General features: G+C 42.9%; 3 protein-coding genes and 1 long non-coding RNA gene across 4 annotated transcripts; 3 read left to right on the forward strand and 1 right to left on the reverse strand.

The window, feature by feature from the left end:
* The first annotated feature begins 225 nt into the window (after positions 1–225).
* Positions 226–152,069, forward strand: LOC149456446 (calpain-13-like). The gene is made up of 27 exons (XM_089685120.1): positions 226–456; positions 23,610–23,862; positions 64,113–64,182; positions 64,380–64,498; positions 68,710–68,843; positions 72,434–72,608; positions 76,545–76,619; positions 83,479–83,564; positions 89,015–89,089; positions 91,747–91,907; positions 92,874–93,022; positions 93,796–93,807; positions 101,037–101,239; positions 110,964–111,032; positions 112,222–112,290; positions 114,272–114,349; positions 115,411–115,479; positions 116,785–116,827; positions 122,842–122,904; positions 128,466–128,523; positions 130,433–130,503; positions 133,553–133,621; positions 136,211–136,289; positions 139,749–139,865; positions 145,708–145,763; positions 146,860–146,906; positions 150,835–152,069. The coding sequence occupies exons 2-26, from the start codon at positions 23,626–23,628 to the stop codon at positions 146,884–146,886; spliced, it is 2,364 nt and encodes a 787-aa protein (XP_089541246.1). The 5' UTR covers positions 226–456; positions 23,610–23,625; the 3' UTR covers positions 146,887–146,906; positions 150,835–152,069.
* Positions 135,933–179,956, reverse strand: LOC149456447 (uncharacterized). The gene is made up of 3 exons (XR_016313891.1): positions 179,707–179,956; positions 140,970–141,106; positions 135,933–136,153 (listed from the first exon to the last, which is right to left on the reverse strand). It is a non-coding gene; the product is annotated as an uncharacterized LOC149456447 (long non-coding RNA).
* Positions 179,747–225,005, forward strand: LOC149456448 (D-beta-hydroxybutyrate dehydrogenase, mitochondrial-like). The gene is made up of 4 exons (XM_089685119.1): positions 179,747–180,211; positions 211,057–211,209; positions 213,476–213,606; positions 224,145–225,005. Exons 1-4 carry the CDS (start codon positions 179,890–179,892, stop codon positions 224,475–224,477), a joined length of 939 nt encoding a protein of 312 aa, XP_089541245.1. The 5' UTR covers positions 179,747–179,889; the 3' UTR covers positions 224,478–225,005.
* A 6,046-nt stretch (positions 225,006–231,051) lies between these two features.
* ANKEF1 (ankyrin repeat and EF-hand domain containing 1) lies at positions 231,052–275,159 on the forward strand. Its single transcript, XM_089685121.1, has 10 exons — positions 231,052–231,184; positions 249,554–249,940; positions 252,824–253,023; positions 256,845–256,994; positions 259,269–259,392; positions 262,801–263,623; positions 269,471–269,697; positions 272,143–272,339; positions 273,606–273,728; positions 274,917–275,159. Exons 2-10 carry the CDS (start codon positions 249,583–249,585, stop codon positions 275,064–275,066), a joined length of 2,352 nt encoding a protein of 783 aa, XP_089541247.1. The 5' UTR covers positions 231,052–231,184; positions 249,554–249,582; the 3' UTR covers positions 275,067–275,159.
* Positions 275,160–288,358: the final 13,199 nt, after the last annotated feature.

A 288,358-nucleotide genomic window follows, 5' to 3' on the forward strand; every position in this document is an offset into this window, starting at 1 on the left:
GTATGAAAATTGCTGGTGTTTGAAATGAGCCAAGAGCAGGAGTAATTAGGTGTACTATAAAAGCAGCTGTATGAAAATAAACCCAGGAATGGTGTCTTGGCTCGGCAGCAGCTTGGCCATGTTCCCTAGATGACGTCTGATCCCAGCCTTGGATGTTTGCAGAGGAAGGGCCAGTAAACTCATTTGCATAACAATGACAGGTACACCTCTACAGCTCAGGTACTGTATGCACACAGACCATAATGGGAGACACATGTCTCTAGAGAATGCTACAATTACAAGGTAGTTAATCATTGACAACACTCAGATAAACACACAACAAGACCAGGACACCAGGACATATGAGAGAAGTAACGTCAGTAAGGAAGTACAGAAGACGAGGGAGACCCAATACAACCTGGCCGCACACCGATCAAACCTCAAACACTAGCTGATGGTGGCCGGCTGTGTATTCAGGTAACAAACTTCCTGTATATGTTGACTCTCTGTAGAGTGGGAATGTCCAGGTGTATTGTTACCTTTCTATGTGGACATGTTATTCTGAATACATCAGAGATTTGCTGCCAGGTGATACCAATGACAGTTGCTTGGCTTACGCAACAGTAGACACCTGAATTACATCAAGATTTGTGCAAAGTGTATGTAATGACATTTTTTTTTAAACATGTGAAAGGATTAGACCAGCCATTCTCAACCAGGGTTCTGTGGAAGTCAAGGGTTTTTCCAGAGGTTGCTAAAGGTTGCCATATGACAATCGTAATAGTTCCAGGACCAACACCACTTGGAAAAAACAGCAGCATGACACCAATGATCTTTTTAGTTGTCTGCAAAGGTGGCATTCTGACCATCAATGTAAGGGCTGAATTATTCCTGCTGATCACCAGTGTAAGGATTGGAATATTCCTACTGACCACCATTGTAAGGATTGGAATCTTCCTACTGACCACCATGTAAAGCTGGACATCCTTTAGTAGAATTTTGGTAGAAAACTTTCATTTTAGGAACATTTGTTTGATTAAATGTTAGTAAATTCAAATCAATGTTCAATTTCAACCACATTGGCAGGAAAATTTGAAGAAGCAGGATGGAAATTATTTCTTGAATAAACAAATTTTTGGTAGTGAATGTGGTTTTCATCCGGGAAAGTCCATTCATTCCAAAATGTTAAAAGCAAGCTAAGTTTTTGAACACCATTTGTCAAGTCATCGAACGTACTGATGGAAATGTTCGTACAAATGCTTGTATGAAAATATACTACTGCATGGCTAGCTCATGGGGTACTTTTCCCACTGACCCCTGAAGAGTTGGTTTTAGTAAGAACTGAAAATTGTTTTAGGGGTTGCTCTAAACTAGAAGGATTGAGAAAGGTTGGGTTAGACCCTTTGTCAAATTTTTATTGCTGTCTTTGTCTTCGATGGGGAGATTACCCCTCTGTTTGTTCTGGTGACCATTGTTACTAAAACTGAAAATGAGGATGAATCCAAAAATTATGAACTGATATTAAAGAGGTAAGGGAAAATCCTCCAATGGGGACTCCTGTTCTATGACAACTCTAAAATTGGCCATAGATGATGGGTGAATGGCTATTTTCTTTTATAAATACACCCCTTAGTGTTATAAGAAACATTACACAGTCCTGTAATATGCCATATACACCCCTATCACTAAAAACCAGAAACAATCAACTTCCAAATAGTGGTTATTTGCAAGTTTGAATCGCTGTATTGGTTTGCTTGGTAAACAGTCAGTAAATCAGGCAAAAAAATCCTTCCATCCCTGATCAGCCATAGAGATATAAATAAATTTCACAATCATGCGCAGTAATTATTACAATATCAACATATCCAGAGATGTTATCAGTGATGGTACGGTGTGGGGACAGGTTTGTCCGCTCATCCAAACAATTGTTATTGTGATGTCTGTATTGTAAAATATTCCTCTTTTATATCTATTACATGTGCTCAGACAGGTTCTCAGAGGTTGCTCAGACCAGTGTGACAGGTTTTGCAGAAAATTAACGGTTATCCTAGCGTAAGACTCATCTTCTTAGATTACAGCACATAACATCCACAATCTGTAAACACTCAGAAATTGTCTTCTGCATGAAGTCCCTTTGGTTGTACTTGGGTGAATATTAAAGCTGATAGCCAACCTTCACTTTAGGGCTTCTTCATACCAGGTGCATTGCAAGAATATGTTCAAAAGCATGTGTTTTCCCCCACCGCATGGAAACAGGCTGCCTTCTGCAGACCTGTGTGGGTGCCATCAATTCTTAATGGCAGCTTGGCTCATTTAACAAACAGGGGTGCGTTCATGGCCCCCAAAATACTGTATATGGTACCACACTACTATATGGTTTGGTGTGATTTTAAAATTGTGTCGTACCAACACAGTTTATTTTGCATTCTGCACTTTGGGCAGCCCACTGAAAATAAATAACCACCCAAAATACACTGCACATGAACGTGCATTAAAAAAAACAAAGGCTTGTAAGCAGGTTGCAATTCAACGGAGTTAGGTGCTACCCCAGATTAGAGGGTGAGGGTTTATATGTTTCCCAGGTCTGTTGCTTGGTGGGCTTTTTGAGTCCCACCCACAAATACTGTGGATATATAAGGGACAGTGGTCCGGAGCCGCAGGAGGATGTACACATGGGTGTACCATGGGATTATCTTTCCTGGTCTGACAAATTCTCCATCATGTTGGGGGGACCACTGGGACCCGTGGTCCTCCTCGAAGACACCAGCTGCTGGACACTGCCGATAACCAAGGAATATACTGCTGATGGACTCCACCTTCTGCAGGTATGCCGGGGCAGCACACAAGCCTGAGTTAGGGATGTAGGGAAAATAACTGTTTTTGTGCATTTGAACTTTGTCATGTTTTGCACTTTTATAAGTAAAGTGTTGAAACTTTGCTTTCTGCCGGGTCTGAAGTACAATGCAAGTAACTGACACATTTCATACTTAGTCTACAGCTTTGGTTCACTAGGCACACTGGGATATGAAGACAACACTTAAAGAGTCATCTTGGTGCAGCACAGAAAATGGTTACAAAAGGTAATGGAAGCCAACAGTTAGTTAAGCATCTTGTTATAAGCGTGTACCCATTACAGGTGGAATGGCCTCTAGCAGCGAGGGAGATGTTGGTACTCCTTCCGCAGCTGTCACCCATAGCTATGGGAGTGGATCTGCACCTCAGAGGTTCCAATCCTGTACAGAAGTACAGCAGTTGAAGAGATGAGCCTGCACGACAGGGCCCATTCTTCTACCAAAAGAAGTAGTGGAGAACGCTGGACAGGTAGATGTGGACGCGGCTCAGCATCTCCCTCCTAAATGAAAGTTACATTGAAGGTGTACATAGGCATGGGGACCCAAGAGTTAACTGGAGGACAATTATGATGCACGTGTACGCATTGTAAGTCCATAACTTGGTGCCCAACGAATAAATGGGAAAACATGGAGGAAAGGTCCGCCATCACATGCCTCTGCTACGCACTCGGACACGCAATGAGCCCTCAGTCTTGCACAGTTGTACCGGCTCCTCTCCTGTACTGAAATAGCTTACTCTGATTCAGGGGCAGACTGACAACTCATGGGGCCCCCGGGCAATAGGGGATCATGGGGCCCCTGTATCCTTGCCCAAACTCAAAAAAGCCTATGAAAAAGGTACCAGGGGCATCTCAAGGGGCCCCCCACTGGCCCCGGCCCTCGGGCAGTGCCCGAGTTTCCAAATGGTCAGTCCGCCCCTGCTCTGATTTCACTGCACACTTTGAGCTTCTCACCAGAGAGAAGCACCAAACTCTCTCTCTTTCCATCTGATGGCTTCGGAGGGCCCTAATAGAGTTCATATCTATTGGCTACATCACGGTTTACCTGTTTGTGGAAGAGGGATCCATGCTGTAAGCAAGCCACCAGTGAGGGCCTGTGGAGCCAGAGGAGCCAGTGTGGTCTGGAAAGATTTTCTACATAGGATCCAGGGTGATCCATAAAGCGTGTTGACCCATTTGGGTCGCATTCAGGAGGTGAGGAGGCATGCCTGCCATTTGAGGATATCTATATATCATTTTGCACTAACACTGAAGCACCTGTGTGAAGATTGAAGCACGTTTTTGCATTATTCATTTATTTTTCTGCAGATTTTGCACTTTGAATGGACACTTATTTATATCTATTGTGATCTGCGTTTTTTGAAGTCATATATGATTGTTTATGAGTTTTTATTTCTCACAGCTCACTTCATTGAATTTATCCCACTTTTGGGATTCACAGTTCTTGTTATTTAGTGTTTGGGACATCGTTTCCCAATTGGGATTGGTTATTTGTCAGTGTATAAAGGCCCTTGTTTGGGACCTGTGAATCATATGCACTTTGTATCACTTTACTATCACAACTGTGGACACTGATTTATAAACCTCTTTGAGGATCCATCACTTTTATATGCACATAGAGTATTTATGATATAGGTTTTTTTATGTTTTGTGATATTTGCAAGTTTTAGGTATTTAGTGCTACACCATTTTTATTCATTTTAATATTGTCCATATAAAGGTATTGGATAGGGTGTTTCCTGCTTAGTGTATAGGTTATTTTAGATTCCTATTAGTGCAGGAGGAATATCAGATAATTTCTAGCATAACTAAACTGCCTGCAGCTGCTTGCACCCATGAACCCGTGAAGAGAGAGGCACATAATTCTCTCTCTCTCTCTCTCTCTCTCTCTCACTCTCTCCACATGGGTGCCCCTCTATGAAAGGCGCCCATAAGCACATGCCTGCTGTGCCAAATGGGAAATTTGCCCTGGCAGTAACGCACTTAACATACATTACTGCATTGTGGCACTATCCATTTTGGTTGGCACCTCAATGTACAAAAATAACATACCTACACTTGAGTGCACAGTGCATTGCAGTGTGTTAGGGTATGTTGACCTCCCATTCATTTTAATGAGCTGTGTTAATGCAACCCATGTTAATAATGCACATTAATGGACATGCATGAATTGTTTTCATGCAGCACAGAGAGGGACATGACTGACTACAGCCGGCCATAGACCGTTTGAACCATCTATGGGCAGGCTGAATGTATCCAAGTTGATCGATTGATCAACTTGGGTACAACCAGCCTGCTCTATAACCACTAAAACTATTCACTGTCTTCTCCTGGCAGGGACACACTGTCTATGGCCTGGCTGTCATTGATTTTGCTGTACGTAATATATTGATATATCGGTGATGTTGGGAGTGTGGCTGATAACTGAATTGGACGTTTTTGCTGCCCATACAACAATTTTCTATCTTGTGACCGCAAAGACAACCAGCTATCATCAAGTAATTGGTGTGTTCTAGCCTTTCCTTTGATCTCACTGTAAGCAGTAAACCTGAACAATAAACAGTGTACTTAGTACAATGAGAAGTAACATACACTGTACTCTTATCCAAGGAGGAATTATTTATTTATTATTTATTTATCGAGTTTATATAGCGCCAAAGGGTTTGCTCAGTGCTGTACAATAGAGGGGGGGACAATACATGAAACAGTACAGTAACATCAAACAGTACACAAGGGGTTTAATGGTCTGCTATGTGCAAGCAACTGATTTTACTGATAAAATGTTCATCCTCATGGGGATGTTCAAATAATGAAATGCCTCTATAATACATTTGTGTTTGTCTGTGTGACCAGTTTAATATAATTACCATATCCCTATATATAAAATTACATATTCTATGCTTCCTGTTTATCTCTTAAAGGTGATGCAGGTCCTAACTGAATGACATTTAGTTTACTCTGTGCACTGCATTTAATAAACAATTGCTATTAATAATAATCCTTGCTATTAAAAATGTCCTTTGATGCTGATCACCCCCAACCGTTTTGCAGCCACCTCCTGTTTACATGCACTTCAGCAATGGTTGCATGGCATTTCTCATATTGGGTTTTCTAATGGTGACAGTGGCCCATGTGTGCTGAAATGGGGAATTGTATTGTTCTCATCAGAAGCCTTTGACAACACAGAAGCAATACAGGTAGAACGGAAGACAGCATTATCGTCCTATAACAGGAAGTGACTGAACAACAAAATTAAAACCAAGAATTTTCTGTATTCCTATTCCCACACTGAAATGAAAGGGAATCAATGTTGCTCTATGACAGCATAGGGTGCAGAGTTGTATATCTAACCCCCCCCCCAAAAAAAAAACCCCATTGCTTTAAGAAGAGATTATTTTTATATTTACTACATAAAGAGACCCTTCACCAATTTGCAAAGCTTTTTCTGATTGGATGAGGTGGAGAGCATGATATCACCAGCCTGCCTCTGTACCTCGCCCAATAAGAGATAGCTTTGCATTTATTGAGAAAATGCAAAGCATCCTCTGAACGGTCCCTGCGCCAAGCAACTGTCAGTCTATCTACAGATTGCAGCAGACTGGAGTCTGGACCCAGAAGCAAGTGGAGATAACTGGAGTAGTAGTGGGATCCCACAGGTATGATTTATATATATAGGTAGGTAGTGCTAACTGCAGGGTTATTAGGTTTTCTTGGACTACACTATGCACTGTGGGAGGGTTGATTTGCCCTGCAAATGGAGTACCTTTACTGTGTCACACCCATCAATGCCCTGGGACAAGGCAGGGACCGTTGTCAGAGAAATTCAACCTTAAGGTGGTCCTCCAACTCAGAGATTGGCCATACACCGTGTACACTGAGTGAATAAACTGGACTCCAGTTAAATCTCTGGTCCCATGCCAATGCACACGTTGACTATAACTACTTGCATTTAGGAGGGACATGCTGAGCATATGTCCACTCCACCCATCCAGCTTATCTCTGTCTCATTTCCAGTGACAGAATGGGGTCCTGCCTTGCACCAGAGAGATCTCATGCTTGCACTTTGTCTTCTTATTTTCCTGTACCTGGTGGCCAGGTCGAGGGTCTCCATGATGCTGATCTGCTCCTATTGCTATGGGAGATGGACCACTAGGAGAGAGAGTCCCAGTGGCAACTCCTTTCCTACCTGAGTATGCCATGCGTAACAGAGAGACCACGCTTCATGACAGGCTGCTTGTACTGGTTACTAGACTTCCATTACCATTGGCAAGTATTTGCATTAACTTTGTACCATGTTAACTCTTGCAGAGCTGTCTTCATGTGTAATATGCTTTACTTCAGATGACTATGTGTGATGTGCCAATTACTTTCATTCACCCCTCTGAATGACATCAGACCAGGCAGGACAACATTTCAAGGCTTTATTGTAAAACTTGGCATGAAAGTTACAACAGAGCAAAACCTCCTTTCCCTAACTAAACCTGACTGTATATGTGGCTGCCCCAGCATACCTGCACAGGCGAGAGTCATTTATTGGCAGAGTCTATAGTGGCAGATCCCAAGATGAATTGATGTGTGTACGGTGTAGCGCTGCTAAAATTAAAACATATATCCAAAAGTGCTTAACCTTCAATTCAGCTTTAAATACCCATATAATCTTTTTGGAAGAGTTTTGTTGAAATGAATGTTCTGGCTGTCCCATGTACAAAAACAATGACACAGTACACATTGGGAAGAATGATCTCATCAAGCTGATTGTTTTTCATGTACAGTATAGCTAAATAAATAATCACTGAAAAGGCATTCATTTTAACAGACTGTAGGGTAGGCATTTTTCCTGATCATTCATGACTCACTGTGATAAAAATTACATGCTTGGAGCAATAAAACTTGGCTCTTTTGGTACAAAGTCCTAGAATCGAGTCCGACTACTTGCAGCTGTCAGTTAGTCACATGCTGATTGATAGCTACGGGCGGCAAAAACAGTTTTTTTCCATTGATTGGGTAATGTAAGGAGTTAACTTGACAGGGATAACAAGTTCTTTATATAACTGAAAGTAATTTTACTACCTCAAAGAGAACCTGTCATGGGACAAATGCACAGGATTCCATTGCTACTTCTAGAAATGCCGGCGGCCTGGTGATCATAATGATTGAAATTTATTCAAATTTTTCCAAGGAACTGGCTCAGAACAGACATGCAGCTCAGTAGTCCTGTGCTCACTTGCTCCAGACTTGTTCAGGGTCAGCGACTCAACAAATATTGAAGGCAGAAATAGCCAGACAACTAGCATTTACAGATGCAGGTTTCTCCCCCCACAGATTACCTTTAGGGGTTATTAACACTTGTGTTGTCCTCTGAGGAGAGATCCATGGTAAATCTCTTTTCAGGGGGCATTTGACATGCAACTAGGAGGCGTCATGTCACCTCCTTACCGCCTGTTTCTGCCCCTTAAAGCCTGCATCACTGTGCCACACCCATTGCATTTTATCCTGCCATTCTAGTGCACCCAGGAGGTACAGGTGTCTGCAGTCTGTCAGGGTCTATGGACTCTGCGCCTGTGCCTCCCAGCAGCAATAAAATGCCAGGACTGGAAGAACTGGGGCTAGACATCCAGGGTGCAAGGGGCCTTAAAGGGACTTGGATAGCAGGGGTTCTAATCTCTCCCTAATTTATATCCACTAAACTATTACTGAACTACCTAAAAATATAATTTTGGCTTGGCATATCCTTTAAAGCAGATCTTCACCCTCCTCCCATCCTGTACATAAATAGCGCTTATTTTATGTTTACCCTTCATTTAAGGAAAAGTGTCCAGCCCCGCCCCCCCCCATGCACGTCACATGCCTAGGCGGATGACATGCACAGTGCCCGCTGTGCCTCTTGGGATATACACGTCACATGTCCCAGGAGGCATAGTGTTTAATTCACAAAGGAGGAGGATGGCAGGCCTAGTAGCGCATCAGCGGGAGACCCGCTGAACCTGGAAGAGCCGATGGGCCTCCCCATTATATCAGAAACAACATGGCAGTGCAGGACTGAGCAGTGGCAAGGGTTTAGAGGATCTCAATGAAACAACGCTGGGTGGGCTGGGAGTATTTAAAATGTGCAGATCCCACCTCCCGGTAAACGGGTGTTAAAAAAACTCCAGGGAGGAGCTGGATGAAGATCCGCTTTAAGTGCTATTGAAGCTGGATTTATCAAGATTTGGTAAAAAAATTATAGTGGGGCAAAATAATAATAATCATTCTATGGCACTTTTCTCCCTGGGAACCCAAAGCCTTTAAATAGTTGATGAATGGGTATTTCAAGAAGCAGATTTGTCAGGTGTTGTTAAAAGCTGGGGTGAATAGATGTGTCTTGAGTCTGCTTCCCTTAAGCTGGCCATATGCTATACAATCTAAATGGAAAATTTCTGTACAAACTCCTTTAGTATCTCCTTTAGCATTACCAAAACTGTATAATATGAGGGGAAATCTAAACAATCCATTCATTTTTTTTAATGTATGTTGCCAACGTCCCTTCAATTGAGCAACCATTGTATTCTCCAATGGGACTTTCAAGGCAGCCAACTACATATGTTAAGTTAACAATGGTTTTATTTATACAACATAAAACATATCCAATAAAAAATATATAGTGACTGAGAGGATTGTACAGCATTGCTATGTTATAGTACAACATTACATTAAAGTAGACTCCATTTTATAAACACAGGCAGGGCTGCATCTGTACAAAATATTGCAAATCCTCAATCTTAGCCCCCTCCCCATTCAAGTTGATCCAATGAGCTTCAATAATTTTAAATTCTTCATGGGTAAGGGTATGCAAATATACAATAGAATCAAGAAAACTTTTCAACAAATTGATATACAATAGGTCTTTAGTGATAAACATCAAATGTTTCTTTGCACTTACATGTCAGTTGTACAAACATACAGCCACATGCTAAAATCCAAATACCTCCTCCCTGATCCACCCAGGTGCCAGAGCCTTCCAGAAGGAGGAACTCAACAGAACCATTGTAAATAGTAATACATGGGCTGGTCGGGTCGCTCCAACTACTCCATGTTATGAGGAGGCAGGTTGTGGGGAGGGTCACTTATCCTGCACATCTGCACAAGGGGTACCTTTAGTTTTGACAGTGCGCTCATCAATACCCAGGACCAGATGGGGCCTCGTTCAGGTGAAATCAACCTTATGGTGCCACTCGTTACTTTGTCCCTTATCACCGCCCACCTTTTTTCGTAACATGTCACATTTAGGAAGGACACTGCTGAGCCCGTGCCCTCTCTACCTGTCCAGCATACTTCTGCTACCTCCCTCCCAGTGACAGAATGGGGTCCTGCCAAGCACTAGTGCAGACCTCATAGTACTCTCACTTAACTGCTCCATCTCTCCCATACTCTATGGCTAGGTTGTGGGTATCAGAAATGCAAGTTCGGTCCCGGTTGCTCTGGAAAAGCGTGCTAGCGAGGAAGCCAAATCACCGACTCCCTCGCTACCAGAGGACCCTCCGCCCTGCTGGGTACCACGCATCACGAAAGGCTGCTGTACACTTTACACCATTACTTGATTATCCATGGCAACTGCATACTTTTTCCACTTGTCTTGTCGATTTAACCTCTTAAGTAGTGGCCTTGCTTCATACCCCAATGTGCTTTACTGACCCAAGTTCTTTTATATGCCAGGAACCAACATGCGCCCCTTTGAATAACTTCAGACCAGACTCTAGATAGTTGATGCAACTTTTTACCTAACAAAATGCAGCACAGTCCAACATGAGCAGAAATGAGAACATCCCCTAACTTATTAAACTAGCTGGTCCAGGTATACCTCTGCAAGGTGTTAGTCCATCTCTGGCATTGTCCATAATCTGGTATCTGGTACCTTCGAGCAGACTGCAAGGCGCAGCAGTCCCACTCCGTAGGCTCGAGGTATCATAGCATCCTGGTCAAGTGTGCTCTGTGAAGTAGCTGGAGATTACATCTTTTTGCTTGTCTCTGTCTTCTTCCTAAGTAGAGCCCTTGCCCTTTTTATTTACAACACAGGGGAGAGGGCAGAGCTCTGAAAAGACTGGGAAACTGTAGAGATGGGTTTAACCCCTTCCCTGCCTGGGCAGCTGTCTCACTTGCTAACAGAAAACATTCCCCTTGTAGGCATCTGCCTTCAAATGCATGTCAATATTTCTCTCAATATTCTATAAAATGTGTATATCCCATACTCAAACTAGGGGCCCTTTGAAAGAGTTCTGCCAGAGAAGAAATTCCATCCCCAGCTCGTAAGAGAACACAGCACCTTCATAAGGCCAACTAAATTACATGTGCCTAATATTATAGCCTGTAAAAGACAAACCCCAAGGGAAAGATATATTCTCTATATAAATACTATAACATATAGTGTTCAAAAATAACATTTAATATTTTCTAACTGTATTCCCATAAATCAAAATGTGGTATAAAAAGACAAAGTCCATTACATAATTAATAAGTATCAATTCCCAGTTTAATTCCCATAACTATGGTTCTACTCTATTGCAGTTATACTCACATAGCCTGATCTTCCCAGTAATTCCATCAGTGTGTTCAGGAATGAGGCTATCCAGCATGTATTAGCTCAAGCGCTTATATGCTCCACTATCCATTAGTATCAAATCAAACAGGCTAATGAGATTGAACAATCAGATTGTATAGTGCATAGTCAGTGAGTCCTCAGTCTCAGCTCTGGCCCTCTTCCACCTCCTGCAGTCTGGAGGGAAGAAAAATCCGAATCCACTCTCCAGCAACTATCACCCGCTGCTCCTTTTGACAGGAGATATGCTGCAGTCACTCTGGCCAGTGAGCAGTGGGGCAAGCATCTGAATCTGCTGCGCGCTCCCCCCTCAACACAGTGCCCAGGGCAAATGCCCTCCTTCTGCCCCCCCCTTGTCCTGATTCTGTGCCAGAGAGATGGGGTCCAAGCTTCTTAGAACTTTATAAGTAAGTAGGTAAATTTTAAAGGAATCCACTATTTCATTGGAAGTCAGTGCATGGAGTGAAAATTTGAGGTGATATAGAAGTCACAGAGTTGGTGGGTAAGTGGTAGCTGTGTTCCGTGCCAGCTGCAAATGGTGTAGTTCCTCTGTAGGGAAAACCATATTAGAGGGAGTTGAAGTAATCCAATCTGCATGTTACAATCACATGGATTACTTTGGCAAATCTTCTTCCGGGAATCAGCTTTTTGATTCTTGTATATTCCTGAGATGGTGAATGGAGGACATGATGGCATCTTAAACATATGGTTAAATTGATAGCTCAGTGTCGGATCATTTGCCAGCGTCACAAATGGTCTAAGAGCATGAGAAATGTATTCACAAAAGTTAAACCAGTTGGATCTGTTTGTTGCCACTTTCGAAGTTAGTCTCTGCCCCCCAATCACAAGAATTTGTCTTGTCTAGGTCTAATTTTAGCCAGCTAAATTTCATCCACTTTTTTGTGTCGATGAGACACCTGTCAATCTTGGTCGCCAGTGTCTGGTTTGCAAAACATTGAGATTTGTGTGTCATAATGCATAGAAATGGTGGAATGATGTCCTTACAGGGTGTCTCCAACTTACAAGGTGACCTCAATGCACTGTTTAATTGGGCAACTATGTGGCAAATGAGGTTTAATGTTAATGAATGTAAGGTTATGCACTTGGGGGCTAAGAATATGCATGCATCATACATACTAGGGGGAGAACAAATGGGGGAATCAATGGTGGAGAAGGATCTGGGAGTTCTGATAGATCACAAGCTTAATAATGGCATGCAATGCCAAGCTGAGGTTTTCAGAGGGCAAAATAGTCTCTTGTATTAAAAGAGGTATAGACTCCAGAGAGAGAGCTATCATATTACCCCCATACAAATCATTAGTAAGACCTCATCTGGAATATGCAGTTCAGTTTTGGGCACCAATTCACGAAAAAAACATTGGGGAACTGGAGAAAGTACAGAGAAAGGCAACCAAACTGATAAGAGGCATGGAGGAGCTCAGCTATGAGGAAAGATTAGAGGAACTGAATTTATTCTCTCTTGAGAAGAGGAGATTAAGGGGGGATATGATCAACATGTATAAATGGTTCATATAGTGAACTCGGTGCAAGGGGGCACTCTTTACAATGCCAAGACACAAAGGTTGGCCGCACAGGCAACAATGTAGAAGATAAAATCCTTTATTGGAATCCTTCACAAACAGTATGATAAGAACATCACAGTTCCAAGACTGAACAGAGAAACAGTAGGGATCCCACAGGTATGGTATATGCATAGTTGCATTGGTCCAAGCTGGACCAATGTAACTACAGTTGTGCTCAAAAGTTTGCATACCCTGGCAGAAATTGTGAAATTTTGGCATTGATATTGAAAATAAGACTGATCATGCCAAAAAATGCTCTTTTATTGAAGGATGATGATCATTTGAAGCCATTTATTATCACATAGTTGTTTGGCTCCTTTTTAAATCATAATGATAACAGAAATCACCCAAATGGCCATGATCAAAAGTTTACATACCCTGGAATGTTTGGCCTTGGTACAGACACACAAGGGTTAAAATGCCAATTAGATGTTAATGTGCTACATCTGTGGCTTTTTAAATTGCAATTAGTGTCAGTGTATAAATATTCAACGAGTTTGTTAGCTCTTACATGGAAGCACTGACTAGGCTAGATACTGAGCCATGGGCATCAGAAAAGAGCTGTCAAAAGTCCTGCGTAACAAGGTAATGGAACTTTATAAAGATGAAAAAGGACACAAAAAGATGTCCAAAGCCTTGAATATGCCAGTCATCACTTCCACTAAGAAGTAGAAAATATAGGGAGATCTTCCTGACAAGGACCTGAGTATAATGCCCTCTTACCACAGAGCAACTTTCAGCAATCCAGTAAGATGCTATGGTCCATGGTGGAAAATGTGGCAGAAAGAGCAGGGAGAATAAGGATGGTGCATTCTCTCTTGCTCAATAGGTCATTCAATGGGCAGACCAGTGCTGATTCTGTACTGTGCTTTTTATTAACCTCCCTGGCAGTCTTCCCGAGTGTAGCTCGGGGTAAAGTTTCAGTACCACAAGCGGTAACCCCGAGCTACACTCGGGCTTACCATGTGGCGCTGCTCCGGTGCGCTCCCGCGATGTTCCCCCCGCAGTGTCCCCTGTAATGTCCTCTGGCTGATGCCGGCATCTGTCATCTGGGTTCCGTCCCCTGCGAGCGTCGGGATGTACGGGGATGGAACTGGCGGGAAATTTGAGAATGACAAAAAGTGACATTAACTAAATACACTAAAATCACATAGTAAAACATTCCTGTATCAACCCATTTCACATACATTTTGTCCCGAGTGCTTTGTCCTGTGCCCTGCCTGCATTTTTACTGTTCTTTCTGCCTGGAAACTGAGAAATGTCCATGGCGTCCAAAAAGCGTCCCTTTAGGTCAAAATCGGTTTTAGACCAGATAGAGAACAGTGATAGTAAATTAGAACCACTTGCAGAATTGAGTGATAATGATTCGTGGGGAAATTCGTCATCAGACACTGAAAACGATTCTGCGACTTTGCTCAGTGATGTGCGAACTTGGCTCTATATTTCAAATTTCAGTGTTTTTGGTTTGATTATATTATTGAATTAAATTTATTATTATTATATGATTATTTTTTATGATTATTTATTAAATTATAATTTATGATTTCGTGTTTCAAATTTTAACATACCCGGAATGTTTACTAGGCTCTTGTTCGGACAGATTTCAGTGAGTTATTCCTACAAATTACAGGACTACAATAAAAAAAATCATATTTCCATGCAAAAAAATGTACCGCTTTGAGCACAGAAATATGGACATAATCAGACAGCTAGGGAGGTTAAACCAGGTTAGAATTTGTTAAAATGTTTATTTTTTGACAGCCAGGCTTCCAACCTGTCAGTGAATAAAAAATGAATACAAAATAACTCTACATGTTCGTGAACTACTCTTGTGATGATTCATTAAAAGTGGTAACACCACTGAGCAAAACAATACAAGTTCCAGCAGACTACTTATATTTATTCCTTGTAACAGTCGTTCAGCAAGAATGCTAATTGCACTCCAGTAGCCACAAGAGGGCACACCTATGAATCCTTGCATGACACAATAGATGTAAACAATATAAACCACAAAAGATATTATGTTCAGGAAAAGGTTAGCAGCACATAATGAATACTTGTTAAAAATAGAGGAAAGTTTCTCTTGTGGTGGCAGCTGCTGTAAATACCTCTCCAGAACGGCTACATGAAACTGCAAGCTAGACAATTACTGCTTCATTAAAACAATGTGAAAAACGCTGCTTTAAAATAAAATGGAAGGCACTGATAAAAAAAAGAAAAGAAAAAAAAACCTGAAATGAAGAATTTTCTGTTTAGTGCAATATTTTTGCTCCTTCTTCTACGTTATTGAACTGGCTGCAGTCCTAAATCTTAACTTAACAATTCACGCCGAAAGCGGAACAAGTTTTCACGCATTAATTTTTCCCTCTGCAAACTAAGTGCATTGATTTTAATGTACTATGTAATGCAACTGAACCAGCAAAAAAAGGATTTTTGTCAGGCTTCATCTCCAGGCTTTGTTAGTTTTAATCTATTTTTATGTGATTAGCAATAATTTGTGCATTGCCAGTGTGAAAAAAGTCAATAATCTTCTTTTTAAATGAATTAAATGTGTAATGGAATGCTTGCTCTTAAAGTGGAACTCTGGCCAAAATGTTTCCTTTTTTTTTTTACATTTTGTATAAGGGTTTGATCCTCAATCAGTATGTTAAATACAGGAGCTGTTTTCATTGGAAGTAACATTTACCTAAAGTGTATGGGAAATTCTCTAATTTGCTGCCCTTTGGCAGGGGGACTCTTGCCATAAATAACAAGATCAAATGATTACCCATTAAACAATACAATGAGAAAAAAACTGCTTTTTCTGCACTATACACCTTCAAGCCGGAGAGTTTTATACCACTAGAAGTCCTCTGTCTGATGCTCAGCATCATTCCACTCACTTCCTTTGAGCCCATGTCATCTTGGACCCACCCCGGCCTGTGACTGGACAGTGAAAGGAGAAGCAGCACAGTGAGTTCATCTCTCTGTCACTCTGTGACTTCCTGTCACCACATGAATTGATTGACTCTTTGTGCTGTTTCTTTCTTTCACACTCCAATTCTGCTATGCTGGGACTGCAATAGGCACGGGGTAAAATTCAGGTATTTACACTGCTTGATTTAAAATATATATATGATATATTACAGAGAGCTTCAGCTACAGTATCATATTTTAAAAAAGCCGTGGCTTTAAACATTACAAATCAGTCTCTGGGCTTCAGAGAAAAGTGATTTTTTTTTGGCAAGGCTGTTGCAAGCAGGAGGAAGGGTTTTGTCAGTCCCTTCTCCCCACAGTGATCAAACTGTAACAGTACATCTTTGTGGCAAGTCACAAGCTGAAAGGCTGCAGCAGGGGCTGATCTGTGCTAGACATTTGTGAACACAGCCAAGAACGGCACAGGCACCTTTGGGCCAGCATTTTAGTCCAAGAAAGTAGATGGTGGCCCTGGATGATGCCTGAAAAAAGATGCCACTGTCATTCTAGGGAGAAAAGAACATGAAGGTATAGTAAGAGTGAATACTGTGACCTCTGTACAAGATAATAAATACCAGGGAGTGCCACATGTACACATTACCTAACCACTTCCCGACCTCCCTATAGCAGAAATACTGCTACAGGGCAGCACGGGTGTGCAAAATCACAGATATATATATATATATATATCGCGGGTAGGGTGTGTGCAAGGTTCGCATGCACCCTCTACCCAGAAATGCAAAATCACGTATATATATATATATATATATATATACGTGATTTTGCATTTCTGGGTAGAGGGTGCATGCGAACCTTGCACACACCCTACCCGCGCCACCATTCATGGCCACTGCTGTCAATCACCGGGTCCTGGCCAGTGATTACCCGCCGCCGCCCGGTGACTACCGAGAATCTCCGACGGGGAGGAGGACTGTTTAGTTTACTAACAGTCCTCCTCCCTGTCAGCTCGGGCACACTGCTCTGGATGGCAGTGTGATTACAGTGAAGCACACAGACACTGCCCCCTAGTAAAACACACACAACACACAGTTAACCCTTTGAATGCCCTTCATGTTAACCCCTTCCTGCCCAGTGCCATTAGTACAGTGTCAGTGCTTTTTTTTAGCACTGATCACTGTATTGGTATCACTTGGGATGTCAGTGACACCAAGTCAGTTCCCCCACAGTGTCAGGATGTCCGTCGCAGTCCCACTATAAGTCGCTGATTGCCGCCATTACTAGTATAAATAAAAATTCCAGTATATATACTGCCATTTGTAAACGCTATAACTTTCACGTAAACCATTTCATTTACACGTACTGGGTTTTTTTTTAGCAAAGACGTAGCAGAATACATTTTGGTTTCAATTTATGATGAAATTTGGTTTTTAAAATTTTTTTATTGGAGATGTTTAATAGCAAAAAGTCAAAAATATAGTTTTTTTCTCAAAATTGCCGCTTTTTTTTATAGCACAATAAATAAAAACCGCACAGGCGATCAAATATCACCAAAAGAAAGCTCGATTTCTGGGGAAAAAAAGGACGTAAATTTCATTTGGGTGCAGTGTTGCATGACCGCGCAATTGTAAGTCATAGTAACGCTGCACCGTAACTCAAAAAAATGGCCTGGTCAGGAAGGGGGGTAAATCCTCAAGAGGGCAAGTGGTTAACATGTATGCAGTTAGCAAGCAAAAATATATCTGATGATAAGTCCACTATAAAATATATGTCAAAGCAAAATAAAAGAAAAAAAAACATATTTAGTACATCTCTGGAATACATGCATATTTCCCCATTTAATTAAATGTAATTACAGAAAAATAACTGCTGATGTGCCAGAAATATAGTGTGCTTTGACATGACAACACAGCTGTGAATTCCTAAGAGCATGGTGTCAGCCCTGCCTACTTAATTTCTGATGGAGTACAACGAACGCAGGCCTCGCCTCATCTCCTCCAAGCTCCTCATTTTCATAACCCCTCCTACTCTCCCCACCCCTTCTTCTCTCCTTAGCTCCTCCCTGTGCACAGGCATAAACCACAGGACGTTACTAGCTTACAAGATTTCTCGCTAAATCAACAGATTTTTTTGCACTTATTGTACAGATGTAACAAAATGCTACGAATTATATATTTAACACACCAAAGCAGAACATATAGGAAAAGTTGAGAGTTGAGTGTTAGTGTTACAACAGACCAGACCACTCTGGCGGCTGTCTGTTGCCGGCTACTGTTGAGGCAGCGTGGTGCACGATTCAGTGCAATACATGGCTCTCTTTTTTTGTTTTGTACCAACTTTATTTGAGGTGTACAAAAGCTGGGTATACATTGTGAGTTTTTCTTTGTTCAACCAATGGGTTGAACGTAAAAAAACCTTACAGATTCCTGCATCCACACAGGTCAAATGGATACAAGGATCTCCTCCTTTGTGCTATTTTATTTTGACAGCTGGGACTCCTCCCCATCTTCCCTGTCAGAATACACAGATCAGAGCTACAATCATTGGCTGCAGTGGCTGATCAAATGCTGGTCTCCCAGTACTACCGTTCAACAGAATATAGAGGGCTGCACACAAACTGACATTTGGCCGGTTTCTGCTGAACCATCCACATTTCGATACGTGTATACCCAGCTTAACCTGTGTAAGAAAGGTGTATATACTTACCTATTTTTGACCTGCTTCAGTCCAGTCAAGTGAACCAGCTCACCTCTGTCAGTCAGCTGGAGTGACCAGCGTCAAAGGATGAGCCTTGGGAGCCTATGGATAATGCCAGCTGTTGTCGAGTGCTCTCTCCTCTCCCATGCAGCTGCCAGACTGGAGCAAGCTGAAAATTGGTAGGTAAGTATACAGATCTTTCCTACACAGTTTAGTCAGTATAGACATTGGGGGGGATAAAGCATTTTTAAAAAAGCGGTTTGTGTTACGGTATTGCTTTACTTTGACAATTGTGGGTTTTTTTTCACACAAATTGAGCTTTCTTTTGGTGGTATTTGATCGACTGCGTTTTCTATTGTTTGCTCTATAAAAAAAAAAAGCACCAACAATTTTGAGAAAAAACAATATTTTGGACAAACATGTCCAGTAAAAAAATTTAAAAAATCAAATTTCGTCATAAATGTCTTTGCTAAAAAAAAATCCCAATACGTGTAAATTAATTGGTTTACGTGAAAGTTATAGCATTTACAAATGGCAGTATAGATACTAGAATTTTTTTTTTTACTAATGATGGTGGTGATCAGCGACTTATGGAGGTGATCAGCGACTTATGGTGACGATCAGCAACTTATAGCGGGACTGCGGTGGGCATTCTGACACTAGGGGAAACTGACTTGGTGTTACTGACATCCCCAGTGACACCAATACAGTGATCAGTGCTAAAAAAATAACACTGACACTGTACTAATGTCACTGGGCAGGAAGGGGTTAACATGAGGGACAATCAAAAGGTTAACTGTGTGATGGGAGTGTTTTACTAGGGGGCGGGGGGGTGTGCTTCACTGTAAGCACATTGCTCTGGAGGGCTGTGCTCAGCCATCCAGAGCAGTGTGCCCAAACTGACAGGGAGGAGGACTGTTGGTAAACAAAGCAGCCCTCCTCCCTGTCGGTGATTGCCGGTAATCACCGGGCACCAGCAGGTAATCACCAGCCTGGACCCGGTGATTGACACCCAAGGCCACTAATGGCAGAGCAGGTAGGGCACGCGCGTGGCTCGCACACACCCCCTACCCAGAAATGCAAAATGACATATATATATATATATATATATATATATATATATATATATATATATATATATATATGTGTGTGTGTGTGATTTTGTGCACAGGGGCCTCCCTGCAGCAGTATATCTACTATAGGGTGGTCCTTAAGCGGTTAAGACTAGTTAGGTTTTACTTTAACTATGACAACTTTATACTCTCCCTTTAAATCTTTCGTGGAAGATGGTGGGATGATGGGAATCCTTCTGTTTGACCTAGTGTCTGATTTCCAAAATCTAACTATCTTTCTTTGCCTTATCTGTTACAATTGCATGGAATAAGTCAGCATGTAGGAAAGAGACGCAGAGACAGAGTTCAGAAATGGAATCTTGACGACAGCAGAACAGCTGGTAAATGCGTCTCCTGCTGTTTACACGGGAAATCAACTTGCTTGCATGTGCATAACATCTTATAATAGCATATCTTCTAATATACTTCACAGGATGTTCTGTAAGTTCATAACTCCATGGAAATTAGTCTGGTTTAAAGTCAACTTCAAACTAGTTGAATCAGGATAAACTTTCTTCCACAGGTATGTTTGTCTGTGTAGTGCTCCTTTAGATAGCCAGGGGGAGCTAACTGCTGCTTGTTAGTTAGAAAAGCTGATCAGCAGCCTGGGGAAATAGTCAGCAGGGTCATATTTTGGTCAGGGCTGAGAGGCTCTTCAGGTCAGTTCCTTGCTCTTCAGGTCAGTTCCTTGATACCCCCCTTGCTCTAGAATCATGGAGAAAATTCTAGAAGCAGTTGGGGTGAGGAGGGCTTGCCTGCACACTTAGAGGACTCTGGACAATATTCAAGCAGGAGGCTTAGCATGGGGCTAGGACAGCCTTTAAGTGTGGCTGAGCCTGCTCAACAGTAGGAGAGTTTGGGTGCAGGATGTAGAGAAGGCTGAGATGCAGGAGCCTGGGAGAGGGCCCAGAGGGAAAGGGGTTACCTACAGGCTGGGACTTGGACAGGAGGATCGCTGAGCCTCACCAGTCCCCAGAGGGAAGACTACATGTGGAGCCAGGAAAGGAGCCAGCCCAGCAGAAGGCCTGAAGGCAGCCACCTATCTAAACAAGCTCACAGGAGAGTGGAGTAATCCTACACCCCTGAGCCAGTTAAGGGGAAAAGAGTCCTCTGATGGGAAACCTGATTAGCTCCTTACCCAGGACTGTTCACCTTAAAGTGGCAGGCACCGGATCCCCTTTCCCCTCCCCTCAGGCAGCTGGATAAGAAGAGGATTTATCTGGGGTCTGGGGTGGTATACCAGCAGAGGCTGGAGAGCTCTCCCAGAAGAGTTTTGCTGTCTAAAAGACTTGTACATAGTTGCCAGGACATTGTCCTCATTCGCAGTTTCCTTGGGCATCCCATATACCCCTTACCCCATCCAAGTGCATTTCCTCTAATAAAATTAAGAAACCCAGCTCAAGGACTGATTACTGTCTCTGGAATGCAAGTCTATAGAAAATTTGTGTTGTCTTGCTGTGCAGGATTATAGGAGGACCCAAAACGTCAGCGACTCCTAAGGGGGTAGTGCTACATCTGTATAAAATCTTTTTGGCTGACAGTGCTGATCAGATGTTGATTGGATGCTGGTTTTCCAGCTTGCCCGTTCAACAGAAGCCGGTAGTGAGATGAGGATCTGTACACACGGGCCAAAAGTTGGCTGGTTCCTGCCGAACCGACTGTTTTCGGACAATTTGTGGCCCATGTGTAACCAGCTTTAGACTCCATCAGAAGCCTATATGATAGGGTGACAATGCAGGAGCACAACTGGGAGAGCAACAGAGTGAAATATGAAGTGCCTGGACAAGGACCTTTATGGCAGGATCATAATGCACATTTAAGATGCCTGAATATGACACTTCAATACTGGGCATATTTACCCCCTTCCTTCCAGGCCAATTTTCAGCTTTCACTTTGGGTATAGCGTTGCATGACCGCGCAATTGGCATGCAAACTAGATTTTTATAATTGTATTCACACAACTAGAGCTTTCTTTTGGTGGTATTTAATCAGCACTGGGTTTTTTATTTTTTGCTAAATTAACGAAAAAAGACTAAACATTTAAAAAAAAAACAAGTTTTTCTTAAGTTCTGTTATAAAATTTTGCAAATAAATAATTGTTCATCATAAGTGTAGGCCAATATTTATTCTGCTACATTACTTTGGTGAAAATAACCCAAACCAGTATTTACTATTTAGTCTGTAGGAAAGTTATAGAGTCCACAGTCTATGGGATATATCTGAAAATCGATCAATCCTCATGTACTGACAGCCTCATTTCATTTCTTGAGGCCCAAAAATGTCAGGACAGTACAGATATCCCCAAAATGACTCCTTTTTGCAAGGTAGTCTGGGGTATTTAGTAAGAAGCATGGTGAGTTTTTTGAAGTTGTAATTTTTTTGTCATAATTTTTTGGAAAATGAAGAAATTAAAAATAAGTTCATTTTCTTTTTTTTTACATATTGTCAGTACAGAGTCATCACATAACTGGTGTGGCAGAGATCAGGGACACTGACTGGTGACAGTATAAAAAGAAATACACTTTTTAATTATTTTTTTAATTTTTATTGCATTTTTTTTCTTTTCTTTACAATTTTTTTTCATAATACATTGTGACCAGAGTAGTATAATGTTACCACAGTAGAGGCTGGAGAGCTCTCCCAGAAGAGTTTTGCTTTATTTTATTAGAGGAAAATTGCTTTGTTTTATTAGAGGAAATGCACTTGGATGGGGTAAGGGGTATATGGGATGCCCAAGGAAACTGCGAATGAGGACAATGTCCTGGCAACTATGTAGAAGTCTTTTAGACAGCAAACTCTTCTGGGAGAGCTCTCCAGCCTCTACTATGGTAACATTATACTACTCTGGTCACAATGTACTATGAAAAAATTTTTTAAAGAAAAGAGAAAAAATGCAATAAAAATTAAAAAAATAATTAAAAATTTCACCATAGTAACACTGTACTACTCTGGAGAAGTGATCAGTATTTTTTTTCTACATATTATAATTGCTTATTGGCCACAGCTAATCACATGACAGAGATGGGCTGTGATTGGCCCAGTCTGTACATGTGATCCCTATCACCAATCACATCTAGTGTCACAACTGCATGAAAGGAAGCCATCCTTGTTTACAATTGTCATGTGACTTGCTGTGAATCGTCACAGCGGTCGCATGGTACTGGCAAAGGGCCGGTACACAGATCTGTCATTGGCTGTGTCCATACACACAGGTACACAGCTGATGACAGATCTCACCACAGCGCAGCTCCGTGTGAGGCACGATCTGGAAGGACATTGTATGACGCCCACCCAGATCAATGAGAGTCCCGCTCGGCTGTCATTTTGCTATTGGCTGGGCAGGAACAGGTTAAGCCCTAACAATGGACCTCTTTTACTTGGTCTGTTAAATATACCATTGAAAGCATTTTGTAATATGTGTTGATAAGTGCCAAAAATACCTGTTGATCCTGCCAGAAATTCTGTGAGCTCATAACTTCATGTGTTCTTCCAATGTTCTGTTATCAGTTACATTGTTCTCTAGAGAATACAGAACCATGCCTTTCTATTTTATAGACAACAGTGGGGGGCAAAGTTTTGTTGTCCTATCTTGTTTCTGCTGTCCTGATACAGTATGTTGAATGAGTGTTGTTATCTTGAGAAAATCTTTTCTTCATGACATAGGGTTGAAAATATAACTGCTCTGCCTTTCAACTGGTCTGTCTATTTTTAGAGGCAGGATACATTCAAATCTGAAAGATGATGTTTAAACAAATTTATCCAAAGGACGGCTTAACTGCATGCTCAAAACCATCCTGCTTGCAAGTCAAATCATTTTTGAAATCTCTCTTCTTCAGGAAAGTACATTACTATAGCTGATCTTTGAATTCCACATTAAGTTGTATAAATATTTCACACTCTAGATAACGTGGACCTACAATGCCGATCCCGGGGGTGTACCAGAAGGTGGCAGAAGGGCAGCAGTCTCAGAGAAAGACCGGAACAGTGGAAAACCCCAAAAAATTCAAAGGACAAGACTTCAACAGCCTCCGGGAAATGTGTCTGAACAGGAGGCAGTTGTTTGAGGATGATGTATTCCCTGCCAGCCTTTATTCTATTGGACAGGATCTGCTGTCCCAGGACAAGCTACTCAGCATTAAATGGAAAAGACCAAGTGTAAGTAACACGCTATTCAAGATTGGAGACATTTACCTAGCACAGTGCTGGGTGAAAAAGGGCAAACAGTGTTATGTAGGCAAAAAAAAATGCAAACCTGACAATCAATGCCAGGAAAGGGTCTATTGGCACCCACAGCAAAGATGCTAAAAATGTGTACCCCCCTTTCCATCCAAGCTGAGACAGATCTTGACAATCTGCATGTACAGTGGCCAGATCTGAGCAAGGTACAGAGATGACGAGCATTGGGCTGGGCCCTTGTGTTGTAATCTTTTGGTTTAAGGATAACAGTATGGAGGTAGGTTTCGGTAGAAGGTTAAATGAATATGCTTTAGTCATGATCATCATGTTAAAGTGTTAAAATAAAGCCATATTTCCACTGAACTTTATCCTAATCAAAAATGTTCTTCCATCTGGGAACTAAACTACGGTAGTTTTTAACTCATCAAAAGTCATGCAAGTCTATAGGGTTGTTGGAAGAATTTGACAGCTCTTTCTTCCACAGTGCAGGAGACACCTAGGGCAATGCAGAGGCAGGAGAGTCTCCTACCCCCAACACAACATCCAAAGTGGGAGTCTCTCCTGCTTCTGGCCAACCATTCTGACAATACGTGGGCAACAAATGGGCAGATGTTATATTATACAGGCAACAAACAGGCAATTGTGCCATATGTTTAAAACAGCCAACACGCAGGCAACAAATGAACAATCCATTTTCCTTTTCCAGTTTCCATACACCATATTTGATATAATATCTAATGTAATATACGCAATCATTTTTGGCACAAAAAAGCCTCTGAATGGTTGAAAGGAGCTTTTGTAAATCACAGGAGCTATTTAGATGTCATTGTCAAAATCACAAGAAATTTACCTTATCCCAAATTGGAAACTGGCTCATTTCAAAAAGCTTTACACAAGGATAAGGATCTCTATTTTCAGCCATGTAATTTTCTATTAGACACTGTATTTAGATCCATTTCATTAGAATGCAGTGGACTGCAATGCATTCATTATTGTGCTTTGAGGAATATATTGTGATGGACGGCATGTTCACAATCAATGGTCCATTTGCCTGTCCATGCACAACAACACAGGACATGCACTATTTTTTTAAAGGATAAGTTCACCTTTACACAAAAAATAATAAATGCACATTTTTTAGCAGGCAAAAAATGTGCATTTATTATTTTTTGTGTTGGGAGCCTCTAAAGCATTGTACCAGTGATCAGCAGATCGCTGATGCCATTGCAGGTCTCCTGCAGACAGCTAATGTGCCAATGGCTCCTGTTTGCTGTCTCAGCCTATGAGGAGGTAGAGACCCGTGACAGCCAGGGCTGTCATTTACATCACTGGATCACGATGAGGCTCAGATAAGTATTGAGGGGGCTGGGGGAGCTGCTGCACACAGAAGGTTTTTTGCCTTCATGCATAGAATGCCTCTACAACCTTTTTTAAAGAGTTTGGGGGTCAGTAGTAGGTAACAGAGTTCAGGTGTCAGTAGTAAGTAATGCCAAGTTCAGGGGTCAGCAGCAGAGCACTCGGGCACTGCCCGAGGGCCCGGGGTCAGTAGGGGGCCCCATGAAATGCCCCTGGTACCTTTTTATAGGCTTTTTTGGGTGTGCTTTGAGTGTGGGCAAGGACACAGAGGCCCCATGATCCCCTATTACCCGGGGGCCCCATGAGTTGTCAGTCCACCCCTGGTCAGCAATAAGTAATATAGAGTTCAGGGGGGTCAATAGAAAGTAACACAGAGTTAAGGGATCAGTAGTATTTAAAGTGGAACTGCACTGCATCTGAGCACCACAAACCGAAAATGCTATGTAATTAATCGTTAATATTCAAAGCAAACTCACCCATCCATCCATATCTCCATGCTTTATTTTGCTTAGAATTAATTTTGAAAAACACCCCCAGGTATTCCTGGCAGTGGCCATCTTGTGTAAGGGCAAATGATTCATGTAGCATTTACTTCCTGGAATCCATCTGCCCTTAGCTCAAGCATTGGCTGAGCTGAGAACCTTCCTTCCTCTCCTAAAGGCTCCTGGGATGTGTGACATCATTTGCATAACATTGGAAACCAGCATGTAACTGAAGAAATATTAAAAAAAAACGTTTAAAACAAGTAAATATGATATACTTTCCTATCTATCTAATAATGCTAGCAGCATAAATATTCAAAATAGTCAATGTTGATTGAGAGAGTGAAGTTCCACTTTAATGCAGTAGAAAGTAAAGCAGAGTTCAGAGGGCAATATTATGTAGCACAAAGAGCAGAGGTCGGGGTTAGGCAAAGTGCAGAGGTCAGTAGTATGTGACACACAATGCAAGGCTTTGGAATAAGTAACAAAGAGTTCAGAAGTCAGTAGAAAGTAAAGCAGAGTTCAGAGGGCAATATTATGTAGCACAGAGAGTAGAGGTCCGGGTTAGGCAAAGTGCAGAGGTCAGTAGTATGTGACGCACAATGCAAGGGTTTGGAATAAGTAACAAAGAGTTCAGAAATCAGTAGTAAGTAATGCAGAGTTCAGTGGTTAATAGTATGTAACACAGAGTGAAGACGTCAAGAGAATGTAATGCAGGGTTCAGGTGTCAGAAGTATCTAATGCGGAGAATTAGGGGCATTAGTAAATAACTGAGTCCAGATGTCAGTAGTAATGCACAGAATAGGTGTCAGAAGTATGTATTGCAGGGTTCAAGGGTCAGTAGTATGTGACTCAGAGTGCAGAGGTCGGGGGTAAGTAACACAGAGTGCAGATGATAGTATTATGTAGCACATATAGCAGAGGTAGTGCAAACTGAAGAGGTCAGTAGTATGTTAAACACATTGTAGGGGTCAGGAATAAGTAACACAGAGTGCAAGGGTCAGGATTAAGTAATTAGAGTTCAGTAATATGTAAGGCAAAGAGAGGGGATAGTAGCTAGCAGCTGGAACAGCAGGGACATGAGTCCTCCCGCATTACAGAGTATTTCAAGAGAGGAGAGTTTGAGAGAGAAATAAGACAAGGAACACAAGGGGGTGCCAGCCTAAGTACAGTATTAAAAGTTTTTTAAAAATTGCCAAATAACTACTCACAACTGGAGTAAGTATATGGTCATTTATCGGGTCCCAAAAGGACATATGCAGGAGCCGGTGTGTGTCCACTGAAGCCAGGGCACCAAAGATCTGGTGTAAACGTGGGCCGTCAGTCGATAATGCCGTAACCACTGTGGAACGCATGGAAGACCAGGCCGGAGGCAACATCCAATGGGAACACGACGATGAGTCAGGTGATGAGTGAGGTGACGCGTTTCAAAGCTTCCGCTTTTTCTTCAGAGGTCGGACTCATCTCACTGACTCACCTGACTCATCCTCGCATTCCCATTTGATGTTGCCACCAGTCCCTGAAATCGGTCGGCAAAATGCACCGAACACAATTCGCATGCGATTTGCACAGGAATGCGGTGCGGTTCCTGTGCAAATCACATGCGATGTATATGTGAACCCTAGTGTACAATCCAAACGCACATGTTCCTGCATTAAAAATGGCTGTGTGTATAAGTGGGTGCTGCAGTGACCGCCGGCTGGAACCGAACAGAATCAGCAAGGGAAAATGTCACCAGAACACCGAGGATCACCAATATGGGTCCAAAAGTTCTAATGAACAATCACATAGTTACAGCAAGGCAACATTTCGCCGGTCCCCTTCATCAGGCATATGTCGCATGCCTGATGAAGGGGTCCTGCGATACTCCGAAACGTTGCCTTGCTGTAACTATGTGATCTTTCATTAGAACTTTAGGACCCATATTGGTGATCCTCGGTGTGCTGGTGACATTTTCCCTTGCTGTATGTGTGAACCCTGCCTCAATGATGCATTTATTACATTTCACTCTCCAAACTGGACACATTTTCCTGGACACTGCAAATGACAAGGAATAGTGTTCACGTTTCTTTGGGTGTTCTTGAAGAAAAAACAAATTTACACTGTTAAAACCATGTATTGTGCAGGGTGTATCATATCAGATTATCTCATATCATTAGCTAATATTGAACTGTAGGAGCTCCTATGCTGCACAATGGGACACCACAAACTAATATGTACAAATAAGGTGTGCACCAGCGAGACGTTGGAGCCAATCATTAATAACGTACTGTGACAGGGTGATTCTGAAAAATAATAACTGTTTGGAATAAATCCTGTATCCAACTGCAGGAGATCATTCTGCAGTACAGTTATTCCAATGACATATGGCACAGGATGACTTAGGTGGTGCCAACTTTCCCAAATAAGTGCAAGCCCTAACTTGGCCAACAGATCAGCGGTGGTAAAAAAAAATTGTTGGAGTGTACCTCACACCTGAATGATATATGCAATGTGTGATGCTAGCTATGGCTGATGTCCAGACTAATATTAAGGTCTATAACCAATCACCGAAATCTCATATAAGCTTTAAAATGGTACTTGAATTACAAAAGAAAATACCAACCATCGAGGTCATTGTCTGGGCCCTTCCTGCTATGGATGCGCAGCTCTGCGTGCATTTCCAACACACTCCGCCTGTGCTGGAATGATGGACTCCCATGCACATGCATGGGATGACATTATTTTTCCACCAGCCAATCTGAAAGCCGAAAACCTAGTGCTAGGAAGTAGCCAGAGAGAAGATGACAGCGGCAAGTGGGGAATGTAACTGTTACATATCTGAAAATAGGAGGTATTTTTGTGAGTTTATTCCTGCTTTAAGAGCTTCCCGCCCAGACATTGTGTATAGAGATGAGCGAATCGAACTTGGCGAAGTGGAATTCGTTTCGAATATTAGGAAAAATTCGATACGCACCGAATCCGAAAATTAGCAAACTTCGGATGCACGAATCGAATTTTTCCCGATCGGCCGATTTTCATCCCTTCTACAGCCGGCAAAAAGTGTCCCTGCAGAGAGCTCCGCTATTTCTGACAGTTCTCTGACAGTTCCTTCACATTTACAGCGGTTGAAACATTGTATCTATTTGTTTCCATTTAGGATACAGATTTTTTATTCGGAAACAAATAGATACAATGTTTCAACCGCTGTAAATGTGAAGGAACTGTCAGAGAACTGTCAGAAATAGCAGAGCTCTCTGCAGATACACTTTTTGCTGTACTGGAATTCTTCTTATTTTCATCCTACTTCTTCTTCTTCTTCTTCTTCTTCATCCTCATCCTCTTCCTCTTCTTCTTCTTCATCCTCATCCTCTTCTTCATCCTCATTCTCTTCTTCTTCATCCTCATCTTCTTCTTCTTCATCCTCATCTTCTTCTTCTTCATCCTCATCCTCTTCTTCTTCTTCTTCCTCATCCTCATCTTCTTCTTCTTCTTCTTCTTCTTCTTCTTCATCTTCTTCTTCTTCATCTTCTTCTTCTTCATCTTCTTCTTCTTCATCTTCTTCTTCTTCATCATCTTCTTCATCATCATCTTCTTCATCATCTTCTTCTTCATCTTCTTCCTCTTCTTCTTCTTCTTCTTCATCTTCTTCATCTTCTTCTTCTTCTTCTTCATCCTCATCTTCTTCTTCTTCATCCTCATCTTCTTCTTCTTCTTCTTCATCCTCATCCTCTTCTTCTTCTTCCTCATCCTCATCTTCTTCTTCTTCTTCATCTTCTTCTTCTTCTTCTTCTTCATCTTCTTCTTCTTCATCATCATCTTCTTCTTCATCATCTTCTTCTTCATCATCTTCTTCTTCATCATCTTCTTAATCATCATCTTCTTCATCATCTTCTTCTTCATCTTCTTCTTCTTCATCCTCATCTTCCTCTTCTTCTTCATCCTCATCCTCTTCTTCTTCTTCCTCATCCTCTTCTTCTTCTTCTTCTTCCTCATCCTCTTCTTCTTCTTCCTCTTCATCTTCTTCTTCTTCTTCTTCATCTTCTTCTTCTTCATCTTCTTCATCTTCTTCTTCATCTTCTTCTTCTTCATCATCTTCTTCTTCATCATCTTCTTCTTCATCATCTTCTTCTTCATCATCATCTTCTTCTTCATCTTCTTCTTCATCTTCTTCATCTTCTTCTTCTTCTTCATCTTCTTCTTCTTCTTCTTCTTCTTCTTCATCTTCTTCTTCTTCTTCATCTTCTTCTTCTTCTTCTTCATCTTCTTCTTCTTCTTCATCTTCTTCTTCATCTTCTTCGTCGTGCCCCGTGACTGCCCAAATGAGTGAAGTGTGCGGTGATTCTAAGATCGACGGTACTCATCTGCATGTCATACTGACTGACAGTATTATTTCTCTTCCCCAGCAGACTCCAAGGGCATTTAAATTAAAGGTACAGTGTTCTGCACTAATATAAAGGCTCTCTGAAGCCTAGAAACCCTTTTAATAAGTTAAATTCGCAGCGAATAAATTCGCATCGAATCAAATTTATTCCGCAAATTCGGCGAATCAGCCGAATCGAATTTTTGAATAATTCGCTCATCTCTAATTGTGTATATACAGCCTCGGCACCAAGAAATTATACCAGGATCATGGCTGAGGGCCGCCTTAAGTGGCCAGGTCAGCTGTGCAAAGATCTGTTCCCCTATATCCTCTGTGACTAATGAAATGGGAAGCAATAAGGATTTTGACACTTCCGGTTTCAGTGCTGTTCTTCCTTGGCTGGTACACTCAGGGACAGGGGTGGGCTGACCATTTGGAAACTCGGGTACTGCCCGAGGGTCCGGGGTCAGTAGGGGGCCCCATGAGATGCCCCTGGTACCTTTTTCATAGGCTTTTTTGAGTTTGGGCAAGGACACAGAAGCCCCATGATCCTCTATTGCCCGAGGGCCCCATGAGTTGGCAGTCCGCCCCTGCTCAGGGAAGCATTTGATCAAACAAACCTGTGTTTGATCAGGTGCTCTGAAGGACAGGAGAGAGCTCAGGGGTCTAACAGATCTAATAGATGTCTCAATAAAGAGTACCTGTCACCTGCCCAAAGCTATCACAAAGGGCTTGTTCCTCCTCTTATGATAACAGTAAAGATAAATAGAAAAAATCTGAAAAAAAACAAATTGAATTAAAATACATAAAAATAAGAGAAAAATGTAAAAGCACCCCTGTCCCTCTGTGTTTGTGCAAATGCAAATGCACACATACAATAGGTCTGTCGTGCATTTATAAACAGTGATTGCATCATACATGTTAGCTATTCCTGAAAACTTCAGTGTGAGAGCAATAATTCCAGTGCCACAGATCATGTTTAACTCTAAACTAATAACCTAAAGAGGCATTAAAAGCATCACCTATGGACCCATTTTAGGTAATCTAATTTTTTACAGGTGTGCATGTTTGGTGTCTATTTGCTCAATTTAACATTATCTTTTATATTTTACCAAAAAAAAGAAGGTGCACTAAAAACTAAAAGTTTGTATGCACTAAAATTGATTTAAGAGTATTTTTTCCTAAAAAGTTGCCTTTGATAAACAGCTGCACAAATATCGTGTGGCATAAAAAAATTGTAACAATGACCATTTTGTTATCCAGGGCCTCTTCCTTCAGAAAATATATAATGTTTGAGGGTTCTTAGAAATTTGTTAGCAAAAAAAAAAAACTGCAGTGTACAGTACAGGACAGAGAATGTAATAAACAACAGTGTGTATAGAATGCAGTGGTCTAGAATAAAATACAGCAGCGGTCTGCATTATGTAATGTAGAACAGGTGGTCTGGAGTATGTAATTTACAGTATAGCATACATGGCGTTGTGATACAGAGTAGTTAAAGCGGAGTTCCATTCACACAGCAAAAAAATAAAAGTCAACAGCTTGAAAAACAACCAATCACCTGTCCCCCGATCCCGCGATGTCCTCAGCGGCCATTCGGTGTACCTGGTACTGACATCTTAAGTGTGGGCACCAGGCTGTGACAGCTTGCGCTTCAAAGTCGGGTGCCCACTGCGCACGTGCAAGTAGTGCTGTGCTTTCTGAATGACTCTGTAGTCTTCTGGGACTTGTCACGTGTCCCAGAAGACTATGGGGAGGGAGGGGGAGTACAACTTCCGCTTACGATCGCCTAGGTGATCGCAGCAGAAGTGGGAGCGGGTACCTGTCAATTTCACGTACTAACTCCCCAAGGTCAATCATTAATGGGGAGCGGGGGACCAGTCTTTAAAGCAAAACTTCTCCTTATGGGTGGAGCTCCACTTTAATATAAAGCACAACATATAAAAAATGTCATGTTGAGGTTGGAATATGAGGCAGCATAAATTGTGAGGAAGAATAGTAAGGAGGACTTTGCAAAAGCTGTCTGGTTTGAATACTTGTCAGGACACTATCTGCATTATTATTAATAATATTATTATATTAAAGGATTTATATAGCGCCAACAGTTTGTGCAGCACTTTACAAGAAGGCAGACAGTACAGTTACAATACAATTCAATACAGGAGGAATCAGAGGTCGCTGCTAGTTAGAGCTACAATCTAAAAGGGAGGGAAGTGATACAAAAAGTAATAACTGAGAGGGAAGAGTTGGTGGAGCTGATAGAGAAAATAAAACTACAGTTGTTAAGTGGAAACATGGAGTTTGCATGTGCTCCCTGCACTTGCGTGGGTTCCCTCCAGGTATAAAGGTTCCCTTCCATAAACCAAAGACATGGTGGTAGAATAATTTGCTTCTTTACAATTTGGCCCTAGTATGCATTTATGAATGTTAGACAGGGACTTTAGTTTGTTATCTCTTTAAAGGCAGGGACTGATGTGATTGTACAATATGTAAATTGTTGGCGCTGTGATATATAAATAAATAAATGTTACAGTATTGTGAAAGTTAAGAAGTGAAAATATAGATAATAAGGTGGAAAGTGGAGATGTTGCTCAATGATAGAGATGAAATATTGACCATAGTATGAAAAGGGGTATTTCATAACTGGATTAAAAACACAGTTTTAGGACAAACTGAGATTTTGCCACTTTCATTTTTCTTTCCTGTCTCTCTAAAGTACATGTAGTTAGAGTAGTGCTTTCCTGTCTCTCTAAAGTACATTTTGTTACACCTCGGGGGTGGGATTGAAACATTTCAGGTGAACGGGGGGTGTGGCTAGGGGATGCCACAGCTGAAAATGCAATAAAAATAGCAAAGGGATTTTATTGTGACAACAGAGGCAGAGTTGTTAGGTCATGTAGTCATGTAGGAGCTTAGTGGATTTCTGGGCAGACCAACGGGTTTGCTGCAATGTTTTAAAAGACACACAACTTCAGGGAAATGCACATGTATTGCAGAGATGCGTGAATATGTTTTTTTTTTATATTTTGCTCTAACATACATTTGAAGCAGACCCATTTTTTTTAAAATACCAAATGATGTTGCTTACATGGCACCCATCTTCTGATATTGGCTATGGCTGTCTCCATATTGTACAAAACCAAACACTGGTGCATTATTATCACATCTGATCAGTGTCCACATAGGGGTATATTTATAAACTTTTACCCGAGATTCACACATTTTTTAAAAAAGATTCAATTGGACAAATGTGGGAATCGCAGTAGGGCGTTGTGCTAATCATCGGTGAAATCATTTATAACTAGACCCCATAGACTTGACAAGTATTGTCTCCAGTCTTGGAGGTGTTTGCTTACTTGTGTGTATTTGGGGTGTTAAAGAAGGCAAAGATCATTGAAATATTGGTCGAAGATAATGCACCGCAGGTGTATAAGACAGGCTGTTCTTCTGTAATATGATATAGGCAGTTACCTCGGTGCTGAAGCATAATAGAACCTGCCTGCCTACTGTATATGAACCGGCCTGATCTAATCCTTTGTACACATAATATATCCAAGGTTCTAAAGTTCACCGGAGTTTTCTTCCTTGTCATAGTGCAAAGGATTACTGTACACAAAGGATTACTTTGATGACTCAGCTCATCGGTCCAACCAATAGCCAAGCTCCCCAGGGAAATCAGTTATAAGAAATGAAAGGGACTGGCCCTCGGAGAATACCTGATATACTGTATCTTAGATATTATTTAACATTTTTAATCCTGGTTAGAAGAAAAGTGTTTTTCATGAAATCATTTTTCATTATAACATTTAATAAACATGAAAGTAGGCCTAGGATTAAATATATTTTTCATGTGAAGTGATGTGTAAGTGAAGCACTTTCAGGTATTTATTACCTCTCACAGAGATCACAGTACCCCCCTTGATAATTGTTCAGCTGCCTTTTTCTTCTGAAGGATGGAGTCATCTTTGTCCGGGGATCATTCATCCTGTGCAGTTCTTGCCACAAATGTATGACACAGATCAACCTCTGCTGCAGCCTCTTACATTGTGACATTCTACAGAGTACAATGTTGCAGTCAGATCACTGAGGGCTAGTTCACACTAGATGCAGTTCATTGTGCTTTTTTTCTGCATCAAAGATGCATGCACAGTGTTTTCAATGTATTCCAATGGGCCTAGTTCACACTAGTGCAGTCAGTTCCAGGAGCAGAAAAAAAGTAGAACATGCTGCATTTTTTCTGCACAGAACCATACTGGAACATAGCAAACTGCATCAAAACTGCACCGGAACTTCGTGTGGTGTGAACTGTAAGCAAAAACTTATTCGGAACGCATTCGGAGTGCATTTTTGTAGTGTGAACTGGCCCTGGGAGAGTGGAGACTGAGGAAATGATTCCTCCTGCCTTGCAGCAGACTGATGACATCATCATGGCCTGGTCAAATCCACTTGATTGAAACTCAAGGATAGCATTTTAATGATGAATATTCTGTTGTGGTATAATGCTGTGTTAGAAATGTATTGATGCAAATGTTAATGAAAGGTCCACTGTATGCAGATTACAAAGAAGCAGGATATTATAGTCCAAGATTTCATGAGGTTGCTCTCCAGCTCCTTCCATACCAGTGACTGGAGCATTTGTCACTCATTTCTCTGTAATATTTTTCAGCTGCTGTCTCTAATCTGTTCGTGCCTAAGGGTAAACCAAATGTCAATGCCTTGTAATTCTCAGGACAAATTTTGCTTTCATTTGGTGGCAGGGGCGGACTGACAACTCATGGGGCCCCTGGGCAATATGGGAACATGGGGCCCCTGTGTCCTTGCCCAAATTCAAAAAAGCCTATGAAAAAGGTACCAGGGGCATCTCATGGGGCCCCCTACTGACCCTGGGCCCTCAAGCAGTTTCCAAATGATCAGTCCACCCCTGTAAACGATAATGGATATCTTCTGATTTTTTTTTTTTCATTATTATCAAAGGAACACTGGTCCAAAATAGTTAAAAATAATAAAAGAAGCTGTATATTTCTTGTGACTACAATAACCTACCACCCAAAAACAAACCAAAATGAATTCTCAGATTGCAGCGATACCACATATGTGTATGTTATTTGTTGTATGTACCCGGAGAACAGTCCAGAACAATAGTGCACATTTTGCTTTCTTTTTTTTTTTCCTACCTGACACTGACATTGACACTAACTAACACTGATACTAATTAAAAAAAGCTTTTAAAAAAAAACTGACACAAATATACTGACCATGACATTTAAACCTTACTTATTTATTTTATCTATGTCAGGTACTTATATAGCGCTGTCAAATTATGCAGCACTTTACATATATATTGTATATTCACATCAGTTCCTAACCCTCAAGGGGTGTACAATCTAAGATCCCTAACTCACATTCATACATACACATATTAGGGTCAATTTAGACAGGAGCCAATTAACCTACCAGCATGTCTTTGGAGTGTGGGAGGAAAACTGAAGTACCCGGAGGAAATTCACGCAGGCACAGGGAGAACATACAAAGTCCAGGCAGAACTGCTAACCATTTAGCCACTGTGCTGCCCAAAACACTAACCTTGACACTGACCTCAATCACACCTTGATCTAGGTATTTCTTCTTTATTTTTTTTTAAATAATTATTTATTTTACACACAGTTTTGATTATTTTTCCCTCTGCAAGGGATACAATGCATCTCTCCCCTCCATTCAGAGAGAGAGAAAACACAGGGGTGGTCTTCAAAGTGACTGATCACTGTGATAGCCAGTCAGAGGTGAGACCCCGATCTCTGTGCTGGGAGTACGTTGTGCGTTGTGCTCCCAGCATGAAGACAGATACACATATATGTGGCCCCATGGAAAAAAGCCCAGTCCAGTGAGGTCACGTATAGGCGAAGGGTTTCAAGTCCTCCTTTCTCTCCCCAACTGAGTGATTTGTATATTATCACAAGTGCCTGGACAGGCAATGTATGTATGTAAGTAGCAGCGTGCATTTTTACTTACCATGATCAGATGCAGACGTAGGGCCCTTTAACTCCTTTCACTGCAACTCCCTGGGTTCCTTGACATGATAAAATAAGTTCCTCAGCTTCCCTTCCTCAGCTGCTCAGACAGGCCACAGCTGATGAGGCCAAGTGATTTGCAGCCTGGGGAGTGGCCTTCCATGCCAGAACCGGCATGCGGGCTTGGAGCTCCAAATACCCAATTACTGTGGGAGCACCTCTCAAAATTGCTTCCAGAGTACTGCAGTCCCAGTTGGGTGGCCTTGGAGCTTGGATCCCTGCAGCTGTTAATCTGTGCCACCAGAGATACCCTGGACTTTACTGCAATGGGCGCTGTTTATGAGTATAATTGGAAGTAGCTGTGTTCTATACGGTTTCTTATAGGGACTTTACTATACAGCCATGTCCTACAGGGACTATACTATACAGACATGTCCTACAGGGACTATACTATACAGACATGTCTTGCAGGGACTATACTATACTGCCATGTCTTGCAGGGACTATACTATACAGCCATGTCTTGCAAGGACTATACTATACAGTCATGTCTTACAGGGACTATACTCTACAGCCATGTCTTACAGGGACTATACTATACAGCCATGTCTTGCAGGGTCTGTGCTATACAGCCATGTCCTATAGGGACTATACTATACAGCCATGTCCAACAGGGACTATACTCTACAGCCATGTCTTACAGGGACTATACTATACAGCCATGTCCTACAGGGACTATACTCTACAGCCACGTCTTACAGGGACTATACTATACAGCCATGTCTTACAGGGACTATACTATACAGCCATGTCTTGCAGGGTCTGTGCTATACAGCCATGTCCTACAGGGACTATACTCTACAGCCATGTCTTACAGGGACTATACTATACAGCCATGTCTTGCAGGGTCTGTGCTATACAGCCATGTCCTATAGGGACTATACTATACAGCCATGTCCTATAGGGACTATACTATACAGCCATGTACAACAGGGACTATACTATACAGCCATGTCTTGTAGGGGCTATACAATACAGCCATGCCCTGCAAGGACTATACTATACAGCCATGACTTACAGGGACTATACTATACAGCCACGTCTTGCAGGGTCTGTACTATACAGTCATTTCCTATAGGGACTATACTATACAGTCATGTCCAACAGGGACTATACTATACAGACATGTCCTACAGGGACTATACTATACAGCCATGTCTTGCAGGGGCTATACTATACAGCCATGTCCTACAGGGACTATACTATACAGCCATGTCTTACAGGGACTATACTATACAGCCATGTTTTGCAGGAGCTATACTATACAGCCATGTTTTGCAGGAGCTATACTATACAGCCATGTCCTACAGGGACTATACTATACAGCAATGTCTTGCAGGGGCTATACTATACAGCCATGTCTTGCAGGGGCTATACTTTACAACCATGTCCTACAAGGACTATACTATACAGCCATGTCTCGCAGGGACTATACTATACAGCCATGTCCTACAGGGACTATACTATACAACCATGTCCTACAGGGACTATACTATACAACCATGTCCTTCAGGGGCTATACTATACAGCCATGTCTTGCAGGGACTATACTATACAACCATGTCCTGCAGGGGCTATGCTATATAGCATGTTACCTTGATTGAGTCACAAAGACATTGCTGTGAAGAGTCCATGTTTGTGCAGCTTTCATTATTCTACAGTGCATGCATGTTCTTTTGGGAACCTGAAACTGTTTTGCATTATTGCTTCTAACTTTGCACCTGTTTACTAAACTAAAAGTTAGGCTAGAGCCAGCCATAGATGAATCGAATCTTAGCTGGTTCAGCATTGTGTAACTGGCTAATTAAAAGGACTCTATATTTACAAATATTTAAAAAATTTAATATATGACAAAGGACTCCCAGAGCACAGAGACAGCACAGCAGATGCTCCCTTGCCTTTAGACTTGCTTTGCCTGAGGTAAAGTGTTACTAAACCCAGGACCCTGCATTCACTATATGTGGTCTCCCACAGTACACAGAACATGGAAGTGGAATTATTTTAGTGATTATAAACTGCTAAATACCTTTTCTCATCAGCAGTTGGAGAAGTCTTGTGATTTCTATCAGTGTCCAGCAGAGCACTGGTTAAAGCTTGTAGGAGGGGTTTTCATTCTACTCTAGAAGGATGCAGAACTCCTGAGCTCTGTCTGGACAGTTCTGATTGGCCCTTGCACTCTCCCTAGAACACAAAAAAAAAGTTCTAGCAATACACACCAAACTGAGCATGTGCAGAGTGACTCCACACGATATGTCTTATCAGGAGCTGAGAGGGGGACTGGAAGAAGGGGAGATCAGAGAAGTCAAGATCAAACAGCCTTTTTAACACAATGCAGATGATTAACCCCTTAGGTTCCAAGGTGAGTATAACAAGCATACTTTACTGCATATACAGACTGATTTTACTGTTGTGGGTTTAGTAACACTTTAAGCCATGAACAGACCCTTCTGATAAGTGCGGCATCACCCCTCTAACTCATTCAGTTTTATGTGTAAATGACAGCTGGAGCTCCTGAGTTTTCTTAACGTGAAATAGAACCAGGAGCTTCACCTACTGCTTCAAAAAGAGAATAGGAAGTATTATTACGTAATTTGTCATACTTACCTGCATAAGAAACTGCCATGGTTAGTTTTGACCAAAAAAAGAAACAAAATACATAGAAAACCGTCATATGTTTCCTTTAAGAGAGCAGAAGACATTCACCTAGGTCTATTATTAGCACAGCAGCCATAGAATTTGCATATAGCACCACAAGTGGTAATTATAACTACATAAAATGTCATATTTAACTAATTTAAAGAGAATACAACGCAGAAAATGTTATGGAGACTTGATTTTCTCCTTGAGCAACAAAAAAACTAGATGTGTGCTGAAAGCGTCTAGATTAGTGAACATTCAATGTGCTTAAAAGCAAGAATAGACAGGTGATTTCTTGACGAATAAGCAGCAAATCGTCACAGAACGTATTGCTTGCGGCATTACAATGTTCCTTTAAAGTATTATTTATTTAAGATAGTAGTTCCAAAATACAGAAACTATTCCTTAAAACAATTACAACAATAAAACAAAAGAAATTGTAATTTAATATTAAAAATATAAAGTATAACAAACAAAATAATAGTGTGATTAACCACTGTTAAAATAACAAAGTTAATACTTAGTATTTATTTTTAATTCAAGTGGCAAATGTTTAAACAGCAATTAAAATGTATGTGTTTACTTATTTCTGGGGGAACATTATGTCTGCAAACAAATGCTCTTTGAAGTAACTGCATAAAGATATGTTTGTTTCTTGGTCTTTAGGCAAACACTAAACCTTAATACAGTTCAGAACGTGATATGCTTTAATACAATCCACAAAACATTGAGGAAAGTGAAAAAAAAATTATATATATATATATATATATATATATAAAATATGTGTGTGTGTGTGTACAGTATATATATATATATATATATATATATATAGTGAAGGAAATACGTATTTAATCCCCTGCTAATTTTGAATGTTTGCCCACTCACAAAGAAATGATCAGTCTAAAAATCGAATGGTAGGTGTATTGTAACACTGAGAGACAGAATAGCAACACAAAATTCAAAAGAAATGCATGTCTAACAAATTATGTACTGATTTGCATTGCAAGGAAATAAGTATTTGATCCCCTATCATTCAGCAGGATTTCTGGCTACCAGGTGTCTTTCATACAGGTAACAAGCTGAGATTGTAAGCAGTCTTTTAAAGGGAGTGCTGCTAATCTCATTTTGTTACCTGTATAAAAGACACCTGTCCACATGAGCAATCGAACAATCAGGTTCCAAACTCTCCACCATGGCAAAGACCAAAGAGCTGCCCAAGGATGTCAGGGACAAGATTTTAGACCTACACAGGGCTGGACTGGGCTACCAAACTATCGCCAAGTAGCTTGCTGAGAAGGTGACAACAGTTGGTGCAATCATTCCCAAATAGAAGAAACTCAAAACAACTGTCAGTCACCCTAGGTTTGGTTCACCATGCAAGATCTCACCTTGTGGAGTGTCGATGATCATGAGAACAGTGAGGAATCATCCCAAAACTACAGGATTGAAATCCTGCAGTGCCCGCAAGGTCCCTCTGCTCAAGAAAGCACATGTCCAGGCCCATCTGAAGTTTGCCACTGAACATATGAATGATACAGAGGAGGACTAGTTGAAAGTGTTGTGGTCAGATGAGAACAAAATTGAGCTCTTTGGCATCAACTCAACTCGCCGTGTTTGGAGGAGGAGGAATGCTGCCTATAACCCCAAGAACACCATCCCAACTGTCAAACATGGTGGTGGAAACATTCTGCTTTGGGGGTGTTTTTCTGCTAAGGGGACAATACAACTGCACCGCATCAAAGGGACGATGGACGGGGCAATGTATTGTCAAATCTTGGTTGAGAACCTTCTTCCCTTAGCCAGGGCATTGAAAATGTGTCGTGGATGGGTGTTCCAGTATGACAATGACCCAAAACAAGTGGCCAAGAAAACAAAGGAGTGGCTAAAGAAGAAGCACATTAAGATCCTGGAGTTGCCTAGCCAGTCTTCAGACCTTAATCCAATTGAAAAGCTGTGGAGGGAGCTGAAAGTTCGAGTTGCTAAATGTCAGCCACCAAACCTTAATGACTTGGAGAGGATCTGCCAATAGGAGTGAGCCAAAATTTCTCCTGAGATGTGTGCAAACCTGGTGGCCAACTACAGGAAACATCTGACCTCTGCGATTGCCAACAAGGGATTTGCCACCAAGTACTAAGTCATGTTTTGTGAGGGGGATCAAATACTTATTTCCCTCATGAACATGCAAATCAGTGCATAATTTGTTAGACGTGTATTTCTTTAGCATTTTTTGTTGCTATTCTGTCTCTCAGTGTTACACTAACCTGATCAATCACTGTTTTTGGTAGAAATGATATTTCTACATAGCAAATAATTTACTAGCAGGTGTAGTAGAGTAATAGAAATCCAACAGACCCAACAGTCAGGACATGCATGCTGCTGATTCTGTGTAATTGAATCACTAATTGAAAGGGGCATGTTCAAAATAATAGCAGTGTGGAGTTCTATTAGTGAGGTCATTCATTCTTTGAAAAACAGGTGGCAATTATTGCCCTTATTTAGGAAGGAAGGCAGAAAATGTTGTACATGCTGGTTACAGTGCATTTCTCTCTGAAATTCTGAGGAAAATGGGTCATTCCAGACATTGTTCAGAAGAACAGCGTACCTTGATTAAAAAGTTGAGGGGAACACATATAAAGAAGTGCAGAAAATGATAGGCTGCTCAGCTAAAATGATCGCAAATGCTTTAAAATGGCAACCAAAACCTGATAGACGTGGAAGAAAGCGAAAACCTACCAATCAAATGGATAGAAGAATAGCCAAAATGGCTAGTCAATCAAGTGACACTTTATAGTTCCCCCCCGCCCCTCCCCCTCCTGAACAAGAGAGAGCTATGGCATGCAAGAAGGGAGGAGGCTTTGCTCTGGATTTGACTGTTCCTGCAGTAGTCGTATTTTCTAGGAAGTGCTGAGAAACATACAGTACTGTAGATTATAGGTGGTCAATTTAAATAGCTTTTTGATTAAAAAGTTTTGGATTTCAGTCCTGCACCCAGATTTCAAAAAGACTTGGTCCTGTATTAAGCTGTATGCCAGACTCGTGTGAGTCAGGACAGTTGATGGACTAGGTCAGCTAGTGAATTGTCTGACTAAAGCTGGCCATACATAATTAGGTTAATAGAAAATGTATTAATCAGATCATTCTTTCTTGCTTTCATTGAGCCAACTAATTTAATGTGGAAAACCCTTAAAATTGAGCACGCCGGTGTGCCACGATAGGAAACGGCTTCCTATCGTGGCACACCAAGAAGAGGAGGAACAAGGAGTGCTACCTTGGACCAGAGAAGAGGAGGTTCAGAGCTGCCCTGTGCAATGAAATTAGGTATAAACCTGTTTGTTATTTTTTTACATAAAAATTTAGACTTTGGAATCACTTTGAACTGGTTTAATTACAATATGTCTGAAAAACACATTTATAGTTAGGATTTTGTTAATTCAAAATTATACTTCCTTATCCTCAATTTTTTACCATTACATAAAAAAGGGATGGTGATATGACCTCACTAACCAGTAGAAAATCGAATGAAGGCTGGAAAAATGGCATTTTCTAACAGACTTCTATTGGTATATGGCCAACTTAAGCTGCATGCATGACCCCTGACTTTCTGCAACCTAACGAAAAAGGATGAATTCCACAAGTAGCGGGAGGACCAGACTCAAAATGTTTATTTTTTAGCTCAGTTTTCCTAATTATACAGTGCATTCAAATCATTTCCATGAAGGGCTCGAAACCATGAAGCGATGTCAGTCATTCCCGGCAGACGGTTTTTGTTTTCCTTAGAATACATTTTCTTCCCTCTACATATTTATATGCGCTTCTGAAAATTTAAAGTGTTGTTAAATATTTATTCAGTGTCAGGTTGAGTCTCCTTCAGTGTTGTGCTATTCAATGTTGTGCGACAGCGGCTAAGCTCAGCGGAACAGACTGCGTTGCCACTGTGAAGGTCACTTTCTGGGGGAGTTAATTGGCAATTGCATACTCATTATAGTGAGACATAAATACCTCAATTCATTGTGTTTACTCAGGGTTACAATTTTCAGGTGCAGTGTGGCAGGATCATATTGAAATGATGAGTTTTAGAGATGAACACAAGGAGAATAAGGGTGATACTTATGATCACTTTGTGTATTGAATTTCATTATTATTATTAATATTATCATTACGCAGTATTTATATTGTGCCAACAGTTTGCACAGTGCTTTACAATATAAAGACATACAGTACAGTTTCAATACAATGCAAGAGGATAAGAGGGTCCTGCTCATAAGAGCTGACAATATAAAAGGATGGGACAAGTAGTATAAAAGGTAATAACTGGGAGGGATGAGCTGATAGAAGAATTACATTTTCAATTGTTAGGTGGAGGCCTTTAGGTGATGCCTGAAAATTCTTCTCTTCCCTGAAGAGATGAATTTTCAGGGATTTCCTAAAGGTGTCCAGAGAAGGATATAGACAGACAGATTGAGGTAGCGAGTTCCAGGGAATGGGAGAGACTCTGGAGAAGTCCTGGAGGCAAGCATGAGAGGAGGAGACTAAGGATCTAGAGAACAGAAGGTCTTAGGAGCAGCAAGGAGGATGGTTTGGGTAATATTTTGAGGCAAGATTGGTGATGTAGCTTTGGACAGTTGTGAATGGCTTTGTAAGTTGTTAATATTTACAACTTAATTTGTTGGGCAACCGGAAGCCAGTGGAGGGATTGGCATAGAGGAATGGTGGACAATGAGTGGTTGGTAAGGTATATGTAGTGTCTGGCAGAAGACTTCATGATAGATTAAAGAGGGAATAGCCTATGGAGAAGTAGGCCTATGAGAAGGGAGTGCAATAGTCAAGGGGAGAGATATCAAGGGAGTGAATGACTAGCTTGATGGTTTCATTGGTTAAAGGGGTGAAATTTAAAGATGTTATAGTGGTGAAGTCTACAAGTCTTTGACAGTGACTGGATTTGGAGCTAAAAGGACAGGTCTGAGTCTCGGATTACACCTAGTACCCTGTCATAAGGGGAGGGACTGATAGTTGTAGTATTGATGTTGATGGAAATGTTAGGGAGGAGAGCATGAGCAGGGGGGGATATTATGAAGTCTGTTTTAGAAAGATTTACTTTAAGGAAGTGGTGTGACATCCATGCTGATATACCAGTTAGTAAATTAATAATGCAAGAGGAGAGCGAAGGGGTACATTGAGGAGTACAGAGATGGATTTGGGTGTCATCAGCATACAGGTGGTATTGGAAGCCATGGGAGATTATTAAGTGACCAAGAGAGGAGGTAGATGCACAAGAGGAAGGGTCCAAGGACAGAACTTTGGGGGATCCTTACAAAAAGAGAAAGCGGAGAGGATGAGACAGAGTTGTAGATAACACTCAAAGAGCGCTGTAATAGATAGGAGAAGATCAAGGGAAGAGCAAAGTCTTGGAGGCCAAGAGAGCAGGGAAGTGGGTGGTCAACAGTATCAAAGGCTGCAGAAAGGTCAAGTAGTAATAGTATGGAGTAGTGGCCATTGGTTTTAGCAGTTAGCAAATTGTTAGTGAGTTTTAGTAGGACACTTTCATATATTGCAGCATACCAGACCACACCAGTTGTGGTGGCTGCATTATTTTTCTTTTTTAAGGTTGTTTTTTTTGGAGTCTCTACCAGGTCTTTGTCCTGAAGTGACAAAATATGCTCACCTTCTTTTATCAGGACAACATAAACAGGACATAACTGCATAAACCTCGATTCCTCCTTCTCTCTAAAACATAGAGCAAGGGTCTCCAATCCCATAGGCCACATCCAGCTGGGTAAAACAAGATTTTACAGCAACTTGTCCCATGTTTGCATCATGTATTTCCATGGTGCAGGTGGGCCAGCTACCTGCACCATAATAACCAGTGATGCTGAGCGACCAGGACAGAAGGCATTAGTAGTTGCTTTGGTGCTGGCTACAGGCCCAACCACACCATATAAACGTATGGTACTGATCCAGAGTGGTGGCATCTGTGGCCACCCTATCATTCAGAAGAAGATCTACCCCACCTCCCATTCTTTCCCATACTGTCACTTTGGTAAAGATTGAAAGGTAGAACAAGGGTACTCAAGACTCTCATGTGCAAGGTGGGGGGGAACTCTCAAGTGAATGGGGCTTCCAATGTGAAAGGGGGAATCTGACATGGAAGGAGTGCTGTGACTTGAAAAGGGGGCTCTGATTTGAAAGGGGAGGCTCTGGGCTGAAAGTGGGGAGGGCCCAGATGTGAAAGAGGGGCCTCACGATGTGATGGGGGGGCTTCTGAGGTGATGGGGGACTTCGGCGTGACATTATTTCTTGGAGCATGTTTCTTAATTGTTGCATTTAAATTTTATATCTTAATTTATAAAAGATTTTTTTGGGATCACAAATATTTGTATACTATACGATGTGGCCCTTGTAGTGAAAATTTTGGAGAACCTTGACACAGAGGAAGGTCTTCTGAAGTCCTTAGCGATAACTGTGAACAACATAATTGATAACAGTCAGCACACAAGATTTCTGGCAGTTATTTTTTGCAATTATTGAACATACAGTATTTAACACATTTCAATTAAATATTTTTACAAACCCAAAGGGAGAAAATCGTAGAAGTTCATTGCTAGCGATTTTTAACAGAATGGGTATTTGGCCAAATGATCAGAAAGAAAGTAACTGTAACTTGTCGTTTACCAAACAGGTGCAAAGTTTTAATGCTTAGGTTCAGGATGGCAAAAAAAGCATTCATACACTGCACAAGAAAGAAAGCTGCACACACGTGGACTGTTCACAGCAATTCCTTTGTGGTGCAGTCAAGGTAACATTGAAAGAATAACATAGTCTCTATAAGACTATAACAACAGATAGTCAAGATGATAATCACTATGTCAGTAAAACAGAATACAGCTACTTGCAATGCTCCTCATAGTCAGCGTCCCCACCAGTGGAGTCCAGGGTAGCTCTGGTAACATAGGTGAACAGCTGGCAGAATCCAAGGTTCAAGGAGGAAGTAGCACCCAGCTGGAAATGCTGCACTCTGGTAACAAGTAGCTGTATATTATGGAGAACCTTTTGTTTTTAGGCTCTGGCTTGCCAAAATTGAATATAGAGGGACACTCCCTCCAATGAGTAAAACAAAATAGATTATTATTTCTGGGTACGGTGCTACAAGTTCAGAGAACGTTATTCTGCTTTCCATTTCAGAAATTGTAGCATTCAAAGGTGCTCTGTCAGTTTGAGGCTAGCGATCTGGAACCAACTCATATGGTTTCCAGTCATGAGATTGCCATAACAATTGAATATGGGGATCACAACATTGTCACTATGGGAGTTATTTATTAAACCTTTCTGCATAGAAACCAATCAACTTCCAGGATTAATTATTGAAGCTTAACTGGAAAAGCTGAAGTTAGAAGCTGATTGGCTACCACACACAACTGTACTAGATTCTGAGTGCTCCAGTTTTAGTAAATCTACCCCTTTGTGTTCCCACCGGAGGCACCCGTTCTCCCCTCCTATGCTTTTTTTACTCTCTCTTTCTTCTTCTTACCCTTTCTTTGTGGCCACTTGTTGTGATCAGATGCCTACTTGGGCATGGTGGGGCCTTCTTGAAAACCTATGACGACGTCATTTATGATGAAACGCATAGGATAGAGCTATGTCCTCTGATGTCATCATGCCATGTACCACAGCCACTTTGTCGGTTGGAAACAACAAGCAAACCCATATGTATATACTACTGTTGGTTTGTAAGTGTTTTGGAACATTGTCTTTATATCACACATATAGTGTGAAATCCATCTTGAAAACCTAAATACAGCCCAGTCGTTATGGGATATATATTGCTATACCTGGAGAAATATCTACATTCAGACTTGTATCACATATAGCTTTGAGGACGTTCCAGAGAATCAAATTTTTGTCTTACCATCAATTTTTGGTCACATGTCATTACAGTAATATGAGTATTATTAGTCTAATCTTTCATATGTAACTCAGACCACTGTTTATGAAATCAGTGGATGCAGCTTTAGAGTCAATGTATGACCTAGATTTCTCTTTCATAGATTTATCTGGTACTATTCCTCTTTCCCAATATCTATTTCATCTGGTTTTTATAACCTTTTCTTTGGTGTTGGGACTACAGCATGCGCGGCGTCACCTGGACAACCATCACATTCTCTTCATTTCTGTCTCTTTGGTAATGGTGAGGTTCTCTCCTTTCATCATTGTTCTGTTTTATCATGTGTCTTGATTTGTGTGTTTTTTACTGCAATTAAAGATTTATACATTATTCTTATTATAAGCCGCAGTTTGACCTCTTTTGGACCCGCTTGACTTAGGCATTTTGCCTCCGTCATTGTTTTTCCTTCTTTCCCCAAGTAGTATTGGGCTCTGAGGACACCACATGGTTATCTCCATGTGAGTCAGTGCTCTATATGTGGGGGCCGCTAATCTGTCTACATATGCCTCAGTGCTGACCCCCTTTCCTTTAGGTATTTTCATTATAGTCCACATGTGGTAGTGTTCCAGTTTCCCTCCCCTTTTTCTATTGGTTTGTAATTCTTCTATTAAACATTGCTTTTTCCTAATACTATGCCATGAGGAGCCTTTGTTTCTCTTTTACATGCACTCTAACATCCTGAGTTGGTCTAATGAAGTATAACCTTACGTTATTGACTGAGGAGTTATGTTTTGCTGGAGAAGCCCTATGGTTCCATATTTTCTCTCTTATGTTTGCAAAACCACTATTTTGAAGTACAACCTTTGTGGTGGGAGCTGTGGAGGTGCCTTCAGGTGGAGAGGTTTTTTGGTCCTACTCTTCCATGTGATCGATCATAAATGCTGTGTAAGACTGCATGACCTCTGGTCTTACCCTCTGGTAAGAGGCTGTGTACGGTGTTGGTGGAGGATCTTTTCTCTTTGTGACAACTCATCACCCTTTTCCCAACATGATATATGAAAGACTTTACCACTACCTTAAGGGCTTTTTTCTTTTAATATTTTTCTTTTATCTGTATTATTTATATAAATTATGAGAGATTAAGTGCTACATTTTGTAGTTTTTTTTTACTTCTATTGTTACCAGGAATTTTATATCAGCTGCTTTATTCTCTCTACGTATAAGACATTTAGCGCAGAATTATTTTTGTTATATTTACCATGCACAACTGTACCGGATTCTGAGTGCTCCAGTTTTAGTAAATCTACCCCTTTGTGTCCCCACCGGTGGCACCCTTTCTCCCCTCCTATGCTTTTTTTCCTCTCTCTCTTTCTCTTTGTTCTTCTTACACTTTCTTTGTGTCCACTCATTGTGATCAGATGCCTACTTGGGCATGGTGGGGCCTTCTAGAAAACCTATGAAGAGGTTTACAATAAACTATTGGAATCTCTTCTCCATAAAACAAGCTTCTGGATCCCCCGACACCTAGACTTTTCATTCTGGAAATACTTAAATCGAAAGCAGTCATATGTCTAGCCTCTCACCCCTTCTTACAATGTTCCTTGGACTTTGTCATGGCAGAAGGTCTTCCAACCTGTTTTTGTAGATTGTACAATGTTTGACTCCCTCTGTTCTTTACAAATTGTTTTGCCTTCCCTGATGTATCCATTCCCACAGCCATCCTTGTACTTCTCTTTTGTTATTCACTTGCTTTTGCACTGGAAAATGCATAAGAATGCAATAAACGTTGAATTAAACTCTTTAATCAACATTTTTTTTAATCCGTGTGTTGTTAGCATAAGTAAATAGATAGAGAGGTACAGTATATTATATTTACTTGTTTTAACATTTGTTTTGCATTTATTCAATAACTTACAGGCCTAGGCAAATGATGTCATACAACACAGTGTTCCTTAGGAGAGGAGGAGGGGGTTTCTCAGCTAAACACACCCTCCTGCCTGCATACCTGAGCTACAGACAGATGGATTTCAGGACATAAATACTACATAAATCATCTGTCCTTACTCAAGATGTTCATGGTTTCACAATGATTTCTCAATACACTAATGAACACTGTCCATCCTGTGTCCGGACTGCATTGCACTGAGCTTGTATGCATTCACAGATATTGGAATAATTGCACCATTCTACCTTATGGTATATATATTAGTTATTTGTTTCTACACAGAGTGTGTGAGTTTGATCCCTCTGTAGGGATTCACCTTATATTGTATTGTGTCCCATATTGGGTACCAGGGGTCACATTGAATGCATCCCTATGAGGATTGGGGTCACCATTTATTATATAGGTCACTATATTTGGTCCATCATTAGGACCTTGTATGTTTTTACAGCACCTTGTGGTCACTTACTATTATAAAGTATATAAGCGCTACATCATTATAATTTTATTTCATCTTTGACACCTATTGGTACAGGATCAGATGTTAGCTGCTTTTATTGGCTATTTTTAGGTTTTAGATATATAGAGCGCAGGAGGATCTCCTGATTTTAATGGATGCATACTGGCACTGGTGAATTTGTTTTGAGCATCTGCAGGCTTCAATTACTCCTCATTATGAAAGGGTTACATCGATTTCCAATCGGTCGGTAGGGTTTACAGTGCTTTGCTTCCTGTGCTGCTTATTGAACATAACCATGTATTAGTCAGTGTGTTGGAACTGTTGAATATCAAGAAATAAAAAAAGAAGCAATACGCAATTATCTTTACAAAAAAAGGTGAACAGCTCCTCTAAAGCAGTCTGTGGACAAATCATCCATATAGACCAGAGTCCTACTTTAAGTGCCGCCAGATGGTAGCTGGGGTTCATTGTGTGCTATGAAATGGAGCGGGACGATCTAAGATGCAGAGAGGGTCATCAACGAAAGGACGACCTTGTAGAGGAAACCTCAGTGGATGGCTGTTTTGTGAAGCGGATATATCCTGTCCTGATCTTCAGCCTCCTTCATTTTACTGATGTTTCCCTGCAAATGATAAACATGCAAATGTTCCACCCGGTGCTCAGCCTACCTTAAAGTGCAAATTCTGCTGTGACGGGGAAGCAAGGTGACAGATGCACTTAGCTTACCACAGCAGAGGGAGTGACTGCAGGATCACCAAAGTAATTCCACTTTTATTTTGTAACCACGAGCCAGTGCAAACCCTGAGCTTCATTTCAAAGATGAACAATGATGTATTTTCAGTGAACAGCTTCAGAGTTTACATTGCGAAATTTACTTAAAAGTTACACTCGTACACTCCTGTCAGGTTTTCACAATGATATCTCATATACAGGGTTTTGGGTTCTAGGTTCCTCCCTTCTATGGCAGACAGTGCAATGAGCACTTTTGCTGAATGAATATTGAAGCAGGATTAATTGCACTTGAGAACTCATCCCATTCCTGACACTTGTACGCAAATATTTCCCTAACTGCTCTCTCCGCTTCTTCAGGAACTTAGTTATGTGTTCCTCACCCAGGACTCATCCACTACAAGATTTTTCTAAAGCTGCCTCCAAACTCTGTAATTCTATTCCCTGTCCCAATAGACTTTACTGTACCATTCACACATCCAAATAGTCCCTCAAACCACTGTAATCTCCCTTATTTACAGCAACCAGTGTAACCACATCCAGCCATGTCCACCTCCCTTTCCCACTGTAACTGATGTAACCAGCTATCATCACCTCCAGCAACTCCCTTCTATCTTTCCTACTGTAACTGATGTAACCATCCCCCATCACCTCTAACGACTGCCATCTCTCTTTCCTACTGTAATTGATGTAACCACCTACCATCATCTCCAGGCACTGTCATCTTCCTTTCCCACTGTAACTGATGTAACCAACTCCCATCACCTCCAGCCACTGCCATCTGTCTTTCCCACTGTAACAGATGTAACCACCTCCCATCACCTCTAACGACTGCCATCTCCCTTTCTCACTGTTTTGATGTAACCATCTCCCATCATCTCCAGCCACTGCCATCTATCTTTCCCACTGTAACTGATCTAACTACCCCCCATTACCTCTAATGACTGCCATCTCCCTTTTCCACTGTAACTGATGTAACCACCTACCATCATCTCTAATGACTGCCATCTCCCTTTAGCACTGTTTTGATGTAACCACCTCACATCACCTCCAGCCACGCCCATCTACTTTTCCCACTGTAACTGATGTAACCACCTCCCATCATCTCCAGCGATTGCCATCTACTTTTCCTACTGTAACTGATGTAACCACCTCCAGCCACTATTATCTCTCTTTCCCACTGTAACTGAAGTAACCACCTTCCATCACCTCCAGCCACTGCCATCTATCTTTCCCACTGTAACAGATGTAACCACCTCCCATCACCTCTAACGACTGCCATCTCCCTTTCTCACTGTTTTGATGTAACCATCTCCCATCATCTCCAGCCACTGCCATCTATCTTTCCCACTGTAACTGATCTAACTACCCCCCATTACCTCTAATGACTGCCATCTCCCTTTTCCACTGTAACTGATGTAACCACCTACCATCATCTCTAATGACTGCCATCTCCCTTTAGCACTGTTTTGATGTAACCACCTCACATCACCTCCAGCCACGCCCATCTACTTTTCCCACTGTAACTGATGTAACCACCTCCCATCATCTCCAGCGATTGCCATCTACTTTTCCTACTGTAACTGATGTAACCACCTCCAGCCACTATTATCTCTCTTTCCCACTGTAACTGAAGTAACCACCTTCCATCACCTCCAGCCACGCCCATCTACTTTTCCCACTGTAACTGATGTAACCACCTCCCATCATCTCCAGCAATTGCCATCTACTTTTCCTACTGTAACTGATGTAACCACCTCCAGCCACTGTTATCTCTCTTTCCCACTGTAACTGAAGTAACCACCTTCCATCACCTCCAGCCACGCCCATCTACTTTTCCCACTGTAACTGATGTAACCACCTCCCATCATCTCCAGCAATTGCCATCTACTTTTCCTACTGTAACTGATGTAACCACCTCCAGCCACTGTTATCTCTCTTTCCCACAGTAACTGAAGTAACCACCTTCCATCACCTCCAGTCACTGCCATCTATCTTTCCCACTTTAACTGATGTAATCACCTCCTATCACCTCTAACGACTGCCATCTCCCTTTCCCACTGAAGTTGATGTAACCATCTCCCATCACCTCCAGTCACTTCCATCTATTTTTCCCACTGTAACTGATGTAACCACCTACAGCCACTGTCATCTCCCTTTCCCACTGTAACTGAAGTAACCAACTCCCATCACCTCCAACCACTGCCATCTATCTTTCTTACTGTAACTGATGTAACCAGCTCCCATCACCTCTAACGACTGCCTTTCCCATTGTAATTGATGTACCCACCTCCCATCACCTCCAGCCACAGCCATCTACATTTCCCACTGCAACTGATACCCACCTCCCATCACCTCCAACAACTGCCATCTCCCCTTCCCACTGTAATTGATGTATCCACCTCACATCACCTCCAGCCTCTCCCATCTACTTTTCCCATTGTAACTGATACCCACCTCCCATTACCTCCAACAACTGCCATCTTCCTTTCCCAGTGTAATCAATGTAATCAGCTCCCATCACCTCCAGCCATCTACTTTTCCCATTGTAACTAAAGTAACTCTGTCCCGTCGCCTCCAGACACTGCCATCCCCCTTTCCCACTGTAATCAATGTAATCACCTCCCATCACCTCCAGCCATCTACGTTTTTCATTGTAACTGAAGTAACTCTGTCCCGTCGCCTCCAGACACTGCCATCCCCCTTTCCCACTGTAACTGATGTAACCACCTCCCATCACTTGCAGTCACTATCATCCTCTTTCTTAACGTAACTGTTGTACCCATCTCCCATCATCTCCAGCCATTGCATTTCATTTTCCCATTGTAACTGATAAAAACAATTCCCATCTCCCCCAGCTACTGCCATTCCTCTTTACTGCTGTAAGTGCTGTATCACTCCCAGCCACTGCCATCTACCTTTCCCACTGTAACTGGTGTAACTACATTCCATGTGCCTTTCTATCATAACGTGGTCAAAAGATATACTCCCAATGTTTTTACATCACCCATTCCTGTAATCATCATATTCACATTATCTCCCTCCTCATGGGTGTTTAGGGTGCATACAATTTTTTGGGGTAGAGAACTGCTACTGGTTTGGAACCCCTTTTCAGATTAAAGATTGCTCATATTAAAGATCTGCACAAGTCTATGAAATTGTCCACGCACATTACAATATCTGTGCAATCACCTTAACATTTCCTAAAACCTGTGTAGCCTGAGGACCCACCTTCAATTTCTATCCAGTAGGACAGACCCTCACAGCACAACAGAACAGGTTGTAACATGTGGAGTCAGCTTTATTGTGATTATAAACAGATTTCTTTCTTGTATTTCTTCTTTCTATATTACATATATTATTTTGGTGATGGTGGGGCATCCACCACTTACAATTTGAACCTGTGAAATGTATATTAATGTGATTGCTCAGGCGGTGCCCATGTCTGATGCCTCGTATATCCTGTAGGACTGCAGGCTGCAAATGATATTAACAGAAAGTTTTGGTTAATGTGAGCGCCTGGACTAGATTAGCAGGATTAATGCTCTGTAAAATGATCTACGCTTTTCCATTTTGTGTGTGTTTTTAAGCATGAATCAGTGAATTATTTTTTTATTGTCTTCTCACTTTCCACGGGTTTTTACAATGAAGTTAATAGCGTGTAAAATGGTTAATTTATTTCAACCTGGAATTGTATACTAATGTGGGAAAAGGCTGATGATGGTTGAACAATACTGGCAATTGCAGATGCGCTGAGATAAAATATAATACAGTATGTGACTTTAAAGCTGAATTTCAGGTATGAGCTGTAACGCATATTTACATTGATCCAGCTTGGCACAATATACTGTAAGTATGTATATGTTATACCTGAGGGACTGCTGCGGAAGCAGACAATCACTATGGTAGCTGACCATGCCAAGCTTGTGGGTCCTGTGCCAAATGGCTGCACACCAGGGGCGGACTGACAACTCATGGGGCCCCCGGGCAATAGGGGATCATGGGGCCCCTGTGTCCTTGCCCAAACTCAAAAAAGCCTTGGAAAGGGTACCAGGGGCATCTCATGGGGCCCCCTACTGACCCCGGGCCCTCGGGCAATGCCCGAGTTTCCAAATGACCAGTCCGCCCCTGCTGCACACTGACCCCAGACAGCTGTTCACTGGTACCAATGTCATTCAATGCCTTGTATTTTTTACAATAAATACAAGGCATTCTTTGATTGGAGGATGTGAACATTGTGATGTCACCACCCTTCCTCTCCACCTTGTCCAATCGGAGATCACCTTGTACTCATTGAAAAAAAATGAGGTGTTCCATAAATGCCGGCAGTGCCGAGTGAGTGACCCCTTATGATCAGTTTGTGGAGGAACAGCTGCTAAGCACAGGACCTGGAAGATTGCAGCGATCTCTGTAGTAGCACCAACTGCTATAGCGATTGTTAGCTTCTCCAGTAGTCCATTAGGTATGAGATATAGGTACTTACATTGTTCCAAGCCGGACCAATGTAAGTATGCAATTAAAATCATACATAGAGTTCAGGTTTATTATAATTAATTGTTATATATCATTTTTAAAGTGGCAACAGTTTGAAAGGAAGACAGAACAGACAGAAAAGTTACAATACAATTAGATACAAGAATATTAGGAAGGCACTGATCGTGAGAGCTTAGGCTGGGCAAGTGGTTAAAAAGGTAATAACCATGTAGGGGATAACATTATGGAGAAAGTAAAATTCATTTTCAGGCGAAGGAGGGATAGGCTTCTCTAAAGAGATTCATTTTCAGGAATTGTAGAAAGAGTAGGAGATAGTTCCACAAATAGGGGTAGAGAGTTCCATAGGATAGGAGAGGCTCTGGAGAAGTCCTGGAGGTGAGCATGGGAGGAGGTGATGATGGAACTAGAGAAAAAGAGGTCTTGGGAGGAGTGGGGTGGATGGCTTGGGTAATATTTTGAGGTTAGGTTGATGATGTAGGTTGGAGGAAAGTGGTGGATGGATTTGTATGCTGTATTTTGAATTTTAACCACTTCCTGCCTGGCCTATTAAAATATGACGGCCCGGCGAGAATATTCTCATTCCAGGTGGGCGCCATATGACGTCCTCCAAGAATATACCTTGTGTGCAGGACACAGCCGATGACAGATCACTGTACCAGCCTGCTTTCAGTACCATGTGATCAATGTGACCAATCACAGCAGATCTCATGACAATTGTAAACAATGAATGGCTTCCTTTAATGCCATTCATTGTGTACAATTGTGTTGCTAGCTTTGATTAGTCACAGTGATCACATGGTACTGACAGGGCCAATCACAGCCCATCTGTACCAATGCTAGCTTATAGCAATGACATTCACCGCTATAAGCAATCATAATATGTAGAAGAAAAAAAATCCTGATCACTTCCCCAGAGTTGTATTGATCTGGTCACGGTTTGTTAAAAAATTATTTTAAAAAAGTAATAAAACTAAAAAAAAAACATTTTTTTTTCCACACTGTCACCAGGCAGTGTCCCTGGTCACTGCCACGACAGTTATATGATGATGCTGTACTGCACTGGTGACAGTATGTACAATTGTGAACATTGTTTTTTTAACTTTCCAAAAAATTAGTGGACAAATTGATAATTAACACTGATTTGGGTTATTTTCACCAAGTAGCAGACTATAATTTGGCTAAAGTTATGAAGAAAGATACCGTAATTTATTTGCAAAATCTACAGAAACAGAAACAAAGAAAACCTTTTTTTTTCCAAAATGTTCTGTCTTCTTTTGTTTAGCAAAAAAAAATTAAAAACTTAGTGGAGATTAAATACCACCAAAATAAAGCTCTATTTGTGTGAACGAAAAATTCTAAAAAATTCATATGGGTGTAGTGTTGCATGATCGCTCAATTGTTATTCACAGAGCTGAAATCTGAAAACTGGCCTGGGCAGGAAAGGAGGTGAAAGTGCCCGGTGGACAAGTGGTTAATGTTGGGCTATGGGAAGCCAGTAGAGGGATTAGCAGAAGAGGACAGCAGCTTCAAAGTGTTTGTCCACCAAAAACTGGTATTCAACCCACCATGTGAAAATGTATTTTTTTTAACCATTTATGTCTTGTATACTCTGTATGGACCAGGCACTACTTACTTACGTTGAGGTAAAACCTGCACCACAGCATGCCGTATTGTGCAATGTGACCTGCCAACATTCTTTTTCAATGGGCCCCCAGGAAGAATTGTTGCTGCTTCCTTTTTGTTGTTGTGGTGCATTGTATCACAGATGTTTTGGAGTTTCATTGAAGGATTTAAAATGGATGTCAGCATAATACATTTTACCCTGCTCAGTGGGTTATCGCTCATTTTGGTAGCTTAATATGATTGGGGTGAACAAGCCCTAAAATGCTTCTGAATATGCCACTGCTATATGTATTGATAAAATAGATTTCTAAATAAATAAATAAAAAACACATCACTGTGCACGTTCTCATGCTGCACCTTATAACGTCTACACAGTCAAATAAATTACATATAAAGCCACATTCATCGTAATGAAATAAAAGACTAGCAAAACACTGTGTAATCCACTGAATGATTTATGGTATAAAACCATCATTTTATTACTACATGAATGCCATAATAAAAAAACCTAACAAAATAAAGCTTCCTAGTTTATGTAATAAAAGGCACGCGGTATACAGCACAGCAATGTGGTGGCTGGAAATCAAACGCTAAAGCAAGCCACTGCGAATGCTTTAAAATACTTATCATAGCAATACATGATCAAATTTCAGGAGGCCATAAACATATCAAATTATATTTATAAAAGGGCCATCAAAGCCAAAGCAAGAGATTATAGATACAATTGAAATTCTATTATGGGAAATTTGCTTGCCAGAGGATACATAAATCTGTTTGGCCAGTCTTTTAAACCAGCTAGGGCTGTAGGTCTTGATCTCTAATGTAGGTAAAGCCCAACTCCAGGCTCAGGTCCTCTTGAAAATAAAACCCTTATTTCCCTGCCACATTAGATTATCCTTTATATATATAAAACATTTAGTGTGTTGTTGTAGCACAGCACAGTATTTAAATACAAAATCCCCATTCGGCTATCACAAAAAAAAAGGCAATCAGGAGACAGCGGTATCAGCTTCTGAATGCCTGTTAGAGACTGCTCTACTGCCCTCTGAAAAGCAATCCACCATGGATCACTTTTTAGAGGGGTAGCAAGGGCTGCCACCCATGTGAACGAGACATTAAAAAATATTTGCATCTGCACACGTGTGTGCTAACACTTACAGGTGCATCTCAATAAATTAGAATATCATCAAAAAGTTAATTTATTTCAGTAATTCAATTCAAAAAGTGAAACTATTATATAGATTCATTACACACGGAACAATATATTTCAAGCATTTCTTTCTTTTAATTTTGATTATGGCTTACAGCTAGTGAAAACCCAAAATTCAGTATCTCAGAAAATTAGAATATTGTGAAAAAATTCAATATGGTAGACTCAGTGGGGTTGATTTACTAAAGGTAAATGCACTTCTGCACTGCAAGTGCAGTTGCTTTAGAGCTGAGGGGAAACTCTGAAATGAGGTGACGCGCTGCTGATATCTTTCATCCAATCATGTGCAAGCAAAAATTCAGTTTTTTTATTTTCCTTGCATGTTCCCCTCAAATCTAGAGCAACTGCACAGACTATTTGCCTTTAGTAAATTGGCCCTTCTGTGTCAAACTCTAATCAGCTAATTTACTCAAAACACCTGTAAACGTTTCCTGAGCCTTTAAATGGTCTCTCAGTCTGGTTCAGTAGGTTACACAATCATGGGGAAGACTGCTGACTTGACAGTTGTCTAAAAGACAGTCAATGACACCCTCGACAAGGATGGTAAGTCGCAAAAGGTCATTGCTAAAGAAGCTGGCTGTTCACAGAGTGCTGTATCCAAGCATATTAATGGAAAGTTGAGTGGAAGGAAAAAGTGTGGTAGAAAAAGGTGCACAAGCAACAGGGATAGCAACAGCCTTGAGAGGATTGTGAAGCAAAGACCATTCAAGAATTTGGGGGAGTTTCACAAGGAGTGGACTATGGCCGGTGTCAGTGTTTAAAGAAACACCACACACAGACGTATCCAGGACATGGGCTACAACTATCGCATTCCTGTGTCAAGCCACTCCTGAACCAAAGACAACGTCAGAAGCATCTTACCTGGGCTAAAAAGAAAATGGACTGGACTGTTGCTCAGTGGTCCAAAGTAAATTTTGCATTTCATTTGGAAATCAAGGTCCCAAGTCTAGAGGAAGATTGGAGAGGCACAAAATCCAAGTTACATGAGGTCCAGTGTGAAGTTTCCACAGTCAGTGATGGTTTGAGGAGCCATGTGTTGGTGGTGTGGTGTTGGTCCACTGTGTTTTATCAAGTCCAAAGTCAATGCAGCCCTCTACCTGGAAATTCTAGAGCACTTCATGCTTCCCTCTGCTGACCAGCTTTATGGAGATACTGATTTCATTTTCCAGCACGACTTGGCACCTGCCCACATTGCCAAAAGTACCAATACCTGGTTTAATGATCATGGTATCACTGTGCTTGATTGGCCAGCAAACTTGCCTGACCTAAACCCCATAGAGAATCGGCTGGATATTGTCAAGAGAAAGATGATAGACTCCAGACTCAACAATACAGATGAGCTGAAGGCAACTATCAAAGCAACCTGGGCTTCCATAACACACAGGCTGACCGCCTCCATGACCCGCTGCATTGATGCAGTAATTCATGCAAAAGGAGTCCCAACCAAGTATTGAGTGCATACTATACTGTACATGGACATACTTTGCAGTAAGCCAACATTTCTGTATTAAAAATCCTTTTTTTTGGTCTTATGTAATGTTCTAATTTTCTGAGATACTGACGTTTGGGTTTTCACTAGCTGTAAGCCATAATCATCAACATTAAAAGAAAAAAATGCTTGAAATATATCACTGTGTGTGTAATGGATCTATATAATATATGAGTTTCAATTTTTAAATTAATTACTGAAATAGATTAACTTTTTGATGATATTCTAATTTATTGAGATACACCTGTATATCACCAGTCTCCTAAATCAAGTGCTCTTTCTTGTTATGCAATAAAGTACAACAAAACATAACCTTAAAAAAAATTACAATTTGTTTCCTGTTACAATCTCAAGCAAAGCAATTTAGCTACAAAGATATGACAAATAAATTCATTCTTTGAAAATCTACAAACATTATGAACACTATGCAAAGCCCTACAGTGATATCTAATGGTCAAACTAGAGCCTGCTCCTATAAGAAAAAAAGTAACCCCAGTGTGCTTTGTGTTAAATTGTTCCTTTAATTCAACTTTTATAACCTATATCTGATACTTCTTAGAAGCCCTTTAAGTGAATCCTAAGGTTGGGAGGCAGCGGTCCTGATCATGTGCCCATTGTGATTGGCTGTCACAACCATCAGGAACCATTCCTACCTGCTCACGTTCATAAACAGTGACCAGAAGCCAATGGGGACAGCATAGCGTGCTGGGAGAGGGCAGTGAATGCCCTCTCAACACACAACAACAGAGTCCCATGGATGAGTGATAGGTGGGTGCAGTGTGGTATGGTGGTTAGTAAGCACACAGAGTCTCCTTTTGCAAAAACTATGTATTATAAATGTAGTGCTACCCGCTCAGGGGCCACTGAGTAAATTTTGGGTTTCCTGTCTCTGCTGACCCCACTCTGGAAACCCAACCCCTGCTAACACCACCTTAAGCCTTCGGTTAGAGGAACGTTCTGGCTGTAACCGCAAAATAGACTCACAAACAGTTTAGAATGAACTGATATCTTGATTGTATTGAAGTCAAATGTAGGCACAATAATACAACAAAAAAGTGTATGCATGAAGTAATAACTGTCACTCTTAGTAACTTTAGGTAAAGGTCACAAAACAGCACAATCTCAATAAATTTTAGATATGCTGCAATACAGAATTTAAATGACGGCCCAGTCCTGAGATGTTTCTTCTCCAGTGAGCTACTAAAAAAACCTAAAAGTAGAAAGGCTCACACACTTTGGGCTCTCAGTGACAGATGGCGGAGTTTGTTTCTGAAGAAAGAAGAGCTCTTCAATTAGATAGGTCAATGTCCCTTTTTAAACTGCAGTATCTGATTATCTGCACGCTTCATGGGGCCCTAGTTGGTGCACATGAGGATGTAAGTCTTCCTTGCAGCAACAGTATAAGTTCCTTAATGTAGAGTGGACACTAGGGAATGGAATTGCTTATCTAAGTGATATTGAATTTTGAATAGTATCCAGGGGCGGACTGACCATTTGGAAACTCGGGCACTGCCCGAGGGCTCGGGGTCAGTAGGGGGCCCCATGAGATGCCCCTGGTACCTTTTTCATAGGCTTTTCTGAGTTTGGGCAAGGACACAGGGGCCCCATGATCCCCTATTGCCCGGGGTCCCATGAGTTGTAAGTCCGCCCCTGATAGTATCCCTTTAGCACACATAGGGCGAGATGTAAGATTAAGCAAAGATTAAAGATTAAAATACACAATGAGCTGCTGTATGGAAGTCCTTCTTTGGATCTCAGTGGTAAACTGTAACAATAAGAGAGTTCCTTGGTCAATGGAGCAGGCTGCAATGGAAGCAAGAATACAACCTGACCTACAGAGGGCAGATCTTGCAGTAGGCTCTTGTGACTGGATATGCTGGAAGTGTGATAACTAGTAGGCAAGACAACCCAGGTCTTAACATGTGTAACTTGAGAAACGGTAGCAGTCAACTGAATGGAAAGTAGCTGAACTTGGTAATGGCTTGTACACTTTAGATAGCTTGAATATGATGGTCTCTCTGTAGATGGGGGCCCCCTGGGTGCTCGTGGTTCCGTCCTCAAAGATTGCTCTGGATAACAACATTCCAGTCTGGCTTCTCCCAGGGCTATATGCAGGACTCGTCAGCAGCGACAACAGTCAGCAATTCACTATCTCTCTCCTTCAGTCTTTACAACTAGGCTTAGACCTCCGGCATTCTGCACAGTCCTCTCGTAACACCTACTCTCTGGCTCTCCTTCGTCCACTTCCTGTCCTGAGTTCCTGAGCTTCTGTATTTATTTTCCCCCACCCAGGGCCAGTGCTAGACTATTTTGCACCCTAGGCAAGACCATGCTGCCAATTATATGTGTTACATCAGGGTAACTGGTTAAGAGAATGTCTCAGCCAGCTTTTTTTCCACTTCAGAATCTGCTTTCCTCATACAAATTCATGGGAATCCAAAAAACCGCTAGAAGCAGGTTGATACAGTTTACAATGCATTTTCCTACTGACATGTCTAAAATCTGACAACACAGACCCCAACAATGCTAAGGCTGCATGACCTGTGACACTCCATACAAGAGTGGAGGATTATAGGAAATATGGTTAAAAGTGTTTCCCTTTTCAAAGCACATTTTGCAGAAATTCTAAGTTTGGCTGAAGAGCCACAAAGGATATGAAAAGTGAAAGTTAGCCTAGGTAGGGTTTGCAATCAGAAATGTTATTTTATCTGCCATGGATGTGGAGGAGCGCGTTCTGTACAACTCAGTGATTACATCGAAGCAGCTTCTAAAAGAGTCCAAATGAAATAATCACTCCACCTCTGAATAAGACACTGATGAAAATCTCTCCTGTAATTGAGAGGAAAGCAGCAGATTATAATCTGCACTTATTGTTATACAGTAAATCAAGACTATCAATAGAATGTTATGTGGAAGGGCTGGAGATGGAACATCGCACTGCAATTGTTCCCATTCATTCTATATTTTACATTCTGACCTCGCTGTATTTCAGTGTATATCCTTTTGGAGATCTTTTAATAGAACTATACAGGTAAAAGTTGTTTCAGCTTTTTGTATTTTTATATGAGTTTCTTAACAGTGTTTCTGATTTTGCAAAAGAAAAGAGAGTTTAAAGCTGGCACTAGAGGTCTAAGAAGGGTTGATGGTATTAGTGGGAGAAATAATGCCCAATCATTGGTATCAGTGGAGGGAATAGTGCCTAATGATTTATATCAGTGGGGGGAATTATGCCCCATTGTTATTGTCATTGGGAGGAGTACTGCCCCATTATTGGTGTCAGTGAGAGGAATGGTTCCCCACTGTTGGCATCAGTGAGAGAAATGGTGCCTCCTTGTTGGTGTCAGTGGGAGGATTAGCACCGTATGTCATTGGGAGGGACAGTGACCCAAGGACTGGATAAAGGCAAGCAAAAAGGTCCGCATTCGGTCCATGGGGTTAGTGTTATTATTTTTTTTTGTTCAACTTTAGTTTTTTAATACTTTTTTATTCTCTTCCTATATATACACAGTTTTTGATTTGCAAATCACAAATTTACAGATTGCAAACTTTTGTCCACTTGTACAGTGTACAATAAGGGGTTCTGTCTTTCACTGTGTATGAGACATAGGTAATCAATTAAGGGTCTAGGTCAGGCATTCTCAACTTTTTTTAGCTTAATGGAACCCCTTTGAAAGCTCTCACGGAACCCGTTAAAAGGAAGAATACCTTGCTTTAAGCCTGGTACACAAAGGCAGTTTTTGGTTTGTTCATCCCAGCCGGCTGAATGGAAAAAACAGAGGAGCTCGATGTACTACTCACTGACAGTAGGACTGCCTCCCCCTTGATGGAACATACTGGTTACACCGGATGCTAATCTGCTGCTGTTTTTCCAGCATGCCCATTCAGCAGAAGCCGGACATTTGGCTGGTTTCTGTCTGAAAGGCTGCTGTAAACACTGGCTGAATGTTGGCCGGTTTCTGTTGTACTGGCCTTTCCCAGCCGATATTCGTCTCAGGAGTCCTAGGCTTTACAGGGGTGGCCAGAATGCCATCTTTACAGACAGCCAAAAAGATCACTGGTGTCATGTTGTTGGCTCTGCCAGGTGCCAGTGGATTAGAAACTATTTAAGTATCATCAGTTGGGAGGTCAATTAGCCACAGCTCAAGGAACCTCTAGTAACCTCTGGAGGAACCCTCGGACTCCATGGAACGCCAGTTGCGTAAAGCTGGTCAGGGCAGAAATCCTGATGGCGCTACAACATGATGCTGTTCAATAAAATCTCACATGATTATAACGGTGTTTAAAGATTAATACAATTTGTTAATATTATATACAGGTGCACAGCAGGTTTCTATGTTGTTTGTATCAGTTGGAATTAATGGGCCCCACCAATCGGCAGCTTACATTCTCAGCACTTAGGAAAGGTGCCTTCACATAGGCAGTATATTTTTAAATTTACTCAGGATTTTGTGATATACTTTTGCTGCTGGAATGGAAATTGAGGAGACATCCAAAACTGTACAGTTGTCACTGAAACTGGAGGTTAGGGGTAACCCTCCACTAGGGAAACCTGCTTTGGTGACACCTGTCTAAGAGGGGGGGATTTTGTGAGTTTTTCTTGCTGTGACTCTAGGACAGGTAGTGAGGGCAAATCACCAAAATTTTACTCTGCAAAAAATCAGATATTAGGGTTTTGATATATTTAAATTTATTTGAGATTTTCTAAATTCTAGTCATTAGTTGTGCCATAGCTACTGCATATACCAATTTCAGACTTTATTTTATACAGTATATGAATCTGTAAATATATGGTTATCCTATTTATTTCACTTTTAGTAGTATATGGAGCACAAATTGTATTTCTAACATTTAATTACAGTACATAGCAAGGGTCATATTTATAAAGTAGTGATGGTGGTGAAATGATCACTGTCATTTAAAACACATGCACTAGGAAGATTGATCTGCAGTGCATGTTTGGTGAATGTCATATTCACTGCTTTATAAATATGCCTCTTAAATGTATGTAATTCCTAACAAAGAAACGTCTATTATTTGTTCCCTTTTGTTCTGATATATATATATATATACCATTGAAAGTGTTTTGTAATATCTGTATAATAGGTTCAAAAAATACCTGTTGATCCTGCTAGAAATCCATTGAGGTTGTTTCTGACCACTCTAACTGTGCTTTCTGAACTGTAGTACCTTTCAGTGCTGTCATCCCTCTGTAAGCTACAGAACACCTACCTTTTATGTTTTGCATACGTGGAGAGGTGGAGGTGTTCTGTAGTACTGTCATAGGGTAACAGTGCTGCTTCTTCATAGATGCAGCATTATGAGAGTTTTCAAGTTAGGACAGAAGGTGTGTTACTGGCAGGATCAACAGGTGAACATAAAAGAATATCTCTAATTTAAATAAAACTAATGCAGTCACCCAATATTAGGTAAGCTGCAATAAATTAACTTTTTTGTTTTATGGTTTAAATACTGTACAGTATATGTTAAATTCTAAGTTATTTTTATATTTTCATTTTAGGAGATAAACAAGGATCCTCGTTTTCTCGTTGATGGGGCAAGTATTTTTGACATCATGCAAGGAGAAATAGGTAAGACAACTGTTAATAATGAACTCCATCTCCCTTCCACACAGAATTTTACAACCTAGCTATTATTGATATTCCTTTTTCCTGTTTTAAATAAACTGCACTTTGGACTTTTATGTAAAGGTTAAAGTTTATTTGGATTATATTTTTTAATATACATTAATTCTATCCATGCAAATAAACTGTTTATGTCTTCTTAGGTGACTGCTGGGTCCTTTCCGTTGTTGGAGCTTTAACTTTACGCCGAAGGTTTCTTGAAAATGTCATTCCCAAAGACCAAGAGTTCACACACAAATATGCTGGAATCTTTCACTTTAGGGTAAGAAGAAAATATTTTAAATAATTTTAATAATAATCTTTAAGAGAAGAAAGGAAAGACAAGGAAAGGATAAGAAAGGGGAGTTGAGAAAAAGGGAAAATAAATTAAAAGGAAAGAAAGAGAAAAAAATAAAGGCTTAAGGAGAGGTAAGATAATGAAAATGGAAGGAAAATGCAAGGAAATGCACTGTTATCTTTACATCCATTGAACTTTTTTTTTTTTGAACTTTCATCTTTTATTCAAGTTTTGTCAGAAAGTAGACAAGAACAACCATAAAATATTGACATGACACTTGGCAAGAATTTACAATGTTCCACAGGTAAAAGATAAGGCAGCATATGCATCAAAGAGAATCTACAAAAGACATTAATGTCCATGGGATAATTCAGAAGACCGCTCATTATTCATCTATTGAACTTTAAACAACCTACTTGTTCATAATCACTTACAGAGGCAACTAATATCCAAACCACAGTTAAACAATAAAATATTTTAAATAAAAAAACATATTAATGAGACAGAGGATAAAAACACTGAGATCTAAGGATATCCAGTAATTCCTGCAATGCTATCCCAGATTTTCAGACTCGGTCATAATTGCTTTCTGTGGTTTTCACGTAGAAAAGCCTTCTGGTGTTCCAAAAGAGTCAGATGTGGTTAATTAAAAAGATAGTGTTGTAACAAATATCTTGAAGGGTTATCTCTGACTGTGTCAGAATGAATGATTAAAGGGTCCACAGAACCTTTTTACCTCCATACTGGTGAAGGGAGTAGCAGCTACCTATAAGTGAGGAAAAGTAACTTGAAAATAACCTCTCTGCAGATTCCAACATCTTATTCCGGAGCATCTTAGATGCTGAGATAAATGGAAAGTCTCCTTGGGGATTAATGGGGGGACAGGAAAGATCCATATGCAATAGTCCCTCCCACCTCACTGAACCACCCCCTGGAATATTAGAGCTGTGGAACAGAATGAGCCCTTCCAGTCTGTGCTTAAGATGTGGGGCAGTTTCCATCTAACCGGTTTTTTGAAGCCCATACAGTGGGTCAGTGAAGGTCTGATGGACCTCTTGTTATGGGGTGGTTGATACACCTATAGGCGTGTACCCAAAGGTTAGGATTATTCACCACACACGTTATTTAAACGTTGTTTATATTGTAGAAATTGAAAAGGGAAAAAGAAAAGACAGTTATAGCAATGGTACTACTTATGTTGCAGACCATTCAGTTCTTCAGGCAGAGAAAGCAATGTTTATAAGCAAGGAGGTTTTCCAGCAGTGTTACTGATCACAGGATGTCAGAGGAGCACTTCTCTTGGATGGGGTTGTGTTACACTATGTTCCCTAAAAGTCATTGCAGATATCTGGCTGCCAGCGGGACACTGCTCTGAAAAGCTGACAGAGGAGACACCCTGTAATAGGAAATCTATTATTTCCATCCACAACTGGTACCTCTCTCTAATGCTACTCATACTCACTCTCTCCAAGCACCTCTGTGTCAAGATGGGCACCCATATCTCACAGGCTTTCTGTATTCAATAAGATATGTTGTTCTTCCCGAGATAGCTGCCTGGAGCCCATAGAAGGGGACCATCTGGTCCCCAATGGCCTCCTGCCAGCCTGGGGAACTGGCACAGTGCCACCTTGAGGTAGGTGGATACACTGCAGCCCAACACTTGCCTAGACGCTTGGCCTGGTCCTAACAGAGGAAAAGAGAAGTTTCAGTGAGTGTGGAATTGCTCATGATCACGATCATGATCCTGTCCATGATGATCAATGATTCTCAATGTCAAAGAGGTATGATATCCATCTCAAGAGGTTTCACATGGGTTACATAATGCTGTAATACAGTGTTTTCCTAAGAGCTTTCTTTGTTCTTTCATCTGGATTAAGTAGGTAAACCTATTTTAAACAATTTGCAAATGACAAGCAAAGCACGCTTCCCTCTTTGCAAACATTTGTATATTCTACATGACTGCCTTGTCTTGCTGAGGTTACTTTGCATGTTGTATGTTTATGATTAGCTTGCATACACTGCAATCCTTTCTCAGTTAAGATGTGAAATGCCATAAAGATCTCTGAATTTGTCTGTAAGAATGTTTCTACTTTTCATGCTATATGGGTGCCACTTATTGCAGGTGCCCACTACCCATCTGTCACTTAGGAAGCCTGGATAAATATGTCATTTATTAAAATGTTAACTTAAAATTGTACCAAAACTCACTGGATGAAACCATACTCAATCAGACCCAATAAAAAATGCATGAAAAAAAAAAGAAAAAAGATTTTTGCCCTGTAATTTTAGCCACTACAGCCATCTCATGCCTCTAAAGCAACCAAACCTTGTCAACCAAACTGCTGTGGCATCCTGGGGTGCCATCGGGGTTTTTCAGAAGTGTCATGTGAAAATGCCTAAACATTGTCAACATGCTGGAGAGTGGATCAAGGCTGTCTTTTTTGTTACAAAAAACACGGGTTTTCACTGTGCAGCATTACAACGTTGGGCAACACACAGGCCAACCACTGGCGTCCTAATGACTGATGACCTCTCCGGTTGATAAGGAACACCTATGGCGCCTGCACTGTATCTTTGTTTTGCCCCTCCTGCCCTTCTCCATCAGCACTGGGGTCACATTAGATGCGTGAGTGAGAAGAGAAACACTGGAAGACTAGTCAGTACCAGTCTGCAAATGGATAAATCACCTCTAATGTTAGGTGTTCTACATGTGTGGATGCTGCTGCATTATGTAAAACGATTCATTTCGTTTTTTACATTTTAGAATAGAGGGTTGAGCAGAAATTTAAAGGATACCTTGACTGAAAAAAAGTTTGGGAAAACCTGTTCTAAAGAGACCCTGTCACCAGACCATTTTCTTCACCAACAATTTTCCTATAACATTATATGTACATTTAACATCCTGAGACAGCTGCTGAGTGCCATCACTTTAGATGTGACGTCAGCAGCACCAGTAGACTCAGAGCTGCTGCTTAAGGGCAGCTTCACACTGCCCCATTGCGTTTTTGATAAAGTGCAGCTAACCTGCGTTTTTTTATTTTGTGCGGGTTAAGCACACTTTCCCATAGACTTAGTCCTGCGGTTTTGGTGCACTTTCAGGAAGCACACCAAAATGTCTTGCAGCTTTGATACACTCTATTGTATTCCACTTCACTCATCATCTAGTTTCTGCATAAAAGGTTATGTAGTGAGAGGAGAGGCAGAGGAGCTGGGCCAGCACAGAGAATATTTAGACACTACCAGAAGAGGAGAGGGTTATAACTTGCAAGGATGGAAAACAATGTGCTAGGGAATTGGATTTTCCAGGAGTATGCACAGTAAGTTTAGAGGAACGTAGCATGTGATATAAAACAAAATCATTTATAGAAAGAAAAAAGCTGCAAGTAAGCATTAAGGCTAGGTTCACACTATTGTGGGTGGTTGAGGGTGTGGGAATCTCAGCTGCTCCCGCACTTGCAGCCAAAACTCACTGCTCTTTACAGACGCATGGGGCTGCCATTTGTTCTTAATGACACCCCCACGCATCTAAAAATGCAGTAAGTTTGCAGATGTGGGAACCGCTGGGAAATCACATGATGCTTTAATTACCACTGCAGATTAAAAGTGGAGCAGAAACATTTTTCCTGCATGAAAAGCAGACATGGCAACCCATTTAAATGAATGGGCTGTCGTGACTGAGCAAATGCGGCTTGCAGAGCTGAAATAGTGTGAAACTAGCCTTAAAATACCCAAATATCTGTACTTTTGTCTGCAATTCTTAAAGTTGGAGACAGGGTCTCTTTATGTGTATGTATAGCCTTTTATGGGGGGGATATTGTAGGGAAGGGTAAACACTGCTGTTGATTTATTTTTGCTGCCTGTCCTGTTCGGGAGATTTCCCTTTACTTTCTGTCCCAGAGACACTTCAAAAAAGAAAAATGAAATCTCTAAAAATGTATTGTAGCTTCTCCTATAAAAAGTTATCACAGGAACAGGAGTGCCCCTTGATCCCTTTATGGTCTGGGAATAATTTAAAACAGCAAAAAAAAAGTTTTGGCTTTAGTCTATTAGATAGAGTATAACTTGTTTTTTTGCCCTTTAACCTTCTGAATATTGTGGCCTATGGTTTTTTTTTTGTATGACTTTATTAAATAACTGTTATATAGTAGCATACTTCCCTTGTGTGCTGAATTGGACTGGCCTTTTCTCTCTTGCAGTTCTGGCAGTATGGAGAATGGGTGGATGTGGTGGTCGATGACCGTCTACCTTTACTTAATGGAAGATACTTGTCTGTTCAGCCTAGGAGCAGCAATGAATTCTGGCCGTCACTTCTGGAGAAAGCCTATGCCAAGTATAACTAATTTTACTGATATAATAACAACATTTAAAAAGTCAAAATGTGTCTAATAACTGTGACCAAAGTATCCCCAGGACCTATAAAAGCAGTCCACAGTGATCCTCTTTAACACTAGGCTGTCAACCTGTGAACTGAGTAGCCTTAAGCTGTCAATGGATGGATCCATTGTAGGGTCATTCCCACTCAACAGAAGTCTATCTAACAATCAATGCTGTCCATAGATGGATCCATTGTAGGGTCATTCCCACTCAACAGAAGTCTATCTAACAATCAATGCTGTCCATAGATGGATTCATTGTAGGGTCATTCCCACTCAACAGAAGTCTATCTAACAATCAATGCTGTCCATAGATGGATCCATTGTAGGGTCATTCCCACTCAACAGAAGTCTATCTAACAATCAATGCTGTCCATAGATGGATCCATTGTAGGGTCATTCCCACTCAAAAGAAGTCTATCTAACAATCAATGCTGTCCATAGATGGATCCATTGTAGGGTCATTCCCACTCAAAAGAAGTCTATCTAACAATCAATGCTGTCCATAGATGGATCCATTGTAGGGTCATTCCCACTCAACAGAAGTCTATCTAACAATCAACATTTGCCGAACAGGTGTTGTTCTAACAGCAGAGGAGTCCACATGTCAGAATACAATGGCACAGTGGGAAGGATTCCTCAACCACCAGGCTGTGGATGGGTGACTCAGCTGGCTGATTGAAAAAAAAATAGTTATCTCTGGGCAGCCTTAGATGGACATTTAGTTTTAAATGGATTTATTATATTCAGTTTAAGTTTCAACTCCAGCAACATTTTTTAGGCTCTGTTCACGCCAATGCGTTTTCCAGTTTTCTAACTTTTTGCAGAAACGCACTACAGTCCATTTAACATGGTTTCCTATGGAACATGTTCACATCTATGCTTTTTTGAGCTGCTGCGTTTTTGGAAAGGGTCAGAGATTTTTTTAAAAGCAAAAATCAGCTTTTTTGCTATAATAGAGTTCAATGGATGGTAAAATGCATGTTGGTGCGGTTTATGACACATTTTTGCTGCATTTTGCATTTTTAATTTTTATTAAGCAAAAACAAATTCCACTAAAAAAAAAAAGAAGCTGAGCAAAACACAAAATGCACTAAAAACGCCTGTAGAAAAACACAAAACGAACTGCGAAAAGCACTGCAAAATGGACAAAAAGCAAACAGTATAGGTGTGAACAGAGCCTTAAGCAGTTACAGCAGCAGTTTTTATTTAGAAAAAATTTAAAGAGGATGTAAGCCTCAGATATGAAATATGATCACATCGTATTCCTTTATAGTGTACTTGTTTCAATGAAGAGCTTAAAGTGACACTAAAGCTTCATTTTTTTTTTAATAACAAACACGTCTTTACTTACCTGCTCTGTGATGTGGTTTTGCAGTGCTCATGGCTCCTCCCCCTCAAACAGTGCCTCCAGGGAAAGCCGCTTACCCTGGGGGCATTGCTGTTTGCTCGTCCCCGAGCCGCTGCTCTATGCATCCATAAAACACACATCTCCTCAATGGGCTCCTGCTGCTGTCTCAGCCAATGAGGCAGTGACTGTTGAGAACATCCCTGGATCGGAGGAGGCTCAGGTAAGGATTGAGGGTGCTGGGGGGGCCACTGCACACAGACAGTTTTTTACCTTCATGCATAGAATACATATAGGTAAAAAACCTTGAGTCTTACAACCACTTTAAGTGTCATTTCTGTCTATTGCTTTGTTTCTCTGCTATCAGCATGAATCTCTTCTGACAACTTCAGCTCCTCACCCCCTTTTTTCTGAACCCTCAGACAAGCTTTTGAATTCAGCACTTTGAATGGATAGTGAGAAGAGAGGACTGCAGGAAGTATATGACTGCACTAGGAATATGTAAGGGTTTGCATCCACTTTAAACCACATAAATAAAAGCTTACCGTTGTAAGTACCTATATCAGTGGTTTTGGTTTATCCTTTGGTGTATCCTCTGTAACTGGCACTTTTGCGGGACTGCTTTGCCTTTTAAAGGAAGTGGAAAAACAATGGCTCAACTGGCAACATCAACAGTTAAAGAAAAATTCCAGGTATGGAAATTTTTAAATAGCTTGGACCAACGTAAATATGCATGTACGATACCTGTGGGATTCCCCTGGAAGCTTGATATGCATAATAATATTGGTCTAAACTAGACCAGTATAACTATGAAAAACTATCCATACCATGAATTCATCTTTAATAAATCTATATTTGTGTTGCTACAGACAGATAGCATCTTATATGTAATTTACTTCCCAAGCACACACATGGGGCCAGTAAATTAGGAGCAGGATTGAGCCATTTATGTCCATACTAAACCATCTCCACTTTCATCAGTCCGCTGAGTGCTCTAAAGGGGGAATGTAATTGGTTGCTGTTAGAACTGAGCAAAATGCGCCAGAATGCTTCTAAACATTTGTAGCACCCATTCCCCACAAGACTTTTGATAGGTGAAACAAGATGTTTACATCTATTATTTCCTGTTTTGTAATGGCAGTGGCCTCCCTAAGGTAAAGTAAACACATAGACCACATAAAGGAAGCATGTACGGCAAATCTGGTTTGCAAGAACTGTGCGTCTGTAGCAGGGGCCGACTGACAACTCAAGGGGCCCCAGGGCAATAGGGGATCATGGATTTTAGTAAATATAAACTGCTAAATACCTTTTCTCATCAGCAGTATATAGCAGTCTTGTGACTTCTATCAGTGTCTAGCTGAGCACTGGTTATAGCTTGTAGGAGGAGTTTTCATTCTCCTCTGACTGCCTTATGAGGTTGCATAACTCCTGACCCTCTTTCTGGATAGCGCTGATTGGTCCTGTGTTGATCACATGCACTCTCCCAAAGGAAAAAAAACTCTCTAGCACATACACACACTAAACTAAGAATGTGCAGAGTGTTCTCAGAAGATGAGTCGAAGACCATGGAAGAAGGGGAGGATCAGAGAAGACAGGATCAAACAGCCTTTTTACACAATGCTGAGGATAAACCCCTTAGGTTCCACAGTGAGTCAAGCATGCTTTATCGCATGTACAGACTGATTTTACTGTTGTGGGTTTAGTAACACTTTAAGGTAGCCATACACCTGTAAAATCTCATTTGAATGTTCATCTAAAAATTCAGCAAAATTGTTCATCAGAGTATTCGATGGTACCATCATGGACTTGACGTATTTCGTATGATATAGTGTTTGATTGCCAGTGTGTCTAATTCTCAATTTTGGGATACATTGAGGTAATACATCTGGGAGCTACATTCACAGTCAGGGGCAGACTGACAACTCATGGGGCCCCCGGGCAATAGGGGATTATGGAGCCCATGTGTCCTTGCCCAAACTCAAAAAAGCCTATGAAAAAGGTACCAGGGGCATCTCATGGGGCCCCCTACTGACCCCGGGCCCTCGGACAGTGCCCGAGTTTCCAAGTGGTCAGTCCGCTCCTGGTCTGTAGCTGCTGTGGTGTATTGCATGTCACTGTGCTTTTCAGTATTTAATTGCATTTGGTGACATTTCTGTTCTTGTTTATAGACCTGTAATATTTCTCTGTGTACCCCAACAGGTTACGTGGCTCCTATCAGAATCTGCACTGGGGGTTTATCTCGGAGGCAATGGTGGATTTCACTGGAGGGGTGCAGCTTGATTTTGACTTATCCAAACCCCCTCCAGACCTTCGTGATATTGTCCTAGCAGCTGCAAGATCTGGATCACTCATGGGATGTACAACTCCAGGAAATGTAAGTAGAACACTTCTCATCTCAGATGAGGGCAACCATGAACATCCCAAACCAGCGCCCAATGCCCACCATCTGGGCAAGGATTGGGCCACTTAGTTCCACCTTGGTGGCAGTAATGAGCTCTTCCAGAAACACTGACATTGCTCACTTTGTCAAGTCACTGAGACAACCCAAATTGGTATTGTCTGTCAGTTTTTTTAAAAAGCTTTGTACACTAAGTAAGGATATATAACAACAACGATCAGGGGCGGACCGACCATTTGGAAACTCAGGCACTGCCCGAGGGCCCAGGGTCAGTAGGGGGCCCCATGAGATGCCCCTGGTACCTTTTTCATAGGCTTTATTGAGTTTGGGCAAGGACACAGGGGCCCCATGATCCTCTATTGCCCAGGGGCCCGATGAGTTGTTAGTCCGCCCCTGACAACGATTCACCACTAGTGAATGTTTGGTGAAAGTTACACACACAGCTTTATAATTATACTCTTTAGTCATTATAAATACAGAAGTACAACATAAGCACATTACAATTACAAGCTTTACTTCCACCTTAAAGTGTTACTAACCCCGGACCCTGTATTCAGTATATCTGGCCTCCTGCAGTACACAGAACATGTAAATGCAATTATTTTAGTAAATATAAACTGCTAAATACCTTTTTTCATCAGCAGTTAGAGGAGTCTAGTGACTTCTATCAGTGTTCAGCAGAGCTCTGGTTAAAGCTTGTAGAAGTCTCATATGCACTTTATTTAACCACTTGCCCTCCAGAGGATTTACCCTCCCCCCCTTTCTGACCAGGCCATTTTGTACAAAACGGTGCTGTCACTTTAACTGACAATTGCGCGGTCATGCAATGCTGCACCCAAATGAAATTTACATAATTTTTTTCCCACAAATAGAGCTTTCTTTCGGGGGTATTTGATCACCTGTGCGTTTTTTATTTTTTGCGTTATAAAAAAAGTGACAATTTTGAAAAAAAACTATATTTTTTACTTTTTGCTATAAAACATGTCCAGTAAAAAAATTTAAAAAATCTAATTTCATCATAAATTAGGCCAAAATGTATTCTGCTACATGTCTTTGCTAAAAAAAAAATCCCAATATGTGTAAATTAATTGGTTTACGTGAAAGTTCTAGCTTCTACAAATGGCGGTGTATATACTGGAATTTTTTTTTTTTAAATACTAGTAATGGCGGAGATCAGCAACTTATAGCGGGACTGCGGTGGGCATTCTGACACTGGGTGGCAACTAACTGCCACTGACATCCCCAGTGACACTAATACAGTGATCAGTGCTAATGACATTGGGTAGGAAGGGGTTAACTTTTGGGCAATTAAAGGGTTAGGTGTGCTGTGTGTGCTTTACTGTGTGTACTGTGTGTTGTTTTACGACAGAGACATGCTGCTTTGTATTTCTCTGCTGTGCAGAGAAATACAAAGCAGCATGTCCTTGCTGGCAGGAGAGAGACTTGTATTGTTTACACACGGGTCTCTCCCATGTCAGTTTTATATGGCAATCGCCGGTTCTTGGCGGGGAATTTCCAGCCGGGACCTTGTGATTGACATCCCTAGCCGCCAATGGCGGCACAGGTAGGGCAGCCAGCACATGTGCCCCCTACCCGGAAATGCAAATCACGTGTATGTATATATATATATATATATATATATATATATATATATATATATATACGTGATTTTGCGCAGCCATGCTACCCTGTAGCAGTACCTCTACTATAGGATCAGCAGTGGCAATGCTGAAAGCCACATCCCCTACAACATCTTTCTATCCCATTGTAGTACAAGCAGACACAGGGGTTAATTTACTAGAGGCAAATAGACTGTGCACTTTGCAAAGTGCAGTTACACTCTGCAAGAGCAATTCTTCCAGAGCTTAATAAATGAACAGAAGCTCTGCTTACTTCCATCATCCAATTATGTGCAAGCAAGAGTGTTTTTTTTTTTTTCAATTTTCCAGGCACGTAATTGGGTATTCCTTGCAAAGTGAATATCTCATTTACAAAGCTCTGGAGCTATTGCACTTGCAAAGTGCAACTGCACCTTGTATGGTGCACAGTCTATTTGCCTTTAGTAAATCAACCCCACAGTCTACATGAGAGTGACAACTCTTCTCTGAATTCAGGAGCAGTGCAGAACCATTGCCACACCATAACAGGAAGCTGCATTAGGTGGATTAGGATAAACAAATATTTGTGGGACTTTGTAGGGGGACTAAGAGATAACTGTAATGGAGATGAGTTTATAATGAAATGCTGCAGAACATAGTAACTAAGGCAGGCCATACACTATACAAATTTCTTACAATTTCCTTTAGATTTACCTTCAACTATGTAGTGCAAGGGCCTGCCTCATTGGATACAACTGAAAGTGTTGTTTAGGTTTGACCTCATATTATATGGTTGTTGGTAAATCTAAAGCAAGATTCTCAAGAAAGTTGTACAATGTATGGCCAGCCTTAACTAGTTGCCGACCGCAGATAGCCGAATGACGGCTGCACTGCGGCCGGCCAGTTCTGAGTGGACGTCATATGACGTCCTCCCAGAACGCGCTCTCCTGCGCGCCCCAGGGGGCGCGCACCCGGCGATCTCCGTGATCGCTGTGTCCTACGGACACAGCTGATCACGTGATGTGGTAAAAGGCCAATCACAGCGGCCTTTTACCACGTGATCAGCGGTGTCCAATGACACGTTCATCAGAGGGAAATGCAAGTGCCGGTTCTCGGCTGCACTTTCCTCACGCTGTCAGATCGTGAGGAAAGTACTGCCGAGAACCGGCAGTTGTCAGAGCGGGGATTGGCACCGATCATCAGGGCACTGATGATCAGTGCCCTGATGATCGGTGCCCAGCAGTGCCACCCGCAAGTTCCGCCCACCTGTGCCCAGCAGTGCGCCCACTAGCTCCGCCCACCTGTGCCCAGCAGATCACCCACCTGTGCCCAGCAGTGCACCCACCACCTGTGCCCAGCAGATCACCCACCTGTGCCCAGCAGTGCACCCACCTGTGCCCAGAAGTGCCACCCACCTGTGCCCAGCAGTGCACCCACCACCTGTGCCCAGCAGATCACCCACCTGTGCCCAGCAGTGCACCCACCTGTGCCACTCTGCAGTGCCACCTACCTGTGCCCAGCAGTGCCACCTACCTGTGCCCAGCAGTGCCACCCACCTGTGCCCACCCACTTGTGCCCACCAGTGCCACCCAGCTGTGCCCACCCACCAGTGCTGCCCACCAGTGCCACCCACCAGTGCAGCCCAGCAGTGCTGCCAGTCAGTGCCACCAGTCAGTGCCCAGGGGTTGTGCCAGTCAGTGCCGCCAGTCAGTGCCCAGCAGTGATGCCAGTCAGTGCCGTCTATCAGTACCCATCATCAGTGTCACCTATCAGTGCTGCATATTAGTGCCGCCTATCCGTGACACCTCATTAGTGCTGTCTATCAGTGCCGCCTATCCGTGCCACCTCATTAGTACTGCCTATCAGTGCCCTTTAGTGCTGCCTATCAGTGCCCATCAGTGCCGCCTATCAGTGCCCATCAGTGCTGCCTCATCAACACACATCAGTGAAGGAGAGAAAATACCTGTTTGAAAAATTTTATAATAGAAACAAAGAAACTTTTTTTTTTTCAAATTTTTTGCACTTTTTTTATTTATAGCGCAAAAAGTAAAGCGCCCAGTGGCGATTAAATACCACCTAAAGAAAGCTCTATTTGTGAGAAAAAAATGATCAAAATTTCATATGGGTACAATGTTGCATGACCGCGCAATTGTCAATCAAAGTGCGGCAGCGCTGAAAGCTGAAAATTGGCCTGGTAAATAAGGGGGTATAAGTGCCTGGTAGGCAAGTGGTTAAGGAATTATCACAATACATATCACTCTTTCAGCCAGTGGTCTTTTAAATAATTAAATTTCCAAATTGTGTTTTGTTTTAGCTTCATACTGGAAATATAGAATTGCAGAATGGACTCGTACAAGGCCACGCCTACACAGTTACGGATGGATTACAGGTAATTCAGCCTTTATAACATTTGGTTGATTCCTGGTTTCAATATTCTGTGCAGGGGCGGACTGACCATTTGGAAACTCGGGCACTGCCCGAGGGCCCCGGTTTGGTAGGGGGCCCCATGAGATGCCCCTGGTACCTTTTTCATAGGCTTTTTTGAGTTTGGGCAAGGACACAGGGGCCCCATGATCCCCTATTGCCCAGGGCCCCATGAGTTGTCAGTCCGCCCCTGATTCTGTGTGTCCTTCTAATAACTGGGCAGTGAATGCTTTAGAAAACCAGCAATGAGACACCTGTCACTAAATCTGGAGATACTTCATACATCGCTTCTTAATTACCAAATGCTTGTTATATCGGCCTCTTTGAGTCCTCTAACCATATGTGATATTTAAGGCCTGATGAAAGGGAGTACTATGGGTCCCTGAAATGCGATGGATGTTTTTTTCTGATCATATGCTAATCAATAAAGCTACTTGGACTCCTTCACCATTTGGTCTGGGTCTCATGTTATATTTATTTATGTCTTTAATCATATTCTGGGTATCCGCCAAAGGGCAGCTTTGTTTTAAGTGAGCAGCCTTATCATATATGTTTTCTCTGTTTTGTTGAGCAAATAAGTTTTGAAGCCATAGAACCTATTGCATACTTTTTGAGCTTTTGATTAAAGGAGAAATGTACCCATAGGAATGTGATATAAAAAAAATAGTTTTTTAGCAAGAAACATACATTCCACATTAAAAAGTTTGCTACCAAATTTAGTGTGTACTGTGAATTGCCACCAGCATTGTTCCAGTTTCTTCTTGCTGGAGGCTGCCATTTTGCTGAAGCCCAGTGTCCTGAGCAGCAATAAATCTTTAGGCTGTCAACAGATCTGCTGCTACAAATTCGGCACATTGCCTACAGTGCCTAAAAATAGAGAGCAACTGAGCATGTGCAGAGCAGGGTGGGACAGAGTACTACTTGTTTTAAACATTATAGGCACTTATTTTTAATGTGTTTCATATCTATACCTGTCTAATGGGCCAACCTGAAGTAATCTAGCAGGACTTAATTGTCTGTTTAACCACCTCCCGCCCGCCATATAGTAATATGACGGGCGTAAGGCGGTTATCTCGTTCTTGGAGGACGTCATATGACGTCCTCCCATTCTCACTGCACATGCGCAGCTCAGGGAGCGCGCAGCGTGACGATCGGCGGTGCGCTGTGTCCCTCGGACACAGCGGGTCACCGATCCCAGAAAGAGCCGAAGATGTCGGCTCGGTCATGTGATCAGCTGTGTCCAATCACAGCTGATCACATGTAAACACGGAAATGCCGAGAGGAGAGCTGGTAATCAGCGGAGGGAACATCTACACAGATCATCAGGGCACTGATGATCAGTGTGCCCTGATGATCAGTGTAGCCCCAGCAGTGCCACCTGTCAGCGTCCATCAGTGCCTTATGTCAGTGCCTCGTGCCAGTGCCCATCAGTGCCACATATCAGTGCACATCAATGCCACATATCAGTGCCCATCTGAGCTGCCTTTCAGTGCCACCTATCAGTGCCAACTATCAGTGCTGCCAATCAGTACCACCTATCAGTGCCAGTCAGTGCCGCCTATCAATGCCAGTCAGTGCTGCCTATCAGTGCCAGTCAGTGCCGCCTATAAATGCCAGTCAGTTCTGCCTATCAGTGCCAGTCAGTGCCGCCTATCAGTGCTGCCTATTAGTGCCATGTATCAGTGCTGCCTTTCAGTGCCCATCAGTGATGCCTGTCAATGCCCATCAGTGCCACCTACCAGTGCCCATCAGTGCAGCCTCATTAGCGCACATCAGTGAAGGAGAAAAATCACTTATTTACAAAATTTTATAACAAAAACTAAGAAAAAACATTTTTTTTTTCAAAATTTTCTGTGGTTTTTGGTTTGTTTAAGAAAAAATAAAAAACCCAGAGGTGATTAAATACCACCAAAAGAAATCTCTATCTGTCACAAAAAAATGATAAAAATTTCATATGGGTACAGTGTTGCATGTCCGCGCAGTTGCATGTCCGCGTCATTCAAAGTGTGACAGCGCTTAAAGCTGGAAATTGGCCTGGGCAGGAAGGGGGTATAAGTGCCCTGTAGGCAAGTGGTTAAAGTTCCACTTTAATGTTGACTCTAAAGTTTACCCTATTGGGGGGGGGTCAAACTCTTCCATATGAAAGTAAAAATGTGTTTCTGTCCTTATTGGAAAGATTGTCCATTGATTGCTGTTCTGATAGGTTAAGAACACTGTCAGTAATACAAAACCTGAAAGATAAATGTTGTGGTGGAGTTCCGGATCCCTTGACTGGGTTGAAAGTCTTGGGGCTGTATGGAGATTTTTGGGGGTTTCTTTTTGAGTAGGCAGCTCCCATACATAGGGATTGTGTTTAGGCTATGTGTAGAGGTATTCTAAAAATTTTGGGGAAAAAATTATAGTCCACAAGCAGTTTTCAGAAAGAACAACCTGACCATTAGGGAAGTTGTCTCTTAATAACCCCCCAGCTCCTTGAGTGCAACCCATCTGGGATAATACTTACTTGAGCAATATTTCCTTTTCTCCTGCCTACACTCCACCGAAACCGCCCTACTCAAACTCACCAACGACCTGCTAACCGCCAGAGCCAATGGCCACTACTCAGTGCTACTACTCCTCGACCTCTCTGCGGCTTTCGACACGGTCTACCACCCCCTCCTCCTCAAAAGACTATACTCTTTTGGCCTCAGAGACTCCGCTCTCTCCTGGCTCTCTTCCTATCTATCACAACGCTCCTTCAGTGTTACCTATAATGCTGCCACCTCCCCCTCACTCCCCCTCTCTGCTGGGGTCCCCCAAGGTTCTGTCCTCGGGCCCCTTCTCTTCTCCATCTACACCTCCTCCCTTGGTCAACTGATACACTCCCACGGCTTCAACTACTATGTCTATGCCGACGACACGCAAATCTATCTCTCTATCATTAGCCTTCTGAACGACATATCAGACTGGATGTCACTCCACTTCCTCATATTAAACCTTGCCAAAACCGAGCTCCTAGTTTTCCCCCCAGCCTGTGCCCCCCCCCCTGACCTCTCCATCAGGACCAACAATGCCACCGTCAGCCCCACCCCGCATGCCAGAGTACTAGGTGTCATTCTAGACTCCAATCTGTCTTTCCAGCCCCAGATCCAATCGCTGACAAATTCATGCAGACTCCACCTCCGCAACATCTCCAAAATACGCACGTTCCTAACCCCAGAAACTACAAAGCAACTCATTCACTCCCTTATCATATCACGACTTGACTACTGTAACTCCCTCCTCGCCGGCCTACCCCAACACAGGCTTCAGTGTATCCTGAATTCTGCGGCCAGACTCATCCACCTTACCAACCGCTCCGTATCCGCCACCCCCCTCTGCAAATCCCTCCACTGGCTTCCGATTGCCCAACGCATAAAATTCAAAATACTTACATTGACGTACAAAGCTGTTCATAACACTGCCCCAAACTACATCACCAATTTAATATCCATCTACCACCCAAAACGCACTCTCCGCTCCTCATAAGATCTCCTACTCTTCAGTTCCCTGGTCTCCTCCTCTCATGCCCGTCTCCAGGACTTCTCCAGGGCTTCCCCCATCCTCTGGAATTCACTACTCCAATCCATCAGACTGTCACCTACCCTCCTCACCTTTAGGCGCACCCTGAGAACCCACCTCTTCAGAGAAGCCTACCCCGCCCTCACCTAACTGCTGATCTCCTCCGCTCTCCCCACCACTCCATCCCCCACAGCTATTTCCTTCTGTACCACTCTCCGCTCCCTCCTAGACTGTAAGCTCCAAGGAGCAGGGCCCTCAAACCCCTCGTGTTTTTTTTATTGTATTGTTACTGTACTTTCTCATGTATTGTCTCCCATTGTAATGTACAGTGCTGAGCAAACTGTTGGTGCTATATAAATACTGTGTAATAATAATAATGAGTAGCTGCCTCCAGGGGCTCCTTGGAGTAGAGCTGACCAATAGAATAAACTGAGCCATGGCCCGCATGCACACTTTGAAGGCAACGTGTAGGAGGAAAGATCACTAGACTTGGGGGGAGGGTAAGTATTATACCAGGCGGGCAGCACTCAGGAATTTGGGGAGGGATTCATTAAAGGACTAAAAGGTAAAGTTTTCCTTTAAACAGTTTCAAAGATTATAAGAGCCTTCCTTAATCAGGGCTTGAAAAAATTGAACTGGGAGGATTTGGGTGAAGAATCCAGACCCCTCAGATCATGCCATTGGAATCAGGTTGGACATGGACAGTCTACTCAAGTCACTTGTTCAGCATTCTTAATACTGGCCTCCAAGTGGAAGAGTTTCCTAGAAAACCTCTTGAAATATTCTTATTAGCAGTGATGATATGATAGAAATAGCTTCTGTTTTAAGATGCCATGCTGTTTGTAGGATCATAGAGTTAGGGCAGGTTTGGTTATGCACCTTACAGAAGTGCTTTAGGGCTTTTACAACACAAATAGAATGCTTTGTGTGACTTTTTCTTCACTACAAAAGCAATTTCTCCCACGTTTTAATAATGGCAACCTAAACAAAATAGTTTGCTAGCTTCAGTGCCAAAGTCACCCATTGTGCTCAGAGCGATGTCAGAGCCCAATGTGGGTTTGGCAAAATGACAAATGTGTTTGCGCAGAGACAATAATAAATTAAACAAAGCTGAAATGTTTTCAAGGTAAATACCTTTCCTATGTGCAAATTGTTAGCCAAATCTTGGAAAGTTGACAGCAATTTTAAAAGTAAACACAAAGGAAAGAAAAGGGAAAAACAATATTTCAAGGTCATTTAGGTCCATTGTAATCTTTCTTTTACTTGTCTGTGTATCTTTAACAGAAAGGTGATTATTTCAATTCCCATTAATTATTTCCATTTCCCCTCAAAAGGATTTTTGGTGGATACTGGAAATTTAAATAACTGTAGTGTACGGGCCAGTTCACACCATGAATTGCACAGGAACGCAGAGAGCGATTCAAAAGTGATCTGTGTGTAGTACAATTTCAGCCTATTCATTTGAATGGGCTGAATCGCGTCAGCTCACACCAAAAATAGTGCATGCACTACTTTATAAATCACACAGCAAGAGTATTGCATGGTACTACTTTACCATGAGATTCATTGTAGGAAAACGCATGGCATTTGTGCCCTGTGTTTGGGGCAGGGGTGGACTGACAACTCATGGGGCCCCCGGGCAATAGGGGATCATGGGGCCCCTGTGTCCTTGCCCAAACTCAAAAAAGCCTATGAAAAAGGTACCAGGGGCATCTCATGGGGCCCCCTACTGACCCCGGGCCCTCGGGCAGTGCCCGAGTTTCCAAATGGTCAGTCCGCCCCTGGTTTGGGGTGTCATTAAATTAACACTGATACCTGCTGAAGATCACAAGGGCTATGTGTTTTGAATGCAGTGCAGGAACCACACATAGAACATGCATTTCTGGTGTGTGAACTGGCCCTAGTTAGGAGTACGGGAAGTGTCAGTGTGATGGTTATAAGGTATGTGATGGACTAATATGCCCAGGCTCAATTTACCAAGGGTTTGGCAAATCTTGTTCAAAATTCGTCAAACCCAAACTGGGCGTGATCGAACGCTTTACAGCCTTGCATTCTGGTAAACCGATATGTTATGTAAACTTCTTTGGAGACACAGACGGCTTGCTCTCCAAATGATAATGCCTTCAGCCGTCTCACAGAAAACAGCACCGTTTTGTGTGTTTATAATCAGCAGTGCATTGCTCTGTGCAATGCCCCCAGACTTTGAAGTTAAACTAATAAAAGCAAATTATATTTTCAAACATATCTTCCTCAAGCATCCTTTCTGTTGTTCTTTTTCACGGTCATCATATTTAGCAACAGACTTTTTTGTGTTTATATTGTACATTATCTATAAATACTATGAGAATACTGCCATCTCCTGGCAAAAGCAGATGATGATCCACACAATCCGTTTACAAAATAAATAAATAGTAATTTTAAAAAATTATGAATAAATGAATAAAATTTATATATATATATATATATATATATATATATATATATATATATATATATATATATATATATATATACATACATACATACAGTGTGTGTGTTTGTTTAATTTTTAAAATTAATGATTATTTATTTATTTATTAAACGTAATGTGTGGGTCATCATCTGCTTTTTCCGGGAGATGTAAGTATTTATTTTTATTTTTTTTAGCACAATATAAAACAAAGAAAATAAAAAGGCTACTCAAATGTCAATGAACTCGCCAAAGGCTCTTAGACTTCTTGTCTTCATCCAAAAATTAAGCTTTTGGTTGCAACTTTAAAGTGGGTATTTCAGTAACTTTACAATTCAGTACAGAGTATCCTTTTTTTCCAAAAAGTTTTAATTTTGATAATTACAAATCAGTCCAAATACCCCAGTCGAGTGGCTTAGGCTGATGTAATAATATCAATCTGCTGCAAGCAGGAGAAATAATTTCTCTCCTCCCTAGTGGTCATACTGTGCAGCAAGACACAAGACGAGAGGCTGCAGTTGGGGCTGATCTGTGTCAGACATTTGTGACCACATTCAAAAATTGCACCGCCACCAAGTTTTTACATATCCACGAGCCAGCATTTCAGTCCATGAAGTATATGGTGACACTGGATGGTGCCAGATCAAAGACGGCATCATCCTTCTGGGAAGAAAAGCAAATGAAGACATTGTCAGAGGGAATACTGTGATCTCTGTTAGAGATAATTACTGGAAGTGTCACACATATTATTTAGCATCTGTAACCTTCACATGAAAAAATACATTTTCTATATTATCCTAAATGTAACCCTGGAATAATTGTTTGTGTTCCCTAGATTAAATATAAAAACAGAACAGAGGACATTGTCCGAGTATGGAATCCTTGGGGTCAGGGTGAATGGAATGGACGCTGGAGTGATCGGTGAGATGAATATTATTGTACCTTTATTTGAATTTGCATAAAACAGAGGAGTATATGTAACAATGATTTATTGGACAATCCCTACACTGAATAACTAATGGGTAAGTCACCCCAGTGAGCTTCAATAGAATTCACTCTGCATTCCACAGTCACTTTCACCCTATTTACTGTATGCCAGGTGAATGTTGTCAACTGCTGTTGAATCTCAGATGTACATTATGGGTGAAGAATTGGACTGCGTTTGCCATCGAATCTGCTGGGAATACAATTTCAACACTAAGAAGGTTAAACGACATGAATGACATTTAGTTTTATGTACAACATAGAAAAAAACTTGATCTCCCTCCTAGACCTAACCTAAAGCTAAGATGGGGGTCCCCCTCCCAAAGTAGTTGTGCCTGATGCTGATGGACACTGAGTTCTTTGCCATCCTTGGTGCCCAGTAAGGGGTGCAGGCAAGGGGGGAGACTTATGGTATGTACCGCCTACCCCTTTTCCCCAATGAGTTTTGTCATTTATACTTTTACTTGCACATTGAACTGGTTAATGGTCAACAGTCCAGTTCAGTTCACCTGGTTGTGGATGAACATCAACTTGCCACATACAGTATGGGATGTGGGTAGGTGGCGCATACCTTCCCCCTTTCCTGGCAGCTCCTCATGAGCACCAGGCGGGGAAAAGGTCCCTGTTTTTACAGAAACCCCTCTCAACACACCCCAAATGTTCAAATGCTGAGGAATATGCAGGCTAATATCAGCATAGCAAGGAGGCTGCTGGTGCTGTACTGGTTTGCATGTGTATATATATATATATATATATATATATTTATAAAATTAACTGCTTGTCCGCTGCCTTATAGTAGAATTACTGCTACAGGGTGGCAGATATATATATACGTGATTTGCATTTCCGGGTAGGGGGCACACACGCGCCACCCTACCCATGCCGCAATAGTCGGCTAGGCATGTCAATCACTGGGTTCCCTGCTGGCACCCGGTGGCACCCGGTGATCGCTGTGCAAAGCTGACAGGGGAGAGACCTGTGTGTAAACAAAACAAGTCTCCCTCCTGCCAGAAATGACATGCTGCTTTGTATGTCTCTGCACAGCAGAGACATACAAAGCAGCATGCCTCTCTAGTAAAACACACACACAGCACACAGTTAACCCTTTGATTGCCCAAACGTTAACCCCTTCCTGCCCAGTGTCATTAGTACAGTGTCAGTGATTTTTTATTAGCACTGATCACTGTATTAGTGTCACTGGGGATGTCAGTGGCAGTTAGTTCCCACCCAGTGTCAGAATGCCTCCTCCAGTCCCGCTATAAATCACTGATGGCCGCCATTACTAGTATAAAAAAAAATCCCAGTATATGTACCGCCATTTGTAGATGCTATAACTTTCACATAAACCAATTAATTTACACATATTGGGATTTTTATTTAGCAAAGACATGTAGCAGAATACATTTTGGCCCAAATTTATGACGAAATTGGATTTTTTAAATTTATTTACTGGATATGTTTTATAGCAAAAAGTCAGAAATATAGGTTTGTTTTCAAAATTGTCGGTCTTTTTTTGTTTATAGCGCAAAAAATAAAAAGCGCACAGGTGATCAAATACCACCAATAGAAAGCTATATTTGTGGGGGAAAAAGTACATAAATTTCAGCATTGTATGACCAAGCAATTGTCAGTCAAAGTAACGCAGCGCCGTATCACAAAAAATGGCCTGGTCAGGATGGGGGGTTAATCCTCTGGAGGGCAAGTGGTTAAAGCGGAGTTCCAGCTGAAGAAAAAAAATAAAACTTTTAAAATACAGCCACTTACCTGTCCCTCAGTCCAGCGGTGTCCTCACCACAGCTGGTTTCACCGGCCATCTTCTATCCCTGGCGCTGGCATCTTCAGTGTGGGCACCCGGCTGTGACAGCTTGCGGCTTCACAGCCGTGTGCCCACTGTGCATTGTGAATGGCCCCTTAGTCTTCTGGGACCTGTCACGTGTCCCAGAAGACTACAGGGAAGGAGGGGGGAAGACAACTTCTGCTTCTGATTAACCTAGGTGATCACAGCTGAAGTTGGAGCGAGTATCTGTCAAATTCGGGCACCCCCCCCCCCCCCCCCGCATGCTCCTCAAGGGTGCCGATCCTCAATGGGGAGTGGGAGACAAAGACTTAAAGTGGAACTTCCTCTTTTGAGTGGAGCTCCGCTTTAAGTATAATTAACAGAAATTGCAAATCTTTTGTCCACTAAGAAACTGCACGTATACCTTATAATTGTGCATTTGCTGTTTCCATTAGGCTTTAAAACCTTCCTAAAAAATGCACGTGTGAAGGGGACCTTGGCCAATCATGCATGGAATTACCACTAGAGAGCAGAGCTATAACTTGTGTGTGATAGCATCCTACAACTACGATTGAGCAAGTAGGGAGAAAAGATGAGAAGTGTGAATCGAAATGATGTTCTAGTGAACTTACACTAATGACACAAAATGCCCAATAGTTCCCCTTTAATGGCAGTTAAACTCAGATATATTTCTAATCCATTAACAGAGAAAATATTGCACACCCCTCATGTAATTATATGGCTGCCAGTGGAAGTAATTGATGCTCTTGATGTGGAAATAATGAGTCTTCTCAGAATGACTGTTTATCTCACTGCAGGCTGTTCGAAGTAAAAATAAATATACACTATAAGTTCTGGCATATCTTATAAAATCTCATTATTAGCAAATTGCAGTAGTGGATACAATGTCTGATACTTAAAGACCCCCCAAAAAAATTACAAGAAGCAGCAAAAAAGGAAATGGGAGACTTGGAGGAGGCTGAGAGCAAAAAGAACCTTTTGAGTTAGGAATATATACCTGAATAGAACTTTTAATTATTTAAACCAGAGGTCAGTGTCACTGAAAAAGACATGTCAAAATGATCAGCAGATCCAAACTTTAACCAAATCAAGTTATTTGAAAATCTTGACTTTTGCTATAAAGTCACACTTTGCTCCTCCCCTTGCTGCCTTCTCGGCTTTCCTACTGTACATTACACTGTTCAACAGGTAAAAAGTTTTGGGCATAAAATTAGCTAATCTTACATAATTTTGGGGTGCTGAAAATGAAAATGACCCTAAAAAATGTTGATTGGCTCTAGTTTCCATGATATATTCACCCATCTAATGACGTAAGCCATTCAAAATTATGATGCAACTTCAGCTGCATATTGCGCAATTGATACTGGCGACCAATAGAAAATTGCATGTATACTGAGATGATGCAATATTAGCCTTTAATTGCATCACTTCACTGCATAAAAGCTGCAGTATCTGTAGCTGATTGTAGTTTGACAGCGTCTTTACATTTCGTTTTATGCTTATATAGGCTACTCAGTAATGCCTCGAACTTGTGTGAATAAAGCAGATAATTTCTGCTATATCTGCGGTGAAATAACTTTTATCTCACAAAAAAGGAGGATAACAGGAATGATTAAGAAAGCCTACAACTTGTATTTTGGCTGCAAGATAGGAGACCAGGACAAGAGCTGGGCACCACATATATGCTGCAATTCTTGTGGGACGGCACTGGAGCAATGGTTGAATGGAAAAAAGGCATCTATGCCTTTCGCTGTGCCAATGATTTGGAGAGAGCCAACAGATCATGTTAGTAATTGTTACTTTTGTATGGTGCCTCCAACAAAAGGGCTAAATAAGAAGAAAAAGTTATCTGTGCACTATCCAAATATTCCATCGGCAATACGTCCAGTTCCTCATGGAGAGGGGCTACCAATTCCTAAAGCACCAGAATCCTTCGTGGTTGAGTCAAGTGAGGAAGAACCTGAAGCGTGTAGTCATCAACCGTCAACCTCACATGACCCAGACTTTCTTCCATCCACACCCACTGAACCACACCTCATTACACAAGTGGAATTGAGCGATCTTATCAGAGACCTGGATCTTCCCAAGAACAAGGCAGAGCTTTTGGGGTCAAGACTACAACAGTGGAATCTCCTAGCAAGTGATGTTCGTATGGTGGATATACTAAGTACTGCTGCTTCCTCTGTGAGTGGGACAGTCGTGCGAGAGAAATGCACTATGCCAAAAGAGACTGGCCATTACGCCAGTCATTGCAGCCTGGAGAAAAAAATGTTAACTATCCAGCACTTGTAGACAGCAATAAGATCTTATTACCTCCATTACACATCAAGTTGGGATTAATGAAAAACTTTGTTAAGGCAATGGACAAGAATAAAGCAGGTTTCAAGTACCTGATTAGCAAATTTCCAGCACTTAGTGCTGCAAAAATAAATGAAGGAGTCTTTGTTGGGCCACAGATTCGTAAACTTATTCATGATGATGAGTTTCTTTCTCTGTTGCGTGGAAAGGAAAAGGCTGCCTGGACAGCATTTGTATCAGTGACATCAAATTTTCTTGGAAACAATAAAACACCAGACTACAAGAAAGTGGTAGAAAAACTCATCCAGACTTACAGAAATCTGGGTTGCAACGTGTCTCTAAAAATTCATTTTCTACATTCGCATCTGGATTTTTTCCCACCAAACTGTGGAGCAGTGAGTGATGAACACGGAGAGCGCTTCCATCAAGACATTGCAGCTATGGAAAGAAGATATCAAGGTAAATGGAGCCCATCAATGCTTGCTGACTATTGCTGGACAGTTGTAAGAGATAGCCCTTTCCTCGAATACAAGAGAAAAGCCAAGAGAAGCAAAACCGACACAAACTGAAGACAAAACTAGTGAGAATCCTAAGTATTAAAATGATTCAACTTAGCTTATGGCTATAATTTTTCTTGGTAATCCTATGCAATATATTATGCCATTTAGGCTTTGTTATGTAGTCAATATCACTTGCTTTATATTTGTGGAAAGACATCTTTCTATATAATTATTGTGCATTATGTAGTCATTACGCCTATAGTAGAAAACTTTCCGTTTACAGAAAAACTAGAGCCAATTGACAAATTTCATTGTTATATTTGAACTCAGAATGTGAAATTCATGAAGAAATGGATCCTTTTGTTTCCAAAACTGGCAAAAAATAAAAATTTGTTGAACAGTTGGAGTTAATTGTCAGTCAAAATATCACATCGCTGAAAAATGGGAAAAATGATCTGGAAATGAAGGGGTTAATATAATATAAATAAATATGTTTGTTTTAATATGAGCATCTGGCTAATACCTGAATCTATCTGAATGGACAATGTAGTGATATTCTTTCATAAGTAGCGATTGCCTGAATGGTTACACATGTATATGGAGCTCTTCGATTATTGCAGTTAGGTAACTTGGTGACAGCATTTATTATTCCCTTCCCTAGGAGCGGCGGAGTTATAGTTTATTTTCACTTTGTGCTAACATAAATATTTTTTACTTCATACCCACAATGTGATGATGTGAATGGTGAACGAATGTACTTTGTGCTCAGCGCATCATTTGACCTTTTTCAGTTCCCCGCAATGGGATAGAGTCCAACCAGAAGTAAGGAGACGGCTCAACGTTGAAAGGAACGATGGGGAATTCTGGTAGGTCTACTTATTACCTTTTCCATTTTGATAAGTGGACCAAATGTTTCCTTAGCCCTGGTTCACATCGGTGGGACTTGTCATGCAATTTGACAGTTTCCAACTATTTGCACCCTATTGTCGGCAATGGAACCGTTCAAATCTGTGTGACTCTAACTTTGCGTTTTCACACTCATTGGAAAAAAAGGTCCCTGCACTTTTTTTTTTCTAGATTTCAGGTGCAACTTGCATAGACATCTGTGCAGGAAGTTGCACAGATGTTATCCAAATCATACCTGAAATCACACTGACAAGAGGTTTTGAAATCGTGAAACTTAAAGCGAAGTCACACAATTTAAAAGTCAGATCCAGTGTGAACCAGAACTTAAAACCAAACTCCGGGATCCCAAATCTGTCCCCCCTCCTGCCTAAAAGTCGTATCCCACATGGAAGAAAAATATAGTTGAAATATATTTTAAAAATATTCTTCCCAAATATATTGCCATATATTTGAAATGCTACAATGTTGGCCATATTCAATATATTTCAAATATAAATATATATATATATATATATATACACACTGCATGTTGAAATGTGTTTTTATTAACAAATATATGAAAAATATTTTGAAAAATACATTTCAAATATACTGTATGTCTTTAAAAAAACACATCCACATTTCTGGAATGCATTTACAATAATGTGTAAAAATACATGTTAAAATGACTTTTTTATATGTTAAAAAAAATCTGAAGAATATATTTTAAAAAATATATTTTTAAAAATATATTTTTCAGATGTTTTTTAACATATAAAAAAATCATTTTAACATATATTTTTACAAATGCTTGTAAATGCATTCCAAAAATGTAGATCTGTATTTTTAAAGACATACAGTATATTTGAAATGTATTTTTAAAAATATTTTTCATATATTTTGTAATTAAAATGCATTTCAACATGCAGTATATATATATATCTATATATATATACATATATATATACATATATATATATATATATATATATATATATATATATATATATATAATTTATTTTTTTTTTTTTAAATATATTGAACATGGCCAAAATTTTAGCATTTCAAATATATGGTAATATATTTGGGAAGAATATTTTAAAAATATATTTCAAATATATTTTTCTTCCATATGGGATGTGCTGTATGGTTTTCTTTTTTTTTTTTTTTGATGGTCACTTTTGTTGGAATACAATGTTCATGTATTTTTTTTTTACACCAACCACATCAGTATAATTATTCAGTAGAGATATATTCCTCAACCAGTAGATGTTAGTGTTTAGACGTTTGTAGCTGCATCTATGGCTACACTCTGTCTTTTCTCTGTAATGAAGTTCCTGTTTCCTGTTTGCAGATAAGCAGCAGATAAACACATGTGGACTGTGCCCTGTCTGTTTTGTAGGGCTATATACAGAATCTTTAACAACTTTTGATCACTTTCATCTTGTGTCAATATCATTCAGCTTCAATTTAGAGGTTTTCAATAGCAGTTTTTCTGCTACTAGATATCCTCAGTCTGACAGCCATCTTTATTTATCCCACTTTCATTGAGCCCAGGCCATCCTGAATCTACTCTCAACCTGTGAATGGACTGTGAAAGGAGAAGCAGCACAGTGATGAGTTCATCTCCCTGTCATCTTGAACTGTCCTCCCACCAGCATGCTTTTTGTTAGCACATGAAATAATTGGCTGCTTGTGCTGCTTCTTTCTCAGACCTGCTATGGAGAGACTGTGTGAGAGGCTGATACCAGGTCTGGTACTTACACTGCTTGTAATTAAATTACACATTTAAAGGTGTAATAATGATCACAGAGCTGCATTGATTTATGTCTTTTATATCTATAATATAACTTTAAAAAAGAACAGTACTATAACTGTTACTGAAAAACTGCTTGTGTATCTCAATATATACAATAAATCAAAAGCGCATACCCATAAAATACGCGGAAATCTAAGCAAAGTGCGTTAAGTGCTGAACAGTGCCATCCAAAAAGTGCTAAAATAGTCCATAGACTGTCTTGTGCTTTATGTGCCCACTCACTAACAGGTATTGACCATTTATTTCTTATAAGTAACTCCATATGTGCCAATATTCAATTTATTTCCGCTGATGGACTCCACTCTCCTTTATTTGCATAACCTCCAGAAACTTTACAGGAACAGCATAACTCTGTATCCACATATGGTGTCATAAATGACAGACCAGGGAAGCGATCAGAGTGCAATATGTTTTATTAATAAAATCCCCAAAAACACAAAGTATTGCACTCACATAAATCTGTGCCCTCCTGGTGCCGCTGCTTCATACTGCTATGGATCCAGCATGTGTCCCAATTGGTGGAAGTGATTTCACAACTAGAAGTCTTACCTCTACGCATTTCGTCACACACAGGACAGCATCATCTGGAGGCAAATATATAGTTTATATATAGTTATCACTATCTATTACAAATTGTCCACATTTTGAAGCAGCAGCTATTTGCACAGAATTTAGTATTTAGTAGTATATTTATTTGCCATAGTTTTTCACCTACAGTGCAGGTGTTTTTGGTTGTATTATCTTTTATATCTGCCTACAGTTCAATTTAACATTTACACATTATTTTGAAAATGTACATTTTTAATTATTTGTTCACAGGATGTCCTGCCCAGATTTCATGCAAAATTTCAGCCAAGTGAACATCTGCAACCATTCCCCAACCTACTTAGATTTCGAAAACCCTCAGCATGTCTGGGAGTCCACCAGTTACTACAATCAGTGGGTGAGGGGAAGCACCGCGGGTGGCTGCAACACCGCAGGTTGGTCTTCAATACCTAACCTAACCAGTTTGCCCACAGTTTGGAGATCCACAGTTCATAAGCTCCTTCACTCATGCTGTGCTCTCCATGTGTGAACAGCTATGGAATGACAGCTGTCACTATTGGGGATTATGGGAAGATCCTATCTCGGCTGTCCTGACAGGAGTGTATTAAGGTGTATTATATGCTGATAAAAAGTAATCCTTCTAGGGCTAAGCAGAATAATTTAGGGCTAATTAAGTTTCAAAATCCATTTGTAAAAAAATGTTGAAACTTAAGCAGAACATCTCATCACTCACTGAGCTGCTTAAGTGCAAATGAAAAAGAACACTTGCCATTTGTTGTCTTGTTTAGAGGGTGTGCTTTTTGGGTGCATTTTATTGTAGTTTATTTTATTTATTATTCTATTTCTGTTTTTTCTAAGTTTTTGGTTGTTATTTGTTGTACTGTCATTTGCCATCTGTTTTTCTTTAATTAAAAAACGAAATTACAGAGGCTAATGGGGGATACAACAATGGGTCAAAAAAAGTTAAAATGATATTCTCCAACCCTTAGGAATTCTTGAAGCCAATTGCATACCTCAAAAGCCACCAAAACCAACCAAATCCTGCCTTCCCTACTGACTCCAAGGCATTGTGCCAAACTGTGAAATTTAATTGAAATTTTCCAAATTCCATTGACATTTTGGGCAACTGTGCCATACAGTAGAGCCATCTTGGCTTCTTCATACAGTCTGATTTCTGGTGTATATGGGATAATTGCAAGCTAATATAAAGATTTTAAGGTATTATTATTTTTATTAGTGGTTTTATGAAAACAGATTCTGGCTCCATAGGCTCGTTCAGGGATAATCATTATAGAGCTCTTGTTGTTGATAAGACCAGTGAGCACCCCCTTTTTAGTGCCCATTTGTATGAGATCTACAAGTCAGATTTTTTATAAAAAGAACACTTTCTAATTTTTCAGAGGACTTGTGGAAGAATCCCCAGTATGTGATCACAGTTTCAGAAACACAGAAGATAGGATACAATGTCACTGTGGCTCTTATGCAGAGTCTGACCAACGAGAGGAAGTACAATCCCCGCTGGTTACCAATTGGATTTGCCTTTTGCAAGGTTTGGTAAATCATTACAATATACTATTATGCTGGTCTATCTATCTATCTATCTATCTATCTATCTATCTATCTATCTATCTATCTATGGCTTTTTTCTCAGAGAATAGGTGCAAGAAACCCTGCCCTCCCTTCTGAGTCCTCCCTTATTTCCACCCCCTACCCACCTCCAAGCACCATCCTTTGCCCCCCCATCCCCCCCACCACCACCACATACACACACATACACACACACACACCTCCCAGTACTGCTCCTTTTAGAGAATTCAGAGCCAAGTATAATTTTGTAAGGAATTTGTTAATAATAACAAGAAAAGCAGTAAAATAGATCCCCTGCAGCAAGCAACAATAGATTCCCCCAGCAACAATGGACCCCCACAGCAAAATACCACCCCAGCAACAATAGACCCCAAACAGCAACAACAGATCTCCCATCAGCAAGCAATAATAGACCCCTCCCTAATAATTAGATCCCTTCCAGCAACAATTGACCTCCCAGCAGCAATAGATCCCTCTCCAGCAATAATAGACCACCTTTCAAAAATAGGTCCCCTCCGGTGACAATATATCTCTCAGCAGTCAGCATCAATAGACCCTCCAGCACACCCTGCACCCCTTGCCATTACATATATTCAGTGTTGGAGGTGCCGGAACTGTGTTTCCCTGGGTTCCTGCTGAAAAAAGTCCTGTATGTATGTATGTATCTATGTATCTATCTATCTACATATTTCTAGCAAACCAAAATCTAATACCGGTCTCTGTCTGTTTTTGCAGGTTACCCCCAAGGTAAGAAACGGTTTCATTTAATACCTAGCTACAAAAATAGTAATGTGCTTTTTCAATGTTTATACACTGCTAAAAAAATTAAAGGAACACTGAAAACACATCAGATCTCAATGGGGAAAAATATCATGCTGGATATCTATACTGATATGGACTGGGTAATGTGTTAGGAACATAAGGATGCCCCATCCTTTGATGGAAAATTATCAACCTACAGAGGACTGAATTCAAAGACACCCCGAAAATCAAAGTGAAAATATGATGCAGCAGGCTAGTCCATTTTGCTGAAATTTTATTGCAGCAACTTAAAATGGTACTCAATAGTTTGTATGGCTTTATGCATGCCTGACAATGTCGGGGCATGCTCCTAATGAGATGATGGATGGTGTCCTGAGGTATTTTCTCCCAGATCTGGACAAGGGCATCACTGAGCTCCTGGACAGTCTGAGGTGCAACCTGGCGAGGGGATGGACCGAAACATGATATCCCAGAAGTGTTCTATTGGATTTAGGTCCGGCAAGCATGGGGGTCATTCAATGGTATCAATTCTGTCATCCTCCAGGAACTGCCAGCATACTGTTGCCACATAAGGCCAGGCATTGTTGTGCCCCAGGAGGAACCCAGGACCCACTGCACCAGCGTAGAGTCTGACAATGGGTCCAAGGATTTCATTCCAATACTTAATGGCAGTCAGGGTACCATTGTCTAGCCTGTAGAGGTCTGTGTGTCCCTCCATGGATATGCCTCCCCAGACCATCACTGACCCACTATCAAAAACGGTCACGCTGAACAATGTTACTGGCAGCATAACATTCTCCACGCCTTTCCAGACCCTTTCACATCTGCCATGTGTTCAGGGTGAACCTGCTGTCATCTGTGAAAAGCACATGGCACCAGTGGCAGACCTGTCAATTCTGGTGTTCAATGCCAAATGCCAATCAAGCTCTATGGTGCCGAGCAGTGAGTACAGGGCTCACTAGAGGACATTGGGCCCTCAGGCCACCCTCATGAAGTCTGTTTCTGATTGTTTGGTCACAGACATTCACACCGGTGGCCTGCTAGAGGTCATTTTGTAGGACTCTGGCAGTGATCATCCTGTTCCTTCTTGCACAAAGGAGCAGATACTGGTCCTGCTGATGGGTTACGGACCTTCCACAGCCCTGTCCAGCTCTCCTAGAGTAACTGCCTGTCTCCTGGAATCTCCTTCATGCTCTTGAGACTGTGCTGGGAGGCACAACTAACCTTCTGGCAATGGCACGTATTGATGTGCCATCCTGGAGGAGTTGGACTGCCTGTGCAACCTCTGTAGGGTCCAGGTATCGCCTCATGCTACCAGTATCGCCTCATGCTGACCCTAGCCAAATGCAAAACTAGTGAAAAACAGTCAGAAAAGATGAGTAGGGAAAAAAATGTCAGTGGCCTCCACCTGTAAAACCATTTCCTGATTTGGAGGTCATCTCATTGTTGCCCATCTAGTGCACCTGTTAATGTAATTAACACCAAAGCAGCTGAAACTGACAAACACCCTCTGCTACTTAAGTGACCAGATCAATATCCCAGGAGTTTAATTGACTTGATATACTCTGATTAAAAGGTGTTCCTTTAATTTTTTTGAGCAGTGTATAATAAATTTACTTACAATTCCTGAAAGCAGATGTGTATTGTAACATAACACCCCAGAATAGAAAATGATAGATTCTTACCATTTCCTGTATGCATTGTTTATTCCCTGAGGCTGCAGTAAGCTGTACTATGCATGATTACCAATTACAATCAAATTAAAGTGTACATCAGGGCCCCTTAAAGATGCTGCGAGTGCAGAAAAATACCCATTCATCTGCAAGAAATGCATTGAGCTCCTAAGGCTTTGTGCACATGGGGGACAGAGAAAATGGCAGTTGATCCGCGTTCATATTGTCAAGTTAAAATTGCAGGCAGACATGTCTGTACACATCGTTGTGGTGGTGGTTAAGCATGTCACTAATTTTTAGACTGATCACCATCCATCTGGTTCATCTCTAGACCCAGCACTGATAGTTTATTCCCAAACTGTACTAAAAAACTGTCCATTGTCATTCTTACATATGGTCTCACCGGCCAAATATTGCGGCCATTCCTATTGTTAAACGCATTCTCGCATACAAAAAGAAAATACTTTTGGATGAATATTAGCCTTAGTAGTTTGTTAAAATAAAACAATAAGTAGTGCACATGTTACTGCAACACACATTGTTACGTGTATCAGCGCATCGCAGTGCCATTAATTTTGAACGGCACAACAACGCATTGAGGCAATGCAGCTCCGACGCACATTCCACAATGTCCCTATCAGACTCACCCTGTACATCAGAGTCCCTCTTACATCAGAGGGCCAGATAAAATATAAATATAAAAAAATATAAAAGATAAAAAGTTTGGAAACCCTTGGCTTAAATCATTCAATCCAATCAAAACCCTGTTTTGTTTTTAATTTCTCACATTCATGATTAGGTATCAAAAACTGAACAGAGCTTCAGCTAATGAACCAAGCAAAGTAAACAATTACTTTACTAAGTGCATTGTTTAATTTCCTTTAGTAAATCAACTTCAGTGCTCTTAGCTGAGGACGCATGTAAAAATATAGATTAGAGCTCCACCTGCAGGACAGAAGGAAAAAAAACAAATAGTAATATGAAATATTTCACACTTACTTATTGAATATTGGTATTGATACAGTGCCACCCATACTATGGCCAATTTAGAGCTACCAGTATGTCTTTGGAGTGTGGGAACCGATTACTCTCTCATATATATACAGTATATATGTGTGTGTGTATATATGCATATATATATATATGTGTGTGTGTGTGTGTATATATGGGTATATATATATATATATATGTGTACACAGAGAGACATACTTTTTTTTTAATACTGACCGTAGCATGTGATAATGCTGTAAGACGCAGTAAACCCATAGGAGTTCGCCTTATTCATCATGCCACTAAAGGTACTTAAAAGAGAAGTATGAGATTTAAGAAAAAAACCATTATAGTCACCTAGGTGGATGCAGCATTGACTCAGTGCTGCATCTGCCCCCCTGCTTTCTCTGCACAGAGAACTAAGCAATCAAACGCCACGATTGCTCAGCTCTTCCCTCCACTCTGACCAGAGAGCCATGACTATCAGTCACTGACTCTCTGCTTTGCCCCTCCAGCACTTACTGGAGGGGGGTGGTAGTGGCTGATTCAGGCTCTCTGAGACACTGAGCCAGCTGTTGGTCCAACTTTAAAGTTGAGACCTTTCTGCAGCCTGGACTGGTTGTGTGATGTCAGCCAACAGCATCCTTCAGCCCACTTGCGGCTGAAAACGGGTCACAGGAGTACAGAATTAACTGCATCCCTGTGATCCATAGAAGTACAGCCAAAAAAAACTTTGGTTATACTTGTTAATTATGCTAGAAAAAAAATGTAGGTGCATGTTTAGATTGAAAAAGTGTGTAGTATATCCCTGTGCAGCTAGTATAAAGAAACTCCGTTCTAGAGCAGGCTAGCACTTTTATGTGTTTCACATATATCCACAAATTATTATTATTATTATTATTATTACATCGAGTTTATATAGCGCCAAAGGGTTTGCTCAGCGCTGTACAATAGAGGGGGGGACAATACATGAAACAGTACAGCAACAACAAACAGCACATGAGGGGTTAGAGGGCCCTACTCTTTTGAGCTTACAATTTAGGAGATTAAATCAAATAAAATAAAAAATAGTGCACCCCTCTACTAATTTTAAAATGTGTACATTTTGAAAACATTTAATCCGCTTACTTTTAATAATTTACAATATATTTACACACATATATGTACCCGAGGAAGTCTGTCCTGGACGCAACGCGTCAGGCAGGGTTGATCCATGACGTCATCATGCTAGTGGGTGGCTTGCCATGTATCCCATCGGGAGGACGGTAGAGTATCACAGCAGGAGTATTGCATTGCATTGTTTTTGGATATGATTTAATGTGTGTATTCCATTTTGACATGCGAGTGAGGTTTTAAAAGTATTTAATACATTTTACCATACAAAGGACACTAGATGTTCCTTCTTTGTATGTGGAGGATTACACAAACTATACATTTCTCTGGAGATTGTGATAGAGGTCTATGACGGAACGCCTGTCACTCCGATTGGGTGATTCCATCAGAGAACCGCTTCCTCGCCACTGGGACACAGGACCAAGGTATTATAGCAGGGCATTGCACCCAGGGCTGTGGATAGGGGGGTAGCACCAGTCCTCCTGTATGGGGCCAAAGCCAGCAAAGGGGCCCAGGCAGCTGGGTGAATCGGATGTGGGCAGGGAGGGTGATTGGCATGGCAGGGGGCAATTACTGGAACCAATCCCATGTATGGCTCTCTCTGTAGCTGAAAGCTGGCTTCTTCTTCTCTCCCTCCTGCTGGCTTTTAGCTGCTGCAGAGAGAGCCATAGAGGGGATTGGCTCTAGTAATTGCCTCCTTCTACACCCAATCACCCTCCCTGTGCACTATACGTTTCCCCCCTGTGTGCCCCCACCCTCCGCACTGCCGCTGGCCTCCCTCTTCTCCTTCCCACCAGCAACTGCAAGCACACAGTAGGATCCTTCAGGATGGAGAGTGGGGGGAGGGTTTAGTAAATATGTCACATTTACCAGCCCCTTCCTTTCCTGTATGACCACAATGAGTGATCAGTACCAATCACTCACTGTGTTCAATCATAACTATGTTTTGTTTTTGTTTTTTTTGGTGGGGGGGGGGGGCTGTCAGTTTGACTGTATGGGGCCCTATGGTTTCTAACAGCAGCCCTGATTGCAACCAAGACTAGGCAAGACTAGCTTGATACAAACTGGAACTCTTGAGAGAGATCGTCGATAAATATTTCTGTCCCAAATAGAGGAGCTTCTCCAACCCAGTCATATTACATCTTTCCATGCACTCCAGAAGGGAAGATTTACTGTCTTTATGCAGAGAATTAATCCAAGCCTCGCTCTCAGCATTTATCATGTTATTATCCAACATCACAGACTGATGCACTCTTTCCATGTGACCAGAGGCTGAACCAAGCTCTTTTCCATGCTCTGACCTGATGAAGCAAACAAAATCGCTGGTCTCCTCCATAAGCCATAATCAGTGGATAGAAGGCTAGCCTCTAGTCCCCTCCAAAAGCCCCTGTCCCAGTTAGGTCTGTCTGTCACAAGGTCCAAGTTGGCAAGGCACAGATGCCCACTGAATAGAATTGGAACACCATACAGACGCTTTGGACCTCCTGTAAGTTAGAGGGCAACAACTGAGAATGATTGCATATTTATTGGTTTCACACATTTGTGGTGCTGGAAATCACAGCAAGAGGTGGAGGTGTTTTGTAGTGCAAAGATAATTCTAAAGACACCGATCATTTGTGGATTGTTGCAAGAACACATGTATTGCAATTTTGATGGAACTTTATTGATGTTACGTTTCTTTTATAACACTATGGTATTTTGAAAGATTTCTGATGGGAGGTTTGCATGTGTGTTAAAGAGTATTTTATGTTGTGTGTATTGAATAATTACATATTTTGGAATTTTTGTATAGTAAGTGGATAGAAGGTTTTTACAATTTATACATTTAAAAATAATAGAGCACTACACTATTTTTTATATTATTTTTAAAGTGCATGTTTAGTCAAAGTTTTTCTTTTTAGATTTAGATTTTAGATTTAGTAGGAAAGGGTTAAAACCCCTGTTTATTTGATGATATCTTTAAACTTGCCCTCCAGAGGATTTACCCCCTTTCTGACCAGGGCATTTTTTTGCAAAACAGCGCTGCATTGCTTTAACTGACAATTGCACGGTCATGCTGCACCCAAATTAAATTTATGTCCTATTTTCCCCACAAATAGAGCTTTCTTTAGGTGTTATTTGATCGCCTCTGTATTTATTTTTTGCTCTATAGAAAAAAAAGACCGACAATTTTGAGAAAAAAACTATATTTTTGACATTTTGGTATTAAACATGTCCAGTAATAAAATGTTAAAAATCAAATTTTATCATAAATTTAAGCCAAAATGTATTCTGCTTTGTCTTTGCTTCAAAAAATCCCAATAAGTGTAAATTAATTGGTTTAAGTAAATGTTATAACATCTACAAATGGCGGTATAGATACTGGCTTTTTTTTTTCCTTAATACTAGTAATGGCGGCAATCAGCGACTTATAGCGGGACTGCGGCAGACATTCTGACACTGGGGGGGGACTAACTAACTGTCGTTGATATCTGCAGTGACACTGTACTAATGACAGTGGGCAGGAAGGGGCTAACATCTGGGGCGATCAAAGGGTTAACTGTGTGCTGTTTTACTGTGTGCTTTACACTGTAAGCACACTGCTATGCAGAGCCATACAAAGAAGTGTGCAGGAGCTGGCAGGGGAGAGATCTCTATTGTTTACATACAGGTTTCCCCCCCGTTGGTGACACGCAGTGATTTCCGGTTGCCGGCGGGGAATCACCGTCCGGAATCCAGTGTTCGTCAAGTTAGGCGTGGGTAGGGAGGCCTCCTCCCCGTTGGAGATCCTCGGTAATCACCGGGCGCCAACGGGGAATCACCGGCTGGGGCCTGGTGATTAACAGCTGCGACTGTGAATGGCGGTGCAGGTAGGGTGTGCGTGCCCCCTACCTGGAAATGCAAAAGCACATATATATATATATATATATATATGTGTGTGATTTTGCGCAACCCTGCCGCCCTGTAGCAGTATTTCTGCTACAGGGTGGTGAGAAAGTGATTAAGAAAATTTACCTTCTCTTTCAGCTACAGAGACTCTACAAGGAGTGGGAGGAGATTTCTCCAATGTTAGGGGACTCTTCTATCAGACAGTTGTCACTGCAAGAAGTGCTGTCACAGAAAATTATTCTCTCTATTTTAGATTTCCCATCACTTTTCAGTCTCTGTAACAATGGTCACCAGGACAAGTGGGGACACAGAAATACAAATTGTCATAGGTTCGGACCCTTTAACACTCCATCTAAAACTAAAAAATCTGGCTTTCATATCAGAATTGCCAGTTTGCTTTGCAAATTGAGTGCCATGAAAATGCTAATATTTTACTATTATTGATAAAAAAGTTTATTAATAAAAAAGATATAAAAAGGTCAGTTCATGAAGTTTTAGCAGCATTGAGTAAAATCATTATACTTTGCTTTAAGTTTAATACAAGCCTATATGCCTCCTTTTGACTTGCAGGGAACGAAGAACGGGTCACAGCAGAAATTCTCCCGCCAGCAAGCCACAGAAACAATAAACACCAATTTGGAGCGCGCACGAGAAGTCACCAAGTCATTTGTAGCTCCCCCTGGAACATATGTCATCTTACCCTTCACACAAAACAAGGGGCAGGAGTCGGAGTTTCTTCTGAGGATCTTCATGAAGACATCTCAGATTGCTGAGTAAGTATATTGTGCCATTGGTCTGTTTCAAGGGGCAAGTTTCTGATGCATGCAGCAAAGCCGCCCCACGAAATAGGTGCAGTGAGAATTCTTCCTTACTGATTTGTGGTTGTTTCTGCTGCTAATAGGGAACTGAGACAGCCAATTGCAATTGAATTCAGTTGTGGGTGTCTTTAAAAATCAGTAACCATTTGAGTGCGGGCATCAGTTTAAAGTGCTAGTAAAGTTACTTTTAAAAAAATTGCTGAACGGTAGGGTATTTATACCAGAAGAGATTCATTCTATCAGTCTCTCTTGCCATGAAAGCTTCCTCCTATCTGTTAGCCGTTGTGTACACTAAACCGCACATGTGCCGCTCAGCCTACATTTATGGCCTGAGGTCTGTGTCGCGGCCATGTGACTCACATGTGCGGGAGTGACATCATTACAACTCAGCCATTCAAGCGACCAAGACACGAAAGAAGGCCAGGCAAGCCTGGAATTTCCAGGGGGCCCGTCTGGTCAATTACACCACAGCGCTGGAGGGCTTCTTTGGCTGGAAAGTCTGCCAAAATGTGCTAATTCTTGGTGCACAATATCACATTCTGTCATAACCCACCTGGGGGGCCCTAAAAAAAAACTAGATTGGCCTTTTCTATGGCTTTAAACCAGCACAGGGAGATCTTTTGCATTGTGTTTACTCTGGAAGGGATGTGACCAGGGGCGGACTAACCATTCAAGCACTCGGGCACTGCCCAAGGTCAGTAGGGAGCCCCATGAAATGCCCCTGGTACCTTTTTATGTGCTTTTTTGGGTGTGCTTTGTGCAAGGACACAGGGGCCCCATGATCCCCTATTGCCCGGGGGCCCCATGATTTGTCAGTCCGCCCCTGGATGTGATGCCAAGAGTGATGTCAAAGAATTTCCTCCTGGTACAGAAGCTCACTGCTACTGTGATCTATTGTTGACTGGTTGCAATCAGCAATAGATCACTATTAGAAGCATACAGAATAGTCACATACAGTGGGTAAAGCACCCTCTATGGGACAAGTGGTTAATCCGACCAGTGGTGTATTCAGGTTTTGTGCTGTCCTAGGAAACACAAAAATTGCCTTCCACTACCACTGCCCCCGTTTCACCGGTCACCATCCCCCATGGCGAGAGAGAGAGAGACACTAACCTTCACAGCTCTTCACATCCACAGAAACGAGAGTAGGGCTGTGCATACACCGTCATGAAACCCTCAGCCTCTCTTGGAACCCACCAGGTCCCCATGCCACGCATGACCCTTCTTCCAAGGGGCAGTGCTGCCCCCCTTGAGATATGCCGCCCTAGCAAAATGCCTTGTTTGCCTTGCGGTAAATACACCCCTGAATCCGATAGCAAACAAGGCTTGGATCAGAGAGTGTAATTTAAAAGTTATTTTATTTTTATTCATGGCAAAAAAATTGCAATACATAAAAGCTAGTGGTAACGCATGGTGCTTAATTGCCACAACGTGTACAGAATGCTATTAGAAGCAACCTTCTGCTACAGTGCTGCATGGGGGGCTCTAGATCAAGGTCTTCACTGACCAGATCCAGAGCTATAGTGAAGAAAAAAAGTGTCAAAAATAGAACAAATAAATATATATACAGTTCATGTGGTGTGTATATTCACTGTATATCGATAGATACATAGATATATATATAGAGAGAGAGGAATTCTTCTACATATAATTGAAAATATTCCCCCCCAAATTAATAACCAGGTTGTCACAATAATGATGTTGGCTAATCTGGACAACATTTGTGTTCTCTGTGTAATCATCAACTGCGATGTCTTTCGAATTTTTAGCAATTGCAAACCTGTGAAAAAGTTGCAGTTGTGCTAATTTGTGCACCCGTCAACCCGACTTAATGTTATCTACACGTTTTACTAGCAATTTATGCAATCTGCTCTTTCCCTCTGATGCTGCCCCAGTGTAGCTTTGAAAGGGGAATAAAGCTCTTTTAAATCAAAACATGACATTACATAAACGTCATACTTATTTGATATCATTTTAATCAGTAGACGTTGTTGATTATGATTTGCATATATAAATGGGGGTGAAGGCTGCAGGTTGGGGTAAGGGTTGCAAGGAAAAAATTGCAGAAAAAAAATAAATTTTTTTTTACTATTTATTCTCTCCAAAAAACAAGGAAATAAAAGTATATGTATTTAGGTGACCAGATTGTATTTCTTAACTGCAGCAATGTTAGGGAAGTCACCAAGCTGACTAATAAAAAAGAAGTGCTATTGCGCTTATGGATATGCTACAATCTCCAACCACAACTTTCTACTGCAGCAGTTCTATATTGTGAACCTAAACACAAAAAACATAAAATCAAAAAGCCACATAGACCGCGCATATCCTGTGCATGTGTTCAGTACAGGGGCGGACTGACAACTCATGGGGCCCCCGGGCAATAGGGGATCATGGGGTCCCAGTGTCCTTGCCCAAACTCAAAAAAGCCTATGAAAAAGGTACCAGGGGCATCTCATGGGGCCCCCTACTGACCCCGGGCCCTCGGGCAGTGCCCGATTTTCCAAATGGTCAGTTCGCCCCTGGTTCAGTACGATATAAATCAGTCCCAAATAAGTGAAACAAGTGCAAAGTGCTGGTGTTCAACTTCTAATTCCATATCTTGATTGGTAAATCTTTCCAAGACACAAAAGGTGCTCCACTGTGCTCAAAACAGTGCCCCACATGGACTGACACTCACCCTCATCCAATGACCATCTATCTCTAGAATGGTCATTCACGCTTGCGGGACTATCCCAGTAACCCGAGTGTTGCAGTTTGTGACCACCTATCCTTAGAGTGGTCCGCGACAGATATTGGAAAATTCCAGGAAGCCAGCTGCCTCCTCACATTTGCATTCTTGTCACAATCCTGGTGTATACCTGCTGTTGAATTTTGTTTGTTTTCAAAAACAGCTCTGCTGGGCATCCCTACGCTCCACAGAGCCTCCTCATCGCTCTCTCTGACTCTCTCGCTCTCTCTGACCAAGCTCTCTGACAGTCTTGGATCACCAAAACTGTGAGAATGAAGAGAGGACCAGATGTGTGGTTGACAATTCAGTTCAATTTTTATTTGTCATGAGTGGAAACTATATGCTTTACAGGCCCCCCTTTATAATGGCTTCAAATACATAGATACCGACATTAGGCTGCTGGATCAACACCGCTCACAGTCTGCCTTTCAACTGTTCATTTTCAAGGCAGGTGAGCTTTCCCTAACTAAGCCCTCTTCATGGATTAGTCCCACCCATACACCATTCCTAATATGTTGGGATAGCCCATCTCACCATCGATCATGGGTTGCCCTACCTCTAAATATACACAAGATTCTTTAAAATAATGCCTTTTTGAGTTAAAAAGCAAATAACGTTGATGCTGTAATCCCAGGATATGACCCAAGGCAAAGCTTTGTCATGACAGAGGGCCAAGATATGGGACCTTTCCAGCAAAGGACAGTTGGCATCTATGCAAATAATATATAACACTTTCATTTGAATTGTACATACAGTAAATAAATACATGATATAAATGAGACACAGAGTAAAAGGCAATGTGGAACATAAAAGGTTTGGAAATAGGACACAGAAAGGTAATAAGTGGATCAGTTCCATATACAGTTGTGTCCAAAATTATTCAACCCCCACTGAAATTGAGTGTTTTGGCCAGTTTGACATTGCTTTTGATCATTCAGTCATCTTGCTTACATTTACATTAAAGAGGCACTTGTAGGTCAGACAAATATAACATAACAGTTATAATGAAATAACCACAAATGTCTTTTCTGTGCTCACAGCATTATCAGTTTTATTCAACCCCCAAGTGACATTCAATCTTAGTACTTAGTACAGCATCCTTTTACAGTTATAACAGCTTTTAAACGTGAAGCATAGCTTGACACAAGTGTCTTGCAGCGATCTACGGGTATCTTCGCCCATTCTTCATGGGCAAAGGCCTCCAGTTCAGTCACATTCTTAGGCTTGCGCACTGCAACTGCTTTCTTTAAGTCCCACCAGAGGTTCTCAATCGGATTTAAGTCTGGTGACTGCGATGGCCACTCCAAAATGTTCCAGCCTTTCCTCTGCAACCATGCTCTAGTGGACTTGGAGGTATGCTTGGGATCATTGTCCTGTTGAAAGGTCCAACGTCTCCCAAGCCTCAGGTGTGTGACGGACTGCATCACGTTTCCATCCAATATCTCCTGGTACTGAAGAGAATTCATGGTACCTTGCACACGCTGAAGCTTCCCTGTACCTGCAGAAGCAAAACAGCCCCAAAGCATGATTGACCCTCCACCATGCTTCACAGTAGGCAAGGTGTTCTTTTCATCATAGGCCTTGTTCTTCCTCCTCCAAACATAGCGTTGATCCATGGGCCCAAACAGTTCTAATTTTGTTTCATCAGTCCACAGAACACTATCCCACAACTTTTGTGGTTTGTCCACATGGCTTTTGGCATACTGCAGTCGACTCTTCTTATTCTTTGGAGACAGCAAGGGGGTACGCCTGGGAGTTCTGGCACGGAGGCCTTCATTACGCAGTGTGCGTCTTATTGTCTGGGCTGAAACTTCTGTACCCACATCTGACAAATCTTTTCTCAGTTCCTCAGCAGTCACACGGGGACTTCTCTCCACTCTACGCTTCAGGTAGCGCACAGCAGTCGAAGTCAGCATCTTCTTTCTGCCACGACCAGGTAGCGTTTCAACAGTGCCCTTTGCCTTGAATTTGCGAATGATGCTTCCTAAGGTGTCTCTTGGTATGTTTAACATCTTTGCAATCTTCTTATAGCCATTGCCCTTCCTGTGAAGAGAAATCACCTCTTCTCTTGTCTTCCTGGACCATTCTCTTGCCTTCACCATGTTTGTAACCACACCAGTAAATGTCTAGAAGGAGCTGAGTATCACAGTCATTTTAAAGCTGCCTAATTGGTGCTTATTATGCTTGATTGCTGCTCGGTGACATCCACAGGTGTTTTCAATACCTGATGGAAAGCACCTGTATGAACCTCTGTTCTTCAGAGTGGTAGTCTTTAAGGGGTTGAATAATTGTGGCAATGAAGAAACCACATAAGAACCATTTACTACTGTATTACATAAACAATTGATGTCATTTTAGTTGCATTTGGGTAGTTACAACGTCCTTGTAGGATTTGATTCTGAATACAATTCCAAATGTACACTATAGTCCCTAAACCCCTTTACAGCATTGGGGGTTGAATAATTTTGGACACAACTGTATGTAAAATTTTAAAGAAGGTTTTATATGTTATTTGTAGCCCTGCTGAAGGAGGATCAGAAGACCCCCAGAACATGTTCCTTTTTTGTTTTTACTCTCATAACAAATATAAATTGAACTGGACTGTTGACCATACATCTGGTGTTTTCGTCATTCTACGAAATGTGCTGTTGTCATTCTGGACATCCAATATCTGGACAATCAACAAATTTAAAGGGTAACTCTACTTTCCTGGGAAAATAAATTAGCAAATAAAAAATAAATAATATAGCACATACAATTGCAACTCCGCAACATCTAAAGAATACGCCCCGCTTTAACCAATGATACCACAAAGCTCCTAATTCACTCCCTGGTTATCTCTCGCCTCAACTACTGCAACTCCCTCTTCATTGGCTTACCTTTACATAGGCTATCCCCCTTCAGTCCACCATGAATACTGCTGCCAGGCTCATCCACCTTATCAACTGTTTAGTGTCTGCTATCCCTCTCTTCCAATCCCTCCACTGGCTTCCACTTGCCCAACAAATAAAATTCAAAATACTAACAACAACTTACAAAGCCATCCACAACTCTGCCCCCAGCTACATCACCAACCTGGTCTCAAGATATCAACAAAACCGCTCTCTTCGATCCTCCTAAGACCTCCTGCTCTCTAGTTCCCATATCACCTTCTCCCATGCTCGCCTCCGGGATTTATCCCGAGTTTCTCCCATCCTATGGAACTCCCTACCCCAATCTGTCCGGCTATCTCCTAATCTATCCACCTTTAGACGATCCCTGAAAACCTCTTTAAAGAATCCTATCCTGCTTCTACCTAGTAAACTGCCATTTATTTCCTTCATCAGCTCATCCCCCACAGCTATTACCTTTTGTATCACTCAACCCTTCCTCCTAGATTGCAAGCTCTGACGAGCAGGGCTCTTGTACCAAATTGTATTATAACTGTAATGTCTACCTTCATTTTATAAAGTGCTGCGCAAACTGTTGGCGCTGTATAAATCCTGTATAATAATAATAATTGAATGTTATTAAAAATTATCTTTCATTTTCAATCTGTAGTGCTGTCATTTTCTGTAAAATGCAATGCAATATGGCTACCCTGAGGCATTCTGTACACAGATGGTGTACAGAATGCTCCTTGAAAATGTAATTTCCTGCTTGTGTGATTGGCTTACTGATTTTCCCAGACGTCTGCACTAAGATACAAGTCAGATATTTGGCATCTCCTGTAACAAAAATGTCATTTTTGGTGAGATACTCCGAAAGGGAAATCACGTCTAAAGTGATGCAGACCCTGACACTTTCCTTCAGATCTCTGCAGGTTCAGCACCTGATTGATAATTATAAAACCACCCTTATTAGATTCACTCAGCACATGGACACAGACAAACAAACAACTATTCCTTCAGAATAATAGGAATCTGCAACAAAGGTTGTTACAATCCTTCCAATGTACACTGATCACCCAGAGGGGAATGTTTTTATCTCAACAAAAGTGTTACTTCTAAAATATCTACCAAAATACCAATCCAATGATCCAGCACCATTACTTGATTTGTACAACAAGGACGGTTGACCAGAATTATGATTTTTTTTTTTGCAGAAATGACAATTTAAATGTATATGTTTCTGATGTGTGTTAAATTAAAGTTCAGCTTGAATAATATCATGTCTTCACTCAATCAAAGATCATTAAAAGATATCTAAGGCCACATTCACACCTTTAAATGGGACTGACATGGGAGTATCCCAGAGGGTGTTCCTGGCAATTAACTGAGGGTGGCAGCCCCACTGAACATAATGGGAGGCTGAAGGCTTCTGCAGCTAATTATGACAGCTTGCAGGTAATCACTATGCAGCAATCATCTGTGAATGACTGGCCCTGGACACAGACAGTCTGCATCCAGTGCCAATCATTCACAGGTGATCATTGTATATCAATTACATTCGAGCGACCGCATTTAACTATGGGAGCTGACAGCCTTCCATTGCTTTCAATAGGACTGCCTCCTGGTGCTAATTGCCTAGAACCCCTCTTTTATCGCATGTAAACGCTGTTGGGATCATTTGCAGGTGTTACAAAATGCTGAAATAAAGATGCTAGATTGCTAATAATAAATCAAAATACACAAATACAATTTAGTGCAGAGTAGAAAACAAAAATGAGAAATAAAAAGTAAAAGTCCGCCAGAGTGTATAACCCAACACCACACAATGATGTAACTCCTTCGATGGATGTGGGATCAACCAAATCTCCTCAACTCTTCACCACTTGTGTCCAAAAAAAGATGCACTCACTAGAGGGTTTGGACCCCTTTTTACTAGTAGGCCAAACAGCTTGTGATCTCCCAGGGGGGCTATAGGTCATGGAGCGGATTCCATGTGCTTCTTCAAATGATCAGCTTAACATGGAATACTCAGTAATGAAACAGGGAACATCCACTAAAAGCATCTAAATGCTTTATTTAAGGTTTTACACATAAAAAAGGTAAAAAATGCACTCACGTTACAAGGTGACTATGTTACCGTCACCAGTGTATACAGCCTACAATGGACGTTAGTCACTGCACCGCCTCCGTTGCCTGGCGTGTGTTCCAAGCCTCTGTTCCGTGGGCTAGGCATGACATCATACGGGACCCGGAAGTGATGGTCCCAGCGCTTCTACGTACGTTTCAGCACAGCAACGTCTTCATTCGCAGGTGTCACTGTAGCCTAAAACCTAAACTTATTTTTTGTTTCCATTTTGGATAGAGTGGGGAATAATTAAATTCACCATCAAGTTCTATTTTTATTCTGTGTCCAACTGGAGAGATTTTTGTAGATACAACAGGAAATGAGAGGAAATCTACCCAACATGAGAACTTTCTTCTGAGATAGTCGTCACCAAAAGAAGTGTCCCCACTAGACGATTTCCCCTCTATTCCTGTTCTGGTAACAACTCAGAATTTGGGAAATCCTCGCTCTCTCAGTCATAGTGGCAAGGTCACCACTATTACCCATCCTCAGATCCTCTGGTTTACGGTCTAACATTACAGAGTCATTTATTCACAATTGCATGGAACTGGTTCAGGTTGATTCATTTTCAGTAAAGTGTGGTTCAGGGGCGGACTGACCATTCAGACACTCAGGCACTGCCTGAGGTCAGTAGAGGGCCCCATGAGATTCCCCTGGTACCTTTCATAGGCTTTTTTTGGGAGTGGTTTGAGTGTGGGTGAGGACACAGGGCCCCATGATCCACTATTGTTCGGGGGCCCCATAAGTTGTTCTAGACGTGTGAAGGAAAAATCGAGTGACGTTCATGAGAAGTGTGGTTTGGAACAGGGGCGGACTGACCATTCAGACACTCGGGCGCCGCCCGAGGGCCGGGGGTCAGTAGAGGGCCCCATGAGATGCCTCTGGTACCTTTCATATGCTTTTTTGGGAGTGGTTTCAGTGTGGGTGAGGACACAGGGGCCCCATAATCCCCTATTGTCCGGGGCCCCATGAGTCCGCCCCTGGTATGGTTTCTGTTAGGCAGAGATTGAAGACAACAAACTTTTTGTATTTTTGGTGGTAATGTGTAATGTGTACAGTAAATACCTTTGACATTGGTGTACATGCAAAATGTTACCACCAATCTACAGTAAAGGCAAGGTTTCATACAATGCCAGTCTTGGGACATTACCTTTATGGTGAGAGGGATCTGTCAGGGTTGGTTGGGGTTTATTCTGATCATGAATTTGAATCTTCAGTTTGTCACATTAGGTGACTCTACAGGTCAGCCCACAACTACATGTGATGGTTGAATGGAATTTATTCTATTTGAAATTCGATTTTTGGAAGATGGTTATATTCATTCCTTTCTATTCTATTCTGCTCTATTCTATTGTTTTTTTCTAATATATTCTATTATTTTATTTTCTATTCTATCCTGTTCTTTTCTCTTCTATAATCTATTCTATTCAAATAATTTTATTTGAAATTTGAATTAGAATTTTTAATTTGAAAATTGAATTTTGGAAGACTGTTATATATTCTATTTTATTCTATTGTTTCTTCTATATTATTCTATTATTTTCTATTCTTTATTTTCTAGTCTGTTCTTTTCCATTCTAGTCTAATCTATTTTTTGAACTCAAATTTATTTTATTCGCAATTTGAATTTCAGAAGATGGTATATTCTTTCTATTCTATTGTTTTTGTTATTCTATTTGTTTATTTTCTATTTTGTTCTGTTTTACACTATTTTTTCAATTCTATTCTATTCTTTTTTTATTATATTCCCTTATTTTCTATTCTATTATTTTATTTTCTGTTCTGTTTTACTCTATTATTTTCTACTCTATTGTATTATTTTCTATTCTATTCTATTTCTTTACTTTCTATTCAATTTCATTCATTTCTTGTTTTCAAATTCAATTAACATTTTGCAGAACAGAGAGCTGTACACTCACATGCTGTATGACAGGTTTTCTAATATCTCCTATTTAGATATCAAGGATTAGAAACAGCATCACGAGAGGACAACCCAGAGCCACACTCCAGCAGTTCCTCAGCACAGTGAGTACTGCCGCTATACTCTGCCGGTTTTAGAATTCTATGAAGTACTGCATATCGTCTTAAAGCTGAAATTTAATCAGCTTATTTTTTTAGCCTTCCCTAGTTCCTGCTTTTTCCACTTGTCAACGCACTATTTTTTAAATAAAACTTTTCTTTTTAACTACATCCAGTACCTTATTTTACATCCAGTGATGTTATCACTAAAACTCTGTGCCTCTCTATACAATGCAAGCAGATCATGGCTGGTGGAAGGGGTTAGTAGGGTGTTGTACATAGCTTCCTGAAAATATCACAGTGCCCTGCATCAGTACTCTGAAGAGTCCTCAGCCCTGATGCAAGAAAATGCAATCTTTCTAGGAATTCTCACTTCTATAGACTGACATCCACCAAGCATTTTGATATGTATGTTAGACATGTGCAGAATGAAAAAATTTGTTTCATTTCAATTTATTTAAATATTTTTGTTCACTTAAATTCATTTTTGGAATTCATTTCATTTTGTATATTCAAATTTTCTGAATTTAATGGAATTTATTCTATTTGAAATTCGAGTTTTGGAAGATGGTTATATTCATTCTTTTCTATTCTATTCTATTGTTTTTTTCTAATCTATTCTATTTTTTATTTTCTATTCTGTTCTGTTCTTTTCTATTCTATAATCTATTCTATTCAAATACATTTTATTTTAAATTTGAATTTTGGAAAACAGTTATATATTCTTTTTATTTTATTTTTTTTCTATTGTTTCTTCTATATTATTCTATTCTAGTCTTTTATTTTCTAGTCTGTTCTTTTCATTCTATTCTAATCTATTCTTTTTGAATTCAAATTTATTTTATTCGCATTTCAAATTTCAGAAGATGGTATATTCATTCTAGTCTATTGTTTTTGCTATTCTATTCATTTATTTTCTATTTTGTTCTGTTTTACTCTATTTTTTCAATTCCTTTCTATTATATTCCCTTATTTTCTATTTTATTCTATTATTATATTTCCTGTTCTGTTTTACTCTATTATTTTATACTCTATTGTATTCTTTTCTATTCTATTATTTTCTATTCTATTCTATTCCTTTACTTTCTATTCAATTTCATTCTTTTCTTGTTTTCAAATTCAATTAACATTTTGCAGAACAGAGAGCTGTACACTCACATGCTGTATGACAGGTCTTCTAATATCTCCTATTCAGATATCAAGGATTACAAACAGCATCACGGGAGGAAAATCGAGAGCCACACTCTAGCAGTTCCTCAGCGCAGTGAGTACTGTCGCTATACTCTGCCAGTTTTAGATTTTTGTGAAGTACTGCATATCGTCTTAAAGCTGAAATTTAATCAGTTTATTTTTTGCCTTCCCTGGTTCCTGCTTTTTCTGCTTGTCAACACACTACAGTATTTTTTTTTATTAAAACCTGCTTCATTACATCCAGTACCTTATTTTACATCCAGTGATGCTATTACTAGAACTCTGTGCCTCTCTATACAATGCAAGCAGATCATGGCTGGTGGAAGGGGTTAGTAGGGTGTTGTACATAGCTTCCTGAAAATATCACAGTGCCCTGCATCAGTACTCTGAAGAGTCCTCAGCCCCGGTGCAAGTAAATGCAATCTTTCTACGAATTCCCACTTCTATAGACTGACATCCACCAAGCATTTTGATATTTATGTTAGACATGTGCAGAACGAAACAATCAGTTTCATTTCAATTTGTTATGTAAATATTTTTGTTTACTTAAATTCATTTTTGGAATTCATTTCATTTTGTATGTTCGAATTTTCTGAATTTCGTCAAATTGAATGGAATTTATTCTATTTGAAATTTGATTTTTGGAAGATGGTTGTATTCATTCTTTTATATTCTATTCTGTTCTATTCTATAGTTTTTTTCTAATCTACTCTATTCTTTTTTCTGTTCTATTCTTTTCTATTCGATAATCCAGTCCATTCAAATTCAAATTTATTTTATCTGAAATTTGAATTTTGGAAGACAGTTATATGTTCTGTTTTATTCTATTCTATTGTTTCTTCTATATTATTCTATTCTTTTCTATTCTTTTATTTTCTAGTCTATTCTTTTCCATTCTATTCTAATCTATTATTTTCTAATTCAAATTTATTTTATTTGCAGTTCAAATTTCGGAAGATGTTGTATACTTTCTAGTCTATTCTAGTTTATTGTTTTTGCTATTCTATTTGTTTATTTTCTATTCTGTTCTGTTTTATTCTATTTTTTTAAATTAAATTCTATTCTTTTCTATTATATTCCCTTATTTTCTATTCTATTATTTTCTGTTCTGTTTTACGCTATTATTTTCTACTCTATTGTATTCTTTTCTATTCTATTCCTTTACTTTCTATTCAATTTCATTCTTTTCTTGTTTTCGAATTCAATTCAAATTTTGGCCGTAATTTTAATTATTTTGAATTCCTTTAAATTACTATTGTAATTTAGATTCATCCAGATCTCTGAATAACAAAAAATTTGTCCGAATTTGTATTTGGAAAGAAATGAACTACACGTGTCTAATTTATACCTTTTTGTATTTTGAGATGGGAAGTGGTAATGTGTAAATGCCTTCAGTTTAAGGAAGACGTTGGTGTACTTGCAAAATTATCTAAGGAAATGTTACCACCATTCTACAGTAAAGGCAAGGTTTCATACAATGCCAGTCTTGGGACATTACCTTTATAGTGAGAGGGATCTGTCAGGGTTGGTTGGGGTTTATTCTGAACATGAATTTGAATCTTCAGTTTGACACATTAGGTGACACTACAGGTCAGCCCACAACTAGATGTGATGGCTGCTTTTTGCAGAACAGAGAGCTGTACAATCACGTGCTGTATAACAGGTCAGCTCTGTACCTTGTGGTTGCTGTGATAGCCAATCATTCATATCCATTGACTGTGAGATCGTCTTTTTAACCCTTTCACCCACTCTCTCAGCCTACACGTCTGCTCTCAAACTGTCTGTATATGAACTGTATATTAACCTCCCTTATCCTGCACATCTGCACCTCTTCATCTCCATCCTTCCGCTGTATGTGACCTGTATATTCACCCTGTCACCTTCTCCTCCCTCTGTGTATGACCTGTACAATAATGTTTCTAGTGCACCATTACCAACCTCTATAGGTGAACCTTCAAAACACCAGCATATTTCTTCGTTTCCTAAAAAAAATGCAAAAAATTCAAACTACGTGTGTATATTTAAAAATTGATAAATATCACTTCTGACTTTAGATATCAAGGATCACAAGGACCACAAACAGTGTCACTGGAGGACAACCAAGCGCCATACCCCAACAATTCCCCAACTCCGTAAGTACATGGACTCTTGATGGTTTTTTAATCATAGCTTTGGTTTAGTTTGTGAATTCCTACCAGTGGCTTTTACTTAGTAACCCTATAAAGTAAGGAAGCCAATGGGGGACATGATTAGGTCGCAGCATGCTCCACTGGTTTCACTCATGTTTTATTAGAACAAAGGTCCCAACATGCCCCACTGGCATCTCTCATGTCTCTGTAGACTTACATGTCCCACAATATTACACTACAGATCCCAGCATGTGGACCCTAGGTTTCCCACTGACCATCTACTGTATTACTGATACATAGCTTCTTTGGGGATTACTGGAGATCAGGTAATTAAAAGTGATTTCTCCAGGACTTGATCTAAATGACTTACTTAACCCATGCAGTGTGGAGGTAGCCCACTACAATTGAGGATTTGCACATGGATATACTTTTGAATGGTTTCCAATCATTACCTAGTTCAGTGCTTTTCAACAGGGGTGCTGCGGCACCTTGGGGTGTCATTTGGGTTCTCCCAGGGTCCTAGTTTGCCCTGGATCAGTGTCATGACTTTCAATGGTTGAGGTGGGCTGGCCACCAACTTTACAGCAACTGATCATGCTCCAGGATTGTATGCACTGTATCATTCATTGCTATCGTGTTGGCGGCCAGCCGGCCTGCTCACACTATGGCAATTTATGACACAAATCTAGGGCAGACAGCATGAGCTCTGTGATTTGGGGGACTTTGCAATGCAGGGACTCTAATGTCATGATAAAAATTGTTGATGGGGAACCTGATGTGTTGGGTGGACACTGACATATAGGGGGGACTCTAACATGATGGCGAGATCTCTGACACGATGTAGAGCCATTGACATGAATTGGGGACATGATGGGGGGGACCTCTGATGTGAAGGGGGGCTTTTGTTGTAAACTTATTTTCATCTAGACAGTTGTGTGCATTGTCCCAGGCTCAGCTTAAGTAAAATTTACACTTTTCTACATGCCGTATGGTTGCTGTTTAACGAAAAGATGCTTCTATGCTCATCATGGTTCAATTCCAAGATTTGTGTTTTTGCTTTGTAGATACCAAAGCATAAAAGCACCACAAAGAGGTCTAGATGATGCTCTCCTTGAGAACAATGCATTACTAAGGTAGGTCAATGTTTGATGGGTCCATGTTTAATGAATAAAAAAAGTTAAAGCTGAGCTCCCGGCACAAAAACTCTCATTTAAATATATTCCGCAAAAAGGATATAAATACACGAGAGCACCAAATGCCTTTGCAAATCCAGACATTGCTTTGTAAAAGTAGCAGTGACCTCATTGTTGTGCTGTACTTCAAAAAAACTTGCAATGCTTCTTACTAAATACCTTGGATGGTCTACTTTTCAAAAAGGGGTCATTTGGGGGGTATTTTAATGTCCCGGCATTTTGCGGCCACAAGAAATGAGGTTGGCTGTCAGTACATCAGGACTGAGTGAGTTTCATATATATATATATATATATATATATATTACTGTATATACCATAGTTTGTGAACTTTCCTACAGACTAAGTAACATACAATGATTTGGGTTATTTTCACCAGAGATGTAGCAGAATACATTTTGGCCTAAATTAATGAAGAGAGATTATTTGCTAAATTTCATAACAAAGAAAAACATTTTTTCAAAATTTTCAATCTTTTTGCATTTAGTTAGCAAAAAATGAAAAACGCAGTGGTGATTAAATACCAACAAAAGAAAACTCTAGCTGTGTGAAAAAATTCTAAGAATTTGATTTGGGTACAGTGTTGCATTACCATGCAATTGTCATTCAACATGTGAGAGCGTTAAAAGCTGAAAACTGTCCTGGGCAGGAAGGGGTGAAAGTGTCTGGTTTTGAAGTGGTTAAAGTAGAAATACTGTATTTCACCTGTTTTGACTATTAGTGCTGCTGATCTCCACTAGCCTTTTTGCAGCCACTTTCTGTCTACATAAAATCACTCCAGAGGAAGCTTTACATCGTTGTTCTGGAGCAGTTTCTTGATGGTGATAGCAGTAGACCATGTTTGTGGATTGGTGGCTGTGACTTGTAGTCTCCACCAGTGGCACAAGTGACAGGGTGACAACACAAAAACACAACTGGGAGATAGTTGTCGACCCATAACAAGAAATGCCCAAACAAGTACCTTTGTGGTAGGATCACCGGGGATTCCTGAAATGAAAGACAGAGATTGAAGAAGATAGAAATGACCTGAGATTTCAGTGATTGGGTTTACATCTACTGTAATGTGGATAGTGACAGACTCAACAGCAACCTGTACCTCTGTCTTATCTGTACACTGCTGCATGTCCAGGCATTATTTTCTAGGCAAAGGATTCCTTTAAAAACACGACAGTAATGACAAAAATAAGTCAGTGATAACATCACACATTCCAAGTTACCATCATTTCTTCTCTCTGTGATATTTTGCAGTGACTTCGAAACAAGTCTATGGGTAAACCGCCAGACTCCTACGGTAAACAACCACTTGTCTTCCTAATTGCTTTTATCAATATCTGTCTCATGTTACATTGTCTACATAACATTTTCTTCATCTGCATACATTTTTCTTGTATAAATCCTGCAAGGCGCCACTCCAGTACAGCACGTCACTGACACTATGATGTACAGTCTTGTGGAAGTAGACTACCGTGCCTAAAGAACGCCAATGTATAATAATGTATAAGTGCTTAGCCATAGTCCCTCCCACATTCAATGCATGGCCAAGGGTCTCTCTTTACATGGATCTTTCAGGTCTATATGAACTCATTCCTGATGTGTCACAATATACAGCAACAATAGAATATTTCAGTACAACTCCACCTTTGATCGTTGGAAAGCCATTCTTGAACTCCAGTGCAAGGGCGGACTGACCATTGGGGAACTCGGGCACTGCCCGAGGGCCTGGGGTCAGTAGGGGGCCCCATGAGATGTCCCTGGTACCTTTCATAGGCTTTTTTGGGTGTGGTTTGAGTGTGGGCGAGGACACAGGGGCCCCATGATCCCCTGTTGCCTGGGGCCCCATGAGTTGTCAGTCCACCCCTGCTCCAGTGGCTATGCCTAGGCTAATTTAAGTATGGTGAGGGCAGGGGCTGATGTAGTACTAGGTTGTGCAACCTAAATTCATATAGTACATAAGTCACCGTTCACACTGCGGCAATTTAAAATCGCACGATTTGTGTGCAATGTCAGTGTGATTTCAGGTGCGATTTAAGAAGGCTTTACTGCTACTTGTGAAAATTTTCACAAGATTTCCTCAAAAGTGGCATTTTTGACATCCAGTGTGTGTGAGGCCGTAAGGTACCCAATATCCTGTTAATTTATTGAAAAATATATTTTCTTTACAATTTTATTCACTGGAGAGCTGGGCTGGGACGGGGGCAGAAGGATCTGTCCCAGACTCCTGGAGGATTAATGAGAGGCTGAGCCAGGTGCCGGTCCAGACATCTAGGTGGATCCTGTCCATATGGTCAAAATCTTTTCAGAGCCTGGACTGACTCTGTGTTGTCAGCTGACAGCAGACTTTAGACTGCAGCTGAAAATGGGTTACAGAAGTGCAGAACGAACTGCACTCCTGTGACCTACAGTAAAAGTACTCTAAAAAAGCTTTGCCTATACTTCTACTTTAATGGTTGTAATAATGAACTGGAGTAATGCTGCCCAATGTCTCAGGAGTAAGCGCCAGGACTGCCAGGAAGCATCAGCGGGGGAGAGGGTAACACCAATGTAGGGTTCAGTCACACAGGAATAGTGACATGTCCATCAGATATCTACTGAGACCCAAACCACAGGTACATTTTTGGGTGCTGTATAAATAGGAAGAGATACCCCAATGCTGCACACCTCGCCATTCCCCCAACAAGTTTAGCTCCAGCCCCCCAACCTCCGTGATTAAGCCCCAGGAGTGGGGTGGAACATGTTAGGGGCATGGATTGGATGAATAGAGCTGAGGCTGCTTTTATCTGCTAACCATTCAGGCCGGGCAAGGTATGCGGCGACTGGGCTATCTCTTCCTATTTCTAAAGCGTGCTTTGGGTCTGGATGAAACTTTCACTACCCTGCACCCTCACTAGTCAGTGGCATCCAATTCATCGGACCTTTTTAGCCCAAGCAAGAGGCCACTAAGCATTGACATTTTTGGGTGAATGTAACATTTTTGGGTGAATGTGGCATAAGTCATACATTATCCCGATAACAGAACCACCTCTAATATTCATACAAGATACTTCCACAGGTAAATAAAGATCAACTTGCCAACTTTATACTCCTCAATGAGGGGCCAGCTGGCCAAGTCTAGAGATGGAAGATGAAACTCTTAATAAGACCAAGTTCAAATTGGGAAAAGGCACAGGTCCAAGAGAGATGGGATAGAGACAGGTAGAACCATAATCCTTTCTGCAGTAACGGAGCGGGGGCCCACTTCAGAAAGGTGCTCACCCCCAGGTCACATTTATAGGTTACCTGTTATCAGCCTCTTGCAATCCCCATAAAGTACGGCTGGAATGTTAGAGGAAGAAACAGCACATCAGATCAGGAGCTGACAAGGATCATGCTGATAGAGAACAGAGTGACAGAGAGATGAGTTCATCACTGTGTTGCTTCTCCTTTCACTGTCCAATCAATGGTTCAGGAGGGCCAGGACTATCAGGGACCAGAGGAAGAGGGTTGAATGACGCTGGTCATCAAACTACAACATCTAGTGGCAGGGGAAATATCTAAATTCAAGGTTAATACTGCAACTTGTTTTGTTATTTGTATCTTTTAATGGCTGTTTTCAGGGGACCTCTGTTTTAAAAATGAATACGTTGCTAGTTCTTTATGTACTGTATATCTGCACATCTATTCTATGTTGTCTCCTTTCATATGGGTGGTCCGATAAGGTCCACCTGTCAGTTTTTCAGCCAGACCTGATTAGATGGTTCATGTAGGTCTATGGGCAGATGGATGTTAACAGATGTTTGTCCATGACATCTGCATACCTTTGAGCCAGTCAATGTCTGGAAAAAAAGTGGGAAAGAAAAGTGCATTCTTTTTCATTTTTTTCTAACCTAATTGTAACAGATCAAAGGTAGGCTGATATAAACAGATGCATGTAAGTTTAAATCCAGCCAACCATAGATTTACTAAGGGTTCGGACATCCATCATGTACTGCTCTGATTCAGCAGGGGATCTATTCATGGATCCGCTGCTGAACGGACTGGATGGCACCCATGTAAAAGGCAGCTTACCTGTGTTTAAAAGAGTTACTTTATAAAGCTGAGGATTAATAATGATATACTGTATGTATACTACCTTACATCCCCATCATGCCTGTCTAGCTGTTTCTCTAGCACTGTATGATATCAGATTCACACAGAGATGCACTGAGCACAGTGGGAAATCGGGTAATTAAAACAGGTCAAACTAGCGTCTGCAATTTTCCCCATGACATTAATTAAATAAGTTAATTACCTCTGCTATAATTATTCATTAGCGATGATGAGGAATGAATGGAGTTTGTGACCTTGAAGAGGTCATTGCTATACATCAGTGACAGAAACTTCGGGGCAACTCAGAGCCACATGATGAAATGTGTTACTTTTTACTTGACACCAAAGTAAAAGTCTACCTTGGGCATATGTATTTGACAGCATGACGCTTCCTCGTGTTGTCTGTCCTCTAGGTTTGGTGTAGTCCGTCTATCATATCTGCAACTGCTCGAGGAGATTGTTGGGCAAAGAAGCGCACAAAAGAAAATGAAGGATGAACTTTGGGGGGCAGCATCTCTGGATTCAGGGCAATGTGATTACCATGATTAGCTTTTTACTGACAGTTGTGCTCAAAAGTTTGTATACCCTTGGACAATTGGTAATACTGTAACATTTTGAAAGAAAACATGAGTGAGTAGGCAAAACACATTTCTTTTATTTCTTATGGGATTTATATTTAGCTGTAGGTCATAACAGAATGGCACAATCATAAAATATGGCAACAGGTAAACAACTGAAATGAACCCTTAAAAGTCTGCATACCTTTAGTTCTTAATACTGTGTATTGCCTCCTTTAGCATCAATGACAGTGTGCAGACTTTTGTAATAGTTGTTCATGAGGCCCTGACTACTTGCAGGCGGTAAAGCTGCCCATTCTTTTGGCAAAATGCCTCCAGGTCATGCAAAGTCCTTGGTTGTCTTTCATGAAGAGCACATGCGAGATATCCCTGGATGTAAGGAGACTGTGATGGCCCCTGCATAACCTTCACCTTTTTCTGCTATAACTACTGGAGGGTCAACTTGGCCTTGTGCTTAGAGTCATTGTTGTGCTGGAAAGTCCCATGCACAGTTTTCGTGCAGAAGAATGCAAATTGTCTGCTCGTATTTTCTGATAACATGCTACATTCATCTTGCATCAATTTTCACAAGATTCTCTGTGCCTTTAGAGCCCCCCCCCCCAAAAAAAAACATCAGTGATCCACCACCATGCTTTACAGTGGGGATGATATTCCTGTTGTTATAGGCCTTGTTGACCCCTCTCCAAATATAGTGCTTATGGTTGTGACCATAAAGTTCTATTTTAGTCTTGTCACTCCAGATTACAGTGTGCCTGAAGCTGTGAGGCGTGTCAAAGTGTTGTCGGACATATTATTCAATCACTTATTTCTCCTGAGGTTACCTGTGGGGTTTTTTTTTTTGTATCCTGAACAATTCTTCTGGCAGTGTGTCTTTCCTGGTCTACCTGTCCTTGAATTGGTGTCAAGAGATCCCCAAATTTGCCACTTCTTCAAGGCTTTGAATATGTTTTTATATCCTTTTCCATCTTTATAAAGTTCCTTTACCTTGTTACGCAGGTTTTTTGACAGTTCTTTTTTGCTCCCCATGGCACAGTATCTAGTGCCAGGAGTCAGGAACAGAGATGACCGGATATACTGTATGTAGCTACACAAAGAAACTGGGACCAGACCATATGTATATATCTTTAAAGTGATTTTTATTTACAGTGAAACAAAGACAATCACACCCCAGCAAGCAATAAGCATGGTTACCAATGATAATCAAACTGAATGACAAAATGCAGCATCATGATAACTAACTATATATGCAAAAATATATACAAATATGAGACCCACTGAGCAGGGGAAAACTAGAGGAGCAGATAGGAAGTGGAAACAAAACTGGGAAGGGAACAAGGCAGCAGGGTACTGGGTACAGGACAGAAGCAAGAGCGAGATCAAGAGTAAATGGCAACAGAGTATAGCAGCAGCACAGTAAACAGGGTACAAGGCAGGAGCAGCCAAAAAAACTGACATGCCGTGTTCTAGTGGGAGCAGCCTTGTATATCCTTCTAGCAGCTGAGACCATGTGGAACTGATTGCTGGACCCTGCTGGCTTCTGGGAGACACCCACTGGTGGACACTGGAACTGCACTAGTCATCCTAGAAAACCACAGTGCCACCAGCAGGTGAAACTAGTTCTAACATCTAGCCTGCTCAGTCATCCATGTGTGAGCTAACAAACTATTTATACACAGACACTAATTGCAATTTAAAAAGCCACAAATGTGGGACATTTACCTTTAATTGCAATTTCAACCTGTGTGTGTCCCTTGTATGTCTGTTCCAAGGCCAAACATTCCAGGGAATGTAAACTTTTGATCAGGGCCATTTGGGTGATTTCTGTTATCAATATGATTTTAAAAGGAGCCAAATGACTATGTGATAAACAATGGTTTCATATGATCACTATCCTTAAATAAAATGTATTTTTTGGCATGATCAGTCATATTTTCAACATCAATGCCAGAATATCACAATTTCTGCCAGGGTATGCAAACCTTTGAGCACAACACCTCTGTGTTTAGCCATTCTATTACATGAGGAAGCTCAAGGAAGGAATTAAGAAAATGAAATTTAACCTCAAACTATGGAAAGGCTTCTTCACAGTAAGAGCTATGAAAATGTGGAATAGACTCTCAAAAACTGATTCTGGCCAGCTCAATAGATTTTCTTTAAAAAGTCCTGGATTGTTTCCTAAATGCACATAATATAACTGGATACTAATATTTAAAGGTAATACCATCAAGGGTAGTTGATCCAGGGAATATCCTATTGCCTCCTAGGGAAGAGGAAGGATTTCAACCCTTCTGGAGCAAACTGGATCTTGCTTTACTGGGATTTCTTTTATGCTCTAGGGGGGCGCTCATCTAAAGGCTGCTCCATCATAGTAGTAAGACAGGACAGAGGCATGCGAGGCAGTGGCAATTTTACCAGCAGACTTCTGTTATTGAGAATATGGCCCACAGGTATATTACCAGAGGAAAGGCAGGGTTGTAAGATCATAATGTATTGAAGGGTTGGGGTGACCCTCAGGGGGTAGGAGGTCACAACCGATATGTAATAAAGTGCCACTTCCCAGTATAGAATATTGAAAGGGTTGTAAGATCAGCATAGGGTGATGCTTTGGTGTAATGTGACTGCTTAGTGTGAACAAACCCATCAACATTTTTTTCTTTTTCAGACTGTGTTAAAAAAATATAAAGATGACAGCTATGAGAACGTTTTTGCCCGTTATGCAAACCAGGTGGGAATATTTTTTAGAGACATATACTGTATACTGCCAATGCACTTGATTTTTATTTTTGATAGTTTTATTTGCATATTATTTTATTTCTTACTGAGTGCTAGATTTTCATTTAGAAAAGCAAAAAAAAAAAAAAATGTCGGAAAGTTTGTTTTTTTACTGCTGTCACTTTGCTTGTGAAAGGTTGAAAATAAAAATTCAAGTTTATGTCTGGACAAAGTTAAAAAAAACACATTCAGTACATCTCTACAATACATGCACATTTGCTCAATGTTTTACTGTATCCCTTTACAAATGCTGAAAGTACAGAAAGATACCTGATGATTCACAAGAAATGCAGTTTCTGAGCTCCTAAATTGTGTGAACTTACAACATGGAGTGTCTCTGTTGCAAATAATTCAGACTTGTTCCTTTACTGGACTACAAACATACAGTTGCAAGAAAAAGTATGTGAACCCCTTGGGATTACGTGGAGTTTTGCATAAATTGGGCATAAAATGTGCTCTGAACGTCATCTAAGTCACAAGAATAGAAGAACACAGTCTGCTGAACATAATACTACACAAACATTAGATGTTGCCATGGTTTAATTGCACATAACATGTAAACATTCACAGTGCAGGGAGGAAAAAGTATGTGAACCTTTGGACTGGTTGACCCTCCTTTGGCAGCAATAACCTCAACCAAACGTTTCCTGTAGTTGCAGATCAGACCTGCACAATGATCTGGAGTAATTTTGGACCACTCCTCTTTACAAAACTGTTTCAGTGTAGCAATATTCTTGGGATGTCTGGTGTGAATCGCACTCTTAAGGTCATGCCACAGCATTTCAATCGGGTTGAGGTCAGGACTCTGACTGGGCCACTCCAGAAGGCGTATTCTGTGCTGTTGCAGCCATTGTTTTGTTGAATTACTTGTATGCTTTGGGTCATTGTCCTGTTGCATCACCCATCCTCTGCGGAGCTTCAGTTGGCGGACAGATGGTCGTACGTTTTCCTGCAAAATGTCTTGATAAACTCTGGAATTCATTTTCCCATCAATGACAACAATCCGTCCAGGCCCTGAGGCAGCAAAGCAGCCCCAAACCATGATGCTCCCTCCGCCATGTTTTACAGTGGGGATGAGGTTTTGATGTTGGTGTGCTGTGCCTTTTTTTCTCCAAACATAGTGTTGTGTGTTCTTCCCGAACAACTCAATCTTGGTTTCATCTGTCCACAGTAGATTTTGCCAGTAGTGCTGTGGAACATCCAGGTGCTCTTTTGCAAACTTCAAACGTGCTGCAGTATTCTTTTTGGACAGCAATGGCTTCCTCCGTGGTGTCCTCCCATGTACTCCATTCTTGTTTAATGTTTTCCTTATCGTAGATGTGTCAACAAAAATGTTAGCATGTGCCAGAGATTTCTGTAGGTCTTTAGCTGACACTCTGGGATTCTTCTTTACCTCATGCAGCATTCTGCGCTGTGCTCTTGCAGTCATTTGTACAGGACGACCCCGCCTAGGGAGAGTAGCAACAGTGCTAAACTTTCTCCATTTGTAGACAGTCTGTCTTACCGTGGACACATGAACATCAAGGCTTTTGGAGATACTTTTGTAATCCTTTCCAGCTTCATGCAAGTCAACAATTCTTGATCGTAGGTCTTCTGAGAGCTCTTTTCTGCGAGGCATGGTTCACATCAGACAGTGCTTCTTGAAACCAGTAAACCCAAAACAGGTGTGTGTTTTTTAAGGGCAGGACAGCTGTCAGCAACACATCCAATATCATCATACTGATTGGAGTCAAGGTTGGCTCACTCCTGGCTCCAATTAGCTCTGGGAGAAGTCATTAAGCTAGGGCCTCACATACTTTTTCCTCCCTGCACTGTGAATGTTTACATGTTATGTGCAATTAAACCATGGCAACATCTATTGTTTGTGTAGTATTATGTTCAGCAGACTGTGTTCTTCTATTGTTGTGACTTAGATGACGTTCAGAGCACATTTTATGCCCAATTTATGCAAAACTCCACGTAATCCCAAGGGGTTCACATACTTTTTCTTGCAACTGTATCCACTTTTGTTGTAGAGCGGCCAGAGGGGAGTTGTTCTGTAGTCCACCAGGTGATAGCTAGAAAGGGCTGACAAAACTGGTTGAGTTTTTAGTGCAGCAGATGCAGCATTGCCAGCTCACTACAGCCATTTAAATGCTTGTTGGATTTCTGGCAGATTAACATGATTCATTCTGCACCTATAGCACTTGTAAACAAATAAAGCAGGGGGGAATGTGCATGTATTGCAGAGATGTACGAAGTATGTTTTTTTTTTTTTTTACTGTTGCCTAGATATAGACTTATATAGATTTAGCAACCTTACAAGAGGACCTCAATAAAATAGAAGAGTGGGCAACTACACGGCAAATGAGATTTATTGTAGGAAAATGTAAAGTAATGCACTTGAGGGTAAAAAATATGAATGTAGGTTACATATTAAGGGGAAAAAATCTGGGGGAATTGGGGATGGAAAACGATTTGGGGGTCCTAGTTAATGACAGACTCAGCAATAGCATGCAATGCCAGGCTGCTTCAAGAGAAGCCAGCAGAATATTAGCATGCATAAAAAGGGTATTTACTCAAGAGATAAGGCCTGGTTCACGCCAATTCAGTTTACTTTTGTTCTGTTTTTACAATGCTTTTTGCATTTCGCTTTGCCTTTTTACATACGTTTTTACAGCGTTTTGCATTTGTTTTTCAGCTTTTTTGTTTGTTTGTTTTTTGTTAAAGGGGAAATGTTTTTGTTGTTGAGCAAAATAAAAACACAAAAACAAAGCAAAAACGCAGTACCTGTGTTTCAGCAGTGTCTTCATTGAACTCTGTTGTAGCAAACATTCGGCTTTTTGCGTTAAAAAAGTCCCTGACCCTTTCCAAAAATGCAGAGGCTGAAAAATGCATCAATGTGAAAATGTCTTATAGGAAACTATGTTAAAGCAGAGTTCCACTCACCTGTCCCATGATCCCACGTTGTCCTCCCCGCAGCCCGTTTAACCAGCCGGCTGGTGTTGCAGGTGCTGGCATCTTCAATGTGGGCACCCGGCTGTGACAGTTTGTGGCTTCACAGCCGGGTGCCCACTGCGCATGTATGAGTAGCGCTGCGCTTCCTGAATGGCCTCGTCATCTTCTGGGACCTGTCACGTGTCCCAGAAGACTATGGGGAGTGAGGGTAGGAGGACAACTTCCGCTTCCGATTGCTTAGGCGATTGCAGCGGAAGTGGAAGCAGGTACCTGTCAATTTCAGGTACCCACGCCCCCCCCCCCACTTAATGGGGAGCGGGGAACCAGTCTTTAAAGCGGAACTTCCTCTTTTGGGTGGAGCTCTGCTTTAAATGGATTGTAGTACATTTCTGGAAAAAGCAGTAAAGACAGCATTGGTGTGAACCAGTCCTAAAACTATAATTCTACCACTCTACAAAACCCTGGTCTGGCCACATCTTGCGTATGCCATCCAGTCCTGGTCATCAGTCCTCAGGAAGGATGTGCTAGAACTGGGGAGACTCCAGAGAAGGGCAACAAAGCTTAAAAGTGGGCTGGAGGATCTCAGTTATGAGGAATGATACAAACATTAAATGTACTGCATTCTCCCTTAAGAGACACTTAAGAGGAGATATGATAGCAATTTACAAATATCTAAATGGTGAGTCCAGCATAGGGAGGAAACTGTTCAGTCTCAGGTTGCTCAAGAAGACACGTGGCCACTCATTAAAGTTGAACAAGAGTAGTTTAACCTGTTTTTTACTGTCAGAACAGTAAGAATGTGGAACTCCCTTCCACAACCAGTGGTGTTGGCAGGAAGTGTTGATAATTTATAAAAATGTTTAGATGGGCATCTTATTGAACACAATACACAGAGATATGGGAAATGGTAGAGACATAAATACCCACATCCATGCAGGTTAAACTGGATGGACTTGTGTCTTTATTCACCCTTACCAACTATGCAACATCTGGCTGCTTCCTAAATGGCACCCAGTATTTAGGTACTGGCACCCAGGGCCTTGTGGTACAAATGATTGTCACTGGAGCTTATAACTGAAACCATATATGCAGGGGATTGTAGAAATATTGAGATGAATGGGAGGGACATCTCTTCTGTGTGCTTCTAGACACCAATGTCAGGAAGGAAGTTTTTGAATAATATTGCAATATGTAGAACAGTGTCTGGTCAACGTTAACCACTTCCGCTCCTCGCTAGAACAGAAACACTGCAAACACTACAGGGCAGCAAGAGTGTGCAAACTCACATATATATACGTGATTTTGCAGTACCAGGGAAGGAGCACGCACGCCACCATACATGGCCTTGGCTGTCAATCACCGGTTCTCGGTGATTCCCCGCCAACACCCGGCGATCTCCAAGTATTACCAACGGGGGAGAGACCTGTATGTAAACAATACAGATCTCTCCCCTGTCAGCTCCTGCACACTGCTTTGTATGACTCTGCATAGCAGAGCCATACAAAGCACTGTGCTTACAGTGTAAAGCCCCCATGTTAAAACAGCAGACAGCACAGAGTTAACCCTTTGATCGCCCCATATGTTAACCCCTTCCTGCCCAGTGCCATTAGTACAGTATCAGTGCTTTTTATTAGCAATGGTCACTGTATTGGTGTCACTGGGGAGGTCAGTGATACCAAGTCAGTTCCCTACAGTGTCAGAATGCCCACCGCAGTCCCATTATAAGTCGCTGATCGCCAACATTACTAGTAAAAAAAAAGAAATCCAGTATGTATACTGCCATTTGTAAATGCTATAACTGTCACGTAAACCAAATAATTTACACGTATTGGGATTTTTTTTTTAGCAAAGACATGTAGCAGAATACATGGTCTAAATTTATGAAGAAGTTAGATTTTTAAATTTTGTTGCACATGTTTGATAGCAAAAAGTCAAAAATATTGTTTTTTTTCTTCAAAATTGTCAGTCTTTTTTTGTTTATAGCACAAAAAATAAAAAAAACTCACAGGTGATCAAATACCACAAAAAGAAAGCTCTATTTGTGGAAAAAAAAGGACAGAAATTTCATTTGGGTCCAGTGGTATCACAAAAAATGGCCTGGTCAGAAAGGGGAGTAAATCCTCTGGAGGGCAAGTGGTTACATGACCACAACAGTTTTGGCATGTGAGTACCATAACAAAATTGTGTTGTCTGTCCTATCTCATATCCTGAGCTGTCACTTCAGAAATTAGGCATGTCTAGGTTACAGTCTGTAAAATGTTGCTATGTTCTCCTTCAGGACTTTCCTCAGCACAGTGATTTGTACTTTTATAGCCCTGTGGGGTATCCAGCTCGTTCACTTTAGCACTAGATATCTTTTAGTTTTGTGGAATTTTTTTACATTTTACAGATGTGACCTATAGAAGACAGATTTATAAAGTAGGAGGTAGCACATGCCAAGAGCTATTTAAACTGCTAGTAATCTCCATTCAAAATGGGGGATAAGAGAGGAGCCACAAGCATTACTTCTAATCATACTGTGATTTCCAGTGAAATATATTTTACCAGCTAAGCACCATTATATCTTATTTCTTTCAGAGCTCAGAATTGTATGCAGAACAGCTACAGAGGTTACTAAATGATGTGGTCATTTCAGGTAAACCGAAAATATACGCTTGCGAATCTAAATAGCATTACAGTGTAGGACATGTTACTAGATGGAGCTGGCCAGGGTCAATGACACAGTCAAAAATATTTATTTCAGGTACTTATATATTGCTATTAAATTAAAAAAGAAAAAAGCGCCACTTACAAAAAACACCAAAATGTCAGCAGCATATCCCACCCAAAATAAATTTTGGCAACAATAATCCTAAATAAAAAGGTATGCGCTAATAACAAATTTATACAAAGGTGTATATCATCATTCAAAAAACATTAGTGTTTTAAATAAATAATTATAGTGTCCAAACATAAATAAGTGTCCAAAAAATATATATGTATCTTCAGTGACTTGAATCAATTGTGAAAAATCCACCACCAAAGGAGATTAAATGAACTCACCAGAGCTAATGGCTGGTCAGATTATAAAACAGCAACAGCGCTTGTGCTCTGGAAGGAATGAACCCGATGTCCAAATAGATATGGTGATGTTTCAGATACTTCCAGATAATAATAATCACAGACAAACAACTTTGCAGCCCAAGCTCTTATGATGAACTTCTCCACTCTTTCTCATACCTCCATGAGAGCATACAGTACACTCAGGGACAAAAAAGAGAACATAATGGTGCAATACGTTTTTTTCATTTATCTCTTTAATAAAAAAGGTATAAGGAAACTCACAAACAAGGTGTCCAAGTAGGCTACGCCCAACCGGTTTCGTCACACCGATGTCATCAAGGGGCGGTACCGTGACGAAAGCGGTTGGGCGTAGCCTACTTGATGTGGACGTTAGAGAGCCTTGCTGGTCTGTGCTGTATGGGAGAGATCCGCGGTGAACGTTAACTGTATCTCAACCCTCTTTTGCGATTGAAGCTGGTGTCTGTTGGACACCTTGTTTGTGAGTTTCCTTATACCTTTTTTATTAAAGAGATAAATGAAAAAAACATATTGCACCATTATGTTCTCTTTTTTGTCCCTGAGTGTACTGCATGCTCTCATGGAGTGGAGAAGTTCATCATAAGAGCTTGGGCTGCAAAGTTGTTTGTCTGTGATTATTATTATCTGGAAGTATCTGAAACATCACCATATCTATTTGGACATCGGGTTCATTGCTCCCAGAGCACAAGCGCTGTTGCTGGTTTATAATCTGACCAGCCATTAGCTCTGGTGAGTTCATTTAATCTCCTTTCTCCTCAATTTTCACAATTGATTCAAGTCACTGAAGATATATATATATATATTTTGGACACTTATTTATGTTTGCACACTATAATTATTTATTTAAAACACTAATGTTTTTTGGATGATAATATACACCTTTGTAAAAGTTTGTTATTAGCGCATACCTTTTTATTTAGACTTATATATTGCTGTCAATTTATGCAGCGCTTTACATATTGTATTGTACATATTGTAGATTCACATCAGTCCCTAACCCTCAAGGGGCGTACAATCTAAAGTCCCTAACTTACATTCATACATACACATACTAGGGCCAATTTAGACAGGATCCAATTAACCTACCAGCCTGTCTTTGGAGTGTGGGAGGAAACCGGAGCACCCCCAGGAAACCCACGCAGGCACAGGGAGAACATGCAAACTCCAGGAAGGTGGTGCTGTGGGTGGGATTCGAACCAACAATCCTAGTACTGCCAGGTGGAAGTGCTAACCATTTAGCCACTGTGCTACCATACTATCAACATATACAGTATGTGATTCCTCTTCTACCTGCTAGCTTTATAAGGCAGTAAATCTGACTTTTCAGCATTACTGTTTTCCACAATTCTTTAAGTTATTTAATTTGAAATTTGTAGGGCATGTTAGCGCAACCCTCTAAATGGATATTTTTCAAATGTCTGATTTTAATTATCTCAAAATTACTTTCACTGCCTGGTTTGCAGACCCGACCTTCATTGCCGATCGTTCAGCGTTTAGCTTGGATTCCTGCCGAGGGATTTTAATGCTGATGGATGTATCTTTTTGAATTGCTGTCATTGGAACGGTTCAAATAATAAAGCAAGCACATTGCAGGGAATTCAGTGAAGCTGCCGTGCCACTTTTCTGGCGTTAATTGCCCTTGTTAATGTGTAGCGCCTAATTCACAAAACATCTGTAACAGTTTGGGTTCTGACAGTGACTCGTGTGCCAAATTCAGGTACAACATAATTCTGATTTGCTCCACTTCTACAATGTTGCACAACACCTGCGCCAAATTCAAAATAAAATACTGACAGTTTGTATCTGACGAAAGTGGAGCTAATTGAGACCAGCTTTCTTTTGACGTACAGACAGATTTTGTGAAAGTGTCTCACATGCGTTCTAAAAGTAGCGCAGCATGCACCAAATGAAAGTACCAGTTCTAGACAGGTACATGAATGTACGCACGCTGTATCAATTTTACAAAGCATGGAAGAAACTTTCACAAAATCTGTCTGCACTAGTCTTTATGAATCCCAGCACAATTGTTGTATTGATATAGTTGCCACAATGTTAAAGTGTTACTAAACCCACAACAGTAAAATCAGTCTGTATATGCAGTAAAGCATGCTTGTTATACTCACTGTGGAACCTAAGGGGTTAATCCTCCGCATTGTGTAAAAAGCATGTGTAATCCTGTCTTCTCTGATCCTCCCCTTCTTCTACTGTCCCCAATTTATCTGCTGATAGAGCGGCATCTTGGGGGCAAGCTGCACGTGCTCAGTTTGGTGTGTATGGCTACAGAGGGGTTTTTTTTCTCTTGGGAGAGTGCATGTGATGAGCACAGGACCAATCAGCACTCTCCAGACAGAGGGTCTGGAAAATCAGGGGAGAATGGAAACTCCTCCTACAAGCTTTAACCAGTGATCTGCTGGACGCTGATAGAAATCACAAGACTGCTCTAACTGCTGATGAGAAAAGGTATTTAACAGTTTATATTTACTAAAATAATTGCATTTCCATGTTCTGTATACTGTGGGAAACCAGATATAGTGAATGCAGGGTCCTGGGTTTAGTAACACTTTAACCTCCCTAGCGGTATGATTATTTCAGATTTTTGGTGCTGAAAGCAGTACCATTATTTTGCATGGAAATATGTAGTTTTTTTTATTGTAGGCTGTAATTTTTAGGAATAACTCACTGAAATCTGTCCGAGTGTAGACTGATTTTACCCCGAGCTACACTTGGGAATACTGCTAGGGAGGTTAATTGCATGTTCAGTGGGTAGGTAATAGAGGGGGGGGGGTTCCCAATTGGATGCTACAGGCAAGTGGGCTAGTCAGACTCTGATCTTAGTTGTTTCAGCTTTCTGTATTAACAAATCAAAGTTGCTGGGAATGTAAACGTCCTGAAGTACGGTGTCATCAAATATGGGTCTACCTCATGGCAGAGGCTCCCTAATAATTAATAATCAAGGGACCTAAAATGTATTTCGTACATTCTTCACTCCTAAACATATGCTGGGTATGGACACTTGAACCGCTGCTAGTTTGACAGCGGGGTTCCAATCTGTGTATCTGGGTTGCTCTTTTTATACAGTGATTGCCATAAAAACTACTTACAGCATCAGCGCTTGTTAAAATGCCAACAAAAAAGTTACATTGTAGTTAGCTGCAGCTGTCAAGCGTCAGGTGCAAATCACTCAATTTAGTGTCCGGTCATACCAGTGCGATTTCAGGTGCGATTTGCGAATTGAAATTGCACCTGAAATTGCATCTAATGAATGTGAATGTCGGTGTCTTAACATGTGCGATTTGCTGCAGTGCGATTTCTAAAGTAGTTCTTGCATTACTTTTTGTGCAGTTTTGTTGTGATTTCACATTGATAGAATATAATGGAAATCGTACTGCAAATTGAAAGAAATCATTGAAAATCTTCACAAGTAGCAATAAAGTCTTCAGAAATTGCACATGAAATCGTTCTGAAATTGCAATTTTAAATCACAGCGGTGTGACCTGTAGCAGTTTTTTAGAGGAATACCAGAGCAGAAAATATTTCCCTACTCCAGGTTGTCATTCAATCCAGAAAAGGGCCCCAGCAGCCACTCCTCTTCCAAGTTGATTGATGGCCATGCACCTACCTCCTGTGAGCCCAGGCTGTCATGGACCTGCCCCCTGATAGTGCATCAAAATGTCAGCCTGGTTCCTGGTACTATAGTACAGAAAGGCCCCTAACATGTTACTACTAATGATCCTGCCAGCAACACACTTCCTTTACAAGGGTCACAATGCTCACCAAATGTACTATAGCTATAAAGGTTGACCCCCCAGAAAAGGAAGTGTGTTATGTCAACAGACAATCTCCTCTCCTATTCTCTTACACAGGGTTTTCCAAACCTCTCTAAACAAAGGGCTAGTTTACTGTCCTTCAGACTTTAGGAGGGCTGGACTGTGGCCAGTGGAAGAAGAATATGCCCCAACGTCAGTGAGAGAAGACAAGAAATGGTGCCCCAACCTTGGTGTCAGTGGAAGGAATTATACCCCAACCATTGGTGTCAATGGAAGAGATGGTGCGTCAGCATTGGTGTCAGTGGGAGGAACAGTGCCTAGTATCAGTGACAACAATGGTACCCCATGGGTACCCTAAAGGCAAGCAAAGGGCCGCATGTGGCCTGGGGCCCACAGTTTGGAGAGCACTGCTCTAACATATGGTAGGGGCTATTCTTTGGTCCTCAGAGAGAACAGTCTGATAGGGATAGAAAACACAGGAAATTATCAGCTCATTCGATTACTAGCAGGATCAGTAGGTCTTTTTTACACTTATTGAACAGATGTACCAAAACTTTAATTTTTGGAGTTTGGATACACTTTTTAAGGTCAATTAAGAGAACTCAGCTGATACGGTTTCTGACTATCAATAATTACATGGAACTTTCATTTTAATAGTCCTTTTAAATAGCATTAAATAATAATTTATGCAGCCATTAAGTATCAATTTTTAACAAAACTTTTAGTTTTTCTTTACATTGCACAGGATTGGTTAAACTATATTTTAGATGCCTGTGCAGTATGCTTAAAACTCTTTGTACTTAACAAATTGTATAGCTTAATGTAAACGGGAAACTCAGCCTTCAGGAATTTTCCCGTCTCTGGAAAAGGCTGAACATGTGTAAGGTAAGAGATGATATATAGTGCAAAAAATGCTTAATCTTTATTTCATAACATGACTCTTTCTCGGGCTGAACTAGGCCATCCTCTGCAGGGACGCCAGTGTTGCCGATATTGTGTGCAAATATTTGTGAAATTTACAGATGTTATGAATTAATGTGATTCAAGTTCACTTTACATTACCAAGTGTCCAACTTCCATTTCCAAATCATGGACCAGCACTTATTTAAAGTAGAACTCCAGGTTATTTTTTATTATTGGTTAGCATATTTAAATATAATAAGGGAGCTATGGCTGCAGTGCTCACCTCCTATCCAGAAAATTCACCTGTAGGTCCACCAATCCAATTGGCTGCATTTGCTCCTCTTCTGGGTAGAATGACACCAAGGGGTTGATATACTAAAACTGGAGAGTGCAAAATCTGGTACAGCTCTGCATAGAATCCAATCAGCTTCCAGGTTTTATTGTCAAAGTTAAATTGAACAAGATAAAGTTAGAAGCCGATTGGCTACCTTGCACAGCTGCACAATATTTTGAGCTCTCCAGTTTTAGTAAATCAACCCCCAAGCTTCAATTAACCCACTTTATTAGAAAAAAAAAAGTTTTGCCTTTAGTACTTTAAGGTGCCGTTATCAATTGAGCTATAACACTATGCAAAAAGATCAATAAAGAGCAATCTAAAATGTACATATTGTATAAAATCCTCATATCCAAAATATCAGAATCCACAATCTTAAATCCCAATGGAAGGAGATAAAATATTGTTAAAAAAAAATTATAAATAAGAATTCACTTTAAAATAGCATGCAGCATCTCCAGAAGACCCTGATACTGCGGGGGGCACCTCCCTGATTATTACCAAAGTCCTAGTTCCAGTAGGGAGGCTCTCCTGTGTCCTCAGGCTCTAGATCCCTCCAGCTGTATGCCTGTGGTACCAAAGCTAACCTGGACTTCACTGGGAGTATTATTATTATACAGGATTTATATAGCGCCAACAGTTTGCACAGCGCTTTACAATATAAGGGAGACAGTACAATTACATTTCAGTACAGAAGGAATATGAGGGCCCTGCTCGTGGAGCTTACAATCTAAAGAGCTGTGTTCTGTACTGTAATTTTCAGCTAGACTCTCTGTGGTTCAATCAGGGTAAGGTGGCTCTGTAGTTTAGTCTCTATAACCACAGAGACATTGTTGTGAAGAGTCCATGTTTGTTCGACTTTCGTAGCCTGGTTTTCATTATTCTGCAGTGTAGGCATGTTTTTTGGCGTTCTAACCCTGTTTAGCAATATTATTTCTACTTTACACCTGTTTAGTAAACTGCAAGTTTCAGTTACACCCTGTCTGGTCCTTCGGCCCAATACCCATCCTGTTACAGTACAAGTGCCTGAATGATTGGATATACAGTATATTGAATAGTTTGTTTAGAAACTGTTAAAATCAGATTGTAAGGTAAATGGTCAACACTGTGCATGCTTGCTTTGACCAACAGACTTTTATACACGCATGATGTAAAATATGGAAGTTTACTCATAATATCGGCTTGTATGGGTGTCAGATAGGCAGGTTATTGTGTAGAACTGGAAATGCATTACACATTTCTTATTAAGGCAGACATCAGAGGCACCAGGAAGATATACCTGCAGTGAAAGAATGCTTAATGTTACAATAACTGCTTTATAAATATATATCTTAGTGAAATTACCAAACCATGTTCATTTATTTCACAAATTATTTTATGCAATATTGGCTGACCCTTAAAGTATATGTGAATCCTCACCTTGTAAAACAACTTGTGTATAGATATAAAAAACATTATAAATTCCCTTTCCCCCCATTTTCTATAAGTGACCACATACCTGTGTTCTTAGATGCATAAGAAACTTAGAGATGTGAGGGAGGAGAAACAGCAACACACTGGTCTTCCCAGTGAATGGCGGTGCGGGGAGGGGGGGCGTGTCAGGACAAGTCTGATCATTGGAGGAGAGCAGGCTGAGTTCTCAGCACAGCTAGAAAACAGACCACACTGTGTTCTCATGCCTGGTGTGGTAAATGTTTAATAGGAAAGCATAGGGACTGCCAGGAACTCCAGGGAAGCAATACAAAGGGAACAGGATACTTTTTTTATACAAGTACATGGTACAGCAGGCACATATCAAGATTATCAAATGTTTGATGTTTGCATAGAGGCCGGGTTTGGGATATGATGTATGTGTGCCGATGATGAGGGACAATATAGGTTTGGGTATTGTGGATACCAGAACCACAATATGCAGTACAAGGGTGTGTAGCACTTTTAGAGGATAATGAAGAGGTGGGGGGATGGTCAGTCCTTTGGTACTCCTACACTAAAAGTTATTCATAGTGTTAAAGTTCATATAGCATGTGTTTGGGAGGGGTGTACTTACAGTATATGGCTAAATGCACCAAAATGGTCAGAACTGGCTCCGTCTCATTGTCCCCATTCTGCTTCTTTTTATATTCTATTGTGTTCTTCCAAAGCCCCCTTTCCTCATCACACATCAGTCCTCCGATGAAAATCTGTAATAACAGTAATGATATTAATCAATAATAATTATTGTCTAAACACATTTCCAGGACATGTTCCGGTCCACTGATGTGAACCAAACTGGATATATCGATAAATATGGACTTAACCGAGCTGTTCAAGACTTAGGTACAATTCTTGTTCCCTACCTTTTGTCACCTATGCTTTGGAATAGGGACGAGGTTCAGGTTCTCTGTTGCCATGGGTTAGGAGCAAATCCCTAAGATTTCATAAATTGCAAATTTGTGGCTGAAACCTTTGCAGATAAGCTGCCAGAAATAAGGAAGAGCCTATAATGCACTGCATAGACTTTGCCCCTGGTGAGCTGAGTCACAAGTCCCAGTGATATAAAGGTATGGATAACCCAGGCCCCTTTTATTAAAGGGTGGGTGAATGTGCGATGGAGATGTCAGGGGGAGCTGACAATTCAGTGTAGGGAGAGATACTGTTTTTTATTTTACTTAATTTTTTTTATTATTTTACCGTTGGCACATGTCCCCCGTGGCAGTACCTGGTTCCCCATTGCCAGTGCCCAGCTTCTCATGCATTTTGTTTGCCAATAGCTTACTTTTTTGGCTACCCAACAGACACCTAAATTGTATCTCAGTTCAAACAGCGGCACTTCTCCACCTGTGACAAGGGCAGTAACACCCAAATGGCAGTAAGGGGTTACATAAATGAAGCTAGTGTTGAATATACAGCCTTCACACTTCCATCCAGTCAGTACATCATCATATTCTCAGATCTTTTAGCTGGAAAATAAGGATTGATCATCACCTCCAAGAAGCTGACAAACCGTATTAGTAACACTTATACAAAGAAAAACGATTATCCGCTTTGATGGATTGTCCCTCTACATTGTCCCAGGCTCTAAATGAATGAGACTCAGAAAAAGGATGGGTGTTCAGCACAGGACTCATGTGAGGTCATTGGGCCATTAAAGGCTAGCTCCAATGAAAATTATTTTTTTATTTTGAATGGATGCTTCAGTAGTGAGATCTCCCCAGCATTTATCTAAAACATAAAGTGAAAGCAGTTTATAATATGTAGAACAGATGGGTGAAACTGGGAACCCCAAAACAGAAGTCCCTTTACGTCCCTGCACTCTACACCCCATGTGCTTTTTTTCCCCTAAAGTTTAAGTCCACCTATTTACGGAATAGTCCTAATTTTCCATTGCCCATATGCCCCCACCTCCTGTAATCTTCCAGTGCAGCTGGGGTAAATAGAACAGAGAAGCTGTGACAAGCACCCATCAATGGTTTATGACTATGCCTGCCCAGCTCCACCATTCATAGAAGCCATATTGCAGCTTCTATGAATGAAATGTAATCTGTGAATGGAAGACCACCAGATAATTAAAAGTCCATTCCTCCATTTATATATCACGTTTCATTCATAGATAATACAGCTTCTAAATGGAAGAGCTGGGAAGAAAGTGTTAGCATTTTAGGGCACAGTTACAGCAATTCATTTCTATTAACCCCTGCTGCACTGAAAGATTATGGTGGTGAGGATGGGGGGGGGCAGCAGAGGAGAAACAAAACTACTGAACTAGAAGACAGAAGCACAAGAACACATCGCAATAAAGGTAATCAATGTGCTTGGTACTTATTTTGTATTTATTTTTTAGGTAAACTTAGGCTTTAAAGCAACAGCATCACTTAAAATAGTATCACAATGTCTCCAACCAGATCTTTATTTGGACAATATGTTATATCTGGAGTAGCCTTGGCTTTGATACTACATGACTTGTGCTTTGCTTGATTAATTAATTGATTTGTAACACCCCACCTTCCCTTCTCTCCTAGTCGATGGCCTTTGTGCCAAGTCCCAACCCCAACCTTACCCCTTCTTTCTCTCCCCTTTGTTAGTTCTGCTTAACACAAATTAAAAAAAAAAGAAAGAAAAAGAAAAAAGAGAAGCTTGGTAAAAATAAATAAATCCATAGATACATCTTTTGTACAGCGTACATCGAATCTCTATTTGTCATAATAGAATTTCTGTACATGGCTTTGTAACATTCATATTATACCTTTCTTATATACTAAATAAAGAATATATTAACCACCACAATACCACCATACGTATATATACAGCCTCGAATTGAGGTGGTTTTACCAGGATTATGGTTGCAGCTACAGCCATTATCCTGGTACGTGTTTTTACAGCCGGCAATTCTCTTTTTAGTAAAAGTGACTCAAACGACTATACAGCCACTGGATCACTTTTACAGGTGCCACCACCTTCCTGGGGCTCTCCCATCCCATTGAGAAGCCCAGGAACAATGTGACTGGTCTTAATGCATGCACTGAGAAGAATGGAAGGAACAAAAGTTCCGTCCTCCCTTCTCTGACGTCAGAAACTGGAAGCAATGAGAATTTGGTCACTTTTGGTTTCGGTTTGATGTAAACAAGTCATTACCAGCTTCTCGGTTTGATCTGCAACTTTGGAGGCCAGAGGAGAGATAAGGGTTCTAATAGACTCAAGAATTCTCCAAAAAGAGGACCTGTCAGGGCCTATGCTATCACAAGGAATGTTGTTCATCCCTTGTGACAGCAATAAAGTTGATCAAAATTTAAAAAAAAATGAAAGGGGCACTGTAAAAAAAAACATAAATTTAAGTAAAATAAAATTTTAAAAATTTAAAGTGCCCCCAATCCCCCTGCTCACACACAAATGTGAATACATATATAGGTCCTGTGTGCATTTGTAAACAATGATTGCATCACACATTTGAGGTATCACCACAAACATCAGAGTGAGAACAATAATTCTAGCACTAGACCTTCTGTGTAATTCTAAACTGGTAACCTGTAAAGACTTTTAAAGCTTCACCTATAGATAATTTAATGTACTGTAGTTTGTTGCCATTCCATGGCCGTGTGCAATTTTAAAGTGTGACATGTTTGGAATCTATATACTCGGCCTAAAATTATCTTTTGTATTTTACAAAAAAAATGGGTGCTATATTGTGTTCATTAAAATTCAATACAGTGAAAGTTTTTCCCCCAAAAAATGCATCTGAAAAACCACTGCGCAAATATTGTTTGACATAAAAAATTGTAACAGGCACCATTTTATTCTCCACGGCCTGTGCTTAAAAAGTATATATATATTTGGGGGTGGTTCTAAGTAATTTTCTAGCAAAAACAATGCAGATTTTTACAAACTGGGTGGCAAGTAGTTAGAAAAAAATATACCCAAAACCATTTGAGCACATTCACCCCAAGTGTTGGTCAGAACAGACCCAAAGCATGGACAAGGAAAAAATCACTGAGTTCTATTTTCTCACATACAGCATTTTATTGCATTGTGGCACACATCAGAGCATTTCAATGCGCTGCAGCACGTTACATAAATAAATAGCAATGTATTTTTCAAAAAAGAAAATAAAAACTGCAGTGCATGTAAAGAAAACATAGTAATATATGCAAAAATGCACTGCAATGCACATTGTCAGTGCATATCAATGCACATGCCCTGACATGTTGTGGTGTGAATGAGCCCCTAGGGTCCATTCACATTATGCAACAGATTTTTTTAAATACAGAAACCTTACCTTCTTCTGTTTGCGTCTTTGCGCAGGTCTTCCGGTCAGCGATGCCGTCATGAATATCATGCTTTTAAGATATGGAAACTATTCAAACAAGTTGACCTTTGCAGACTTTGTGTGCTGCATGATCCGTCTGGAAACTGTGTCAAGTAAGTTACACCAGTAAGATGCTGATGAAAGCACTGCAGGCTGTCAGTGACAGAACTGCCTAGAGAATCAGACAGGGACAGTGCAGGGCTTTGGAAAGTTGTCCTGGAAATGTCATTAAAGCTAAAAGTTGTTCAGACAGGTTGAAAAAAGGCTAAAAGGCTGAACATGCATAAAATACAAAAGGTAAAAAACCTTCCGTGTGCAGGTCCCCCCCCCCCCAAATACTTAGCTGAAGCCCCATCAGCACTGTGCACAAGAGCAGTAGCTCTCCCAGGTCTCTCCCTCCTCATTGGCCTCAGACACAGCAACAAGAGCCATTGCCTCCCACTGCTGTCAATCACAGCCAGTGAGGAGGGAGCAGGGGCAGGGCTGAGCCGTGCTGTGTATGTCATATAGACACACAAAACCGACTCAGGACTGAGCATATATGAGTGCCCCCAAAGCAAGCAGCTTGCTATAGGGGCACCTGGCAGGGGGGAGGAGCCAAGATCACTACTGGGATACCTGAGAAGAGGCGGATTAAGGCTGCTCAGTGCAAAACCATTACAAAGAGAAGGTAAGTCTGACGACATCTGTTTCTTTTTTCTAAACTTGAACTCCAGGCAGATATATTAAACAAAAATGAATGCAGCTCTGTAATCAAGAACACAATTTCATGTTATTTTTCTTAAAGTAAAAGTCCAGTTTAAACCTATCTAAGCCTAGAGCTGCTTCCACCCCCATTCTAAGCCCTATACTAACTACCCTGTAAAGGAAAAATGTGTATACCTTGTATACATAAGGGCACTCCAATCCAGTCAAATGATCTCCCCAATGGATGGTTTCAGGGGAGAGCAACGACAACGCATGGGCAGTGACATCACCTATAGACTTACTATGGGGCATCCATTGTCAGCCATTCCTCTTCTCACATGAAGGTCGGCACTGGGGGTTGATCATGTAATTGGAACGGAGCGCCCGAGGAATAGGTGAGTATATACATCTTTCCTTTACAGGGTAATTAGTATAGGACTTAGAATGGAGGTGGGAGCAGGTTTAGGCATAGTTAGGTTTTGATTGGAATTATACTTTAATTAAATACAGTGTAAGTACATAAATTTCACCTGGTATCAAGCTCTCACAGTCCACAGTGTGTGCTGCTTCTCTCTTCACTGTCCAGTCATAGGCTGGGGGTGGGTCCAGAACAGCCAGGGCTCAGAGAAATTTGGATGGATGATGCTGACCATCAGACTCCGGACATCTAGTGGTAGAAAAATAGCATTGCATGGGATATCCGCCTTGAAGCTAAAGATTGCAAAATTGCAAAAGCTGGTTTTGTTGTTTTATCTGTTAACGGGCTATTCACTTTTGGATGGAGTTCTGCTATAAAGTAGAATTACTGTTTTGTAAAATGTGACCACTTGCCCATTGTGAGATTGGCTTGCTGTTATTCCCATAGGTCTGCACAGTGCTGAAAGTCAGAAGCATTCTGTGCAACATTTTTTAATTTTTGCAAGATTGCTTTCAGAATTAATTGTTAAAGGGATGAGCATGATGCTTCTTTTCTTAATATAACACTTAGGGTCCATGCACACTGGGCTTAAAAAAACGCCAGTTCCCTTGGCAGAAAAAAAATGTTCATATAGAGCATTTTTGTACAGGATCTTTTAGAATTTTATTCTGCAAGAAAACTCCTCTGAAAAAACTCAAACAAGAAGGGTTATTTTCTGTCTGTAAAAGCTGAGCTTTAAATATGCCTCTAATCGTCCTAATGTGCATGGACCCATAGGAGAACACTGAGCTGCTTCTACAGGCAAAACACAAAACTCCTGTAGAAGCAGCAGCGATGTTTAAGCCCAGTGTGCATGGAAAGTGCTCTTGTGCTGATAATGAAGGCCCCAGGTCAATTTTAGAATTTACATTATAAGGGAAACCATTTCTTCTCAAAATGAAAAATGGTTCCAGGACAACCCAGGCTCAGAAAAAGTGTGCTGAGGACATCTTGTGGTGGAAAAAAAGTACTGCGGGAAGAGGTTAAAAAAAGTGCTCATTGCAACAAACTTTTTTTATCCTATTTCTATTAAATGGGATATTAATTTTTATCTTGTTAATTTTAGAAAATTAGAAAATATTAAATCTGCTATTATTCATTCTGCCTTCCTGTATATATATATATATATATATATATATATATATATATATATATATATATATATATATATATATATCACAGTGGCTAAGTGGTTAGCACTTCCGCCTGGCAGTACCAAGGTCCTTGGTTTGAATCCCAACCACAGCACCACCTGCCCAAAGTTTGCATGTTCTCCCTGTGCCTGTGTGGGTTTCCTCCAGGTACTCCAACTTCGTCCCACACTCCAAAGATATGCTGGTATGTTAATTGGCTCCTGTCCAAATTGGCCCTAGTATGTGTATGTATGAATGTAAGTTAGGGACCTTACATTGTACACCCCTTGAGGGTTAGGGACTGATGTGAATGTAGAATATATATGTGAAGCACTGAATAAATTGACAGTGCTAAATAAGTACATGAAATAAATATATATTTATTTATATTCAGTTTGCCTAAGTATTTACACACAGGGCTGTCTAGTGAATTTATTTTTAGTGATAGGGGAAATCTATATTAACTGTATAATTCTTTGCACATTAGAAGATCTGCTCTTTATAATCCAGAAAACACAACAAAACAAAAACCCAAAAAGTTGGTTTGAATTATTTCATACCTGACTGGCTTATTGCCATTCACTTAAGAAAATGTATCCCAATGCATGGGTCCAGGACAGCTCAGGTTTTGAGGCAAAGGAATGAATGATGCTGGCCTTCAAATAACATTTAACACTAATAGCATCTATTACCAAGCCTATTTTTTTTTTTCATTTTTACTATTACTGAGTTGTTAGTATTATTTTTTTTTTTAGCTACATATCAGCTCTAAACTGTTTTAGCCAGAAGAGAAAATGCATAGATCTGGCACAGTAATACACTTCATTAAACATTAAAAGAATATTATTATTGCACTTAAATCATACCATGAGGTAGAGCTCTGTGTACACAGCCATCAGCAGAGGTGGTGCTAACACCACAGCCAGTATTGCAGCAAGGTGACAGCTCAGTCCCCCCCTTTTCCATCTCTGGGTTGCTGACAAAAGCAAAGAAGGTGTTTACCTTTGCCTTAAGTGAAAGTCATCGCTCTCTGCTCATAGCTGACCAAGAACTGAGCAATCAATGGTCATGTGATCTCTCAGTTCTTGAACTTAGAGTCAGCAGCAGACAGGTGCAGCATGAGGAGAGTACATAAGGGGGGTTTTTTGTTTCTTTATATTTATAATCAATTATGTATGTTTTTTAACAGCTGCAAACTTCTCCTTTTAAAAAGGAATTATTGACAAAACACCGTTACAAAGCAATTTATATTGCATCAGTGGGGGTTGATGTACTAAAGGCAAATAGACTGTGCACTTTGCAAGTTGCGCCAGAGCTTAGTAAATGAACAGAAGCTCTGCTGACTTCCATCATTTAATCATGTGCAAGAAAAAATACTGTTTTTGTATCTTCCTTGCATGTAATTGGGTATTCTTTGAAAGGTGAAGCTTAACAAAATTTACAAATGCTCTTGCGCAACGTGACCAAAGTGCACAGCTTATTTGCCTTTAGTAAATCAACCCCAATGTGTATAGTATGCCCTTTGCTTACAAGAGTTGGTCACTTGGTGCCATCTACAGACCATTTATAAGAATTACTATGCCCTATACACGGTTTAGGAATCCATTTTTCACACAAAGATAGCGTATTCTGCATTATTGTTATATAAATATACATGTTAATGCCTCTTACATTTATGTAATATTTCCTATATATTTTAATTGATATTATATAATCTATATATTGGACTTGGCCCCTTAGTTTCACTGAAGGGAGCTCCTAATGGTCAAACATTCCCATAGAAACACTCCAAAACCTTGTGGACAGCCTTCCCAGAAGAGTTGAAGCTGTTATAGCTGCAAAGGGTGGGCCAACTCAATATTGAACCCTACGGACTAAGAATGGGATTCCATTAAAGTCCATGTGCGTGTAAAGGCAGGTGTCCCAATACTTTTGGCAATATAGTGTGTGTGTGTGTATATATATATATATATATATATATATATATATAAAAACACATTTTGTATTTTATTCTTAGCATTGTTCTAATCCTAATTTTACTGATCTCCAAAGTTGGAATAGTAAGACAAATATTAAAGAATGACTTTAGTTCTCTTTTCTATTTAATTTTCATTCAACTCTATTTTTATGAACCTAAACAAAACTTCAGGGTCTCCACTGACTCCATATAATCCACAGGACAAGGAGAGAAATCTCAGCCACCGCACACCATGCAAGCCCAGTGCGTAACAGGTGATAGCAGCCTCAGCCTAACTCCATTCAGTCATGTGTGGATTTGATGGAGTTAGGCTGGAGTGGCTATCACCTATTACACCCTGGGCTTGCATTGTGTGCGGTGGCTGAGATTTCTCTCCTTGTTCTGCAAGCTCTATTTTCTATGTAGCATGTTGTACTTTTATAGCTATCCATGTTTTTCCCAGCATAGGAAGGGTTAATTAACTTCAGCCACTGGCCAGAGACTCTCTCTGCTTTGGTTACCACTTGCAAGCTCCATAGGACTTTGTAGTCCACTGGACTCCAGCTGATGTCAGCAGAGAGCCCTGGTGTGAAGTCCCCTTCAGGTGAGCACCATCTCTGCAACTGGTCAGTCAGCAATCCAGAGGTGAAATAGGAGAACTGAGCTGTCATTTTGCTGCACCATCCCCCACTTCTTTGAGACCTATGCACTCTCTCTCTCCCTTTTGTTTTTAAGCCAGAAGTTTAGCATAGCAGCCAGCAAACTAGAATTTTTTTTAGGAGAGTTAAGTGATGACAGCCTCAGTTTCTCTTGTGATAGGTTTCCTTTTGCTTTTACTTAAAGAGAACCTTGAACCTAAATAGCAAAAAGATTGCTTGTTTAGTGTGACTCTGTTTCCCCCTGCTAAACACTGCAATAAATGGGAATAAAAATGGTGTGTGTGTGTGTGTGTGTGTGTGTGTGTGTGTGTGTGTGTGTGTTGGGGGGTTAGGGGAAGGGTCGATAGTATAGTTTACTTTCCTTGTGGGTTCTGTCTGTGTCACCTAATGCAGGCCATAGAAGGGCCGTTAATCGGCTGAATTGTCGGGCGATAAACAAAAAATCGGTCAGTGCCGATGCTGCCACCAATGCTCACGAAAGAATGGGGCAAGAAAACAGTTTGACAGAGACAGGGGAGCACACCATACAATGTGACAGCAATACAAATACATTATGTTTTTATTTGGATACAAATGGATACATTTGTTGCAACCGCAAGACTTTTTCATATAAAATATAGCAGTGGACTGGACTTCTAGTTCGTAGGAAGGATTCAGGTGTCTCCGTTTCCTCCTCTGAAAAATCAGCCGATTTTGGACGCGTCTATGGCCGGCATTAGTGAGGGTGACATCATCCTTCTTCTGGTGAGATCTTGGGGAATGTTGAGTAGTCCACATCTCACAATTCTGCACTGTGCTGAAGTGTCATCTACTGAGATTTGGAGTGCTTAGCCTGTCCCCAGGATCTCATTGGCGGAATGGTGACATCCACTGCTGCACTACGAAAGTCAGAGGAAAGGTAAATATTTTATCATGTTTCCCTTGCTTTAAGTGTAATGCAGTGTTCTAGCAAGGAGGAGCAGGGACACATTAAATAAGCAAACCTTGCTTGAAGAGCAAAAGAAGTTTATTGAATGAAGTGCCCATCAGTTGATCCTTGATCAATTGTTTTTTCACTTTCAGAGGTGTTTCAGAATTTAACTAAAGATGGAGGAGGCATCTACCTGACCGCAGAAGAGGTGAAATCTTTACATTTCTAACATTGACACCATATAATGCTGTCAGAACACTGATTCAGATCTACCAATTTCTACACATTTTTGCTTTTATATCTTGACACTACCAATACCGCTGGCTTTTTTTATGACAATTTCCATATTTTTCTGCACTGATTCAACATTTTGTATATTAAATCTGTTACCAAGGTGTTACATGTATCAACACGCATTTGAAGAACTGTTCAGACTTTGTCCCATTGTTTAACCTTTATTATCATATTGTAGTTGCAATAAGGACTGTTTATGTTGTTTTTAAAAAGATTCTGTAATTTTGCCCTTCTGGGGCAACGTGACAGAGTATCTCTAAAGATAATCTGTATTTAAAAAAACTCTGTAAGGGCCAGTTCACACCACATGCAGTCCAGTGCCTTTTCTTTTCTGCATCAAATACACATGGAAAGTAGCGTATATGGTTTCCAATGGTATAGTTCACACCAGTGCGGTCAGTTCCAGGGTGTTCTAATTCCAGAAAAAAAGGAGAATATACTGAATTTTTCCTGCACTGGACTGTACTGGAAAAATGCATCAAAAATGAACCGGAACGTATCGGAAATGCAACAGACTCCAGTATAGGGAAAAAAAAGGAAAAAAGAAGAAAAAAAGCATCTGGAATGCATCCGTAAGTGCATAAAAAATGCAAAAAAAAGTCCCATAATGTATCAAAAACGCATTATAAACGCAAATGCAGAATGGATCTGGAGTGCATTTTTGTGGTGTGAACCAGCTCTAAAAAAATTAGGAATTTTGTAGTCCCCAAAAAATCCTTTTCATGGAGTGCCTTGAAGGACACAGGAAGTTTATTGCCTTTGAAAATATTAACTTCTTGTGTCCCTCAGTGGAAAAGAAAGATACCTGGTCCTGTGCCACACGTTTCCGGTAGTGACTTTGCAGCACGTGGGAAGAACCATGATTCAGATGAAATTTTAAATAAAAATTTTACTATGAAAGTCTCGTTTGGACTATGTCCAAGATTGCAAATGTCTCTGTGTACAGAAGTCTTCAGAGAAAACAGAGAATCCTGAAAGCATTTACCAATATTCTTTGTTCTGTATTTTAGTGGATGCAGATTATAATGTCCAGCTAGTATCACATTGGACAATGCTGGTAAGTAATTTTTTGTAACATCTTCCTGTAAATAAACAAAATTAAGCAAAAAAAGTGTTCTATTTTATGATTATAATTATATAATAATAATAATAGCAACAATAATAGTGGTTTATTACTTGTCAAAAGGGTAACAATTCCAATATTACCAACATATTCTATGTTTTTGTGTTCTGTATCTTACAATGAACCTTTCATACGAAAATAGTTACAATAATGTCCCCATTGGAGGCGCCACAAGACATCCAGTATATACACTATGGGGTTGATTTACTAAACTGGAGAGTGCAAAACTGGTGCAACTCTGCATAGAAAACCAATCAGCTTCCAGGTTTTTTTTGCCAACGCTTAACCCTTTGGTGCCGAGCGTACGCAAATCAGTGGTTCCACTGGACTGGGCTTTTTTCTGTGGGGCTGCTAATTTGCAAACCTGTCTGTGCTGGGAGCGCGCTGCAAGCCTCTGATTGGATATCACAGTGATCAGCCACTGTGAAGCCTGCCCCCCTTGTTTTTTTGTCTCTGAATGGAGGAGAGAGGTACATTGTATCTCTCTGTCCTTTCAGAAAGAAAAAAAGTGTTTGTAAAAAAAATAGCAATAATATTAAAAATAATTAATAAATAAATAAACCCAGTGCCAGGGTTAGTGTTTGGGTCAAGGTCAGGGTCAAAGCCAAAAGGTCAGGGTCAGTATTTATTTATTTTTTTTTTAAATTAGTATCAGTGTCAGTTAGTGGCAGAATAAAAAAAAAGCAAAATGCGCACTATTGTTTCTGGGCCATACTATGGGTACAAACAACAACTAACATACACATATGTGGTATCGCTGCGATTGTCAGGAGCAGGAGAAATTATTTTGGGTTGTTCTTTGGTGGTTGGTTATGGTAGTAGCAAGAAAAGTACAAGTACATTTTAAAAAAAAGTTTTGTTTTTTTTTTACTATTATGGGCAAGTTTTCATTTGATAATGAAAAAAAAAAATCAGGAGATATCCATTACTATTTACCACCAAATGAAAGCCCAATTTGTCCTTAAAAAAACGAGGCACCTGGATGCACATAGTGATGATATGTACAGTTTTGCCAACACATGTCAAAGTTGCAAAATTGTGCTTAGGCTTTAAGATTTGTTTTACCCTTAGGCGTGAAGGGGTTAATTGAACAAGCTGAAGTTAGAAGCCGGTTGGCTACCATGCACAGCTGCACCAGATTTTATGCTCTCCGGTTATAGTAAATCTACCTCAATATGGCCAAAAGTGTTGAGACACCCTGCAAATGATTGAGTTTCCAGTGAAGGGTGCTTTTTCGTGCATACAAAGACATACTAAACAATTGTCCAGTTTGGGGAAGGCTCCTTTCTAATCCAGTATGACTGTGCACAAAGCTAGCTCCATAAAGACATGGTTTGATGGGTTCAGTGTGGAGGAACTCGAGGAGCTCATTTTAGGTCCACATTAAGCAGTTTTCCATCATTGAAATTGACTTACTTTACAGTCTAAATCACTTTTACTCTTTTTCTGCCACCGACATAGAATTTGCGTCAGTGGCACCTGTAGATTTTACACAGAACAGATAGGCGTTTGTTTGTACATTGCAAGCTGATTCTTGGCTTGATAATATGCACAGGCAAGGGAAGATACCATATCTATCCCCCCCCCCAACCCCCTGTGACTCCCCCTACCTTGTATCCCGGGCTCTGTTGTAATACCTGGGTCCAGCATGGTGGGTGTGGCTGGGTAAAGCAAAGAGAACTTGGTGGCATCGTTTTCAAAATCTGTTTAGTTTTGTTTATACGTTTTTGAATTTTGATTTCAATTTTCCTTGAGGTGAATGTAGCCGTATTAGTGCATTTGTGACAGGAACAATTGAGTACTGTCCGTGATACTTTTTTTATTTGCACTAACATACAATTTTGAGGACCAGCTTTCAGGGAATGTCCCCTTCTTCAGGTTGGAGCAGTACTGAAACAAAGATTTAGCAGAATGTTGGAAGGAATGTAGGGGATGGGAAAAAAAACAGAGATAAGATACAGCAAAAGCAAAGGGGGGGGGGGGGGGAGACAACACTAGCAGAGGCAGTCATGCTTGAGCTGATAGTCATAAAACTGTTGGATAATGAGTGAGGAATCCCATGTCCAAATTCAGGCCGTTATCTCTTGTGTCAAATAGAATTATCATTCTTAGTTCAAACTTTTTTCTTTCTTGAATGGATTTGAAATTTCCTTTAAGAACTAAAACATTGAGGTCTTCCATAATGTGGTCTGGTTGTGTGAAATGGTGTCCCACAGGTGTGCAAAGGTCATCTTCTTTATGTTCCTTGATGGTATGTCTGTGCAAATTCATCCTTGTTTGCAACTTCTATCCTATTTCGCAAACATAAGATCCTTTGTTACATTTTCTGCACTGGATAAGGTACACAACATTACTGGAGGTGCAGCTGTATGATCCGGAGATACTGAAGATCCCTTTTGAGTGTCTGACACTTTTTGATGGATTGATTTGGTTGCACAGTTTGCAGCGTATTTTATTGCAGGGTTTGCTTCCATTATTTGTGACATCATAATCAGAAGGAAGTTTCCTACTGATTAGTTTATTTCTGAGGTTGGGGGGTTGTCTGAAGGCCAATATTGGTGGTTGCTGGAATATTTCTTTCAGAGTTCCATCCTTTGCTATGATGGGTGGTAAATCTTTGATTATTTTCCTTATTCCTTCTAGTGCTGGGTTGTATGTGGTTACTAGAGCTACATGGTTGTTTGTTTTTCTCTCTTTGTACTGAAGCAGATTTTCTCTTCGGGTTCTCAAGACTGTGTTTATGCTGGTGTTTATAGTTTTGTCCTTGTAACCTTTCTTATGGAAGACGTCTGCTAGTGTCCCGAGATGTTTATCTCTGTCTCTTGGGTCAGAACATATTCAGTGGTATCTGATGGCTTGACTGTGTATGATGGCATGTTTCGTGTGTTGGGGGTGGAAGCTAGAACTGTGGAGGTAGTTGCATCTGTCAGTGGGTTTCCTGTATATTGAGGTGTGAAGCGTATCATCCCTGATGTATACTGTGGTGTCTAGGAAGTTGACGTGCGTGTTTGAGTATTACATTTTTAGTTTGATGGATGGATGAAAAGTGTTGAACAATGAGTAAAATTGTTTTAGGTATTCTTCACCTTCTGTCCATATGATGAAAATATCATCAATATAGCGATAGTATCTGTATGGTTTTTGTTCCATGCTGTTCAGGAATTGTTCCTCCAGGTCAGCCATAAATAAATTGGCATATTGGGGTGCCATTTTACTTCCCATCGTAGTACCCATACATTGAAGATAGATGTCTTTATTGAAGGCAAAGTAGTTGTGTGTAGCAAAATAGTAGTGTTCACACAGTGTAGTGTTCTGCTAAATCTTTGTTTCAGTACTGCTTAGACCCTGAAGAAGGGGACATTCCCCGAAAGCTTGTCCTCAAAATTGTATGATAGTGCAAATAAAAAAAGTATCATGGACAGTACTCAATTGTTCCTGATTTCAATTTTCCAAATTCGAAAAAGTATCAAATCGGCATTCTAATTTGAATTGATTCTATTTGAAATTCAAATTTTGTAAGAATTTATATTCTTTTTTATTCTATTCTATTTTATTTTCTATTCTAATCTGTTCTATTCTTTTCTATTCATTCCCTTTATTTTCTGTTCTATTTTATTCTATTTTATTTTATTTTCTATTCTGTTCTGTTTTACGCTATTCTTTTCTATTCTGTTCTGTTTTAATTTATTAAAATTTTGAAAGGCGGGTATATTCTATTCTATTTATTCTATTCTAATCTATTCTATTTTATTTTATATTCTATTCTATTCTGTTCTACTCTATTTTCTATTCTATTCTATTAAATTTCTTGAACAAAAGTTTGTCTGTGTTACATGAACATATCTTAGTCTCTGTTTTTTAGGGTCATAGCCATCCACTGTGAACAAACAAGATAAACTGGAAGACTGATCTTCAAAATGAATACCTGGAAAGATTCACACTGCAGTGTGCTTTATAGTTTATTTTTTAAAATGTTTGTTTTTCAAATTTTATATTTTTATAGCAGCTTAAGGTTAATGTACAGTTATGCAGCAAATTCAGTTACTATGCGATGCATTCAGCGCTAAGACTATATGGTAACGGGATGGATGTACACACTCCTGAGTTCTAGGTACATTTCCTTCCCCAGATCCCCTGGTTTCCCTCCAGCTGCACGCTGTACGTTACTGCACACTGACTATGAATGATACCTGCAGGTTATTTGCTCCCCTTTAATGAGAACTCTGAATGCCATTTTTGAGAAGCCCACCTCAATTCTTAGAGCCTGAGCAGGGACATACATTCAATTTATGTGGCCTGATAGCAACATTTTGATGTGCCCCCTATCAATCTCTCTCTGTTTATTACTGAAGGCTATAATGATGCATCGCTACATCTGTGTTTTCTTACCTGTATACTGATTTTCTATGTTTAAGTTGCCTAAATAAACTTCCTAGTGGGGGCCCTCAGTTGTTTTTTTGGTTACTTTCATGGCACGTGCCTCTGTACCAAACTACAAAGGGGTCCAAAGGATCCCTTTACCAGTTCACATAGGTTTTGGGGCTCCAAAAGTAAGAAACTCTTTGTGGTCAGTAGGCATGATACCTGCATTTGTCCATTGTAATTCCAACCCAAACTGTAACCATTGTAACAGGTGACATTTTGTTTTGAGTTGATCTTAACTTGTTAGAGTCCATTCACACTTGTGCAACTCATGTTTTCGCACTACTTTGGTCCGACTTTCTTGCAACTTGAGGGCCATAGACTTCAATGTATGTAAACTCTTCAAAGGTGGACCTAAATGATATACAAGTGACTTGTGTACGACTTTATACAGCACAAACAATCATCCTTGGTCAAAGCCAAAGTGGCACCAAAGTCGCACTCATCCAAAGCTGCATCAAGTCGCACTGTAAAGTCTAAATGAAAATCGCATGATTTTGAAGTTGCACAAGTGTGAATGGAGCCTTGCCTGAATTTGTAGATTACATTTTAGAGTAATCACAGTTGAAGAACATTTAAATGAACTGTAATATGCGAAGTGTAATAAGTTAAATGTTATGACGTTCTTATGTCTTATTTTTGTTTTTTGAAAAAATAAAGTCCGACAGAAGCCAATCATGTTCAAAAAAGCAATTACTGTACTTCATCATTCTGTTATGAAGTTAAAGAGGTATATGATGCAGTCTGCCACTAGCATTAACACAGAACTTTTTTCTCAGTTCCCCATGTAACATAGTGTTATTACCTGTTGATCCTGCTAGTAGATCTGTTATTTTTCCAATATTTTTTCACTTTCTTTAACAGGGTGACAACCCTGTTCACTCTGTGAAGATGCACTGCAACTCTGGCAGGCTATGGGCATGTAGTTTTAGTTACATGTAGTTTTAAATTAACTTTAAGTCCAACTCCAGATAAAACCTTATCAGCAGTTTAAAAGAAAAGTTCACCTTCATGGTAAAATAAATATGCATTTTACTTTTTTTTTTAGGAGCTGCAAAGCATTGCACCTGTGATCAGCAGATCATGGATGGAACGCAGGTCCCCTGCACGCTGTCAGTGTAAGCTGTCTGCTCGTACCTCGTATGGGCAGGCAGTTACACAATGTCAGGAAGAAACAAGGAACTACCTAGAGCGCGTGTGTCAAACTGGCGGCCCTCCAGCTGTTGCCACACTATAAGTCCCATGAGGCATTGCAAGATTGACAGTTACAAGCATGACTCCCAAAGGCAGAGTCATGATGGGACTTGTAGTTTTGCAACAGCTGGAGGGCCACCAGTTTGACAACTCTGACCTAGAGCAATCAAAAGCACCCTGGCAGTTCATTGAGAGCCACAAGTTGACAGCTGCAAAGGCTGTTGGTAGTTGTAGTTCTCCCATTCACAGAACTCTGTGAATGAATGAATGATGTGGCCAGGCAGGCGGAGCTCCGCTTGGCTGTGTTTTTTATTTTAAAGTGACAGCAAGATCAGAGAGAAGATCCTTGGCTTGTTGTCACTAGAAATGGCTGCAGCGGTGGGAACATGTCACATGTACCATGTTAAAAGCAGATGGGTTGATTACTACCCAGCCAAAAACAAAATGTTCCTACTACTTAGAAACTTAATAGAATGCTACATACTGAAGCACCATACTTGTCTGGCTGCACTCAACAATAGCAGTTGAATTTGAGGTTGCCTAGGGTATTCATTAGATCTCCCTTGGCTTACCACTCAGTATATTTAAAAATAAACATAAGTTGTATTTCATAGGGTCCAGTGTGGCTTTGATAATCAGCTTCCAACTTCTGAAAATGCTTCTAGTATATGACACCAGGGGTTATTTATTGACCACCACTGACACCAGGGGCACTTCACTTACCACTACAGACACCAGTAGCTCGCCACTGATCACCATTATTGACCACCACTAGCACCAGGAGCCCTTCCGTTACCAGCATTGACATCAGGTGCATTTCATTGAGCACCAATTACACCAGGGGCTTTGCTAACTACCCCTAACACCAGGGGAAATGCACTGACCACCAATGACTTTGTGGGCACTTTACTGACCGCCACTGAAATTAGGGGCACTTCAAGGACCACTGCTAATGACAGGGGCAATTTACTGATCACTACTGACACTATGGGAATTTTACTGATCGCTACTGACACTAGGCGTACATTACTGCCCCCAAGAGACACGAAGGGCACATTGCTGACCACCACTTACATTAAGGGCATGTCACCAACCTCCAGTGACACCAAGGGCACTTTAGTGATCACTTCTGACCCCAGGGGCACCTAATTAGCCACTACTGATACCAGGGGCTCTTCACTGATCACCGCTAAGACCTGAGGACCACCACTGACACCAAGAGCCTTCATTGACCACCACTTAAACAAGGAGCACTTCACTGACCAACACTGACAACAGGACCACTCCACGGACCACCACTGACAACAGGGGCACTACACAGACCACCATTGACACCAATGACACTTCACTAACCACCACTGACACCAGAGCTTTTACCGGTCACCACTGAGACCTGGGGCTCATTACTGACCATCACTAACACTAAGGACACTTCACTGACACTATTGGCACTTCACTGACCACTTCAAAGCTCATCACTGAGACCTGGGACCCAGTACGGACCACCACAGACACCAGGGGCCTTTCACTGAGCATCAGTGACATTAGGGTCATTTCACCAATCACCACTGCCACCAAGGGCTTCTTAAAGCCACTACTAACACAGGAGCACTTTACTGACGCTACGATTTCACTTACCATCACTGACATTAGGGACACTTTAATGACCACCACCACGTTTGGTGTTATTAGTGGTCAATAAAGAGCCCCTGTTGTCAACAGTGGTCAATAAAGAGCCCTTGATGTCATCGAGTGGTCAGTGAAGTTCCCCTGGTGTCAGTAGTAGTCTCTTAAAGAGCCCTTGGTGTCAGCAGTGGTCAATTACTGTAAGTGCCCCTGGTGTCAGTAGTGGTCAGTAAAGAGCCCTCAGTGTCAAAGTGCTCTGGTGTCAGTAGTGGTCAGTAAAGAGCCCCAGGTGTCAGTAATAGTCAGTGAAGTGCCTTTAATGTCAGGATGCTTTTCCACTCACTTCCACTAAGAGTATTATATAGCAGTACAGACATTCTCTTTGAGATTTAGAGGCAATGAATGCTCTTGATGGTTTGCTTTTGAGCTCCATTGCATGAAGTTGGTGCCCACATTCAAACACAGGCTAGCATTATGTTTTGTTTTCTATGAACACAAACATTCACATCACTTGTTCTTCCTGCAACTAGGCTTAACCATTTTACTAGACTATTATTGAGTTTACTACATGACTGCTGTGCATTTTACAGCAGAGAGATGGATTATGTGTGATCATTAAAACTTTGGGCAAAGCCAAACAGCTTCAGGCACAGTTAGGCCTCTTTCAAATGGGGTGGTTACATCCATAACCCATGCAGGGCCATATTTTGCTGGCACAGGATGCACAGGTGTTGTGTGCACCCCTGTGTCGGCAGTCCCATTGTTATCTATTGGGATCCTGCGGCTGTACGGACACAGGCTAAGGAAAGAGGAGATACAGTCCCACACTCAGGACTGTGCCCCACACCAGATCTCACAGGATACAAACTTGTCCAACAATGCTTCCTCTGATGACAGAGGATGAAGGTTACCTAGAAATGTTTTGGGGGTGGGTCCCACTTTCTTAAGCCTCTCTAGTGTTTCTCCTCTTTCTTTATCCTGTTATCACTGTGTGAGGATTCCAACTAAAGCTGCCGTTCTCCTTGCACCACTGGCCATGGTGTCAGCTTTCATCCTCCCCTTCTAAGAAGCTGTGTACAATAAAACTGTAACTGCTTGAATCAATTCAATGATGATGATTGCAATTATCAAGGGCTCTGATCCTGCAGTTAATTTTAGATTTCTGAACTTAGGGCCCATTCACAATGGCACATCTTGGTGCATTGCATTAACTGATCCACCTTAATGGGCATTGCATTAAGGCAGCTTATTAACCTGAATGGGCTGCTAAGGCACCAGTATGGACCAAAAAAACTGCTTTGGAATTTCATAGTGAGATGTAAAATTAAGAGTGAGCCATCGTATTTCCTTAACCATTAAATAAATAATTTGAAAAAACATATAAAAAAAAAATCAAAATGCACATGGGGATGACAATTCACTAAAGAAATACAAAAACAATTCCCCAACCATTGTAGACAATGTAAATGTCTGTACTACTATGTGCTTGCAATGATCAAACACTACCTACAGACGTATGAAAACGTTTACACAATAAAAAAAACCCTCTAGTCCCCATTTGCACTTTAGCATTTTCTGCTCTTTTTCCCTATACCTGATGATGCAGATTCCCATTTTTCTAATGGTCTCTGTTCACACTTGTGTACCAGTTGTCCTACGTTCTACTCCCTAAACTCATAAAAGTACATGAGCATTTTTTTTTTGTTATCATATTTGGGTGTTTTAGATCCTATAGACTTCAATGGGAATGCCTGTAAGATTTTGCATGTATGTACAAGATGTGGCTTTGGTTTTATAAAGCACTGCCTCACATTGAGCACAGACTACAGTTTCCTCACAATAAGGAATTTTGTCATTGTTTCAGAAAATAGTCGCGCCAGACAGTTTCATGCCCAGGAGAAATACAACTTTATCAAGCCTAAAAACACAATTCTGCTGGACAGGTGATTGGCTGTTCTTTAACCACTTGCCTACAGGACACTTTCACCCCCTTCCTGCCCACGCCAATTTTCAGCTTTCAGCACTGTAAGACTTTGAATGACAATGTACCCATATGAAATTTTCATCATTTTTTTGAGACAGAGATTTATTTTGGTGGTATTTAATCATCTCTGGGTTTTCTATTTTTTGATTAAACAAACCAAAAACAACTGAAAATTTTGAAAAAAATAAAGTTTCTTTGTTTCTGTTATAAAATTTTGTAAATCAGTAATTTTTCTCCTTCACTGATGTGCGCTAATGAGGCTGCAGTGATGGGCACCGATAGGCTGCACTGATGGGCATTGACAGACGGCACTGGTGGGCATTCACAGACATCATTGATGAGCACTGAAAGGCAGTGCTCATATATGGCACTGATAGGTGTCACTTACTGGCACTGATAGGCAGCATTTATAGGCGGCACTGATAAGTGGCACTGACTGGCACTGATGGGTGGCACTGAAAGGCAGCTCAGATGGGCACTGATATGTGGCATTGATGTGCACTGACAGGTGAAAAAAATGTGTGTGACTTGCGAGCCAAACTATATACTCAATAAAGTGTTTCTATGGATCGCCAACATTTAACACATAACTCAAACTGTGCAACCTAATAATACATTTATAAATGTAGCACTCCCTAAAAAATATATTAATACATACTTATAATTTGTGATGAACACATAACATAATCAAACCATACTTTTATAGATAAAACAATTATAGTGACATGATTGAAATGAATAAAAAATAAAAATACAAAAAAAATGTGGTTATTACTTTGCTCTAAAAAATATATAGTCCCATCACTCAATAAGTGATCCAAAAATCGTGACGTGGTGACTTATTAAAATAAATAGTGACATGAAATAGTGACTTTCCGTGATCCTCCAACCAGTAAAATTGTGTGCTCACCTCCTTCTATGCCTAAAAAATAGGCTACACACGCTTGTAGTTCACACAACCTGGAACCTGCTGGAACAGCTGTAGCATATCATGGATATGTGATCTTTCCTGTGGATACCTCGGTAAGCCCCTTATTAGCTGGATATCCCTGCAGGGATTAATCCCTCCTTGATCTGCCAGAAATCACCTGCTTTTCTCCTGATTATCTCCTCCTCATTCGTTCCTCAGCAATTAATGAAAATAGGAGACATAGTGCTTTATCCTTAAAACAATATGTTTTATTCCAATACCAATCTCTATTGCACTCACATTTAAGATAAGATAAAAGCGCTAGGTAACAATAAATCCTCTGTCAGCCGCTGAGGCATGTACTTGCCGTCTGCCGTCTAATCTCTTCTGGTGCCGAGTGACGTCGTAGCCCTACCCCTACGTGTTACGCCATAGGTCACGTGGCTTCATCAGGGGGTTGTGATAGCTATTACATCAGCTATCAGGGCACTGATGATCAGTGTAGATGTCCCCTCTGAGGAATGTACCGGCTCTCTTCTCCTCAGGAGCTGTCAGCGTGACAGCTTTTGAGGAGAGAAATGCCGATAACCGGTATTTCCTTATTTACATGCAATCAGCTGTGATTGGACACAGCTGATCACATGACAGAGCCGAAGTCACGCTCTTTCCGCTGATCGGTGATCCTCTGTGTCGCAGGGGGTGCACACGCGTGGTTAGAGTGGGAGGACATCATATGACATCCTCCCAGAATGAGAGAACCACCTTACTCCCGCCATTTCCTATATGGTGGGCAGGACGCGGTTAAAAGTCAGCAGCTACAATTTTTGTAACTGCTGACTTTTATTTTTTTACAGTGGAACTCCGCTTTAAATACTAGAACACCAGTGACCCAGAAGAGGTATGTAGACTCGTTTTTCATACATTCTTATTCCGATTCAGCTACTCAGAAACATATGAGGAAACTCTAGCAGTATGGTAGTCAGACAACTCATAGTTCCAGAACAAGGTAAATAATAGATGCCTGCATGCTGTCCTCCCCTATGCCCTATCCTTACTGTAAAGACTACAGGAATTAAACTGGAATTTTAGTTCCCCCCTTAACCCCTTGGCACCAACGCTTCCCGACCCTTTGAGAGGTTTCATATTCCGGGAGGTGGGGGGGTGCGTTTATGATCATGTGACCATAGTGATTGGCTGTCACATGATTGGAAAGTTCCCAATCACAAGCAGCAATCAGGAGCATTTTGTGAGCCACCAGTAACTGTGATGGTAACTGTGCCAGGAGTGTGCAGAGCGCACACTCTCGGTACAGCTGTGTTTACATTCTGGTGCACATAAATGCAGACTCTCGGAGTTAAGGCCCACCTACAGAAAGGCTGCATATATGCATACTGTCAGCACCAAGGAGTTAAGCTGGCCACACATACATAGATTTCAGTTTGCATTAGAGAAATCTAACAGATTTCTCAATCCATGTTAACCAGCATGAATGGACGAATTTCCCCTGCCAGGTATGGTATTCCCTTCCACTCTGGAGGCAGTACAGAGTTCTTGGGTTAAGCCAGAATGGTGCAATCACCTGGTGCATTCATATTAGCGGCAAGAAGGTGAGAACGTTGTTTCGTTATTAGGCATTTGTGGTAACATAGTTACATAGTTAGTCTGGCTGAAAAAAGACAAAAGTCCATCCAGTTCAACCATTAAAAAAAAAAAAGTTATAATCCTATACCCACAGTTGATCCAGAGGAAGGCAAAAAAAAACAGCAAAACATGATCCAATTTGCTCCTGCAGAGGAAAAATATCCCTCCTGATCCCCCAGGAGGCAAGCAGATATTCCCTGGATCAACTTTACCTATAAATGTTAGTATCCAGTTATATTCTGTGTATCTAAGAAACAATCCAGGCCTTTTTTAACCGCTAGCCTACAGGGCACTTATACCCCCTGCCTGCCCAGGCCAATTTCCAGGTCTCAGCGCTGTCACACTTTGAATGACAATTGCGCAGTCATGCAATACTGTACCCATATGAAATTTTTATCATTTTTTTGACAGATATAGCTTTATTTTGGTGGTATTTAATCACCTCTGGGTTTTTTATTTTTTCTTAAACAAACCAAAAACCACTGAAAATTTTGAAAAAAAAAACGTTTTTTCTTAGTTTTTAGTATAAAATTTTGTAAATAAGTGATTTTTCTCCTTCACTGATGTGCGCTAATGAGGCTGCAGTGATGGGCACTGAAAGGCAGCACTGATATATGGCACTGATAGGCAGCACTGATATGCGGCACTGACTGGCACTGATAGGATGCACTGACTGGCACTGTTAGGTGGTACTGACTGGCACTGTTAGGCGGCACTGATGGGCACTGATAGGAGGCACTGATGCACACTGATAGGTGGCACTGACTGGCAGCACTGATTGGCATTGATATATGGCACTGATGGGTGACACTGAAAGGCAGCTCAGATGGGCACTGATATGTGGCATTGATGTGCACTGGTAGGCACTGATATGTGGCATTGATGGGCACTGGCACATGGCACTGTTCAGCACTGACAGCTGGCACTGCTGGACACCTGACAGGTGTCATCAGTGCCCTGATGATCAGTGTACATGTCCCCTCCGCGGAATGCCGATTACCAGCTCTCCTCTCCTCTGTCAGTGTGACAGCTCGTGAGGAGAGAAATGCCGATAACCGGCATTTCCGTGTTTACATGTGATCAGCTGTAATTGGACACAGCTGATCATATGACCGAGCCGACATCTTCGACTCTTTCCGTGGATCGGTGATCCGCTGTGTCCGAGGGACACAGCGCACCACCAATCACTGCGCCGTGCGCTCCCTGAGCTGCACATGCGCGGTGAGAATGGGAGGACATCATATGACGCCCTCCCAGAACGAGAGAACCACCTTGCGCCGGTCATTGGACTATATGGCGGGCGGGAGGTGGTTAAAGTAATACACTGAGCTGACCAGAACCAACTCTTGAGGGAGTCTATTCCACATTTTCACAGCTCTCACTTTGAAGAAACCTTTCCGTATTTGGAGATTAAATTTCTTTTCCTCCAGATGTAAAGAGTGCCCTCTTGTCCTCTGTGATGACCTTGGGGTGAATAGTTCTACACCCAGTTCACTATATGAACCACTGATAAATACATCAGTATACATACACTATACAACTCGCTTGTACCATACCTATACAACCACCTACTGATTTACCATAACTATGTAATAGGAGTACAAACCGAAACAATCCATTCAATTGGTATCAAATCAGACAGGCTCTTGCATTACATTGTTGATGGTAGATCTGTACAATCAGCACATCCAAAGTGGTCCCTGTGAATCTGTGTTGCAGTGGACATCATGACCTTCTGGCCCCATCATCTCACACCACCTCCCTACTTCCCGTGTTCTGCTGGGGCTTACATGGGTACTGTGAGCTCTGGCCTGTCAGCTCACACCAACAACCAAACCCTCCAGTTCAACCTTACATAACAAAACCTAACCTCACCACTGTAGGACTGTATTTGAAGTTACAGCTGACAGCTTTTTGTGGAGGCACCACACAACACCAAGCCTACAACCAGTGCCCTCACCACTGCTGCCCCAGTATGCATACCTAACCCCCACTATGCTGTCCTACTAACAGTTAGCTGACAGCTAACTAACAAAACTGACAGAAGCTGCACTGTGTGTTCATTCCAAAACTGAATTTATTTATGTGAATAGTTCTGTAAAACTGCAATACAATCACGTAAACTGAAGTTACAACATGCTTGTGTATATGTCTCTCACAATGCATACATAGCACCCTCCTAGTCAGGTGCTGAGATGTGTATAGTTAGAATAGTATAGCTGTGTTTCTCTGTTTACCAGAGAGGCTGTCGGGTAAATTCAGTGTGGTATTCTGCTTAACATAGTGCTGTGATTGATTAGTCAGGTCTGCTCACGATGCTCTGTTGTTTGAGTTTGTCTGAGTTCTGCCCTCCTTCAGGAAGCTATAAGAGCCTTCCAGAACATGGTTAGGGGCTGGGCAAACGAACAGTGTGAATATGGATACAGCCCTGGCCAATTGCAGGGCAACGTGGCCCCATTGCATGCTGGGAGTGGTATTTATGTTCTGGGAGCACATGGGTTCAGCGTCTTTCCCGGGAGTGGATTGCACCAAGCAAGGCTGGAGGCAGGCTGCCTCTCCTGGCACTTGCTGACATATGGCCTCAGGTGGGTCGATCTGAGGGACTGAAGTTAGAATGAGCGACCCTGGTTCTACAGTAAGCTGACTGAGGGGAACTGTGTGCCAAAGATCTGTCTGGTATCACTGGAGAGAGTCGCTTGGAAGGAGTCAACCATTCTGTCCTTGGACTTTTGAGTACAGACACTGAGAGATCTTGGGGACTCTGTGTGCTTTGTTACCCTCTGGTGCTTGATAGTCAGTGTAGGTCTGAGAAAAGAGAACACTGGGCTAGTGTTCTGAAGAGCTTGTCCAACATGTGCTACTGCAAAAGGACTTTGCTCAGTTCTATTACTCCTGGACTCACAATATAAAATAAATGGTGTAGCGCTACATCAATAAATTACAAAAACATATATACCGTAAAATGGTGACTAAAATATGTGAATAAACACACACGAGGTCCTATGATTGGACCAAAACTAGTGACCTATAAATAGTGATGACTAGATAGAAATGATTAAAAATAAATGTGAGCCCGATCCCTAACAGGGATACAACCACAAATCCTTTACCCGTGATTCCCAATAAATGGGATACAAATCTAAATATTAAGTGTAGCACATATATATATATTGTGTGAATCCCTAATTGAGGGATAAAAACACTCAGTGCAAGAAAATGTAAAACCACACAAATTGCAAACATATAAAATATAATGCTATAATAATAAAAGTGAAAAACTGCAACAAAATCCAATATGTGAAAAACCACAATCAAGGTGCTTCACTGCTTCTGGTCATGCAACATATACAGTGTGGATGCACAGCACACCGATAAGTGATCCTTAATTAGCTGCAATGGCCTCTCACCTCCGCTCAGCGACCCCAAAGGGCCACAGAGCCCTTCAGATCACCTCTGGATCCTCCCTGTATGTGTACTCTTTACTCCCGGTCTCCTGGGAACTATAGCCACACTGATATCTTGCAGCACCACTGCCTAGACTACTGCAACTCCCTTCTCACCGGCCTACCCCAACACACGCTATCCCCGCTCCAGTCTATCCTGAACTCAGCGGCTAGACTCATCCACCTCACCAACCGCTCCACTTCTGCCACCCCCCTCTGCCAATCCCTTCACTGGCTCCCGATTGCCCAACACATTAAATTCAAATTACTAACTCTGACATACAAAGCCATTCATAACACTGCCCCAAACTACCTCACTGACCTGATACCCAAATACCACTCTACCCGTGCCCTTCGCTCCTCACAGGACCTCCTACTCTCTAGCTCCCTGGTCTCCTCCTCCCACGCCCGACTGCAGGACGTCTCCAGGACTTCCCCCATCCTCTGGAACTCCCTACCCCAATCCATCAGACTGTCACCTACCCTCCTCACCTTCAGGCGCACCCTGAAAACCCATCTCTTCAGGGAAGCCTACCCCACCCTCACCTAACAGCCCTTCTCCTCCACTCCTCCTACCACTCCATCCCCTACAGCCACTTCCTCCTGTACCTCTACCCCCTCCCTCCTAGATTGTAAGATCCAAGGAGCAGGGCCCTCGTACCCCTCGTGTATTGTATTGTTACTGTATTGTCTCATGTACTGTCCCCCCACTTTAATGTACAGCGCTGAGCAAACCTTTTGGCGCTATATAAACACTGTATAATAATAATGTTACATCCTCTGGATGCGTAGATAGGTAGGCAGGTAGGCACCCTCAAAACCAACAATATTCTCTCATAAGCCCATGGAACAAGAGAAAAAGGACATCCTCCATAGTGTAAAACCGTTTGCAAGCTGTTTTGTAGTCATTGTATTTTATGCACCCTAAAAACCATGCAGCCCCTCCACAGACCCAGACCGCTGACCCGGGGCTCTAGTAATTCAAAACAGTCTACCGTAACAGGCCTGTACCTGAGGAGCTCAGCCCTGCAACTACTACTACTGCTAACGGAACTTTGCTCACTCCTTAACTACTTGTTGTTACACTTTAAAGAGAAGTCTGCTATATGCTTTCAGTCAGGACTTCCGTACTGCTCAACTAAGAGATACGTTCAATAGTGAAACCCCCTACATATAATACAGTTGTGACCAAAATTATTCAACCCCCACTGAAATTGAGTGTTTTGGCCAGTTTGACATTGCTTTTGATCATTCAGTCATCTTGCTTACATTTACATTAAAGAGGCACTTGTAGGTCAGACAAATATAACATAACAGTTATAATGAAATAACCACAAATGTCTTTTCTGTGCTCACAGCATTATCAGTTTTATTCAACCCCCAAGTGACATTCAATCTTAGTACTTAGTACAGCATCCTTTTACAGTTATAACAGCTTTTAAACGTGAAGCATAGCTTGACACAAGTGTCTTGCAGCGATCTACGGGTATCTTCGCCCATTCTTCATGGGCAAAGGCCTCCAGTTCAGTCACATTCTTAGGCTTGCGCACTGCAACTGCTTTCTTTAAGTCCCACCAGAGGTTCTCAATCGGATTTAAGTCTGGTGACTGCGATGGCCACTCCAAAATGTTCCAGCCTTTCCTCTGCAACCATGCTCTAGTGGACTTGGAGGTATGCTTGGGATCATTGTCCTGTTGAAAGGTCCAACGTCTCCCAAGCCTCAGGTGTGTGACGGACTGCATCACGTTTCCATCCAATATCTCCTGGTACTGAAGAGAATTCATGGTACCTTGCACACGCTGAAGCTTCCCTGTACCTGCAGAAGCAAAACAGCCCCAAAGCATGATTGACCCTCCACCATGCTTCACAGTAGGCAAGGTGTTCTTTTCATCATAGGCCTTGTTCTTCCTCCTCCAAACATAGCGTTGATCCATGGGCCCAAACAGTTCTAATTTTGTTTCATCAGTCCACAGAACACTATCCCACAACTTTTGTGGTTTGTCCACATGGCTTTTGGCATACTGCAGTCGACTCTTCTTATTCTTTGGAGACAGCAAGGGGGTACGCCTGGGAGTTCTGGCACGGAGGCCTTCATTACGCAGTGTGCGTCTTATTGTCTGGGCTGAAACTTCTGTACCCACATCTGACAAATCTTTTCTCAGTTCCTCAGCAGTCACACGGGGACTTCTCTCCACTCTACGCTTCAGGTAGCGCACAGCAGTCGAAGTCAGCATCTTCTTTCTGCCACGACCAGGTAGCGTTTCAACAGTGCCCTTTGCCTTGAATTTGCGAATGATGCTTCCTAAGGTGTCTCTTGGTATGTTTAACATCTTTGCAATCTTCTTATAGCCATTGCCCTTCCTGTGAAGAGAAATCACCTCTTCTCTTGTCTTCCTGGACCATTCTCTTGCCTTCACCATGTTTGTAACCACACCAGTAAATGTCTAGAAGGAGCTGAGTATCACAGTCATTTTAAAGCTGCCTAATTGGTGCTTATTATGCTTGATTGCTGCTCGGTGACATCCACAGGTGTTTTCAATACCTGATGGAAAGCACCTGTATGAACCTCTGTTCTTCAGAGTGGTAGTCTTTAAGGGGTTGAATAATTGTGGCAATGAAGAAACCACATAAGAACCATTTACTACTGTATTACATAAACAATTGATGTCATTTTAGTTGCATTTGGGTAGTTACAACGTCCTTGTAGGATTTGATTCTGAATACAATTCCAAATGTACACTATAGTCCCTAAACCCCTTTACAGCATTGGGGGTTGAATAATTTTGGTCACAACTGTAATAGCAGAGGTGAAAATCAACCAGTGTAGTAGAACATAGTAGTGATGGTATCACCCTCCCTGCAAATGTTAAGAAATATTGCAGAGCTGCAATGCGCAAATAGTGGTGAACCCCCCTATATAATAATAATAAATGTAAAATCTAAGCATCAATTATATATGTATTATATGTAGGAGGGTCACCACTATTTGCACATTGCAGCTCTACAATATTTCTTAACACTTGCAGAGAGGGTGATACCGTGTTCTAATACACTGGTTGATTTTCACCTCTTCTAATAATATTGTATGGAGGGGGTTCCACCATCGTTTGCACATTGCAGCTCTGACATTTCTCAAAATATTTTGGCAGGGAGGATGACTTCATCACTACTATTATGCAAAACATTGGTTGATATGTACTGGATATTCATTTATAGATTTTTCCATTGCAGATATATATGTCTGTTTGTACAATTTTATAGAGGAAGAATAGGGTTGCGCTGCATTATTTTTTTTGGCTTTTTTATATTCAAGAAGTTTATTCAAGTTTTAGAAAACTGAAAAAGCAACATTTAAGAAGAACATAATATAAGTGAAAGCTTCCCATGGCAGAACTTACAAAATATACATTACAGCAAGGTCATAGCCATTAATAGTGTGAGTAAGCACAGAATAAAACAATACAGAGAGGCTCTTATCCTCGTATTAGATCTGGTAAGAGGAATTATGATAGATCTCAGTCTTTACAGAAATAATGTTTATTGAACTAGTTCCCATAGGGATGGAAAGTTTAGACTATATCATCAGTAAAGTACCCTTTCCTACTTATTAGATCACCTGATCCGTCTATGAAAGGGTCATAAGGTTTTGAGTATAATCTGCCGATGCGCTGCATTTTTTTGCTTTTTATTTATTCCTGTTGTGATGTGGGAAAACATATCAAAGCTAGCAGCAACCAGCTAAAATGATTCTGTGGTTATTGTATTTGAGATTTTTTTTTCGGTTGCACGGTAGTAGTTTTATTTGATTTGATGTGTCCTCTGCCCTGCATACTAGTGGTCAGTGTGCCCCTATATACTGGTGGTGAGTGGTGAGGGATTTGTATCTCAAAGAATAGGTGCAAGATTCAACCACACTCCCACCTTCATACAAATGACCCCCCAGGGGTGCGCTGATTCTCTTGAATAGATTGCATTTGGTGGTGGTACAGACCACCAAACTGAATATGGGGTATAATTTACACTAAGAGGAGAAAGGAGAGATAGTACAGAGGGAAAGCTCACATAACTTTTATTGAGATTCAAGGCTCTTGCACATAGGTGGCTGAGCCCATTTTGTGTAATTGCAGTTACATTTCCTCTGTCCGGGCAGCTTAGGTGCAGTGTACAGCCCGTCATTGACATGTATGGTTGTATGCTGCTGTACTCATGTTTGTGATTGAACTGCTGCATAGAGGATTACAGCAGCTTACAACAATTGGGGATGGAGGGAGAGATGATGGATAGAGTGAGGGATGGATGGAGTAAGGGATGGATGGAGTGAGGGATGGATGCATGTATACAAGGAGAGATGGATGGAGAGAGGAATGAGGGAGGGATGGATGGAGTGAGGGATGGATGCATGTATACAAGGAGAGATGGATGGAGAGAGGAATGAGGGAGGGATGGATGGAGGGAGCGATGGATGGATAGTGGGAGGGATTGAGAGAGAGAGGGAGGGATAGATGGATGGAGGGAGAGAGCAATGGGCGGATGAATGGAAAGAGGGAGGGCTAGATGGAGCGAGGGATGAATGGAAGGATTGAGGGATGGAGTGATGGATCGAGGGAGGGATGGATGGAGGGAGGGAAGAAAGGAGGGATGGATGGAGGGCTGGATGGAGCAAGGGAGGGATGAATCGATAGAGGGATGGAAGGAGCCAGGAAGGGATGGATGGAGTGATGGAGCTAGGGATGGATGGATAGAGGGAGGGATCCAATGCAACCATTTAGGCACTGTGCTACCCTGGCAAAACGGCTGCAAATGTTTGTAGAAGCAGTCTGCATGCCTAGGTGCTTCATTTTATACACCAATGAGTCCAATAATTTGGAGGGGTGTCAATACTTTTGGCAATATAGTGTATGTAAATAATTTGACGTTTTTGGAACACACACACGAAAAATTTTAATATCTTGAAAAAGTTCATTTATTTCAGTAATGCAATTTAAAAGGTGAAACTAATATATGAGATAGACTCATTACATGCAAAGCAAGATAGTTCAAGCTGTGATTTGTCATAATTGTGATGAATATGGCTTACAGATCATTGAAAACCCCAAATCCACAATCTCAGAAAATGAGAATATTACATGCAATCAATAGAACAAGGATTGTACATAGAACAATATCGGACCTCTGAAAAGTATAAGCATGCATATGTACTCAGTACTTGGTTTGGGCCCCTTTTGCAGCAATTACTGCCTCAATGCGGCGTGGCATGGAAGCTATCAGCTTGTGGCAGTGCTGAGGTGTTATGGAAGACCAGGATACTTCAATAGCGGCCTTCAGCTCTTCTGCATTGTTTGGTCTCATGTCTCTCATCTTTCTCTTGGCAATGCACCATAGATTCTCTATGGGGTTCAGGTCAGGCGAGTTTGCTGGCCAATCAAGCACAGTAATCCCACGGTCACTGAAACAGGTTTAGGTGCTTTTGGCAGTGTGGGCAGGTGCCAAGTCCTGCTGGAAAATGAAGTCAGCGTCCCCATAAAGCTTGTCTGCGGAAGGAAGCATGAAGTGCTCCAAAATCTCCTGGTAAACGGCTGCGTTGACCCTGGACTTAATGAAGCACAGTGGACCAACACCAGCAGATGACATGGCTCCCCAAATCAACACAGACTGTGGAAACTTCAGACTGGACTTCAAGCATCTTGCAGTGTGTGCCTCTCCATTCTTCCTCCATACTCTGGGTCCTTGGTTTCCAAATGAGATGCAAAAGTTGCTCCCATCAGAAAAAAGGACTTTGGACCACTGAGCAACAGACCAGATCTGTTTTTCCTGACAATCTTCTCCAGGCTGCGGTCATCCCTGCTGCTTGTGCACCTTTTTCTTCCACAGTTTTCCCTTCCACATAACTTTCTATTAATGTGCTTTGATACAGCACTTTGGGAGCATACAACTTCTTTTGCAATTACCTTTTGAGGCTTTCCCTCCTTATGGAGGGTGTCAATGATGGTTTTCTGCACAACTGTCAGGTCAGCAGTCTTTCCCATGATTGTGATTCCTACTGAACCAGACTGAGAGACCATTTAAAGGCTCAGGAACCCTTTGCAGGTGTTATGGCTTAATTAGCTGATTAGAGTGGGACACAGCTCTAATAGGAAGAGGTGGAACCTAAAGAGGAAGGGGTGGAGTTTTCAGATAAAAGGGTGGGGCAAATTTAGATGTGGGGGGGTGCCCGATTTTAGTCTTGCCTAGGGCAGCACAAAACCAAAATACACCACTTCTAATGACACTGGGCAGGAAGGGGTTAACATCTGGGGCAATCAAAGGGTTAACTGTGTGCCGTTTTACTATGCGGCCTGTATGTGTTTTACTATACAAGCATGCTACTTTGTATTGCTCTGCTATGCAGAGCAATACAAAGCAGCATGCTAGTACTGACAGGGGAGATCTGTATTGTTTACGTACAGACCTCTCCCCTGTCAGTGTTCCTCAGCCAGGACCCAGTGATAGACAGCTGTAAGTGCCAAAACCGGATCATGCATATATACTTGATTTTGCGCAGCCCTGCAGCAGTAGTTTCTGCTATAGGGCGGCTGGGAAGCGGTTTATTTTTGCCATGGCTGTGGTCTGTGTACAGCTCTAAGAACTGTTTTGGTGGCCAGTTGGGGGCCGGTAAAAATGCTGCTCAACTGCCTCCTTTTGCTAGCAGCCTTAGACCAGAACAAGGTCCACCTACGCTATATCTTCATTAGGTATCAGCTCTTTTGAAGGAAGATGCACTCCATTGTACAGGGTGTCCCTAAAGTCTGGACACATAGGCAAAATGCATATTGAGAAAAAACAAACAGTGATATTTCATATATGTCCAGACTTAAGGGACACCCTGTATATCTGTCTGAACCAAGCCTCACTTCTATTGGTCCAGTGCTTTCTAGAAATGTAAGTTGTAAGCCTGACCACCTGCGGTACTTTAGAAAGCCCTTTAGATTTATCAACAACCGTGTAGTACCTAACTGACTGATTTTCTCCTACCTTTGCATGGAGCAGCTCCTCACTCATGTCTGCCTGGCAGCTGAGCAGCATGGAGAGGACTGGCTGCGGGGTCTGGTGGCTGGACTTCCTCAAACGGCTCCTGAGGACCGACCACACTGGGTCCGCCGCCCCACTTCCCGCCTCAGTCCATCCCCCCTTCGGGCTGTGCAGTGTTTGAACAGTAGGAGCTCCCACCCTGTCAGCAATCTGATCAGGTATTCAAACTTCTCCTCCCCCTGATGACACAGGCTATGGGGTGAGCCAGCTTCACTCCTGCAAGTCCGCAGGTGAGTCGTCCCACATCGTTCCACATCCTCCCACATCGTCCCACTTCATCTGTTAGGGATCTGGGTATGACCAGAAATGTGTGGACTGACAAAGGGAAACGCAAGCTTCAGGTATAGTAAACAATATAATTTATTAAAGGTACAACACAAATACAAACGCACAATATAACAAAACCAACTGATAACAGAATGTACACAGACAAGGGCAGTCAGGGCTGGTGAGGTGGAGTGGTCAGGCAGGCCGAGCCCACAGCACGGATTTCCTCAGGGCGCAGGGTCTAAGTCCCAGCCTGCTGTTCGCCAGGGCCCCTGATGGTGGGGATGGACTTGGTGCAGACTGGGACCAGGTCGCAACCCCTGAGTGCGTCCGGCTGTGGTAGAGAGTACTGGCAGGGGAGTGTGGGAACGGAGTCTGATGGGAAGAGGCAGGCAGACTTACTGAAGTGATCCGTGTGGGATGGATGGATCGTCGGGTGAAGTGAGCGTAGTCAGGCAGGCCGGGTCGGAATCGTGTGGGCAGCGAGGTACAAGGAGCAGGCGGAAGCGTATTCAGGAATAGCCGACAGGCAGAGTTCATGCAGAATCAGGATTAAGCAGGATCAGACAGGAAGCAGACAGGATGCAGGTACAGGGGCTCATGGGAAACAAACACCAAGGCCCTGAACACAGGCCTGGCCATTCCTTAAATACACCTGTGTAATTAGTTACAGGTGATGGCTCATTGTAGGAGTGAGCCTCTGGGTGCTGAGAGCACCCGCTGGCCAGCCCTGGTACTACAACCCACAAGGCAGGTGAGTCCCACCACTATTGGCGAGTCCATTCCTGACAGTACCCCCCCCTCAAGGAGCGGCCTCAGGACGCTCCAAACAGTCCTAAATGGGCAAAATGTTCCACCGCCAGGGTCCGGTAACTGGCGGGATATCAAGGACTGGCACACCAGGCTGGGCACCGGACAGGGACAAGTCAGGCTGGGCACCGGACAGGGGCACGTCAGGCTGAACATCGGGCCACCAGGCGGAGCAGCGGGCACCGGGCCAACAGGCAGGGCAGCAGGCAGCGGGCCACCAGGCGAGCAGCAGGCACCGGGCCACCAGGCGGAGCAGCGGGCACCGAGTCATCTGGCAAGACTGCGGGCACCGAGTCATCTGGCAAGACTGCGGGCGCCGAGTCATCTGGCAAGACTGCGGGCGCCGAGTCATCTGGCAAGACTGCGGGCGCCGAGTCATCTGGCAAGACTGTGGGCGCCGAGTCATCTGGCAAGACTGCGGGCGCCGAGTCATCTGGCAAGACAGCGGGCACCGGGTCAACAGGCGGAGCAGCGGGCACCGGGCCACCAGACGGAGCAGCAGGCGCCGAGTCATCTGGCATCAGAGTATCAAGCCGAATTACGGGTGCCGGGGCACCAGGCTGAACCACGGAAGGCGGGTTCTCAGACGGCAGGCTGACCGGTTTGGATACTGGCAGGATGGTACTGGTTGGAAAGAATTTTCGCTTTTTCCTGGTTTTAGTTACTGGAGCACAGGAAGTAAGCGCAGGTTTGTAAGTGGATAGAGCAGCTGTAGGCAGAGAAGAGCTGGGGGATGGAACAAAGGAGGGAGCAGTTGCTACAGAGGACTTCTTTACAGGGTTAAAGAAAGGATAGGTGCAGCGAGTGGGAGCAGGGGACTGATATGTGGTAGTTAGCAGAGTATACTGGGCAGTCACTGGGGGTGCTGTCGGGGATGCAGGAAGAGTGCCTTGAGCAGAGATATGACGTTGCAAGCTGACTGAGGCTGGGTGCAACAAGTCTGACCATGTCTGCAGTATGGGTTGAACAAAGCTCAGCTTACACAAAGCCTGTCTGGTCAAAGACTGCACTGCGTTTATACAGTCTCTTAGTACCTGTTGTGAACATGCAGAATAACGCTCCAGAAAGTAATCTACATCATCCTCCAATAACCATACCAGGGACTCTACCTGGTCGGCACTAAATGGTGGCAAAAATTCATCCCTGCTTTCGGGGGTATCAGATGAAACCAACTCTGCACAAGCCTGAATCAATGGTTGCACCTCAGAACTCTGTGCCCTGATCTACTAGGCAATGAGCGATCCTTATACACTCTAGTAGTTGATCCCGGGTATACTCCTTCAGAGTCTGATAAGCATAATCTCTGTCATCAAAGACTAGCAGAGAAAAATACACCACCTCATCCAGATTCATCCTTCCCAGCAACAATAAGCCAAGATGGCTTCCCTGTGCAGCCACTTCTGGTCAAGATTGGCCTTGGTGTTCTGTTAGGGATCCGGGTATGACCAGAAATGTGTGGACTGACACAGGGAAACGCAGGCTTCAGGTATAGTAAACAATATAATTTATTAAAGGTACAACACAAATACAAACGCACAATATAACAAAACCAACTGATAACAGAATGTACACAGACAAGGGCAGACAGGGCTGGTGAGGTGGAGTGGTCAGGCAGGCCGAGCCCACAGCACGGATTTCCTCAGGGCACGGGGTCTAAGTCCCAGCCTGCTGTTCGCCAGGGCCCCTGATGGGGATGGACTTGGTGCAGACTGGGACCAGGTCGCGACCCCTGAGTGCATCCGGCTGTGGTAGAGAGTACTGGCAGGGGAGTGTGGGAACGGAGTCTGATGGGAAGAGGCTGACAGACTTACTGAAGTGATCCGTGCGGGATGGATGGATCGTCGGGTGAAGTGAGCGTAGTCAGGCAGGCCGGGTCGGAATCGTGTGGGCAGCGAGGTACAAGGAGCAGGCGGAAGCGTATTCAGGAATAGCCGATGTCAGGACAGGCAGAGTTCATGCAGAATCAGGATTAAGCAGGATCAGACAGGAAGCAGACAGGATGCAGGTACAGGGGCTCATGGGAAACAAACACCAAGGCCCTGAACACAGGCCTGGCCATTCCTTAAATACACCTGTGTAATTAGTTACAGGTGATGGCTCATTGTAGGAGTGAGCCTCTGGTTGCTGAGAGCACCCGCTGGCCAGCCCTGGTACTACAACCCACAAGGCAGGTGAGTCCCACCACTATTGGCGAGTCCATTCCTGACATCATCCCACATCCTCCCACGTCATCCCACATCCTCCCACATCGTTCCACATCATCCCTCATCGTCCCACATCGTCCCTCATCGTCCCACATCCTCCCACATCCTCCCACATCATTCCACATCGTCCCTCATTTTCCCACATTGTCCTACTTCGTCCAACATCATTCCACATCGTCCCTCATCGTCCCACATTGTACCACATCGTTCCACATCGTCTCTCATCGTCCCACATTGTTCCACAGCGTTGCACATCATCCCACATCATTCCACATCCTCCCACATCATTCCACATCGTTCCACATCCTCCCACATCGTTCCACATCTTCCCACATCGTCCCACATCATCCCTCATCATTCCACATCATCCCTCATCGTTCCACATCGTACCACATCGTCCCACATCATTCCACATCGTCCCACATCATTCCACATCGTCCCACATCATTCCACATCGTCCTACATCAATCCACATCGTTCCAAATCCTCCCACATCCCACATCGAAAAAGGACATATGTTGGTCTTTTAATGATTCCCACTGCAAGTGGGGCTCCGCCTGCCGTTTCCAGCATGAGTGTTCAGGCTGTGGGGGAAACCACCCCGTTAGTCATTGTTTCAAAAAAGGCAAGGGTTTTCTCCGAAAACCGAGGGATGGTTCTGGGAAAGGGGAGTTCGCCAGTGAACATAGAGGTGATTCGACCCTGGCTCAATAGATACCCAGACAAACAGGTGGCGTTGTTATACCTTGCGACCTCCCTCCTACATTGCCGTCCTCTCGCAATTTGAAGTCTGCTTGCCAACACCCGAAGGTTTTATGGAAAAAGAGTTCGCCTCGGGCCACATGTCGGGCCCTTTTTTCGGAGCGGCCTATTCTTAATCTAGTGGTATCCCCTTTGGGGGTGGTCCCCAAGAAAGAAGTAGATACTTTTTGTATGATCCATCACTTATCATTTCCAAAAGGGAAGTCCGTAAATGATGGCATTAGTAAGGATCTTTCTTCTCTCTCCAATACATCATTCAATGCCACCCTGTCTTTAATTAATCGTTCGGGCCTGGCACCCTTATGGCAAAGACTGATATTGAAGCTGCCTTCCGCCTATTACCGGTTCATCTGGATAGTTTGTTTCTTCTTGGGTGCCGCTTTGACGAGGCTTATTATGTAGACCTGTGGCTTCCCATGGGCTGCTCCATTTCTTGTGCCTATTTTGAGCTTTTCAGCTCATTCCTAGAATGGGTTGTCAGAACTCACAAGGGACTTGACTATGTGGTTCATTACCTTGATGGCTTTCTCTGTGTCAGCCCCAGTGGTTCCCGGGTGTGCGAGATGATGCTCCGCTGTCTTACGTGCATTTTTGGGTGATTTGGTGTGCCTATTGCCCCCGAAAAGACAGAGGGTCCTTCTACAGTCATCAAATTTATGGGCATTGAAATTGACTAGGTACGGGGGGTCTGTAGACTGCCTGCTGACAAAATCGCTGACCTGATTTCTAGCATGGACTTGGCTTTGCAGGGAAAGAAGATCACCCTTAGGCAGTTGCAATCGCTGCTCGGAAAACACAAGTTTGCGTTCAGAGTGTTGCCAGACGGCTGGATTTTCTCCCGGCGCTTGTCTTTGCCCACTTCTGGTGTTCGTGAGTGAAATCATTTCATCCGCTTGACGTCTCTTCATAAGGAAGATTTATGGATCTGGTGGGAGTTTCTGGGCTCTTTTGACAGTGCTTCCTACTGGTTGTAAGCGTCCAGATCCAATACAGATTTTGATTTGTACACCGACGCAGCTGGTTCCTTTGGTTTTGGAACCGTTTTTGCGGGTAGGTGGTCTGCTGCTGCCTTGCCCCAGTGTTGGTTGATGCCGGGTTTATGAAGAACTCTTTCCGTTGTTGGTGGCAGTCGCACTTTGGTGTCCTTGGATTCGCAATAAGTCTGTGCTCTTTCACTCTGACAATATGGGGGTGGTTTCCTCGGTTAATACTTTGTCTGCATCTTCTCCTCCTGTTGTCACACTTCTGAGACAGTTTGTACTTTTATGTTTGCGCTATAACTTGCTCTTTAGGGCTATTCACATTTGCTTAATGACATCGCCGACTCTCTCTCGCGCTTCCAGTGGAATTGGTTCAGGATGTTGGTGCCAGAGGTGCAGCAGGAGGGCGACCCTGTCAGTCCGGGTCCATAGTGGCTATGGACCCTCGTTTAACAAGTATGTGGCCATTTATTCAGGGTTCCTTAGCTCCATCTACATGGTCAGCGTATGTCACAGTGTAGTCACGGTGGTTTCAATTGGAGCGCTTGGCTGGTGAGTTGCACCATGGTTACAGTCAGCAGAATCTTTTCCTTTGGTTTGTTGGTGGACTATTGCAACGGTGTGAATCGCATGCAGCTATTGACAAGAAGCTGTCGGCACTGACTTTTCTGTTTAAATTGTTGGGATGGCCTAACTACACTAAGTTGTTCGTGGTTCACCAGGCATTAAAATGGTGTGGGAGGCTGCGGAGGTGTGAGGATCGCCAACGACCTGTTTCCTGGGACATGTTGCGTAATATGATAACGGTTCTACCTCAGTTATGTTATTCCCCTTATGAAGTGCTGATCTTTGCGTTGGCCTTTTCCCAGGCATTCTTTGGTGCCTTCCGCATTAGTGAATTGGTTAGCCCTAACAAAAGAACAGCAAGGGGGGCTCCTAGTGGAAGATGTCCAACGGAAGGACGATAGTATTGAGATTGTCCTGCGTTCTTCGAAGACTGATCAGCTGCATCGGGGTGTGGCTATTCCTTTATTTGCACTGGTTGGTTGTGTGACATGTCCTGTTGTTTGTTTGATGGCATTTATGGCAATTCGACCTCGGGATGGGGGGGCCCTCCTTCTGTATGAGGATGATGCATTCCTCTCTCGCTTCCAATTCACACGTCTCCTACATCATTGCCTATCTGCACTCGGGCTGTCAACGTCCGATTATGGGACGCACTCGTTCTGTATGGTACGGCCACGGAGGCCGCCAGGTTGGGTATGTCCAGGGAGACGGTTCAGAGGATTGGCAGGTGGGAGTCCGGTCGCTCACAGATTGGAACTCTGACCTAGGCGTGGGACAGCTCAGTAGATTTCTGATGTGTTGGGTTTTTGACTTCTGTCTTGCGTGTTGTAGTTTTTATACCTTCTGCTGCTATGTTGGTTTCTTTTTCTTTGTTTGTCTTAATTCTTTTAGGTCAGTGGCGGCTTGTGGCCTGGATTGTTGGTCATTCCTTTATTTTCTGGGTGGCTCGTAGAGTGGAGCTTCACCGCAGCGGTCTTCAACTGGGTTTCTAGTTGGTCCAATTAAAATTGGTGTGGTTGGGGATTCGAGGATTGCTTTGGGCTGAGGTTCCCCCCTTGCTTCGAAATTGTGTGGCTCTGGAAGGACCTCCGGACATTTTGCTTTTGCATGTCGGGGGGGGGGAATGACCTAAGGGTTGTCCCCTTCCATGCCCTTATTTTGGCTATGCAACATGATTTGGCGGCCTTTTTGGATGACCATCCTAATGTTCTTCTGGTATGGTTGGAGATTATCCCGCACGTTTTTTGGCGCCAGGCCAGGGATGTCAGGGCCCTTGACAAGGCGCGTTTTAAGGTTAACAGGGCTATCTCTACGTTTACTGCTTCCGGGAATGGTTTGGTGGCTCGTCATGTGGAGCTGGAAGGCAGGCATTGTTGTTTTCGATCGGATGGTGTCCATCTTACTGATGTGGGTCTTGACATGTTCAACCTGTTACTGCAGGATTGGATTGAATGGGCTCTTTTCTGGTGGCAGTCAGGGAGTCGATGAGGGAGTCATCATTCTCCTGATGGTGGCGTTTATCCCTTTTGCGGGCGGAGGTGGCAGGTGGCTGGTAGAGGTGGTGGAATTGATAACAGGAGGCCCAAGTAAGCCCCTGAGCCTAACCTGCAGCTGGTGGCTGAATTGGCTCCTGCTAAGGAAAAAAAGTGGAGATACCCCACTCAGCACTGCTAAAAAGGGATTTGATGTTAGATATGTTTTATTGGTTGATTGTTCATTATTCATAGATTTCAAGCTGTGGCCGATACTTAAATAATAAAGTATCAACGCAGTTAAAAGTATCTTTGCTGTCAGTGTGGTTATTTTAGTCAAGCTCAGGGAGAAGTGAACAGTGAACCAGTCATGAATCAGTGTGCAGAGGCTTGGGCATGAGCTTTAAACGGGCACTGGTTGTGTCACCAGGACAGAAAGTGATGCGGAATCTTTTCAGCCTGGGTTCACACTAATGTGTTGCAGGAAATGCTGCGAAATCTGTGAGTTTCCAGCACCGCATTGCAATCACATGAGTGAGAAAACCCATGCGATGTGATTCAGGTGCAGATATAAAAAAGGGTCCTGCATCTTTTTGGTTCAGATGCAATGTGATTTGAACCACACAGACATTGCATGTAATTCGCACAGGGAGGCAGTGATTCCTGTGCCATTTACATGAGGTGTCCCGCTCTGCATTAGTATGAACCCGGGCTCAAGGAGGGCAGAGATAGCTGTAGCACTCACTCCCAAAGGAACTGCTGATGTTTGGGTCCCCTGACTCCGGATGTCAGTGACCTTCCGGCAATGCCACACTATCTGACACAACGAGGTTTAAGTGAAAAAAAAAAAAAGATTTGAGCACACAGTAAAACAATGACAAAAGGATGGGAAAGCAGTAATGAACACTTTAACAAGTACATGGAATCAGTTAAAAATTAATATGTGACTCAGCAAATGACAAGTGGACCAATGACTTTACTCTTAATCCCTATACTAAGTTGGTTTGACTAGGGGGCAATGCGATAAATGTTTCTGGCAAACCCTCTCCCTCTGGCCAGTGCATTGGACCCAAATCCAGTGTTGGGGTGCTCCAATGGATGGATGGAAGGAAGAAAGGAGGGAGGGGTAAGGAGAGAGGGGTAGATGGACCAAGGGAGGGATGGATGGAGCAAGGAAGGGATGGATGCAGTGATGGAAGGATGAAGGGAGAGAGGGGTAGATGGAGCAAGGGAGGGATGGATGGAGCAAGGGAGGGATGGATGCAGTGATGGAAGGATGAAGGGAGGGAGGGATGGATGAAGGGAGGGAGGGAGGGAGGGAGGGATGGATGGATGGATGGATGGATGGAATGATGGAGGGATAGGTGGATGGAGGGAGGGATAAAGGATCTCCTTCTGTGGACCTGCTCTTCTAACCTTCTGTATCCCACATTGTAGAAACAAGCCCGCTCTCTCCATGCTGGCAGAAGCTGTTTCTTTCCTTTTAGACCAAGTGTAGGAAATCAGCCCACTGCAGGCTGAATTTGCTCCTTGTAGTCAATCCCCCATAGAGCTGCTGGCACGTCTTCCTGTTGTTGCTTAGATAACACCCTGGTCACATCGGATGCGATTTGTATGCCCTGCGACTTGCAAATCACATGCCAAGTCGCACTCTATTGTCTGCTATTAGAGCGTTCATATCGGTTTGGTTCTGACTTGGCCGGAGCCACAACGATTTCTAAAGTAGTGCATGCACTACTTTTGTTGCGATTTTGCATAGACATCTGTGTCTGTGTTCACTGCTTCAAAATCAGCTTTGATGTGACCGGGGACTTAGAGAAGTCAGATCAGGCGGGCTGTGAAAGGGCGCGGGTACAGTGCTCTCTCATTGGCTGAGGAGGCAGCAGAGAGGCTCTATTATCAATCCGCCTCTGAAACCAGCCTGCCTGGTCTAACTAAAGATCATTGGATTTTTCGACCAGAACTGCTGTATCCCTCCACAGGAAAATAAAGCCCCCGGCCTTCTGGCATCAATAGAGAACATGCAGGTACACTGAAATTTAAAAAAAAAAAACACTGTGACATATGCAAGTACTGGCACCTGAATTTGCGGGTGCTATGGGGGTGCTTAAAGAAATTTTTGGGGTGCTTCAGCACACCCAAGCACCCACCTGGCACCACCCCTGCTGTCCAATTTAGCTCATTCAACAATCGAGAATGCTTTTGCTACTATTTCTGTAAATGCAGGTAGGAACCTCTGCAATCCATTAAAAGAGCTCATTTTGTATGCTGATTTACCAAGTATTTCTTATTCATCTATCTCCAGAACAGAGCTGCTCTTGAATTGTTACTAAACCCAGGACCCTGCATTCACTATATCTGCTCTTCCACAGTACACAGAACATGGAAATGCAATAATTTCAATAAATATAAACTGCTAAATACCATTTCTCACCAGCAGTTAGAACAGACTTCTGACTTCTATCAGTGTCCAGCAGAGCACTGGTTCAAGCTTGTAGGAGGAGGAGTTTTCATTCACCCTTGATTGTCCTATGAGGCTGCAGAATCCCTGACCCTCTGTCTGGACAGTGCTGATTGGTCCTATGCAGATCACATACAATCTCAAAAAAATAACGTTCTAGCGATACACACCAAACTGAGAATGTGCAGCTTGCCCCTGAGAATCTGTTCTATCAGCAGATAGATTGGGGGCATTAGAACAAAACAGGATCAAACATCCTTTTTACACAATGCAGAGGATTAACCCTGTAGCTTCCACAGTGAGTACAGCAAGCATGCTTTATTGCAGCCTTTCTCAACCAGGGTGCAGAGGCACCCTGGGGTGCCTTAAGGTTTCTTCAGGGGTGCCTTGGCAAAATGTCCAAATATTGCCCAAAACCAAGCCAGTGGGTGGAACAAGCCTGCATTTTAGTTACACAAAAGCATAGGTTTTCATTGTGTAACATTACGACCTTCTAGCCGCAGGCATCCTGACAACCAATAACATCATCAGTTGATAAGGAGGATGACAGCTCCCTGCACAGCATCCTAGTTTGATCATCCTCTGCCTCTCTCTGTCGGTGCTGGTGTCACATTAGCTCAGTGATGGAAAAAAACTAAGGGAGAAGAGAAACATTGGAATACTAGTCAGTACCAGTGTGCAGAAGTGCATTTGCTTTGGAAGAATAAATCCCCTCTAATGTTGGGTGTCTACATGTGTGGATGTTGCTGCGTTATATACAACTATTAGAATAGTTTTCACATTTTAGAATGGGGTGCCTGAACACTGTCCATAATTTTAAAGGGTGCCTTGCCTGAAAAAAGGTTGAGAAACACTGGTCTATTACACATACAGTCACACGTTACCCTGATCTTCCAGTAACTGCTATGACTGTATGTACTCACGTGACTCGTAACGTTTCTAGGTCTTGTTCCCACAGGAGGAGTGAGCTGGGCGTATACTTCAGATGTACTCGGCGTTGTGTCATACAACCTCTCCTCAGTCAGTAAAGCTTCGCTTTGTTATACACATTTCCTCGGGCAGCAGCTGCCTTCACATATCCTAGCTGTGTGGCTGCTTGGTCATCCATGGAGATCACCATCTTGCTGCTTCTGCTGAGTATCTTGATCTTTGTAAGACGCCGATGGAACCGTGTTTGTGTGGACCCGGCAGAACGAGCTGTTCTCATCACTGGCTGTGATTCAGGTTTCGGGAATCTACTCGCTCGCAGGCTACTTGATATGGGCTTCACAGTGTTTGCTACCTGCCTGTTCCCGGATGGGGAGGGGGCGCAGTCATTGTTAAACTATCCCTCCTCTGGGAAGGTGAAGGTGATCAGGCTGGATGTTACTAGTGACAAGGAGGTCGCGGAGGTGAAGCAGTGTGTACAGGAGAACCTTCCTGCTAAAGGTACAACTGTGTTCGTTTATTTTCATTTCAGTACAGTGATCGGTATTGCCGTCTTTATCCACATGAGCCTCTGATGTGGGAGGAACGTCCACCCATATCGGCACACGTCCCATCCAGACGTTTATGTACGTGGGATGCGTGTCGATGTTCCTGAATGTCCTCACGTATGCGGCTCAAAGAGCGTGCACATGGGAGCCCCATGATCGGCGTGTCCTGGACCACATCACCACTCTGTCTGGGTGATCACCATGTGATTGCTGTGTCCAAGCACATGGTGCAAACAATAGTAACTGGAGGTAAATATCGGTTCTCTCTGCTGTCATGCAGCTTGTCTGTGAGAGCAGAGAGAACCATTGCTGCAGCTTGTGAGCGTACACTGCCTGTCATAGTGTATGTACACCGACAGACTGCAGTGACCAGGGACATGGGGCTGGCTGGTCCTGCAGCCTGTCATAGTGCATGTGCAATGACCAGGGACACGGGGCTGGCTGGCCCTGCAGCCTGTCATAGTGCATGTGCAATGACCAGGGACACGGGGCTGGCTGGTCCTGCAGCCTGTCATAGTGCATGTGCAATGACCAGGGACATGGGGCTGGCTGGCCCTGCAGCCTGTCATAGTGCATGTGCAATGACCAAGGACATGGGGCTGGCTGGCCCTGCAGCCTGTCATAGTGCATGTGCAATGACCAGGGACATGGGGCTGGCTGGCCCTGCAGCCTGTCACAGTGCGTGCACACCGACAGACTGCAGGGACACGGGGCTGGCTGGCTGGCACTGCAGGCTGTCACAGTGCATGCACACCGACAGACTGCAGTGACCAGGGACATGGGGCTGGCTGGTCCTGCAGCCTGTCATAGTGCATGTGCAATGACCAGGGACACGGGGCTGGCTGGCCCTGCAGCCTGTCATAGTGCATGTGCAATGACCAGGGACACGGGGCTGGCTGGTCCTGCAGCCTGTCATAGTGCATGTGCAATGACCAGGGACATGGGGCTGGCTGGCCCTGCAGCCTGTCATAGTGCATGTGCAATGACCAAGGACATGGGGCTGGCTGGCCCTGCAGCCTGTCATAGTGCATGTGCAATGACCAGGGACATGGGGCTGGCTGGCCCTGCAGCCTGTCACAGTGCGTGCACACCGACAGACTGCAGGGACACAGGGCTGGCTGGCTGGCACTGCAGGCTGTCACAGTGCATGCACACCGACAGACTGCAGTGACCAGGGACACGGGGCTGGCTGGCCCTGCAGCCTGTCATAGTGCATGTGCAATGACCAGGGACACGGGGCTGGCTGGTCCTGCAGCCTGTCATAGTGCATGTGCAATGACCAGGGACACGGGGCTGGCTGGTCCTGCAGCCTGTCATAGTGCATGTGCAATGACCAGGGACATGGGGCTGGCTGGCCCTGCAGCCTGTCATAGTGCATGTGCAATGACCAGGGACATGGGGCTGGCTGGCCCTGCAGCCTGTCACAGTGCGTGCACACCGACAGACTGCAGGGACAGGGGGCTGGCTGGCTGGCACTGCAGGCTGTCACAGTGCATGCACACCGACAGACTGCAGTGACCAGGGACACGGGGCTGTCTGGCCCTGCAGCCTGTCACAGTGCATGCACACTGACAGACTGCAGTGCCAGCTAGCCCCAGTGCCCCTGATCACTTCCCCAGTGTAATACCAATAAACAATGCAGCCAGCCCGTCACCTGTCCCGGTGCTCACAATAACACTGACAGGTCCAAGGTGAGATAATTACACATTCCAACTCAACTTTGTTTACTGCTGGACTGACTGTCAGTGTGCAGTGATCATGTTGCATAGAGATTCAGATACACAGCAGTAAATAAAGCCGTTTGCAGTGAAAGTTCTGTGATTGGAGAGAAGATTCACTTTGGTTCAACACTTTATTGCTGTGCCTTTGTCTTCTTTTAGAAGAGGTAGAAGGGAACCGATGGAGCTCTCAGCGCACCCCTACCGCTATCTATTGCAACCTCTGTGTGTCCTTGGGCAGGACTGGTACAAGGATTTTTGTGTACATAGGTGAAGTTGCATTTTGGTGCCCCCCATCCTCCCGCCACCCCCGACCCTTGACAGCAGTTCTGCCCGGAGGATGGGACTCAGAGCCTGTCTCAATGAGCCGTTTTACCCACTGCTCCATAGAGGAAATTGGAGGGTCCAATTGGGTCCGCCTGCCATGGACAGACAAACCCAATCGGACTAAGAGATGATCATCAAATAATGAACAACCTTCAGCTCTCACACAGAAGATAGAAATAATTATTATATTAAATAAATTATATTGAATGTGAACAAAATTAAATAAAATAAAAAGCAGTTAAAGGAATAAAACCAGTCCACGGATGAGTGAATGGGGGGGCAGAGTTCTGGGTGGCATCGGTGTGTTCAGAATGCGGCAATCATCATGTCCATCCAATGGATGTGCAGATAAAAGGACCGTAGAGGCTGTGGAATACACAAGTGGACTGGCAGCTCCTTGTCAAGGACAGGGGGATCCCACAGAGGTATGCAAAGGAATGACAAGCGGGGCGCCAGGTCAGTGTAGATAAAGACAATAGTGCTTTATTATAAAGAAACTTACATCTTACAATCTCTCAGCGAGCGTGGAAGATGAAAATCAATGGAGCCAGGGACATCAGAAGAGTAGATCCGATTAAATATGCAAGGCCCAGGTGGAGACCCACAGCGATGGATGAACGGCGTCTCTGAATGCCTTTCCGCCAGTAGTAGGGAGAAGTGACAGATGCTGTGAATGGAACAGAGGGCGGGCTGTAACGCGTTTCAGAAGCTCCACCTCCTTTGTCAAACAAGCCCGCCCCTGTGAACACAGGGTATATATGAGCTGTCAAATCAGGGAACCAATCAAGGGGAAGAGAAGGGGAGGCGTGTGAAGGGAAGGGACCAATTGTGTTCTCCGGAGATCGTGGGATACAGCAAAGGAGAAAAAAGCAGAATACATACACCAATTAGTGTCAGGGAATGGGAAGATCGCCGCTGCGATCGAATCTGCACATGCGTAGAATCCTGACAAAACGTACAGGCAGGCAGGCACTAGGACCCAGGCGTGCCTGTCACAAATGACGGGCTAGGCAAGCACTAGGACCCAGGAGTGCCTGTCAGGAGTCGGGTGGACTATTTAAACCCGGCTCTTGCAATGCTCAAGTGCCGTATGGTCTTATCTGTGTTCCTGAGTTCCTGTGAGTAGATTGTTTGTTGCCGAACCTGCCTGAGCCTGATTTGCTGTCCGTCTCCTGCTCTGATCCCTGGCTTTGTCTGACCATTCTCCAGCTTAACCCTGTACGTTCTGACCTCCTGCTAACGAACCCGGCTTGTGACCTGTTTATCCCTCTGCCTGCTGATTTTGTACTACGCCGCCACCACTGTTACCGACCCGGCTTGCCTGACGCTGCTCCTGTTACCTCCTCACATCAGACTCTCACCTGCTATACACCTCCAACGGTGCTTCTACCACAGCTGGGTGAACCCAGGGGCCGCGACCTGGTCTCGGCCTGCTCCAAGTCCATCCCCACCATCAGGGGCCCTGGTGAACAAGCAGGTCGGAGCTTAGATTCCGCGCCTTGGGGGAATCCAGTCTGTGGAGTGCTAGAGGCTACCGCAGTGGGGTCCCTGACAATTAGGATGTCTAAGATCAATCTGGTATGCCCTGGTCACCAATTCGGGGTTGTAGCCCTTGTCCAAGAACCTATTAGGACTAAGCCCTGTTCTAAGTAATCATTATCTTGTGTGCAGTTTTTCCTCAGTCTGCAGAACTGGCCCTTCGGAATGTTTTGTACTCACTTGGAATGATGGCAACTTTTAAAATGTAAATATGAGTTTTCAGCAGATGGCTTAAAATGAGTTTTGGACACAATGCTGCTCTCTAGATGTGAAAACTCTAAATGAAGAAAAACTAGGGACTCAGGGCTGCTGACATGGGTGAAGCATAGACCTAAAAGGTTATTGTTGCAGTATTCGATAAATGGTGAAATTGATGAAAGAGGACCTTCCCAAATTACGATGACGTCATCTATATACCTGCCGTAGTAGATGATATGTTCAGCAAAGGGGTTATTCCTCCAGATGTATGTCTCCTCTCATTACCCCATAGTGAGGTTGGGGTAGCATGGTACAACTGATGCACACATAGCAGTGCCATTCACCTGGAGGTAATAACTCCCCTGAAATTTGAAATAGTTATGTTCAAGATACCCTCTAGGGTAAAATTAAATTTTGTGGTGGAGGTGTAATTCTGTGGCCAAAAAATGTCCCATCGCTCTCAGGCCTGCCTCATGGGGGATGGAGGTGTAAAGAGAACAGACATCCAGGGACAGCCATGTTGGGAATACAACAGCATGTATTGTATGTTAATATCACTTGACCAGTAGATGGCACTGTACACTAAGGTCACTAGTTGTGCATATGTGTAAGACTTGTTGGTTCTTCCTCTTCTCTCTCATCTCTTCAGGAAGTAAGATGTCTGTTATACAGTCTGCTGAAATGTGCTCTGTATGTTTGTAACTTAAGCCACACAAGTAAAGCCAGAATTCTGCCTCATAACTACCAGTGTCTTCTATAACACATAACCAACAGGTTATGGGCCCAGCTCCAGACACTGGAAAAAGGAAAACTACAAGCAAGTAAGTGCTGCATTTACAATCCAATTCACTGAAAGATGGCAAGTGCTTCAGATATGAAGTTTACAATAGCAAAGCTCAACAATACCAACTACCAACTGTCAGAGATCCCCGCGATCCGTCCCTCGATGGTCCCGGCGCAGGCGCACTGCTCCTCCCAGTACACGGGCACTAGGTCCGGGCCGGCCGCGGCGTTCGAGTTCGCGCATGCGCAGTAGAAGCCGCGGCCGCCCGCTGGGCACCAATGGCAGCGCAGGGCGGGATATTTAAAGGTCCCTGAGCTGTCATTTCGTTGCCTTCTGGTCTTACCTGCATTCCTGATCCTGTGAACCTGTATACTGTAAGTTATTGACCCGGATTGCTCTTGACCTTGCTGATTTCTCCTGCCCAGACCCTTGCTTGCCTGACCTCTCTCCCTGGATGCCCCTCTGTAGATCTGACCTCCTGTTGCTGACCTGGCGTGTGACCCGACGATTCTCTGCCTGCTCCCTTGTACCTTACCGTCCTCTACATTACCGACTCGGCCTGTCTGACTACGCACTTGCTCAGCCATCCATCCATCCATCCCATCAGGGTCACCCGACCTCCTCACATTTGGCTCTCCCTGGTTGGAACCCCTGGCGGACACCCCTACCACTGACAGGTGTGCTCAGTAGAGGCGACCTGGTCTCAGGGTACTACAAGTCCATCCCCACCATCAGGGGCCCTGGTGAACAAGTACCCTGGGGCTTAGATTCCGCGCTCTGGGCACGCCTGACCGGTGGAGTGCTAGTGGTGCCGCTCGGCGGTCCCTCACAGTACCAGAAGGCCATGACTGAGCCTCGAGGAGGACTCACCCCGTTGGACGAGGTGTGCAGGCACCTGTCTACCCTGACGCAAGCTGTAAACACATTACAGGACAGATGTCTGCAGATCGAGAATCGGTTTCAGGCCTGCACCATATCTGTTCCTGTTTCACAGGCCCCGGCTCCTGCACCTCCAGTCGCAGCAGCCCACGAGCCGGCTCCTGGGCCTCCCACATCACTCCCTATGGCGGAACCCCGAGTACCCTTACCCGAGCGCTTCCATGGGGATCGCACACGTTTTCGGTCATTTCGTGACTCTTGTCTTCTCTTTTTTGAACTACAGCCACGGACCTTTTTGACAGAGTCAGTGAAAGTGGGGTTTGTTGTCTCCCTGCTGCAGGGTGAACCCCAAGACTGGGCCCACCGACTAAGGGGAAACAATGACCCTCACCTGATTTCGGTCGACAGCTTTTTTAACGCTATGGCCATCTTATATGATGACCCACAACGGGCGGCCTCGGCCGAGGCCACGTTATACACACTCCGACAAGGTCGGCGGACGGCTGAGGAATACGCCTCTGACTTTAGGCGCTGGATGGGTGACACTCGTTGGAACGAGTTCGCCCTTTTACACCAGTTTCGTATGGGCCTATCTGAGGCTCTGAAAGACGAGCTCGCCCGGGTAGAGGTGCCCGAGATATTAGAGGACTTGATTGCACTCACTATTAAAATTGACCGTAGGCTACGGGAGCGCAGATTGGAGAGGTCTGGTCAGGGTCGCGGAAATCCCTGGGGGTCATTTCAGGGATCCGGTCAACATACTAGGCCAAGCATCCAGAACCTGCCGGCTGAAGATGCCCCCGAACCCATGCAGCTAGGCCTGGCTCGGCCTAAACTATCGCCTGAGGAACGCCAGCGCAGACGCTCCCAGAATCTGTGCCTGTACTGCGGCGAAGCTGGTCACATGGTGCGTTCCTGCCCGCAGAAACTGAGTAAGTTCACTTCATCTTCTTTATCTGTTGGCGATATGACCCCGTCCCAGTACTTAGTTGTTCCCCTCTCCTTTCAGCTTTCCGAAAGGACCGTGGAGGTGTCGGCCATAGTTGATTCGGGGGCATGCAGCTGTTTTGTGGATATCAATTTTGCTCACCAGCAGGGTATTCCCCTCCGCCCAAAGGAGAAGGGGTTTCATATCTTTTTAGCTGATGGTTCCCGGATAAAGTCAGGAGTAGTCAACCAGGAGACCCCTTCCATTATGACTTCCATTGCCGGTCAGCACCGGGAACTCCTCCGCCTGGATGCTATTGCATCACCCCTTTTCCCAGTCATTCTGGGGCTCCCTTGGTTGCGGGCCCATAACCCCCAAATTGACTGGGAAACTGGGGTTGTCTCGTTCCCTTCCCCATATTGTCGGGAACTGTGTCGAACTTCGGGCCCGGGGGTCCCCCAGGTTCTTTTGTGCTCTGAGGGGGATGACAGCCTGAAACAAGTGGTTCCTGCAGCCTATCACAAGTTCCTTGACGTGTTCAGTGAACGGGGAGCAGATGCTCTACCCCCCCACCGCCCATATGACTGTCCAATTGATCTGTTGCCCGGTTCTGAAATCCCGTTCGGACGAATTTTTCCCCTTCCTGAGCTGGAATTAGGGGCCCTGAAGGACTATATTGAGGATAGCCTCCGTAAGGGATTCATCCGTCCCTCCACTTCCCCAGCAGGTGCAGGGATCTTCTTTGTAGAAAAGAAGGACAAGACTTTGAGGCCATGCATTGACTATCGGGAGCTGAATAGGGTCACCATTAAAAATCGTTACCCATTACCTCTGGTACCTGAATTGTTCCAGAGCTTAAAGGCTGCGGTAGTATTTACCAAGTTGGACTTAAGGGGAGCCTACAATTTGGTTCGCATAAGGGAGGGGGATGAGTGGAAGACGGCCTTCCGCACCCGATTCGGCCATTTTGAATACCTGGTCATGCCTTTCGGGTTATGCAATGCGCCAGCCACCTTCCAGCACTTTGTAAACGACATCTTTAGGGACTTCCTGGACATCTTTGTCATCGTCTACTTAGACGACATTTTGATTTTCTCATCCTCCCTGGGGGAGCACAGGGTACATGTAACAAAGGTGTTGGGGCGGTTGCGGCAGCACGGGTTGTACGCTAAAGCAGAGAAATGCTGCTTTGAACAGGCTAGCGTTACATTCCTGGGTCTGATTATCTCCACCACGGGGGTCGCAATGGACCCTCAGAAGGTCTCAGCGATCCTAGATTGGCCTGAACCCACGGACAGGAAAAGTGTCCAACGTTTTATTGGGTTCGCAAATTTCTACCGGAAGTTCATCAAGAACTTCTCGGGTCTGGTCTCCCCTATCACTCAATTAACTAAGCTTGGGACGCGATTCAGATGGACGCCCGAGGCACAGGAAGCCTTTGAGGCACTAAAAAGGTTATTTACCTCGGCACCCATTCTGGGTCATCCCGACGCCTCCCTGCCCTACATCTTAGAAGTAGATGCATCTGAAAACGCGGTTGGCTCCATCCTTTCCCAGCGGAAGGGCGCCAAGGAATTACTTCACCCAGTAGCATTCTTTTCACGGAAACTTACCCCGGCGGAGAGGAACTACGACATTGGGGATCGCGAGCTACTGGCTATCAAAACCGCTTTAGAGGAATGGAGGTACCTGCTGGAAGGTGCCTCCCATCCCATCCTGATATTCACGGACCACAAGAACCTGGAATATCTGAGGACGGCCAAACGTCTACGCCCACGACAAGCAAGATGGGCATTGTTTTTCTCGAGGTTCCAGTTCCACATCACATACAGGCCCGGCTCGAAAAACACGAAGCCTGACGCATTATCGCGCATGTATGAGGACACCAAGGAGATCCCAGTGCCCGACACTATTCTTCCGGCAGGGAATTTCTTGGCCCTTCAGACAAACCTTCGCTCCGAGATCCTGAGGGCGTCCACAGCAATGTCTACCTCCGATGGGGCCCCCCTCCAGAACAAGGAGGGACTCCTATGGAGGGAGGACCGGATTGTGGTGCCAGAGGATGCCCGAACCTTAGTCTTGGGACATTGCCATGACCACCCACTGGCAGGACATTTTGGACCGGTCAAGACCCTGGAACTTCTCCGGCGTTCCTTCTGGTGGCCGGACATGGCCAAGGATTGTAAGATCTACGTGGGCTCCTGTGCCATCTGCCAGCGGAACAAGCCTTCAAGGAACAAGGCATGGGGCCTGCTACGTCCATTGCCCATCCCTGAACGGCCCTGGCAGAGAATCTCCATGGACTTCATAGTCGAGCTCCCTCCTTCGCTGGATCACACAGCAATCCTCGTGGTTGTGGACCGCTTATCCAAGATGGCCCATTTCATCCCTTTACGGAAGACTCCATCTGCAGCCTAGACGGCACAAGTCTTTATTCGAGAGATCGTTAGACTGCATGGGGTTCCCGAAGACATCGTCTCGGACCGAGGGGTGCAGTTTACCTCGCGGTTTTGGAGGGCGCTGTGCAAAGCCCTGGATATCAAGCTGTCTCTTTCCTCGGCATTTCACCCTCAGACCAATGGCCAGACCGAGAGGACCAATCAGACCCTGGAGCAATACCTGCGATGCTACACATCATTCTCTCAGGACGACTGGGCGCCACTCCTCCCTTTGGCAGAATTCGCGTACAACAACGCTTGCCATTCAGCAACTGGGCAGTCCCCGTTCTTCGCCAACTATGGGTTTCATCCGGTCTTCCTCCCGGACTTGGTCCCGGAATGCCCGATTCCAGCGACGCAGGATGCACTGACCTTCTTCACCTCCAACAATAAGAAATTACAGGAAGCCATCCGTCAAGCCCAAGAAGACTATAAGAAGGCTTTCAATAGGAAGCGAAGAGGGAACCTGGTGTTGCAGCCCGGAGAGAAGGTTTGGCTGGCTACGTCAAACTTGAGGATGCTTTGCCCGTCGAAGAAGTTGGGACCTAAATTCATAGGCCCTTTTTGCATCAAACGGATGGTCAATGAGGTGGCCTATGAACTTGTTCTCCCTGACACACTCAAGATCCACCCTGTCTTCCACGTGTCCCTGTTGAAACCGGTAGTCCCTGATGCCTTCCCGGAACGGGAATCCAGGCCCCCGGAGGCCGTAACGGTTGAAGAGGAAGAGGAATTTGAGGTGGAGGCAATCTTGAAGTGCCGTCGAAGGGGGGGCCAGACCCAATTTCTCATCAAGTGGAAGGGCTACGGCCCTGAGGACAATTCGTGGGAACCAGCCCATAATGTCCATGCACCTAGGCTTGTCCGGAGGTTTCTTTGTGATCACCCGTGGTGGAGAGATCGGGTGGGCATCCGGAGGTTGCCCGTAGGGGGGGGGCAATGTCAGAGATCCCCGCGATCCGTCCCTCGATGGTCCCGGCGCAGGCGCACTGCTCCTCCCAGTACACGGGCACTAGGTCCGGGCCGGCCGCGGCGTTCGAGTTCGCGCATGCGCAGTAGAAGCCGCGGCCGCCCGCTGGGCACCAATGGCAGCGCAGGGCGGGATATTTAAAGGTCCCTGAGCTGTCATTTCGTTGCCTTCTGGTCTTACCTGCATTCCTGATCCTGTGAACCTGTATACTGTAAGTTATTGACCTGGATTGCTCTTGACCTTGCTGATTTCTCCTGCCCAGACCCTTGCTTGCCTGACCTCTCTCCCTGGATGCCCCTCTGTAGATCTGACCTCCTGTTGCTGACCTGGCGTGTGACCCGACGATTCTCTGCCTGCTCCCTTGTACCTTACCGTCCTCTACATTACCGACTCGGCCTGTCTGACTACGCACTTGCTCAGCCATCCATCCATCCATCCCATCAGGGTCACCCGACCTCCTCACATTTGGCTCTCCCTGGTTGGAACCCCTGGCGGACACCCCTACCACTGACAGGTGTGCTCAGTAGAGGCGACCTGGTCTCAGGGTACTACAAGTCCATCCCCACCATCAGGGGCCCTGGTGAACAAGTACCCTGGGGCTTAGATTCCGCGCTCTGGGCACGCCTGACCGGTGGAGTGCTAGTGGTGCCGCTCGGCGGTCCCTCACACCAACTATGGAAGTTTAAGCTTGAAATGCTGTTATCCAAAGATGACTTGTGGCAGGTACTAGATACACACCGACCCAATGACAACCCGGAAGAATGAGACAGAAAAAACAGGCAAGCAAAAGCAGTCATAAGCCTGTTAGTGGAGGATGATCAACTCATTCATATAAGGAAAGAAAACACAGCTAAAGGTATGTGGACTGCATTACAAAAACTGCATGAACGTGCAAACCTAAACAGTAAACTATATCTGCTACGCAAACTGTATAAGATGAGGCTGGAAAAAGGGCAGGAAATGGGTGAACATGTAAATGCCATGCTAGAAATTGTGGACCAGCTGGGTGCAGTAGGTGAAGAATTAAAAGGCAACCATGTTGTGTCAATACTTCTATGCAGCCTTCCAGAATCATACAGTGCCCTTATATATGCTCTAGAAACTAGACCAGGAACTGAACTGATGCTAGAATATGTTAAGGGAAAATTAATTGATGAATACAGCAGAAGAAAGGAAAATTTGCATAGTGAAGAGAACGAGAGACCAGAGGCAGCTCTGAAGGTGCATGAAGGCATAAGGCAAAGCAAAGAAACCAGGGTATGTTTTCGCTGCAAAAAGGCCGGTCTCCTGAAAAAGAACTGTTCAATCTGGAAAGCTGAGCAGCGAAAGCGGGAGCTACCCACAAGAGAAAGAGCTAAAGCAGTCATGAAAGAAAATGAAAGTGCATCATGGAGTGGTACTTTTAAAGTGACTCAGAATAGTACCCCACATGGATGGTACATTGATTCAGGGGCAACAAGTCACATGACAAGAGACGAGACATTCTTCACAGAAATTGATTTTAGTGTAACAGTCTTCCTAGCAAATGGGAAAAGTATTACAGCGGAAGGTAATGGTCAGGGATTTCTGAACTGCAAAACGCCATCAGGGGGCAAGCAGAGCATCCTTGTAAAGAATGTTCTATGTGTTCCAAGTCTAGAAGGAAGCCTCCTATCAGTTAAAACCCTTGCAAGCAATGGACTCACTGTCCAGTTCAGAGGTAATAAATGCACAATTCAAAATGGAAAGCAAATTTTAGCAAGAGGAAGATTAAACGAACATCTGTACAAAATCGTCACTGAAAGTGAGAAGGCTAATGCGGCAACTCATAACCCACATGACAAGTGCATCCACCTGTGGCACAGAAGATTTTGGCATCGAAACCCAGAAGCTATAAAGGACTTTGCAAAGAGAGGTCTATCAGAAGACATGAAAATATTGCCTTGCCACACACTCAGCAAGTGCACGTGTTGCATCAAAGCAAAGGCCACCCGAACCTCTCTTCCACAGACCAGTCAGAGTAAAACCATTAAACCCATGGAACTGATACACAGTGATGTGTGCGGACCAATGAAAACCATCACACCTGGTGGGAACAGGTATTTACTGACTTTCATCGACGATTATTCCAGGTACACAATAACGTATCTAATGAAGCACAAAAGTGAGACATTAGAAAAACTTCAAGAGTTTGTAGCTATGACAAGCAACAAGTTTCAAAGGAAACCTGGAATAATACGCACTGACAATGGAGGGGAATATATGAATAAAGAGATGGAATCATACCTAAAGAAACAAGGTATTATACACCAAACAACTGTACCATACACTCCTGAGCAAAATGGCGTAGCGGAAAGAAAGAATCGCACTCTTGTAGAAATGACCAGATGTATGATTTTGGATGTGTCAAGGTCCTACCTTTTCCCAGAGGTTATGTTACTCCATGTGCTGGCATCCATCTTGGATTTATGCTGAGCATGGTGGGAGGCTTTTATGCCTTCAGGTCTCTGAGGTCCATCCCCCAGAGGGGTGTGGCTGAGTACATATAAGCCTGTGATCCGCACATGCTCTTTGCACTTGTGTCTTGTGTCTTTGTCTTGCTACAGCTCTGTGTATATGCTCGTGACTCTTCTGGTATTTGACTCGGCTTGTGACTAGACCATTCTCTGTGTTTTCCTTCGATCTGACCTTCCGTTGCTGAACCCGGCCCGTGACCTGTGATTCTCTGTCTACTGTTCTGTACTGTTTTGTCCCGTTGTTGTTGACCCAGCTTGCCTGACTACGCTATTGTCATTCTCACCAGCTACACGCCATTGGCGGCGGCCATTACCGCAGCCGGGGTGTCTCGGGGGCCGCGACCTGGTTCCTGGCTGCGTCAAATCCATCCCCACCATCAGGGGCCCTGGTGAAGGGCAGCCTGGGACTTAGACTCCGCACCCTGAGGGACTTCGGTCTGTTGGTGATGGTTGTCGTCAGCCAGTGCGTTACCCTGCCACTAGGCCTACCTGTCCGTTCCACAGCCCTGCCCTGACATTACACAAGTGCCATGAATCCTGACGGTGCAGGTACGCCTTCACTTCCAATGTTGGTCGCCAGACTGGATCAACAGGATCTCCTGTTGGATCAGTTCGCTCAGGCGTTGCAAACTCTGTTGGCACGCACCGCGCACCTTACTCCTGGTGTTATTAGGCCGGTTGTCACTCCGGTGGTCGCTCCCGCTGCTGTTCTGCTGGTTGCGCCTACCGCCGCGGCTGCTGCGGTACCCGTGGCGCCCAGAGGTATGACTGGTTCAGCCCCTCTTCCACAGCGCTTTGGGGGTGAGCCAAGTCAGTGTCGTGGTTTCCTCAACCAGGTGGGGATTTACTTCTAATTAATACCCCACGCTTTTCCGATTGAGAGGTCAAAGGTGGGTTTCCTAATATCGCTACTCTCAGACAAGGCCTTGGCCTGGGCGAATCCCTTATGGGAGAGGAATGACCCAGTGATTCACGAGTTTTCCGGTTTTGTCGATGCCTTCCGTAGGGTATTCGACGTACCGGCTCGCTCCGCCTCGGCTGCCAAGCTGCTCATGTCTATGCATCAGGGTTCATGGACCGTTGCCGAGTACGCCATAGAGTTTCGTACCCTTGCAGCAGAGGTGGGTTGGAACAATGAGGCTCTGGTGGCTGTGTTTTCTCAGGGTCTTTCTGATGCATTGAAGGACAAGATCGCAGCCAAGGAATTGCCTGTGGAGCTGGAAGCACTAATTTCCTTCCTGATCCTGATTGATACCAGGCTCAGGGAGAGGCCTTCACTCAAGGAACACCTGCGGAGGCCTTCCAATCGACTGGCACCTGCGTTTTCTGTCCCACCCATTCCTCCCTCTCCTCCCACGCCTCCTGGGGATAGCTTGTCTGGTGGTGAGCCCATGCAGCTGGGGTTTGCTCGCCTTTCCGAGGGAGAGCGGGCCGCTCGGCGTCAGGAGGGTCGCTGCCTGTACTGTGGTCTTGGTGGGCACTTTCGGCGGTCCTGTCTGGTCCGTCCGTGAAACGCTCGCACCTGAGATCCTGTCGGGGACAGATCTTGGGTGGAGTCTCCTCGTCCCCGGCGTTCCGCAGAGATAAGCCACTGATCACCGTTGTCCTCTCTTGGGCGGAGGGCTCGGTGACGGCCCAGGCGTTGGTAGATTCTGGGGCCGGCGGGTTGTTTAAGGACAGCTCGTTTGCTGCCCAGCACTCCATTCCCCTGCAGGCTCGAGTTACCCCATTGGTTCTCGAGGCGATAGATGGCAGGCCCCTGCAACCAGCGCAAGTTACCCATGAGACTATGCCAGTTGAAGTAGCTATTGGGGCTGTTCACAGGGAGTTGGCCTGTTTCCAGGTGATTTCTTCTCCGCACTATTCGGTGGTTTTGGGGTATCCCTGGCTCCAGATGCACAATCCAACCTTCAATTGGCAAACTGCCGAGATTCTCTCGTGGTCTCCACAGTGTGGGGCCGGGTGCATCCGTGGGCCGGTTAAGGTGTTGTGTGCCTCCTCGGACTCTGCGTTGCCCACTGATTATGGGGAGTACCAGGACGTGTTTGATAAGGTACGCGCTGGTGTCTTACCTGCTCATCGTCCTTACGACTGCGCCATATCCTTGCAACCCGGTGCCACTCCTCCACGTGGCAGGGTGTATCCTCTCTCGGTTGCGGAGAATAAGGCCATGGAGGAGTACGTTGCGGATGCGCTTTCCCGGGGGCACATTCGTAAGTCTACTTCCCCAGCTGGAGCGGGCTTTTTCTTTGTAAAGAAGAAGGGTGGTGAATTGAGGCCCTGCATTGATTATAGGGGTCTCAATCGAATCACCACTAAGAATGCATACCCGATTCCCTTGATTACTGAGTTGTTCGACCGCCTTAAGGGGGCAACAGTCTTTACCAAACTTGACCTTAGGGCGGCGTACAACCTTGTACGGATCAAACAGGGGGATGAGTGGAAGACCGCGTTTAACACCAGAACCGGTCACTACGAATACCTGGTGATGCCCTTTGGGTTGTGTAACGCGCCCGCAGTTTTTCAGGAATTCATAAATGATGTCCTTCGTGACTTGTTGCAGCAGTGCGTGGTAGTTTACTTGGATGACATCCTGGTTTACTCTGCCTCCATGGAGTCCCATATCCAGGATGTCAAGCAGGTGCTGCAACGATTACGTGAGAACGAACTTTTTTGTAAACTTGAGAAGTGTGAATTCCATCGATCCCAAGTTGCCTTTTTAGGCTACATCATATCTGCGGAGGGATTCTCCATGGACCCTCAGAAGGTTTCGGCGGTTCTGCAGTGGCCTCGTCCCAATGGTCTTCGGCCCATTCAGCGGTTTTTGGGTTTTGCCAACTACTATCGGAAGTTCATCAGGAACTTCTCCACGCTGGCAAAGCCTCTCTCAGACCTAACCAAGAAGGGCAGTAATCCTCACGAGTGGTCATCCGAGGCCATCGTAGCTTTCGAGGCTCTGAAATCCGCCTTCGCTTCGGCTCCGATACTGTCTCATCCCAATCCTGGATTGCCCTTCGTCCTTGAGGTCGATGCATCCGAGACTGGAGTAGGCGCTCTCCTGTCTCAACGTCAGTCGCCCGATGGACCCCTACTTCCCTGTGGGTTCTACTCCAGGAAGCTTTCCTCTGCAGAGTGCAACTACCAGATTGGAGATAGGGAGTTGTTGGCAATCATTCTGGCTCTCAAGGAATGGAGGCACCTGCTCGAGGGCTCCGCGGTTCCGGTCCTCATTCTTACCGATCATAAGAACCTGACTTATCTTTCGGAGGCCAAAAGATTGACACCCCGTCAGGCCAGATGGGCCTTGTTTTTGTCGCAGTTCAACTATGTGGTCTCCTATTTGCCTGGTTCCAGGAATGTCAGGGCTGATGCATTATCGCGGCAATACTCTGAGTTGTCCAGGGAGGACTCTGAGCCAGCCTCGGTCATACCTCCAGATCAGATCCTGGCTGCCATTTGCACCAGTCTGACTTCTCCCCTTGGGTAGCAGATTTTGGCGGCTCAAACTGACGCTCCTCCCGAGAGACCGGAGGGTAGATGTTTTGTACCCGAGGGGTTGCGCACCCGTCTTCTGCGTACTTACCATAACTCCAAAACTGCCGGGCATCCGGGGAGGAACCAGTTGTCTTGGGTCGTCTCTCGGTTGTTCTGGTGGCCAACTCTCCGTGCCGACATCGCCTCTTATGTAGTGGCATGTTCGATCTGTGCCCAGAATAAATCTCCACGGCATCTTCCAATGGGTCTTCTGCAACCCATTCCCAATGGGGAGCGTCCTTGGTCACACCTGGGCATGGACTTTATTGTAGACCTCCCTGTGTCTCGGGGTCATACGGTCATTCTCATGGTCGTCGATCGTTTTTCCAAAATGTGCCATTGTATTCCACTCAGGAAATTACCAACAGCGCAAGAACTGGCCACGGTCTTTTCCAGGGAGATTTTTCGCCTGCATGGGTTGCCCAAGGTGATTGTCTCGGACCGCGGGAGTCAGTTCGTGTCCAGATTCTGGCGCGCCTTCTGCTCCCAGTTGGGTATTAGTCTCTCCTTTTCTTCAGCCTACCACCCGCAGTCCAATGGGGCTGCGGAGCGTTCCAATCAGGCCTTAGAACAATTCCTTCGGTGTTATATCTCGGACCATCAGGACGATTGGGCCGATCTCCTGCCTTGGGCAGAGTTTGCCAGGAACTCAGCGGTCAACTCCTCCTCCGGGATGTCTCCCTTCATGGCCAACTATGGGTACCAACCTGAGAGGTTCTCACCACAGGACATTCCGGCTGTGGAGAACCATCTTGCTGCCCTGCGTTCTTCATGGGGGCAGATCCAGAGGGCTTTGAGAGACTCGGCTCAGCGTCAGAAGTTCCATGCTGATCGAAGACGGTTGCCCGCTCCTTCATACCAGGTCGGCGATCGGGTGTGGTTGTCTACTCGTAACCTCAATCTTCGGGTGCCCACACCCAAACTAGCTCCCCGTTTTGTCGGTCCTTTTCGCATTCTCCGCAAGGTGAATCCGGTGGCCTATGCCCTTGCCCTTCCACCTGGGATGCGGATCTCCAATATCTTTCATGTATCACTGTTGAAACCTCTGATCTGCAATCGCTTCACTACCTCTCTGCCTCGGCCCCGTCCCATTCAGGTTGACGCCATTGGCGGCGGCCATTACCGCAGCCGGGGTGTCTCGGGGGCCGCGACCTGGTTCCTGGCGGCGTCAAGTCCATCCCCACCATCAGGGGCCCTGGTGAAGGGCAGCCTGGGACTTAGACTCCGCGCCCTGAGGGACTTCGGTCTGTTGGTGGTGGTTGTCGTCAGCCAGTGCGTTACCCTGCCACTAGGCCTACCTGTCCGTTCCACAGCCCTGCCCTGACAGGATGCTGCCTTACCTAACAAATACTGGGGAGGAGCAATAATGACTGCAACATACCTACAAAACAGGCTCCCATCAAAAGCTATTGAGAGTACACCATATGAAATGTGGAATGGATCAAAACCTAACATAGGACACATCAGAGTGTTTGGCTGTAAAGCATATGCCCACATTCCAAGTCAGAAATGCTCCAAGTTGGAGAACAAAGCCATAGAAGGCATTCTGGTGGGCTACAGTGAGCAGAGTAAGGGATATAGAATCCTTTGTCCAAAGACCAACAAGGTCACAATAAGCCGCAGTGTTTATTTTGATGAAAGTGAAGCACCAGATAATACAATTCTTGAAAAATATGGAGAGGATTTACGCGCTGAATCGGCAAGAGACACTGACCCATGCGAAGCAGGACAAGAGCCAGAACAAGAAGTGGAACTTACAATCAACGAGCCAATAGAACCCACTGAACAACAAGAAATCAGAAGATCCTCTCGAATGACAAAAAGGATACCGCCCCGCAGGTTATCATACGCTGCTAAAACACATCAAACACAGGAGCCAACATCCTGGGAAGACATAGAAACTTTGCCGAGAAGGGAAGCCGATCAGTGGAGAAAAGCAGCTGAAGAAGAAATAAAATCACTTCAAGAAAGTAAAACTTGGTCACCAACAGAACTCCCTCCTGGTCGCAAAACCATCGGAAACAAGTGACTGTTGCACTCTCTTCAACTGAAGCGGAATACATAGCAGCAGCACATGCATGTCAAGAAGCCATTTGGATTCGTCAACTTCTACTAGACATGGGAATCAATATGTCACAACCCACACCCATCTTTGAAGACAATCAGGAATGCATAAAGCTTACACAATCTGAGAAGATTAACCCAAGAACCAAGCACATTGATGTAAGATATCATCTGCTCAGAGACATGCAAGAACAAGGGGTTATCGACATCCAGTACTGCCCAGCAAAGGAGATGACTGCAGACGCACTCACCAAACCTTTGCCAAGGGAACGTCATTGTTTTCTACAAAAGAGACTAAATGTCATATAATTATGCACATGCCGTTGAGAAGGGGTGTTGGGAATGCAGCATGTATTGTATGTTAATATCACTTGACCAGTAGATGGCACTGTACACTAAGGTCACTAGTTGTGCATATGTGTAAGACTTGTTGGTTCTCTCTCTTCTTTTTTCTTCTCTCTATCTTCAGGAAGTAATATGTCTGCTGTTATACAGTCTGCTGAAATGTGCTCTGTATGTTTGTAACTTAAGCCACACAAGTAAAGCCAGAATTCTGCCTCATAACTACCAGTGTCTTCTATAACACATAACCAACAAGCCACACATAGGAGTCTTTCCATTCATAATTGGACAGAGTGTCAAGGAGATGTAGCGAGTCTTGTACATATGATGGGAGAGCCTGAACAATGGGTTGCAGAAAGAAATCTACATATTGCGACAGGCCACTGGTCCAATTCAACTGTTCATGTGAAAGTTCAATTTGATAGATATTGAGAGTAAATAATATATGTACATTCCAAAGTGACAGTGCAATTAATAATATGCACAAAATATACATTTCATACAAAAAGTCACATTGCACTTTAGGCACATTCACATGAGCAGTCCAATTGGATATGCCTGTCCATTTTTCAAGCAGACTCAATTGGATCCTCCATTCTCCTCTATGGAGCAGCGGGTGTCATCTCCAATCCGAAATTGGCCCACTAAAAACAAATGGAAGGGATCTGTTCCCCTCCATCTCAGCAGGCGGGATCACAGGGCAGTCGGGTGTAAATGGACAGTGTCATTTTTACATTTGACTGCCCATAGAGCAGAGTGGGCTATGTCTGTGTCTGCTCTGCATAAACTGAGTGGACATGGACCTGTTATCTGTCCCACTCTGCTCAGCGGGGGATCAGCTCACAGATCCCCTGCTGACCAAAGTCAGCCCCATGTGTCTTCTGTTTTGTCCCCATCTCCATTGCTCTGTCCTCATGTAGCTTCTTTGACTGCCCCCCATGTCTCCTTCTGTCCTCATCTCTCTTTTTCCTTTGCTCTATCTATATATCCCCATCCCATTCCTCATGTGCTCATCTCTTAAGGGTCCCCATGTTGTAAAGGCAGAGGGCTGTATGATAAGTAGCACAGTTAGAGATAAAATAGTACTTAAATCGGCGTTCCAGCCATTTTTGTGTTTATTAAAAGTCAGCACCTACAAAAACTGTAGCTGTAGACTTTTAATAAACACACACGTGTCCCAGGGTACAGCAATGTGCTCACCCGCGCCGTTCCTTCTCTCCTACTTCTCTCCCTGGCACAGGGCATCTCAACTGTGGGCATCAGGCTGTGACAGCTTGTAGCTTCACAGCTGGGTGACCACTGTGCATGCGTGAATCGTGCTACGCATCCTGATTGGTCTGGCAGTCTTCTGGGACTTGTGCAGGTACTCGGGAGACTGTGGGAGGAAGGGGGGGGGGGGTGGACATCCGGCTGTAAAAACCAGGTATCCGCTCCCCCCCAAAAGGTGCCAAATATAGTAGTGGAGGGAGGGGAGGAGGCAAACAAGTGGAGCTTTCACTTTTGGGTGGAACTCCACTTTAAGCCTTGCCCTACCTTTCACAGAGGATTGTCATCCATGACATCCTTGCTCCTGTGCCTGCTGGCCCCTTCCCCTGGCCTGACTCGGGTTCCCCTTCATATCAATTGCCTCGAGTTCAGCAGAGATTGTCTCTGTGCTGGATGTGAGGTGGGACTCTGTGGCAGGTGATTGTTTATAATGGGGGCTAGAGGGAGCTGCCCTGCCTATAGTGTCTGTCCTGCATCTAACTGGGAGAGATGAGGAGGAGCAGGGCAGGGAAAGCAGATGGAAGTTAGTGTGGAGACAACTCTGAAGTTCACAGTACCCAGGGCTGTGCTGCCTGTAATTGTGTGTGGTCGGGCAGAGTGTCCAGGGGTGGAGGCGGGAGAAGGCCGCTGTCTTTGAGGGGGCGCCACTGGAATCTGGCGGGGGGGGCTTAGCCCACCCCAGCACCCCCCTAGATCTGGCCATGACAAAAAAGCTGAAAATTTTGATAAGCACACAGTCTATTCTAGGAGCGCTTAGTCCCTTTAAATGAATCTTCTTCAGACCCCAAATTAAATTCTCATCCACCTAGCTGTCATGAAGACTATCCCAGGACAAGGGATTCTAAGAAAATGGGAATCCTTTCCCAGGAATAACTAGTTGGGTATTGCATCTGATTGCCCTCTCCCTTGTAGGCCCATGAGGTGTAGAGGTAATCACACTGTCCTGTTCCTGTAGCTGTAAAGGTGAAGCTGCTTTCAGACCCTACTGACAGGCTGTCTTTTCCTGTAGACTATAGAACAGTGGAGGCCCCTGTTTCCAGCTCCCAGCCTATAGGTAGACCCTTTTCTCTGGGGCCCCATTACAGGCTCCACACCAGAGCTTCACTCTATCTGCCAGGCTCTCTTATACTTAAGGGGTGACCTAGCCACCATGCCAGACCTTCTGCCTGGAGATGGGTCATATTCCCCTAAGTATACAGATCAACCCCTCCTCACCTCCGCCCACTGGCTGCTAGAAACTTCTCCAAGTCTCTAGAGCAGAGGGAGGTCCTACAGGACTGACCTATAGAGCCCTCCAGCTCTAACCTAAAGCAACTTTGCTGACTCACACCCAGGCTTCTATGAAGCCTCTAACTATACAAAAAAAAACTGTCTACACTGGAGGAAATTACATCTATATTCATATTGTAGTCATGTGATAGATACCCCCATAAATTACACAACCTAGCTGTATCCAGAACTTCCTTGAGGCTCAGTACAGTCTACCTGAAAGGGCCCTCCTGGTCACAGTGACTGCCAGAGCTAGTGTGTGCAATGTGTGGCAGTGGAATGTTGTGTCAGTGCATTGATGTTTGTACAAAATGAACAGTGTGCAGGGTAGGGCAGTGAACAGTAGGAAATTGCAGTACATATCCATTGAGTGTGTAGTATGTAGCACTAAGAAAGTGCAGTGCAGTGAGCAGTATGTAGTAGTAAAGAAATGAAGGACAATGCACGCTACCTAATGGCAATCTAGAGCAGGCTGGAAGTTGTATGTACTGGCAGTAGCAGTGGCAGGGCAGTAAGTGAACAGTATGCAGCGGCAGTAGCGGGCAATAAGTGGCTAGTATGCAGCAGAATGGCAATGAGCAATATGTAATGGAAGTGCTGTTCAGTGTGCAGTATATGATTGGCAGTGCAATGAGCTGCATATGTAGTGGCAGTGTTGTGAACTTATATAGTGTTAGTGAAGGAAACTATGTAAAATGTTATTTCTGAGCAGTGTGCAGTGACGGAGCAGAATGCAAGTTGCAGAGCAGCGAGCAGTGTTTGGTGCCAGGGCAGTGAGTAGCATGTAGTGGCAGGTCAGAGCAGTGGGTAGTATGCAATGGCTTGTCAGGCAGTATAATAAATAAATAATATGCAAGGACAGGTCACAGAAGTGGGCAGTATGAAATGGCAGGTCAGGGTAGTATGCAGTCACTGGCAGATCAGGGCAGTAGGCAGTATGCAGTGTTAGGTCAGGACAAGGGATATTATGTAGTGCTAGGTCAGGACAGTGGAGAGTGTGCAATTGCAAGGCAGGGCAATGGGTAGTATGTAGTGGCAGATTAGAGCAGTATGTAGTAGCAGGTCAGGGCAGTATACAATGGGCAATACATAGTAGTGGGTTAGGGCAGTAGGTAGTATGTAGTGACAGGTCAAGGCAGTGGGCAGTATATAGTGGCAAGGCAGTATGTAGTGGTTGGTTAGGGAATTCCTGCAGGGGAAATTATAAACATCAACCTCTTACATGATATAAGAAGGTGTAGGCCCAACTGCCATATGTAGTTTGTCAGGGATCTCGGGTTTCTTCACGGCGCACGGGTCTGCGCACGCGCGGAAGTCTAATGCGAACAAACATATGGGCGCTAGGACATAGGCACCCGCGGCAACAATCGCGGCCGCGCATACGCACTCGCGCGCTCCTGGCACCAATGACAGCGCAGGGCGCACTATTTAAACCGACTCTTGCATGCTCAAGTTGCAGTATGGTCTTGTTCCTGCTTGTTCTCTGTTATCCTATTTTCCTGTGAGAGTATCCTGTTGCCGACCCAGCCTGACCCTGATTGCTGTTGACCGTCTCCTGCCCTGACCCCTGGCTCATCCGACTATTCTTCTGCCTGTTCCTGATTATCTGACCTCCTGCTGCTGAACCTGGCCTGTGACCTGACCATTCTCTGCCTGCTGCTCTGTACTGTTCTGACTCCACTGTTACTGACCCGGCCTGTCTGACTTCGCTACTGCTTCACGGTGTGTTCCGTCCATCCATCCTGCACGGATCCATCTGTTGCTGTCTGGGCCTGCCCTGCTTCTTCACATCAGGCTCTCATCCTGCTACATGCCACTGGCGGTTCCCTCTACTACAGCTGGGTGTATCCAGGGGCCGCGACCGGGTCTCAGTCTGCTCCAAGTCCATCCCCACCATCAAGGGCTCTGGTGAACAAGCAGATTGGGGCTTAGACTCCACGCCCTAGGGAAATCCGGTCTGTGGAGCTCTAGAACTACCGTCAGTAGGTACCTGACAGTACCATATGGCCATGTCTGAGCCTGGAAGAGGACCATCCCCTCTGGATGAGATTTGCCAACATCTGGCGGCACTCACCAAAGCAGTCAAGACGCTACAGGAGGGATATATGCACCTGGAAGGACGTATTCAGACCATAGCCTCACCGGCGTCCATACCTCTGGATCTGGCTATTCCACCTCCAGCCAGGAACTCTACCCCCACCTGAACCCCGCGTGCCGGAGCGTTTCAATGGGGATCGAGGGAGCATCGTGTCTCTCATCACCCAACTCACGAAGATAGGGCTTCGTTTCCAGTGGACTTTCGAGACGCAGGTGGCTTTTGAGACCCTGAAAAATTTGTTTACAGCAGCTCCCATCCTAAGTCACCCGGATTCTTCCTTACCCTACATACTGGATGTAGACGCGTCTGAAAACACAGTAGGGGCGGTCCTGTCACAAAGGAAGGGCCTTAAGGAGCTCATGCACCCCGTAGCCTTCTTTTCCAGAAAGCTCACGCCAGCAGAGAGAAATTATGATATTGGAGACCGAGAGCTCTTGGCAATCAAGACAGCACTGGAAGAATGGAGGTACCTGCTGGAGGGGGCCATGCATCCGATCTTAATCTACACAGACCATAAGAATTTGGAGTATTTGAGAACGGCTAAGCGCCTGAGACCACGCCAGACCAGATGGGTGCTGTTCTTTTCAAGATTTGTTTTTCACATAGCCTTTAGACCGGGGTCTAAGAACACAATACCCGATGCGCTCTCTCGCATGTTCGAAGACCCAGAGGAAATCTCTAAACCTGACACTATCTTGCCTGCAGGGAATTTTTTATTACTACAGTCCGAACTCCTGTCCAAGTTGCAAGCAGCATCTGTGGGAATACCCAGTCCATCCGGAGTTTCGGTGCAGAACAGAGAAGGACTCTTGTGGAAGGGGGAGCAGATTGTGGTACCCAAGGAAGCTCGAACCCTGGTCCTGGGCTACTGCCATGACCATCCATTGGCAGGCCATTTTGGAGTGTTCAAGACATTAGAGCTGGTGGCCAAATATGGCTAAAGACTGGGAGACATATGTGAAGACTTGTACTATCTGCAACAGAAACAAGCCCACCAGAAACAAGGCCTAGGGTTTGTTACGACCTTTGTCAGTACCTGATAGACCGTGGAAGATGATATCCATAGACTTCATTGTGGAACTTCCACCCTCCCAAGAGCATACTGCGATCTTTGTGGTAGTGGATCGTCTGTCAAAGATGGCCCACTTCCTACCATTAAAGTATACGCCTTCGACACCAGAAACTGCACGGATCTTTATTAAGGAAGTTGTAAGGCTCCATGGGGTGCCTAGGGATATTGTCTCGGACCGAGGGGTTCAGTTCACCTCAAAGTTTTGGAGAGCCCTGTGTGAAATCTTAGAAATCAAGCTATCTTTTTTTCTTCCGCATACCATCCGCAAACAAATGGGCAGACCGAACGGACCAACCAAACCCTAGAGCAATACCTCAGGTGTTACACTTCTTTCCTTCAGGATGACTGGCTGGTACTCCTGCCTTTAGCCGAATTCACCTACAATAACGCAAGTCACTCCGCCACCAAGCAATCCCCGTTTTTTGCCAATTATGGGTTCCATCCTACATTCCTGCCTGATCTGATTCCGGAAATTTTGGTTCCTGCCGCTCAGGATACGCTGGATTTCTTTTCGTCCAATAACAAGATGTTGCAGGAGGCAGTCGCAAAGGCTCAGGAAGACAATAAGAAAGCCTTTGATAGAAGGAGAAGAGGCGAATTGATCTTGCACCTGGGAGACCAAGTCTGGTTGGCAACAACCAATCTGAAGTTGGCGTGTCCGTCAAGGAAATTGGCACCCAAGTTCGTGGGCCCATTCCGGGTAAAACGTAAAATTAATGAGGTTGCTTATGAGCTAGCGCTTCCTGAATCCTTCAAGATACATCCTGTCTTCCATGTGTATGTGATAGACCAACACAAAGTGGCACATAATTGTGAAGTGGAAAATAATAAACAGTTTTCAAAAGGTTTTAAAAATACATATCTGAAAAGTATGGCGGCATTTGTATTCAGCCTCCCTGAGTCAATACTCTAGAACCACCTTTTCGCTGCAATTCCAGCTGCACGTCTTTTTGGGGATGTCTCTACCAGTTTTGCACATCTAGAGAGGGACATGTTTGCCCATTCTTCTTTGCAAAATAGCTCAAGCTCTGTCAGATTGTATGGAGAGCGTCTGTGAACAGCTATTTTCAAGTCTTGCCACAGATTCTCAATTGGATTTAGGTCTGGACTTTGACTGGGCCATTCTAACACATGAATATGCTTTGATCTAAACCATTCCATTGTAGCTCTGGCTGTATGATTAGGGTCGTTGTCCTGCTGGAAGGTGAACCTATGCCCCAGTCTCAGGTTTTTTGCAGACTCTAACAGGTTTTCTTCTGAGATTTAGCTCCATCCATCTTCCCATCAACTCTGACCAGCTTCCCTGTCCCTGCTGAAGAAAAGCATTCCTGCAACATGATGCTGCCACCACCACCATGTTTCACGGTGGGGTTGGTGTGTTCAGGGTGACGTGCAGTGTTAGTTTTCCACCACACATAGTGTAAAATATCGTATTGTCTCGATATTGTATTAACTTGTATTGATGAGAAATGTTTAGATAGAAAGTCCTTCCACTTCTTGCATAAACTCAAAAAGATGATTTAATAATAATGTTGCATAAAATTAGAAATAAAATATTGGAATACAGAATGTTTAAATAATGTCCAAAAAATATAGTTAAGTTCTTGATAATAAGATTGTGTGTGTGTGTGTGTGTATATATATATATATATATATAATATGTGTGTGTGTGTGTGTGAGGTGTATCGTATCAAGGCTTCTAGCAAAGTGTGCTTCTCTGTCTTTGTTCTGCTCCTTTTTTTTTTTAGCAGTTTCAGCCCCCACCTTTTCCTAAACATGGGCTGGTATACTTGTAGTCCAACAAATATAATTGACACCAACAGATGTATTAAAACAAAACCTCCAGTCAACTTCTCCAGAGTCTATGTAACTTTAGCTTACATAGATGGGAAAGATGGGGGGAGGGAAAGCTAATTACTACAACGTTGCTTGAATGTAGAGAAAACCAAGATATACAGTCATGGCCGAAATTGTTGGCACCCTTGATATTTTTCCTGAAAATCAAGTATTTCACACAAAAAAGGTATTGCATTAACACATGTTTTGCTATACACATGTTTATTCCCTTTGTATGTATTGGAACAAATATAAAACAGAGGCAGAAAAGCAAATATGACATAATGTCACACAAAACCCCAAAAATGGGCTGGACAAAAGTATTGGCACCCTTAACTTAATATTTGGTTGCACACCCTTTGGAAAACATAACTGAAATCAGTCGCTTCCTATAACCATCAATAAGCTTCTGACACCTCTCACCCGGAATTTTGGACCACTCTTCCTTTGCAAACAGCTCCAGGTCTCTCTTATTGGAAGGACACCTTTTCCCAACAGCAATTTTAAGATCTCTCCACAGGTGTTCAATGGGATTTAGATCTGGGCTCATTGCTGGCCACTTCAGAACTCTCCAGCGCTTCTTTGCCATCCATTTCTGAGTGCTTTTTGACGTATGTTTGGGGTCATTGTCCTGCTGGAAGACCCAGGATCTTGGACGCAAACCCAGCTTTCTGACACTGGGCCCTACAGTGCGACCCAAAATCCTTTGGTAATCCTCAGATTTCATGATGCCTTGCACACAGTCAAGGCACCCAGTGCCAGAGGCAGCAAAACAACCCCAAAACATCATTGAACCTCCACCATATTTTACCGTAGGTACTGTGTTTTGTTCTTTGTAGGCCTCATTCCGTTTTCGGTAAACAGTAGAATGATGTGCTTTACCGAAAAGCTCTATCTTGGTCTCATCTGTCCACAAGACGTTTTCCCAGAAGGCTTTTGGCTTACTCAAGTACATTTTGGCAAACTGTAGTCTTGCTTTTTTATGTCTCTGTGTCAGCAGTGGGGTCCTCCTGGGTCTCCTGCCATAGCGTTTCATTTCATTTAAATGTCGACGGATAGTTCGCGCTGACACTGATGCTCCCTGAGCCTGCAGGACAGCTTGAATGTCTTTGGAACATGTTTGGGGCTGCTTATCCACCATCCGGACTATTCTGCGTTGCAATCTTTCATCAATTTTCCTCATCCGTCCACGACCAGGGAGATTAGCTACAGTGCCATGGGTTGCAAACTTCTTGATAATGTTGCGCACTGTGGACAAAGGCAAATCTAGTTCTCTGGAGATGGACTTGTAACCTTGAGATTGTTGATATTTTGCCACAATTTTGGTTCTCAGGTCCTCAGACAGTTCTCGTCTCCTCTTTCTGTTGTCCATGCTTAGTGTGGCACAGACAGACACACAATGCAAAGGTTAAGTGAACGTCTCTCCTTTTTATCTGCTTTCAGGTGTGATTTCTATATTGCCCACACCTGTTACTTGCCCCAGGTGAGTTTACAGGAGCATCACATGCTTGTAACATTCTTATTTATCCGCAGTTGTGAAAGGGTGCCAATACTTTTGTCCAGCCCATTTTTGGAGGTTTGTGTGACATTATGTCGAATTTGCTTTCTTTCCTCCCTTTTTTTGTTTTGTCCCAATACACACAAAGGGAATAAACATGTGTATAGCAAAACATGTGTTAATGCAATACGTTTCGTGAGAAATACATGATTTCCTGGAGAAATATCAAGGGTGCCAACAATTTCGGCCATGACTGTATGTTCATATATGTATACACAGACTATATGAAGTCTAATTACTTACTTTTCCCAATCTAGAACAAATATAAATATAACTCAATTATTCTATTAAGATCCAACTCATTCATACATATGTTAGTACTGTTAATAAGAAGATATTAGATATTAGGTTAAGGAAAGCTTCTAACACATAGCGTTTTAATTTTAGGCCAAAAAGCAAAATTTTGGTTTCATCTGATCAGAGCACCTTCTTCCACATATTTGCTGTGTCCCCCACATGGTTTCTCGCAAATTGCAGATAGGACTTCTTATGGCTTTCTTTCAACAATGGCTTTCTTCTTGCCATTCTTCCATAAAGGCCAGATTTGTGGAGTGCACAACTAATAGTTGTCCTGTGAACAGATTCTCCCACCTGAGCTGTGGATCTCTGCAGCTCCTCCAGAGTTACCATGGGCCTCTTAGCTGCTTCACTGATTACTGCTCTCCCGGACTGTCAGTTTAGGTGGACGACCATGTCTTGGTTAGACATGTGCAAAATGAAAAAAATCGTTTTGGTTCATTTAGTTTTGATTCATTATTTGACTAATTTTGTTTTGTTCGATTAGTTAAATTCATTTAATTTGTTTTTCGTAATTTATTTTGTTCGAATTTTCCAAATTCGAAATTTCGAAAGGATTAAAAAATAATTCTAACGTTGCAATCCATATTCCACAATCCATATGTGTTTTTGACAGGGCTTAAAATTTCAAGTCCGGAGCTACTAGCCCAGGCCTTAGAGTTGCTCGCCACCAACAAACACACACAAACAGAGACACCTGTACACACACACACAGACATGTATACACACACATACACACACAGAAACATGTACACACATGCACAGAGACACATGTACAGTATACACACACAGGCACGTGCAGACACGCATACACACAGATACATTTACATACACAGAAATACACATGTACATACACACACAGACACATGTACACACAGACACATGTACGTACATACACATACACACATGTACATGCACACACACGCAGACACATGTACACACACACACACGCCGACACATGTACACACACACACATGTACAGATACTCACATGTACATACACACAGACACATGTACAATTGTACATGCATACACAGATACACACACACACACACACACACGTACACCCCCCCCATAAAAAGTTGCAGTACTTCGTTGTTCACTCACAGAGCCGGGTACTGCACTCTAGGGGGAGGCAGAGAGCACAGCACACTCCTTGCTTGCTTTCCTGCACTCAGCTATTGAGTAGTCTGACGGCTCCCAGTGCCAATGACAGATCTGACCTGAGCTCCGAGCCTGCTCAGCAAGACAGCCCTGGGGGACACATTCGCCCCCACCATAATTTCCACTCGCCATTGGCGAGCAGGCAAGTGGAAATTCCAAGCCCTGGGCTATATTAAGAGTTGTGTGACCATATTGGAAATTTATTTTTCAGCAAAATTTTCACAGTGCCTTTGTTGATCACTACTCACATCACCATAGCACAGCTCACAAGTTTTTGTAAATTATTTTAGTCTTCTCTAATCTATTCTTTTTTAGTCTTTTCTATTATTTTAGATTCTATTCTAATCTATTCTGTTCGAATTAAAATTCATTTTATTCAAAATTAGAATTTAAGAAGGCAGTTAAATTCTTTCTATTTTATTCTATTCTATTATTTTTCTATACTATTATATTCTTTTCTTTTCTGTTCTAATCTTTTCTATTCTATTCTAATGGATTCTATTCTTTTCTGTTCCTTTATTTTCTATTCTATTTTGTTCTGTTTTACTCTATTATTTTCTACTGTATTCTGTTCTATTGTTTTATTTTCTATTCTGTTCTTTTTTTCCTATATTGTTTTCTATTCTATTGTTTTATTTTCTATTCTATTCTTTTCTATTTCTTTATTGTATTCTATTCTTGTTTTCAAATTCAAATTGTTTTTCAAATTTTTGTTTTTGAATTGGTTTTTGAATGTATTTTCGAATTCAAATCGATTTGAATTTTAGCAGAATTTTGTTTTGTTATTTCATATTTCTTTAAATTCATTACTATTGTAATTCAGAATTCGGATACATCCAAACTTCCAAATAACGGAATATTCATCCGAATTTCGAATTGGAACTAAATGAACTGCACATGTCTAATCTTGGTAGGTTTGCATTTGTGCCATACTCTTTCCATTTTTGGATGGTGGATTGAACAGACTCCATGAGGTGTTCAAAGCTTGGGATATTTTTTTATAACCTATCCCTGCTTTAAACTTCTCCACAACTTTATCCCTGAACTGTCTGTGTGGTTTTTGGCCTTCATGATGCTGTTTGCTCACTAATGTTCTCTAACAAACCTCTGAGGGCTTCACAGAACAGCTGTATTTATACTGTAAATTACACACAGGTGGACTCTATTTACAAGGCACTGTAGCAAATTCAGTAAACAGATCTTCAGATTAAGGTCACCAGAAGACAGTGATGCATTCAATCTTGGCTACTGAAGGAAATAAACTTCAACCTGCTTATAGCAACCTCAGCTATTTAGTGTACTGGTTTTAAATGTGGAATCATCTGGTTCTAGTTGTCTATTGATAAGTAAAATAAATGCCTTGATGTATTTCTAACAGGTCAAAATATAAATGACAACTAATATTAAAAAGATAACTAACTTTGTAAACCTTTGATCCAGGGTGTTATCGGTTTGTCATTGATCCTGGGATCAGGAAAAAATGTTTTTCTGTTAAAGTACGGTTTAGACTTTGAGAGTTTTTTTTTTTATTTTTGTTAGCTTCATGGCCCTGTGTCTTATTAACCTAGCTATGTAGTACATTCACAGTGCATTCCTCAGGATCTGTGGTTCCAGTGACATTTGCACTCCAGTTAACTCCACAGTATCCATGATATCAGTAAAATCTTCACTCTAGTATGCACAGCTCTTTTTGCAGTATCCATGTCACCAGTTATATTTGCATTTTAGCACATATACCTCATTTCCCATTATCCTTGCCATCAGTAAAATGCCCCTTCTCTATTACATGCAGTCCATCATGCCTCTGTAATACATGCAGTGCCTCATGCCTCTGTAATACATTCAGTGCCTCATGCCTCTGTATTACATGCTGTGGCATTTCTTCTCTCTGCTGTGAGTGCCAAAAGCCTCTTGATTACAGGCAGAGCCTTATCCTTCTCTATAATTGCCTTTATGAAATATTATTTTAAATTATATGCCTCTGGTTTTATTTTATGGAACTAAAAATATTTTTTTCTTTTAGGACTGTGGGGTATTGTTAATAATGCAGGCATAAGTATGTGGGGACATTTTGACTGGCACACAATTGAAGAGTACCAGCGAATTATAGATATTAACCTACTTGGAAGTATTAGGACCACACTCGCTTTTTCACCACTTATAAGGAAAAGCAAAGGTGAGATATGTTTGTTTTCCTTGCTGTTGTTTTTATGCCAGGCATATGGGGCTTGTAACAACATATCGTCTGGCCAGTGTAGTCTTGAACTTGCAAAATTCTTGATTTTCGTGTAAAAGGTCTGCTAGAAATGAAACATCAATCAACTATAATTCTTGGAATACGTTAATCAACAGGTAAAACCTATGTTTACACTAATTTTGTTGAATTTTTGATTCCAATGGATTTCTAACGTTATGAAGATGTGTAAAACCACACTATCAATAATGCTACTTTTCCAGTTTTCCATTTGAGATATTTCTCACTTTGCTCTCCAATGTCAAATAAACATCCGCAAATGAAGTATACAACCCCAATTCCAAAAAAAGTTGGGACACTTTGTAAAATCTACATAAAAAAATAACACAATGGATTTGCAAATCTCGTAAACCCAAATATTAAACCCACATTTTATTCACAATAGAAAATACAAAACATATCAAATGTGGAACTTTACCCATAGCAACTTCCACATTAATAATTATGCTACCCAAATTGGTGTGCACTGTAAATTGCCTCCAGAATTGTTTCTGTTTCTTCTTGCTGGAGGCTGCCATTTTGCTGAAGCCCAGAGCCCTGAGCAACCTTCAATCTTAAGGCTGTCAGCAGATTGGCCTCTACAAATCAGGCACAGTATTAATCCTAAACACTCCTACGCTCAATTCAAGGTGATCCTCCAAGGAACTTGGCCCATAATGCTTCACTCGACGCAACCCTCCTGGGGCCTCCTGGGTAATCTTTCATAAACTACAAAAACACATAAAGGAGGGTGCCAATGCCTAGTGCATTACCACCATAAATGTATTCAATTTGAAAACAGTTGTGTTCAAGCATGGATCAACCCATCTGCGCCACATATATCTACAGTCAAATAGGTCTTAATGACTTTATTCGTTTTAGAAAAATTGGATACCTTGGTACAAAACTTTACATCTACTCGCCAATTCATTGCCAGATGACGGCGATTCATGGAACATTCTTTCTCTCCAGCTGAATTTTCCTCAAATATGGAACCTTTCCGCTACTCGGATTGTCACTTAAAGCTGAGCTCACCAACTCCTTAGGAAGGATTAAAGTTCATACGGTGACCCACTCTTATGCCCCTTCTGTTCTCCATTCACCAACATCTTGAAGCCTCTTCTAACAATAGAAAGCCTGCAGTAGCCGGTAGTCTAGACACATTTACTGGCCATATATGGGTCCTTTTTTCATTATTCCTGTTTAAATTTATACCATGCTTCCACTCCTAAGGGTTGATTAGCTGAGTCTTGTCTGTATTAAGCAGTCAATATGTTACCATGTACAATTCTGCTTCTTGTTCATATGCCTATAAAGGTCTGTGTAATTCATAATTTTATTATGTGAGGTATCTATGCTTTCCCTCTGAGGCCTTCACTTGTTTTGTACCAACTTTTCTTTAAAAATCAATTAAAAAATGTTATTTGAAAGAGAAAAAAAATCAGTTGTATACTCACAAACATGAATAATAGCAGGTACATCAAACAACAAATGCCCAAGCCATATACAATGTCATTTCATCCTATGCCAAACAGTTGGAAGGCTAATGTGTTTCAGGATGAGTGAGTTTGCTTTGAATAATAAAATGAATTAAAGTGTGTTTTCAGTTTGTGGTGCTCAGGTAAAGTTTAATTCTACTTTAATCTCATAATATGTGAGATGAGGGCATCTGCTCCAACTCCAAAAATAACACCGTATGCACAGAGGAATGGTTTACAATATTCACTTTGAACTTCAGTTGGTAAAATCCTGCACTTTTTATGAGTGAAGCAGTACCAGTAGGATGTCCAAAAAAGCCCTATACTTTTTTACTGTATTAATTAAGAAAAAACAATATCAAGTAAAGCATTTAATACAATGTTAAAAACATTTTATACATTTTTTTTAAATATCTATATCTAAATATCTTGCTGACCCCTATGCACACAGTTGTTAATGGAATAAATAAAAGAATTCCAAGGCTTCTAAACCAGTTAGTCTAGATTCTAAGGCAACATCTTCATAGAGTGCCCAGACCAGAAAGGCTACTTTTTTTTTGTGGCACAGTGAACAAGTGTCATTTCTAACATTTGCTTTTGCATGTGAGTTGTTTCTTCACAATAAAAACTCTGTAAATGTACAGTTTAAAAATAAGAAAACATTCCTGACAGCCAAGAAGGAAAATAAGACTACTACTATATTTCTTTGTTTCACTTGTCTATATTTACAGGACGTATGGTGTTTATGTCGAGCATAAGTAGTTATGTGAGTTCGTTGAATGGCATGTATTCCATGACAAAAGCTGGTATGGAGAAATTCTGCGATACTCTGCGACTAGATATGATGCGGAATGAAGTGAAGGTAAGATTTTTTCTTTTTAATCTAAGCCAGGCAACAAGGTTAGCTTAATCACATCAAGACTGGGCACTTTCACCCCCCTTTCTGCCCAGGCCAATTTTCAGCTTTCAGTGCTGTTGCGCTTTGGATGATAATTGTGCGTACTTACAACACCATACCCATATGACATTTTTATCATTTTTTTGAGACAGACAGAGCTTTATTTTGGTGATATTTAATCACCACTGGGTTTTCTTTGTTGCTAAATAAATTAAAAAAGACAAAAAATTTTGAAAAAGAAAAAATGTTTTTCTTAGTTTCTGTTATAAAATTTTGCAAAGAATTAATTTTTCTTCTTCACTGATAAGCGGTAATGAGGCTGCACTGATGGGCACTGATGAGGCTGCACTGATGGGCACTGATGAGGCTGCCCTGATGGGCACTGATATGCTGCACTGATGGGAACTGATTGGCATTGATGGGCCTGCACTGATAATTAGAACACTGATGATCAGTGCCCTGATTATGAGTGTAAATCATGTACTGACAGCCTTGATGGTTATCGGCTTTCCTTTCCTCACACAGACAGAGTGTGAAGAAAGGACTGCTGATAACCGACAAGTCTGTTTACATGTGATCAGCTGTGACTGGACACTGATCACATGGCAAAGGGCCACTGTGATTGTCCCTTTATGCCGATCTCGATCAGCAGTGTCCAAAGGACACAGTGGTCACAGAGCTTGGCTGATGAACAGGGGGTGTGGGATTCTGGGAGGACATCCATGAATGCCTTCCAAGAAAAGACGACCTCGCTGCAGCCATCTTTCTACTTTTAGGTTAAGGGTCTGTGCTGTGTGTATGTAAGAGTATATACTGTGTATGTGTGCATGTGTACATATAGTATATACAGTAGGTGTGACATACATACAGTATATATATCATTGAAACTGTCCTTCTAATGGCCAATTTTTACACAGCTAAGCTATATCCTTCTTGCTTTTTGCTCTTAATTCTTTAAAGTGGTTCTAAACTCTAAAGGTCTTTTACCCTATTGCATTGTATGCATTAGGATAAAAAAGCCTTCCACTGTCTGTTCCTCCCTAACACGTACCTGAGTCCTCTATCTATCCAGCCTTGTGCCCGTCTGCAGGTCTTCTCTCCCTGCTCACAGACTGCACTGAGACCAGCGGGAGCCATTGGCTCCTGCTGCTGTCAGTCAAATCTAGTGAGGAAGAAACGGGGGGGGGGGGGGGGTGGGATTGACCCTGTGGGGTTTATTTACTAAAGCTGGAGAGTCCAAAATCAGACTCACTTCTGCATAGAAACCAATCAGCTTCCAGGTTTCATTGCAAAAGCTTCATTGAACAAGCTGAGGTTAGAAGCGGATTGGTTTCTATGCAGAAGGAAGTCTGATTTTGGACTCTCCAGCTTTAGTAAATACACCCCTGTGTGTCTATGGTCAAACAAAGTATGACTTGGGCGCATGCCTGCACATGTGCTACCATAGCAAGTGGCTTGGTATAGGAGAACACACAGAAAAGAAGCAGCAGAGAGTGCCAGCAGGGGACCCCAGAATAGGAGGTAAGGGGCCGCTCTGTACAGCACTCTTGCACAGAGCAGGTAAGTATACCCTCTTTTTTGTATTTTAAATAGAAAAAAAAATAAAGTTTTACAATCAGTTTAAGGAAAAAATATGTAACTATGCCTTGTGTCTCCAATATATTTTGGTAAATTTCCCCTCATTAAAACTGTCCTACAGATGGCCCATTTTTACACTGCTTTATCATCTCTAAGTACAGTGGGAGGATGGAGATGAGGGAGTTAATGTGAAGGATATGGGAGGTGAAGGAGTCAATATACAGATAACATAGAGAGACAGACCAAAGATGAGGTGTACGGGATGGGGGTAGAGACTATGAAAGGGTATAAAAAAAACAATTCCATGACTAGTTAAAGCAGTATTAAACCCAAAAGCAATTATTATATTGCAGTTTACCAATTCTTAGATGTTATGGCTTCATTATTTTTTGCTGTGAAACCTTTATCCAAAAAGGAAAAAACTGTTGATGTAACTGCAGTGTGACTTGGAGTTTAGCCTCCAGATGTTAGTATATCAAAATCTGCTAGTCCATCTAACACTCCCCACCCCTACTCTGATAATGCTGCTGTCTAAAGGTACCCCTGTTCTCCTTCATCCTGAGTGGGAAACAGAATGTGGATTACTGGCCAGATCACCAGGTGAAAAGCTTAAAAAAGAAAATGCAGCCACCACATCTAGGGTTTGTTGAGGAGCAATATATTACATTTTTGGTTTTGGGTTTGATACCACTTTAAATTCCCTCACCAATAATCTCCTGTTGATCCCTTCATACATTTATTTTCTATTTGGTAAATTACGCAGTCACAATGCAGAAATTGCTCTCAGATGTAAACTTTATACTGTGGGCATTTATGATCGCTCTGATTGGTCATCGCAGGGATGACAAGGTATAGAGCTGCTTGATCGGCTCTGAACAATGTGTCTGTTATCCAAGCTGTGCAATGATGACTTGGATGACAGTCTTTAACTGGCATACTGTCTGCTTGAGGGTGATTTCTGCGCCACAAAGACACATGAAACATACTGTACACTGTACAGTACTTTGTAAGATATATTTCATGACTATTGCACCAGAGATAGGCTCGTCCACTTCCCCATTACCACCATTACCGTTCCGCACCAACCCCCTTCCCCTTAACCAATTATACTAACAAAAGACATAACACCAATTTTGGAGTAAATGGCCAACATGGCCTTTTATTAACAACTCAAGTTACAATACACCAACCATTCCTTATAACAGAAACCCACATAATTGTTGTTGGTCTTCGAAGGCACCCCAAAACGATCCGAAATGCACCTGCGGACAACCATATACACTAGGCCTCCAGCCGCAACCAACCAGCTCGGAGACAACCATACCGTCCGCAGTGCAGCACCACCACCTTCCAGTTAAACCTTGGTTAACTGGGAATGTCCCCGGGCATCCCATACCACGGATGGGTCCCACACCATTGTTGTTTACCTTCCAAATAAGAACCGCCTCCAAAGACCAACAACCGCCACCAACCATTCCTTATAACAGAAACCCACAGAATTGTTGTTGGTCTTCGAAGGCACCCCAAAACTATCCGAAATGCACCTGCGGACAACCATATACACTAGGCCTCCAGCCGCAACCAACCAGCTCAGAGACAACCATACCGTCCGCAGTGCAGCACCACCACCTTCCAGTTAAACCTTGGTTAACTGGGAATGTCCCCGGGCATCCCATACCACGGATGGGTCCCACACCATTGTTGTTTACCTTCCAAATAAGAACCGCCTCCAAAGACCAACAACCGCCCATGAACCAACATAATCCCCCCCTCTACCTGGAGGGACCCAAAACTCACCCAAACAGGGAGGGCGGGAGGGAAGCTCACACTCTTGCCGTCCAGCTAACTGACTCCCCCTCACAGAACCTCCCATCCTAAGGTGCAGCAAAACCCCACCTACACCAACCTCTACCAATCAGCTACCCCCCACTAACAATAACAAAATCCTCCTGGAGCTACCTTAACCCTTTCTGCTCTTCCTTCCCCCACTCTGGGCCTAGTCATGTATGCCCTGCGCTATTTCTTCTTTCTTTCGCTACGGGCATTTCTTGACTATTGCACCAGAGATAGGCTCGTCCACTTCCCCATTACCACCATTACCGTTCCGCACCAACCCCCTTCCCCTTAACCAATTATACTAACAAAAGACATAACACCAATTTTGGAGTAAATGGCCAACATGGCCTTTTATTAACAACTCAAGTTACAATACACCAACCATTCCTTATAACAGAAACCCACATAATTGTTGTTGGTCTTCGAAGGCACCCCAAAACAATCCGAAATGCACCTGCGGACAACCATATACACTAGGCCTCCAGCTGCAACCAACCAGCTCGGAGACAACCATACCGTCCGCAGTGCAGCACCACCACCTTCCAGTTAAACCTTGGTTAACTGGGAATGTCCCCGGGCATCCCATACCACGGATGGGTCCCACACCATTGTTGTTTACCTTCCAAATAAGAACCGCCTCCAAAGACCAACAACCGCCACAGCACGCTGGGTAAGCCCTTACCCATGCGTGCCACGCCACAAACGAACAGCCCGCTGCATGCCATCCTGCAGATCCAGGGACCATAAATCCGTCCCAACCGCATTCAAATGTACCCCATCGCACCTGAGATACCGCCAAGTATCCACCTCCAACTCCAAGCGCCAGACCACCAACCCCCCATGGTGACTAAAGAAACGCCCCACCTCTCTGTTAGCCTTAATCCGAGCCTTGTTGAGCCTCTCTACCGACCGCGCCCAACGCCAAGAGGCACGGGCGACAATGTCGGACCACACCACCACCATCCCCGGATAAGCCCGCCGCAACTGAAGAAAGTCCAGCTTGACATCTCACACCAGCTCCCGCTCAGCGTGCCTGAAAAAAAAAACACCCATGCCCCACTGGACGACGGGACAAAAATTCCAGAACCGCCCGCACTGGGCACACCAGCGAAGCCGGAAGAACGAAAAAACGCACCCGACCACCACGTCCCAATTGGTCCGTCTTAGACCAGCACCTCCACCCATTCACCGAAGCACCTGACTTCATCCACCAATAACCCCCCAAGAACCGATTTGGACGGGCTAACGAGCTCCCCAATACGCAACGCCCCAAAAAAGGCTACCGCAAAAGCCGCCCGAAATAAGCACACCTCAAAGTCCGAAGAACACACAGACCACCAATGCACAAACAAAGACCCCAACAACTCAAAAGACACCGGACGACGAGAATCCTTACATCGATGAGCGCTCCGGTAACCCCGGAGAGCCTGCCGAACCCAAAAAATCTTCAGTGAAATCCTGACACCCTTGCAACTTAAAGAAGAATGCCAAACCCGCCAGTCGGCGATCCACCGCAGCAGGTGACACCCCCCGCTCAAAATTCCGCGCCACAAAGTACAATACCGCCAAAAACACCTCCGGCCCCCAGGGATCAATCTCAACCCGCTGTAGCAGATCCAGCCACACCCACCAGACCCTAGAGTATGCAGACCAAGTCGCCTCACTCACCGAACGCCGGATCCAGCCCGCAAGGACTCCAAGGCAATCTCCCACAGCCCGTCGGGACAAGGAACCCCGTGTTGCTCCGCCGCCGGCGCCACCTCTCGGAATTTGTCCCACTGAAAGCGAGACAAAGCGTCAGCCACGGTGTTATCAACCCCAGGGAGACGCACCGCATGGAGAAAAACATTCAGACGCAGACAACGCAACACTAAATGGCGAAGCAAGGCCACCACCGGTCGTGAAGAAGCTGAGACCCGATTGATGACCTGAACCACCCCCAAATTGTCACAGTGACAACGCACGTTTAGATTTCGAAAATCCTCTCCCCAAACCTCAACCGCCAACACCGGAAAAAGTTCCAACAACACCAAGTTGCGAAGAAAACCCGCCTCCCGCCAGGAAGCTGGCCACGAGGCCGTACTCCATCAACCCTGGAAAAAGCCCCATAGCCCGCCGCCGCCGCCGCGTCCCTGAACCATTCCAAGTCAAAATTGCTAACAGGGCCAGACATCCAGAGAGCCCGCCCATTAAACAAATCCAAAAAGGTGTGCCACAAATGCAAGTCCTCCCGATGATCCCGAGTCAACCGAATAAAATGTAAAGGGGAGGTAATCCCTGCCGTCGCCGCCGCCAACCGGCGGCAGAACACCCGACCCATGGGCAGAATCCGACAAGCGAAGTGAAGTTTTGCCCAACAACGACTGTAAGGCCCGCAGCTGAATTTTTCGCTTGCCCCAGCACCCCACGTAGTTCCCCTGGTAGAGCCACCAGCTTAACCTCAGGCAAGCGGCACTCCATCGTGCCGGAATCCAAAACAATGCCCAAGAAAGTCATCTCCATAGCCGGGCCCACAGTCTTATCCACCGCCAGAGGAACCCCGAAACGTTCAGCAAAGTGTTGCAAAGTGGCCAGCAAAACTGCACATACTCCGGAATCTGGCGGACCCACGCAAAGAAAATCATCCAAATATTGGATGACCGAATTCACCCCTGAGACATCCCGCACCACCCACTCCACGAATGAACTGAACCTCTCGAACAAAGCGCAAGATATAGAACACCCCATAGGAAGGCACTTATCAACGTAAAAATAGCCCTGCCAATGACAACCCAAAAACCGAAAACTGTCCGGATGGACTGGCAACAGCCGAAAAGCCGACTCAACGTCCGATTTCGCCATGAGCGCACCGCGCCCATACCGACGGACCCAGAAAAACAGCCACATCAAAAGACGTGTAAGACACCGAACATGACTCCGAATCAATAGCATCATTCACCGACCCCCCCTTAGGGAAGGACAGGTGGTGAATAAACCTAAACGCATTCGGCTCCTTCTTGGGCACAACCCCCAAGGGAGAAACAACCAAATCCAAAAACGGAGCGCAAGCAAACGGACCCCCCCATGCGTCCCAACCCCACTTCCTTACGCAACTTAGCCGAAACCCCCTCCTCATGCCGCAAGGCCGACCGCAAATTCCGAGCTAAGGGAGGAATCAAAGTCAAAGTACACGGGATGCGAAAACCCTCCGAAAAACCCGCGTCAGCAACACTGCAGCTGCGCGATCAGGATACCTCTTTAAGAAAAGCCCCATCCTTTCCACTCGCACCGGAGTCGTCCCTCTTACCAGCATGCTCTCCGGAAAGGCCTCGACCCCGCTGGAAACAGCGCGACAAGGGATGGGAGCCCCCGCACCCGGAACATTTGTGCCTAAAACGGCAAGACCCACCAAATCAACACGTCCCCTCTTGGAACTGCCAGAAGAACCCCTGACGCCTGGAGGCCGATTGTCCCGGGAAGAACGAACCGCCGGCCCCGCTCTGAAAAAACAAACCAGGGGCCCTCGCCGGTGTCATGAGTCGCATCCAGAGGCCAACGTCCTTATGATCCCAACGCAACGACTGGCGAACCGCCCTCCGCTGCCTAAACTGCTCAACGTACCGAAGCCACGCAGTACCCCCAGAAACCCCGTGAGCCTCACCAATGGCATCAAGGTAACAGAACAGTGCCGAGCAATGTTCAGGAGCCTCCTCCCTAATCACTAGCCATGATCGCGAACGCCTGCAACCAATTTGCAAAGGTACGCGGGATAAAACGAAAACGCCGCTGCTCCGCTTCCACCTGCCTACTCTCGTCAACCCGGGACCCTTCAAAAGGAAAACGCTCCAAAGGCAAGAGTGAGAATATATCAATGTACTCCCCACTCCAAAGCTACTCCCGTACCTCCGACTGTAAATGCGCACCCAAAGGGCCCTCAAAACACACGTACACTTCGCCCCTGGCCGAGTCCGCCAAGCCGACAGGCCCGGACACCCTCGAATCTGCACCCAACACCGCGGAGGGGGCCGCAGAACCCCGATCACCTGTCGTGGCCGGAACAACCCCTAGCCCAGACCCCGGAGGAGAAGAGACCCCCGGATGCCGCACGTCCCCGCTGTCCTGTACAAGAACCCCGAAACCTTCCCCACCATCCGGCGGGAGCCACGCAGAAGCAGGCCCAGGCGCCCCACTCAAGACGCCGCAACAGGTCCCGCAAACCGGAAATCACATCACCGAGACCCCCACCCATACCCGACGGGGGAACGCCGACAGTGCACGCCGCAGAGGCCGCGCCCACCGTAGCGGCCCTACCACCCCCCAGCAGGTCCCGTAACGCAGAAGAAAAAGAGATAGACCCCAGAACAGGTAACTCACCAGGCTGCCCAGGAGATGCCCCTTCAGCCGCGTGCTCACGATCCACCGTTGTAGAGCGGCCAGCCGTCGCCCCCGCATCGGGTTCCGACAGCTCGCCCTCCGACCTCTCGTCCTCCGCACGCTGTTCAGATGGCCTCCCGGTCCCAGGAGCCACGGGTCCTGCTGGTCTGTGCCGCTCACGACTCCGCCTCCCGGCACCAGACACGCTCACCGCCGTCCCTGGGCTCCGACCTGCAGCACTGCCAGCTGCCCTCCGCCCAGCTCCAGTCTTCCGCTGATGCTGCTGTGGAGCAAGAGCACCAGACCGTCCAGGGGGCCCGCCGGCCGCAGCAGTAGACAGCCCAGCAGCCGCAGAGCTCCCCGCTGCACTCCGTCCAGTGCCGATCCCACGCTGCTGCCTCACTGGAGCCGGAGCCCCAGACTTCTCAGGGGGCCCGCCGGCCGCAACAGGAGACAGCCCGGCAGCCGCAGCTGTGCGCCTCCCACGCAGGGCTCCCTCCCTGACCGGCACCTTGTCAGTGGAGGAGCCGCAGATTCTGCTTCTGCCTCCATGCCGTGTGGGCGGGGGGGAGGGGCTTCCCCCGCACGAGGCCCCGCCCACTGAGCTCCGCCGATGGCGGGGATTCCTCCCGGCTTCCCCGCTAGCAGAGGCAAGGGAGCGCCCTGCAAGCGGAGCCGGAGGGGCCCGAGCGGGGCTCCCATGGTGGTGCTGAGCTCTGGGAGGGGGGGGGGGGAGCCCGGGCTAAAGCGTTCCGGAGGCCTAGACCTTCGAGCACGTGGGCCCTCCCGCCCCCCTGCTGCAGGAGATGAGCCCGGATCCTGCAAGAGATCCGAGACACGGCTCTGCAGCCAGTCCATCCCCCTGTCCTCTGCTGCCTCCTGCAGCTGAGCCAAAAGGCTGTCCATGGCAGGGCTAAAGGTGGCCTGAAGCAAGGTGTGCTAAACAGACACCAAGCTCACACTCTTGCCGTCCAGCTAACTGACTCCCCCTCACAGAACCTCCCATCCTAAGGTGCAGCAAAACCCCACCTACACCAACCTCTACCAATCAGCTACCCCCCACTAACAATAACAAAATCCTCCTGGAGCTACCTTAACCCTTTCTGCTCTTCCTTCCCCCACTCTGGGCCTAGTCATGTATGCCCTGCGCTATTTCTTCTTTCTTTCGCTACGGGCATTTCTTTATTTTATAGAACATAAGCAACATAATCTAAGAAGCTTAAAAAAAAATAACTGCAAGCAAACCGCTACATTGTCATACACATGGGGCTTTTTTTCAGGTGGAACTCCGTTCCAACACCTCTGACTCAGGCCCTCTGCTTCCTGCTCACGAGTAGCACTTGTAAACACAGAAGTCCAGCTCCTGTGTTTACAAATACCAGATTGTTTCCCAATAGCCCACACAGACCGGATTTCTTGAGCCGCCCCCACTGAGTGCAGGATGGGGACTAGAGGGATGTAGGTGCCTGGGATGCAGTGCTGATGCCAACACTCCCAGTGGATGATCTCCCTGCAAGTGAGAGAGGCAGAACCATCTACACTGTGCAGGAGATACTAGAGCCAGCTGGGTACTTCAGCCTAATACAGCAACAAAAGTAAGACATGTGGAAGATGGGGAGCTTTTAAGGAGGAAGGGGGGAAGATGGGTGCATTTCAGGGTGAAACATGTTCCCAATGCTGAAGCCCCTGCCCGATCCCCCCCTTCCAATGACAGCTAGTACGGGGAGAAGTTCCCCATACTAGCTGTCACTGTTTGGAAACAGCATGGCTGTGCGGGGCTCCGCCCACATGTCTGCATCTTTCATTCACAGAGTTCTGTGAATGAATGAACTACAAGTCCCGACAATCTTAGTGGCTGTCGGCTTGTAGTTCTCAATGAACTAGCACCGTGGTACAGCAGATATACTGACAGATATACTGACAGATCTGCAAAAGACCTGCATGGCACTAGCGATCTTCTGAATGCTGCTGCAATGCTTTACAGGCTCCTGCAATTAAAAATAATAATTGCATATTTTTTACCTGCAAAAAATATACATTTATTATTTTTTGTCAAAAGGTGAACTTATCCTTTTAAATGTTCTAATCTGCATGCTTATTCGAGGTTAAGAATAACACCAGGAAGGAGACTGACGTTTTCAGCAATTGGAGCCCTTATATCTCAATATCCCATATCCTTCATAAATCTTGAGACAGGAGTACTTTACAGATAACAAAAAGGAGTTTACACTCTACTGCCCTCATATATACATTGTAGGTGGGATTTTCTCTTTCTTTCTTTCATGCACACATGGAATGAGAAAATACAAACTCAATGCAGGTAGAGCGTGTTGTTCACAGTAAACATATACAAAGTGATAATCACCTGCGCTCAGGACACACAAATCAACAGTGCACACTCAATTATTACAAATGTGAAAGGCTGCTGCTTCTATAAGGTACAACCTTCTGAAAATAAACAACACACAAAGAAGAAGCGCTGCCCAAAACACTGATGCAATAACATAAGTCATAAACTTAAATACAATAAATAGTAATCATGATGTGAAATAAAGGTCTTTAAAGTGAAATCATTAAATGCAGATTCTCCTTTTGCAATCAATAAGTGATACGTGCTCTGTCCTCCCCGCCTGAGTGCTCACTAACTCAGCAACTATAATGGACTCTTATGGTGAAAGTGAACATATGCCCCAGTGCTGCAAGGCTAACCATTAGTTTCTGTTCTCTAATTTTAGGTGTGTCTGATAGAACCCGGGAATTATGCACCAGCTACAAATATCCAGCCCCTAAAATCTGCCGATGACATCTGGAATTCAATTTCTACAGATGCACAGGAACATTATAGCAAAGAATATGTGGAGAATATCAACCATTTTGTTAATTTAGCTCTGTCCAAAGGAAACAGTAAAGCCCATGAGGTGCTGGATGCTATTGTAGATGCTCTCACCTCTGCTACACCAAAGCCTCGATATTTAGTGGTCAGTGTTGCAGAGAAGATATCCGTTTATCTGTACCTTTGGCTTCCCACATCTCTGTTTGATAAAATCTTATCTCTAGCCACTACTTGATGAAATAAAAAAAGGCAACGTGGCACGGCCAATACACTCAAAAGAGTTCTGCCCCAATGTAGTTGCTGTCAGTTGTAAACTTACCCCAATTGTTACGAGCAAGGTTTGCATACAATGTTACAGCAAAAATAGACTTTATTCCTAAATATATTTTGTATAAGTGTATTTTGCTTCTGGGTGATTAAAACTGTTATGTAGACATAAACAAGTCACAAACCCTTGACCACTGTTGTTCACTGATGGTGTTTAACCACTTCCAGTCCGGACACTTTTACCCCCTTCCTGTCCAGGCCAATTTTCAGCTTTCAGCGCTATCACTCTTTGAATGACAATTGCGCGGTCATGCAACACTGTACCCATATGAATTTGTTAGCATTTTTTTAAGACAGATAAAGCTATATTTTGGTGTTATTTATTCACCACTGGGAGTTTTATTTTTTTTGCTATGTAAATGAAAACGTCCAAAAATTTTGAAAAAAATGTGTTTTTCTTATAAAATTTTGCAAATAAATAGTATTTCATCAGAAATATTGGCCAAAATGTATTCCGTTATCTTTTTAGTAAAAAGAATTACACAAATTAGTTTATACCCAAAAATTATCATTTTTAAACATTTCTTTTTATTTTTTTATATTATTTGTTTTTGGGTTTTTTTTACTACATACTGTCACCCTAGCAGTACAGTGTCACCATGGTGCCACTGTACTACTTGTGGGGGGTGATAAATTTTTTGCTTTTACATCCATAAAGGCTGTAAAAGCAATAATTTCTCCTTCTCTCTAGCTGCATTCTTGCAGCCATTGAGAACTACTGTGTGAGCTGTGATTGGTCACAGCTTGTCACATGGTACAAGGCTGTTGTGAATAGCCTTGTACCATGTGACCTCTGTGATCATTCACAGATTTCACACGTAGTAAGCAATGATGTTAGAAGTGACATCTTGCTTACTACTCTGCATGTGATCACTGATTGGCCAATCAGTGATCACATGATCGGGACCTCACACAGAGGTCCCGTCCAATCTGTGTTCCACTGGGAGCGCGCACAAGCAGGGTGCAGGGAGGCCGTTTATAAATGTTCACCCAACCCTGCACTGCCACCGTCCGGCCGTTTATATAAATGAGCCGGACGGAAAGTGGTTAAAGGTGAATTATACCAAAAATATTGACTAGTTAAAGCGATTCTAAAGGTCCCTTTTTTGGGGGGGGGCAGGAATAACAAACCGCTATACTTACCTACTGTGTGCAGTGGTTTTGAACAGACCAGCCTGGATCCTCCTCTTCTCAGGTCCCCCGCAGGCTCTCCTGGCCCCTCCCTCCTGTTGGGGGAGCCCACAGCAAACAGCTTGCTATGGGGGCACCCACTGCTCCGTGTGTCCATTCACACACGGAGCCGAGGCTTGGCCCCACCCCCTCTCTCTCCTCATTGGCTGATTGGCTGTGATTGACAGCAAATGGCTCCCGCTTGCCGGCTCAGCCAATGAGGAGGCAGAGACCCAGGACAGCCAAGGCTCTTGTGCACATCGATGGATCGCAATGAGACTCAGGTAAGTATTGAGGGGGCTGGAGGCACTGCTGCACAAAGAAGGTTTTTTACCTTCCTGCATAGAATGTGGGAAGGTAAATAAACCTTGAGCCTTTACAATCGCTTTAAACTTACAAGTGCTTTTTTTTAACCACTATTATTCCTTTATATTGGCTTTGAAATTTACAAATTCAGCAATTTACAAATTGAATGAAAGGTTTAGCCTGGGAAACACGTTTGAAAGATAAAAAGTGCATTTTATGTACATTTAGATCAAACCAAAATAAGGGATAAATTGAGGAGGAAAGAGAGACTTTGTTCCAAATCAGGGACAGTCTGTCAGGGATCGCGGCGTCCTGTCGGCCGGCGCATGCGCGCTGGCAACGGCTCACGCCGGGATACAAGCACCAGGTCCCGGCGAGCCGCGGATGACAGAACGCCGCGCATGCGCAGTGGGTGCCGGGGGCGTGCCTCGGGCGGCCAATGACAGCCCGGGGGCGCGTCCTGGGCGGCCAATGACAGTGCAGGGCGCGATATTTAAAGATGCCCTGCACTGTCACTGATTGCCGCAAGGTCTTCTGAGTTCCTGAAATCCTGCACCTGTGTTTGTGATCCTGATTGACCCTGACTACTCTACTCTCTCCTGCATTTTTGACCCGGATTGTCCTGACTACTCTACTCTCTCCTGCATTTTGACCCGGATTGTCCTGACTACTCTACTCTCTCCCATCCTGACCCCCGGCTTGTTAAAACCTATCTACGGACTGACTTCTCCTGCTGACCCTGCGTGTGACCTGACGATTCTCCGCCTGCCGATTCTGTACCTCGCCTCCCCCACGGGACCACCGCTCTCAATCTATCCTGCTGGGCCCTGCCGCCCTCCTCACATCTGGCTCTTCCGGTACCAATACATCCCCAGTGGTTCCCCCTGCCACTGGTGGGCCTGCTCAGAGGTTGTGACCTGGTCCTGGTCTGTTTTAAGTCCATCCCCACCATCAGGGGTCCTGGTGAAAGCACAGACCGGGACTTAGACTCCACGCTTTGGGTAGGTCTGTCAAGTGGGCAGCCAGCGGCACCACCTGGCGGATCATAACACAGTCCCTCAAAATCAGGGACAGTTGGAGCTATGTTAATGAGGTACATAAATGGCCTACACCTATAACAAGGGTTTGTTGTTATCCACAGACACCCATGATCTGCATAGGCAGGTTTCTGGTAAAGGTGAACTAACACGTTAAAGTTACTCTACCCGCAACAGTAAAATCAGTCTGTATATGTAGTAAAACATGCTTGCTATACTCACTGTGGAACCTAAGGGGTTAATCCTCCACATTGTGTAAAAAGAATGTTTGATACTGTCTTCTTTGATCCTCCCCTTCTTCCACTGTCCCCAGTTTATCTGCTGATAGTACAGAGCTCTAGGAGACACTCTGCACATGCTCAGTTTAGTGTATATGGCTAGAGAGTTTTTTATTTATTTGGGAGGGTCCATGTGATTGGCACAGGGCCAATCAACATTGTACAGACAGATGGTCATGCAGCCTCACAGGACAGTCTGAAGAGAATGAAAACTCCTCCTACAAGCTTTAAATAGTGCTCAGCTGAACACTGATAGAAGTCACAAGACTGCTCTAACTGCTGATGAGAAAAGGTATTTATCAGTTTACATTTACTAAAATAGTTGCATTTCCATGTTGTGTGTACTGTGGGAGACCAGATATTGTGAATGCAGGGTCCTGGGTTTAGTAACACATTTCGTACACAGGGCAGCACAGTGGCTAAATGGTTAGTACTTCCATCTGGCAGTACTAGGGTTGTTGGTTCGAATACCAACCATGGCACCACCTGCCTGGATCTTGCATGTTCTCCCTGTGCCTGTGTAGGCTTCCTCCGGGTACTCCAGTTTCCTCCCACACTCCAAAGACATGCTGGTAGGTTAATTGGATCCTGTCTAAATTGGCTCTAGTATGTGTATGTAAGCTAGAGACCTTAGATTGTACGCCCCTTGAGGGTTAGGGACTGATGTGCAATATATATGTAGAGCGTTGCACACATTGATGGCGTTATATAAGTACCTATAATAAATAAATAATAAGTATATGAAACATACAAAGCTGAACACTAGGTGGCACTGCAACATGAAAATGTCTAATAGTCTATGATTTTTCTGGTTTCCTACCCATAAATGCAGAGGACTGCTGTGTCTGTTACCTCCTATACAAAGCTCTATTCGGCATCAAAATAAAACTGAAATTCAGACATCTCATACAAAATAAAGGCATGAATGGTTAGCTGATGTAGAAAAAACGCCACCAACTAGAAATAAACTACCCCCAAGGAATATTAGGATTTGCAAAGTCCTGTTAATTAAAATTGCATTGCATTAGTTTTCAAAAATATTTTTGTTTGTTTTTCTAAGTGACTCTAAACAATATTTATAGGCCCCAAACACACGCATTCTGAGGCCTGTAGAACGGGAGTGGGCCATTTGTTTTTGCAGCTTTAACCGCCAGTTGCTGCATGCAGGCAGTCCATGTGAATGTATGGGGATGCAGCGGCTGTTGTAGAGACAGACCTTTGACCTAATTTAACCGGTGTGTGGATGAGTGGCCCCGAATGTACACTGTATGTGTTTGGGGCCACCCACCTGCACGCTTGTCAAATTGTTTCTTAGTCCTCGTTGACATAGGATGTATGCATCCAGGTCTCATGGGACGGCTGTGTTTACATGGCGATGTTTAGGTGTTCTATGCTCTCCTGTGCAGGCAGGCCCATTCATGTCAACTGGGACGTTCAGGGCCATGCGCCCACACGCATGTCACACATCTGTGTCCATACAGCCGCTGCTCCCAATTGACATCAATGGGACTGTCTACACTGGGATGCATTGAGCACCTGTGCATCCTCATGCAGGCAATCACGGCCATTACACAAGCCATGGATTCTTCTGCCGCATGTGAACAAGGCCTTATTTTGTTTTTCTGCCTCTGTGAGCTCCCAAACCTCTCCTCTACTTCTCGCTTCCCTTTATTTGGGACAAGCAGTGCACGTTACTTGCAGCCATGTGCACTGCTCTATTCACATTACAAATCCAGTACCCTGGGAAAGAGTAAGAGAGGGTGACTACGTTCTTACATACAGTTCACACTTATGCGGATTGTAGTGCTTTTTCCAGTTTGCAGAAACGCACTACAGTCCATATAACATGATTTCCTATGGGACTAGTTCACACCTGTATGTCCTGAGAGGTGCATTTTTTGTAAAGGGTCAGGGATTTTTTTTCCTGCAGCGAATTGCATTTTGCATGTAATAGACTCCAATGAACCCACAGCAAAAAATGTAAGTGTTGCACTTTTTATGTGTTTTTTATGCGTTTTGCAGTTTGTGTTTTTTTTTTTGCTAATTCATGTAGTGCAACTTTGATGTGAATTTGATGCAACTTTACATTCTCTGGCACTCAAGTAGCATTAAAGTCGCATGATTTGGTTAGGGTTAAGTGCTAGGGTTAGGCTTAAATGTTAGGGTTAGTGTTAAGGGCTAGAATTAGCGTTAAATGTTAGGATTAGTGTTAAATATTCGGGTTAGAGTTAAATGTTCGGTTTAAGTGCTAGGGTTAGGGTTAAATGTTAGGGTTAAGGGCTAGGGTTAAATGTTAGTGGTTAGGGTTAAATGTCAGGGTTAAGGGCTATATGTTAGGGTTAATGTAAGGGCTACGAATAGGGTTAAGAGCTAGGGTTAAATGTTAGGGTTTGGGTTATATGTTAGGGTTAGTGCTAAGGGCTACGGTTAGGGTTAAGGGTTAGTGTTAAATATTAGGGTTAAAAGTTAGGGTTAAATGTTAGGGTTAGAGACAGCCATGCCCCAACTGCACACGTTGTCCAGGGTTGTGGGGTGGTTGCAGCATGGGTGACACTTGGCAGGCAATGTTATCAGTTGAGCACAACAGGGGATACAATTCCTGACATGGCTGGAAGGGTTAGTGTTAAATGTTACGGTTAAGGGCTACGGTTGGGGTTAAATGTTATGGTAAGGGTTAAGGTTGTGGTTAAGGTTAGGGTTAAATGTCAGGGTTAAGGGCTACGGTTAGGGTTAAATGTTAGGGTTTGAGTTAGGGTCTATGTGTCTTTGAACACGAAAGTTCCTGCACTACTTTGATGGTACTTGAGTGCCACAGTGTACAGTCACATCAACGTCGCACTACATGAACAGAATTGTCATACTTCCCAATTAGCTAGAAAAAAAAACCCTTAAAGCATGAAATGCATCACAAATGCATCAAAAACGTGAGTTCATGCACAATGCACTGCAAAAATTCCTCAACCACAACCTGCATATAGGAGAACCTAACCTAACAGGAAGTCAGGTCACAGCCTCTAAGAAAAAGGAATTCAGGCCTTGTTTTAGGCCATGCTTTACTCTCTTAAAAGTGTTCTATGTTTGGATTGCTCTTCAAGAGCATTTGCCAGGCAGTAAGAGGTGTAAATACTGGACAGCCATGCCCCGACTGCACACGTTGTTCATGGTTGTGGGGTGGTTGCAGCATGGGTGACACCTGGCAGGCAGTATTATTGGTTGAGCACAACAGGAGATATAATTCCTGACACGGCTGTAAAGCATCAAGGCTTCATGGCTTGTGTACACTCTTGCCTGCCCTTGCAACAAAAATGGAAGCAGTAAAAATGCAGCTCAACCACTTGGGTTATACCACCCCCCCAAATACAAGTGTAAACAAAGAGGCAGGGATGGAAGGGACTTTTATGAGTTAGGAACACAATACATGACCTGAAGCTTTTATTTTTACACCAAAGTCACTGATCACCAGGGAGTCCATAGTTCCCCATATATAATGTGGTGTCTATGGAGATAGAAGACAATGTTGCACAACATGAAATATACAGTGTATGGGGATGAGGACTGAGCTCTTCCACTTCATAACCATTAAAGTACTGGCGTTGCTAAAACAGATTAGTGATCTACATTGTTCTAACGGAATATAGCCATTGAACTAAACAAGCCGGCAATGCGCCTGCGCTGGACACAGCCAGACGCGCCTGCGCACACCACGTTCTTGCTGAAGTCGGTCCGCCGTCTGGTCTCCATGGAGACGGAACACCGCGTCCTTCTACAGTCCGCTCCCGGGAAATGAGGAGGAACGTTTGGGGGAGATCGGGCTGAGCGGACAGGTAACACCGGGCACCGGCATTGTGTCGGCTTGTATATGACTAGGTGCCGCTTGTACGATCTCATCTGTGTGTGTGTGGGGGCTGAAATAGGCTCAGTGCTGTGTGGGGTCCCTACGTCCATTGTTATTATTATTGTTATCACCTATGTTCCCTCCTTTGTATATATTGTGAGTGATTCACAAAGTATGTCGTCCACAGCCTTGTACTAGATTTATAGCAACCCAACGTGACATTTTAGCGACAAATTGAAGCAGTTCTTATATTTGACACCTTTAGGCCAGCTCACACATGCGCACGTTTTTGGCCCGTTTCGGGTTTGCATGCCCATTCATTTCAATAAGCTGGCAAACGCATGGGAATACGGAAAACATGTTCGCGTGAGGCTTGCCGCCCAGAAAGGAGCAGGAGCTTCTTTTTGGTGACAAACTTTTTGCAATGCGGTTTGCTGCGATCTATCGAGGTACAATCGAGGCAGAACCACACCCGTTATAGGTGCCATTAAAATAAATGGCATCTGAAATTTGCATTGTGCGATTTGTCTCTGTAGCAGAGTGCTTTGAAATCGCGAGCAGAATCGTGACCATTCTGCCTGCGATTCAAAACGCCTAGGTGTGAACGGAGCCGCTGTCAACATTTTATTGATGTGTTTTCTAGGAGAAATGTTAATTTGTAATCATCAGTAAAATACTTGCATGTAGATGTGTTTATACGTGTAAAAACGCATGTGTGTACATAATGCTCATTTCTTGTCTGTTTGTATAGACTTCATTTACATGGCGCCGCTCAGAAGCCGAATTATCAATATAAGGAGTCATCTCACCGGCATGTATAGGGGAACGGTGGCCGCATCAAAGTCCAGTAACTTGCGCTTCAGAAGAGGAGAAAGGACAGCGCTCTGACCTCCCGTGTAATCCTATGTATGGGGGATGGCCTCAGCCGTCATGTCGGCCACGCCCCCTGACATGTTTTGCCTCGCCCATCGGGACTTGATCACAGAGGAGTCCTCTTGATCACAGAGGAGTCCTCCTCTGTGATCAAGCTCAATGGGCAGGGCGAAACACATCAGCGAGCATGGCTGGTGTGATGGCTGAGGCCATCCCCCATACACAGGATTACATGGGCAGTCAGACCACTGTCCTTTCTCCTCTTCTCAAGCGTATGTTCTTAGGCTTCATTCACATGACTGTAAAAACATTCCTGATTTTATAATATTTTTTTCTAGGGGAAAAGTTCTTGCGTAAAGATCCATAAGGCTTCATTAACACGGCTGTAGAAAAACGCAGCAGTGTAGATGAGGATGAACGCCGCTGAAACCGATCCCCAGGAGTCCGAGAGGAACGGGATGTAGTAGGATGGCCTCAGCCGTAACTCTGGCCACGTATACTGACGCGTTTTGCCCCGACCAGGGGCGGACTGACAACTCATGGGGCCCCCGGGCAATAGGGGATCATGGGGCCCCTGTGTAGTTGCCCAAACTCAAAAAAGCCTATGAAAAAGGTACCAGAGGTATCTCATGGGGCTCCCTACTGACCCCAGGCCCTCGGGCAGTGCCCAAGTTTCCAAATGGTCAGTCCACCCCTGGCCCCGACACATAGGGAGCTTGGTCACAGATCCTGCTACATCCTGTCCCTCTCTGACTCCCGGGGATCGGTTTGAGCGGTGTTCATCCTCACCTACACTGCTAAGTTTCTGGAGTTACTTGGGACCCTGCTCCCATATTCTTTTCTCTGCTGGCTGAGTGATTTTTGTCTGCTGTCAGCCAGAAGCATACCCACAGTTTGTAAAAAAACGTATATAGAATTACAGATCTGAACACAGGTGCATTGTTTTCAATGAAGCCATTCACACAGATCCGTAAACGTGAGGTGCATTCAGATCCATATCCCAGAATCCAAAAATCTGCCTCTAAGAACACATATAATTGGATGTATACACATTTGTATGCACGTAAAGTCTAAATAAAGGGGAACAATAAATTATCATTAAAATAAGTTATGTAAGCATATGCCACTTACGCGTTTAAGCACATCTATATGCAAGTATTTTACTGATCGTCACACAGGAACTTTTCTCCTAGAGATCACATCTGTAATAACATCAGTATATTTTTTATGGCCGTGTGAATGAAGCCACACTGATGTTATTACAGATGTGTTTTCTATTTATTTATTTTATTTCTGACAGGTACTTTATAGCGCCGTCAAAGCAGCGCTTTACATATATTGCACATTCACATCAGTCCCTAAACCTAGAGTGGTAGAAAAGTCTTTTTTTTTAATTTATACCTGCAGGTATGCCTATAATAAAGCTTAGCTGTAGGTGCAGTAAATATCTCCTAAACATGCACAGTTTAGGAGATATTTACTTTAGCAGCACTGGTAATGTCACTGGTGCATGCGCACTGCTCTCTCAGTGGACGGTGTGCCATCCATAGAGGGAGCTGTGCCACGGCCTATACTCCCATGCGCATGCACGGGAGCGCCATCATCGCAGCTTGGCCAGCCAAATGGCCACAGCCCACGAACCCGGAAGGAAGATCGGGTGAAGATGGAAGTCATAACAACACTTCTTTGGAGGGCTTCGTTTTCAGATAAGTCTTTCATAATGTGCTAGTATGTGATGCATACTAGCACATTATGCTTGTAAAGTGGAGCTCCACCCAAAAGGATTGCTAAGGATTGGCACCGATTTTGACAGATACCCGCTCCCACTTCCACTGTGATCGCCTAGGCGATCGGAAGCGGGAGTTGTCCTCCCTCTGCGTAGTCTTCTGAGACACGTGACAGGTCTCAGTAGACTACGGGACAATTAACAAGGCACAGTGCTACACACACATGCACAGTGGGCACCCAGCCATGAAGCCGCAAGCTGTCACAGCGGAGTTCCCACACTTAAGATGCCAGAGCCGGGTAGAGAGGACAGCCTGTGAAGCTGGCTGCGGTGAGTACACTTTGGGATTGAGAGACAGGTGATTGGCTGTTTTTTAAAAGTCATCAGCTACAAATTTTGTAGCTGCTGACTTTTTTTAGATTTTAATTGGAGCTTCACTTTAAATTGCAAGGAGCAGATTATTTTGTTGTATTTTTTTACTGTCACTTTAAGGAGCGTACATTCTAAGGTCTCTAACTGACATTCAAATATACACGTAGTAGGGCCAATTTAGACAGAAGCCAGTTAACCTACCAGCATGTCTTTGGAGGTGGGAGGAAACCCACACAGGCACAGGGAGCACATGCGAACACCAGGCAGTTGGTGCTGTGGTTGGGATTTGAACCAATGTCCTTAGTGCTTCTAGGTTAAAGTACTAACCGCTTAGCCAAGGTGCTGAAAGTTCCTGTGTAATCATCAGTAAATTACTTTTGTATAGATGCATTTAAACGCATAAAGATACATATGCATACATAATGATAATTTCTGCTCTTACAAATGTGTATACATGTGTTTATATGTGTACATGCTTCTTACACACTGCAGCTTGAAAAAGCTCATTACAGCATTTTGTTTTTACTGAGGTAAAGCCCATTGTTTACAATGTGCCTGTGCACACAGGCACGTAAACAGGTGCCGCATATTCCTCAGTGAAAGAAATAGGAAAATCTGAATTTTTGGTCAGTATTTTATAGCACACATACACACATAAATATTAATGAATTTTGTCTATGGATATTTTTACGGCCATGTGAATGAAGCCTTATGCTGGCCATACACTGTTAGAAAATTGCTCGAAAAAGCGATCAATATGCACGATCATTCGACTTTTGAAATGTTAGTGGGCTAATATTGATTACCAAAATGTAAAGTGTTATAGCAAAAAATTTAACTATCATGTATTTTTTTCCTCCTAAACGATCGATTTTAAACAGTAGTGGAATCGATTTAAAACAGTTCGAAAAAATCTACAGCGCATGTACATGTTAAAATGTAACCCTGTAAGTGTAATCGATCACCGAAAAATGCATAAAGTTTATGTTGTTATCAATCGATAATATGTCAATAACTGGGAGACAGATATTGATACAACGATGGCGTTATCACATGCAGATCTTTATAAGGATACCGTTATACTGTTTTTTTTAAACAATTTTCCAACCGTGTATGGCCAGCATTAGATGCATTATCATGCACCCATCCACAACCCATTTTCAATGCCCTGGCTGAGGGAAGAAGGTTCTCACCCAAGATATGACAGTGGATTGCCCCATCCATCATCCCTTTGATGCGGTGCAGTTGTCCTGTCCCCTTAGCAGAAAGACACCCCCAAAGCAGAATGTTTCCACCACCATGTATGACAGTTTGGATGGTGTTCTTGGGGTCATAGCCAGCATTCCTCCTCCTCCAAACATGGTGAGTTGAGCTGATGCCAAAGAGCTCGATTTTGGTCTCATCTGACCACAACACTTTCAACCAGTCCTCTTCTGCATCATTCAGATGTTCAGTGGCAAACTTCAGATGTGCCTGGACATGTGCTTTCTTAAGCAGAGGAACCTTGCAGGCACTGCAGGATTTCAATCCTTGTTGGCATAGTGTATTACCAATTGTTTTCATGGTGACTGTGGTCCCAGCTGCCTGGAGATCATTGACAAGATCCTCACGTGTAGTTCTAGGATGATTCCTCGCTGTTCTCATGATCATTGACACTCCACGAGGTGAGATCTTGCATGGTGCACCAGAGCTAGGGAGACTGACAGTTGTTTTGTGTTTCTTTCATTTGTGAATGATTGCACCAACTGTTTTCACCAGTCCAGCTTTTTGTAGGTCTACAATTTTGTCCCTGACGTCCTTGGACAGCTCTTTGGTCTTTGCCATGGTGGAGAGTTTGGAATCTGATTGTTTGATTGCTCCTGTGGACAGGTGTCTTTTATACAGGTAACAAAATTAGATTAGAAGCACTCCCTTTAAGAGATTTCTTCTAATCTCAGCTTGTTACCTGAATGAAAGACACCTGGTAGCCAGAAATCCTGCTGAATGATAGGGGATCAAATACTTATTTCCTTCATGAACATGCAAATCAGTGCATCATTTGTTAGACATGCATTTCTTTTGAATTTTTTGTTGCTATTCTGTCTCTCAGTGTTACAATACACCTACCATTCAATTTTTAGACTGATCATTTCTTTGTGAGTGGGCAAACATTCAAGATCAGCAGGGGATCAAATACTTATTTCCTTCACTGTAGCTCATGCTTACGCATCTCTGCAAATGGCAAAACAATGTGTTCAGATCCATAATTAAAAAACATTTGTATATCCATTTTTGCACAACTTTGTGAATGAAGCCTTACGGCACATAGAAAATAATTGTTTTCTGTAAGTGCCATTCACACCACAATGCTGATGTGATGTGCGGTGCAGTGCAAAAAAATCCAGCATATCTGTATTTTTTCACAGCGCACAGGATGGCACTGCACAGTAGCGCAGCACATGTAGTGACATGGTGGGCTCAGATGGTCGGCTAGGAGGCCGAAAAACAGGTGTCTGAACCCCAGCTGCCCACCCATGTAAAAATATAGGGCTGTACACATGCCACGGGTAAGATGCTGTGCTTCGTGGCTGTAGCATTTTTAACTTGGGCTGCAGAGTTTGACAAGCAGCACACCTGTCAAACTTGCCCATTGAGTAGTGGGGCAATACATGGTTAAATCAGGTGGTGAGAAGGCGATATAACCCCCCTGCCACCACCACCACCACCTGTTAGAGGCCTCAGTCACTCGGGGTGTACTACCGCATACTTTGGTGTGAGGCCATGTTTACCTGCACAGGGATGCACAGGTGTTCTGTGCATCTCCATGTAGGCAGACTAATGGATGTCAGTTGGGATGCTGAGGCTGTGCCTGTCATACCTATGATGTAATTTGAATGCTTCAATAAAGATACCAAGGAGTGCAGCGATATTCCAGATTTGTGCATGTTAGGGCTCGTTCACACTAGGCTGTTTTGCCAACGCTTGCCAAACGCCCCTATAGCGTTTGGCAAGCGTTGGTCCGGCGTTTGCGGAGCGTTTTTTAACGCTCCGCAAACGCCGCATGCGCGGTTTAGCGGCGGTTGCTAGGCGTTTGCCGAGCGTTAATAACGCCCCACAAACGCCTATAATGCAGTTTGAGTGGTGTTACCGCTCCGCAAACGCCCCGCAACCGCGTCGCAACCGCACCGCAAACGCCGGCCGGGCGTTTGCGGAGCGGCACCATAGACGAGAATAGGAGGCTTCAAAGCCTTCTGACTCGTCCAGAGGCGTCCGTTTTGCCGCGACGCAACGCAAACGCTCCCGTTAGAACAGCACCATGTGCTGTAATGTGCAGAATTGGCAGAGGCGTTTGGGAAGCGGTAAAAACGCTTCCCAAACGCCTCTCTGCCGCCTGCACACAAGGCTAGTGTGAATGTAGCCTTACTGAGATGCTGCTCCCAATCCAACAACCACTTAGATGTGGGTGAATATCCCCAAACCCACACTCTGTGTTCAGGGTTGTGCACTCACACCTGCACAGATGTCAAATTGACATCAATTGGAGTGTCTGCACAGGGATGCACCCAAAGAACACCCAAAGCTTGGTTCACACCAACAGTGATGGCCTACGATGTGTGTCAAGGAACTAATGAGACTAAAGTTCCTACACTCGAGAAGGGCTCTTTGAAGAGAGAAGCTGGCCAAGGCCACTTGGGGGTCGGTGCCAAGTTTACATTAGAACCCTGGTCAGTTGCATTCCAGCTCTGTCAGTGAGACATTCTTTTTTGTGACAACCTGTTCAAATGTCTTGTGTTATGAAAAATGCAAGCAAGTTTGGAACAGAGGTACACTATAAAATTTGGTGTGAAATTGGGTAAAAGTGCACCAGAAATGGTGAGGAAAGCTTAAGATGAATTTGCGATAACATCTGCACAAGAGTGCCGATGGCACAAGGCCTTCAAGGAAGGACAAGAATGCGTTGAGGACCAACAGGATGCCCCTCTTCATCTCTTTGTCAAAAAAAGAACAGAATGTGGATGCAGTGAGGCCTGTTCTCAACCGTGACCAACATCTCACTATCAGAATGATTGCAGAGGAATTGGAATTACCAAGTCATTTGTTCATGAAATCGTGACTCAGGATTTGAACATGAGAAACGTGTGTGCAAGACTTTTTCCAAAGTATTTGTCTGCTGATCAGAAGATCTTTTTTGGATTATGACCTTGACTCAGAACTTTTTATGAACTTTTTATGAGAGACTTGTGTATCTTTATTGCACTGCACTTTAGTTCAACTTGTTTTTTTGAAATTTTTTGGGTAAATTAACAAGAAGGGTCACAGTTATACATACCATTCAGAGTAGTACTTATTGTCAGTTAAACAATCTTGGTCTAGAATAAGGATTGGTAATTTGATAATATGATTACCACAAACAAGTACACTGAGAACCATAGGTAAATTGGGGAGGGTAAGGGGAGGGGTGGGAAAGGAGAGGGAGAGAGGAACAAAGAGGGTAAGAATAACATATAAACTAATCCAGTCATTGGAACCAAGTTATACTCTAGATCACGCCGAGCCTTATCTGTGGGCACGCCAGGAGAATACCGTATTTTTCGCTCCATAAGACGCACTTTTTTTCCCCCAAAAAATGGGGAAAATGTCAGTGCGTCTTATGGAGCGAATATAGAGCAGCCGGTCCGGTATTTCCACCGCCGCCGTGTCAGAATACCGGGCCGGCCGCTCAGCTCTGCAGTGGGACCGTACCTGTCCCTCTATCCAGCGGCGCGCTGTCTTCCCGGCTTCTGTAGTGTGCGTGACAGCCGGGTCCCAAGTGCGCATGCGCAAGAAGCAGTGCTCTTTGTGAATGGTAAGGCGGTACCTGGGACACATGACAGATCCCAGAAGCCGCCGGACCAATCACAAAGCGCAGCGCTTCTCGCGCATGCGCACTGGGCATCCGGCTGTCCGACGAGCGCCCACACTACAGAAGCCGGGAAGACAGCGCGCGGCTGGATAAAGGAACAGGTAAGATAAAAAAAAACTCTGCGGAAGTAAGAGCGGGTACCTGTCAAATTCAGGTACCCGCTCCCCCTCCCTCCCCAAAGGTCAGCAGTCATCTGTACTGTCCACAGTCTCTGGTCATCCCTGTACTGTCTGCAGTCTCTGGTCATCCCTGTGCTGTCCGCAGTCTCTGGTCATCCCTGTGCTTTCCGCAGTCTCTGGTCATCTCCTGTACTGTCCGCAGTCTCTGGTCATCCCTGTACTGTCCGCAGTCTCTGGTCATCCCTGTACTGTCCGCAGTCTCTGGTCATCCCTGTACTGTCCGCAGTCTCTGGTCATCCCTGTGCTGTGTCCGCAGTCTCTGGTCATCCCTGTACTGTGTCTGCAGTCTCTGGTCATCCCTGTACTGTCCGCAGTCTCTGGTCATCCCTGTACTGTGTCCGCAGTCTCTGGTCATCCCTGTACTGTGTCTGCAGTCTCCGGTCATCCCTGTACTGTCCGCAGTCTCTGGTCATCCCTGTACTGTTAATTAGTTTGCACTACTGTACGAGTTGTTTTTTCTAAACCAAAAGCTCGATATTCAGGTTTCATTGCAGTGTTGGCACTTTGAAAGAAATAAGTTGGTTTTGGGTTGCAGTTTGGGCACTCGGGCTCAAAAAGGTTCGCCATCACTGCTCTAGATATTGAGACTATCAGTTTTGGACTGTACATCTAGTGTTACTTAACCATGAAACCCAGGATTTACGGAACTTGTAGTTGGGAGAATTTGTGACTGAGAATCTTCTTTCCATGTCACACTGGTTATTTAGATCTTGGATAGGGACAGGGTTATTATAGATTTCCATAGTCTGGTTATGTTGTTTTTTTGCTGCATATAGTATATGGATAATTACTACCTGTGTATCTGGGGGGAATTTATGCAGACCAATGTGGAATAAAACTAACGCTGGATCTGTTTTTTTGTTTACAAATTATATTATTGATTTTTATTAAATAGGCTGCAAAAACAACATTATAGCATCCAGTAACATATAAAACAGAAACAAGGCACATCTGTAATATACATTCCAAAAAGGTATAATTATGTACAGCAGAAGAATTAAGTGTATGAGCAAGATAGGGAAGAGGGTAGGCAGAACCATAATGGCACCAACAGAAAAACACGATCAATGAAATACCGTATTTTCCGGCATGTAAGACGACCCCCTACTTTTCCTGTTAAAATGCAGTGTTTGGGCTATACTCGCCGTATAAGACTACCCCTCTTCCAGTGCACACCAGTGGTAAGAATAGTACCCCATCATTGGTGTCAGTGGGAGGAATAGTGCCCCATCATTGGTGTCAGTGGGAGGAATAGTGCCCCATCATTGGTATCAGTGGGAGGAATAGTGCCCCATCATTGGTATCAGTGGGAGGAACAGTGCCCCATCATTGGTATCAGTGGGAGGAATAGTGCCCCATCATTGGTATTAGTGGGAGGAATAGTGCCCCATCATTGGCGTCAGTGGGAGGAATAGCACCCCATCACTGGTGTCAGTGGGAGGAATAGTGCCCCATCATTGGTATCAGTGGCAGGAATAGTGCCCCATCATTAGTATCAGTGGGGGGAATAGCACCCCATCATGGGTGTCAGTGGAATAGTGTCCCATCATTGGTGTCAGTGGGAGGAATAGTGTCCCAACATTGGTGTCAGTGGGGGGGGGGGGGTGGAGGAATAGTGCCCCATCGTTGGTGTCAGTGGGGGGGAGGAAAAGTGCCCCATCGTTGGTGTCAGTGGGGGGGAGGAATAGTATCCCATCATTGGTGTCAGTGGGGGGAGGAATAGTGCTCCATGATTGGTGTCAGTGGGGGGGTGGAATAGTGCCCAATCATTGGTGTCAGTGTGGGGGAGGAAAAGTGCCCCATCGTTGGTTTCAGTGGGAGGAATAATGCCTCATCATTGGTATCAGTGACACCAATGATGGGGCACTATTCCTCCCACTGACACTTGCTGACCCCTGTTCCAGTGTGGTGCTGCTGCAGCCAGCATATGTGGTTGCAGCAGCACCTAAGCACGGCACACTTACCTGCATCTCCTTCACTCGATTTTCGTGGGGCCGCTCAGCTCCGCCTCCTCGCCGGTGATTGGCCGCCTGTGTGCCTTTCCTGAGCTACAGTTCTGGCGGCCAATCACCGCTGAGGAGGCGGAGCCGAGCAGCCACGCGAACATCCAGTGGACGAACCGAATGAAGGATCAGCCGCGCTTCCTGGACCGGATTGTCGTGGGACCGGAGCCTGGTAAGAGACAGCAGCCCCTGCCCACCCCTGTACTTAGTTTCCCTTCTGTTGGAGGGGGGGGGCGGCGGCGGCGGCACCGCGCTGACCCCCTAAAAAGTGTCAGCATGCTGTTACCGGCGTATAAGACGACCCCCGACCTTTGAGAAGATTTTCAAGGGGTAAAAAGTCGTCTTATACGCTGGAAAATACGGTAGATATTCGTTATTCAGATAGTAAATGTCTATACGTTTTCCAAACCTCCCACTTTCTATCGAATAACTGTATCCTATCCAGTAACATGTAATGAATTCTCTCCATGAGCATCACTGCATCAACACGCTGGATCTGGTTTAACTGCATCATCTACTATTTCAGAAATAACGTTGAAAGTATTATTCCAGAAGGACATGTGACTTACATGACCATATTGTGTGGTAAAGAGAGCCTATCTCTCCACACCGTCTCCAGCACAGTGGAGAATGAGTGGGGTACATTTTAGATAGATGTAGTGGAGTCAAATACCAGTGGTGGACTAGTTTTAGGTATGATTCCCAGTGTGATGCACAGTGGGATGCTTTATATGTTCTTTTGAAGGCTGTATACCACTGCTGCTCTGAAGGGTGAGGCAAGTGGAATTCCAAATTATGTAGGGAAGCTGAATATGAGCCTAGTAATAGATCTATCAGTAGTGCATAGAATGTTGATATTCCTTTGCCTGGGTATTTGTTTTTTTCCAGGAATAAGTAAAGTTGTACATTAATAGTACAGGGAATTTTGATTTGTTCTTTATTTAGACAGTGGATGATGCGTAGGTGGTTAAATCTTTCAGAGTCTTGGTAATGAGTATTTATCTTGCAGAATTTGGAAGGATACTAGACCGTGTTCCCTGTATAGGTCAGACAGAGAGTGCATTCCTGTTTTTGTCCAAGTAGTCAGGTTGATGTCGAGGATTAAAGTGTGAAGGACATGTAGAGGGGTGATGACTGTTTTAGAAGTCAGGGATGAGTGGGTAAGGATGGGAAACCAGGCATCTATGGAAGCCTTGATGCAGGGGTGTGTGTGATGGGAGTATTTGGGGGATATAGATTGTAGAAGTAAAAGGAATTGTGGAGTGGATGGATGGAAGATTTCACGTTCCATGTTGGTCCACGTTTTGTCTTTGGTTGGGTGCCACCAGTAGTAAATCTGGTCTAGGAGTGCTGCAAAGTAGTAGCTATATAAGTGTGGGAGGTTGGCACCTCCTTTATGATAAGGACCTATTAGTAGGTTGTGGGTGCATCTGGGACAATTCAATTCCCAAATAAATCTGGAAAACTGTTTTTGTGCTGTGGTGAAGAAACGTAGAGGGATGGGTATTGGGAGGGTTCTGAAGATACAAAGGATTTTCGGTAGTACAAACATTTTCAAAGTGGCTACTCGGCCTAACTTCGATAAACCAAGTGTCCGGAATGATTGGAGTTCTTGAGGAAGAGAGTTTCAGAATGCTTTGTGATTTAGTTTATATAGGAGTGAGGTCGATGCTGAAATATTGACTCCTAGATAGGGAATAGATTGTATCGCCCATGCTAATGGGTATTGCTGAGAGACAGTGTTTTGGGAACTTTTTGGTGTTTGTAGGTTTAGGATTGATGATTTATTTTTGTTGAGTTTGTAGTAAGCTACCTCTGTATATGAGTGTAGTTGTCAGGGATCCGGGTATGACCAGAAATGTGTGGACTGACACAGGGAAGTTGCAGGCTTCAGGAATGATGTAATAACAATATAATTTATTATTAGCCGCCCAAATATACAAAACACACAGTAAACAAAACCAACCTTCCACTAAAATCAGTATGTGCAGGAACACAGGCGTAGTCAGGGCTGGAGAGGTGGAATGGTCAGGCAGGCATTATGGTTCTGTCACGAGCCGACTGACGGTGGCCTCTAGCGACACACAAGCCAGGGTCCCTCAGGGTGTGGAGTCTAAGCCTCAGTCTGCTGGTTCACCAGAGCCCCTGATGGTGGGGATGGACTTAAAGCAGCCTGAGACCAGGTCGCGACCCCCGAGTAACACCAGCTGTGGTGAAGGCAGCCGCCAATGGCGTATAGCAGGTAAGAGCCAGATATGAAGAGGTATGACATGGTCAGACAGGCCTGGGTTGGTAACAGCAGAACAGACAGTACAGAACGGCAGGCAAAGAATAATCAAGTCACAAGCCGGGTTCAGCAACAGAAGGTCAGGCAATAGGATCAGGCAGGGAATGGTCAGGACGAGCCAGGGGTCAGAGCAGGAGAGGACAACAGTATCGGGATCAGGCTGGGTCGGCAACAAGGCAGTCAGACGTACAGGACAATCAGGAATAAGATACAGGGGCTCATGGGAAAACACCAAGGCACTGATTGCAGGCCTGGTACTGCTTAAATACACCTCCTGCAATCAGCCTCAGGTGATAGCTTGATTGCAGGAGTGAGGTCCTGGCATCGTCCATGTTGACATCTTCAAATGTCATAAAGATCATTGGCGTGGAGAAATTGGTTAAGATTTTGATGTAGGGGTCTTTTGCCAGACGATGAGTCTGTTTGTGAGTTGTTGATTGTGTTGAAGTCTCCGCCTATGATGAGGCGGCCTTTTTTGATGGAGTCTAGTTTGGTGTTCAGGTGTTTGCAAAATGAAATCTGGTTAGAGTTCGGCGCATACACATTAACCAGTGTATAGGGAATATTGTTGATGAGGCATATCAGAATATGGAAGCGTCCTTGGAGATCTGCGTATTCGGAGGTAAATTGGAAGTCAATTGTATCTTTAAAGGCTGTAAGAATTCCGTTGATCTTCTTGGGGTGTGATGCTAGGTGTTTTGTAGAAAATTTTTGATTAGGTAGGTGGGTGTTTTATTCAGTGCAAAGTGAACTTCTTGAATGTCATCCATGCTGGAAGCGGATTTCTTTAGTTAGTGAGGATCTTTTATAGGGTGAGTTCAGGCCTATTACATTGAGAGAAATTATTTTAAACATATTGTGGTGTCATGAGGAAGCAGTGTCATTTTTGTTTGATTCATGAGGTGAAATAGATAAAGAGTATGGGTCCACATTACATGAAAATAAGGGAGTTCATAGATGCGTCGCGATGTTGATCTTTTCCATGGGTGTAGGATGACGAATTGGAGTATACTGTAATTGACTGGAAGAAAAGCATGAAAGGAGCGGGGATGAACTTTAGTAAAAACAGCTTGCGAAAAATGCAAGAACAAAGGTAACCTGGTTGGTTACTAATGCCTGGGAGCTGAACAATAATCATGGCAACATCAGGTGTCGTCATGGAACACAGTAGAGCTTAGTATTTTCAAAGGGAAAGGCCGAAGTTTGATAGGCACAGGTGAAACTGTAGAGAGGCCATGTGACCATCTGGCCAGTCACCTTTCATCTGGTGGGGTTGGTGAGAGGTCGTTGTCATATCTTCAGCGGGGAGAATCTTCCATTCTTTCAGGAGGTCTAAGCCTTCTTACAAGCTGCAAACTACATAGGATCTGCCTTGATGTTTTATGAGGAAATCCCCATTGATACCCTATACCATGGTTCCGTAGGGCTTTGGTGATAGATAGAAGCTTTTTTCTGTTGAGGAGTGTTAATTTGGATAGGTCAGCATATAGTTTAACTCCCGTATGTGAAAGGCTGATACGTTTCTTGCCGCCACCATTAGTTTTATGTTGTAAAAATTGACTCTAACCAATACATCTCTAGGGATAGAGGCTGATAGAAAAGTGGGTTTAGGAATTCTATGGGCTCTATCGAGCACTACCTCTAGTGGGCCCAGTGAGGGAATGAGATGTTTCATTAGTTGTTGTAGGTAAGGTATTAGAGCGTCAGAGGTGATTGGTATGCCTTGGAATTTTATATTATTCCTTCTAGAACGGTCTTCTAGGTCAGCAATTTTGTGTTTTAGTTTTAAGATTTAATTTTTGTGGTCTGCATGTGCGTCTACCACTGTATTGTGTGCCGTAAACATATCAGCCATTTTGGATTCGATGTGTTGAAGTCGTGTAGCGTGATCAATAATGGCATTTGATATTGGAGCAATTGTGTTTGTTAAATCGCTATGTAGAGTCTTTCTGAGTGAAAGTAACATATTTTTTATGGCAGTTTCAGAGACCGGTTGATCAGAGGCAGGGAATTCCTCAACGGCCGTCTGTAATAGTAGTGTAGGAGTATAAGGCATCTGTGGAGATGTATATTTGGTAGTTGCAGGGCCCTCAATCCTAGGCCTAGATTTTGCTGGTCTGCGGGTTGTGGGTGAGAGAGGAGAGGCCTCACCTGGGTCCCCGTCGTACAGAGGAACTGCCAGTGTGGGATCTGGGTTGTAACTGTTGTGGTCTGCAACTGCAGGGATTCGTATCCTGTTTTAGATGGCGCCAGCGCCATCTTGGATTCTGTGATCTTGTGCTGGGTAGAAGTCCATAAGTCTCTGTGGCTGAGCCGGAGACTTACGGCATTTGGGCATGTCTGCGGAGAGTGCGGGGTGCCGATCCACCATTTTAATGTGCCAGAGTCCTGTTTGTCGGGTTTTGAGCCGGGTTGCCGTGGGGATGATCATGGAGCCTCTGCTCTAAGTGGCCATCTTGGGAGCCGGCTGCGCATTCTCCCCTGCACTGCACTTTAAGATAAGATCATTTATTTACCTGATCAGAAGAGCCTGATTTTTTTGAGTTGAGTGATAACAGGAGATGAATCCTGGGTGTTCTGAGTATGATCTCCCACAAAGTTCAGAATGTTTCTGAGTTCTTCGTGTGTATCCTGAGATCGGCTCAACCTGGATCTTTCATCACCACAACGCACCGAGTCAAAGTACTTTGACTGGAAAACACTTCACGGTTCTTCCCATCCTCCCTACAGCCCCGACTTGGCTCCTTGCCACTTTTTCATATTTCCAAAAATGTAGAACAGTTTGAAAGGACACCATTTTGGTAGTGTGGATAACATTCAAAAAGCCACTAGACAGGCTCTGAACGCCATCCCACTTGAAGATTTCCAGGGATGCTATGAAGAATGGAAAAATTGCTGGGAGCGTTGTGTACAGTCACAAGGTGCATACTTTTAAGGACACAGTGTTCAATTGTAACATATTTCAGTAAAATAATTTTTATAATATTATTCTCATTACTTTCTGGACATACCTCATATGTGCGAGAAACGTGGAAAAGAATTCCCCTGACTCTTTTCCAAAAAACACACCAAACTGAGTGCATTTGCAGATGCCTAGGGGTGCCATTAACAAGTTTACTACAGGACAGAGTGTTTCTGTTTGTGTCAGGAAGGCGCGCAATTTTGCATGCATTCCTGACACGCTTATATCTGAACCTGTACCTAATCGCCGATATAATTATTGTGTCACATATTTGAGACACTTTTGCATATTTATCTTTTAAGTGGACCTTCCCCCTATTTATGACTTACTGTATGTGTTTTCAAACTTCTTTCACACATTTTTGCTGTGTTTCCGATGCCTTTTCTGGGTGCCTATTATCCGTGCACCTGTAAAACTTGGACATGTGACTGTAAAAACGCAGTGCAGGTACGGTTTTGATGTTTTGTTAGTTTTTTCTATTCATTTCAGTAGGGACCTATGTTTTGGTGCAATTTTGAAAACCACACTTTTCAAAATGCACCACAACCTCAGCAGTGCAGAGAGTCCTATAAGATTTAAAGGGATTGCGTTTTTGCTTCCTTTTTTTAGTGCGGTAAAAACGCAACAAAAACGTTTCAGTGTGAAAACAGTCATACTCTACTACTCTAAAATATCCAAAGGATTAACAATGACAGTCTTAATCACTACATTTTTAATAGTAATTTCACTGTAATCATATAACTATAACAATTTATATTATCAACAAAAGTGCGCTAGCGCTGCACTTTTGTTGATATTATTCTGTTTAAGTATTTTTTGGTTGCTTAGAGTGCTTAGCTGCTTTTTTTGGATTAGCGCTTACTCTTTTTTTATTATATACATAACAATTTATATACAGACTGAACGTAAAGGATAAATTTCCCTTTTATAACATGTTACATGTTACACCCATATTCAGGGTGTAACATGGAACATGCTACTGCTGCAGCAGCCCCACACCCTACCCCAGATCGCCCGTTGTGACATCAGGTCAGGGATCCTCTCCCTGCACCCACTGCTACAATTTTAAAAACAGTTTTATGAATGAACTATTTTTGGCTGAGAGCGTGTAGTTCTGAATGAACTACCAGGGCAATGTTGAGCGCTGTAGGTAGTTCATTGATGGTTCCTGTTATTGTGTAGCTGCCTGCCCGTATGAGGTACAGTCAGACAGGTACACTGACAGTCTGCAGGAGCCTGAGCTTGCACCCGCAATCTACTGATCGTGGGTGCAATGCTTTACAGGCTCCTAGTTAAAAAAATAATAAATTAACATTTTTTTCCCCTGCAATCATTTTTATTTTTTTACAAAGGTGAACTCATTCTTTAACCAGTTCCTGAACACGCTATAGCCAAAAGATGGCTACAGCATGGTGGGTGCTCCATCTGTGATCACTGTGCCCCTTGGACACAGCTAATCACATGACTAAGGAACGGGCCAATCACAGCCGCTTTTACCATGTAACCAGCTGTGCCCAATCACAGCTGATCACAGGGTAAATAGGAAATGCTGGTTATCGGCAGTCCTCTCCTCACGCTGATGGCACGTGAAGAGAGGAGAGTCGGTAAGTGGCATTTCACAGGGAGACATCTACACTGATCATCAGGGCACTGATCATCAGTGTCGCCCAATCAGTGTGGCCAATAGTGCCCATCAGTGTCCATGTGTGCTGGCAATCAGTGCCCATCAGTGTTGCCCATCAGTGCCGCCTAACAGTGCCCATCAGTGCCGCCTAACAGTGCCATCATTGCCAACTATCAGTGCCACCTAAGAGTGCTCATCAGTGCAACCTATTAGTGCCCATCAATGCAGCCTATCAGTGCCCATCAGTGAAGGAGAAATATTACTTATATATAAAACCTTATAACAGAAACTAAGAAAAACTTTTTTATTTTTAAATTTTGGTCTTTTTTGTTTGTTTAGCAAAAAATAAAAACACCAGTGGTGATTAACTACCACCAAAAGAAAGCTCTATTTGTTAAAAAAAATGATAAAAATTTAGTTTGAGTATAGTGTTGCATGACCGCACAATTGTCATTCAAATTATGAGAGCGTAAAAGCTGATAATTGGTCTGGGCAGGAAGGGGGATAAAAGTGCCCGGTAGACAAGTGGTTAAACAAATAAAGATGTAATTTACTTTTAAACTTGATCTAGTATAAGAAAGTACATTTTTCTTTATATTGGCTTCCTTTTATTTCCTTCACGTAATACACTAGGAAAGGAAGGAAAAATGTTGAACTGTGATAGCTGTGACCCACCAGGGGAAATAAGGGTAAGGGCTGCAAACTACTCGATTGCCTCTTATCAGTGAGCACTGCATTCATTTTCTTTTTTCCAGACTAAGTACATTTTCTTTAAGTATGGGAACGAAAAAAAATACCCTACCTAGATTCCAGAGTACTTATTGCTTCTTGAGCGGTGAACTGGTATCTCAACAATGTAACAGCTCTATCTGCTGTCTTCTATGAACTACAAGACACCTCCTTCCTATGTAATAAAGATGAGAAGGGTATGTGTGCGGGGGAGGGGTGTTTGTAGTCCATATCGGGAGCCCAGGCTTGGGTTTCAACAATGTTTTTCAACAGATAAATTACTGTAAGTGTTGTCACCCCAGGAAGGAAGTGTGTTACTGGCAGGATCACCAGGTAAGAAAAGCCAGTAAAAAAAACAACTAGTGCAGCCACCACATCTAAGGACTGGTAAGCTGTAATAAATGGGATTTTATTTTAGGGTTTAGATATCCTTTAACTGAGGTTGAGAAAGATGAGGACATTACCCAGACTGTGCTGTCTGGCAGGGGGTGTTTGAATCATAAATGAAATAAAATGACAAAACTCATGTCAGCTAAGACAGATTGTATATACAGTATGTATTGAAGCTGTTTGCCTGAAGTTCACCTTTAAATGCAGCATTTTCATCTCTGATTGAAGCATAACTGTAGTGTACTTATTTTGCTAATGGTACTTGTATTAGTGCCGGCTTCAACAGCATAAATGTAATATGATTGCTTAATGCTATGTGCTGTTATTGCAGCTCGAAAAGAACTGGAACGCTTGTAGTAAATGGAGCCAGAGACAGCTGTAGCTGATGGAAGACTGGAAACATTACAGATCTACAAAGTACTCCAGTGTGTTCGAGATCAAGACAAAGGGCAGATACAAAAACTTACTGAACTTGGAGTCCCGAACCTCATAAACTTCACCGAGCCACGATACGGAGAAGGTGCTCTGCACCTCGCCGCTGTAGCTAACAATGTTGACATGTGCAGCTTTCTGCTCAACGTTGGAGCTCACCCTGATATACAGGACTTAAAGGGATGCACCCCTGCCATGAAAGCAACGGAATTAGGACATGACCTGGTACTGGAAGTCCTTGCTGAAGCCGGGGCTGACATGAAAATTGTTAATAAAGAAGGAAAAGGTAGTTATTACCCACTGCATACTGGGCATTTTGTGAATTTATTAGTCAGCCCTCTGTTTCATATTAAAAAGCACCACCTAATGCTATGAGAAAGGCAGAGTAGGTAACCATTCTTGTTCTTCCACTTTCTTATGAAAGTTTTAGTGCGTTTTATAGGTATCGCATTTAAGATCTGCTCTAATCTCATGTGTCTTCATGTTGTTACTTGTTACTATAGGAATGCAGCAAGGATAGGTAAGGGAAGTCTTAGGTTTAAGAGGCATAGCTGTCATTCCGCTGCTAAGAACATCATGGAAAATTAAAGTCAGTAGCTACGAATACTGTAGCTTCTGATGTTTGAGAAACAGATACTTACCCCACAGCTGATTCTTCTCAGGGCTTCGGATTTTCGGCCCTGTCATCTGGCTTCTGGGAGATGGCTGTCACTTCCTGATGAGTCACAACCAGTTCCCCAAAGCGAGGTCGAGTGATGCAGGTAACCTTGTCCTGTAGCCTCCTGGGATAACACCCACACATACCAGAAGGGTACAGTACAAGGCTACATGCACCCCTTGAACTCACGAATGCAGAGTGGGAAACTGGCTGTGAGTCATCCATCACACAACCCAGGACAAGGCTACCTGCACCCCCAATCTTGCACATGTGCAGTTGGCTGTGAGTCGTTAGGAAGTGACAGCCAGCTCCCATAACCAAGATGGCAGTTGGGAGGAAGGGGGTCCAAGGTGACGTTATTCTTACCTAGGCATGGATTGAAGAAGTGGGAATGGGTACTGTTAAAGAAGCACTTTGACCAAAAGTTATTTGTTTAGAGGCTAGGGGGTGGAAAAGATTGAGGGTAACTTTTGGTTTCAGGTGAAGGTCCATTTAAGTTGCCCACCAATCTCTAAGATTGGATGGATGGTTGGATTGTGCACGCAGGGCCTTAAGAACCTTAAAGAAGAACTCTGGGATAGGCAAAAAAAATCACCAATTAGTACACCCCCCCTACAAAAATCATTAAACAGTTAATACAATTTTGAAAATCCATACCATTTAGGAGAAAAGTCTAACTGAATTTGCATGACCTCATCGTTGTAATTCAAAAGATAACAGCATCTGCTCTGCCAAGGAGAAGGTATAACAACAGGGATTACATCATACACTGTACTCTCTCTCTGCAGTAAAAGGAAACTACAGTTCCCATCAACCACAAGGAATTGTAGTGAATGTTGCCGGGTACACTAGGCCTTTACATGTTGAATGTGTCTGATAGCCCCGGTCCACCCACCACTGCAAGTGGGTCTGAATTACATCCTTGCTTCCTGGAGAAAGAACTACAGAAGGGATTTGCCAGGACCAGTGGCTGGGAAAATAGAAGGTGAACAGCCACTGGTCTTACAAACAAGAAACCACAGGGGAGTAATGATTTTATTTGAAAATCATCAACTTAATTGAGAGCAACTACAGAGTGAACCAGAAGATGGATGACATATTCAGTGAAGGTAGTATCAGCAGCAAGGACATATAAAGAAGTTTTTGCCCAGGGTTCTGCTTTAAGTAAACCTTTGGTTATTGCTGTGAAGGACCAGTGAGAGCAGACTCCCACTGCAAAGGTACAAGAAAAGGTAAAGTTAAAGCACAAGCAAAGGTACAGTTAAACTTTAAAAGGTTTTCTACTTTATGGATCAGTATAGGCAAAGCTTATTTGGATCACAAGAGTGCAGTTCATTCTGCACTCCTGTGACCCATTTTCAGCCGACAGCGGGTTAAAACCTGCTGTTGTCTGATGTCACAGAGCCAGTCCCAGTCCATATGGTCGGGATCCACTGGCAGCTGGATCAACCTCTCAGCAAGCCAATGAGAGCCTGAATCAGCCACTCCCACTCCCTCCACAGCCCAGCTCTACAGTGAGCTCTGGGGGGTAAGCAGAACAGAGCAGAAAACAAACAGTCCTGGCTCTTTGCTCAGAGTGCAGGGAGAATTGAGAGATCAGCGGTGTCTGATCACTCAGTTCTCAGTGTAGAGCCAGCGGGGGACAGATGCAACATCAGCTTGATACTGCATCCACATCGGTAAGTATAAAAATTTTTTTTGTATAGCACATACTTCACCTTTATTTATTTGCTTTCTCCCACAATAAAAAACCTCCCTCCCCTCGTTTGCGCATTTGCATCCTGCACAATGATCAACAAGCAGCTTGAGCACAAAAGAGCAATGCTGTACCTCACTTTTCTTTCAATAGGCTGCTTACAACAATCTGTTTTCTTCTAGTTACTGGCCTGTGAAATCTCACAGACCAGTAATTCATCAATGGAAGTGATGTTCATAGATTTATTTATTAGAGGTACTTATATAGCACCATCAATTTACACAGCACTTTTCATATATATTGTACATTCACATCAGTCCCTAACCCTCAAGGGGCATACAATCTAAAGTCCCTAACTCACATACATATACTAGGGACAATTTAGACAGGATCCAATTCACCTACCAGCATGTCTTTGGAGTGTGGGAGGAAACCAGAGCACCCAGAGGAAACCCACACAGGCAGAACATGCAAACTCCAGGCAGGTGGTGCCGTGGTTGGGATTTGAACCAATGACCCTAGTGCTGCCAGGCGAAAGTGCTAACCATTTAGCCACTGTGCTGCAGAGTATCTCATACTGCATGGACATAGAAAGTCAGAAAGTATACATGACTGATACAGCTGGGTCCGGTCTCAATGCCACAGCTATTATTAAGAATTGGATCTGCCTACAATTTATGTTATAGATCAGTAGCAATTCTATAGCAATATACCCTTTACAGTTTGATAGTTACATCTTTGTTTTCTTTAAATAAAAGTGATAATAACTGGATTACACATTGAATATAATCATGGTTATTTTTCTTTCTATCAAGGAGTCTTGTTCTACTGCATCTCCCCCACTAAAAGACACCTCCGCTGTCTTCAGATACTTCTGGATTGTGGAGCCAATGCTAATAACACTTCTAACAATGGAATTCCAGTGCTCCTAGTCGCTTGTGAACAGGCTCGTGAATGTAAAGAGATGTGTCTGAAATTGCTCGAAAGAGGGGCTAATCCCAATGCTTGCAATCCAGTAAGAAGTTTGAATTAAACTCTGTATACAACGAGATGTACTTCAGTTTGTATTTGTAGTATATTAGAGTAAATCTACAAGACTCAAACTAAGAATCTGATGAAAAAAAAGCATAAGCGGAGGCTGCCTTTTTTTAAAACTACATTTAGAAATGTGCAGCGGATTGTGCGATATAGGCAGCTGAACTTATGTGCAAACCTTAAATCTTCCTGCAAAAGTCAAACTTGGCTTGTTTGTTGAACCTCTGAAGTAACCCTTTGTAGGAAATCTATAAGGACAAAAAGTATAGAAACTTCAAATTTCATCTTTGTTTTTAATCCATTGACACCCACAATCTGGAAAAACATTCCCCAGCACACATAACGTTCTGGAAACACATATATGAACCACTCCTTCCTCTTTGAGAGTCACCCCAATCAACCCTTTGCACAGCTGGTGGATCTAAATTTCCACTGTCATTTACAGCTCAGGTCCACATGAACAATCATGTTACTACATTCAGGAGTCCCAGTGACACAAAATATTTATGTTTTTTAAATGCCTATTTACCCCTTTCGACCTGCATCCTGTTTATTAATGCAACCCAGCATGATACCCCGTGCTAAGGACACGTTAATAAATTTGACAGCAAGCAGCCAAATATTTAATAAAAGGGAACCATTCGAAGTGATTCTCAATCATATGATCACTAAGTAGACCTATAACATAGTGAAAATATGCAATCGAGGCTTCACTGAAAAAAAAAAGCCTGCATATTCTCTGCTTATTGTGCTTACCTGCCTTTAGGGTGGCATTTTCCACTGCTTCTGGGAGATTGCTTGTTTTATGGGTCAGGGTTGTTAGTTGTGAGCTTAATCAGTAGCTCACTTTTACTCTGGTTTCTACCTTTTGACCTGTGTGGCAAGGGTGGCCTATCAGGTGCACAGTGCTGCAGCCAGCATAGCTCTCTGGGACATTTAGACACACAATCTGTTCAACCACAGCAAGGTCGATCTGAGAAGATTAATTTATATACTGCCAAGGTAATCCGTATCGCCTTACAGTGTTCATATTGTATTGTAGGAGTAAACAAATCAATCTCGGCACCAGAAGTAGACTTTATTCTATTGTCCCTATAACAGTCATACAGACACACAACAGAAGACAGCCTACATCAATGGAGAACATGCAGGCTCCATTAAGATAGTGTTGCTGGTGAGAACAGAACCCTCGAAAATTCTTTATTGAGTTCCTATTGCTCACAAAATTGTGTGAGTGTTCAAGTGAGACAGCATCCACAGCACCACCTCTTTTAAACTGTGATTTTCAATCACTTGGAATCAAAATTATATAAACATAAAAAATCACTAAGTTAACTAAATAGTTGTTAAAAATGTTTGGAATCTAAATGATGCCCTTTATTGGATACCTTAATTAAAAATAATAAAGGTGTAAGCTTTAGGGACCCATTACTTTCCTTCCTCAGCCATATTATATAGCTGCGAGAAATTATGTTTTAATTCAGTTAAAGGTTGAATATTAGATTGCTTAATGTAATTATGTTAAATTTAACAAGTCACGTGACACTTTTCCCAAGGGGTTTTTCATAGAAAACAAATACACATAAGAGTAACTGCAGTTTGTTTTTTTCTTGTTTAAAAGTCAGCAGTTACATATACTGTAGGTGTTGACTTTAAAATCAAGTGCTTACCAGTGCCTCAGATTTAGTTCTGTCTTCCCGCAGCCTGTTCTTCTTACTGCTCTAGACCTGTTAAGGTAAAAATAAATAAGCAACATTTCATTCTAGAGCTGTTCCCAGCAGTAATTCCTTTTCACCACTAGATATAACCAGTCTTCCGGGTTGAATAAGTCCTAGAATCAAGGTTTCCTCTGAGCCCATTCTTTCACTGACACACCCCTGAGGGTTTCTGTGGACTGGGCTCAAACTACTACTACACCGAACAGGCATACACACGTCAACAGTTGCATGCTGTTCTGTGCAAGAATAAGGACTGTCCACTGCCATTGCCAGAGGAGAAGAGAAAGGACCTATGACATCACACATCACCAAACCAGTCAGAAGACACTTGGAATATATATATACACACTATATTGCCAAAAGTACGCCTGCCTTTACACGCACATGAACTTTAATGGCATCCCAGTTTTAGTCCGTAGGGTTCAATATTGAGTTGGCCCACCTCTTGCAGCTATAACAGCTTCAACGTTTCTGGGAAGGCTGTCCACAAGGTTTAGGATTGTGTCTATGGGAATGTTTGACCTTCTTCCAGAAGCTCATTTGTGAGGTCAGGCACTGATGTCGGACAAGAAGACCTGGCTCACAGTCTCTGCTTTAATTCATCCCAAAGGTGTTCTGTTTGGTTGAGGTCAGGTGCAGGCCAGTCAAGTTCCTCCACCCCAAGCTCACTCATCAATGTCTTTACGGACCTTGCTTTGTGCACTGGTGCACAGTTATGTTGGAACAGGAAGGGGCCATCCCCAAACTGTTCCCACAAAGTTGGGAGCATGAAATTGTTCAAACTGTCTTGGTATGCTGATGCCTTAAGTGTTCCCTTCACTGGAACTAAGGGGCCAAGCCCAACCCCTAATAAACAACCCTACACCATAATCCCCCCTCCACCAAACTTTACACTTGTCACAATGCAGTCAAGTAAGTACCGTTCTCCTGACAACCGCCAAACCCAGACATGTCCATCGGATTGCCAGACAGAGAAGCGTGACTCGTCGCTCCAGAGAGCACATCCCCACTGCTCTAGAGTCCAGTGGTGCCATGCTTTACACTACTGCATCCGATGCTTTGCATTGCACGTGGTGATGTAAGGCTTGGATGCAGCTGCTCGGCCATGGGTACACGTACCCATTCCATGAAGCTCTCTATGCACTGCTATTGTGCTAATCTGAAGGCCACACGAAGTTTGGAGGTCTTTAACTATTGACTCTGCAGACAGCCGGTGACTTCTGCACACTGTGCGCTTCAGCATGCGCTGACCCCGCTCTGTCATTTTACGTGGCCTACCACTTGGTGGCTGAGTTGCTGTTCTTTCAAGTTGCTTCCACTTTGTTATAAAACCACTAACAGTTAACCGTGGAATATTTAATAGCAAGGGAATTTCACGGATGGACTTATTGCAAAGGTGGCAACTTATCACGGTACCACGCTTGAATTCACTGAGCTCCTGAGAGTAACCCATTCTTTCACAAATGTATGTAGAAGCAGTCAGCATTCCTAGTTGCTTGATTTTATACAGCTGTGGCTGTGGAGGTGATTGGAACACCTGAATCCAATGATTTGGAGGGCTGGCCCAATACTTTTAACAATATAGTGTATACACACACACTTGGCCCATTCAAGTCAAACCAGGACTTTTACAGGTATAGAAAGGGATACTAGCGTGGCGGTACTACATGCAGTAGTAAGTGGCAAGTTTGTCATTTGTTTGTTATTACGTGCATGAAACAGCGTGTGGTGATGAAGTGTCTTGTGAATGAAAGTGTGAAACCGGCAGATTTGATGAGACGCTCAGCCATAGTAAGACATTTGAATGGTGTAAATGTTTCAAAGATGGCCGTAGGTCCATCAGTGATGATCCTGGCTGTGGTAAATCCCAGCCCACAGCAGTCATTCTTGTGAACATTCAGCACGTGGAATGCCTGATCCTGGATATTCGACGCATAACCTGTCGTGAAATTGCACTCAGGTGTGGGTGGGGGTGGGGGGAGAGGTTGTAAAGTTGGAGCTTTAATTAAAGGTTTGTTGTCTGTAAAACTATGTTTTTATGTAAAATAAATAAAAGAAAAATGACCTTCTATTATATCTCTAGAACACCGGTCGAACGGCTCTAATGGAAGCAGCAAGGGAAGGAGCTCTGGAGGTTGTTCGCAGTATTTTGGAGAAAGATGGAGAAGTAAACGCTATTGACAATCAGCGATATCATGCTGTACATTTTGCTGCCAAAGGTGGCTTCCTGGAGGTATTTTTTTTTTTTTTTTTTTTACTCCACAGAGATTACATTTTTGCACCAGCTGTGCAAGTTTGCATTTCGCAGTTGGCTATTCTGGGAGTATTAGAGATTCCTCATCCAGTATTTGTTCAGAGAAGGCAATATTATTGAGATTTGGCCATACACAAATCTATGCAATTGGCATTCCTGTTAAAAACTTTCTTAAGATGGCCATACACTGTTAGTTGTTTTTTGTTGTTCAGCCAGTGAAATCTCCCTGGCCTAAAAATTATATTTTGACAGCAGCCGAATCCACAGTCGGAATCGGCTGCAGCAGCCAATGTAGATAATGCTTCTAATTTGTTGCTTAGACAGAAGTCAGTCAACTTCTATTGAGCCGGGACGACCACACACTAACAGAAAATCGGCCAATTACTGCTGAACTGGTCGAAGTTCAGTCAGTGTATGGCCAGCATTAGGCCCCTTTCACACAGGTGTTCCGTTTTATTCATCAGTTCAGTTTACATCAGTTTTTTCATCAGTTTACATCCATTTTTCATCAGTTTCTTCAATCGTTTTCATCCATTTACTTCCGTTTTTGTCCGTTTTGGGTTTTTTACGGAAGAAAGATATGTTTTTCTTCCATTCAAAAAAACAGATCTTAACGGATATGGACATTAACGGATGTAAACGGATGATCATCCATTTACATCCGCTAGTCCATAGAAATACATGGGTGTCTGTTTTTCATCCGTAAATGGACAGATGAAAAATGGATGTACGGAACGCCCATGTGAAAAAGGGGGAAAATAGAGTTGCATAATGACCACAGGCACCTGACTGCTCTGTGTTCAGACAGATAAACATTGAAAAAAGTTGAGACTTGCTTCTAATACATCTTCTGGAACAAATGTCTCCTTATCAAGTCCAAAGCAACCTAATTTGGCTGATAATTGGCATGCATATGAGTAGTTTTCCTCCACAAAACCATTAGAATTAGCAGACTTTTCTGAACCATGGTAGAAAATTAAGGCAGTATTGTGTTCATAACAATATTGGTTTTAAAGAGATATTGAACCCAAAAGCAAACATTTATTAAGGCTTTCTTTCTTTTATTTTCACCTTGTAATCCAGCCAGAAAGTCTGTTGGCTTTCAACAGAACTTGCTGTCTTGTAGATGTTGCAGTTAGGGTGTTGAGACAAACCATTTAAGAATGACAGGGGTGCTTACAATTATCAGCTTTTATTTATTTATGTAAAACCTTTATCCCAAAAAAGCCTGGTACTGTAACTTGAAAATTGTGAGCTGAAGTTTGGCTTAAATTTGTTAGTGTATTTAAATCTGCTAGTACATCTAACAATACTCTTCATCCCGACTGACAATGTTGCTGTCCAAAGGTGTCTCTGGTGGTGCTCCATTCAGAGTGTGGACATTGTAATACAGGTGTTGTTTCACTGGCCAGATCACCAGGTGAAAACAGAGGATAAAAAAAAAGAAAACAAATGCATCTACCACATCTAATGCTTGGAAAGTTGCAATATATTATATTTTTGTTTTTGGGTTTAATACTGCTTTAATGAGTACAACCTTTTCTGTTTTCAGGTGAGAATGCCTGTTCATCCCAAACTTTAGGCTTCATTCACTCTTGTACGATTCCAAAGTTGCGCTGCTTTGGAGTGCAACCTTCGTGCAACTTTCACGCAACTTGGATATGACTTCCCTTTGCAAGTCAGAACCACTGTTGCATGTAAAACATTCAGCTACAACTTTCGTGCCACTTTTGAGGGTTATCATGGATGTCTATGGCCCGCACGTTGCATAAAAGTTGGACCAAAGTGGTGCATGAACTACCTTGAAGTTGCTGCAACTTTAAGTCGCACATGTATAAATGGTTATTACTGGAAAACATAGGATACGACTTGTCATGCAACTTTGATGTCCAAAAGCGGATGACTAGTTGCACAAGTGTGAATGGGGTCTTAAACCCAACTTCAGCCAAAACATATTTTATTTAGATATTAGGGGAGGTGTAGAATCTCTCTCAAGTCTTTATTGCATCTCTGTTCCTATTAGGGAGATTTCAGGAAGTGATAGGAAATCTCTCCAGATGGGACACAGACTGGGCACAACTGATGTTTTAAGAACCTGTGTGAACCTATGAGAACAGGGTAGGTGGAACAAGACTGTTTACAACATTAATGATTTATAGACCTACATTAAATGTTCAAATGTAATGGAAAAAGTGCCAGAAATAGGAATTATGATTAAAGTGTGAGTCTGCCGTCATTTGCCTTGTGTTATAGATCTTGATGGTGCTGTCTGCCTACAAGGGGGATATTGGGATCATTGCCATGGATGGTAACACAGCCCTTCACCATGCTGCTGGTGGGGGGTTTGCTGATTGCTGCAAATTTCTTGGACAAAGAGGTGGGTAGTAATGTTTTAATTGTACAAGTTTAAATTATTTAACTTTTCTATATATATAGATCTCATTATGAGTTCACAAGAAATCACTATTTTGGTCTTATGTAGAACATTATGAGACTTTTTAGGGGTCTATTAATTAAAAATTTGCATAGTGATTTGTCCATCGAATCTGTATGTATATTTGTCCTATGCGAATTGGGCCAAAAAGGAATGTTCTTTAGGCTATTCATTGTAACCAATGGTTACGTGTATTTGCTAATTTCCTCTACTGTTCTCTAGAATTATTTCTTTGCTTTTGTTATTACAATGACATGTGTATCTTTTATGCATTCAGTTCCTTCTAATGGCCATGGTGTTTTAGTATTTTACTACTGCCAATTAAAACAATATTTGTTCAGAAGAGTGAATAGCCTGAAGAACCTATTCGTTTTGTTCTCAATTTTCACAAACTTAATATTCATATGTTTTAAAAATAGACAGTTTTGTGTAAAGTATATATTAAAAATGTGTTATAACATTTGCTCTTAAAGAAAGTTTGGAGTTTAAGTGATATCCTATATTGGCTAACAGTGCCAGATCTAGCCTGTCTGATATGGGAGTGCAATACAAAATGTCAGGGGGGCAGAGGATGCAAGGTCAGCAGGGCAGTGTATAGGAGTCAGTAGGACAGTGTACAGGGGGTCAGCAGGGCAGAGGATTAGAGATTAGCAGGGGAGTGTATAAGAGTCAGTAAAGCAGTGTATAGTTTGTCAGTAGGGTAGAGGATAGGAATCGGTAGGGCAGAGGACAGAGGTAAGCAGAGCAGATGACAGGAGTCAGCAGGGCGAAGAACAAGCGTTATCAGCGCACAAGACAGGGATCAGTAGGGCAGAGGATAGGGGGCAGTAGGGCAGAGGTCAGGGGTCAGAAGAGCAGATGACAGAGGTCAGTAGGGTGAAGCACAAGCATTATCAGGGCAGAAGACAGAGGTCAACAGGGCAAAGTACAGGGATCATTAGGGCAGGGTTAGCAGGGTAAAGAACAATGGTCAATGCTGACAGGACACTTAGCAATGTTCCTCCTTCCATTCCCACACTGCACAGAGCCAGGGCACTCAGCAGATCTCCTCCTCCCCACATAGCTCATAACTGAGATTGGATTCACTTACAGACACATGGTCAATCTGTACACTGTGTAGCAGGCTACTGCAGCTGCACTGCCATTCTAATCTCTGAGTTTCACGAGTCAGAACTGTGACATAGCAGCCAGGTACACACTGTGCAGATTGAGGCTGTGTCTGTAAAGGCATCTGATCTCAGCTATGTGATGTGTGGTAAGAAGGAAATTTGTTGAGTGCCCTGTGTGTAGTGCAGGGAGTGCCGGGACAAGGTCATCTAGCACCCACAGCAAAGATGACAAACTGAGCCCACCCCCAATGTGTGAGCAACACATAAAAAACAGCAGTAAGCACACTCACCCCCTATGCATAAATTCCCTCTGCAAGACAAATATCTCCTCAAACAAAAATGCATAAATTCCCCTTCTCCCAGTCCAAATCCCCTCTCTCAGCACAAATCTTTACCCCCCCCACTCCCCCTCTTAGCTCAAATCACCTCAATTTCCCCTTCCTTGCACAAATCTCCCCCACCCAAAAAAAATCACCCTTCCCAGCACAAATCCTCTCCCCCAAATCCCCCCTCCTAGCACAAATCCTCACCCCCAAATCCCCCTCCTAGTACAAATCCTCTTCCCAAATCCCCCTTCCCAGCACAGATCTTTTCCCTCAGATCCCCCTCCCAGCACAAATCCCCCCAGTTCCCCCTCTTAGCTCAAGCCCCCTCTCAATCCCCCCCCCCTTAGCCCAAATTTCCCCACCCCCTCCTAGCACAAGTCCTCACTCCCAGCACAAATCCCTCCAATCTACCCTCCTAGCACAATTCTTCCCCCCCAAATTCCCCCTCTTAGCATAAATACCCCACCAGTCCCCCCTCCTAGCTCAAATACCCCCCCAATCCCCCTCTTAGCCCAATTTCCCACCTCCCCCCCCCAAATAACTGACCCAGCACAAATAGCTTCCCATCTCGAACTTACAGGTGGGTATTTATAGCCGGGAGGATGTGGACTGTGCTCTTCCCCTCCTAGCAGAACATACAATAGATGGCACAGATCAGACTGTACACGGCTTGATTATCCACCCCCTATCTTCTCCAAACGCTGCTCACCTCCCGGCAGCAGTAAATGTCGGTAGGGGGCGGGTACAGTCCAATCTGAGAGCGATTCCATGTCATATGCTGTATGGAGGATCGCTGTTCTGACAGGAGTGGGTAGAGCACAGCACAATTCACATGTCTTCATGGCTCTCTGCCACTGTCATTTCTCCTGTTGGGACTTTGGTAATTTACTGTGCCAGGCTGCCCCCCTTTGTTTCAGCCAGGAGTGCAGGGGTGGGGAGTCCAGCAGGCCAGGCACAATGTCAATGGGCAAGGGGCAGCCTGGGGGTGCACAACTAAATTCGGGGGGCACAGATCATCCCAGCACCCCCCTAGATCCGGCCATCTTGGCTAACTTAATAAAGTTATTATTTGTGGCTAATACTGTACAATAGTCTACTATCATCCACTCACACATATCAAGGTAGAGAGGTTATGAGTCTTTAAGGCTGGTCATGTGATCTCCTTCAACAGAGATCATGTGATTAAATGCCTAGGCCTAGGCTTCTTCCTGTAGGAGATTTTCATTTTTCCAGGTGAGCTAAGTATTTAAACTATTTTTTTGTGTAGCTTATCCATCCCAACAAGACCGTTAACATCTTTAACTTTTGAGTGTGGGTGTGCTATAGCTGAATCAACAAATATAAAAATTAAAGTGGAACTTCACCCTGTGTTGTGAACATTAAAAAACAGCAGCTTTAAATATATGTGTGACAGTATCCCTGGATGCGGCAGGGGGAGGTGCACACGGGACAAGTTGACATCATCCTTGCCTAGGCGAGGACTGAGGAGGTAAGTGCGGGGACAGACAAAAAATAGGTACTCACTCCCTCTCCCATAAAAAGCTGCAGTGCAGGCGAGGGGAGGGACTGATTAAGTGGTAGTTCACTGTTTCAGTTCCGTTTTAAATAGAAGAAAGATTTTGTTAAAGTACCTATCTCTCTCTCATAAACACATAATTTCAACAAATCTTTTGCTCTTCTTTTCCTTTTTTTTAAACAAAAATACTTTCATCCCTAATTTATCTCAAGTTTTCAAAATTTTTGTCACAGCTATAAAAATTTATGTGAAACATTCTCAATGATACCAATTTCCATATGCAAGGGTGTACAGTATGAACAGCTTTTGTGATTAGGTGCTGCTTTATATCAATGATAGCAATGATCTGTGTTTTTGTACTAAGGGTCAGTAAGTTCACCCAATACATTTTACATGGCAGGTTGTAATCCCAACTGGAAAAATATAAAAGCTCTGACTCCCAAAGCTGTGGCCAAAGAGGGTGGATTCAAGTCTGCCATGAAGGAGCTGAGCAAAGCGATGCGTCTCTTCAAAAAATATTCCAAGCCAGGAGTTAAAAATCCCAACCCACCTTGGGCCATAACACTGCATGACTGGTCATTTGAAAACCAGGCAGTCCTTCGAGAATCATTTGCTGCGTTGGATAAGGGGGATGGCATTATTTCCAGGGAGGAATTTGCTGCAGTTCTCTTGGAGAAGGGAGCCCCAGTGACCACAGAAGAACTGGACAATGTTATTCATCTGCATGAGAAAGGACGTGGAGGAGACATCAGTGCTGAAGAGTTTCTAAAAGGGTCAAAGTATCTACAGAAAGCTTTTCTTCTCTCCTCTTATGGACCTAAAAAAAAGAAAGGAAAGAAAGGGAAAAAGGGGAAGAAAGGGAAGAAAACACTTCCTGTGCCAATATGTACAATGCCAAGTCATCTCATTTCACGTCGGGAAGATGGTGGCCCTCCCAACTTTATGATTGAAACATTTCATAATCTAACTGACCTTAATCGATTTGATTGTGACCACCCACCACAAAACCCCCTGACAGATGACACTGGGTGGTATGTGGATGAGCTAGAAAAGGTGTACACGAATATAAACTTTGCCACCAAGGCTGGAGACCTGGAGTCTTTGAAAAAGGCTTTTGAAGAAGGAGTACCTGTGGATGTGAAAGACGTTTTTTTTAAAACACCTTTGATTTCTGCGTGTGCTTATGGAAACATGAACATTGTGAAATTCCTCCTAGAAAAAGGGTATACTTTATTATTATTTTTATAATTTTCACATTAATAGCAGCTGTAGAAATAAAAGTACTTATGGTATGTTTAGAAATAGTAGTAGTAGTAGAAGTAGTAGAAGTGATACTAGTAAGTAGTAGTCAGATATTCACAATGGAAGTGTGAGCAAAGATATAGTAGTATTCAGGGGCGGACTGACAACCCATGGGGCCCCCGGGCAATAGGGCATCATGGGTCCCTGTGTCCTTGCCCAAACTCAAAAAAGCCTATGAAAAAGGTACCAGAGGCATCTCATGGGGCCCCCTACTGACCCCGGGCCCTCGGGCAGTGCCCGAGTTTCCAAATGGTCAGTCCGCCCCTGGTAGTATTAGTACATGTAGTAATAACAGTCGTAAAAGCAGTTATCAATAGTGGAATTAGATTTTTATTATAGTATGCTATTAAAGCAAACCTTGCAGTAAAATGTAAGGTTTTCTTTAGATTTATTCTTACCTTACCCCCACCTGCCCCACCATCTGCCTGCAGCTGCTAGGTCGAGAGTAAGGGATACTTCTGGCCAGGGGCAGACTGACAACTCATGGGGCCCCCAGGCAATAAGGGATCATGGGGCCCCTGTGTCCTTGCCCAAACTCAAAAAAGCCTATGAAAAAGGTACCAGGTGCATCTCATGGGGCCCCCCACTGACCCCGGGCCCTCAGGCAGTGCCCGCGTTTCCAAATGGTCAGTCTGCCCCTGCTTCTAGCAATATCCTGTGGCGTACTGAGCCGCTGAAATTTCATAAAAAGACACTCTTTTAATAGACTGGAGTGTTGTAATGCGATTTCTCCTGCTCTGCATTCCCCAGGAATATCACTGTAAAGACTGTGGTATCACACCGAGCAAAGCGGAATATGGAGGTAAGGTAGCTTTTACAGCAACTAACACTGCGTGGGGGCCTGGGCAGTATATGCAGACCTTGTATTGTACTGTTGCTTGGTTTTAGGATGAGATGAAAATAAGAGAGAAATCGCTCTTTTATTTTAAAATTCCCTCTTTTATTAAACAAAATATTACAGGCTGCAACTTTTGTTTTGTTTTTTTAATCAAGTAAATGTTTATTGAAAAAAGTCACACAGTACAGACAATTGGCGTACAAGCTCCAGAAATTTAGAACAATACAATATATTGTTAACCTCTAGTCAGATATTCACTTGGGGACTGCAGCTTTTAAAAACAAAATTTCTTTATATTCAAGTGTTTCCAAAAAAAAGAGTATACATTTAAAATATTGCAGCTTACCAGTCCTTAAAGGGGAACCTACATTGTAAAAAAAAATTGCGAGCAAGCATGCCCATGTCTCTTCTTCATTAAAATAAACATACCTGCCTGTTTACAACCTTCAATTAAATGTACACTGAACTGCACATGCAGTTTTTAGTCATTTATCTCAAACCTTAGTCCCAAAAGCAATAAAAAAAACAGTTGTAACTGCTTAATGAATAAAGGTGGAATTCTAGCCCACATTTTTTAAGGCCCACACACATACACGATATTAAATCATGCAAACATTTTTGTGCAAGGACTGATTCGTTGATTGTCTGTTTGTTAGCGTAGTGCTTTCAGCAGCCAATTCTGACTGTACGGATGAAAAAAAAAGGTGCAAGCTAGAAAATTTTTATCGTTTGTGAATGCAAGGTCTGATTTTCATTGTGTACAGTAATCATACAGACATAACTGAATAGAAAAAAAACGTGCATGATTGGAAGCAAACAATGACCCTACACTACAGCTACTAGTACCACGCTAGTACATAGCTATGTTTGTCTACATTTGCCTTTGTCCTTCGAGAATTTTCGTACAAGTTAATACCATTCATCATGACGCACCTTTGTGCAATATTGGGAGGTCGTTTGTCGAGTTTCTCATAGTGTGTACTAGGCTTTAGTCAAGTCCATCTAAATTTTTCTAGTGCGTCTCTGTTGCTGCTATAGAGAGTGAAGCCACCCTAAGACAAGAAGTGTGTTGCTGGCCGGATCATAAGGTGAAAATAATGAAAAAAGCTTAAAACAGACAATTATTGCAGACACCACATTTAGATCGGTAAGATGTGATATGTTAAATGTTTATTTTTGGGTTGACATAGGCTTTAAGGTATGTTTAGGGCTTATGTAGCTGTACATGAATTTTGCATTCAAAAGCAGTACTGCTCCAAGAGAAGCACAATCCAACATGTGTTAAAAGGTTACTTTTGACCTACTTGGCCTGCAAGGCAAAACTCCTATCAATAGGATTTGCTTGGTCCAAAGAAAAGCAAATCAACACAATGGGCATCCACACAACACCATTAAAGTAAATGTGAATCTGCTGACCTGTACTTGATATACAGGGACTTTACTAAATATTTTTATTTTTATGCAGATGTATCCAAAAATCCGTGCATAGTTTATTTTAAAAAATCCCTTTAGGAAAACAAAAAACTGCAGACAGGTATGTAGTGCAGAACAAGCATGTTATCTCTGGAGTTCTTTGATGAAATAAATATTACTTACTTGGCCTCCTATACCTTTGGTGTGGCGCACCTATTGTCCTTGCACCAAAGATGCTTGCACATACCTGCACATCTTTTAGTACTGGAAGAACGGTCTGGATAAAAGCGCACAGATGTGTCGCAAAGGAAATAAGGGAATGGTATATGTCAACTATGATTGGTGGAGAAAAAACTCACTGCTGCCATGGTAAAAACACATCGGTTTGTGGGAGGTATAAACAGGAGCCAGGCGCTGTGTAGTTTTGTGATAAAAATAATACACCTTGTATGGAGGTGTCACAAGTGTAATAAAAGCGCCACACCCTTAATACTTTAAAGCAGCAATTCCACCTCAAAGAAACCAAATAAATTTCTTAGTGCTATAACTGAAATCAAGGAATGCGCTAAAACCACAAACTATTCCTAATTTAGTGTAGAAACATTAGTTCAAAAGATATATATATCTATTATCAATTAATATCAAAAAATATCAAAATTATGTGCAAAACATAAGTAATTTAAATAATTAAATTTGTGAATATAAAAAAAACAAAAATGTCCAATTCTGAATTTCTTCAAATGTCCAAATAAATCCTTTCCAAATTCAGGTGCTCTCAAAGAAATTGTGCCAAAATCCACCACCAAAAGTAAAGTTGGGTAACTCACCAGAGCTCCATGCTGATCAATCTCTAGATCAGCAAAAAACGCTTTTTGCTCTGGGAGCAGATGCAATGAATCAACTTCTCAGGTGTGATGATCAATAGCTACACATTCATCCATAAGGTAGGTATCCACCACTCAATATAATGGTTCCAGGAGCATTATATCACTCTCTCTTTTTATATCTCTCCACCGAGGTCATGTTTGGGAATGAAAGAGAAAAATCATGGTGCAGCCAGTTTTTTTATAAAAGTATCCAACAATTTAATAAAGATTTACACTCACAAAAAGGGTGTCTTCACCGACACCAGTATAACAGCATAAAACAGCAAATGGTATAACAGTCTCCTATTCCCCGTACACTCACTACAGCGCTCGTGACTTAATTTTCTCCACAAACGTCAGCATCCAGTAAGCCCCTTAGGGCTTACTGGATGCTGACGTTTGTGGAGAAAATTAATCCTATTCCGCTGTAGTGAGTGTACGGGGAATAGGAGACTGTTATACCATTTGCTGTTTTATGCTGTTATACTGGTGTCGGTGAAGACACCCTTTTTGTGAGTGTAAATCTTTATTAAATTGTTGGATACTTTTATAAAAAAACTGGCTGCACCATGATTTTTCTCTTTCATTCCCAAACATGACCTCGGTGGAGAGATATAAAAAGAGAGAGTGATATAATGCTCCTGGAACCATTATATTGAGTGGTGGATACCTACCTTATGGATGAATGTGTAGCTATTGATCATCACACCTGAGAAGTTGATTCATTGCATCTGCTCCCAGAGCAAAAAGCGTTTTTTGCTGATCTAGAGATTGATCAGCATGGAGCTCTGGTGAGTTACCCAACTTTACTTTTGGTGGTGGATTTTGGCACAATTTCTTTGAGAGCACCTGAATTTGGAAAGGATTTATTTGGACATTTGAAGAAATTCAGAATTGGACATTTTTGTTTTTTTTATATTCACAAATTTAATTATTTAAATTACTTATGTTTTGCACATAATTTTGATATTTTTTGATATTAATTGATAATAGATATATATATCTTTTGCACTAATGTTTCTACACTAAATTAGGAATAGTTTGTGGTTTTAGCGCATTCCTTGATTTAAGTTGTATGGAGGTGTGCCTTTAATAATTCATATGGTAAAAAAATAAATAACCAGCCTGTGGCTTTAGGAAGCCAGGTTCCAAGATGGATGGCCCGTCCACTCAGAGGGAAGCAGTGGAGTAGAATGCCTGTCAGTGCAGGGACCACGTGTACCCGACGTCCCAACGTCCTGGATGATGTCACCACGATGTGGAGAGACGGAGGGGGGGAACTCTTGCTGGAGCCGACAAAGCGCATGCGCGCGAAACATGTTGTCCCGGCAACCGGCCTCTTCCTTCTAAAGCTGCGGCTCCAGCAAGAGTTCCCCCCCTCCGTCTCTCCACATCGTGGTGACGTCATCCAGGACGCTGGGACGTCGGGTACACGTGGTCCCTGCACTGACAGGCATTCTACTTCACTGCTTCCCTCTGAGTGGACGGGCCATCCATCTTGGAACCTGGCTTCCTAAAGCCACAGGCTAGTTATTTATTTTTTTACCATATGAATTATTAAAGGCACACCTCCATACAAGGTGTATTATTTTTATCACAAAACTACACAGCGTCTGGCTCCTGTTTATACATCTTTTAGTACCATAATGCATGGTCTTAATACCTGAAGCTTGCTCACCCCTTCTACTTCCAGCATGGGGCAGCCCATCATAGCAATAGGCCAAAAGAAATGTGTGTGTGTGGGGAAGGTTGGAATCTGGGTTCAGTCTACCTCTATGTGCCTGCACTTGATAATTGTTGGCAGAAGCAGTTTCTAAAGTGACCTGTCCCTCAGATTTCATTCTAAACGTTAAAAAAGAGAAATATTAAATAAATACAGGCTTAGCAGCAGGGACTGGAGTCTAGATTTTACCTCATGTTTTTTTGTCAGTCCCTAAAAACAAAGCAAAAAAAGAAGCCTCATTACTTAAGATTTTGTGTTGCAGCAAGTGTGGTAAAAGACATGTATTACCACCAGGGGCAGACTGACAACTCATGGGGCCCCCAGGCAATAGGGGATCATGGGGCCCCTGTGTCCTTGCCCAAACTCAAAAAAGCCAATGAAAAAGGTACCAGGGGCATCTCATGGGGCCCCCTACTGACCCCGGGCCCTCGGGCAATGCCCGAGTTTCCAAAGGGTCAGTCCGCCCCTGGTTACCACATGCTCCTACAAGTACTCCAGTGCACCTGATCTGTGTGCAGTGCATTGTGGTTCCATTCATTGTGTTGCTCACACTACCATACTGTGTGTTGTGGTGTGCTGCATTGCTAAAAAAAAGGTCACATGCATTTTTGACCTGTTGTGGTGCTCTGAAAGCCCATTCATAATGAATGTGCTGCCTCAATGCAGCACAAGTAACATGTTTTATCGCTCTTGTATCAATGCAGCACAGCGGATTGCTAAAGTGTGAATGGACCCTAAAAGTTCTGCTAATTTTTCAAATATTCCTGCAACAGATTTAGGAAACCTAAGCAGCCTCCATCTAGTTGCCCACATGCAGTATAAATTAGCAGCAGGTTTAGAAGCAAATGATTTTCCATCTTATTTTTCTTATAATATTGAGACTTTTACTTGGACCCTGATACATCATATGTTTTTGTTTATTTTCCAGTGCTGATGTCAATGCAAGTGATAACTTCATGTGGACTCCATTGCACCATGCGTGTCATGCAGGCCAGCAAGACATAGTGGAATTGTTAATTAAACACGGAGCGAAGATAGATGCAGTGGCCCTCAATGGATCCACTCCACTGATGAGAGCTGTGGAAAGTGGCAGCTTAGACTGTGCTCAGTTTGTAATTACATGCGGAGCTAAAGTGCAAATAGTGAACAAGAAAGGTAACCATTTCACATATGCTATCTGGTGCGACAACTTGTTATTGTTAGAATCACCAACTGAATATTCACAGTGCTTTGTGCTTTTAGTGCTGGGAGATCAACACTGGTATTTTCTATATAGAGCTTTAAACACAGAGAACAATATCTTCCTTGTAACCCTAACATTAAGGCCTAACTACAATCATTCTTTTTCATTCAGCGAGTGGGTTGATTAAAGAAAAAAAATGAACCAATCCACACATACACTGATCAGTATTACTGGCTATAGCTGGTGGCACTGATCGTTCGGGAAAAACCCGACATCAATATATCGACTTGTGTGCAACCAGCTAGCCCATACATGGATTGAAATTTGACCAGTTCAGCTTGTATGGCCAGCTTAACTGGCCCCTTATCAATACAGGTGAAACTCGAAAAACTAGAATATCGTGCAAAAGTTCATTTATTTCAGTAATGCAACTTAAAAGGTGAAACTAATATATGAGATAGACTCATTACATGCAAAGCAAGATAGTTCAAGCTGTGATTTGTCATAAGTGTGATGATTTTGGCTTACAGCTCATGAAAACCCCAAATCCACAATCTCAGAAAATGAAAATATTACATGCAATCAATAAAACAAGGATTGTACATTGAACAATATCGGACCTCTGAAAAGTATAAGCATGCATATGTACTCAGTACTTGGTTTGGGCCCCTTTTGCAGCAATTACTGCCTTAATGCGGCGTGGCATGGAAGCTAATTGCTGCAAAAGGGGCCCAAACCAAGTACTGAGTACATATGCATGCTTATACTTTTCAGAGGTCCGATATTGTTCTATGTACAATCCTTGTTTTATTGATTGCATGTAATATTCTAATTTTCTGAGAGTGTGGATTTGGGGTTTTCATGAGCTGTAAGCCATAATCATCACAATTATGACAAATCACGGCTTGAACTATCTTGCTTTGCATGTAATGAGTCTATCTCATATATTAGTTTCACCTTTTAAGTTGCATTACTGAAATAAATGAACTTTTGCACGATATTCTAATTTTTTGAGTTTCACCTGTAGATAGTTAGATGTACTACAGCTGTGCACAGCCTTTGTAGCTCCACAAAAGCTGTCTTTCTCTCTCTCTCTCTCTCTCTCTCTCTCTCTCTTGTCTTAAAAATGCTCCCTCCCCCTCCTAACACCTACTGTATGCTGATTAACCTGTGTAGGAAAGATGTACTGTATATATTTACCTATTTTCTGCCCACTCTGGTCCAGTCACATAATCCAGTTCACCTGTGTCAGTCAGCGGCGGCTGCAGGGGAGAGGAGGGAGGGCCAACAGCAGATGGTCCAAAGGAGCCTATGGGTGACATCAGCCATTGCCAAGCGATCTCTCCTCTTCCCTGCAGCTGCCGCTGGCTGACACAGGAGAGCCATATCATGTGACTGGACTGGAGTGGGCTGAAAATAGGTAAGTATCCTTCTTACACAGGTTAGTCAGCAAAGGTGTTGTGGGGGGGGGGGGTAGTATTTTTTAGACTAGCTAAGTTTATCCTGGAATTCTACTTTAACACATTTGGAGAGTTAATTACTAAAACAGGTACAAAATCTGGTGCAGTTCTGCATAGTAACCAATCAGCTTCCAGGTTTTATTGTCAAAGCTTAACTGAACAAGCTGAAGTTAGAAGCTGATTGGCTACCATGCACAGCTGCACTAGATTCTGAGTGCTCCAGTTTTAGTAAACCCCCCCCCCCTCCAAAATTGTTGGGTCAGAGGAATGTTACTGCAGTAACTTTGCGCTTCCCCCACTCACAGCTATCAGAAGCTGCTGAGATCACAAAGTAAATGGAAGTGTGTCCTTTCAAGTTTAATAACTGTCACTTCCTAAACTGCCAGTTGCGTACATCTATCTACTAGTCAGTGAAACTCCTGTGAGGTGTTTTGAAGTAATATTTCACTTTACCTGTACAAGCTCTAGGACTCATGGTGGTTGGCTCCCCTAAACTAAAAATATCTATGGTAGTGACATCTGCTTGTGCATGCATATTTGAATATCAAAGGCCATGCACCATGGGCCATATAGTTTGGTTTTGGACATGGGAGGATTACTGTGTGCAGGCACCCAGCTACAGGTGACAGGGAAGTGCAGGTACAGAGGGAATTAGCAGTGCCTGCTGAAAATATTTGGAACATCTGTTTTTGAACATTCTATTAGAAAAGAAAAAGTATGTAATGACTATACTGATCACATCTAAATACATAGTTTGCTTTTTTAGAGGGTTTTATACTATTTCAAGCCCAACCCCAACCAAGGCTTTGTTTTAGGTTTTGCACAAAGTAGGGGACATACATTGCAGTGAATCTGGATTGTACCCATACCCTAGAAAGTATCTATTCATTATTGTGCATTGAGTACATTTTGAAGTGATAATAAAATCCTAATCTCCCATCTCTCCCCTTTTCATAGGACAAAATGTTCTTGATGTTGCAAAAGCCTATGCTGACTACAGATTGATTGACTTGATTCAAACCAAACTGGACAGTTTACCAAAACCAAAAGAGAAAAAGAGCAGCAAGGGGAAAGGCAAAATGGAAGGAAAATCAAGAGCGGTGTCTAAACCCCAGACCCCTGCAATTGTAGTTCCGCCACCTGTTAAGCAAGAGGTATGATAACTAGGCTATATTTGTTGTAAAGGTTTTTGCACAACTGTTGCAACTGTTAAAAAACAAATCCTTTAGGGTGTGTTGCAAAGGCAGCGTCGGGGGGTGCACACATGCCTCGGCTGCCACAGGCATTATACCGCCTGTCGCTTTTGGCAGGTGTAGTGCCCACCAAGGGCAACCCATTTAGTTGCAGTGTGCTAGTGCGGTGTTCAAGGGGTTAAAGAAGGTGGTGAGGAGGGGGATACAACACATCCTCACCACCTGTCATATGCTCTCTGAAGAGCGATCTGCACACAAATTGTTCTTCAGAGACCAAAACCCTGGACACCTTCCTTCCCCCCTAGTCCCCACTGTACTTACTCCAGAGTGCCGAGCTGTCGGCACCCCTGCAGCCACTCCAATGGTTCGGGGATTTAAATCCCCGCTCTTCGCTTTCTTCTGCATCAGCGCTTCTAGGATGCACCAGATGGATTCTGGTTGGTCAGCGCCAAGCGGTGTTCACCTTTACATTTTTCTTTGAAGGTGACCTGGCACTTTAAATTGTTACTAAACCCACAACAGTAAAATCAGTCTGTATATGCAGTAAAGCATGCTTGTTATACTCACTGTGGAACCTAAGGGGTTAATCCACCACATTGTGTAAAAAGGCTGTTTGATCCTATATTCTTTGATCCTCCCCTACTTTTACTGTCCCCAATCCATCTGCAATAGTATAGAGCAGCAGTGGTAAGTCTGCACATGCTCATTTTGGTATGAATTGCTAGAGAGTTGTTTTTTTTGGGGGGGGGAGGTGTATGTGATCAGTACAGGGCCAATCAGCGCTGTCTGGACAGAGGATCAGGGGTCATGCAGCCTCATAGGACAGTCAGAGGAGAATGAAAACTTCTCCAACAAGATTAACCAGTGCTTGACTAGACACTGATAAAAGTCACAAAACTGCTATATACTGCTGACGAGAAAAGGTATTTAGCAGTTTATATTCACTAAAATAATTCTTTCCATATTTTGTGTACCGTGGGAGACTGGATATAGTGAATGCAGATTCATGGATTTAGTAACACTTTAAGGGATGTAACCTAGAAAAAAACTGACAGTTTCATAGAATACTGGCAATACCTAAGATAGCATGAAGCAGTGTTTATCTATAAAAGATACAATTTCTGCATACTATACAGGCTACCCGAGCAGCTCCTTTTTGTATGTTACTTTTTGCATGTATTGGTCGTATGGTTTTTATACATGTTTTTACTTTTTATGTTTGTCAAGATATCAAAGCCTATAGAACTGGTTCATTCTGAAAGGGAGAAGAAGGGTACTATTGCTCAACTGAACCACCTAATAACAATGGGAGAAACAAAGAAAGTCGACATCACATTTGTGCCTAAAACAGTAAGAAATATCAAAGGACATTTTTCCATTATTCAGGGACTAATAATCGCTGATCGATCTCTATAAAGACTGGATATCTGCCTGTATCTAAATATGCTACAGTCTTAATACCAGACATCAGTTTGTATGCACATGTTCTAACAGCCTCAAAAAGTCAGAGTAGTGGTTCCCCTGCTTCCCTGCTCTGTACAGAGAGGATCCTGTAGAGAATTAGAATATGAGGAAAAACACTTTTGTAGATCTTAGGGTAATGCCTGTAAGCTCCAGGCAGCTGATGTTTTCTCATTACTGATTTACTATGCTTGTTCTGCTCTGTGTGGAAGTGGACATCTTGATAGAGTGTAAGTGGTACTTTAAAGCCTCATATCAGAGTTACTTCAAGATGACTGGTAGGGTAATCATAAGGAAGCAGCAGGAGATGCAGAGAAAGTAAACATCCACAGATTGAATTAAGCAAAAGCAGAGAGATCCTTGTACTGTAGGTCTTCAGGTATGCCTTTCTCTCCAGCAAGGAGAACAGTGATCAGCACAGTAGTGACATCACCAATTCTCACACCAATTTTGTTGAGACTAACAGTCAGAGGAAGCAGTGCTTTAGATGGTCTCATACTGCAGATATATAGTTATGGAGCTACAGAACATCAATACCTAGGCACAGTCACATGTCAGTAAGTGAACTGCTATTTCATTTAGACGCAGTCAAGACAAAACATCATTTTTTTCAGGGTACTGCTGAGGCAAAATTAACCTTTTACTGTATGTATTTCATATAGAATAGCAAGTCTTGAATTTATTTTCACTTTAAGCCTATCTACATTTAGTAGGTCAATTTTGAATAGATTCGATTGGCTAAATCTCCTACGGGCTTCTTATATCTGTATGAGAATACTGTAGAAACGTGAGCAGTGAATTCCCAGTTTTATTATCAACCATAACTTTTATGATACCAAACAAGTGCTTTTTCTTACTTACTATTTTCTTACAATGAAAATAAATTGAAAATCCCTTATGAATGGACAGAGCTCAAAAGAGAGAGAGCTGTTCAGAGACCTTTTTGTAGATCAATCAAATCCTCTTGATAACTAAGAGACTGTCATTGTTTAAAGCTGAAAATAATAGTTTAATAGTTTTTGTTGTACCTATCCTTCAAACACTGATTCTAAACTGCATCTCTTTTTATTTTCCAAGGTTTGGGTCTCAGAGCCCAGCACAGCGGACCTCATGAAAAAAAGAGAACACCTACGTGAACGCTTCACGTATGAAGTAGACTTTGAAAACTTCAAGATGCCATTTAATAAGAATCTAGCGGAGAAATCCTTGGCATTGGTGTCTACTTAGCTTTGTGCATACAGTAAAAGAGAAGCATTGGCAAAAACATCAAGTCGCCAAAGTGTATTGTCTTAATAAATTAATTTCTTTTCTTCAGTTACACTTAGGAAGTACACATCATTAGCTGGTACTGAACAGGTTTCAAGGACTTCAGTGCAGGCCTGCGCATACCTTTCCATGCAGTGGTCACCAGCTCAGCTTGCCTTAAACCCTGGATGATTTAACAAGCGGTCTCAATAGGTATAAGGTTTGACCAGCTTCTGACTTCTGACCAGTAGTATGTCCCATGTTTCTAGGTTCTGTCCAAGGCTAATTGTGAGGTCCAATATGGCGTCACCCTCCCCCACAGCTGTCCGAACACAGAGCTAGCAAGGAGGAGACAGTTGCTTTGACAGGCGGCATTTTTCTTCATGCCCAAGCACTTCTCTGAGACAAGCTCCTTACAAGTAATGCAGGTGGGAGTGGGGGTCACTGAAATGTTCAAGGCGAACAAGCAAGTGCTTACAGATGGAGAAAAGTGACGCCCGTCAAAGCAGTGTCTTCTTGCTAGTTGCATGTTTCAATGGTCCTAGGGGGGAAGGGGGGCACCCTGTCCAACCTTGCAGCTAGCCTTAGGCAGCACTTAGGAAGATAGGACAAATATTATGATATGACAAAAGATAGGAGAAAGTAGTATGTACTATGACCACTGAGGAACAGACTATGTTAACAAAAATCAAAATGAGACTTCTTTAATGCCTTTAAGGTATGGACAGGTTAACTTTATCAACTGGTTCTATTAAAGTCACAGAGTGAGTAAAGACTTGATGAGTGATTTTATGATTCTGATCAGCCATTTCTGTGGTCCAGACATGCCTGTTTTGCAGGCCATAGATGGCTCGAAACAAAAAATTGGTCGTTCGTTAAACTGACGTAACCACCAACAATTACGAAAATCGTCCGACCAAGTCATAAAGTTCACCCCATATAACAGGAAAAACTTCTGTACCTTCCAGATCACGGCTCATGCGCATATTTTTTCCATATAAAGGATCGTACGATTTGAGCATCATTGATGCGAAAATTGGTCATTTTCCAACATGACCAATAATCCAAAAGTGGAAAAAACACGAAAACCATCTGACGAATTAACCCACTAACAGTGCAAAAATCGGCCGATTAATCTTTCAGACGAAAAATCAGCCGATTTTCAAACCGTCTATGGCCGGCATTAGACATTACAGCCAAGTCCTGTGTTCTTAAGGCCCCTTTCACGAGGTGGATCTGTCTGCTGATTACCTGCTGATCAGAGTAGAGCGGGCGGATAACAGATTCATGTCCACTCAGTTTATGTATAGCAGAAACGGACAAGGCCTGTTCTTCTCTGTGGGCGGTTGGATGTAAACGGTAGAGGGGAATCCATAGAGAAACATGGACCAACCAATCAGGTCCGCCTGAAAGAATGACAGGCAGACCTGATGGGATCATCGGATGTGAAAGGGGCCTAAGACTTTTCTGAAGACTACACTGCAGTAAAGCAATATGGCCTGGTCTAGCAATTACTCCACAATGTGACTGGAGAATGAAGGAGCATTAGCACACTGGTGAAGTCAATACTGTTCTCCCATCAGAATGCAGCCAGGGTTAGACAGACAGCTTTGTGCAACATAGTAGAGGCTGACTAGCTTATGGTGCTGCCCCTTACTCTACCTATCAGAGTGCTGCTGTGCAGAGGATTACATGAAGCTAATAACAATATAGATTCAGGTATGTATGCAGCTGTATCTAAAATACATTTATTCCTCCTTAAACAATCAACAACTGGACTAAATGTCAAGTACATGGAATTCAGCTTTAATATGTAATTCTAGTAACTTTTTTGGGAGTTTAAAATACCAGAATGATGTGTAAATATAAACATGACTGATGGATCTTTCTAAATCAGTATTAATTCCCAGAGTGTAAGGTTAGAGTACACCTATATAAAGAAAAACACGACCTCCTTTTTAAAATGTTAGCTACCCTGAGATCTCTGATTTCACAGATTTATACGTGATTGACCCAGAACAAGCATGCAGCAAGGGTAATCAGAACAAAGTCAGAATTTCTGATTTGCATACTTTTTATGTGTCAGTGACGCACAGCATGGAAGTCACAGAATTCTGAATAGAGAGGTCACCAATGGTATCCTCCATGTTTCCTTCAGTACAATAAAAAGAAAGGTGCTACGCCTAGATATATTCCTCACAGAGGTAGACTGGTGGTGCTCTGGCTCTGTGTGTCCTCCAAACACAAGCACAATTTGAAAATTAAGATTCGTAGAGTCGGCTCCTCGTCTTCCCGATTGTTTAACTTTATTGAGTAAGATATACAGGTAAAATAGCTTACGTGTTTCTGCAAGAAGTCTTAATCATAGCCATCGCTGGCTATGATTAAGGCTTATTGCCAAAATGCGTAAGCTATCTTACCTGTACATCTTACACGCGCAATAAAGTTAAACAATTGGGAAGACGAGTAGCCGGCTCTCCAAATCTTCATTTCCCTCAATACAGTTTCCGATGTGTTTGGTGTTTACAAAGGCACACCTCTGTTCACCTATCCTGCTGATATTATAGTCCAGAATTCAATGTCACTCAATTCTGATTCAAGCCTGTATGGCCTTTCTTCTGCCTGTGGACTCATGTAGAGGAAACTCCAACACCAAGAAAAGGAGGTGTGAAGAGTATAGAGTATGGATAACATGATGTAGGATTTAAAACGACTCAGCAGGGTACCAGGAATTCAATACTCTCAGAAATGTACGTTTCTGAAGATTCAGTTTGCAATATCAGTTCCTTACAGCAGATATTGGTGACATGGGCAATGGCAGAGATGGATAACTACTGTAAGATCTTCTCTGCAGGGACAGCTTTATTTTCGATTTTGGTTTTAGACATTGAATCACATTAAGATCTGCCAAATAGTACTACAAAGGTGAGTCAGATTAACACTCCGCTTACCTGCCTCTGAACAGGAACTATGGGGGGACTTCTCATTTATGCAATGCAAAGCATCTTACAGATGTCAGTGTTAGCAATAGGTGATTCGTCATAAAGACATCAAATTTAAAACTTGCTGTATTATGTTTTTCATTATTAATATAAATCTGCAAGACATATTGATGAAGCATTAGATACTTCAGCTTCCTATGAGGAGTTCTTGAGATATATTTCATGTTAACAGATTGTTTACTGAAATGAAATAGTGCCTTCACCAGGGGCGGACTGACCATTTGGAAACTTGGGCACTGCCCGAGGGCCCGGGGTCAGTAGGGGGCCCCATGAGATGCCCCTGGTACCTTTTTCATAGGCTGTTTTGAGTTTGGGCAAGGACACAGGGGCCCCATGATCCTCTATTGCCCGGGGGCCCCATGAGTTGTCAGTCTGCCCCTGGCCTTCACTCAAGTATTTAGTTAATAGGGCTTATAGGAAAAATTCTGCAAGCATCAGCACAATATGTTTAACCAGTTTCTGGCCATCAAGCTGTTGGTTAGATGCCAGTAGGCTCACTTTACTACCATCTAGGACTCCAATTGCAAGATACAGTTGAAGTTGCACTCTTCCCACACCCTATTTGGTGTGGATATTTCCATTGTATTGTGTTTTAAACCACAAATGGAAAAATGCGGTTTCCCACAGCAGCTAATTTGTTTCCAACTGTCATCTCAAAAGTATAGAGTTGAAAATGAAATAAGGATCTTGACTAGTTGCTATAGACAACAATAGATTTTCTTCTTAGCAACCTTATCAGAGATGGGTTCCAAGTTCCAGCTGGTCACAAAAATGCCTTGTCTCAGTGGCTATAGCTTGCTGTGGGTGTCTCTGATTTTCATCATGGCGCTCATTAACAGCTAGCTGCCTTTATTGGATGAGTCTGTCCATGTTATTATCTTCTTAATAGTCCTTTGGAGGGGCCCTTTCCTCATGAAGGGCAAAGCAACTGGCACACCTAATTTCCTCCCTCTCACACAGTTTCATTTTCTTTCTTGTTCCTCCATCATTCCATTCACCTACTGGGAGTGAAGACAGAAAACTCTGTAAGTTGTCAGAAATCACACAAGGTTGAGTACCCTCTTTTTGACCCTTGGTGACTATGATGGGTCAGTCACCAAACACCGGTACTGTCACATTGGAGATGAATGGAATGAACCACATGCTCCATTATACCAGTCAGTTCTGTCCAGGGGCGGACTGACCATTTGGAAACTCGGGCACTGTCCGAGGGTCCGAGGTCAGTAGGGGGCCCCATGAGATGCCCCTGGTACTTTTTTCATAGGCTTTTTTGAGTTTGGGTAAGGACACAGGGGCCCCATGATCCCCTATTGCCCGGGGGCCCCATGTGCTGTCAGTCCGCCCCTGGTTCTGCCTATTTCTACTGCTGACCAAATGGAACTCTAGGGATTGCAAAGACAGGCTGAGCTGTGACTCTACAGAGGAGGAATGTTAACCTGCATGGAAAAACACAGATTCACTTTAATCTGATCATGTGAAATAGTAGGCCAGCGTGTATCCTGGTCCCAGCACCTTTCTCTGTGTCCACTGCAAAACTTGCCCACACAAACTGGAGCATGAGTGGGAGGTTGCACATGCAGAAACTTACAAAACATTTCAGCCCCAGCCAGAAGTAGTGTAAGAAATCCTATGAATCTGGCTGTAGTGTGTTCTGTATCACCCGTATTAAGATATCTGTACTTATGAGAAATATGGAGATGCAGTTACTGATCTCCCTTTGAAAATTTTGGTTGCTTCTGTGATATTGTGAGTAATTCAGTGGCAATTCAGGAACTAAAATTATTTCACAACCACCAGGGTGAAGGAGAGGCCAGAAATATGATCAGAAGGCAATGATTTAAAAAAAATGGTGTGATAACCAAAACTGTAAAACCTGTTCTGTCTTCCTTTTTTTATGAACACTAATCTGCTTTCTGTAATCATGACTAGACTGCTGGGAAAGGCAGTAAGCCAATCACATGAGCAAGAAATGACATTTCAGCGAGCATGTTAGACATGAAGAAGCTAAAACGTTTGTTGTATGCATGTGACTAACATCTGCACATTTAGAATGAAAATCACCATATTTTCTCATATATATAGTTCCTATATTTTCAACACCACCTAGTGGGCATAATGTGTTTTTTTCCAGAATTACCTCAATCAGGAAAAGAAAAACGCATTACAAGTATTAGATGGCGCTGGCAATATAGGAACCACATATAATAGAGAAAACAGCAATTTTCAATCTAAACATTCAGATGTGACAGAACAATTTACGCTTAGACCCCTGAATGGGTACAAAATGCGCATTTGCATGGCTACAAAGAAACAAAATGTTTTAAAACTCATAACATTTGAAATGGAATATGAAAATTGCTAATAAAATAAAATTACAAATTGTCTTGATAAAAAATATATATATACTTTTTATTTTTTTAACAAATATGGAGTTTTTCTTTATCATAGTAAACAGGATAAATCCCCTACAGGTGTGCAGTGTCATTTTTTAAAAATCTTTTCAATGCCTAAAACTTAAATGTCAAAAGTACATTTCTTAGGAGATAGGTTATCTTAATATAGAAGTATCATTTCAATGTATATTAGTGATATGACTCGATCCTAAATGTTGTTTCCAATAATTATTTTTGAATTTTGATCTGATTTCCTTTAAAAACAGAACATATCTCAAACCCAAATATATTGTTGTTTATTTCAAATACACAATTATAGTTATTTACTCCTGCAGAGAGCAATATGCTAAGTGCAGTAACCCATGACAATTATTGAGCAATTACCATTCATTGTTCTGACAGCTTTGAGCAGATGAAACATAATATGATTGGTTGTCATTACTTTTTGTGCTTTACAATACATCAGTGGTTGATGCATTGCTTTAAAGTACACCATAACTTTTAGTAAAATTGTCCTTTAAATGATCCTAATGAAGTCCCCATGGTGAGATACTTATCTTCATCCCCACTCCCAAGATATTCACTGTGCAACCCCTCCTGGCACCTTACAGTCTTTGCAAGCAAAATGATTAGGCTCAGTGCTCTTCCTAGAACACAACAGCCCCATTCAGTCCACTAGATAGTTCGTACTCAGGGGCGGACTGACCATTTGAAAACTCGGGCACTGCCCGAGGGCCCAGGGTCAGTAGGGGGCCCCATGAGATGCCCCTGGTACCTTTTTCATAGGCTTTTTTGAGTTTGGGCAAGGACACAGGGGCCCCATGATCCCCTATTGCCCGGGGGCCCCATGAGTTGTCAGTCCGCCCCTGTTCGTACTCCACTCCATGGCTGAAGGCAGCCATGAAAACTGACCATACATAGAAATGAATGGGGCATCCATGAGGCTAGAGTTGCATAGTGAAGACCTCAGGATGGGGGAAGAAGATATTTCACCATGTGGGCTTCACTGAAGAATGCAGATGGTTTAAAGTACAAGTTTAGTATAGAGTTACAGTTGTGCTCAAAGGTTTGCATACCCTTGGAGAATTGGTAATATACAGTATGTACCATTTTTAAAGAAAACATGAGTGAGCAGGAAAAACACATTTCTTTTATTACTTATGGGATTCATATTCAAATGTAGATTATAACAAAATGGCACAATTACAAAACAAAAAAAAATGCCTGCAGGTCTTGCATGAACCACACATTTAAGATCTCCCCAGAGTGACGCAATGATATTAAGGTCAGGAGCCTGTGATGGCCTTCACCTTCTTCTGTTGTAACCACTGGAGGGTCAATTTGGCTTTGTGCTTATGGTCATTGTTGTGCTGGAAAGTCCAAGAGGATTCCATTCGCAGCTTTCGTGCTGAAGAATGCAAATTTTCTGCCACTATTTTCTGATAACATGCTGCACTTATCTTGCCATAAATATTCACAAGTTTTCCCATGCACGTAGAGCTCACAAACACCCAAACATCAGTGAGCCACCACCATGCTTCACAGCAGGGGTGGTATTTTTGTCAGGATAGGCTCTCCAAACATAGTGCTTATGGTTGTGGCCTTAAAGCTCTATTTTGGTGTCATCACTCCAGATTACTGTGTGCCAGAAGCTGTGAGATGTGTCAAGGTGTTGTTGGGCTTATTGTAACCAGGCTTTTTTGTGGCATTGGCACAGTAAAGGCTTCTTTCTGGCATCTTGACCATGCAACTCATTTTTGTTCAAGTATTATCATATTGTGCTCCTTGAAACAACCACACCATCTTTTTCCAGAGCAGCCTGTATTTCTACTGAGGTTACCTGTGGGTTTTTCTTTGTATCCTGAACAATTCTTATGGCAGTTGTGGCTGCAATCTTTCTTGGTCTTCCTGACCTTTGGCTTGGTATCAAGAGATCCCTGAATTATCCACTTCTTAATAAGTGATTGAACAGTACTCACATGCATATCGAAGGCTTTGGATATATTTTTATATCCTTTTCCATCTTTATAAAGTTCCAATACCTTGTTACGCTAGTCTTTTGACAGTTCTTTTCTGCTCCCCATGGGTCAGTATCTAGCCTGCTCACTACATCCACTTGAAATCTAACAAACTCATTGACTATTTATACATAGACGCTAACTGCAATTTAAACACAGATGTGGGAAATTAAACTTTACTTGCCATTTTAACCTGTGTATGTCACCTTGCGTGTCTGTACCAAGGTCAGACATTCCAGGGTATGTAAACTTTTGATCAGGGCCATTTGGGTGATTTCTGTTATCATTATGATTTAAAAAAGGAGCCATATCAATGGCTCCATATCATCACTATGCTTAAAAAAAACGTTTTTGGCATGACAAGTCATATTTCCAATATCAATGCCAAAATTTAACGCTTTTTGCCATGGTATGCAAAGCACAGCAGATTCTTTACAAATAGACCCCAGTGTGAATTGATTAAAGATGCTAAAAAAAGATTTAATTCCTTAACAAACATGATATTTGACACTGGTGCTTTTATCCGTTGACAAAAACCCTCCTAAAATGTTTAATAGTTTATATGCATATAGCAATAACCATAGTTGTAAATCATAGATATTTACTAAATTAAATAATTATATTTGAAAAAAATGATTGTGTTAAACATGCTTTATTTCTTATTCAAAGCTGTGGAAACTATGTATTTGTGTACATTTTTATATAGATGGTCTCTGTATTTTTGTTCCTTAGAAAATCTCCTGGAGGGTGGGGTGTCCTGGGGTATTTCCTCCCAGATCTGGACCAGGGCATCACTGAGCTCCAGGAAAGTCTGAGATGCAACCTGGCGGCGTCGGATAGACCGAAACATGATATCCCAGTTGTGTTCTATTGGATTTAGGTCAGGCGAACGTGGGGGCCATTCAGTAGTATCAATTCCTTCATCCTCAAGGAACTGCCTGCATACTCCCGTCACATGAGGCCGGGCATTGTCATGCACCAGCAGAAACCCAGGATCTACTGGACCAGTGCAGGGTCTGACAATGGGTCCAAGGAGTTCATCCCGATACCTAATGGCAGTCAGGGTGCCATTGTCTGTAGAGGTCTGTGTGTCCCTCCATGGATATGCCTCCCCAGACCATCACTGACCCACCACCAAAACGGTCATGCTGAACGATGTTACAGGCAGCATAATGTTCTCTGTGGCTTCTCTAGACACTTTCACGTGCATTGGTGCACAGTCATGTTGGAACAGGAAGGGGCCATCCCCAAACTGTTCCCACAAAGTTGGGAGCATGAAGTTGTCCAAAATGTCTTGGTATGCTGACGCCTTAAGTGTTCCCTTCACTGGAACTAAGGGGCCAAGCCCAACCCCTGAACAACAACCCCACACCATAATCCCCCCTCCACCAAACTTTACACTTGGCACAATGCAGTCAGGCAAGAACCGTTCTCCTGGCAACCACCAAACCCAGACACGTTCATTGGATTGCCATACAGAGAAGCTTGATTTTTCACTCCAGAGAACACGTCTCTACTGCTCTAGAGTTCAGTAGCGGCGTGCTTTACACCCCTGCATCCGACGCTTTGCATTGTACTTGGTGATGTAAGGGTTGGATGCAGCTGCTCGGCCATGGAAACCCATTCCATGAAGCTCTCTATGCACTGTTGCGCTAATCTGAGGGCCACATGAAGTTTGGAGGTCTTTAGTTACTGACCCTGCAGACAGTTGGCAACTTCTGCGCACTTCAGCATGCGCTGACCCCGCTCTGTTATTTTACGTGGCCTACCACTTGGTGGCTGAGTTGCTGTTGTTTCCAGTTGCTTCCACTTTGTTATAATACCACTAACAGTTGACCGTGGAATATTTAGTAGCAAGGAAATGTCATGGATGGACTTATTGCACAGGTGACAACCTATCACGGTACCACACTTGAATTCACTGAGCTCCTGAGAGTGACCCATTCTTTAACAAATGTTTGTAGAAGCAGTCTGCATGCCTACTTGCTTGATTTTTTACACCTGTGACCATGGAGGTGATTGGAACACCTGAATCCAATGATTTGGAGGGCTGGCCCAATACTTTTAGCAATATAATGTAAGTACTAACATACAGTACTAATATAAGTCTAGTGTTACATACATTCAGAACTACTGTCGGTGATATTTAGGGCGTACAATTTAGCCTGACATGGAGCCCGGACAAAGGCAAAGTTGTATAAAAGGCAGAGAAGGCTGGGAAGGGTGATGTGGGGAGGTGTGATATATAACAAAATATCACCGGCAAACAATGCCAATTTGTGATGAACACCAGCCAGCTCAATTCCCCTGATGCTAGGGTTGGACATAATATGGGTCGCTATGGGCTCTAGGGTGATTAAAAATAACAGAGGGCGCATAGGGCAACCTTGGTGCATGCCTCGGGAGTTGGAAAAGTTAGAAGACTCATCCCATATATTTTATGGAGGCTGACGGTCTAGAGTAGAGCGTGTCGATCCAACGCATGAAAGGGTCACCGAGGCCTCTGTGGTATAGGGGTGCTGCCACTGTGCAAAAAAGAAATATATTTTATCTATGTGTGTGCAATTTTAGAAGTTTACTTTTAATAAATATACAGTGAGAACTATGGAGATTCTCTGTATTTCTTTTTGAGTATACGGTATCCTGAGTGGTATTAAGAAGTAGACTCAGACTGAGAAGATACCTGTGGAGGCTGTGATTTAATGCTGAGTATGACCTCCTGTTAACACTGAGGTACACAGAAATAGATGAAACATTGGGAAATTGTTGATTTCTGACACTGGATTTGTAACACAATTTTCCATGATTCACAACCATCATGTTGGAACAGTTTGGACTTTTTTATATATTTCTTTTTGGCACAGAGGATATTTATTGATTTGAATATACATGTTATATATATTGGTTTAAAATATGATGATATTTGAATTCATATTCACAGGGATTATATGAGATTATGTGGGAGATTTACTAAAACTGGTGCACTCAGAATATGGTGCAGCTGTGCATGGTAGCCAATCAGCTTCTAACTTCAGCTTGTTCAATTAAGCTTTGACAATAAAATCTGGAAACTTCCTTTGAAGAGCTGCACCAAGTTTTGCACCAAGTTTTGCACCATGCAGTTTTAGTACATAACCCCCTTTATGTTTAGTTTATTTTTGTCTTTAAATATGAGGTGACAATTATTTCAGACTATTTATAATAGATAAACCTACTGACTCTTTTCTGCTAGCCTTTCACATATATTCAGCGGATGGACTGTAACGCTGTACACTGCACTTATTCATTCATATGCACGCTCCCAGCATAGTGACCAAGCTGTCAGATGGCTCCCAGTTGGTGCTTCTCATGGAGAGTTCTGATCATGTGACTGCTATGGCAGCCAATCACGGGCATCACATGATCAGGAAGCCCTTTTTTCACATCCTGGATTTAACACCTGGCACAAAGAGCCAATCGGTTCACGTAATGACAAGAAGTAAGTGACAGAAAGATGAGTTCATAACTGTGCTGCTTCCCCTTTCACTGTTCAGTCACAGGCTGGAGGCAGTCCATGGTGACCCGGGCTCAGAGGAAGTGAGTTTAATCATGCTGTCCATTAGACTGAGGACATCGAGCAACAGAAAAATCATGCACTAGGAAAATCTCTAAATGGTGAATTTTGCAGCAAATTCTGTTTTTGTTATTTTTATCTCCCATTCCTTTTAAATGATATAAATGGAACAAAACCTTCTGACATCACCATTCCTTCTGAGTCTCATTACTTTTTTAAGGATACAGGTATTATTTTATCCAAACTTTATTATTTTTCGTAGCATAAAATAGCCATTATTTAAAAATCAACGGCATACATTGTTTGACTTTGGAGGTAAAACTCGGAGACCTGTGACTTGGAGTACAGCACACAAGCCCCCCTTGTGTGTCACTTGTAAATTCACAGGTGGCGGAGTAGGTTTGAGAAAAGCTTTTTAAGCTGAAAAAAATTTATCTAAGCTGCAGCTTGGTAGCTGATGACAAAAGAATATTTATTGTGCTGTCGCTTTGATCATCTTCTTCCCACACACAAAGTTATCTCACTCCAATTATCGCTTACTATTTCTTATGCAGACACTCTGTAGGGTGGGAGACTTACAAGCAATGTGTTTTAACCCCTTGACTACCAGTGAGATTTTAGAGAAACCACAATGCTTTTGATAATATATATAAAAAGGTGCATCGATCTATGTGAAAATTACAAATATGTTAACTAATATCCAATAATGATATACATGAATAATAAATGAAGTCCAAAAGCAAAAAGTGCAATGTCCAACAATAATGTGTGAATCAATGGTGATCAACGATGTGACATCTGTGAAGGGTACATCTGTGACAATCCTCCACCACTATGCACTCACCAAAAGCAAGAAATAAACAGGCTCTGTACAGAAATCCCTCCAAGAGATGTAACCTTTCCACTGCAGGAAATAGATATATAGCCAAATGGCATCCACTGCGACTGGGCCTCTATATGGGCATTCCTTAAGATGGATCTCCCCTGCATCAGTCAGCAATCAATCCAGATGTGGCAAATCCTAAAAAGAGCTCAAATACAAAAGCTCAGAGACAATGGTATATAATGTAGTATTTTATTCTATACAAATACAAAGCATCCACGTGGAGCATGAAACAATCACTCACAAAGATGGCCACCAGACCATCGCATATACTTGGCAGCGTGACGTCAGGGATCTGCCTTTATAATTTTCTTTGCGCTCACTATATATCTTTTTGACACTTTTGAGAATATAATGATCTGTTTAAACTGATATTTTTGTATTATTTATATATAAATGTGTTTAGCAAATAAACATTTAAAGAAGAGCTATGGGCTCCTGCTTAAAAAAGATGTGCCCCCTGTAAAGTCTGACAAATACAGTGGGGATCGAAAGTTTGGGCACCCCAGCTAAAATTTTGTATTAATGTGCATAAAGAAGCCAAGGAAAGATGGAAAAATCTCCAAAAGGCATCAAATTACAGATTAGACATTCTTATAATATGTCAACAAAAAGTTAGATTTTATTTCCATCATTTACACTTTCAAAATAACAGAAAACAATAAAATGGCGTCTGCAAAAGTTTGAGCACCCTGCAGAGTTAATATCTTGTACTGCCCCCTTTGGCAAGTATCACAGCTTGTAAACGCTTTTTGTAGCCAGCCAAGAGTCTTTCAATTCTTGTTTGAGGTATCTATGCCCATTTTTCCTTACAAAAGTCTTCCAGTTCTTTGAGATTTCTGGGCTGTCTGTCACGCACTGCTCTTTTAAGGTCTATCCATAGATTTTCAATTATGTTGAGGTCAGGAGATTGTGAAGGCCATGGCAAAACCTTCAGTTTACGCCTCTTGATGTAATCCCCCGTGGATTTCGAGGTGTGTTTAGGATCATTATCCTTTTGTAGAAGCCATCCTCTCTTTAACTTCTGCTTTATCACAGATGGCATCCAAGTTACCATCCAAAATTTGCTGAAATTTTATTGAATCCATTTTTCCTTCTACTCGTGAGATGTTCCCTGTGCCACTGGCTGCAACACAACCCCAAAGCATGATTGATCCAACCCCATGCTTAACAGTTGGACAGAGGTTCTTTTCATTAAATTCTGTGCCCCTTCTTCTCCAAACGTACCTTTGCTCATTCCGGCCAAAAAGTTCAATTTTAACCTCATCGGTCCACAGAACTTGTTTCCAAAATGCATCAAGCTTGTCTATATGTTCATTTGCAAAGTTCAAACGATGATTTTTGTGGTGAGGACGTAGAAGAGGTTTTTTTCTGATGACTCTTCCATGAAGACCATATTTGTACAAGTATCTTTTTATAGTGGAA

The sequence above is a fragment of the Staurois parvus genome, unplaced genomic scaffold (assembly GCF_062004578.1).
Source record: "Staurois parvus isolate SC_StPar_1 unplaced genomic scaffold, SC_StPar_1.0 ptg000362l, whole genome shotgun sequence".
Lineage (NCBI taxonomy): Eukaryota > Metazoa > Chordata > Amphibia > Anura > Ranidae > Staurois > Staurois parvus.

What these genes read in the sequence shown, in the direction of transcription:
- LOC149456448 (XM_089685119.1), top strand. Translation starts at nt 179,890, where the DNA reads ATGGAGATCACCATCTTGCTGCTTCTGCTGAGTATCTTGATCTTTGTA. An exon ending in GGAGAACCTTCCTGCTAAAG is followed by an intron (nt 180,212 to 211,056) that starts GTACAACTGTGT and finishes TTTTTCTTTTAG; the next exon opens with GACTGTGGGGTATTGTTAAT. An exon ending in TGATGCGGAATGAAGTGAAG is followed by an intron (nt 213,607 to 224,144) that starts GTAAGATTTTTT and finishes CTCTAATTTTAG; the next exon opens with GTGTGTCTGATAGAACCCGG.
- ANKEF1 (XM_089685121.1), top strand. Translation starts at nt 249,583, where the DNA reads ATGGAGCCAGAGACAGCTGTAGCTGATGGAAGACTGGAAACATTACAG. An exon ending in CCAAAGGTGGCTTCCTGGAG is followed by an intron (nt 256,995 to 259,268) that starts GTATTTTTTTTT and finishes CTTGTGTTATAG; the next exon opens with ATCTTGATGGTGCTGTCTGC. An exon ending in GCAAATAGTGAACAAGAAAG is followed by an intron (nt 269,698 to 272,142) that starts GTAACCATTTCA and finishes CCCTTTTCATAG; the next exon opens with GACAAAATGTTCTTGATGTT.
- LOC149456446 (XM_089685120.1), top strand. Translation starts at nt 23,626, where the DNA reads ATGCCGATCCCGGGGGTGTACCAGAAGGTGGCAGAAGGGCAGCAGTCT. An exon ending in AGGAACGATGGGGAATTCTG is followed by an intron (nt 89,090 to 91,746) that starts GTAGGTCTACTT and finishes ATTTGTTCACAG; the next exon opens with GATGTCCTGCCCAGATTTCA. An exon ending in TCTAGCAGTTCCTCAGCGCA is followed by an intron (nt 112,291 to 114,271) that starts GTGAGTACTGTC and finishes TTCTGACTTTAG; the next exon opens with ATATCAAGGATCACAAGGAC.